This window comes from Chrysemys picta, chromosome 1 (genome assembly GCF_011386835.1).
Source record: "Chrysemys picta bellii isolate R12L10 chromosome 1, ASM1138683v2, whole genome shotgun sequence".
Taxonomy (NCBI): domain Eukaryota; kingdom Metazoa; phylum Chordata; order Testudines; family Emydidae; genus Chrysemys; species Chrysemys picta.
The window spans coordinates 273853319-274113360 of record NC_088791.1 but is presented as its reverse complement, the minus strand read 5'-3'; the positions used below and the strand labels follow the sequence as shown (position 1 = coordinate 274113360).

Here is a 260042-nt window from a genome sequence, read left to right as displayed (position 1 = left end):
TTAGATGTACAAAGAAACACTAGAACAAGCCATTTTATCCACTAGGGAGTGAGATGTGCAATGATGATGACACCATGCTAGATGTTAAGCAAAAATATCATAAGCAGCAAACAACTTTCATAAGCTAGAAGCAATTTGGAAAAGTAGCATGATTGGCACTGAAAAAATATACAAATTTTTAACAGCAGCATCATGTCTGTCTTCCTTTTTGGAGCAAAGTCAAGCAAATCTACAACAGAAATAGATAAAAAGTTCAGCTCATTCCGAAGTAAATGCCTGCGGAAGATCTTCAGAGTCCATTGGAAAGAGTTTCTTGCAGCATCAGAAATTCTAAGTAAACCAAACCAATCTAAAGCATCTCAAATATAGTAAGAAGATGATGATTGGCATATTGGGGGGCATGCTTTGAGGCTACCATCAACATGACTTTGGGTGCAAGTGATAATATGGACACCACATGGAAAGAGAAAAAGAGGGCAACCTAGAAAAACTTTACACAGAACAATAGAGAAAGAAGCCAAATAAATCAGCATGGCACTCAGAAGCCTGAACCTACCAGCACAAGACCAAAATAAATGGTAGAAGCTAATGGATGCCCCACACACTGAGGGTGCAGAAAGATAAAAAGAATGACCACTCCTCATCATCATGTTTATTCTTATATAGACACACACATCATGTATATAGCAAAAATACATTCAGTAATAGTTTACATTGAAAATGTAATTGCAGAAATACTAGCACGTCATAGACATATATATTACTTTTCATTTTAGTTAGTTAGTTAGTTAGTTAGTTAGTTAGTTAGTTAGTTAGTTGTAGAGGAGAGAGGAAAAATCCGAAACAAACATAACATTTTAACAAATAGGACTGCAGTATGTGAATAAATTAAAAGCAGTTGTTTTTCTTGATGTTAAGTCTTTAAAAAACAAAATACAGAAGATATATTAAGCATTTATACAATACTAAATGTTCAAAGTACTTAAAACATAAAACACATGATCCCTTCCTTATACCCTAATTCAAAGTCTATTGAAACTAATAGGTTTTGAAACAGGACCTTAGAGAACTTGCAGTTTACACAGAGAAGACAAAGCATGGACAACTGTTCAGATAAGACTGAAATTCCTGTGCAGAAGGCCTACAGAAAGCTGGGGAACTATTGAGGTCCTAAATTACAGCAAAGATGTAGACTGGAGTGAGATCATGTCCCCAAAATGTCTTGATTTTCATACAAGACTTCCAACTGAAGTCAATAAGACTACTCAAGTGAATAAAACCAGTAGGATTTAATCCTACATAGGGTCTGGACTAAAGATCTTGAATTTGATAAGATTAAAAACAGGAATCCAGTGAATGAATTTAGGACCCAGTACTGTTCCCATTTAAGTCAGTGGGAGTTTAAGGAGGAGGATGTTGTGGTCAAAGTGACAGGAGAGAAATATTTCGTCAGCAACAGCACCTTAGATTTTTAAATATATTTAAAATTATATACAATTGCATTTTAATATATTTAAAACATTTAAAATCACATTTTGCTTATTAAACCATTGTAAAATACAACATACAAAAGTAATCCATTTTTTGTGTATGTACTCATATATAATATACACCTCTACCCCGATATTACACGACCCGATATAACACGAATTCGGATATAAGGCGGTAAAGCAGCGCTCCGGGGGGGCGGGGCTGTGCACTCTGGCAGATCAAAGCAAGTTCGATATACCGCGGTTTCACCTATAATGCAGTAAGATTTTTTGGCTCCCGAGGACAGTGTTATATCGGGGTAGAGGTGTATCTCAGGATTTTGATGACATAACAACCTAGTCAACTTTTGCTCCTTAGGACCAGATCACACCAACTCTTATGTACATGAAAAGTGCCATTGAACACAATAGGATTAGTTACATGCATAAAATTATGCGTGTACAGTAATGTTTGCAGATTGGGACCTCATTTATTATTGGAAACCTTGTTGAAGTGAGTCTGTATACTCTTTCATCTCATTATTACATATGTTTCATTCTTTCATGTCTGGGGTGTTTTTACTTTTTAAATTGTTGAGTTATATATTTGAACAATAATGCAAAAGTTTGTCAAATAATTTATTTGCAATATCTGACAAGTGATCAGACCATCTTTATAGGTGGGGAAATTTTTGAAATGTGTTTAATATATATTTTAAATATCATGAAATTCATCGAGTACATTATTCAACACATTATTTGGTTCTATTTTTTACTTTACTGTCAAATTAGTATAGATTCTATTGTCCACTCGTAGCAAAGTGAAATGAATACCGAAACAAAGTGAAACAAGCTGCAAATGCAGGAGGCAAAGCTAAACAGGCATTTTTCATTAATATTTTTTCTTTATTGTCTTACCATGGAATACTGTTAGTTGCTGAAGAAGTTACTTTTTCTGTTGTAAAGATGATCTCATTTAAGTGCTGACATATCTGCTGTGAAAATAACCTGGTGAGGCTATTTGTTCAGTAAAAGTTTTCATGGTCATGACATTTTCTATGAGAATTATGTAAGACTAATTAATACAATTTATTTGTAAATTTTCAGTCAAGCCATGTAATGCCTGATTATATAGCAGTATTTTTGTTTGTTTATTTTTAAGTGTTTTAACATCTACTAAGCCTCTTCAAGTCTATGAGCTGTCACTCCTTCTGTCTCAGTCTCTCTTATTGCTTGGGTATTTTTTAGCTGCTGAGTTGGATAACTCTATACCCACTCCATCCTGTAAAATGTATAAGTAATTTTGGATGCACTTTAAGAACCTGATGCTATAATGAATGCCACATGAGGGAACCCATATGCCTACACAGAGCACCACTGAAAGCAGGAATCTTCCTGGCTGGGTTTGGGGCCCATTTGGTCAACTGTAAGGAATTCTGCCATAATATTACATGGCTATGATACTTTGTATGTTTGGGGTTTATTATGGTTTCTTCTGAAGCAGTAGATATTGACTACTGCCGAATGCAGAATTTCATTCTCTCTCTTTGTATAACACACCTATACCTATGATCCCCCCCCGCCAAAAAAGTTTACTAAATAATAATTTCACCTATCACATTATTTACAAAAAATATTTTTAACTCTGACCCATGGAATCTTCACGTTTTTACTGTATTATTTTTAACTTGATTTCATTAATTAAATATTATCTTAAGGCAGTGGTGGGCAACCTGCGGCCCATGGGTCGCACACGGCTCGTCAGGGTAATACGCTGGTGGGTTGTGGGACAGTTTGCTTCCCGCAGCTCCCATTGGCTGGGAATGGTGACCTTCCGCCATTGGGAGCTGCGAGTAGCCGTGCAAATGTAAACAAACTGTCTCACAGACCACCAGCGGATTACCCTGATGGGCCACGTGTGGTCCGCGGGCCACAGGTTGCTCACCACTATCTTAACGGATTCTGTTAAAAGGGAAATATCTCTTAATATATTGTTTCTCCTTCTTCCAACACCAGTATTCCATTCTTACACCATTATTGCCCCTCTGTCGAATGGTAGCAGACTTCCAGAGCTTAGCAGGCTGGCTTCCCAGTGGAGGACAAGTTAGTGATGCTGAATTTTGGTATATTCTAAGTGTAACTTGTTTTACTCACATATATACTCCAGTCCTGGAATGGAGGTGCTCATATTTGTGTGAGGAAGGCAATACAGGAACCTGAATAGAATAGACTACAAAGAAGCATGCATGAAATCCCATCTTTCAGGTATCGCAGCTTAACACCAAACACCCAGTTGCTCAGGGAGCAACTCTACCTCGAAAATCCATCTACTCAGTGACCAAGATGTGATGCTATATAGAAAGTAGGGTTACCCCCATCTGGGTTTTACCCAGAGAGTCCGGTTTTGGGCTTCTGTGTTCAGGTGCCATTTAGGGTGCCAGGTGCCCAGTTTTTGACCAGAAAGTCTGATCAGAGCAGGGGCAATGCCTTGGGGGGAATAGGCAGAGAAAGGGGTGGGGCCTCCAGGGAAGAGGTGGAGAAGGGAGCAGGGCCTTGAGGAAAGAGGTGGAGCAGAGGCGTGGCCTTGGGTGGAAGAAGCGGGGCATGGGCAGGGTCTTGGAGGAAGAGGCAGGGAAGGGGGCAGGGCCTTGGGAGTCTGGCTACCAGCAATTAGAAAGATGGCAGACCTAATAGACAGGAAGAATACTAGTTACACTAATACAACTACCACTGTTACAAAATTGCACTAAATCTGATACAAAGTATGTCATGTAAGGTATCAATGGAAAAGTTGTAATCTGATAAATATGATTATCCTGTTTATATGCTACGTATTTGTGTCTCAAACGTGTGTTGTGTCCTTGGGTGACAACCCCCAAGAGAGATTTGCATCAAGGCTAGCCAGCCTGCTTGATGGTCCATTAAGGACAATCTGCTCACCCAATGAGCCCCTCCTGGAGATGTTTCAGAGAGCTCTGAGGCAATGGCTGCCCCATGATTCAGCAAGGCATGTAAGGACATGTGACAAGGACTTGTGATCTAAGACTCCATGTTTTGCCTGTAACTTTCCATACACTTAGGTTTTGTCTACACTGGACTTTCATCAGTAAAACTTTTGTTGTTCAGGGGTCTGAAGCAAAAAACAACAACCCCTGAATGACAACAGTTTTACCGATGAAAAGCGGGGGAGACCAGTGTTTCTCAAATTGGGGTCCTGACCCAAAAGGGAGTTGCAGGGGGGTCACAAGGTTATTTTAGGGGGGTTGTAGTATTGCCATCCTTACTTCTGTGCTGCCTTCATCACTAGGTGGCCAGAGAGCGGCAGCTGCTGGCCAAGCGCCCAGCACTGAAGGCAGCACCCTGCCAGCAGCAGCACAGAATTAAGGGTGTCAATACCATACCATGCCACACTTACTTTTGTGCTGCTGGATGGCCAGAGAGTGGTGGCTGCAATGTAGAAGTAAGGGTGGCAATACCATATCATGCCATCCTTACTTCTGCGCTGCTGCAGGTGGTAGCGCTGCCTTCAGAGCTGGGCTCCCGGCCAGCAGCAGCCATTCTTCAGTTGCCCAGCTCTGAAGTCAGCAACAACGCCAGCAGCAGTACAGAAGTAAGGGTAGCAGTACTGCCCCCCTCTGCAATAATCTTGTGACAGCCCCTCCCCCAACTCGTTTTTGGGTCAGGGCCCATACAATTACAACACAGTGAAATTTCAGATTTAAATAGCTGAAATCATGAAATTTACTATTTTTAAAATCCTATTGCCATGAACTTGACCAAAATGGACTGTGAATTTGGTAGGGCCCTACTTATGTGTGATGAATCTGGTTTTCAGTAACTTCTCATCATAAAGACCAGAAGTCTGGGTGGTGATAGGGGTTGGATTGCCTAAGGAGACTATGGTTTGGCTTCTTGTTAATCAGTGTGGTGTTACAGGAGCTCACTTTTGTTACTGGTTTGGTGAACTCTAATGTTAGAATAACCACCAGTGCTGGGATGTGTCTGCTCTGGTTTTTTTCTGGTTTTGTCCTGAATTTGGCATAATCAGCTGTGACCTGCACCAGGCACAAGCAAACTTTCATAGACCTATAAGGTCAGAAGGGACTATCATAATCATCTAGGCTGACCTCCTGCACATTGCAGGCCACAGAACCTCACACATCATCTCCTGAAATAGACCCCTAATTTCTGGCTGAATTACTGAAGTTCTTAAATCATGGTTTAAAGACTTCCAAGTTATAGAGAATTCACCATTTACACTAGTTTAAACCTGCAAATGACTCATGTCCCATGCTGCAGGGTCTCTGCCAGTCTTATCCAGGGAAAATTCCTTCCTTATTCCAAATATGGTGATCAGTTAGTCCCTGAGCATGTGGATGAGACCCACCAGGCAGGTACCAGGGAAAGAATTCTCTGTAATAACTCAAAGTTGTTTCCATCTAGTGTCCCATCTCCAGCTGTTGGGGATTTTTGCTTCTGGCAATTGCTGATGGGCCACATGCCATTGTAGGCAGTCCTATCAGACCATCCCCTCCATAAACTTATCAAGCTCAGTCTTGAAGCCAGTTAGGTTTTTTGCCCCCAGAACTCCCCTTGGAAAGCTGATGGTTAAAAATTCCTCCGATTGTTAGAAACCTAGACTTTTTTACGGCCGCATCACACTGACAGCTCATAGTCATCCTGTGAGCAACCAATACACCCAGCTCTTTCTCCTCCTCTATCACTTCCAGGGCCGACTCCAGGCACCAGCAAAGGAAGCAGGTGCTTGGGGCGGCTAATGGAAAGGGGCAGCATGTCTGGGTCTTCGGCGGCAATTTGGCAGCGGGTCCCTCAGTCCCTCTTGGAGCGAAGGACCCGCCGCCGAATTGCTGCCGAAGAATGAAGCGGCGCGGTAGAGCTGCCGCTGAAGTGCTGCTGATCGTGGCTTTATCTTTTTTATATTTTTTTTCCTCCGCTTCGCTGCTTGGGGTGGCAAAAAAGCTGGAGCCGGCCCTGATCACTTCCAACTGATAAGTCCCCAGCTTATAGCAAAAATTCTTGTTGTTAGTCTCTAAGTGCATGACCTTCCACTTTACACTATTCAATTTAATTCCATTTCTATTACTCCAGTTTACAAGGTCATCCAGATCTTCTTGTATGATATTCCAGTCCTCCTCCATATTGGCTATACCTCGCAACTTTGTGTCATCTGCAAATTTTATTAGCACACTTCCACTTTTTATGCCAAGGTCAGTAACAAAAATGTTAAATAAGATTGGTCCCAAGACCAATCCCTGAGGAACTCCACTAATAGTAAACTCTCTCCAGCCTAACAGTTAACCTTTCAGTATGACCCGTTGTAGTCTCCCCTTTAACCAGTTCCTTATTCACCTTTCAATTCTCATATTAATCCCCATTTTCTCCAATTTAATTAATAATTTCCCATGTGGAACTGTATCAAGTGCCCTACTAAAATCTGGATAGATTAGATTTACTGCATTTCCTTTGTCTAAAAAAAATTAGTTATCTTCTCAAAGAATGAAATCAGGTTGGTCTGGCATGAGGTACCTTTTGAAAAAACAGTTTGTATTTTATCCTGATTACTGTTCACTTCTGTCATTAACTACTTTATCTTTCAAAATTCCAAGACCTTGCATACAATTGAGGTCAAGCTAACAGGCCTGTAGTTTCTTGGATCACTTTTTTTCCCTTCATAAAAATAGGAATTATATTAGCAATTCTCCAGTCTTAGGGAGAAGACCCCCAACTTTACAGATTAATTAAAAAATCCTTGCTATTGGGCTTGCAATTTCATGTGCCAGTCTCCTGCTGCTCAAACAGCTCCCTCTCCACAGAATCTTGCATAACCCAAACTAACAACAAAAGCATTAGAGAGACAAGGTGGATGAGGTAATATCTTTTATTGGACCAACTTCTGTTGGTGAGAGAGACAAGCTTTCAAGCTTACACAGAGCTCTTCTTCAGGGCAGGGAAATGTAGGCAGTGTCACAGCTAAATACAAGGTGGAACAGATTATTTAGAATAAGTAGTTAACACATATTATGATGTATTATTTAGCTGTGACACTCTGAGTACATTTGCCAGACCTGAAGAAGAGCTCTGTGTATTTGTCTCCCTCACCGGCAGAAGTTGGTCCACTAAAAGATATTACCTCACCCATCTTGTCTCTCTAGTATCCTGGGACCAACGTGGCTACAACAACACTGCATAAAGAGCATAGGTACATAGAGAACATGTCTTCCTAAAACTGAACATCTGCTTGCAACCCAAGAAAAAAAGTAGAAGACTACGTGTAACAGCAACACCTGGTAACGTACTATAACAATTTATTAACTGACAGAAACTGTCTTTTTAGGAAGTAATTATAATTGATGTTTGAGTATGATGTTGTAGAAAAGATGTCAATAATCAATGTGTGGTCGTTGAGTGTAAGTTGACATGCATTGGAGGCTCTTGTCATTAGCAGGTACATATCTAGTTCTGGATCATAAAAAGATTTACACCCAACTTGACTTATGTGAATGTTCCCATTAATATCAATTAGACAACTCACATGATTCAGATCATATGTGTAAGTACTGGCACAATCAGACAAAAATATTTTTCTTTTTCAAAACGGGTTTGTGTTGTTACTGTTCTGTCTCTCATCAATATTATTTAGTTGGGGTCAGACTTTGTTGCAATGAAATCTGCATTTCTTTATACTTAAGAGTAATATGTTTTTATTGTAGTGTAAGATATATTATATCCTTAACAACTCATTTCCTTTTTAGTGGGTTTTGTAAATTGTGATAGGTAGCTATATTGTTTTAATTTACAAACCTTTACATGTTTTTGAAACAAAGAGATTTTTTGGTTTTGGAATTTCCTAGGTTTAACATCTTTACAATTTTCTTTTATGTATTTAACTCCTGCCAGGTCGGTGTGGCACTGTGTCCCCCTTTAGTTGTGGCTAGGCTACTAAGAGAGTGATGCCCCTGCAACAGCCCTAGCTAAGTGAGATGTAGCTTTTAGATCAGATAGTAGAGGTTGATACTTTAACTTCAGGAAGTCCCAGGTTTGATCCCCACCGATGATGTCTGAGGTGGTCAATGTTATGTGTAGATAAAAGATAACAATTTAAAAATACTTAAATTGTATGACCAGATTCTTAATTTAAAAGACAGAACAGCACTGGCCAAGCTAATGACTTCTGTGGAGCTCTGCTTCATTCTGTGGCTGATCCAATGTCCACGGATGTCAATGAAAAGACTCCCATTGACATCAGTTGGCTTCAGATCAGACACACTGGCCCCAATCCACAGAGGTATTTAGGTACTTAAACCCCAGACTTAAGAACCTAAGTCCCAGTTTTAGGCTCCATGGGATCCACAAAACTCTTAGAACCCTGTTGGTGCCTAAATTCACTTGGCACCTAAGTTTTCAGAGTAAAAGTTTCCTTGGCGTCTAAGTCTCTGTGTCTGAGCAAATGCACACTGCTACCCAACTCTAGGCATCCAGATGCCTATATCCCACCAAAGCCCCAAAGCAATTCACAAATCAGAAGAAGATAGGCATTTAGGCACCTATCCCACTTGTGGGGCTCAGTCCAATAGTCATACTCAGAGGCCTACTGGATTGGATCCCATTCAGAATCTGGCCCAAGGAATAGGTGGTGCTACGCATATTATAACTTTTAGACTAGTGGGGTAGGAGTGCTCACCAAAGACGTGGGAGACCCAGGTTCAATTCCCTCCTCTCTACCAGAAGGGGAGAAAGTATTTTGAACAGGGGTCTTCCACCTCTCAGGAGAATACTCTAAGCTACTGGTTCAATGACTAAATATTTATCCACAGTGGAGCAGTCCCACTGGTTAGCTTAGGCAGCTCCCCACCTAGGGTGCTGGCTTTTGTGGATCGCATTCTAAGATGCCTATCTCTCCCCATTCATTGCATAGGGTGTCTAGGCATCTAACTCAGGCTTTGTGGATCAGAGTTTCTGTGATTTTCTAGACACTGCAATGCTCAGCATTGCAAACCTCAATCCATTTATGGATCTGGGCCACTATTCACACCTGACAACAGCTGCATGTTAAATACCTAACTATGTTGGCCATGTATGCATGCACACTACAGCTTAACATTACTTTGAATATTGTTTCACAAAAGTGCTAAAAATTCAGAGCAGCTTCAGACCCTGATCATGCAATGTGTTCCATCATGCAGACTGCCAATACCCATGCAGAGCTCATTGTAAAATTGGGGCTCACAGGTCAAACTCAAGCCTTCTGGTATCATACACAGTGCCTAAAGACACCAGACCACAGTGCCTCCCAGCCCAGTCCCTGAACCTCTAAGCCTTAGTTACCACATCTGGAAAACATGGCTAATGCTAATTCTTTGCTCTTGTGTAGTATATTCTTATGGGCACAGATTCAAAGCACTTTACCAAAAGCAGGAAATCGTTAGTAGCCCATTTTACAGTTAGCCAAAGTGCAAATTTTTGAAGCAATTTATATGGTAGGCCGAGGTCTAGGCAATAAAATATGGGTCTGCAACCCCACAGATCAGGGTTCTGATTCTAGCTTTGGAAAACAGACCACTGCACATTCTCCTTAGTTGAAGGGGGTAGTTTGATTAGACATGGATGACTAGTTTTACCAAATCTTTGAATTTCCTTTCACTTTTAAGATTAACCTTTCATCATCCTCACCCTCCCCAGCAGCTACACTGCAAGTAAAAATGACACAAATAGAAACTGCTATTTCTATCTTCTGCTGTTTTTTTCCACTCTCTTTCCCTGTGTGTAGTTGACTTAAGAAGGAACAGGATCAGATTTTAACAGCTCAGGAGCTACCATCTATAACTAACTAACTATTTCCCTCCCTTTCCAGTAAAGACTTACTACATGTAAAAATGATCAATATTTTTTGCTTGAAAAGATTTTAAATGAAAGTAAAATAAAGGGAAATTGAATAAAATAATCTATTAAAATGAAAGTTTCCTACTTTTACGTTTCAAATGCTTTAACTTTCTCCCTTATATATGTATTATGTCTGCGTCGTTAGAACAGCCATACTGGGTCAGACCAATTGGCCATCCAGCCCAGTATCCTGACTTCCAACAGTAGTCAATGGCCGATGCTTCAGAGGGAATGAACAGAATAGGGCAATTATCGAGTGATCCATCCCGTCATGCTGTCAGAGGCTTAAGGACACCCTAACCATCTTGGCAAATAGCCATTGATGGATCTATCCTCTATGAACTTACCTAATTCTTTTCTGAAGCCAGTTATATTTTTGGCCTTCATAACATCCCCTAGCAATAATCTCCACAGGTTGACAGTGGATTGTGTGAAAAAGTATTTCTTTATGTTTGTTTTAAACCTGCTGCCTATTAATTTCACTGCATGACCCCTGGTTTTTGTGTTATGTGAAGGGCTAAATAACACTTACCTATTCACTTTCTCCACACCATTCATGATTTTATAGACCTCTATCATATCCTCCCTTAGTCATCTCTTTGCTAAGATGAACAGATCTAGTCTTTATAATCTCTCCTCATATGGAAGCTGTTCCATACCTCTAATAATTTTTGTTGCCCTTCTCTTACTTTTTCCAATTCTAATATAACTTTCTTGAGATGGGGTGGGCAGAAATGTAGTAGTCAAGGTGTGGGTGTACCGTGGATTTACTATAGTGGCATTATTGATATTTTCTGTCTTCTTTTCTATCCTTTTCCAAATGGTTCCTAACATTCTGTTAGCTTTTTTGACTGCTGCTGCATGTTGAACCAATGTTTTCAGAAAACTATCCACAATAACTCCAAGATCTCTTTCTTTGAGTGGTAATAGATAGTTTAGACCCCATCATTTTGTATGTATAGTCAGGATTATGTTTCCCATTACTTTGCACCTATTAACAATGAATTTAATCTGCCATTTTGTTGCCCGGTCACCCAGTTTTGTGAGATTCCTTTGTAATTTTTGCAGTCTGCTTTGGACTTAACTATCTTGAATAATTTTGTATCATCTGCAAACTTTGCCACATCACTATTTACCCCTTTTTCCAGATCAGTTATGAATATGTTGAACAGCACTGTTCCCAATTCAGATCCTTGGGGGACCCCACTATTTACCTCTCTCCATTGTGAAACCAATCATTTATTCCTACCCTTCGTTTCCTATTTTTTAACCAGTTACTGATCTATGAGAGGATCTCCCCCCTTATCCCATGACTACTTACTTTGCGTTTGGTAAGAGCATTTGGTAAGGGTCTTGTCAAAGACCTTCTGAAAAGCCAAGTACACTATATCGACTTGATCACCCTTGTCCATATGTTTGTTGACACCAAAGAATTCTAATAGATTGGTGAGGCATGATTTGCCTTTACAAGAGCTGTTGGCTCTTTCCCATATAATACTCCTTTGACATAGATCTTCATTGTGGGCTATGAAGGCAGCATCATCAGTGAATAGAAATTCCCTGATAGCACCTTTTTGACTTAGGTCTTTGACTTATGTCAGGACAGGTTGAAGAGTTTTCCATCTGATCTTGTGTGGAGATACACTCCATCTTTCATGTCCTTAAATGCACAGTTTCAAGAGTACTGAGAAGAAGATTCCAAAGAGTGTAGGGGCAAGAAAATAGCCCTCATAGCCCCAATGAAGATCTACTACAAGAACTCATGGACTGTCTTTCAAGTGCCTGTCAGGCATTTGCTCTCACCATCAGCACAAGAAAACGGTTGTATTAGGACAGGGGGTTCCACAAGATCCTTCAATTACCTTAAATGCAAACCAGCTAGAAGTAGTCCAAAAGTTCATCTATTTAGGTTCTACAGTGACCACCAACTTCACACTGGATGAAGAATTAAATGTTCACATTGGAACGGCTGCCACCACCTTTAGCAGACTAACTAAAAGAGCGTGGAATAACTCAAAGCTTACCATCAAGACCAAATTGCTAATGTACCAAGCTTGTGTCCTCGGCATAGGCGCCGACGCTGTGGGCTGGAGCATCCATGGGAAAAAAATGTTGTGTGCTGAGCACCCACCGGCAGCCCCCCTACCAGAACCTCCCCCTCCCCCCAGCGCCTCCTGCCTGCTGTTGGGTCCTGTGAATCAGTGCCTCCCCCTCCCTCCCAGCACCTACCGCCTGCCACGGATCAGCTGTTTCTCAGCATCAGGAGGTGGGGGGGGAGGAGTGAAGGCACAGCATACTTGGGGGGAGGGGGAAGGGTGGGGTGGGAGTGGAGCGGGGGTGGGAAGAAGCAGGGTGGAGGTGGGGCCTTGGGGAAAGGGGTGGAGTGGGGACAGGGCCTGGGAGGAGCTGGGGTGTGCACTCCTCGGCATATTAGAAACTCGGTGCCTATGATCCTCAGCACTCTCATGTATGGGGGGAAACATGGACAACTTATACTTATCAGCAGAAAAGGTTAAACAATTTCCACCTATGTTGTTTACAGCACATACTCAACACCAAATGGCAAGATAAAGTCACCAATGCAGAGATTTTTCGAAGGGCAAATTTACCAAGTGTGATAGCCCTGCTCAAGCAAAGATGACTGCGCTGGCTGGGCCATCTGAGTAGGTTGGAAGACGGATGCATACTCAAGGACATGCTATACATGGAGCTGTCAGAGGGAACAAGAACAGGTCGTCCCAAGCTTCACTCTAAAGACAATGCAAGCGAGATATGAAGGAATTTGGAATTGATCCTGACCAATGGGAAATCTTGGCAAGTGATTGTAACAAGTGGTGCCATCATCTCCATCAGGGTATCAAAGTCAATGACAGAAGCTGGCTCCTACAGCTTGAAGAGAAAAGAGCCTGTAGAAAGCAAGCAGCTCCCAACCAAGATACATACATTTGCAATAACTGCCAAAGATCATGCAAATTTCAGATTGGATTATTCAGTCACATGAGACATTGCAAACCAACTACATCACAGGCTGCAATTTCCACCGTCTCTTGCAGACGAAAGGATGCCAACAACTCCTTTGAGGAAGGACAGTACAGTTATCCTGATTTTACAGATGGGGAAATGAGATACAGAGAGGCTAATTGATTTGCCAAAGGTCACACAGGAAGCCTATGGAAGGGCAGAGACTTGAACACAGATCTCGTGGATTATAGGCTAGTAGCTAAACCACTAAGCCTCTCTCCAGCTCACTTTCTGGTTCAGCTGTGATGATGCACCATGGTAGTCTCATGTTACACTGTGGCATCTCAGGTGAACACAGATGAATGTTGACTTGACCCAAAACAAAATGTTTCTGATTTTCCTGACAGAAAATTCCACCAAAATCTATCGGTCACAATGGAAAATTGTCATTTCAACAAAATCCTGTTTTCTGATGGTAAACTATTTTGTTCAAACTTTTCAACTATCTCTATTGGCGAAGTGCCTTATGCCGTATAAAATATTTATACTTGAGTACTACCACCTCAGAGTTGATAATAAATAATAATAATTTGTTCTATTTTAGTTCAGGGAATTTGAATATGCTACATTAGACGGCATTTTCCCATAAGTTTGGGTGAATGTTCCTTTCTTCTGCATAAGCAATTCTTAAAGGAACTTCTAGCCCATTATTTTTTATGTGCCTCTGTCATCTCTCTTCCTAATCTTCTCTTCTCTAAACAGGCCTTGTATTCTTATTTTTTTTACTCTTTTGTCATACAGAAGCCCCCCATGCGTCTTGATAGTTTATCTATATTGTATTTTTGCTTCTGAAAAAGGAGATTAAATATTTTGGGCCAAATTCTGCTCTCAGTAACGCTCGTTAAAGTCCATTGATGCCAGTGGACTTGCAGCAGTGTAAGTGAGACCAGAGCTTGGCTCTTGCTCTTTAAAGATAAATAATAAGTCCTCATTGTTGCCAGATAGCAGTTCACTAAAAAAGAGGTATAGAGAAAGGATGCTAATTTGCACTAATGACAAAAATGTCACTGCTTAAGCACTGTAATGTATTTCCTAAGGGGTAGATCCTGAGCTCTAATGCATTTATCAATATCACCATAAAATTGAAATGATTGGTATATCTAGGGACATAGGCATCTTCATGCCAAACTTTAGCTCATACTATACTCTAGTTGGTAGACTAACTTTAGACATTGTACACGGATTTTATCAGCATTTGTGCTTGAATGATGTCCTGCACACGTACATGACTACAGCCCCCACTGTGGATTTTCCAGCTCCAAAATGATTTTCCACTCATAGTAGCAATCAGGCGTTGTAAGCTTCCAGGGTGCAATCACCACTTGCTTCTCAACTGTCAGCGAAATTCTCACTCTACTGTCCCTGTGCTGGGATGAACTTGGCACACAGATCCAAGAATGTGAGCTTTGGCATCCAAAAGTTCTGCAGTTCCTGCTCATTGTCCCAAACTTACATTACAGTGTGATCCCAACAGTCAGTGCCTGTTTCTCAGGTCCAGAAACAGTACTCAGCTTTTTGCAGTTGCTCTGTGAACTCCACCACCCACCTTTCATTTGGTTTCACTGCGTTCCTTAGCAATCTTCCTCAAAGAACTCATCATGTCCCCTGATGTTGCAGTTCTTCTTGCAGTTCTGCAAATAGTGGAGGATTATGCATTCTCTGTTTGCAACATTCGTAACAATAGCGCAGAGTTGTGTGGGCACCATGCTTCTGTCACAGATGGCAGACAGCAAAAGTGCCACACAAGTTTGTGGTATTTTTAAAAAAGGTATGAAAATTATGGGGTATGGATGGCATTATGCAATGGAGAAAATTGCATGATGCTCTCAGGTACTCCTGCGCAACTAATTTCTGCCTCACCGTGCATTGCCAACATTTCCCAAAATACAGTGTACAGGATAATGATGAGTGGTAAACTGGGATACCTACTCATTGTGCATCACACTGTGTATTGACTTATGCACTTCTAGTGAGTACACGCAGTGCTGATGCATGGAACCAAGTATGCATAAGCAATCTGTGGCAGCTTTATGACGATGCAACTTGTGTCAACCAAAGTTTGTAGAGTAGACATGGACTTTGTGATAGTCCTTCACTTAGGTGGGAAACCCCTTTCCTAGGCAGGGCGGCTGTCAAGAATGCAGTACAATAGGTTGGCCTCGGGCAAGTTTAATGTCATGTTTCACACCTATTAAAGGAGTATAGGGAACAGATATACCTTGAATGATTAATAACTATTAATTTCTCCTGACCCTCAAAATATTAGAAGAACTATACACTTCCGTTTATCCCATAGTAAGAGCCACCTAAGAAAAAAAGATAATAAGCAAATGGTTCATATCACGTAAGAAACTTTGTCTAAGGATAAAAGTTGGGTATTTTATTCCCCAAGAACAGAAACTAAAATGGCTAAACAGGATTGCTAACAACCTAGGCAAGAACCTCTCATAATCTGCATATAGATAAAACCTTTTTCTCCATCCCAACAGGGCTAAAAATAATTCCAAAAAGTTACTAACCAAGGATAACACCCTGCTTTCCTATGTGAAGTGGCCCATTGCACATTGATCAAGAGATGGGTGGGGAAGCTGCAAGCTAACCAACCTAGAAATAATTGGCTGGCAATTGAAGGTCAAATAGGGCAAATACCTGTTACCTCAAGAAATCCAAACCATGTTTTCATCCCAAATTATGAACTATTCATTTGCTTGCCTTGTAAATCAAATATACGATGGATAATCTGTTTTGCCATATCAATATGTCTTTTACCCCATATTAGAAGCTGCACATTTGCTTGCTACATCTCTCTTTATGTGAATAGTGTCTATTGTTCTGCTCTAAACCCTAAGTAACATGAAATGTTTATATATAATCAAAGAATGTATTAAGCATGTACAACAAATTTGGAAGATAAAGGTATTTTGGTGGGTTTTAATTATAAATAGTTGTGGCATTCTAGAAGTAATAGGGATTGTCTGGCACAAGCAAGAAGGAATTTTGAAAGATATAAACCAGAGTATAACTTTGGATCATTAAAAGAAATTGCTTTAAAAGGATAACATTCGAATTAATAGTGTCAGCTAATACTGAAATACAGTTATTGAAATAAACCAAACATAAGAAGCCTCCGATTAGAAAATGATTGAAGAAATTTGTTATACATCATTGCTGTCTACTGGATACCAATGGAAGCAGCAGAGAAACAGACAACTGAAATCTGACTATTCAGTTGGCACATTTCAGCAGGCGGCCCCTCCAGGGAGCCCTGAAATCAGGAGATAAATATAAAACTGAGGTCACCATGTGAGACCTCAGCATTGACTGAATCCATGAAGAAGCTGCAGAATCACCGTTGTGACAAACATCCAGATCAGCCATAGCCATGTGGAAAGGGCTCTCCTAACATCCCAGGGTTAAGAGGGTAAGAAGTGGTCAGATTTCATTTAGAAGATTGTATTTCTCCTTCGATTCTTTAATATAAATAACTGAAGACTATCTTGCTAAGTTTGCTCTCTCTGGGGAGGCCTCAGGAAACAATGCTTTAGATCAGGGGTCGGCAATGTTGGCACGCAGCTCATCAGGATAAGCACCCTAGCGGGCCGGGCCAGTTTATTTACCTGCTGACGTGGCAGGTTCGGCCAATCGCGGCCCCCACTCGCCGCAGTTCACCGTCCCGGGTCAATGGGGGCGGAGGGAAGCGGCACGGGCCGAGGGATGTGCTGGCCGCGGCTTCCCGCCGCCCCCATTGGCCCGGGACGGTGAACCGCGGCGAGTGGGGACCGCGATCGGCCGAACCTGCCGCGTCAGCAGGTAAATAAACTGGCCCGGCCCGCTAGGGTGCTAACCCTGGCGAGCAATGTGCCGAATGTTGCCGACCCCTGCTTTAGATATTAACTAAGGTTATATGAATACCCTCCTTTATAAATCCAAGCAAATTGGCCTAAGGGAGATTTGAACAATAACTTTAAGCAACTGCTGTTCATAGTTTAAACTTGTCCTTTTTGGATCAAATCTGTTCCAATAGCAGGGACCATACTCTAAAGAGTGTATTAAAGACAAGCATATCCTTACTCCTTGCAGAAATACTGAAAGGGTGACAAATGTGTTAGGTACTAAAGGATTGATGATCTTAAATGCTGAGCCTTAACCCTAGTCTTTGACAATTGCTTACAAGACTGTATGGCTTGTGCAGTACATACCTAGAATGTTGGTTGTGTCTACACATGATTAGTGAACTGTTGATTGTATATTAATGTGGTTCTAGATGAATAAATAAATTGTTGATTTGGATAACCAATTTCCTGATTTGAGAAATACTGTTCAAGTTAAAAGATGACCTGAAAAGAACCCAACACTACCGTTAATTAGTAAGCTAAAGCTCCCTGGACTCAAAAATAAGGAGTTATCCCATTAGAGTCTATTCTAGTATTGGCTATAACACTCAAATTGGCAAATCTAGTTTCTTACATTTCAGGTTTTAAAACTAACTGGCACCTCAGCAAATTCATAAAATTGACCCCCTTCAGGATTACAAAATCTAGTACTAAAGATTTCATTATTTGTTACAGACATATCCCATTCTGTCACAATACCTCCTACTGATGTGCTCATAACAAACTCTGGCATATACTAGTTGTGTCTAACACAATTAGAATATACATTAATCATTTATTAATCCTTTATGAATGGAACTTTAAAATAAAATGTGACCCAAATTAGTATTTATGAAACATTTGATGACCCACTGGCTATTTGTAGGCTTTAACAAGAATACATTTAAAATAAGCAAACAAAAAGGAACTGACAGGTAAGACCCAGTTGCACCTACATACTAGCAGCAGTATTCATTTTACAGTATGTGCAAGTGAATAGTATACATTAGTACATCAATAGTTAGCTCTGATGAAGCTACAGAGTCCTGTAGGACTTCAAGCAGACCACAGGCCCTTCAGTTTCATTGCTCTTGGGCAAGTATCTGTTTTATGATTTTAGATTTGAAAATGATTAGAGATATGAATGCGTAATGAATAGTATTTGATTTATATATTTATACTGCTTTTAGCAACAAAGGTTTATAACACAGTAGAGATAAATTTAACTTTCCTATACTGGACTGAACAGCATGAAGCTTAAAAATAAAGCTTTAGTATTTTCATATCACTTCTCTCGTGTTAACTTTGTTAACACGCACAATAGCAAACAAACTGATGATCAGCCCTACACCAAATGGCACCTCAGACAAGGAACATCTTTGGCGCCCCCACTCCACGTTAAACTTTTGAATACTTTATTTTTTATTGCATTTGTAGCCCATTTCACTACTTTGATGCAAATTTGCATGCATGATTTATCCCTGTCATGTAAGACAATAAATTTGCACTCTAGGATCTGTAAATCTGTATTTATTCATGCCATATATAAGCAAATAAAACATGTGTTTCCTCTCAGCTTATAGAAAGTTTTTAATTTGAAGAATAACTGAAATGGACTAACATCAAGCAATTGAACTGCGCACCAACTGTGGGTGGATCAGTATTAAATAGTGTTACAGTAGGTGACAGTCTTAGAATGTTACCCCTAGTCCTTTAATTCAAAAGGTCCCTTTTCTTGCCTTTTCCCTTGCAAACTGAAGCACAGCATCAGAGAGATCCAAAGACTGGCCAATGGCATTTTTAGGTGATAAAATAGCAAGCGATGTCAGTCTCTTGTCAGCCTTTGTCGATCGAAGATATGTTTTAATGAGCCTAAGCTTCGAAAAGCTGCGCTCACCCCTCGCAACTGTGACTGGCAGCACAAGCAGAATCCCCAAAGCTATCCACACATTAGGAAAAGTGTCCTTCAGCTCTGCATTGTGAATAAACTGGAGAACTTGGAGTGGAGAGTGCTTCCCGTGTTGCAAAATGTGATGGATGTTGTCCAATTTGGCATAGAGGTCTTTATCGTTGACATCCAAATATTCCTCATGAGTCAGCATCCAGTGAAGGTCCGTACAATTGTTCAAGAGTATTTTCCTGTCTGCCGGCAGCTTACTAAAGTCATACAATACCCTCCTCTGAAGCCTTTTTGTGGTGCTTCATTTTCCAAACCTTTCTTCGATGGACACTCGAGCAGTGTCAACGAGCGAGCAAAAAAACCCTCCTTCTTGAATTTTTCTGCTGAGCTTCCCATCACCTCATCTCTGCCCTCATAACCAAACTGTCTCTTCTTCTGATGAATACAAGTTTTCTTGAAGACAGGCTCAACTCCTAAGTTTTCCACCATTTCTTTGGCAGCAGTGATGGCGTCTTCAAATCCATTGTCTGTGTAAGCCACAACAAAATCAAGGCAGCTTCTCATCAAAGAAATAGTAGTTGTAATTTCCATCGACTGAGTTTGTAATGTTTGCTTATAACATTTACTTGCAACAGGATATCGTGCCAAACCACAATTGAGACCAGAAATTTGAAGTCAGTGATCTGGTTTGCCAGGCTTTGCGCCTTGTGTTGCATTCTGGCCTATCAGGAAGTCATAAATGTCAGTCACATGGTACCTCCCTGTCCTTATGCTGTCAATGTGGCTCTCCCAGCAAGTGTCACTTAGTGTCTTCACAGTCAGATTTGTAACCCTGTCCATGAGGCTCTTCCACCTAATAGTTGATACTGAAATCAGAACGTATATCATTTGCAGTACTTTGAAGAGAGATATTGAATCTAAAGAAGATGACGCTGCATCTGACACAACCAGGTTGAGGGAATGGCAGCCACAAGGTACAAAGAAAGCTCTTGGATTCAGTGCAAGGATCCTTGCCTGGATTCCACTGTGTCTTCCCTTCATGATTGTGCCATTGTCGTAGCCTTGGCCGGGACTGTCCTGAAGTTTTATTTTATTCTCATTCAAAATGTTCAACAGTTCTGTTAGGTCTTTTCCGGTGGAGTCACCCACAGACTGGAAACAGATAAAGTGTTCCTTTACTTGGATATAGCGATCATCATTGTCAACAAATCTTACAGAAATGACATCTTTTCACTGTAACTAATGTCAGGAGTGCAGTTCACTATTACAGAGTAGTACTTTGCTCTGCAGAGCCACATCAATATGTTATCAAGCACCTTCCTTGTCATAAGGTCAATCAATTCTTTTTGAATTCTTTTGTCGCAGTAATGGTCCGTAGCTTCTTTACGAGCTACTCAAGTAGGTGCTCACACATGACATTGTTGTATTTCCCAAGGAGCTCTACCAAAGCCAGGAAATTATGGTTATGTACAGTGAACAACTTCTCCAACGAAACAAATTATTCTTTGCAAGGAAGAGGGTAATTGAGATCAGATGCTTGAGCACATTCCTCCAATGCTGGGTTTCTACATTAATAATGTGCTTTTTTTCTGCATATATACATTTATTCAGCTTGATCCTCGACTTGACCTCCATCCATTTGGAATAGGCCGTAAAATAGCTGGTTGACTTTTCATGTTGTTTCAGGGCATCAACAAAGTTATTGCCAGTAATTGTACCCAAAAACTGCAAGCAACAATTTGGCATTCTTGTCAAATATTTTGCAACAAAACCAGAACACTTTGTCAGTTGATTTCAAGTAAACTAGCCAATGCCAATTCAGTTTCTCACCATTCTCGAACACTCTTTTGCAATGTGACTTTGAGAAGTGTCGCTTCTGCTCATTTACTGGAAATGTTATAACCTTGATTTTGCCCAGCCCATTCAAAATTGGGGAATCAATATAGGCAGAGTTTAGTGCAGAAGAAATTGAGGAGCGAAGTGTAAATGATGGAAATCCTATTACTAAGAAATTAGCAGATTTACATGAAGATAAGGAATGGAAATGTGAGGAAAGTGATGGAGAATCTTCCAGTTTTCCTGGTGGCATAAAGGAGAGTGATGATAAAGAAGAATATGGCTCACATGAAAAGGAGAGTAATGACAAAGAAAAATCTGGTTTCCATGAAAAGGAGAGAAATGATAAAGAAGAATCAGCCTCACATGATGACAGAAACAGCAGTGAGAAAAATTGCACACCACAAATCGATACAACAGTGTTAGAGAGAGAAAAAGTCTGTTTTCCACAGTCTTAAATAGTCATAGATTCATAGATTCATAGATTATAGGACTGGAAGGGACCTCGAGAGGTCATCGAGTCCAGTCCCCTGCCCGCATGGCAGGACCAAATACTGTCTAGACCATCCCTGATAGACATTTATCTAACCTACTCTTAAATATCTCCAGAGACGGAGATTCCACAACCTCCCTAGGCAAATTGTTCCAGTGTTTAACACATCAAACCATATGTGTTATGCATGGCAAAAGAACACATCAAACCATATGTGTTAAGCATGGCAAAAGAAGTAACAGTATTTCTTTTATATTGTTGTGTAGATAGGGATTTGATAGATATCTCTGATGTCTCATTAAATATGTTCTTTATTAGTCATTACTTACAGTCTTCAAGTCTTAAAATACAAGCACACTTTCACAATTACAGAATAAAACAAGGTTCACAATATCCAGAAAGCTGTGATTAGGGATATTTTTTCCTGACCGGTGAATTACCATTGGTGATATTGAAATGCCAATAGTGAGCCTAGGGGACCCAACCTACTCCTTTTTCCCCGGCTCATGAAGCCATACACTTGTCATTGTGACAGCACCATGGAATGATTCAACTATCATCTTAGCAGGTGCAGAATGACAGCTGAATATTCTTTTGGTAGACTGAAGGGATGCTGATGGTGTGTACTCACAAGCTTGGATCTCAGTGAGAAAATAAGTGAGTGAGATCTCTATAGCTGCCTTTTGTGTCCTTCATAATATCTCTTAGGCAAAGGGGGAAAAGTTGGCACCAGGGTGGAGGTGGACCAGCTGTCTGATGACACATGGACTATTAGAAGATCTCAAGATGGAGTTATGCGGCTGAGGAGGGCCTTGAAAGAGCACTTAGTGGCTGGCCATGCTAATGTGGTATGGTGGACTGTGGTCTGGCTGGCCCTTAAGTTTTGGGGGCTTTTTGGAGTGGTGTAGTGCTTGGTGTACATTTATGACACTATCTCTTTTCCTAAATCTATGAATTATGCAGTGTGTTTATAAATTATTACACTGTTTCACTTAACATATTAGTTCTGTGGTCCTATGCAATTACAGTGGGTGCTTTGAGTAGCAGTCAACATGCTATAGCATATGCTGTAAAGTAATAAATACATTTATTTTCAAAAATAGAAATATCTTGTGTACCAAAATTGTGCAAAAAATGCAAAGGGCACTTAAGTGGCAAGCCCTTGATTGTTGGAACTGTAAATCAACAAGAGTCTGCAGCATTTGTGTTTGCTGTCTGAAAAGTCCCATTATATTCTGGTCCATCTCCCTCTCCTTTTTCTGGGCTTCTCTCCTGTCCATTCTTTCTTTCTCCATGCTATCTGCAAAATTAACCCTGTAGGCCCTCTGTTCACGGTCCGATGCAGCACTGGCTTGCAGGATCTCACTGAATATGTCCTCACTTGTCCTCTTTTCTTTATTGTCACAGTTAAGCATTCTATAGGGGTGGAGGGGGTACTCCTCAAAGCTGCAATGGCAACAGCTACAGATAGACAGATGTATCATTGAATTTACAGTCACAATGGAAAGGGAAAGATAAGTTTCTAATTTTCCTTCCTTTATTGACATACGTTTTTAAATAGATGTGCTTATTGACACTTCAGCTTTGGAGCACCTCTTCACAACACCTCTGTCCAGCAACAGCCATGTTGAATATGGCCACCAGGGGTGAGGGGAGACAGGGGGAAAGTGAGAAGGGAATTTTTCAGTCACATGAAACAGACGTTTAGACCCTATTTCCATGGGTATGAGCCTAGGGCAATGGTAGTGAGTAATGGCACCATTTCCCACAGATGGTGGTGGTTTTAGCTGATGTCTCACTCCTGAGGGTAACAAAGGCACAGTGAGCACAGCTGTTCCTGACATCCCAAAGCTGCCCAGGCCTGTATGCTACTATCCTGTTGACTGCAATGGTGCGGAAAAGTGTCCTAGCATGAAGGAAGAAATAAGGCTGCCATTCCTAGGTTCTTTTGGGAGAGGATTGCAGAGTACCTCTGTCATAAATATAAAGGGAAAGGGTAACAACCTTTATGTATGCAGTAACATTAAATCCCTCCTGGCCAGAGGTACAGAATCACTTACCTGTAATGAGTTAATCAATTCCATTAACCTAGTTGGCACCTGACCAGAAGGACCAATGGGGAAAGAACATACTTTCAAATCTCGGGGGGAGGAGGTTGTGTTTGTGCTCTTTTGTGTGTTCTCTCTTGAGACAAAGAGAGAGACCAAGCAGGTAATCCAGCTCCTACTAAAATGATACATCTAAAATTCCAGAAATTGTAAGTAATAGCAAGAAAATGCATTAGATTATCTTTTGTTTTAGCTTGTGAATTTTCCCTATGCTAAGAGGGAGGTTTATTCCTGTTTTGTAACTTTAAAGTTAAGCCTAGAGGGGAATCCTCTGTGTTTTAAGTCTTTTTATTACCCTGTAAAATTACCTTCCATCCTGATTTTACAGAGGTGCTTCTTTTACTTTTTTTTTTATAATAAAGTTCTTCTTTTAAGAACCTGATTGGCTTTTAGTGTCCTAAAAACCCAAGGGTCTGGTCTGTGCTCACCTTGTTAACCTATTTGGTTGATATATTAGTCTCAAGCCTCCCCAGGAAAGGGAGTGAAGGGGCTTGGGGGATATTTGTTCCAGAGTTAGAAAAGGAGGCACAAACTAGTTCTTCAGAGACAAAAGAAAAACTGATGGCCCAGCCAGGTGTCAGTGTAATCATATGTACTATCAGGGACTATCACCTAGCTAAGCAGCCGTTCTTTGACAGGAAGAAGGGTGTGAGAGAAAACTTTACATATCGGCAATGGAACAGCTATGGGTGTCCGTGTAAACAGTCTGGTTGTCACCTGAACCCCAGCTGAAGATAATCCTCAAAAAGGGGAGGAGGGTATAAGAATGAGAAACAGAGACCCCAAATCACTTCTCTCCCCTCATTTCCATTCACGGCAGCTACAATGTTTGAAAGACAAAGGAAGCATCATTGAACTGCCAGGGGGAAAGGGGGAGGAAAGAGGTCCTGGCTGAAGCAATTCCACCAGACTGCTGTTAGCTTATAATGAGAAAAAACATTTTGCTTTTAAATTCACTTAGCTTGTTAAGTTAGGCATCTGTTTGCATTTTATCTTTTTATTTTCCTTGTAACCTATTCTGACTTTTATGCCTCATTACTTGTCATCGCTTAAAATCTATCTTTCTGTAGTTAAGAAACGTGTATGGTTTTATCTAAATCAGTGTGTGTTTGGATTGAAGTGTTTGGGAATCTCCACTTGAGATAACAGGGTTTGTGCATATCATTTTCCATTGATGAAATGATGGACTTTCTATGAGCTTGTATAGTCCAAGAGGGTGCTAGGCAGTACAAGACATACATTTCTGGGGGACAAGGCTGAGACTGGGAATTTGCTGGTGTCACTCTGAAATATAATTCATGAGAGGCTGGCCAGGCCATTCATGTAATTCAGCTGGCTGTGATTTTGCATGCTAGAGGCTGTGTGTGAGCAGGACTAAGAGTGGTTGCTCTCACAGCAAAGCAGTGTAAAAGGCAACCCAGGCTGGAGAACTGAGGGGACCCTGGGTAATGTCACAAGTACCTCTAGTGCATGGAGGAGGCATCATTAGTTGGACAGTCGCACACAACAAGGGAGAGCTGCTAGGTGTGCTCGCCAAGGTGAGAAATTAGAAAAAGGCACTTCAAAAATATGTGGCAATTTTAAGACCAGAGTGATCACTTTTGGGCACTGTGGGACAGCTGCTGAAGGACTGTTAAGGTGGACATGAAGATAATGAAGTACTTTCCAACCTATTAATAACTAAGAAGGCTGTTAACATTTACTAAGGATAAGTGTTTTTAAATCAGGAGGCCTGGATAACTTGCACTCAAGAGTCCTAGAAGAGTTGGTTGAAGAGATCTTTTGCCCACTGGTTAATTTTTTAAAATAAATCTTGGAATACTGGGAAAGTTCCAGAAGACAGTTAGTGTGCTATGTAGTGCCAGTATTCAAAATATGCAAGCGGTATGACCTGCATAACTATAGACTAGGGGTTCTCAAACTTCATTGCATCACGACCCCCTTCTCACAACAAAAATTACTACACAATCCCAGGATGGGGGACCGAAGCCTGAGCCAGCCCGAGACCCGCTGCCCCAGCTGGAGGTCCAAAGCTGAATCCCGAGTCCTGCCACCTGGACAGGGGGCCAAAGTCGAATCCCAAGGTTGGTGGGGCTTGGGCTTTGGCTTCAGCCCGGGGCCCCAGCAAGTCTAACATCAGCCCTGGCGACCCTATTAAAACGGGGTCACAACCCACTTTGGGGTCCTGACCCACAGTTTGAGAACTGCTGCTATAGACATCACCCTTCCATCAGTCCTGAGCAAAGTAACTGAAAATCTCATACAGAATTCAACTGATAAATAAGAGGATAGGAGTACAATTAGTGTCAGTCAACATGATTTTATGAAAAACAGGTCATGTCAAACAAGTCCGATTTCATTCTTTGAAATTACAAGCTTGGTTGACAAGGGTAACTGCATAAATGTAATATGTATAGACTTTTGTAAGGAGTTCGACTTAATACCACATAACATTCTGATTTTTAAAAATTAGCACCATACAAAATCAATAATGCATATGTTAAATGGACTAAAAACTGGCTAACTGACAGATCTCAAAAAGTAGTTGTCCCTGAGGGAACAATAATCAAGTAGCGGTATTTCTAATGGGGTTCTACAGGGCTTGGTACTAGGCATGATGTTATTTGACATTTCCATCAATGATCTGGAATAAATATAAAAATCACTGCTGATAAAATTGCAGATGACACAAAGATTGGTGGAGTGGTAAATGAGGACAGGACTGTCATACAAGGTGATCTGGATCACAAGGTAAGATGGGCCCATTCTGACAAATGAGTTTTAATTCAGCCAGATACAAAGTTATACATCTAGGAATAAAGAATGCATACTATGCTGACAGAATGGGGGACTTCTGAAAAGCAGCAACCCAGAAAAGGATTTAGGGGTCATAATGGAAAAACAGCTGAATATTGTTGCCTCTTTTCGACCCAAGCAGCTAATCAAAGTTTGGGGCTCTCTGAGTGTTTCAATTGGGAGTGGAAATTAGTGATAGTCAGTTATGTCTTTGATGCAGTTTATTTATTTACAAAGAATGTATAAAGTCTCACGTGTCTGGATGCAGAGGGAATCAAATAGCAAGGAACAGCTTCTTTTGCTCACAGCAACAAAAGCAGTCTATTCAGCCTGCTCCTTGCACTAAAATAACTCTCCTTAGGTTTCTTCCAGGGTCAGCCATGTGCTTTCACCAGCTCCTTCAGATTCTCTCTTTTTCTTTCACTCGGTCTGTTTTCGGTTTCTGTGAGCCCCCCTCACCTCCCCTCCCCTCCTGGTGACAATACCCAGTTGAACCCTCTGCCCACCTTATGGTAGTTTCTGGATAGCCTCTATTAAGCTTTGTTTTAGGTGTGGCCCCTTAACTATCGCTTACAACTGACTTAAATGGGCGACTCATTCATACAGCAGTTTAAATATGTTTTAACTTGACCCATAACAAGGTTTGACACAGCTTATAACAATATGAGAGTTCATATTGTGGCAAAAAAGGACTCATGTGATCCTTGGATATATAAACAAGGGAGTAGTCATTAGGAGCTGGAAGGTGATTTTATTTTTTTCTATACATGGCATTTTTTCTGTATATGACATTGGTGAAACTGACACTGGAATATTGCATCAGTTCTAGTATTCATCCCCCATCCAAACTGGAAATTTGGAGAGGGTGAAGAAGACATCCACAAAAATGATTTGAGGGCTAGAGAAAATGCCTTACCACGAGAGATTCAAAGAGCTCAATCTGCTTGTTTTACAAAAAAAAGTTGAGAGCTGACTTGATTAGTGTATAAGTATCTTCACACGGAGAAAATAACAGGTACTAAAGGGCTCTTTAAAGGCATAATAAGAACTATCAGCAAGAAACTGATTCAAATTAGAAGTTAAGCACACATTTTTACCAGTGAGAGTTACTAACCATTGTAAAAAACTACTAAGGGAAGTGGTGGATTCTTTGTCTCTTGGAGTCTTCATATTAAGACTGGATCCAATTCTTGAAGATATGCTATAGTCAAATACAAATTAATACAATGGTAAATGGATGAAAGCCTATAGTTCAAGAAGGTCAGATTAGATGATCTAATGGCCCTTTCTGGCCTTAAAATATATGTATCTATAAAACCCTTTTTCCAGCCCTCCTGCACAACTGTGTTCTCCAAGCAGGACTGCTGCTAATTGAGTTGGCTTTCCCTAACAGGCCTAGATGTGGCAAGGTGGGGATGCTTGAGCCCATAGTAGTTCATTAAACCTTTCCTCGCCAGTGCAGACTTTACACCCATCAGACCCAAGAAAATTGGCCTCTCTGTAGCTTTTTTCCAAGTAACTTCAATGTAGCATTAACTGGTAAAGTAATGTTTCAAATATTGATTAGTTCCATAGAGGACATCAAAGTTATTTTCATAAACATTAGTTTATTAAAGCAAAGATGCTATCATTATAGGCACTGTGGAATTGGGATAACATACAATACTGGGAACCATTTTGCATGCTTCCAAAAACTTGGTCAAACTAAGTGCTGGCATTTCTATGTTGGAATTTTGCAATTAATAGGAAAGGAAGTGGAGATACTTCAGTCACAGATGTAGTGGTCTCAAAATACCTTAAAGGGAAAGTGCACAAAGCTACATTTCTTTTTACAGCAATTCCAAAGACAGTAGCTGACTCAACTAATTGTAGTATAAAGGAATAGAGTAGTATACTTTTAAGTGGTCTGTGAGTCCTCCAGTAGTGCTCCGTGTGATCTATATTATAGAAGCCATCAGAAACCAGTCAGAGCAGCAGAATGCATTAACTTAGGCTCAGTATGTTTGTGTTTGGTTAATAAACATGGTTATTTGGCCTGTGCCTGTGTAATTTCTTCATATTTCTTTTGTTGTATAAAGAGTAAAAGACGTCACTAATCATAATAAATATTCTATATTAAATACAATTATCAAAATGTGTTTGTGTTTCAAATTTGTCTAAAAACAAAATCAGGGTCCTTATAGACTTCTTTATTTCTAGCTGTCCATGTAATTTCTGTAAAAACATTACAGCTGGATTTGCAACAAGTTTGTTAGATGTTGTTTTGGGTTGATATTTACATGAATATTGTATGCTTACCAATAAAGAAGATACAAAATAGAATACAAGTAGACTATTTGGTTGAGTTTTGCTCAGAAATAAAGCCTTGGCCCCGGGAGTAGCATATACTCATCTCAGCATAAAAGTTACAGGGACTTGTGACTTGGGATGGCCCCCTGAAGCATTTTGTCACTCAATGCCAGATAAATCCAGTTCCTTACTCAAGTGTCATTTGCAAAATGGAAGTGGGAGACGTATGTAACGTGTCAGATATTGCACAGTAATAAAGCTTCAGGTCAGGGAGTGGAATATCCCAGCTACTTCAGAAGAGTCTAACGGTCACAGGAAGATGCCAGTTGGGGTGACCTGAGAAGCATTTTGTCACTCATAGTCAGTCAAAACCAGTTCCTTATTTAAATAATTAATTACTAATATACATCGTAAAACATAGTCATTTATTTTGGTGAAATTTCCAAATACTGAATTTTACACTGATTTTTTTTTAATGTTCGCCTTTGAATAAGGAGCTGGGTACCACAAATAAGGAATTGGTAATAAAGAATCCACTTCAGCCTCATACACTGAAACTGAATTATTGACTTTCTGAAGTTTTAAAATAAGAAGTAAATATTTCTCAGGACTTTCTTGGTAAGATAAATTTTTTTAGCCCTTAGCACATGTAAATTGGCCATGTGGAGTAGGCATAGGTGCTGACTTCCCCTCTACCCAGAGGGTGCTTGACCCTCCCCTCTGCCCCAGGCCCCGCCCCCACTCCAACTCTTCCCCGAAGCACCACCCTTGCCCCACTCTTCCTGCCCCCACCCTGCCTTCACTCCACCTCCTTCCCCCAAGCCCGCACCCCACCCCGCCTCTTTCTGCCCCGCCCCTGAGCGCACCCCGTCCATGCTCCTCCCCTTCACTCCTGGAGCCGACATGCATGCCGCAAAACAGCTGTTTGCGGCGGGCAGGAGGTGCTGGGAGGGAGGGGGAGGAATGATCAGCAGGGCTGCCGGCAGGGGAGAGGTGCTGGGGGATGGCAGGGAGAGGGGGGAGCTTGGCTGCCGGTGGGTGCTGAGCACTGCTAATTTTTCTCTGTGGGTGCTCCAGGAGTCAGCGCCAATAGGAGTAGGTACTCACATTTGATTAGGTCTTAAATGATTGAAAGCAGTTCATGGATGTAAGGATTGCAGAATCAAGTCCTTACTATTATTTTCTTTCAGTGACCCACAGCATCTTTGCTTCGCCGTCAGGATGTATCAATGTTTCTGCTTTTCAGCTCACTGAAAAATCTCCACACAGCCTGAAGACCACAGCCAACTTTATTTTTTTTAAACTAAACAATTTTCTTCCAATTGTTAAGCCACAATCGGAATAGGTTGGAAACTGGTTTACACTTGCTGATGTAAGCAAGGTCTGAAGGAGAGCTCTCCGCTTACAGCTAGTGATGAGGAGGGCTTCAGTACCAGACTGTATTTACATGAACACACCCACTCTGCCTAGGTATCCAGCAGACAGAGCTATTGTCAAAGTTACCAACTTTTGCTGGTGTTGGGTTACAAATCACTTACTATTGAATGCAGGGGTAATGAAATGTTATCATTTTATTGTTATCCTTATTGTATGAGTAAAGGGCAGCAGTATGGTGCTTAGCCTGTCCTGATTGAGGGGGGTCACCCTCAACTGAACTGAACTCGCTAAGTAGGGGGTTTGGATGCCAGACCCTAGTGAAAAGCAAGAGAGAGTGGGGATAGATGGTCTGCTTAAGAGTTCTAAGCATGGTCTAACTTGCCCCTCCCCACTGTTCAAAAGTAGAGCTAATTAAGCTTCCATTAGAAGTCATTTTGTTACGTGATCACTAATGCTGAAATCATCAGTTATAGGATAGCCTTCTGCCCAATCTGCTTCAGCAGTGAGGTTCCCTCACTAAGAACTGAAAAGTAATGATAGCTGGTTGGAACCTCAAGAGACTGACTTGCCAAGGTCACAGTAGAGAAGCAAGTAGCAGTAGAAGGTGGCAGCGGGTGGAGTGGAGCAGCAGGAGGGCAGTCGGTGGAGTGAAACACCAGCAGAGTGAGCAAGGTGCCTCTCTCTTCTTCCCCTGTCCCCATTAGGGTGGGAGGTGAACTCATGCAGATGCATCTCTGAACTCTGGGTCTTCACTGACCAAGGACAACACTGTGAGTGGGGTGTGGTGGAGGGAGAAGGGAGGGGCATGTTAATGGAACTTTTGGTTGTTGGACTCAAGAACCTGAGGCAAAAGACACTGCCCAATGTACTCTGGGGTGGGTGTTTGTCTCATGGCTTTATGTTTATGAAACCTGTTTGTGGCGGTTTTCCAAATTAATGCCGGGTTACTTCCCTCCTTTTATTAAAAGTTTCTTTTCTAAACTCAGACATTGTGCTTGCGAGGAGAGAACTATTGCCTCTTAGAGGCACCCAGGGGTAGTGTATAATTTCCCCAGGTTACTGAGTGGGGGTTTGAGCCGTTTCTGTATGGTATTGTTGAAAATGAACCTCTAGATATTAAACCTGGCCCTGGCTGTTGCCACCTTCACCTGGCAGAAGGGTTACATTACTATAGGGCAACTTCCCCATTCATTGTCACAAAATGTCAACATTAGCCTCCAGTTGCAGGCTCAGAAATACCACCCACTATAATTAAATGTTTGGGCCAGATTCATCAGTACATAGAACAGCTGTACATCTGGTTTAATCAGCCAGTTAAGCTGAATTTACAGTTACTTTGCTTCACCAGAATGATGCAAAGCAGCCAATGTAATGTGGCCCTGAGCTACACAGAAGTTTTTGAGGGTCCAGGACAAAATCTGAAACTAAGGCCCCCTATCATTCAAAAAAAATTACCATGCAGACAAAAGAGATTAAGAAGAATACTGTTGGACATTTTAAAATTTTTATTGGTTTATTATCACAAAAGACAAACCAAATCATGTTTATCTTTCTTGCATTTTTTTAAAGCAAATGGATTGATGATGCTATCATCATTTAGGCTCCTTACAAGATTTCACTCTTGAAGCATCAATAAGGCCAATATGCAGTCTTGACCCATGGTAGATTGAGGACAGTTTTTTACCAAGGCTAACTTTCTAAAGGCGAGTACCCCTTCAGAAACCACAATCAGAATAGAGACAAAAATCCTCAGAACAACGCAGGTCCATGGGAAAACATTTTACTGTCCTTTTTCAACTTGATTGAATTCACTGTTCCAAATAGTGTGTCTCTCTCAGCTTTCAACAAAATCCTCTTTTATCAAATCTCTTGGGTGACAAGGTGAATGAGGTAATATCTTTTATTGGACCAACTTCTGTTGGTGAGATAGACAAGCTTTTGAGCTTACACAGAGCTCTTTTTCAGGTCTGGGAAACTAACCCAAAATGTCACTGCTAAAAACAAGGTTTTTTGTACAGATTGTGTAGTATAAATAGTTAACACATATTTCAAGGGTAAAGTGGCCTGTTAACACTCCTCCAGTCATAGAGAAGGAAGGAAGGGGGAGGAAAGCAGCTGAAAGCGGAGGGGTTCTTAGTGGGTTACAGATTGTTGTAATAAGCTATTAATCAAGTGTTATCTATTCAGTCCATGATTTTTGGCCTTATTTATAGTCAGGTTCCAAATAAATGAAAACATGCTGTTGATATATTCAGCTGTTTCAGATCTTCTTGTAATTTCACACTATTCAAGGACTGTGACAATCTTGCATACAGGTTTCACAGAAAGTACTACAGAAGGCCCCCTCCCCCCCAGGTTTACATGGAGTCTATCATAGTATTATAAGCATTTTCCCCGTGTTATTGTCTTTGGAATTTGTGTATATGAAGGGGCTACAGAGTGCAATTTAAAGTGGGATGGATCCACAGTGCTGTCGTCCCTCCCACCCCCCGTCTCCTTTCTCAGGTGCCCCACCACCACCACCAGTCTACCCTGCCAGCCTATTAGCCCCTACACCAGGGATCTGCAACCTTTGGGATGCGGCCCGCTAGGGTAAGTCCCCTGGCGGGCCAGGGTGGTTTGTTTACCTGCCACGTCCGCAGGTTCAGCCGATCGCAGCTCCCACTGGCCGCGGTTCGCCGTCCCAGGCCAATGGGGGCTGCGGGGAGCGACGGCCAGCACATCCCTTGGCCTGCGCCGCTTCCCACAGCCCCCATTGGCCTGAAATGGTGAACCGCGGCCAGTGGGAGCCACGATCAGCCAAACCTGCGGATGCAGCAGGTAAACAAACCGCCCTGGCCCACCAGGGGGCTTACCCTGGCAGGCCGCATCCCAAAGGCTGCCGATCCCTGCCCTACACTCACCCCCCGCTCTCAGGAGTTTCAGCACTTGAGGGAATTCCTTTATTGTCCCTTTCCGGGAGGCCCTGCATCCCCAACCCTACACCTTACCTAATCCCTCCCTGCTGGTGACCCTAGACCTTGGGTCAAGTCCGATTTCTCAGCCAGTCTCCATGGCTGAGAGAAGCCGCCATGGTTTCAGCAGCCAGCAAGTGAGGGCCTGGCATGTGGCACACTTGCACGTAGGAGCTTGTAGTGAAGTGGAGTGGCCTCCCTCTGAGATAGAGGGGAGGGACCATGCTCTGCACCTGGGTGATGGAGCCAGGCTGGCCCAGCCCTCCCACCAGAAGTTGAGAGGCAGGTTAGGAAGTATAAGGGGGCAGGGCCTCCAGCTCAGTTGGAGGGGAGTCAGATGCCTGCCCCTAGAGGAGACTGACTCTAGAGAGAAGCTACTGTGATTGCGGGTGGCCAAATACCCTGAGGAGATGGAGGACCCCTGGATGCCAGAGCCCATCCCTGGATTGTGGTAGGAAGAAGCCCAGGGAAACCAGTCTTTAGTCTGGTTTTGCTGTCAGTGCTTGGGTTGGTGTGTTTTGGTGGGATCCCTGCTGACCCAGTGGCAGAGCCCTGGGCTGGGACCCAGTGGAGTATAGTGGGCCTGAGTATCTGTGGCTGCCTTACCATCTTAGGCCAAGAGGCTGGCATTTGTCCGCTGTCTGCCTGAGCCAGGAGACCAGGCGAAAGACTTCCTATTGCTTGGCCCTGCCCAGAGGGCCAGAGCCCCATAGACTGTAGCCTCCTGATTTGCTAATTCCCTATGCAACTGGGCTGACCCCACAGTGAGGTGGAGTGGCCTCTCTCTGAGCCAGAGGGAGAGGGATGACCGTGGAAGCACTGTAGAGCTGCTTTAGCTATAGTGGTGCTGTGACCCTCTGCACCAGGTTGCAGGCATAGTCACTCCAATTTCGTCTGGCCACCTCTGCATCATGACAGGGGCCAGCTGGGCCAAACCTAAGCAGTGCTGGAACTCCATCCAACAGGTTGCAATATCACTTGCTCAGATCTGCAGGCCAAAATGTGGTCAGGTGATGGCCCAGGTGCCCCCCCCTCCAAGCTCTGTGGCCTTTGATATCTTTATTTGGGTTGTGTAGAGTAGACATGTTTCCCATGGGTTTGGGGATGCTCTCATATGGAGGGCCTGGGGAAAACTGCTCCTTTTTCTCCCTCACCCTGGACAGCCCTGATGTGGCTTGTAACAACAGTGTTTCTCTCCAGCATGTGGAGATACAACCTCTGCAGGAAGCAACAGAGGGTCAGAGGGTCCTGTGGCACCTTTAAGACTAACAGAAGTATTGGGAGCATAAGCTTTCGTGGGTAAGAACCTCACTTCTTCAGATGCAAGTAATGGAAATCTCCAGAGGCAGGTATAAATCAGTATGAAGATAACGAGGTTAGTTCAATCAGGGAGGGTGAGGTGCTCTGCTAGCAGTTGAGGTGTGAACACCAAGGGAGGAGAAACTGCTTCTGTAGTTGGATAGCCATTCACAGTCTTTGTTTAATCCTGATCTGATGGTGTCAAATTTGCAAATGAACTGGAGCTCAGCAGTTTCTCTTTGGAGTCTGGTCCTGAAGTTTTTTTGCTGTAAGATGGCTACCTTTACATCTGCTATTGTGTGGCCAGGGAGGTTGAAGTGTTCTCCTACAGGTTTTTGTATATTGCCATTCCTGATATCTGACTTGTGTCCATTTATCCTCTTGCATAGTGACTGTCCAGTTTGGCCAATGTACATAGCAAAGGGGCATTGCTGGCATATGATGGCATATATAACATTGGTGGACGTGCAGGTGAATGAGCCGGTGATGTTGTAGCTGATCTGGTTAGGTCCTGTGATGGTGTTGCTGGTGTGGATATGTGGGCAGAGTTGGCATCGAGGTTTGTTGCATGGGTTGGTTCCTGAGTTAGAGTTGTTATGGTGCGGTGGAATTCTTCCAGGGTCTCCTTCCCATGCTCCCAATACTTCTGTTAGTCTTAAAGGTGCCACAGGACCCTCTGTTGCTTTTTACAGATTCAGACTAACACGGCTACCCCTCTGATACTTAACCTCTGCAGGACCATTTTTCTTCTGATTGGAGGTGAGCTTTGAAGAAAGCCTCCAGCCATACCCCTATGTGAGTCCTTTTGTCTTTCAGGGAACAGAGACCCAGATCCACAAAGGGGAGTTAGGTACCTAAACCCCAGTTTTAGGTGCCACTTCAATCAACAAATCCCCATTTGACTACCACCTAACCTTGTAGGCACCTAAACTCACTTGGCACCTAAATTTCCACTATAAAAGTTCTCTAGGTACCTAACTTTCTGCCTCTTGGCACGTGCACTGCTGCCTCACTCTAGGCATCCAGACACCTAAGCCCCTGGGCAATCCTCTTGGGTACCTGTCTCAGCCTTTGTGGATCCAATTGTTGTTTCAGTTGTTCCAGTGATTTTTGGATTGGTGGAGAGAACATGGTGAAATAAACCAAGTGACTGGTGGAGAGAACATGGTGAAATAAACCAAGAGACAGTTAGTTGGTCAGAAGAAGGTCTCAGAGTTTTTTGTTCCTTGAAAAGAAAAAGGAGCAGGACCCCACCTGTCAAAGATGGCTTTTGTGGACCCCATTCTTAGGTACCTGTCTCAGCCTTTGTGGATCCCATTATTGTTCCAGTTGTTCCAGTGATTTTTCTAGGTGGTTAAAGGTTATGTATTGCAATGCCTAAATCCCTTTGTCTGGGACTAGCTGATAGGTTTCTCTCTCCATTGGGTATTTATAAGATATAGCAGAAACAGAGTTGGTACAATGGTTTCTGCCCTGAAACATGTTTTGGTTGGCAAGATGCCATACTTCAAAAACAGAAAAATCTATTTTCTGAACTGTGTATGTTTGTGATGTGAGACTGATGCAAATTTTTAACAGAAGGTAACTAACCATCAAAACCATCACTAGAAATTTTAAAATCAAGATTGGATGTTTTTCTAAAAGATGCTCTGGCTCAAACAAATGAAGTCAGGGAATTAGTATGACCTTGTTATGCAGGAGGTCAGAATATATGAATACAATCATCCCTTTAGGCCTTACAATCTATTAATCTAAAGATAGGATCGAACAAAACGGCTACCAGGTCATATTTTTTTAGATTCAAAAGTAAAGGCTTCTGCAACTAGAGCTACTGTTACAATGCGAGTCTCCCTGTGGATCTGCACAAGAGTACAAATAAGAAGTATCAAGTGAACAGCCCTCTTTCCCCCTCAACACAAGGATCTGCCTTCAGCCCTTCCTCAACAGTCCAGTTCCCATTCAGTGACAGGATTTCTATACCTCTCTAAGTAGCACAATAAGGGCACAGCAGAGCACTGTACTTCCCTCCATCCCTGACTGAAGACCCGGGTAAGTGAAGCAGCTGTCCACTCTGGTTTTACATTCACTCCCCTTAGCCCTAGGGCTACTTCCTACATGACCCTGTTTACCTCTCCAGCTCCTCCACTGTCCTTCCTCAGGGAAGGCCTGCTCTGGCTAATTCCCCAGTTTCCACATCACAGGGAACCGCACCTATGTATTCTGGAGTCCTGCCAGCCAGCTACTATTCTTCCAGCTCTTCCCATTGGCTTCCTTTAGCTGGAGCCACACCCCAACTTTTTCTCATTCTACTTGCCAGAAAGTGTCTCAGCCTGTTGTTCCTCCTATCAGCTCTCCCACTCTGTCAAAGGTATTTGATAGTAGGTGCAGCTTCTGGGCTGCTGTCTTGTGACCTCATTCAGTTGCAAGTCAGAGCTGGGGCCTAAACCTTGAGGTTTGGCACTTTAACTTTATTTTACCACTTTTTTGTTTCTTTCTTTTTTTGCAAGAAGCTCTTTTACCTTGTGAATTTTCAGATTATTACTGAATTGAACTAGAGTACAGTTTGGTAACAATTTCTATCTGTATAAAGCATTGTCATGCTAAAATATGTTTTGCATATGAGCTAGTATAATTGATTGAGATCTGCACAGCTCTGATAAGTATCTGATCCTACCCTGCAAACATATCTGCTTAACTTTACTACTGTGGATAGTGCCATTGACATCAACAGTGCTATTTGCAGTAGTAAAGTTAAGCACATGCATAAACATTTGCAACATCCGGGCTTTTGTTAGTTAACTACTGCTTCAGTTGGTGCAAAAACCATTGTTTTTTCTGGGCCCCCAAAATAATGCTAATTGCTTAATCCTTTTAACATCTCACACAGGGAATAATAGATTTTAAATAATTCAAGATGTATAATTAATACTAATAATACTTGGCATTTATGTAGTCCAACTCCTGCCCTGCCTTAGGGCAGTTTTTATGCTGGCTTTAAGGCTTGTGAATTCAGCCATTTGGGGATTGACCTGTGATGGGGGAAATGGTACTATTTTACACGCACTTTGCACAGCTGTAAATTACTCCAGAGAGTGTCAGGCAGTGGAGATTCTGCCCATGAACAGGTTAGAACATTGACATGGAATTAGGAAACTTCGGATTCCTACAGATTTTTCTCTCTTCTTGCTGGAGGAGTATTGATATTATTTTGGAGGGTACTTTATGAACAAAACTTGTTTTGGGCTATAGTATTATGCTAAGACAGTATGGATCATTCAGAATACAGTATATCCTTATGGCACTTTCTATTTGTAGGTGAAACATAGGACTACATTGACTATTATGCAGGATATTAAACTCCATGTGGTACAGCTTCAAATTAGCACATGAGCTGTCTCTTTCAGTGTATCGAACTTCTACTTCCATATGAAAGTTTTCCTTTCAAATATAAAAAGATAGCACTACTTCTGTAGGTACAAGATCCAGCTCTAGGTCACAGGAGAATAAAAGGCAAATGGGTCAGCAGCAGAATTGAAAATACCTAATTCTCTACTGTAACAGACCTACTGATTTCACAAGAATTTGGTTTAGTTTCCCCTTCAGGAACCAGTAAGATTTTGTTACTAACCAAGGGAACTTCTGAAAAGTTTCCAGACAATCACCAGGACATGAGAGCTTTATTCCGCCCTATAACATGTATAGATCTGATACAGATTTTTTTTTAAATAATGAGCTGCAGTTAGGGCTCTTACCGCCTATTGTCCAATTTAACCTTGCAGGCTTTGGGGATATCATTTTGCAGACACCGTTTACAGATTCCATAAATAAATAAATAAATATGAACTTACTGATTTACAAACTACATTTATATAAGGCCCCAGTTCAGCAGAGCACTTAAGCATGTGCTTAACTGTTTTGTTGAATAAGGGCCTAAATCTATAAGGTGAAATCCTGGCCTCATTAAAGTAAATGGGAGTTTTGCCATTGACTTCAGTAGAGCGAGGATTTCACTCATAAACCTTTGACCCTGAAATTTTGAGGATTTTGAGGTGAGAATGACTTAAGACTGTTCTCTAACTCAATGGACTTTCTGCCTGCATCTGACCTCACTCCATTAAATTTCACTCCACCTAAAATGCTGGTGCTATAAAACCATCCTCCTGTTTTACCACTTAAAATTACTCTCTTCTTAAAATTCTTTCACTGGCTCCTCCTCCCCTTTAACATTAAATTTAAACTTCTCATCTTCTCTTGCAAGATCTTGCACAGCTCCCATCCTGCTTATTATCTTTGCCCTCATTTCTTCCTTCTCCTTTTGCTCCTTCCAAGTTTCCTTCCCATCTGCCCCTCTGTTCTTTTTCAGTTCTCTTCTATATGGCTTCTTCCACACAGCCTGCGTGCTCGAAACAGGCTCCCTCTTTTGTGCCAAAACACCTCTTCTCAAACTACACAGCTTCCATAAAGTTTATCAAAAATGGCATCTGTAAGATTACTTCATCTCAAACTCATAATGGCACCTGATGTGAGAGATGATTTTTTTTTGTTTCTGTACTAGCTTGTGAAAATGTTAGGGAAAGGAATGTGTTTTATTTGTGTGAATAGCACGGAGCACACTGTCAGTGCTAATACATTTTAATGTGTGAGAATGTTGCTTATATTAGAAACTTTGAAAACATGCCTTGCAAGAAAATGCATCAGAAGTTAAGTAGAAACACCCCTCCCCCCCCACACCCCTCAAAGGTAAAATGAGTTTAAGTGCAAGAGAAAAGAGACTATGGAATGGGTATGTAAAATACTAAGAAACTATGTAATAGAAGAGATCAGCAAATGTGATTTAAAATTAATAATCAGAGAACTGCTGTTGCAGACTAGATTAACTCCTATGTTTCAGTGCAAATTTAACGTAAGGCATTTTTGTAATTTAAGGGATCCTTAAATTTTACAAGACCAGTACAGACCCTAAGAGAATACAAATTAATGAACTGGATTAGTGATGAGGAAAATGGGAGATCCTCCTTTTATGCATATTGTACTTGAACTAGTGTCTCGTCTAGCTTTTTAAGTTAACTTTACAGGAAAAATATAAATTAACTATATTGTTTGCTTCCTTCAGCTCTGCTTTCTGCTATATAGAATTGAGTTTATCTGAAAATTGAAGACTGAATCTTCCATGGAATCAAACAGCACTTTGAGTTATTAAGGGTATATTTTCACTGCACAGTTAGCCTAGCTTGAGTAACTCAAGTTAACTTGAGAGGAGTGAAAGCAGCCACTCTGCAATAGAACACTTTGGCACTGCACTCACTTGTGTGTGCACTAAGGCTTTGGGGGCATAGTCCCTGGTTCTTTGCAATGCAATAAGTTGCTCTATGAATTCTTTCCTAGTGAATTGTAGTAAAACTTGTCTGTCCTTTCTGGGCACACGTGGAATTGATGGAAGGCGTGGGCAGACTAGTAGCACTTGAGTTGAGCTAGCTTGCAGTCATGTTAGCGGCTGATGAGTTGTGCTAACTCCTTTTAAGCCTATACCCCCGATGGGCCAGCCAACTTGAGTCAAAAACACCACTGCACTTGTTAAGGGATTTTGTGCATGGATGGAACTCAAATTAGGGGCGACAGTTGAGTTAAAACTTGATTTAACTTTGCAGTGAAGACAGGCTCTTAGTGATGAACCTTGCCTGGTACAGTTGGTAGAAGGTAGCAATAAGAAAATAAAAGTCAAGAAAAGGTTATAGTTATTGTATTTGACATTTTCTTAAAGAAATCTGAAAACAGGGTGTGTGGAGGGATTGCTGAGTTGGAAGACTTAATTTTATTAAACTAGAAATTTGAGGTTGTCAGTTTGAATAAGCTATTGTGGGAGAGAAAACTCTATTACCAGAATATAATGCCATGACAGCTTTATAAGGCCCTTTCCAATCAATACATAGCCTTTTGAAGTGTGCAAGTCACAAAAGATGTTTTATGGCCCTTGTATGCTCAGCTGAACAGACCTAAAGTAATTCCTGCTGTTCAACAGCCGAGAGTTGTGAAGATGCTCAGATAGTAGAGAATGCTCTGTGTTCTGCCTCCCCATCTCTAGCCAAGGCCATTCAGCTCACAGGAGCTTCTAAAAGCAGTGTAATATCCCCTTGCTAGTGCTAGCAAGAGGCAAAACTGTAGTTCAGTGACATGAGCCTTTCAATCAGCATCACTTAATGGGGAGAGTCTCCAACTCAAAACCCTCCTCCTGTGAGAGAGCTTTCCAGCTGCACATAGCTTCTTCCTTTCTCTCCCAATCGATATTTGAGTTGAGGAGGGAAATCTTCCCTTTGATTGGTCCATTTTACAAATCCAACAGATCATAATCAAATAGAGAGCTATTCTGGAGTGCATAATTACTAATTTAACTGGGCAGGGCTTCTCGCAGTCCAGTTCTAAATGAAATCCAAAGTCCCAAAGTCAAATAACTCTGAATGGTCTTCTTCCAGCCCTGATTTCTAAATAAACCTGAAAGGAAAAACCATGTGCAAACACAAATTCTTCACTTCTTCCAGAAACTCCCGAGATAACCTTTCTTCAGTCAGGGCTTTTCCCCTAGGACAAGTTATGTCATGCTGCTAGGCTCTTTAGTGCACTCTTTTCTTGTATTTCCCTTTGGAGTACATTAACTCACTTGTGTTGACCACACACGTTTCTCCCTCCTGGCTGGGCTCCCTGGCAATACCTGCACTGAAGGCAAGGAAGTAGCTGTAGTAATTTCTCTGCTCATGGAGAGAGAGTTAACCCTATTTTTGCCAACAATGGGACAGAATGATACAGCCTGTCACAGCTTTTCATTTGCTTCCTGCCTTGCTCCATAAAGCAACTATTTGTCAAAGGGATTTCGTCCTGACCTTTCTCTCTCTCTTTTTTTTTTTTTCCTGGCAGACTGACATCTGTGAGCCAGGGAAAATCTCAAACCCTGCTCATGAAAGGATATTAAGGGTGCGATGAGGTGGGGTGATAGGCAGGTGGAAGACTAAGGTTGTTTCAGCAGTAATATAACTGGTAGGGTAAGTTCTAATAAGGAATGTAAGTAGTGTAACTTGCATCAATTTATCATGCATTTGCTGTGCAAAACAATTGAAATTCACAGCAATGTGATATTCTTTTGGGATGAAATTCAGGTGTGGGATAAATGAATGAATCTCTCCCTGAAATCAATGGAAGTTGAACATGTTTATAGAAGGGATGAATTTGGCCCTGGAATATTGGGGATGGGGTAGGTGTAAGTTAATGTGTTTGTGGTGGAGTGCTGCTTTACATTACACTTGTCTTTAGTTGTTTTGCCTGCTGTAGACCCTAATTCAGCTGTTGAACTGGGGCCATTAGCCCTACCAGGCAGAAGTCCCATTTAAGTGAAAAAGGAAAATCAGGAGGAGTTTTGCATGAATAGGGAGTGCAGGATCAGACTTAGAGGTCCCCGTTCTAGCACATTAGCAGGACATTGTGGGGAAACTTAACTAACGCTATCCATGCTGTAACAGTTTTCTGAACAGAGGGTTGGAGTGTGATTTTAGTTACCTTGGTGTAAATCTGAAATAACTCTAAGACAATGAAGACGGTTGGGATTTACACCAGTGTAAATGGGATCATAATCTGTCGGCCGGTCTGTCAAACTGGCAGGGAACAGACGCAGAACTGTTAAATCACAGATTTAGATTATTTTTTTTGTAACCTTACCTCTACATAAGTAAGCTTTGTGAAGACTTACATGGGATTTTGAAAATTTGCATTACAAAAAAGATAAAGATGGAGCAGCTACTTAAACAAGCTCCTCAGAAAAGTGCACCTTTATTGAAAGGCTCTTTAACACACTACCAGCCCAGGTATAGCACACTCTTGTATCATGGCTTCTTCAGCAGATTATCCAATCAGCTTGCATTCAGTGGTGTTTAACTAAAGTAGAAGTTTATAGAACAGTTTATAAAGCTTGAGAAAGTATTTACTTTTTAGTGCAGTTTCTGGAAACAAACTATTTAACTCCTGATAGAGTGCTTTTATAACCACAGCCAAGCTGAGATCCGTCACAGCTCTAAATCAATCGAACTTTTTGTCCTATGAGTAAAATGCCTAAACAGTTGTTGGCCCCAGTCTTCATCCTGGAACTTTAGGCCGTCTTTTAAATATTTTGGGCCAAGGCTACTGAGAACCTTGAAGATAAGGACCAAAATCTTAAACTTGACTCTACCAACGAGAACTTTTTAACTAGTGTCCAGTCTATCTAATACTATTGACTCATTACAACCAACTGAATTGTAGCATGCAAATTATTGTAGGGGAAGGATGATGAGTGGTGGAGTTACCTTTGTCACAGTGGCCCCATTGAAAATATTAGGTTGCAATCGTAGATTATCCACAAAAATTCAATGAGTCTTAACTAGACAGAAAGCTGGAAACTGACAGAGTAATCTTCTTCATCTTCAGAGAATTCCATGAGGAATTGTCCTCTTTGAAAAGAGCCGTGGCTTCACTGCCACTGGGAACAATGGGAAGCAAAATTACCTTCAAGGAAGATGGCGGTTCCCTATATTCCCAGTAGGTGAAGAAGAGCACTGTAAAGACTGGCTGAAAGGAGTCAGTGGCCATCTTTTTGACAGAAAGCCTTTGATCTCAGTCCCATTCTGAACAAAGTAAGATGACAGACATTCTGGAAGAGGGCAATTCTTCATGGAATTCTCTGAAGATTATTCACCAGCCTCTGCTGAAGGAAAAACTATCAAGAATGACTGCAAAAAATGACCATTAATCAGTTTAAAAAACCCTTCAAATATAGCCTATGCACAAGATTTCAGTGAATTTTAATTATAATTCAAAAATCAGTAGGGACAAAAAAAAGGTTCTAACTCAGGGTGCGAAATTTCTTATGAAGCCCATTTAAAAATGAATTTAAACTCAAATTAATTGGCAAACTCACTGGTAAATCCTCAGAAAATTCCATCTATAGTCAGTAAGTGCTGTAATGCTAGGGAGGAGACACTATTTTTCATACATATCAAAGAAATTGAATCCTTGATTTAAGTGTAAAAACTCAACTCAATCTTTACTGAGCTATGATAGGTGCTTCCATGATCTTCCTTTAATCGAGAAAGATAAAAATATATTAGAAATTGAGATAAATAGGACTTTTGTTGTACATTTACTGAAAACCAGTGGAAAAACATTAAGCTTGGGGTAAAATGATAATCATTGCCAGAAAAGGTTTCTGAGGATAGTGGTGTATTTATTCCAAATTACTGGTTCATAAGCCAAATGTTTTTAGTAAAAAAGGGAAGCACCAGAGAAGGGGGTCGGCTTATGAACGGATATAGAGAGGGAGAGGTGGGACACAGCCCCTGCCCCCAACAGAGGGAGCAAGGGGAGGCAGCACAGCCAGAAGGGAAGAGGCGGGGCCAGAGTCTCTCCGTTTCTGGCCACGCTGCTCTCCCCCCAGCCTCTGAAGCAGCTGCAGCTCCTGTGCTGGCAGGCTGCAGCTGTGCCGCTCAGCCCTGCCCCCCAGAGCAGGCTGTTGCCACGCCACCAGAGCACACTGCGACCGTGCCACCTGGGCCCGCTGGAACATGCTGCGGCCGCGCCGCCCGGTCTGGCCCGCCGGAGCAGGCTGCAGCCGCGCTGCCCAGCCTGCCGGAGCAGCTCCAGCCAGGTCAGAGACATCATCCCCAGCCCTCCCCAGATAAGGTGGGAAGGGATGGGATAGGGAGAGTGTGGGGGTCCCGGGCTAAGGGTGGGGTCATGTGGGGGGTAGTCACAGGGATTACTCCCCTGACTCACAGATTCTCCCCCCCAAAAAATTTCCCCACCAGTTGCTGTCCCGGCCCATCAGGGTAAGCAGCTGGCGCGCCAGGACACTTTGTTTACTTAGGTTTACCTCTGTGCCTGCAGACGCTCGAGGTAAACAAACCATCTCGGCACGCCAGTGGCTTATCCTGATGGCCCAGGAGCCAAAGTTTGCTGACCCCTGAATTATAGGGTCAGCTTATGAACGGGTTATAAAAATTTTCCATTTTTACTTATCCATCTTGGGGGGGGGTCGACTTATAAACAAACCGGCTTGTGATCGAGTATATACAGTAATATGTTTACATAAGCAAAGAAAAATTCCAATGATTCTTCATACCATGTGGGGGAGATTTATTTTTACACTCACACTAGTATGAAATAAGTCTTATTCTCTCCACGCTAAACAAAAAATAGGTTTTGTATATTAAGAAAAGCAATAGAAAGATGGAGATAGTATAGTTTGTTTAGTGCACAGAGCAAAGTGCATTTTGGAAAATAATACAGTATGATTTCAAATGTTAGTGGGATAGTAGGACTACAGTTATCAAAATAACCATATATGTTGTATTTTGAAGTTCATCTTGAGGCTACCTTTCATTGATATAATGTAGGTTGCCTCCCTATATGCTGATCTAACTGTGGTTCCAGAAGTGAAAAGATTATGCTATGGAGATTTACTTGATAAGATTTACTACAGTTTTTACTTAATTTCCCTCCTACCTCACCTTGCACCAATGGACTTTCATTAATTTAATTTCTTTCTGTGTTGGGCACTTGCCATACCACTAGAGATTGATAATATTCTTCTACTGAGTTCTCTTCAATGATAGCAAACATAGGCTTAAATAATAACTATATGGTTTTTGTTTAGAATTCTAGGCTGACATTTTCAAAGCTGCCTAAGGAATTTGGATTCCTCAGCATCAAAATCCATTGGCCAATTTGGAGAATCTTAGTCATAGTGTCATATTAGAGGTTATATAGTAATGATCAAGGAGGTTTTCAGTATCCAATCAAACAGCCTCTGCAATTCTTTATAATATTTAACTCAACTGCAAATAGTGAGGAGGATTTAAAGATGGTTAACTCATATCAGACTTTCCCAACAGTATTATGCAAAGTATTGTGGTACAGTAAATTACTCCCTGGGCAACCTTTTGAAAATGGGTCTGGCTCAGGAATAAGTCAGTGCAGAATTTGCTTCTATATCTTAAGGAAAGGGATTTTTTGAAGCACTAATTTAATTGATATGAAAATCTGATTGCATAATTAGTATTATTTCTCCATAAAATGTTCATATGGAACTGGTATTACATTTTAGAAAAAAATACATACAAGCATTAACATCATAAATGACACTTAAACTGCATTGTAATATCTTAACAAATAGTCCTTAAATCTCTGTAACTGTCCCCCGACCAAAAAAAAAATGTCTCACTAAAAAGTAAACAGTCATGATCTAACACTAAAATGAGAGGATAATTTTATAAGAAAAGCTGGCTATTAATGACTAGGGCATAACCAAGAAAGATTAAAATATATTAGGAAATAGCACTTAATTTGTCTGAATTCAGTGCAAGCATACATTTACTGAAAAAAAAACCCAGTGGAGATGTATTAAGCTTGGGGTAAAATGATAATCAGCTTCTGAACAGGTTACAGTTTGGGCTGTATGTTTTTTGGAATGGCAAAGTTATCAAAGTTCGGATTACTATTCAGGCTGGCAATCTGCTAGTGAATTAACAAAAGTATATACAGAATTTTGTATTAAAATGTCCATATTTTTAATGGAATGAGTTATTTCAATATTTCATAGACTGTAATATATGAAACCCTGGAAAGTTGTTTTACATGATTCTTAAATGTTGAATGATGTAAAAGATAATGCCTGTTTGGCTGGCATGCGAAAGCAGTGGTTGAAATTCAGGATTACTCCTTATATCTTACACCCTATGATTCACAGACCCTGGCTGATTTTTCTCTTTGTGGCTGTTTGATTGTGAAGGCGTTGGCTTGTGAATTTTACATGTCCAAACTTCTATTCAATCTTTCTCCATTTGCTCTGCCTTTATTTTTTGTAGAGATCCAGAATTAAGTTAAGCATTGGGATTCAAGTTTTTTCCCATTCCAAATGTAATGTCTTCATAGCCCAGAAATTATAGATTATTTTGAGTTTAATAACTTTTTCTTACCATAGCTATCACCTCCCAAACCACAGATAGCGACGTAAGGTTGCTTTTCTTCCATTTGTGCTCCAGAAAGACTTCTCAGTGGGAAGTACATAAGGTAGAGCACCTTCTTTCTGTTTAAAATACAACTTCTTATCAAATCACACTTTTATCAGAGTTTTCTGACTGAATTTTTTTCTAGTTTCACAGATTACCTACTTAAGGCTTTTTTTTTTTGGTGGCAATACAAAGAAGAGGAAAATTGAAGCATTCCTTTCCAGGAGATGGAAGATGTCAGATATCTGTGACATAGGTTTGCAGTCTTGTGATTTCTTTTAGGTGCAGGGCTGCTCCTGGATGCTCAGGTAGCAGTTCTGGCCAAGAGCATGTTTTTCCATCTGCATCTGGTGAGGAAAGCACTACCACTTCTTTCTGATCTGGACCTTCCTACCATTATCCTGGGATTTATCAGCATGAGATTGTCTCGCTTCATGAACAGCATATTAGTTATCCAATGACACAGTTTAGAAATTGAAGCTACTGAAGAACATGTAAAAAGCAACAGAGGGTCCTGTGGCACCTTTAAGACTAACAGAAGTATTGGGAGCATAAGCTTTCGTGGGTAAGAACCTCACTTCTTCAGATGCAAGCCACGAAAGCTTATGCTCCCAATACTTCTGTTAGTTTTAAAGGTGCCACAGGACCCTCTGTTGCTTTTTACAGATTCAGACTAACACGGCTACCCCTCTGATACTTGAAGAACATGGTTGCTGAAAATTCTCAACTTTCATTGAAGCCAGCATTTTACAAGCTTGAACCTCCAAAGAAAAGTCATGGCATGATAGAGTCACAGCATGAGACAGATAGGCACACCTTGGTTCTGTCCTAGCTATCTTTGATACTATCTCTTTTTTTACTTTTGTCAAATCGCTTCATTCTTCTAGGACTGATTATGCACTGCCTTGCACCTTTTGTAAGCCATCCATACTTGTGCAAAGTGAATGTAGAATGCTACCAAATCAAAATTTTCTATTCACTTACATAGGTGATAATATTTCACTTTGCATAATGGAAAGAACTATACAAAGTTCAAAGCAATGGAGAATCATGACTTTTGTCTCTGTTGCATCACTAAAATGAGGATAAAAGTATTTAGAAATACTTTGGAGGAGTGTTGTGAGGATTAACCAAATTAGCATTTCGTGAGTCTTTAAAAATTAAAGGCAATATATAAGTACTAAATAATTAGCATCACACCAAACTCAACACACGGACTGGTTTTTCAGGTTTTGAAAGAGTCACTTGTCAGCTTTTGACTTCGGCATTCTTCTGAGAAGCATGTACAAATTCTTTCACAGAAGATAAACAGGAGCAGGGAAAGTGCAAATGTAAAGACCCTGGACAAAATTCTGTTCTCAGTTATGCCAGTATAAAGCCTGAATAACTATTGTCTTTGGTGGAGTTGCTGCGGTTTTAGTCTACTCTAAGAAAAATCAGTCTCTGGCTCAGAATGTGGGAGGTTGCTCTAAATCTGAGTGCTAAAACATTTTTTAAAAGCTAGGGCCAGATTCATAGCTGTTTAACCCTATCAAATCAAAATTCTCCATTCCAGGATTTATACCAAGGATGAATCTAAATACTAATATTTATTTCTGATTCTTTTGCGCCTATGCCTCTAAATCCATCAGTACAGATCATATCTACAAGAAGAGAGATTTATTCAATAAGTGATTGATCCTGCTTACTTTAAACTCAGTGGCAAACCTTCCATTCATTTCTATGGTGGTATTGTAGTACTGTGGTTTGCAATAGAATCTTTTCTGTAGAGCTGGGGTGGGGAGAGATGTTTTCCTGTGAACATTTTTGAGAATTAAAAAATTCTCCATTCCACTTTGGGACAAACTTGAGACCTTTTGGAGTGTGTGTGTGGTGTTTTTTTTTTTTTTTAAAGAAAAGAGAGCCTTTCCCCCGTGATCACCAATAGTCTGTTGATTAGGGCATTCGTGTGGCATGTAGGAGATACAGGTTCACTCCTCTTCTGGCTGGCTCAGACCAGAGACTTTCAGTTGGGTCTCCCACATAAGTGCCCTAACCACTGGGCTATAGAGTCAGTCTCTTTCTGGCCCAGTGAATATTTATTTATACAAAATGGAACAGCTTCAGCAGGAGACACTGACAGACTACTGTTTTAGCAATTTTTTTCTATGTGTTTCCAGATGATATGCAATGTAAAATATTAGTAACAATCTGAATTAACAAACGTGTTACACATTTAATACTTTCGTCTCCTTTTAGTATTTATGAACAACACGATACATGTATTCCCTTATATACTAGGAGATAGGCATCTACATACTTTTGTGGATCTGAGTCCCAGTTTTAAGAACCACAGTGATCCACAGACTCCCCGATCAACTGTTGTTTAAAGCTGTAGACACCTAAACTTATTTAGTGACTACACTTTTGCTGTAAAAGCCTCTGGGCATGCACACTTTAGATACATGGGATTATTGTTTAACCATGCAGTCCAGATCCTCAGCTGTTGTAAAGCAGCATAAATCCATTGACTTCACTGCAGCTACGCCAATATATACCATCTGAAGATATGGCTCATCAGGTTGTAAGATACATACCTCCTGGTAACCAGTAAATATTAATATTCCTATAAAATTTAGCACTTGTCATTTTAAAAGGGTTTGTATTTCCTCAAAAATGCCAGAGCCGGGTTCATGGACCATCCATGTGCTGAAATTTGTTTGCATGAAACAGTCCTCAAATAATTAGGAATGGTGAACAAATTAATAAAAATCAGAAACTTATTCACAAACAATTTGCAAACAGAAAACAAGGCCAAACATTGCAAATTGTTTTTTTTTAAAAAATAGTTCAACCAGTTCTACTTTGTAGGCATCTGCCCTATCTGGGCACCCTCTCTCTTTTTGCCTGATTAGTGTGGAGTTACTTAAACAGATGCTGTTTATCCAGATAGCTAATTTGACATCTGTCAGTAAGTGAGGCCCATAATGTGGGCTTTTCTCCCACATATTTCTATTTTGTTCTTCATGCCCATGATTTTTTGTTTTCACTAGGCCATAATTACTATTGGAGATCAGAGAGTTTTCTTGTTTTTCTGTAGATTCCTAAATAAATTGTGCATGGCTATTAAATCAATTACTGATCAGGTAGAATTTGAGTCTTTTTGAGGGCATGTCTAATTATCAAATACTAACTGATACTTATGAGCAGCAAGTAGTACTCTTCATTCAGAGACCCAATTACTCGAACTTTATACACATTCGCTTGATTCTCTGCTGCCTTGCATGTTATTGGTCATTTATGCTGTATGACATTTATGTCAAATGCTACTGCCATAAGGCCCTCTCTATATTAAGGAATTTCATACCAGTTTAATGACATCAGTGTAGTCACATTTGTTCAAACCCATAATGCAGGCATGCTGCACTGGCACAAAGTGGGATTTACACCAGAGCAGCTTAATCTGATAATTTACCGAAGTAGACTGGACTGATGTAAAACCCACATTGTACTGGTGCAGCACATCTATATTAGGGATATGAATTTGGGCCAACAGAGTGGAGAATTTTGATCAGCTAGAGTTTCATACCCAGTTTGGCCCAGTATAAATGACTATAGTAGACACAAGGCTGTGGAGAATCAGACCTGCAGCTCCTACCCTGAAAACAAAGATTAACAAAGATGAACAGTAAACATAGGACCAGATCCTCAGCTGGTATAAATTGGTACTGCATCATTGAAGTCAGTGTTTGGAGAATTATGTATGCAAGACTCTAGCCCTCATGATTGTGGAGAAAAGCTTGAAAATGTGAAGTGGGTGCACCCAAAGGCACAGAAACCAAAAGACAAGCTGAACCCTATTTTTTTTTATTACTTTGGGAGGCCTGACATGATTTTTGAACACCTTGGGCTGGCTATACTGGACATACTATTTGTAAACTATCTGATAGTGGTTTGCTGAAATAAATTTGGCATTCTCTAAAACCTTGCATACATCAGTCTTTAATGATATTTCTTTCTGAAGCCTGTTGAGACTTAAAACTGAATTCTCTTGCAAGCCATATATAGTATAATAATTGTAGAGTTTCTTATTAGTATCTCAGGAATGGTGCCAAAGTTTGCCCACTTTATGCAAGGAAATGCTAGATTTTGATTTAAGCCTTATGTTCCTCTTAGGTCTGGGTGCAATCCTTGGCACTGGTAATTAATAGGATAAAACTGAACCTTTCATTCTCTTGTACACAGTATAAACTATAGTAAATCTTGGAGCTTGCAGAAGCTGGCAGATCTGGCTTCTGTAACTGTCTGACCTGTTCAACCCCAAATCAACACAAATGTGACAGATATATTTGTCCCTAGGGCACCAGTGCAAGCCTCTAATAGCCAAGTGGGATGGAAATTTCATGTAAACTATGCCATCACCGTCTGTGGTCAAAGTTATTTCTAGTGATGTATAACATCTTGGTGCTTATGGCTGCCTAGTAAAACTTAGTGAGCTGGCAGATGGTGCTGTTCCTTGGCTAAAATGCATTGCTTCATTCTTTTTCAGACTGAAAATAGGCCAAGTAACTTTTATCCATGTTCAACACTGGTCCCAAGGCACTGGATCATTACTACCAGTGAGTTCTGGTTATACAGTACTTCTGTCCTACCTGGTGATAGCAATTAGCCCTCTTTTTGGTAATACACCTTAATTAGTAGTGGCCAAATTAACTGAATGGTGTCAAGCAGAACTGCCTCTTCATATTTCACTTATTCTGATTCACTTGATATTGTCTGTGCTGCAGATTTGGAAGCTAATTGCTTCGTAGTCTGTTGGACAAGAGTGTAGAGAGCACAAACTGCATCTTCATACACTAAGAGGAGGTAAACCATATGTACTGTAGAGCTAAAGGGATGGAATTGGTGTTTCAGAGATCAGTTGAACTTGCTGAAGAAAAATCCTACCAAAACAAGACACGGTTATAGAGCAGTATCAGCGGGGTAGCCGTGTTAGTCTGAATCTGTAAAAAGCAACAGAGGGTCCTGTGGCACCTTTGAGACTAACAGAAGTATTGGGAGCATAAGCTTTCGTGGGTAAGAACCTCACTTCTTCAGATGCAAGTAATGGAAATCTCCAGAGGCAGGTATAAATCAGTATGGAGATAACGAGGTTAGTTCAATCAGGGAGGGTGAGGTGTTCTGCTAGCAGTTGAGGTGTGAACACCAAGGGAGGAGAAACTGCTTCTGTAGTTGGATAGCCATTCACAGTCTTTGTTTAATCCTGATCTGATGGTGTCAAATTTGCAAATGAACTGGAGCTCAGCAGTTTCTCTTTGGAGTCTGGTCCTGAAGTTTTTTTGCTGTAAGATGGCTACCTTTACATCTGCTATTGTGTGGATCACAGATCAAGATTAAACAAAGACTGTGAATGGTCTCTGCATGTAGCGTATGTCGATCTTAAGGCTGCATTTGATTCAGCTGACTGTGTCACGCTATGGAAGGCCTTAATGGGCATAGGTGTCCCTAGCTCTCTGCTGGACTTGATTAGAGTACTGCATAATGTCCGTGTATATCTGGGGAATGGAATGGCGGCACTGTTTAATTCAGTATCTGATGTCAGGCTGGGCTGTGTCTTGGCCTCTGCACTTTTTGCCGGGCAATGGATTTCATAATGCAGCATTCTGTCAGGTCCATAGGCATTAAGATTGGTGATCTCTTGCTCTGAGACCTTGACTATGCTGATGACGTTGTTCTTCTAGTACAGAGCCCGACAGGTTTCATGAGAAACTCCACAAATGGAGGAGGAATCAGCTAAGATTGGCCTCCATGTTTTGTGGTCAAAGACAAAGCTGCAAAATCTAGGACCAGGAGGTCCACCTGCGACTCCTATCTCTTTGAATAATGAAACTGTTGAAGCAGTTTCCAGCTTTTGCTATCTGGGCTCTATACTCACCAGTTCCTCCAACTCTCACATGGAGGTTCTCCATTGGATTGGCACCGCAGCATCTGCCAAAGGTTATCTACAATCAGGGGCGGCCCTAGACTAGCTGCCATGCAATCGGCGCCCCCCACTCCCAAACCCCAAGAGCAGATCTAGGCTGAGGTTTTTGGTAAACTGGGAAACATTTTGTCCCTTTTTTCCTTTTAATATTTTTAAGCGTTGTTTTTTTTTTAAACAGAGACTTAATTATTCGGTTTGTCCATCCGTCCATCTGTCCAATCATTGTTTCTGAGATCAGATAAAATAGAGACACGAAATTTTCAGAATAGATTTGTACACGAGAACTAGATGATATTTCAATCTGATTTCAAATAAAAATGCATTAAAAATGTTAATTATAATTTTTATTATTACAAATCCAAAATCATCCATTACATCAGTGGTCCCCAACCTTTTTCGTCTGGTGGGCACCAGATGATGAGCCACGGAGGACCGTGGTGGCGGACGAGCATCCGCCGAAATGCCACCGACAAGCAGCAATGTCAATAGGCATCGCCACTGAAATGCCACTGACAAGCAGCGTCATCCAGAGGCGTCGCTGCTGAAATGCCGCCGAAATTCGGCGACATTTTGGTGGCGACGCCTCTGGATGATGCTGCTTGTCGGCGGCATTTCGGCGGATGCTCTTCCGCCAGCCAGTACGCGGGCGCACTTAGACGCCCCAGCGGGCGCCATGGCACCCACGGGCACCGCGTTGGGGACCCCTGCATTACACTATCCTGCTTTAACTGCCATTACCACCACATCCAATATAGAAAGAAATAAGAAAACTCTTCAATGAACTTTAACCTGTATTTACAAAACATTCCGAATAAAAAACATTCTGTGGTCTTAAAACATGACTTTTCTTGCTTTAAGTTTTGAAAATTCAGTCACTAGTTCTTTTAGATCCAGTTTTCCAGCTATTTCGTGCTCTATTGACATTGTGGCAAGTCCAACAAGTTTCTCTTGCACCATTGTTGAACACAGATACGTTTTTATCAATTTTAACTTTGAGAAGCTACGTTTCCCACTAGCTACGGAAACTGGCAAAGTAAAAAGAATGTGTAGAGCTCTAAAAATGTTTGGAAAACTGTCTGTGAGTTTATTTTCACAAACAAACTTCAGTACTTCTTCAGGAGTGGAATGTTTCTTAAGTTGTCTTGAAAAAGCCTGAAGCTCACTACACAAATCTGTAGCATCAATGTCTTTTGAATTTTCATGAGTCAATGCCGAATCCAGTTTTATACAAAATTCTCTTATCTGTTTTGCTGTTTTCTTTTGCAAGCTGTGGATATCATATAGAAAGCCAAATACTGACTCCAGCTGCTGCATCTGTTGAAATAGCAATATCACGGACTGCGAAGTAGAAATTGACTTTGAACCTTTGTTTTGGGTTATGAGTGAGTGTGTCTCATCCTTCGTACAAAAACTGCTGTTTCTTTTGCCAAATGCGAACTGGCTCTGGTTCAAATTCTGTTGGAAAGTCTGTTTCTTCAGCAAGCTCGAGAGAATCTACTAGTGTTCTTTCGAATCCTTCATCACTTCTGAATTCCTTCAGAATATTTTTAGTTTGCTGCAGTTTTTGAATAGCAGAATGTATGTTCAAGTTCTTTTCCTGAAGCTGCTTACTAGTGAGGTTAATCTCAAAAAGGATATTATACCACAAAATGAGTGAAGTCACAGATTTGAACTTGGAAAGGCCATTTGCAAGAGCTTCTGCATCTGAATGTGCCATATTGCCAAATGATCTAGTAAAGGTAGTATCATCAAAAATTTCAATTAGGGGATCTTAAATGTTTCCAAGTTCATAGCGAAGAGGCTTCAAAGCATTAATGCGACTCTCCCATCTTGTCTGACTAAGTGGTTTCACAGTTAGAGAATTCACATGGTGTGTTGAGCCTGAGAAAAATACATAAACACGTTGCACCAGGTCAAAGAAACTGCTTGCCTCCAAACAGCATCTAGCAGCATCATTAGCAACCAAATTCAGAGAATGCACACTGCAAGGAACGAAAAAGGCCCTAGGATAGATTTCCATCATTCTCCTTTGCACACCATTGTCTTTACCCTTCATATTACTCCCATTATCATAGCCTTGGCCACGTAAGTTTTCAACAGACATTGTTTCAAGCTCTTGTAGAATAGTTTCAGTCATAAATGCTCCAGTCGTCTCCTTCAGCGGTATGAAACACAAAAAATGTTCCTTTATGAGCACTTCAACATTATCTTCATCTGCAGACTTTTCCATATCCACAAAACCAATGATCATTGTCATTTGTTCAACATGACTCACATCTGGTGTACAGTCCAGTATTATAGAAAAGTATTTTGCAGAATGGGCAGCTTCTACAATTTTCTTTTTTAATGGCATTTGCTAGGATTTGAATCAGTTCATTCTGCGTATTTTTTCCTAAGTAATAAACTTGCGTTTCATGATCAGTTATTTTACGTAGACGTTCCTTCATGACTGGATCAAACAAAGCTAGGTATTCAACAAATTTTAAAAAGTTTCCATTACCTGGAGTGTATAATTTTTCATTTCTACTGTGGCCGCGGAATGCTAAATTTTGCCCACCGAGAACTCTCACTAAAGCAATCAGACGCTCTAATATTTGATGCCAATATTCTTCTTTTTCCTTGATCACACGTAAATTTTCTTAATCAATAGTTTTTCCTTTTTTCAATCGTAATTCAAGTTCTTTCCAATTTTGAAAAAATTCCAAATGTTCTGTACTTCTTTCCTGTGAAGAAAGAATTGAAGATATGTTTTTCCAGTCCTTCAAACCATTTTCAGTAAGTGATGTACCAATTGCTTGATTTCTAAACAACTTGCAGCAAAAGCAAAACACAGAGTCCTTCAACACTGAATATTGTAACCAGTTTTGATTAATATCTTCCCCATTAATGAGTTTCCTCTTGTAATGCTGAGCAGAGAATTTCCTTTTATTTCCATCCTTAGGGAAGGGAAATTCATTAACTTGTTTGGGTCCATGTTCCACGAGAATTTGCAGCACACTGTCATCGCATCTGGGCCATGAAGCTGGGTCCCCATACTGTAACTTGTTTGTAACATCCTCATCCTGTCTTCCTTCTACTTCATTTACTTCATTTTCTGCATGTATCTCTGAAGGTGAATAAATTTTCTCCACTTCCATATCAGTCTGATGCTGTGAGCTGCCTTCATCTAGAAGTAAGTTTCCATCAGCTTGAGTTTCCAAACTGCTTTTTTTGTGGATGTGAGCTATCCTCATCCATAGGTGCTGACTCCGTGGGTGCTCCGGGGCTGGAGCACCCATGGGGAAAAATTAGTGGGTGCTCTGCACCCACCGGCAGCCAAGCTCCCCCCACCCCACCCCATCTCCTCCTCCTCCTCCTCTCTCCCCGAGCGTGCTGCATCTCCACTCCTCTGCCTACCTCCCAGCGCTTCCTGCCGCCCTGCTGCCTAATGGCTGTTTGGCAGCACTTTGGACTTTCCGGGAGGGAGGGGGAGGAGCGGGGACATGGCGCGCTCAGGGGAGGAGGCGGAGAAGGGGCAGGGACTTGGGGGAAGGGAGTGGAATGGGGGCGGGGTGAGGGCAGTGCAGGGGCGGGAAGAGGCGGGGGAGGGGCGGGGCGGGGTCGAGCATCCACTGGGCAAAGAAGTCGGCGCCTATGCCCTCATCTTGAAGTAATATAATCTCGAAGTAATCTCTTCATCTTGATGTTCCAAACTACATCCATGCGGATGTGAGCTAACCTCCTCTCCAAGTAAAATTCCTTCATCTGGATGCTGTGAACTACTTCCATCTTTATTTGGATTAAAGACAAGATATTTCAGGAAGGATCCCTTCTGTTTTGCTTGGTCCTTTTCCTTCTCAGCCTTTCATTTACGATACTCAGCTCCTGAGGTTTTTCTTTTTCCTCTTTCTGCCATGGGGCATTTGAATATTGTTATGTACTGTGCTCCCGACAGCAAGCATTATAGCGTTAAGGATGGCTGACATACCACATGGTTGGCGATTTAAACCACATTGCAGCCATCCCAATGCGTCTTTTCACTGCTTAAAGGTTCAATGATTGGTAACATATACTCACTTACCTATTAAAACAGTTACTGCGTTTACATGGAAACAAAATGACCTTTTCCGACGTTATAACCTGTCACCCTCCAAGTGGGTAACCGTGAGGAAGAGGATTACTTTCCAAATAACCAACACTGGTTATTTGGAAAGTAATCCTCTTCCTCACGGTTACCCGCTTGGAGTGTGACGTTATCACTTTCGTAGTCTATTAAGCGTTAATGCTGTTACTTTTATGAACCTTATTTATTATGTGAACCAGTTATAACAAAGAAAAGTTCATAATTATACAGCCCGATAATAACGCTAAGGTTTAATAATGCTTAAAGATACTCACATTTTGGATTTATAATGCTGAAAGACTTTATTCTTTGGCACCAAGAAACACAATTTTCCACAGTATTCGCTCAATTCTTAACCATCTACCTGCGACGTGTTAAAGTGACTGTTTGACATGTATCAACTTGCGATATCTCCGCTCTACATGAATTTCCGGCTATGTGACCTCGATGCATATTTGAGTTAGGTGTCACTAGCATTGCAGATCTTGCTGCTAGCAGATGTGTTTCATTGTGGCTGAGTTATTGCTTATCAGAATTGCGGAGTGGGTCATCTTGACCCTATGTTGCAAATTGAAAAAAAAATACCGCTAAAATATTATTTATTTTTGCAGTAAATAAAAGATTTGAGATATTAATACATTCTCAGAAATGTAGAGAAAAGAATTATAATTCATATTCCCTCTGTACGCTCACAGGAATTGGAATAATGACATCTTCATTATTTTATTTGTATTTTTTTCATCTTTTTCATATTTTTTTCATTTTTTTTAATTTGATTTCCCCCCCTCGAATTTGGTGCCCCATTTGACTTGGCACGTTAGGCGACCGCCTAGTTCGCCTATATGGATGGGCCACCCCTGTCTACAATGAATATGGAATCAATATAATCTCAGCACAACAACCCAGTTAAGGATCTATTCGAGCTGTATCCTCACCGTACTGTTGTATGGCGGTGAAGCATGGACACTATGCCACTCAGACTGGGCAAAGCTGGAGGCTTTCCACACAATGCCAATGTTCTATACTGGGCATAAAGTGGAATGACTTCATTTGTAATGCAGATGTTTGTGGTTGCTCTGGTCTACAGACTACTGGGGCCATTGTCTGCAGATGGTGCCTTATGCTTTTCGGACACGTCACGAGAATGCCACAAGACATTCCAGCGAACGCCGTTCTCTGGGTGGCTTGTAACATCCGGGATAAAATTCCACCAACCAAGGGGTGGAGGCGGCCCAGAGGCAGACCCACTATTACATGGGTTCATCAGTCTGTTCCAATGTTGGACTCTCGGGCTGCCAAGCCCTTGTGCCCGTATAGGAACGGACTAAATGGCAAATGATTGCTACAGCCGACTGTTTGGCTAAACGTTGAAGAAGAGAATATTTTATACGGGTAACATCAGAATACTAGATAAAAACAAAACAGGTGGAATGCTGTGGTCCTCAGTCCATCAAAACTGAGTGAAGACTGAAGGATTTTGCCTCCTGCATTTAACTATATCAAATGGTTTGAAAGACCAATCAAGAAATTTCTACATGCATTGATTAAGAATAACATAATTATATATTTTGAAGTGCTAATTCAATGAGGGGAATATAGCTGATGTATACTTTTGTATCCCTTCCCTTCCTGTTCTTGGAGGCTTTATTCTTTTACTTCCTATCTGTATATTTCTTATCCTGTTTTGTGATTTGATTTTTATTTATTTTTTAGTCCCTTGGGGTACGTCTACACTACCCGCCGGATCGGCGGGTAGCGATCGAGCTATAGGGGATCGATTTATTGCGTGTAGTGTAGACGCGATAAATCGATCCCTGATCACTCTCCATCGACTGCTGAACTCCAACTTGGCGAGAGGCAGAAGCAAAGTCGACGGGAGAGCTGCGGCCGTCGATCCTGTGCCGCGAAGACATGAAGTAAGTAATTCTAAGTCGATCTAAGATATGTCAACTTCAGCTACGCTATTCTCGTAGCTGAAGTTGCGTATCTTAGATCGATTGCCCCCCCCCTCCCCCCGCACTGTAGACCAGACCTTGCTTTTGCTCTCCATCTCTGCTGCTGACCTGCCTCCCTTCCCCATTGTTCAGTCTATTTTTTGGCCTGGTGTATCTTCCCAGCACTCTGCCTCCATCCCCCAGGAACTTGGTTGGTAACTTTTAGTTTCCATTTGTATTTTTAAAATGTAATGAAAAAGCTGGTGAACCTTGTGTCTGATTAAGAGCTCAATTCTGTTCTCATTCAAATCAAACCCTTATTGATCTCAATGGAAGCAGGATCAGTCACAATTTAAAGTGCTAAACAATAGTGCAAGCAGCAAAATCAGGGCTTGGGAAAGTGCAGGGGCAAACTTCTGACTGTGAATAGCAATGAGTGAGTACAGGAGTCATAGGCAACAAAAATGAGAGAGGGGGAAGGGGAGGAAGAAGGGAGGAAGGGGAGGGAAAACTGTAAAAAGTATAAGAAAAGGGAAAGAGGTTTAAAGCAACAGGAAAAAGATGAAGGAGAAGAGGCTTATGAAATCTAGGGAACTGAAGCACCAACAATGCAGAATGAAAATGCTTATAGAGTGCCTTAAATATTTAAAGTAACTTTATTACATTTACAACTATATGAACAAAATCTGGATTGTTTAAATAACTGAATTTTTAAACATTAAGCTAATTTTGCAAATGCATTATGAAAACATACCAGCCCAGACACAGTCAACTTGCCTGCTTACGCCAATTATGATGAAGATTAACAAAATGAATATTTTACCCCTTCTGTAAAAATAAGAAAATCCCAACCAATTAGTGTATTGCCCATTTTACAAATTCTACTGTATCGAAGGAATGGATCTTATCCAGTACATCAGTTCTGCTTGGAGTGTAAGATATCTAATTATTTAGTCCATCCTGACCTTTAAATCAGTGTTAGTATTACTAACAATATTGCCTCTTTCCTCCAATCTCACTATTTTCTTAAGTTTACACACATTATAAATAAGCATTACCCGCTGCTATGCATAGAGTAAGCCATGTTGATGAACACTGATTTTATGTCTGTAACAGAACAGAGGTTCCTGTTCACTCTTAAAAAAATTGTTTACACAAGATCTAAGACATACGTGTAATGTTTTCATAAAGCCTTGAAGGTTTACGTCTTCTAACTTGCAAAAGTTCTAGATCATCCGTGCTATCAGTATTCTTTATAAAATAATATGCAGAAAGATAGCTGTGCACTGTATCATTTATGAGACTGCACACGAGAAGTTAACAAACATTATCTTATCTTAGCTTTCATTTCTTTTTAAAGTTAATCCTTTTATTTTCTCAAGTTTTGCAGAGAGTTAATATCATCGTTCTTATGTTTTCTTTTATTGGCAATTTAAGAATGAGTTTTTCATCTAGTATCTTCAAGAGATTACTGAAAAAATCTTAAACTAAATTTAATCCTGAGTAAATAGGGTGTAAGGGGAAAAATAAATTCACAATGTTCATGCTTTGGAATAGAGAGGGGTAGCTTTCCAATCTCTACATTATGGTATGTGCAATTACTAGCCCTATTCCCAGGAGAGCTGCCTATTGACCCACTGGTAGTTAACAGCACTCCTGGTCTACTTTAGTAATGCAATAGAAAAACATTTTGACTTGCACCATGCAGTTAGGTAATATTATTACATCAGATCTAAATTCTGATATTAGATTAGGGTGAGAACATTTGTCTCTGGTTTCAGAGGCTAGGGAAGGTATGTTACCTTAGCTTATTTTTTATTTCTACAGCAAAAACATGAAAGTACCAGAAAAAGCATATTTACAATTAGAACAGCATGTGGTATATAAATCTGAGGGTTTGTTAGAGAAGACACTGTCATTTCAGCATTATAGTAAGATGTGCATTTTGTAAGAGATAACTAGCAAAACGCCATTGGTGTATTTATTGTCACATTGTTTTTACAAGTATAATGGAAATATTTCCATGAAAGTTGTGTGAAATGGGAGTGACAAGGTGGGTCAGGTAGTATCTTTTATTGGACCACTTCTGTTGGTACAAGGCATGCTTTTGAGCTATACAGAGATCTTCAGGGTGACAGTCATTAGAAATCAATCATTTTTATTAGTTCTTGATTCATACAAATTAGCAATGGAAAAGACCTGTTTTAGTGAGTCATCTAGTCTATCATGCTGCCAGTGCAGGATTGTTCCCTATAGAATATTTCCTGGTATTTATATTAGCTGCGTTTTACTATATCAAGTGATGGAGCTTCTACCCACTTCCCTTCAGAGATTTTCTACAGTTTAATAGATTTCACTGGTCCAAATCCTGCTTGCCTTGTTCGTGAATGTTGTGGCATGGAAGTTATGTAGGCATCAGGAGCTTTTTCCATAATATTCAGGCTAAATCTTACTTTTTAATGTAATCAGTTTTCTTAGTCATGCCCTCTTATGGAAATATACAGCGTCTGTTCTGACTCTGAGGTCTTTTGTAAACAAACACACAAATGTAGCCATCTTTTGGATTAATACAATGGAACCTGTACCCAGGGCTATCCCTAGGGGGGTGAGGTGCCCGGGGTGGAAGTGACGAATCCGTCACTTCCGGGACCAACCTGTCACTTCTGGGACTGACTGTGCTGGACAATCATGCCGGTCTGTGGGGCCCGGCGTAGGGCCCGGAGTGGTTTCCCCGATTCGCTGTACCCTAGTGATGGCTCTGCCTGTATCAGTAACTGAAGAATTGCTCAGCTTGTGAACAATGCGTGGTAGAACAATGGCCAGTGAAATTTTTCACTGCCTCACAGAAGCACTGGAACAACGGGGTCTGTCATGGCACTTATTAGCAGGCTTAAGGACTGACGGGGCCCCAGCAATGATTGGTCAAAAAATTGATTGGTGAGCATTAGTACAAAGAAAGATGGCCGAGCACTACGCTGAGCAACCAATAGTGTTACATTGCATCATTCACCAACAAGCACTGTGTAGTAAATCTTTGAAATCTGACAATGTCATGTCAGTTGTTGTGAAATGTGTGAATTACATTTGCTCAAGGGTCTTGCAGCACCGAGAGTTTCATGCTTTCTTGGAGGGAATTGAATCTAAATATGGTGACTTGCTCTTCTTCACTGAGGTGCGCTGGCTAAGCAGGAGTTCTACTTTAAAGAGATTCTTTGAATTGAAAATAGAGGTGAAAAGATTCATGGAAGAAATTAAAATGCTTGTACCACAATTTAAAGATCACAAATGGATGATAAATTTTGCTTTCCTTGTTGACATAACATGAGCTGAATATCCTAAACCTGAAGCTGCAAAGTCCAGGCAGCTGGTGACAGCAGTGTATGATAATGTGAGCGCATTCACAACTAAACTAAAATTGTGGAAAAATCAGGTTTCTCAGGGGAATCTCACTCATTTCCCAGCATGCAAGTCACTCGTGGAAGAGCTCGGCTCTGAAATACAGTTCAGTGTTCTGAATACACTACTAAGCTTGATCTGCTTTTGCGAGAATTTGATCAGTGGTTTGCAGATTTCAGAAAGCACAAAGAAAGCTTCAATATGTTTGCTAATCCATTTTCTGTTGATGTGGAAACAGCACCATGTGATTTACAAATGGAACTCATTGATATGCAGTGCAACACATCTTTAAAGGCTAAATTCAGAGAAACTGAGATGTCACAGAGTTCTTCAGACAGCTACCACCATCTTTCCCAAATCTTTGCAAACCCTTCAGAAAAATCATGTCCTTGTTTGGCAGTACTTACATTTGTGAGAAACTTTTTTCCACAATGAATATAAACAAGTCAAAATACCAAACACAACTATCTGATGCACACCTTGCTGCAATCCTGAAGGTTTCAACTGCTCAGTCACTGAGGCCAAACATCAACAAACTGACAGAAGTGAAGCGTTGCCAGGTGTCTGGAAAACACTAAAAACTCTCTGGCAGGTGAAGAATTGTATACAGTTGTATGACAGTTTTATTATTTCTGAGAAATTCAAAATAAAAAATACAATATAAACATTTTCTTTTCTGAACACCATCTTCAGTGACATTATAGGCCTGCTGGGAAGATTTGAGGACTGGCACTGGCCCTAAGGTAAATTGAGTTTGAGACCCCTGTTTTAGAGTGTCTATCCCCCTCTTGAAAAACATTTCCAGCTGAGATTCAGGAGCCAAAGAGTTTATAGGGAAGCATGTTCCCTGCTACTTTTCCTTACCTGTTGGAGCTTCTTTTGTTTCCCTTCCATTGATGACTCTGTTTACTGCTTAAGTGCAAATTAAGCAGAATATGCATTCCTTTGTTGGAGACAGACCTGTTGCCAACTTCTGCTGTGGTTTGGAACATGTATTAATAAACAAACAGGGAAATCATATAACTTCACATACAGTGTTGCCACACATTTTATCAGGACAATAGTGACCAGCAAATTATGACCTTCCAGGTGATACCTCACAAGGCATACTTTGTACAAAAATTGCTACAACAGAGTTTAGGGTGAGGATACAGGGGTGCATTCTGTCACACATGGTAATATAGTGGTGATAAAAATATTTTGAGTACACAAGGGATTATGAAGAGAGCTGGGAAAGTATAGTAAAAGTGGACAGTGTTGAAAAGAATGTACACATCAGGAGCATGGTCTTGAACGCCTACTCCTACTGGGTTTTCAAGACACAGCCTTAACCATCATGCCACACAGACTCATTAGATCAGCTGGCAATTCACAAACTCAGGTGGGCCAACTTGACCCTGATTGGCTAGTACTGTATATACACTTCCTGCTTCCCTTCTGCCCTTGTCTGTGCAACAAGCTATTACCTGCTCATTACTATTTGGACACAACTGACCCTACCTTGTTGCCTTGCCTGATTCTGCCTTGGTGTTCTTTCCCCTTGGATTGGCTCTCTTGGTTATTGGACTCCTTGTGTGAACTCTGACCACTGATTGGGACTGCCCTTTGACCCCCGCCTCACTCCTGTGCATTACAAACATCTAAACAAATTCAGGTTTCTTGATATTTGTGAGTCCTTTTAGTCACTTTCATCAGTGTTCATATGAATGAATGTTTGCAGAAATGCTTATGGACAGATATTTAAATAAATAAAAAAATAAATTAATGGAGATATCCCATTTCCTAGAACTGAAAGGGACCTTGAAAGGTCATCACGTCCAGCCCCCTGCCTTCACTAGCAGGACCAAGTACTGATTTTGCCCCAGATCCCTAAGTGGCCCCCTCAGGGATTGAACTCACAACCCAGGGCTTAGGAGGTCAATGCTCAAACCACTGAGCTATCCCTCCCCAATGATGAAGACTCATGACATTTTATCTGTGGTTGTATTTGAATTAAAAGTGTTTTATGTGGCCAGCCTGAGAGCTCTTAGTAGATTTGAGTCATCTAAACAGGGACTTGAAACAATATTATGCAAGTTAAGTGACCAGACACACAGTGTGAATGGCAGCTACTGAACAGTGCACTTAAGGAACAGCCGCAACAAATAGTTTATTAGTAACATGGGCTGGGAAGTGTTCAAATATCACTCCAAAGACTGAATAACAATCATATAAATTGAAGTCTGTTCGTGGGTAATTCAAAAACAAAAAGGGGGGACTTCTTGAACCCTTGTCTTTCAGGGCTAGCATAGCACCCTATCCAGTACATTAGCCTATCTCTCTGCTGCATGCTGCAAAAAAAAGAGGACTCTGATAGCTGGGAGCAAACCCAAGGCAGCCAGTTCACTGAGACTCCAGTAAACAGTCCCAAAAGGTTGGGATGGATGTCATGGTTGACAACATGAAAAGCAGCACAGCGGTCAGGAAGGAAGGAGAGTGAGAATCAGACGAGAAGATATCACTTAACGCCCAAGAAGTGGCAGTTTCTGCCCCATGCTGGGTTGTAAGGCAATGGCTGCTGTGCAATTTTACATTTTAACTGAAAACTATTTTGTTTTGCCATTTTTTGTTCTGTGTTGAAGAAAGTGAAGGAATCAAAGTGTCATGTAAGTATCAAATGTCTTTATGCCTCAAATTCTTAGGGTTTCAGCTGTATCCAGGCCAATTCCAGAACAAAAAATAGAAATTGCATCCACAGTGTCCATAAAGTCAACGATTATTGTCATGATTTGTATTATTCACTGGGCACCACCTGTGTGCTCAGCACTGTTCAGAATATGCCAGAAAATGTAGTCCCTGAGCTAATGTATATAAAATATGTAGCCCTGGATAAGATGGCTCAGATATTTAAGTATGAAGTGTACAGTTATTAAGCACATGATAATATCTATGAGTGGAGATGCTGATGGCAGTAGAAGTTTTACTGGATTAAGGATTATAAAACTCTAAGAAGGGAGAGAAATTATTCGGCAAAAGGGGTTTAACCAGATGTAAGTGTATGAAATGAAGGAAATTTAAGATGACTATCAGAAGAAATTTCCTAAGATTGAAAAACTGTGGAAGAAGCTTCCAAAGGAAAGGTGGATTGTGAACCCCACACCAATATAGAAAGGATTAGGGAGCTGCTTTGAGCTGGAGAGGTCCAACCTCTCTACCCCTGCAAACCATGCCAAGGCTGGAGGAGGAGTTAAAAGGAGGGAAACTCCACTTGGAGGCAGTGGTCCAGCTCCCAGAGAGCATTCTGAAAGCCAGAAGAGCCCCTGCCTGCTCAAAAGAAGGACACAGATGGACTCTGGGTTGGACTATGATTGTTCCATGGCTCTCTGATTAAATGAGGGGCCAATATACTAACTGAATCTGCCTAAAGGTTTTTTTTCCTTTATGCTTTTACTTAACCTCATTTGCTGACAGTAGACTGTTTTGTTAGTTTCACTGGGACCCTGAGAGGGGAAGAAACACTCAGAAGCCCTTGGCTGGAGGATAGAGTGCTGGCCCCATTAGACTGATATTCCACAGCACCTGCAGGAATGGGGCCATTGGACCCATGAGCTTGTGCTCAACATAGCTCCTAATGGGGGTGCTCTGCCAAGGACATGGACCCTAGACAAAATTTTAAAAATTAGAAGGGATAAAGCACTAGGTGCTGAACTCATGCATGTATGAATCATTGATGTAGAAGTTTGCCAGATGAAACTCTCCATAGAAAGTTAAAGTTGCCTCCTGACAAAAATTGCACGCAGAGTGTCATTAAGGTGATTGTGAGGTTTAAAAAGCACTCTCCTTTATTGGGATGGGGAGTCACAACTTTTCTGAGGTTCTTTTATGTTGCAGAAGAGCTGCACAAAAGGAGAATTAATGCCCAGACTACCTTTCAAGACCATGTGATCCTAGATGGGTAGTATTGCAATAAAGGAGTTTCCTGGGTGAAAAGCCAAGACCCGGAAAAGAAAACTGAGTCTAAGAGAGACAGACACCAACAGCTGTTTCTTGATGACTGGGGAGTGGTGTCTTTGCTGGGTTTTTACAAAAGGAAGTTGCCTGTGTGCATTCAAGTCCATCTCCATTCAATTAAATGGGACTTGGACATTCTCTAAATAAATTATACTAGGAGATCCCTTGACTGTGCCACCAATGTCCGATTCAACAGGAAACTAACCTTCAGGACTCCAAACACTGCTACCAGTTGGCAAAGGGACACTGGGTCATCAGAGAGGGATCAAGTTACCAAAGAGAAATTGGGAGCAAGTATTCCTGCTGAACTGAGATGGAACAAATAGCTTGTGGAAATCAAAGCAGGCTGGGAGTGTTAAAACCAGGCTTATAGGAAGGAAAACATACACAGGTCTTTTCTCAGGTCTCAGAAAGGATTGGGAGATGAGCTGAAAGCAGAGATCAAATCCAGTCAGTTGGAAATAAACACTTTATTGAATGAGAAGCTACAAAGTGTCTGAAGAAGAGGTTTAGATTTCCCTGTCAAAATGCTTCAAGAGTTTCTGGATGAATCATCTTTAGAGATGAGAAGGTAGTTCACTTTCATGTCCACATAATCTCTGCTGAAACCGCCAACAAGAGCCATTTCTGGGGTGGACACCTGTCTATTAAGAGCTGGATGAAGGCTACCAATTTGTTACACTGGGTTGCTAAATAACGATTAGATTATCATCACTTTCAGACCAATGGAATTCCCCCAAAGACAGCAGTAAGTAGGAGGATGAGGCTGGGCATGCTTCGTTGATATATATAAAAAAGTTTGCAATCTTCATGCTGGTTCACAGTTCGTTCTTATGTACTTTTGCAATTCAGAGGTTCTGTATTGGCATGCTTTCATGCATTTTTTGCCTTGTTAATGCTGCAATTAGTATTGTTACTTTATTTCATTCCTCTTGTAGTTCTAGAGCAATACAATTCTTGTCCTAAAAGGGAAAAAAAATTATTTCATTCTTAAAGGCACAGGTATGAAGTGGAAACTTGGAGAGTATAAAATATTTAGTAGTATTATGATTAGTTATGTATACAACACTGTAAATATGCATTGCTTTCTATGTACACATTAAAAAAGATAAAGCTCTGACCTGCATAATTTAAAATAAATAAAGGAGCATAGATTATATTAACTTATTTCACTTTGATTGTACATGTCTAAACTAAGGTCTAGCTGCTTTTACAATTTTTTGCTCTTGTTAGTATTACTTTTTATGTCTGATTTTTTCCCCCTGTCTTTCTTTGGAGATATGTAGCAGAGAATAAGAAATGACTCAAATGTTCTAATTTGGACAGGAATTCAGTTTTTTTTACTACAGACTCACAAATGATAGTATTAATCTGGAAAAGTTTGTGTAAATAATACATTGTAGCTTGTTTTTTTATTAAAAAGTTGAGTCAATCCAATAATATTGAATTATGAATGAATACAACATATAAATGCGTAACTGTGCTATGAATGGCATAATGAGTTGCTCCATTGTTTCCTGAGCTAGAAGCACAAATAGACAGTTTTCAAAAGCTGGGCTCTTTCTTAGACAAAAATCCCACTGAAGAGCAATTGTGAACTCTATGGGACTTTTGCCTGAGTAAAGTCTTCAGGAGTGGGCTTAGCAGGCGTATAAAATCAGATGCCACAGACAGTGATGGGTCATTAATAGTAGAAGACAATCTGTTTATGTAAATAAAGTTAATAGTTTCTACACAGTAACTTATCAGATACACTTGTCACAACCCCAAAAGCCATTTGTTTCCAGGAATGTATGGCGAGTGCATAAAATAAGAAAACTGTCACATATGTTATAGGCCACTATGGCTAGCAGATCCTCTGACATACAGGAGAACCATTAGCATCATATTTCCTAGTAGTATTTTATTAGCCCTTTGGCAATTCACAGGCACTGCTTTGATGTTTGGAATGTAATGCATAAAAGAGAAAGTGCTCTTGCCCAGAAACTGTTTTTAATATCTCTCCTCTTGCTCTCCCAGCCACTGCAGTATGTGAAGGAGCTGAGAGTAATGTGATAACTACAGTTTCTCCCCATGGGCCAGATTCTAAATCTAACCCTAATAACTATACATATAGTGCTTTGTACAGCAATTAATCCAAAAGGACATTCAGGGCTATGTACTTTCAGTTGCATAGCACTCCCTTTACACTACACATATGGTCTATTATTCTCTGGGATCCTAGCAGAGTGTGCCAAGAGTGTATAGTTTCTTTAAGGCTTAAAGAAGGTACTCTAAGAATTATGAAATGATCTCATTGGTCCTCTGATCACCGAATCCTTGGTCTTCCTTATTACAAGTAGAATGCAATACTTTTGCTTTATTTTATTACTTATTTTACTTTGACTACAACTGACTTTTTTCAGTATAATGCAAATGTATGGAAATGTCCAAATCTCTACTCTACATAAATTCAACAAAGACAACCATGCCACCCTCACACCAAGCAGATCTTACAACAAAATCATATTTGTCTGATTTTTTTAATAACTATTGTTACCTATAGCACCTGAGATCACTTTAGCAAACTGGCATATCTCCCTCTTCACTCCCCCACCTCCTTCATTCCCTCCCTATGACTAGAGGGGTGTTAGCTGGCCACTTTACCTTGACTAGTCCCTTGAAATCTTTAATACTTTTGCTTATCAATCTGTTCCACACTGTTTTTAGTAGTGGCACTCTCAGTAAGTTTCCCACACCTAAAGAAGAGCTCTGTATAAGCTTGAAAACTTGTCTCTCTCACCAACAGAAGTTGGTCCAGTAAAAGATGTTACCTCACCCCTCCCGGTCTCTAACATCCTGAGCCCAATACGGCTACTCCAACATGAAATTTCAAGTTGACAGTGACCCTTTAACAAAACGCTAATGGTTCAAATTATCCAATTTTACATAAACTGAATGTTTAAAACCAAGTAGGGAATCTTAAACTAATGCTAGATTCCTCAGAGCTTACAAAAGGAGGCTTTTACTTTACAGAAAATGTGTACACTGCTGATGTAGCTGATGGAGGATGATTAAAACTATGTAGAAAAATCATGGATTAATTTCTGTGACATGGAATAAATGGCCTTTATCAAATCCAATATCACAAAGGCAATGTATGTGCATTATATCTGTACAGTGTAAAACAGTATATATATTTGGTAAAGATATAGCACTGGAGAATAATCTTTTATGGTCACATTGCACAAATTAAGTAGTGAATGTAGGAAATTTGTATTCCTATATTTTAGTCTGTTCACCCATTGGCCCAGAGTCATCTTAAACAAGTTACAGTGCTAGAGAATATATATGACTATGTAATGGTGAAATGCAGAACATTTTCACCTGTGTAGGTTGGAGTTACACTCTGGTTTGGGTCACTTTTAGTGAGTAGTTTTTATTAGTTCAATCTAGTTCCTGCTGCCTCTCTTTTTATTGCAGTCAAGTCTGTTCCCATCACTGAAATAAGCAGTTAAGTTATCCATATGACTACCAGGCTGTATAACAAAGCTTACAGACACATGATGGTGCTTAAGCTAATGACAATGCCTGTAAAATGGCCTATAGCCATATTTTATTATATGTGGTGTCTTTTTCCATTTACTTGAGAACTTTTGCTTTTCTTATTAATGGCAATTTCCTATAGAATTATACAACATCTGACTCAAGCAATCACGATTAATAAAGTAAAAAATGGAAGCTGTATTATTTTTCTTTAAACAAATGATTAGGTTCCTGAAGTTTTTAAAGATAAAATTAAGCATAAAATTAACTAGTGATGAATTACTCTAAGTGAAAGGCAGTGCAAAAGAAACATTCTGATCAACAAGACCAAAGTTTATTTCTGCTAGGACTCTGAATAATCTGTGTGGGGATGGTAATTTAGATGTCATTTCTGGGTAAGGATTTTGTGCCCATAACAATTTGGTCTCCACCAAGAGTACCTTTCTGCAGCTCTTGTCATATAGGAGCTGTAAAGTAGCCTCTCTAGTCTTTTATTGCCTACATCCCAAAACATACAAAGGAGAGAAAAAAGTTCATCTCCTGATTCCCTTCTGTCTGTGGTTTTCCTGGAATGGATTTATGTGCACGTGACAAATACATAGTGACCCATGGTTTCTAAAGTTCTTTAGGAAGAAAGGTGCTATGTTAGTGTCAGATTCCTATTTCATGAAGATTAAAGTATCCCATCTTAAACCATGTAGAAAATGTCTGTTTACTATAAATAAGGTTTTACAAACTCAGTTAAGCAACTCTAGTTGCATATGGAAAAGCATTGTTCTTTCTTTCAAAATTATTAGAACACATTTGATTGATCAGGATGAGACTTGATCATGTTATTCATTTTAATTAAATTATAGATGAATTGCATCCTTTTTTTCTATCCACTAATTCATGAACTGATTGTGATTTGTCATTTATAAATATTTGAAGAGTTTAGACAAACTATTTTCAGCTGACTGGTTATTCATAAACTGCTGTGTAACTGGTCACTTGAGTTAGATGGTATGATTTCTATTTCTTGATTATATGACTGAAATAGTTACAAACAGGGGAATAACTAATCACTGTGGGCAGCATACTTTTGTTTGTGCACAAATACTTTTCTTCATGCGTGATTATATGTATACATATAAAAAAAAATGCTTGAGGGAAATGCTTACAAACAGGGATCAAAAAGAGGCATGGAACTGCTTGAACCAAACAGCTGTTTCAAATTTAAATACATGTTAAACACTTTTGAGTATTCTTGCCAACTCTTATTTGGGATGGGAAATTGCTGTAAATGTATAAAATGTAAACAATGCTCCAACTCAAATTAAGAAGTTTTGAGACAAATATACTTTCCTTCTACACTACAAATAGGTTGTACGTTTTTATTTAGTACATGAATTTTTCTATTTGTTAGTTATCAGTGGGTGTTCTGATATAAAGGCCTGAGAATGACAACATGTAAGTGTGCCCATCCAGATGTTTGTGTGCCCCTATTCTCCCTACATGTTTCTGATTAGATTTGGAAAAAACAGGTACATACTAGCTGATAAATAGCCTTTACATTGTAATACTTGTCACCTTTTCTTTTAATCATTTTATTGACAGAATTCCTAATAATTTTATAGAGCTCTAACAAGAACTACGTTTTGTATTAAACGTCAGAGATTTTAAAACAATTAATTTGTGTTGATGTATTCTGCTGAAAAGGCAATAGAACAGAATTACACAATGATTGTTACCCAACATACATGGGAAAAAACATCTCCAGCACTGCTCCAGATCCCCACTGAAGTGTCAGTATTTCAATGGAATACCAACACTTTAAATATCACTTCAGAGTACTGCTACAAAGAAACTGAGATAGCAATCCATAATGAAAACATTAAATCAGTGTCATTTTTCACACAATCTCAACACTGTTGATGTGAAAATCTTCCCCGCTGCAGCTCCTAGCTATTTTAAACTTTTCCTGATTTCATTTGAAAACCTATCCTTTCTTCTTAGTTTATATTTAGGCTTGGAAGCTTGTGATACATGAAGGGGGAGAGTAGCTCTCTTTGATGGACACCCAGCCAGCCACTTAGCTGTAAAATCCCTCTTGGTCTGTTCTATGCTTGCTTTACCTGTAAAGGGTTAACAAGCCCACAGGTAAAAGAAAAGGAGTGGGCACCTGACCAAAAGAGCCAATGGGAAGGTAAAACTTTTTAAAATTGGGAAAGAAACTTTCCCTTTGTCTGTTGTTCTCCGGAGAAAGAGACACGGAGCAGCAATGCTGTGTAAGGCTTGAACCAGGTATGAAATTTCATCTTCCATACCTAGAAGAAATTATTTGGCTAGGGAATGTTTAGTTAGATACAATCAGATTTCTTTTTTTATTTTGGCTTGTGGCTCTCCTCTGTGCTAACCCCTGATGCTTTTGTTTGCTTGTAACCTTTAAGCTGAACCCCCAAGAAAGCTATTTTGGGTGCTTAATTTTTGTAATTGTTTATTTTAAGATCTAGCAAAAAGCCTAAGTTCCAGATGTATTTTCCCCTTTTTGTTTTTAATAAAATTTACCTTTTTTAAGAACAGGATTGGATTTTTGGTGTCCTCAGAGGTTTGTGCATGTTGTTTGATTAGCTGATAGCCACAGCTAATTTCCTTTGTTTTCTTTCCCAGCTCTTCCCCCAAGTGGGGGTGAAAGGGCTTGAGGATACCGCACAGGGAGGAATTCCCAAGTGCTCCTTCCTGGGTTCAAAGGGTTTTTTTTTTGTATTTGGATGGTGGTAGCGTTTACCAAGCCAAGGTCAGAGAGAAGCTGTAACCTTGGGAGTTTAATACAAGCCTGGAGTGGCAAGTATTAATTTTTAAAATCCTTGCGGGCCCCCACTTCCTTCACTCGGAGTGACAGAGTGGGAATTCAGCCTTGACAGAAGCATTAGCTTTTTAACCATAAATGTTGATTTCACTGTACATACACAAACCAACAAAAGTATGTCCATTGATGATAATCAAAATGTACAGATCAGAAAAGAAAGAAAAGTTCTAGAGGATCACTTATTGGAGTTTCCTTTAACAAATCCAGCCTGCAAAAGTTTAGGTACAGGCTTAGTTTTAAGCAATCTAGGCAGTGTGGCCTAGTGTGTAGCTTACTGGACTAGGACTCAACAGATGTGGGTTCTGTGCTTGGCTGTGTCACTGCTCTGCTGGTTGACAGTAGGCAAGTCACTTCCCCTTTGAGGACTTCAGCTTCTCCATCTGTAAAAGAGGGATACTTACATTTACTTCCTTTGTAAAACACTCTGAGATCTACTGATGAAAACCATTATAAGAACTAGGTATTATTATATTAAGTTATATGGAGACACGTGTGCTTTGACCTTTGGCTTGTGTGCAAGTCTTTGCACAACGGGGGCCTGTAATTGCACCTCTCACCTCCAGATTGCCTCCTAGTGCAGTATTGCCAAGGTTCTCTTTGTCTAGTGCCTACTTCAGTTCTGATGCCACAACAATCCATTGTTGTCAGCTCATCAGGACAAGGTCAGTCTAGCCTAGTGGTCAGAGCAGGTAGCAAGCCTAGTGGTCAGGGTCAGAGCCATAGTCAGAAGCCAAAGCCGAGGCTTTTCAAACCAGAAAGCAGAAACCACATACCAGAGCTGAGGGTCAAGCTGGAGTCCATAATTGGGGGCCAGAGCCAAGGGTCAAACCACAGATCAGGAACTGGATCAAGGAGGGGTTGTGACATTATCTGATTAAACTATGACCATTTAGATCATTGTTGCTACTACAGTTATATAATTGCAGTAAATCTTGTACAAAATGTGGCATGTAAGATGTCTATGGAAAGGTTATGATTCGCTGAATATGATTATACTATTTGTATGCACGTATCATTTTTGTAGCCAAAGTTAGGAATATGAACTATGTATCTCTATTTCTAAGGTGTTTGCTTCTGGGTAGCACCAACAAGGTGTTTAGCCAGCACATTGTAAAGGAACTATTCAAGTAGAATGGCCCATTAAAGAACACTCAACTTACAATGGAAGATGCCTATCTACTCTTAATTGACTTTCCTGCTATAACTAAGCAAAGTCATGCATGGACATGTGACTTGCCCATCTGACTCCAAACTCCATCTTTTACCTGTAATTTTCAACGGTAAGAACAATGGGATTCGCTTCCCTTGAGAGAAGCTATAAAAGGCACTGGAAATATCTCAGATTTGCCTCCTTCGTGCTCAAACCTATGGACTATGGACTTATACTAATGGGAGCATTCTAACCAAGGGACTGAGGACTTCCAATGATTTGGAAGCAACCAGAGACTTGACTTAAGCCAGCAGTTTATTCCATCACTTTGAATAACTGTATGTATTTGATTCCTTTAACCAATTTTAATTCTGAACTCTCTTTCTTTCTTTTTATAAATAAACCTTTAGATTTTAGATACTAAGGGATTGGCAACAGCGTGATTTCTGGGTAAAATCTGAGTTATATATTGATCTGGTCCTTTGGGATCAGAAGAACCTTTTATCTGATTAAATTGTTTTTTAAAGAACCACTCATCTTGAAGTCTAGTGTTTTTGGTGGTGATTCAAGGACTGGAATACATAAGGAAACTGCTTTTCTGACTTTTTGTTAGCCAGTGTGGTGAAACAGAAGTTTACTTTGGTTGCTGGTTTGTTATCTCATGGGTGAAAAACCACCAGTTTTGAGGTGTGTCTACCCTATTTTTCAGCAGTTTGTTCTGAATTTGGTATTCAGTTGTGACCCACTGAGGCACAGTTACAGGGATACAGGGCAGAGATGAGACTAGGGGTAAGACAGGCGTATGCACAACCGTAAGCATAAGAACTGAGAAGCCAGAAAACCACTGCTGCTGGCTTAAGAGCCAGCCTGCTGGACTCTGCAGCCAATCAGATTGCATGGCTAAGCAGTCAGCCTGCTGCAGGCCAGCTGTACTGATGAGATTACCTAGAGATTAGCTCTGCCGCAGGGCCTGATTCCTGGCAGGCATTGTATGTGACCTAGCCCTCCAGCCAAGTCACTGCTGCTTAGTCCATTCCCCTTCAGGGGTTATCAGAAAACCTCCAGAAAAATAGGAAATTCAAAATCTAATTGCCTTCAACCCCATCTCCGAGCCTCTGTCTGGCACTTGCCATTCTTCTTGTCTTTTATTTTTGACACCTGTGCTTTACCTCTTGGCTGGGGGAGAGGTAGGGGAACCCAGGCCTGCCATCTCCTCTGGGTCCAGCCCAGGGACCCTGTTTAGGCAACTAAGGACCATTCCTTCAGTCCCTCCTCCATTTTCCCTGGGCTGCTTCTACCTTTATCTTGGTCATTGGTCTCGTCACAAAGTCTGCTAACTCTGATACTCCCGCCTTGACTTTGTAGTTCCTCACGGCTTCTCCTGGGTCAGTTACAGCCAAATTTCCTAGAAGCCAGTCACAGCTCTTCCCTGCAGCAACTGGATTATATTGCTAGCCATTTTCTCTGCCCCTTGCCTCAGTACCACTCTCCTTTAAACAGGACTGTCTCCTCGGTTCTCTCTTTGGGACTGAGTTTATACCTCAGACAGCATTTCTGCCTTGGAATAGTCAATATTTCCCTCCTTTTAAGAGGAGTTTTCCCTCAGCCCTCTTTCTGGGACTGAGGTTGTATCTTAGACCAGTTGTCCTTGAGAAACCAGTATTTCTGTGCTGTGAACAGGTGCTACTGCCCTTGACAGCAGACTAGCCTGTCACAGGCCTAGAGTCTAGAAATATTACTATATGTTGTTTCAAAGATTTCTGATAGAATCTTATTTTAGGCCAAACCCTGCTAGCCCTACTCATGCATCTAGCCCTATTGAAGTCAATATGTAAAATAAGGTTTGGAATTAACTAAAATGAAAAATCTTGGCTGAGATAAAATCAAAACTGGAGTTTGAAGGGAATAAACTGAATACAGGTTGTTACAAAAAGATAATCACCTAATCAGAAGGAACACCCAGAGAATATAAGATTGGCCATACTGGGTCAGACCAATGGTCCATCTAGCTCAGTATCCTGTCTTTTGACATTTTTGTTGCCTTTCTCTGAACCTCTTTCAATCATAATTCATCTTTTTTGAGATGGGATGATCAGAACTGCATGCAGTATTCAAGGTATGGGTATACCATGGATTTATATAGTGCCATTATGATATTTTCTGTCTTATTATCTATCCTAATGGTTCCTATCATTCTTTTAGATTTTTTGAAAGCTGCTGCATATTGCAGGGATGGTGTGAGAGAATTATCCACAATGACTCCAAAATCTCTTTCTTCGGTGGTAACAGCTAATTTAAACCCCATCATTTTGTATGCATAGTTGCGATTATGTTTTCCAATGTGCACTAATTTGCATTTATCAACATTGAATTTCATCTGCCATTTTGTTGCCCGGTCACCCAGTTTTGTGAGATATCTTTGTAATTCTTTGCAGTCTGCTTTGGATTTTACTATCCTGAGTAACTTGTATCACCTGCAAATTTTGCCACTTCACTGTTTACCCTCTTTTCCAGATCAATTATGAATATGTTGAACAGCACTGGTCCCAGTATAGATCCCTGGAGGACACCTCTGTTTACCTCTCTTCATTCTAAAAACTGAACATTTATTCCTACCCATTGTTTCCTGTCTTTGAACCAGTTACTGATCCATGAAACGACCTTCCCTCTTATCCTATGACTGCTTACTTTGCTTAAGAAGCTTTGGTGAGAGACCTTGTCAACAGGGCCGGCTCCAGGCACCAGCTTAACAAGCAGGTGCTTGGGGTGGCCAAAGGAGAGGAGCGGCACCTGCGGCAATTTGGGGGTGGCAGGTCCCTCACTCCCTCTAGGAGCGAAGGACCTGCAGAAATGCTGGAGCCAGCCCTGCTTGTCAAAGGCTTTCTGAAAGTCCAATTACACTATATGTTCTGTGTAACCCATGTGCCTAATAGGGAGATATCTCTTTATGAGACCCATTGGGGGTGGGGGATAGGAGTGAGTTGTGTCTGGGTCATTGTTGCTAGGCAGATTTAGCACAGATGAGGCAAGCATATGGGCAAGCAGTCAGGGCAGCTGCTTTACTAAGGGCAGGGCCAGCTCCAGGCACCAGCCCAGCAAGCAGGTGCTTGGGGCGACCAAGGGGAAGGGGAGGCACGTCGGGCTGTTCGGTGGAAATTCGGCGGCGGGTCCCTCTCGGAGGGAAGCACCTGCTGCCAAATTCCTGCTGAAGAAGAAAGTGGCGCGGTGGAGCTGCCACTGGAGTGCCGCCGATCGCAATTGCAATCACGGCTTTTTTTTTTACCCCCACCACTTGGGGCGGCAAAAACCCTGGAGCTGGTCCTGACTAAGTGCCACATGTCCTGTGTGAATTGGGAGAAGCTGAGCCCAGGAGCAGGAAGCAGGCTGTTGTCCCTAACTCTGAAGCATTTTGCAGCAGGGTTTTCTTTAAATCTATATATTTTTAACTGAGTGGTTGGTTAATCAGTTAGCTGTCTGGCTTACAGTGATTTCAGCAGAGGAAAAGTCTGCATGGATTCCAACTGAAGATTCCTACAAGCTACGGATGGGAAGATGTTGTTTTAGATTCAGCAGACTGTACAGATTTGGTGATCAAAGACACTAACTGAGATTTAGGTGAACTAAACCTAAAGTTTTTGGGAACTCTGTTTCTTATCACTGTGTTTATGTGGGGACTGAACTGTTCAGATTTTAATTTTTCTTTATTTATGTTTATGTATAACTAGGGTGAACAGATGTCCAAATTTTGTAGGGACAGTCTTGATTTTTGGGTCTTTTTCTTATATAGGCTCCTATTACCCCCCCCCCCCCAGTCCTGATTTTTCACACTTGCTATCTGGTAACCCTATGCATAACTGTGACGATAATATCTGTGGATTATAAAATAGCCATGTTATGCTGTAAAAATTAGATTATTTGTTTCTTTATCATAGATTTTTATAAAGTTATTTAATTAAATTCATTTCTTTAGTTTCTTTTGGGACCTGAAGGTGGGGAGGTTGACCCTGTGCAATCCTTGCTGAAAATCCTTAGAGACTGAACTCTGGGTCTCCAGCTACTTTTCTATGGGAGTTGGGGGGAGGGAGGGTTAGGCACTGGAGAAGGGCAATGAAGTGAACTGTATTCCATCCAAAAGTTACAAATTGGTGCCCAAACAGACAGGGACTTGAGGATTGCTCAGCGCTCACCTCTGATTTTCTTTTGAGGAATATTGCAGCAGTTAGTTATAAAAGCATTTGGTGTTGTTGACTATTATTGAATTTGTACACTGTATTAATATTAAGATATTGAAACTTGTACAGAGGGGTAGATCCCTATAGGACCATTTTGGTTAGTGATGTGTCCCCTGTTGATAGTACAGCAGAAATTAAGAGGGCTATTAGAACCTTTGGTCATGTGACTAATATGAGGAGAGTGAAGGAAGAACATAAGGATCTGATTCTCTGTGAATTTGAAGACGCAGTTTCTGTGATACTAGGGTTACCATATTTCAGCAAGCAAAAAAGAGGACGGGAGGAGCCCCGCCCCTGCCCCTCCCACTTCCCGCCCCCCCAGAACCCCCAACCCTCCCCCCGTTCCTTGTCCCCTGACTGCCCCCTCCTGGGACCCCTGCCCCTAACTGCCCCCCAGGACTCCACTCCCTATCTAAGCCTCCCTGCCTCTTGTCCCCTGACTGCCCCAACCCTTATCCACACCCCCACCCCCAGACAGACCCCTGGGACTCCCACGCCCCATCCAACCACTCCCCACCCCCTGACAGCCCCCCCCAGAACTCCCAACCCATCTAAACCCCTCTGCTCCCTGTCTCCTGACTGCTCCGATCCCTCTCCGCACTCCTGCCCCCTGACAGCCCCCCCAGAACTCCCAACCCATCTAAACCCCTCTGCTCCCTGTCCCCTGACTGCTCCGATCCCTCTCCCCACTCCTGCCCCCTGACAGCTCCACCCCAGAACTCCCAGCCCCCCACCCCCCCGCTCCTTGTCCCCTGACTGCCCCCTCCTGGGACCCCTGTTCCTAACTGCCCTCCAGAACCCCACCCCCTATTTATGTACAGGCGTGACTACCTGCCCTTTCCTGGTTACTATACGCGGCCAGTCCGCATCCACATCCAGTAGTTAAAATAAATAAATAAACTAATGATTTAAATTGGAATTTCATCCATTAATAAGTATTTATTATATAGTTAAAACCATTCTATTGAAGGGCAGATATTAAATAACACTAAATATGTTAATGTTCAAAACAATATTAAAAATTTGAAAATTTAGAGCATGGAAACCAAAATAGCTAAAATTTAGTTTTGGCAAGATACACGGAATGGAAACTCCGGGATCTTTACCTGTCACTGAATATAGCCATCATACCAATAGTGGAATATAAAACAAGTCTACATATACTCTCCTTAAAATTTTTACTTCTGTCCATTCCCAATAATTGTAACAAATCATTATTACCTTCACTCCACTTGCCACGTGCCCCAAGCACAAAACCAAAGAAGTGGATATTTTTACCTCCCGTTAAGTTTTTAATTTCTTCCTCTAACTCAAGATAATAAGCCACCTTCTCACTGTGGGCTTGTTCCAAACTTCCGGCATTATCCTCCCATCGCACTGTAACATCAACCACCACTGCTGTATCTCCTTTTATAAATATAATATCCGGCTTTCTTAACTCACCCTTACTATTTCTCAAATGGGGCTCTATCATTGCCTTCCACCCTAATTTACCAACCTTATCCACAACTGCAGACACTACTCTATTATGCCTTTTTATCCTAGCATTCTTAGTCTTATAACATTGTCCTGAGATATGGGGAACAGTCTCCCGCACTTTACCGCACCATCTACAAAGAGCATTCACACCTCCTCTTCCTCTTGCTAATGTCTCCCTAGTAGGATAAATATTTGCCCTAAGCTGCAATGCTGCGATATACGCTGACGATTTAACTTTACTAGAGTTTCTAAAAATCGAATTACTAATTAAATCATTTTTAAAATATTTTATCCCTATTCCCTGACATCTCAGTTCCGACCATCTTAAAAATTCCTCTTCCCTCCATTTCTTGGGATGAGATGTTACTGCACTAAATGACAATATTTTATCCACAAGATTTTCTCCTGCATATAGATAAGATAGGTCCATCCAATCATCTCTCGAGACAATATGTCTCCTCCATTTACGAATTAACATATTTGGGATTTGCACACTAAACTTAGTGAGAGCTAAACCACCATCCCTACCTCTAGAATAAAATATCCCATCTGTGGTACACTGAGGTAAATGTAAAATCTCTTTAACTATTTTTCTAACTAACACATCAAGATCGTCTAAAAGATTAAAAGGGGGTTCTATTAAAAGAAGATTATAAAATAGCTTCGGTAAGATGTATGTCTGTAAAATTAATATTTTTTGGGCCGGTTTTAATGGGGCCTTAATTAAATTCTCACTCCAATCTTTCAATTTTTCTTTAAGTACCGGTCCCCCTACACCTATCCAGGGATCTATTCTAGCCCCTAAATATTTTTCAAAATCCCCTGGTTGAACATATTCAATCTTCTCTGACCCTATCTGCCAATTATCCTTAGGATTAACTACATAGGTTTTATGTTTAGTTAAAATATGAAAGCCTTTCGTTTTCTTCACATTAACAGAGAGATTAGTATTTTTACAAAACTCCTCTAAGATACCCAAATTTTTGATCATTCCTTTATATGAGCTACTTAAAATTGCCACATCATCGGCAAAAGCCAATGACGTGACACTATTACCCTTAACATAAAAACCACTTCCTTCTACTTCTAATCTAGTTAAAAGGGGATCCATAGCAATATTAAACAAAATTGGGGACAACGGGTCACCCTGCTTGACCCCCCTCCTAATTAAAATAGACTCAGTAGCTTCATTACCCTCCCATACCCTAGTTGTGCAATTATCATAAAGGTCCCTAATAATATCTATAAAATGTTCATCTATACCAAATCTTCTCAACCCGGCTATTATATGTCCGTGTCCCACAGAATCAAATGCTTTAGCCAAATCTACGAACACTATTGCAATTTCATTCCCATTTCGTTTAGCCCCTTTAATCAAATTATCTAATATAGCAATATTTTCCTCACACCCAGGGGCGGATATAAACCCTTTTTGTCTACTACATATCTTAACTGTTTCCACCAGTCTTTTTGCTAATATTTTGGTATAGATTCTAATCCAAACTGACCCAATTGTCAATGGTCTCCAAGATGTTAACTTCTTCATTTCCTCCTCATCTTGTGTCTTTGGTATTAAAATCGTTCTATTTTTCTTAAATTCATCTGGTACCTGTCTATTTAGAAACCATATATTAAAAATTTTTGTAAGTATTAAGGAGTCTAAATTAAAAATATCCCACAAATTGCTCACTTTTACTTTATCTGGGCCAGGAGCACTATCTTTTCTTATTTCTGTTAAAGCTATTCTAATCTCATCCACAGAGATCGGACTCATTAATATATCATTATCCGCATTCTCTGTGGATGATGGCCACCCTATCATATTACCATGTCCAATTGTTCCCAAAATATTTACATAGTATTCCTCAATTTCTTTCATAGGGATAGCACACTTAGCCTTATCTGGCTCTCCCATTATAATGCGAGTCAATCTTCTTCTATCCTTATCAAATAATTGTTGATAGAATTTATACTTAGCTTTCTTTGTAGCATATCTCCTAATTGCATTAAATTGCTTCCTTCTCCCCTCCTTTCTAATCTTCCCTTTTCCTTTATTCCTCAACTCTATTTGACTTTCATTTCTAGGGTCCTGTCCCTCTACTAATGAATAACATAATTTTTCCAACATTGCCCATCCGAGAGCTTTTGTTAAATCCTCCTTTAATAATCCTTCAATTTCCCCTAAACTATTTATTATTTCTCTTCCCTCCCTACTTTGTTTTCCCCGTTTACATATTTTCTCCACTAAATCCACTTCTGGATGTCCTTTTAGTGGGAAAATCCTCTCTCTTGGGGGCGGAATTTCTAATATATTTACTCTAATGTCCTCTACCTCAGTCACTTCCTCCCTATCTCCTGTTACCACTAACTTCTTCTTTGCTAATTCTCGTCTTTTATCTGATATTTGTTTATTCGTTTTGGTCCTCATCTCGCTCTCAATACATTTATTTATATTCCTTTTCCCAATATATTTCCTTTCCAACTGTATAAGCTGCGCAACCTCATCTTTAGTCCATATACGAGATCTAGTCGATCCCTCTTTGATCTTACTTTTAGCAGCCATATCTTCTTTTCTTTGCTCATTCCTCACAGCAGGGTGTCTATGTCTACAGTGTTGGCTCAATCCAGATCTAGTATGAAAACCAAGCCCACAGACCGAGCACGTATGGCTCTTCATTGGGGTATCCGCCTTCTTGGGTATGCACTTGGGGTAGTGGCAAGCTATATTATGATATTGAGAAGATTTTCCACATTTACTACATACAACTCGTATGGCTTTACTTTTATGAACCACATTAATGTGTTTGGCCCATTTACCAAATGTTGGTAATATCTGGGGACATATTGGACAATTAAAACTATCAACGGGATACTCTAAATAAAAAACCCCATCCTTCCACGAACTACTTTCTAATATATTTATATTACTACCAATACTGTTAAGATCCTTATTACGATCCCTATTAAAATCAGTACTTGATTCCCTAACATATGGATCATCAAATGTACTTAAATACTTAAAATCTGGATTAAAACTGTCCATAGTTAAATCATTAAAAGTGTCCCTTGTAAAAACCATCGGTAAGATAGATAAAATCTCCTCACCATGATCATCACAAACATTCTCCTCTACCTCCTCTCCATGCTCCACTGGGAGGACTTGATTCTCACTCTCATTCTCATGAGACTTCATTATAGTCCACACCATTTTATCCATTGGTCCAGCGACCCTGATCACACCCCTAATATATTTAACACTGTCAGCCGGGGCATCAAAGCCAACAGCGGGGGCGTTATTAACCCGGTCCAGCGCCAATCCGGTATAAAAATATAAATTACTTTTTTCCATAGCTAAAAGATTTACCCTTCTCAGGGGGAAACTAACCCTTTCCAGGGGGAAACTAACCCGTACCTGGGGGAAACTTACCCTTTCCAGGGGGAAACTAACCCGTGCCTGGGGGAAACTAACCCGTGCCTGGGGGAAACTAACCCTTACCAGGGGGAGTCAACCCGTACCTGGGGGAGGCTACCCTTACCAGGGGGGCATCCATGTGGCACCATATGGGGCTGCCCAACCCCATCCCACACCCCACTAAATGTGGGATGTGGGTTCGTCCTCCGCAATCCGCCTGGCTATCCAAGCCAGTTACCGACTCTCACCACGAGGAGGTAGCGGTTGGACTTGCAATCCAGAGGCTTTCCTCAAAGAGGGGTCCCAAACAGCATAATGTCGAGCTCTAACGGGCGTGTGAGAAAAGGCTCAGATCTTGGTAGGGGTTGCCCCTATTGACCGGGCTCACGCCCACCCCCACCTCACCGATAACCCATTCTCTCACTACCCTCAGGCAATGTTTCCGTCCAAGCCCGACAGCTGAGAGGGTCCAGAGACGCATGGAGAGCCATTAAGAGCCATTAAGACTCCCTGTTCCTTGTCCCCTAACTGCCCCCTCCTAAGACCCCCCCAACTGCCTCCCAGGACCCTACCCCCTACCTGTACCCTGACTGCCCAAAACTTTCTCCACTCCCCCCAAAAAGCCCCCCCCGTTTCTTGACTGCCCCCTCCAGAACCTCCCTGCCCCTTCTCCTGCCCCCTGGCCCCCTTACCCTGCTGCTCAGAACAGGGTGTTGGGCTCTGTGCCAGCTGGACACGTGGCTGCGCTCCCCAGCACAACAAAACCCGGTCCCTGGCCCTGCACAGTGCTGCCGGACCGGGCTGCAGGGGAGAGCTGCCCTTGTATCTGCACAAAGTGCTCTCGCTCCTGTTTTGCTACGCTGCATGGCAGAAACCGCTCCGAGTTGCAAAAGGGGAGGGCTGCACTTTGTGCTGATACACTTGCTCAGAATGCAGGGCGGAGCTCCTCTACAGCTGCTCCTGAGTCCAGCCCGGGACTTTCCTGCAGCCCTCCCAGCCGCTCGCTCTGCTCTGCCGGGGGAGGGGGGAAATCCCGGACATTTTGAGTGATTTACAAATTCCCCCCGGACGCTATTTTTAGCACAAAAAGGAGGACATGTCCGGGTAAATCCGGACGAATGGTAACCCTATGTGATACACAGGTAGGGCAGAAATGGGATCTGACTCCTATTCATTTTGAGGTTTTGCCATTTATATCCACTGGTTCTGTGCAGGAGCGGCGCCAGGATTTTTGGTGCCCTAGGCGGCGGTCCTTCCGCGCTCCCGGTCGTCGTCGTCAATTCTGCGGTGGGGGGGGGGGTCCTTCTGCGCTCCCAGTATTCAGGGCACTTCAGCAGCGGGTCCTGGAGCGAGTGAAGGACCCGCTGCAGAATTGCCGCCAATGACCCGGAGCACGGAAGGACCCCCTGCCGCCGAATTGCCACCAAGGGCTGCAAAATGCTGTCCCCCCCCCAAATCCTGGCACCTTAGACGACCGCCTAGGTTGCCTAAATGGAAGCGCCGGCCCTGGTTCTGTGCCCAGAGTATACCTCAGTGCAGGGATCAGGGATATTCTGTGTATTCTGACAGAGAGTTCAAGACTGGGACACGGGCTATGGTTATATCTGTGGATGATAGACAGCCTAGGTGGTTAACAGATGCTACACCAGTTATAGACCAAGGTCCAGTAGAAGCTTCATGCAACATCTTTTGTTAGAGAGGGTGCTGAAATCTGCCAGTGAAACTGTGACTGATGTGAAATTTAAACTGAAATATGTTTTGGGTAATTCACCCAGATCTAGCGAAGAAGTAGATTATCCTCTTTTGCTTGTGCTCACCAAGTAGATGATGAAAGACAGAGAGGTTTTTGACAAAGTCAAGAGAAGGAAGATTATTGAAAGTTTATTACCCCCAGCATTGAAGGTGCCCTTAGCAGCTGGTAGCAAGGCATCCACTGTAGAATACTTTGATATTTTAGAGAAGGCATATGGAAGTGTCATAAACGCATCTGAGCTTAAGGCTCAGTTTTCTGAGACTCACCAACACACTAGAGAACCACCTTCTGCGTACCTGACTAGACTACGCACATTAGCCCAAGAAATTTTGGAGGCTGGTGGGGTAAAAGATACTGAATTGGATGACTCCTTATTAAATACATTCTTAATAAATCAAATATCGGGGGTAACCGTGTTAGTCTGTATCCACAAAAACAACGAGGAGTCCGGTGGCACCTTAAAGACTTAACAGATTTATTTGGGCATAAGCTTTCGTGAGTAAAAAACCCACTTCTTCAGATGCATGGAGTGAAAATTACAGATGCTGGCATTATTACACTGACACATGAAGAGAAGGGAGTTACCAATTCAATCAGGGTGGATATGACATACAAAAGCCAGTAGGAGAACACTTCAATCTCCCTGGACATTCTATAACAGATTTAAAAGTAGCCAAACTTTGAACAAAAAAACTTCAAAAACAGACTTCAAAGATCAACTGCAGATGCCACTCGACTTTGAAGGATCCCCTCTCAGTGCTGCTGAGAGGAAAGGATTGCTGAGACAATCAGTAAGGAAGCTTATAAGGCTTTTGCTGTTCGTGATCTAGACTGGTGCGTAAGAAGACAGGAGCTCTTAGGATGGTGGTCGATTATAGAAAACTGAACAGCATTACCAGATAGGATGCCTATCCATTACCCAGGATAGAAGAAACCTTTGCCTCATTGGCAGGATCTAAATGGTTTTCTGTATTGGCTCTAAAGAGTGGATACTATCAAGTTCCAGTAGAGCCAACTGACTGACTGAAGACAGCTTTCACAACACCGATCGGTAATTGGCAATTCAAAATGATGCCTCAAGGTCTGACTAATGCTCCAGAAATCTGATGAGGTTCAACAAGGACAAGTGCAGAATCCTGCACTTAGGAGGGAAGAATCCCATGCACTGCTACACTGGGGACCGACTGGGTAAGCAGCAGTTCTGTAGAAAAGACCTAAATTAATGAAGATGGAGATATCTCCTAGAACTGGAAGGGACCTTGAAAGGTCATCGAGTCCAGCCCCCTGCCTTCACTAGCAGGACCTGGGGATTACAGTGGATGAGAAGCTAGTCAGTAGTGTGCCCTTGTTGCCAAGAAGGCTAACGGCATACTGGGCTGTATTAGTAGGAACATTGCCAGCAGATTGAGGGGAATGACTATTTCCCCCTCTATTTGGCACTGTTGAGGCCACATCTGGAGTATTGCATCCAGTTTTGGTCCCCCTACTACAGAAGGGATGTGGACAAATTGGAGAGAGTCCAGCAGAGGTCAACGAAAATGGTTGGGGGGCTGGGACACATGACTTACAAGGAGAAGCTGAGGAAACTGGGGTTATTTAGTCTGCAGAAGAGAAGAGTGAGGGGGGATTTGATAGCAGCCTTCAACTACCTGAAAGGGGTTCCAAAGACGATGGAGCTAGGTTGTACTCAGTGGTGGCAGATGACAGAACAAGAAGTAGTGGTCTCAAGTTGCAGTGGGGGAGGTCTAGGTTGGATATTAGGAAACACTATTTCACTAGGAGGGTGGTGAAGCACTGGAATGGGTTACCTAGGGAGGTGGTGGAATCTCCATCCTTAGAGGTTTTTAAGGCCTGGCTTGACAAAGCCCTGGCTGGGATGATTTAGCTGGTGTTGGTCCTGCTTTGAGCAGGTGATTGGACTAGATGACCTCCTGAGGTCTCTGTGGTTCTATGAATACCATATCTAGCTAAGAAAGGGTGTGTTGGGGTAATCACTTTGTCATGTCTCTCTTCCCCATTCCTGTAGATTTCTACATAGACTGTAAGATCCCCAGGGTAGGGGTTAGGTCTCTTTGCAGATCTGTAAAGCACCTAGAATATTATTGGAACAAATGATAACCAACTCCTGTTTATACCTGAAAACACATATTACTTTGAAGAGTAAAATATGTAATATAGTATCTCCCACAATGTATATCCTTGTGTGTGGGATATGTGTATTAACTCACAACAAGTTTTTTAAATAAGAAGTTTGGATGCCCTCTACTCCTAGGGAGTAGTCACTACAAGTAAGTTGCTCCTACTGGTTACAGACATAGTGCCAGTCAGTATGGACATGGGACCTTGGGAAGCCTGAGAATTGCTCAAATGCAGTTTAAGGTTTTAGCTGCACTTTATGTGGGGACTCTTGCCACACAGAGAAGTGCTTCCAACCTATTCAGCCTGAGGGCTGAATGTATTATTTCAAAAAGATCCAGGGGTCACAATTAAGGGTGTAGGAAAAGATACTCTGCCATGTACCACTTCTTGTGAGCTGCTCATGTGGTGCATGGGAAGTGGAAACTACTTACATGACCTCCTGGACTGGGGTAGCTCCCAATGGATGTAAGGCCAAAGTAGCCTGCTCTTACATGTCTCACGATAGGAGTGGAGTAACTGGGGCACACTGTGCAAACATGATGTAAAGGACTCTCAAATACAAAAAAGTATATGGGGGAAGGGAGGCAGGAAACATTCCATTGTGATGGCTTCCCCTTTAGATTCTATAAAATGTGATTGATCAAAATGCTATAAAGGGTTAGACAGCAACAGTGTTAAGCTTTTGGAGCATGTATTGCTTATGAGTTCAGTGGGACTATTGACATGCTTAAATTTATGTATGCAGTGGCGGACTAGCCACCGGGCTGATGGGGCCTGTGCTCAGGGCCCTGGCCAGGCCCCCACACTGCAACTCCATTCCATAGCAGAAGTCGTGGGACTGGAGAAGCCCATCCCCCCCCACCGCCCTCTCCAGCAGAAGCTGTGGGATGGGGGGAAGCCCCCCAGCAGAAGCCACAAGATGGGCGAAGTCCTACCCCCAGTGGCCCCCGACCCCATCCGCTGGACGAGCGGGGGAAGCCCCAGCACCCAGACCCCCACCATGGCCCTGGGACTGGAGGAGCTCTCACTCCCCGCTGTGGCCCTGGGGCCATGGCGTGGGGACAGAGCTTCTCTGGTCTTGGGGCCGCAGTGCAGGGGGAGGGGAGAAAGAATCAAAAGGGGCTGTGGGGCTGCAGTGGGGGGAACACGGGTGTGCCCTGGGGAAGGGGCAAAAAGGGGTGGGGCTGTGGGTGAGATCACAGGCAGAAGGGGTGGAGAGGGGGCCCCCCACTTGCTCTCACCCAGGGAACTTTAATGTGCCTCTGTATGTATGTAGTCACGGATCTGGCTGGATCAAGCCTAGGGTGCCTGAATCATGAAAGCTTACTCCCAGACCACAGATTAGAAGCTAAGAACGAGAATGTTCCACCACTGAGCTCCATATAGTAGGAGTGAAGAATTTTATAGCCTCATGAGGCTCTGCTCCCACAACTATTTCCCCTCAAAAACTAGACCTCCCTTATCTGCTTGGCAGCAGGTTAGGTCACGAAAACAAGCAAATAAACTCTCATTCCTGCAGTTCCCTCCTCCCGAAATCTGATGTGAAGTCTCCAACCTAATGTATATCCTTAATGAAAAAGAGCCACCATGGTTCTCTTTACATGCTACACTATCCATTGAGCACAGGGAAGGGAAGCAAGTTTAAATGGTAATTTAAGCTTCTCAGATTTTCTAGTAGGGTTTTTTAAAGGGAACTGTCTATGAAGTGCTGATAGAAGTGATCTTGCTTAATGGAAACCACTGCATTTGCCCCTGTGGAAGCGGGAGGGAGGGGAGAGATCATTCAAAATGACAACTGATTCTTAGAGTCTATTGTTAATGATTCCCTTGGAGATTCCTGAAAGCTTTTTTTTTTTCCATCCTCAAAGATTTTTCTCTGGGAGGGGAAGTAATCAAAGATTATTGTTACAAAATTTCAGGCCGCTGTTGCTGTGGGAAGTATAAACCTTAAAGGTCTAAAACTTTTTTTCATATTGCTTGCAAACCCTGGCAATCCTTCTCATTAGAGGATGATGAACTAAGTGCTGAAAGGTCAGAGGTGTAAGTAAGTGATGTGAATCCAGCTCCCCCATACACTGAGCTCATCTGTTGTCAGTGACTTCATTGCTAATCCATTAATTCTTAAAAGATGAATGACATGGTGTGGAAGATGCTGTATCTGCAAGTTCGTCTCTCTTGGTTTGCTCAAGCTAGAGTTTAAATGTTGAGGTGTCTTTGAAAGGGTGTTTGGCTCTCAGGATACAAAGAGTGCACTCTATCTAGGGTGACCAGACTGTCCCGATATTGAGCAGTTTGTCCCGTGTCCTGACTGAAGTACAGTCGGGACGCCATTTATCCCGATATTTTGTTTCGGGCAGTTCCCCCCCCCCCCTTGTTGCTTAGATGGCGGTGACCAGCGGGGGAGCGCCTTTTCAAATGTTACACTCACCCGGCACGTCAGGGTCTTCGGCAGCGGGTCCCTCAGTCACCGACGGTCTTCGGCGGCATTCGGCGGCGGGTACTTCCTTCTTTGGTGGCAAGATTTATTACCCGCCGCTGAAATGCCGCCGAAGACCGTCGGCGACTGAAGGATCCTCCGCTGAAGTGCCGCCGAAGACTCGGACAGGTGAGTGTAACAACTGAAAAGGCACTCCCCCTGCGGCGGTCCCGATATTTTGGAATTCTCATCTGGTCACCCTAACTCTATCTGGTACAAGAGGAAAGCCAAGGGATTTTCCCCACTCAAGGATCTTTTAGAAAATAGTACTCTTAAAATGTTCCTAAACCTCAGTTGGCTTTTGCCCTGCTGATAGACCACAACACATGTCTGTGTAAAAAGCGGAGTGAAGAGAGTAGGAGGCTTCCCTTCAATCCATCCACTCTTCAATTTTATCACTTGGAACAAAGTCAAAACATGCAGCCCCCAATTTCTAGAATTCTTCCAAAGAACAAAAGAGCCACTGATACAGCTAGGAGGAAACTTCCCTATAGGCAGGTTGTTCCATAATTGTCCATTAAAAGGCTTCTTGCACCTTCCTCTGGCACAGGCCACTGTCAGAGTCAGAATACTAGCTAAGTGGACCATTAGTCTAATGTGCTCAGCAGTCTTACGTTCCTCTGGGCATTGTGAAAGGGAGCGTCCTTATAGTTCATACATTTTGGGGGGCAATTCGTTCTGGAGGAATGGTCACAGAATTGAGATATGATTTTCTAATTTTTCAGTGGGTGGGTGGGGAGAACACCCTGACAATGACCCCTCAGTTTAAAAAAACTGAAAACTCCCCCCCCCCCACTTCTCCCCTCTTCTTTTTTTCCACTTTGTCAGTGAAAAGGGTGGTGGCGGGGAGGAGAGACACAAATACTATTCTTGGTTTTAAAACATGGAAATTTTGTGAAAAATCTGTTTTCTCAAAAAATACTCAACATTTTTTTACCAGTGCTAATTGTGTGTAGTAATCAGTAAATGACTGTAAAGTTCTTTCAACATCTAAGTACTATGTTAATTGTAAAGTATTAATATTGGGACAAGTCTAGTGGTGTGTCAGATCTGCACTTAGTTTAAATCAATCATACCTGGTAACACTGAACAGTTACATAATTTGGGCCACCATCAGAAACGTTTTCCTTAGAGACCAATGCACTTCATCCATTCTTCATGGAAAACTGCTGCAGCTCCAGATGTGCAGTAGCTCACTGTTTATAATGCACTTCAGGAAATTGTGAAATGTGAGTGTCCTTTGCTAGGTTGGCAGCCACTTGAGTTGTATATGAATTAGGAACATCTCTGTATCAAATTAAGAGTTTAATGTGACTTGGATTTCCTCAAGGCAATTATTTTACGGGCTTATCTCCTACAGTTGCTAAGGTAATAACTATGTTTTTATATTCATACGATTGTCTTGTTTTCAGTGGTGTGGTCTCCCTCTTATGTTGTCTGTCTCCTTTTGTTGTATGTTTTTCTCCTTCTTCTTCCTGTGCATTGGGAATCTGATACTTTTCTTGCCTGATGCCCCCATTGGTATATGGTGCTTTGTATGGCTGTTCTGGGACAAATGTGTGCACTTTGCTGATGTCCTTACTGCACACATCATAAATTTGTCTGTGTCTAAGTCCACAGGAATGGTGTGTGTGCAATTGATGGGATAATCTGGCTTCTGATAGATTTTCTGTTTGTAAAATTGTCTTTAATAAAGAATTGATTTCCCACACAGAGCCAGTTCAACCAAATTAATTTATAAGTAGAACAGAAAAAGCATGGACTAAATGGAGAGAAGTGAGTGGAGTGGTCTGTGATAGTCATTCTCCTATCAAATTTAAAAGTAAGATCAACAAGCTTGCACTTCTGTATGGCTCTGAATGCTGGGCACTGAGGAAGAGACAGAAGCAGATCCTGTATACAGTAGAAATGAAAATGTTAAGATGGATGCTTGGCATTACGCGGATGGATCATGCTCAGAATGAACAAGTTAGGGGAAATGTGAAGGTGGGACTAATTCTAGAAAAGCTGAGGGAATCCAGGTTTAGATGGTTTGGGCATGTGGAACAAAAACTGGAAGAATATATCAAACAGGGTGTCAAACTTAGAAGTGGAGGGTAATAGAAGGTTTGGAAGACCCAAAACTAGATGAATGGACACTGTACAAAAGGATTTGATTAGCTGCAGGGTTTTAAGGAATGGCTTCAAGACAGACTGGAATGGAGAAGGACTTGAAGTGCTGACTCCTAGATGGGATTAAGGCTAGAAGACAGTTCAATCAAATACAATTTTCTCATTCCTCTTCTTGCCTCCTCACCCCCCCCACCCCCAACAAAGCAGAGACAGAAGCAGACTGGGAGAGGGGAAGAAAAAAGAAGGGGGGCTGCAAAGGCAGAAACACTGAACCCCATTATAGTTAATAAGGATTTTTCCTGAGTGAGAATTGGAGGACTAAGTTAGACACATAAATAGATCAGACATTAAAACACGTGATTGTCCAGGTACTTTCTTTGGAGTCAGGGTTGGGTCACACAGCCTCCTCACAGAGAGGCAGTTGTGAACATGTTCCTCACCAATATCCCAGATCACATAAGCAATAAACTGTAATACGTGCTGCCCTGTGGAGACCAGAGAAACACACAGTGTCCAGATAGCCAAGACTTATTGTATCTACTTTGTGGCCTGCTTTTAAACATGCCATCTGCTTGGACTCACTAGCTGAGATACTTGGAGCCAGGTCCTCAGCTGGTTTTGAGTATTGAATGGAAAGTCAGGGTTTTTTCCCAGTTAAAACGAAAGGAGTTAATGTTTTACTTGAAAAGAGCTAATTTATTTAAAGGAAATACAGGTTTGCCTGTGCAAGGAATGAAGGATTGGTTTCTAAACTGGACAGATAACACAGCCTAATCTGTTTATCTATCTGTCACGTTTGGAACCCCATCCTTCAGTCTGCAATGAGCATAACCCTCATGAAATTTAGTGGTGGCCTTGCCTGAGCAAGGACTGCAGGATTTGGCTTTTCAATGGTAAAGTTCCTGGAGCTTGGACAAACTCAAAGTTTTGTGTAGAACTAGGAACTTTACCATCCAAATTATTTAGTATTTTTATTGCGATGGTGCCCAAAGATACAAGTCAGGAACATGATCTCACTATAAAAGGTGCTGAGCAAAGACCTAGGAAGACACTATCCCTGCCTTTAAAAATCTATAGTTTTATTTGAAACAATATATAAATAAACAACTCTCCCCAACTGCCTCTCAACCTAGACAATACTTGTTGGCTGACTTTTTGCAGGTATCGCACTCCGACTAGAGTAGATATTGAGGTGGGAATTGAAGAAGTGGTTAATAGAGCTGGTTGGAAATTTTCTGATGCAATGTTTGTCCATCAGAAGATGCCAGTTTGTTGAAAGCTACATGCTTTGTGGAAACATGTCAATTTGAATTAAATTTCATTTTGAAAGAAAAATGGGTTGTGGAGGCATTTCAATAGATATAAATGGTCCAGTTTCACCTTTTATTTTCTTCTTAAAACTCTTCTTTTCAATTTTGGAACTTTTATGTTGCACAATATATAAAAAAGCCAAAATTGGAATAAGATGTTTCACTCTTAGAGTGAAATATTTTTATTTCAAATTGCAGGAAATTCTGAATTCTTGTTTTTTGTTTTCCTTCAGAATGAAGGAAATAATCAAAATGGCAGAATTTCCCACAAAACAAAAATCAGGTTTCTGCACTGCTAGTAGCCTTTAAGAGCTCTTGGTGTGGGGAGGAGGGAAAGAGTGCTCTATCATAAGTAGCAGTGGGGAGAAATCAGTCAAATTTCTTGTGGAGAAACAGACAAATGGGCCTTTAAGACTGACTTCATTGACAGAACAGCAGAGGTGTTAAATGTGAGGTGCTGTACACAGAGAAGAGCAGATAAGCAGTGGTGTAGAGTTGTGAAGAACATTGAATAATTTCATTATTACATTGCAAAACTACAGATAACTGCTAAAATAAAAACACAGTATGGTAGTTGTACTCTTATATCTTTGTAAACCTACCCACTACTTTTGACACTATGATCTATTATAAGGTGTCTTATTGGATGCTTTTGCTATTTACTGGGGCCAGGACTGGGCCCTGAATGATTGGGAACCTATGTGAAGAAAGTCAGAAAATATACACTGGAGTTCCTCTTGTCCTAGAGTGAAGTTTACTTTAACTTTTAAAAATAACCAATAGCTGGGGTATAAAAACTGAACAAGACAGAAATTAATTCCCCACTACTCCTATGAGGAGGGTATTCTAGACCTAGACTATTCTTGTGATGGTGGGGAACCTAAGTTCCCTCTAAGCTGCGTGGCCGTCCAGGAGTCTATCAAGTGCCGTGCACTTCAGGTGCCCCTCCTCCCACTACCACGCTGCTCCTTCCCTCTGCCTTGGAGACCCTGCCAGGTGCTCCCAGGAGTCTCCTGCTGGCTGTGCAGAACGGGGGTGAGGGTGCTGATGTCACGGTCTCCCCCTCCTCCCGCCCCTGTAGCCTGTCTCCACAGATCGGGGGGGACACGACAGGGATCTGGAGTGGGATGGAGGGAGCTTGCTGGCAGCTGCTGCTGTGTCTGAACAAGCAGGCTTCAGACTGATGAGTGCTGATCTCCTTAAAAGGGCAGCGTACTTAAAGGGGCAATGCATGCACACATGCGCATGCACATGTCTCTGTCAGTCACGTTGTTGTTGTTACTTCTTGATAATTCTTTCAAAATGTGTTTTAGTTTTTTGATTGGTTTATGCATTTCATAATTTTTATTTCTTTTACGCTTAAATTTAATTCTTTGAATAGTGAGTTCTAAAATGCCTAACCTGTTCTGGCTGGAGTAATTATCCCTATGGTAACTTTTAAAAAATATATATTATATCTAGGTTTTTTGTTTCTACTGGTGGTGCACATCCGCACATTACCCTGGTATGATGCACGTAACAAAATTAATTGCACGCATGGATGGAAAAAATTAGAAGGAACATTGTTGGGGAACCCTCTAATTTCCAGCTGAAATTTATTAATGCCCAGTTTATACCCATTTGTTCATGTGCCAATACTATCTTTTTAGCTTAAATAGCTCTTTGTTCTCCTTGGTCTTATGCCCCTGCTGTATTTATAGAGAGCAGCCACAACCCCTCATAGCTTTTGTTTTGCTAGGCTAAACAAACCAAGCTATTTCAGTCCCTTATGATAAGAGAGGCTCTCTATTCCCCTGATCATCCTAATAGCCCTTCTTGGCACCTATTCGCATTTGAACTAATCTTTCTTGAAAGTGCGTGACCTGAATTGTACACAGTATTTCAAATGAGGTCTCACCAGTGCCTTGTACATTATCAATACTTTCCTATCTCTGTTAGAAATATCTCGCCTGATACATTTGTGGATTCTTTTTTACAGCCACATTACACGGGTAGCTCATAGTCATCCTGTGATCACTGAGGTCTCTTTCTGTTTCTACCTCACTGAGTTCCTAGCTCATGTCTGACATTCTTCTTTTTCCCTAATTGCATGACTTTGCATGTTATCTCATTTCTATTGCTCCAGTCCTCCATAATCCAATCCTCTTCCTGTACTGATGGTGCCTCCCAACTTTGTCATTAGCATAATTCATTAGCATATTCCAAATTTTTGTGCCAAGATCACTAATAAAAATATTAAGATCAGTCCCAATGCAGGTCCTTGAGGAGCTCCACTAGTAATCTGTCATCTACCTTACCCACTTTACAATTTTTGTACTAATCCCAATCTTTGCCACTTTAACTATTAATTTCCTATGTGGTACCACATCAAGTGTTTTACTGAAGTGCAGACAAATCTACGGCATTTCTCTTGTCTAATTAATGATTTAGCTTATCAAAGAAAAATCGGGTTAGTCTGGCATGACCTACCCTTGATAAACCCATGTTGTCTTTTATCCCATTTTCTATTTACCTCATGTCTTTAATTATTCTTTCCTTCAAAATTTGTTCTAAAGCCTTGTTTACTACTGAGGTCAGACTAATGGATCTGTTGTTGCCTGGATCACTTTTTTTCCCTTTTGTAAATATAGTTACTAGGTTTGCTATTCTCCAATCATATGATCCTGCCCCCAATTTGATATTTATTAAACTATAATTAAGTTATAAATATTTATTAATTTACACTTCAGTTATGCTGGGCGGGGGTGAGGCTCAGCTTAGAAGACTTCTGAATTACTTTCAGAAGCTTTTCCAGTACTTACAGCCACTTTGCTGTGTCTGTCCTTCTTTTTGACAAAGAGCAAAACGTTCACGGTTTGGGTCCTTAACTTAAGATACCTTGGGCCAGGTTTCCATAAGTGAGGAGCTGCAGCTCTTTTAGAAACTGAGCTGATGGGTTCCATGCAGACCTAGAATTTTATTTAGACCGGGTCTTATCTTAACATAAGATCATTTGATATTTACATCCCCCAAAACAGAGGTTCTTACACAGTGGTCTACATAGAACTTTCCCTGGATCCACAGACAGCTTGCTGGTCTTGATTTCTCTTTTCATTGATTTCAATAGGTATGGATGGGCCTGGCTTCTTCTCCAAATTTTCAGATGGCAAACTGCATTAAACAGCTAAAAAGTAAAAACATTCCTAATATTTTCTTTGTAGGCAATGCCTGCAATTGAATCAAGGATGTTATGAGATCACAAACCGGTGGACCCCCTTGCCTCCCATTTGTGAAGAATAGGGTCCACAGACTCTGTATTAAAATACAGGTCACATTATGACAAAAGTTTAGGAACCTCTGCCTTTAAAATGTAAATGATCATTTCTGAGCTGTAATTCAACAGATTACTATAGCTTCATAGGGCTTGAGGTTACAGTAAATTTAAAATATACTTTGAAGATGTTAAGAACTGAACTGACTTGGAGTTCTGATACTATGACCTGACTTATTAAAACCAAAAAGGCAAGCTTATCAAACATTTGTTTTAGACCCATGAATATATTCAGAGACCAAATTCTTGTGTATGAAGCAACAATGCCTGAAAGGAAATTGTTTGCAATCAATGAAGTTGGAGGAAAATATTGACAACATAGCATCTATATTTATAATCGGTACAAAGTAATTTAATAGGTAGCAAGCTGGCTCTAAATCTTTCCTTACATTTTAATAGCACATATCTTCCAAAACTGAATGAACCACTTGATCCTTGTTTGCTTTCTTAACAGAAAGAATTGAATCTGCAACAGTCTGAAGTATCAGTAAACATAAGAACGGCCATATTGGGTCAGACCAATAGTTCATCTGGCCCAGCATCCTGTGGCCTGTGCCAGATGCTTCAAAGGGAATGAACAGAACAGGGCAATTATTGAGTGATCCATCCCTTGTTGTCAGTTCCCAGTTTTTGGCAGTCTGAGGTTTTAGGGATACCCAGAGTACAGGGTTGCATCCCCGACCATCTTGGCTAATAGCCATTGATGGACCTATGAATTTATCTAGTTCTTTTATGAACCCTGTAATACTTTTGGCCTTCACAACATCCCCTGGCAATGAGTTCCACAAGTTGACTTTGTTTTTTAAACCTGCTGCCTATTAATTTTACTGGGTGACCCAGGGTTCTTGTGTATGTGAAGGGGTAAATAACACTTCCCTAGTCACTTTCTCCACACTTCTATCACATCCTCCTAGTTATCCCTTTTCTAAGATGAACAGTTCCAATCTTTCTAATCTCTCCTCATATGGAAGCTGTTCCATACTCCTAATCATTTTTGTTGCTCTTGTTTTACTTTTTCCAATTCTAATATCTCTATTTGAGATGAGGTGACCAGAACTGCATGCAATATTCAAGCTGTGAGTGTACCATAAATTTATATAGTGGCATTATGATAGATATTTTCTGTCTTATTATCTATCCCTTTCAGGGCGGTTCCTAAAATTCTGTTAGCTTTTTTGATTTCTGCTGCATATTGAGCAGATGTTTTTGAAAAACTATCAGTGATGACTTCTAGACCTTTCTTGAGTTGTAACAGCTAATATAGACTCCATTGTTTTATATGCATTGTTGGCATTGTTTTCTAATGTGCATTACTTTGCATTTATCAACATTGAATTTCATATGCCACTTTGTTGCCCAGCCATCCAGTTTTGTGAGCTCCCTTTGTAACGCAGTTAAATCCAAAGACAACTGCTATCATGAGTCATTTTGTATCCTCTGCCAACTTAGCCACCTCACAGTTTACCTCTTTTTCTAGATCATTGAGGAACATGTTGAACAGGACTGGTCCCAGTACAGATCCTCTCTCCATTGTGAAAACTGGCCATTTATTCCTACCCTCTATTTCCTATCTCTTACCCAGTTACTAATCTTAGAGGACCTTTCTTCTTATCCCATGATTACTCACGCTGTGTTTTTTAACGTCTTATAAAGTTTTAACTTTTTGAAATGAACATCTACTGTCCAGTGAGTGTCCTCCAACAAAATGTCTGTGGTATGACTACTGGTCTACATGTTCATGGTGAGAGAGGAAAATGCTTTTCCCACAAACCTCCCCAAGACAACAAATAACATTGCATTAAGCAGTCTGAAGTACATGAATACTATTTCTGTTTTAGAGATTTAGAAACAGACAGAGCTTAAATGATTTCCTGGGAGGCATTGTGATCTAACAGAATTTTGACAGACTGTACCCCGTATTCACCATTTTTAGAAGACTGATTTTGTATAAAGTGTGCTTTGTGAGGCATCATTTGACAACTCATAATCTACTGAACCTTATTGTCCTGGTAAAATGTATATCAACATTGTATGTAAAGTTGCAAGATTCTACTGTGGAACATATTATTGAGTTAGAAAGGTGGTCCCAAACCAGTTTTTCAGAGACAAAAGACACACTGGCACCCCAGCTAGGTAGTCCATAATAGTTCATCTGATTATGCTGATGTCACCTAAGTAAGCAGCCATCCTGTGGTAGAAAGAAGGGTGTGAGCGAGAACTTTACATATTGACAAAGGAACATGTAAACAGACTTGCTGCTGCCTGAACCCCATCTGGAGATAATCCTCAGAGGGGAGAATGGTATAAAAATGAGAAACAGTGGCCTCCAAATCACCACTCTCCCCATTTCTAGTCACAGCAGTTACAACACTTGAAGGACAAAGAAAGCATCATGGAACTGGGGGAGAGGTCATGGCTGGGAGGCTTTTCAGCCAGTGCAGACTGCTGTAAGCATATGGTGAGATAAAACCTTTGCTTTGAATCCATTTAGCTTACTAAGTTAGGTATTAGTTTTCATATTATCTTTTTTTTTCTTTGTAACCAATTCTGATTTTATGCCTCACTACTTGCAATCACTTAAAATCTATCTTTCTGAAATTAAATGTTGTTTTACCTAAACCTGTGTGTTTGGATTGAATTGCTTGGGAACCTCCACTTGAGATAACAGGGCTAATGCATATCATTTTCCATTGATGAAATGGACTTTCTATGAGTTTGTATTGTCCAGAAGGAGAAAGCTGGGGAATACAAGATGCAAATTTCTGTCATGCTTTATGGATGCAAAAATGTCTCCGCATTGAGGCAAAATTCAGGATCTATCAAAGCTGTGTACTATCTGTATTGCTATACAGGTCAGAAACCTGGACCTTTTTTTGACAGGCAGACTTGGCACAGCTAGAGGCATTGCACATGCACGGTCTGTGCTAAATCCTAAGCATAAAGTGGTTTGACTTTGCAAAGTGTCCACCTCAAAGATCTGGCCTTCCTTCAGTTGTTCATCATATATCAAACGCTCTTTGGCCATGTCACCAGGATGGACAAAAATACCATGGCACACCTGCTCTCAAACTCTCCATTGATACACAAAGGGATGCCTTCCTTGGCACTGCCCATGGGGCTGCACAGAGATTAATAGATTTGTAGGCAACTGGAGGGGGGCGGCGCGGCGCTCCAGCTCCGGCCGCCGGGGAGAGCGGAGCTGCAGTGGACTCGCCGCCCTCCCCCCGGCGCTCTGGCCACCAGGGAGAGCGGAGCCCCGGCCGGCTCGCCGCCCTCTTCCCAGCGCTCTGGCTGCCGGGGAGAGCGGAGCCCCGGCCGGGCTCTCCGCCCTCCTCCTCCTGGCGCTTTGGCTGCCGGGGAGTGCGGAGCCCCGGCCGGGCTCTCCGCCCTCCTCCTCCTGGCGCTCTGGCCGCCGGGGAGAGCGGAGCCCCGGTCGGGATCTCTGCCCTCCTCCCGGCGCTCTGGCCGCCGGGGAGAGCAGAGCCCCAGCCGGCTTGCCGCCGCGGAGAGCGGAGCCCCAACCGGGCACGCCGCCCTCCTCCCAGTGCTCTGGACGCTGGGGAGAGCGGAGCCCCGGCCGGGCTCTCTGCCCTCCTCCTCCTGGCGCTCTGGCCGCCGGGGAGAGCGGAGCCCCGGCCGGGCTCTCCGCCCTCCTCCTCCTGGCGCTCTGGCCGCCGGGGAGAGCGGAGCCCCGACTAGACTCCCGGCCCTCCCCCCGGCGCTCTGGCTGTCGGGGAGAGCGGAGCCCTGGCTGGGCACTCCGCCCTCCCCCCGGCGCTCTGGCCGCCGGGGAGAGCGGAGCCCCGGCCGGGCTCTCCGCCCTCCTCCTCCTGGCGCTCTGGCCGCCGGGGAGAGCGGAGCCCCGACTTGGCTCGCGGCCCTCCCCCCCGGCGCTCTGGCCGTCGGGGAGAGCGGAGCCCCGGCCGGGCACTCTGCCCTCCCCCCGGCACTCTGGCCGCTGGGGAGAGCGGAGCGCCGGCCGGACTCGCCGCCCTCCTCCTCCTGGCGCTGTGGCTGCCGGGGAGAGCGGAGCCCTGGCCGGGCTCTCCGCCCTCCTCCCGGCGCTCTGGCCGCCGGGGAGAGCGGAGCCCCGGCCGGCTCACCGCCGGGGAGAGCGGAGCCCCGACTGGGCTCGCCGCCCTCCTCCCGGCACTCTGGACGCCTGGGAGAGCGGAGCCCCAGCCGGGCTCGCCGCCCTCCTCCCGGCGCTCTGGACGCCTGGGAGAGTGAAGCCCCGGCTGGGCTCTCCGCCCTCCTCCCGGGGCTCCGGCCACCAGCGGAGCCACGGCGGGCTCACCACCCTCCCCCCGGCGCTCTGGCCGGTCGGGGAGAGCGGGCCCGCGGCCGGGCTCGGCGCCCTCCCCTGCCGCGCTGGGCGCGCGGGGGGGGGCGGGGGGGCGGCGGGAGGCTTTTTTGCCTGGGGCGGCAAAATAGCCATAGCCGGCCCTGATCTCCCCCATGATGTCACACAACTGTGAATTTAAACTGATAGTAGCTATTAGTTATTTTTAAGCATTTTTCTATCAAGGTCTATTTAAAAAAACAAACAAACAAAAAAACTAACTCTGCCAAGCCAAACAATAAGCAGAAACAATTCCAGCTTCCCCACCCTACCAATGTATCTCAAGCCTTTCCTGGAGGCAGGGCCAGCTCCAGGGTTTTGGCCGCCCCAAGCAGCCAAAAAAAAAAAAAAAAAAAAGTTGCGATTGCGATCTGCAGTGGCAATTCGGCAGGAGGTCCTTCACTCTGAGCGGGAGTGATAGACCATCCGCCGAATTGCCGCTGAATAGCTGGATGTGCCGCCCCTATCCGGAGCGGCCGCCCCTATCCGGAGCGGCCGCCCCAAGCACCTGCTTGCCTGGCTGGTGTCTGGAGCCGGCCCTGCCTGGAGGGACTGCCTCTAATGGGTGAGAGGAAGAAGCACGTTCTTTTTATTTTTTTATTCCGATCATAGTAATCCTGGGTTTCTCTGAAAAGTTTACTAACAAAGGATTTGGGTATGTGACTAACATATCCACCAAGAACTGAACTGAGTCAGTCATAAATTTTTCACAATGGTCATCAAAACCATCATATAGACTAAATCTACCTCTTTACCTTGGATTTCACCAGATTCGTAGATAAAATTCTTTACAAAACTATGCCAGCTGTATTTTACCTTATGGTGGTTTTTTTGTTTTTTGTTTTTAATTTTTTTTTAGAAAGTTTGTAGTTTTGATCTCTAACTTCGCCAGGATCTTGCTTACCACCAAGTCAGACTCAGTGGATTATAATTTCCACGTTCTTTACTCCCTTTTCTTTAAATTTGGTGAAGATTCCAACTTTTAGGGAGAGGGGAGGAACAGTCAACTTCTCTCTACTGCCTGAGGTAGGGCAATGCACTAATAGTTCTAAAGAACAATTGTCAGTCAATAGGGTTGCAGTGGCAAGTGAGAAAGCTGAGGTCTTAAAAGACATGGGCTGAGGTCTTGGGATATTCAGATAAGCACCTAAACATTTAGGCCCTCACCCTGAAGCCAGATCCTTGCATGTGTTGATTTCATTGACTTCTGTGGGGCCTATGCATGTAGATCCAGTTACAAGACTGGGGCCTGAGATACTTTTTGGGGTTTAGCTCTCAGTTAAGGTTAGTTATGCAAGATTTACTACTTCAAATTACCTTCATTTTTTTCACTATCTCCTGGTCCTTTCAGTGATGTGAAATTACATCTAGTTTTGCTTTATTGACCTCTGGATTATGGGCCCAGCATGCTTCCAATCCACCACTCTGAGTATTTTATGTGGTGATTCAAGCCCTGAACCCAGTGTCTTGTGGCTGAACTAGAGCATATTTAGATATTTAGTTGCAATTGAAAGACTCTAAACAATGGAGAATGTATTATATCCTCTGGTAAACTGTTCCTATAGTTAATTACCTTCCCTTAAAACTCGGATCTTTTGCCTTGTCTGAATTTTTCTAATTTCAACTTCTAACCATTGGATCTAGTTATAGCTTAGTTTAGGAGAGCGAGGCATCCACCAATATCATTTCCCCCCTTCATAATGCACCTCAGTAATTCTCAGTGACAACTACTAGAAATTAGGGCTGTCAAGTGATTAAAAAAGTAATCATGATTAATCGTGCAATTAAAATAATTAACAACAATTGGTTGCATGATTAATCGTGCAATTAAAATAATTAACAATTGATTGCATGATTAATCGCACCCTTAAACAATGATAGAATACCATTAATTTAAATATTTTTGTATGTTTTCTACATTTTCAAATATATTGATTTCAACTATAACACAGAATACAAAGTGTACAGTGCTCACTTTATATTTATTTTTTGATAAATATTTGCACTGTAAAAAACAAAAGAAATAGTATTTTTCAGTTCACCTAATACAAGTACTGTAGTACAATCTCTTTATCATGAAAGTTGAATTTACAAATGTAGACTTATGTACAAAAAATAACTGCATTCAAAAATAAAACAATGTAAACTTTAGAGCCTACAAATCCACTCAGTCCTATTTCTTGTTCAGCCAATCACTCAGACGAACAAGTTTGTTTATATTTCCAGGAGATAAAGCTTCCTGCTTCTTGTTCAATGTCACCTGAAAGTGAGAACAGGTGTTCTCATGGCACTATTGTAGCCGGTGTTGCAAGATATTTACATGCCAGATGTGCTAAAGACATGCGTCCATGCTGACAACATGTTCTGCTTGATAACAATCCAAAGCAGTGCAGACTGACACACGTTCATTTTCATTATCTGAGTCAGATGCCACCAGCAGAAGGTTGATTTTCTTTTTTGGTGGTTCAGGTTCTGTAGTTTCCGCATTGGAGTGTTGCTCTTTTAAGACTTCTGAAAGCATGCTCCACACCTCATCCCTCTCAGATTTTGGAAGGCACTTCAGATTCTTAAACCTTGGGTCGAGTGTTGTAGCTATCTTTAGAAATCTCACATTGGTACCAGAGTTCCCTCTAATTTTTCCCACCCATGTGCAGAATGAATTTTGTTACGTGCACCGATATGGAGGTGATGTGGGTGATGAGGGGTTCAGAGTGTGTGTGGGGCTCAGGACTGGGAAAGGGGGTTGGGGTGCAGGGGTGTGAGGGCTCTGGCTGGGAGTGCGGGCTCTGGGGATGAGGGGTTTGGGGTGCAGGAGAATGCTCTGGGGCTACAGTGGGGAGAGAGGATGCCCCACAGCTCACTCTCCCTGCAGCAGCACCTGGGCTGGTGGGGAGAGGTGCCTCTCCCCGCCGCAGCAGCTCTGGGGCTAGGGCTGTGGAATAGGTGCCTCTCGCACATCCGCAGCAGGTCTGGGCTGGGGCTGGTTTGGGCTGCCCCTCCCTCGGCAGGTCCGGGGCTGAGTTGGGGCCGGGGAGGGGGCCCCTCCCCTGGCCATGGCAGGTCCCAGCTGCGCAGGTTTCCTGACTGCCTATGTGGTGCTAAATAGACTGCTGCACGGCCACACAGCTTACAGGGAACTTCGATTGGTACCCTTTGCATTTTGTCAAATCTGCAGTGAAAGTGTTTTTAAAATGAACATGTGCTGAGTCATCATCCAAGATTACTATATCATGAAATATATGGCGGAATGCGGGTAAAATAGAGTCGGAGACGTACAATTCTCCCCCAAGGAGTTCAGTCACAAATCTAATTAACGCATTATTTTTTTTAACGAGAGTAATCAGCACGGAAGCATGTCCTCTGGAATGGTGGCCGAAGCATGAAGGGGCATAGGAATGTTTAGCATATCTAGCACATTAATACCTTGCAATACTGGCTACAAAAGTGACATGCGAATGCCTGTTCTCACTTTCTGGTGACACTGTAAATAAGAAGTGGGCAGCATTATCTCCCATAAATGTAAACAAACTTGTTTGTTTTAGAGATTGGCTGAACAAGAAGTAGGACTGAGTAGACTCGTAGGCTCTAAAGCAGGGGTCGGCAACCTCTGGCATGTGGCTTGCCAGGGTCAGCACCCTGGCGGGCCAGGCCAGTTTGTTTACCTGCCGCGTCTGCAGGTTGGCCGATCGCGGCTCCCACTGGCCACGGTTCACTGCTCCAGGCCAATGTGGGCTGCGGGAAGCGGTGCGGGCCAAGGGACGTGCTGGCCGCAGCTTCCCGCCACCCCATTGGGCTGGAGAGGCGAACTGCGGCCAGTGGGAGCCGCAATCGGCCGAACCCTCCAGACGCGGCAGGTAAACAAACCGGCCCGGCCCACCAGGGTGCTTACCCTGGCAAGCCGCGTGCGAGAGGTGGCCGACCCCTGCTCTAGATCCTTTTGTAGATCCAGCCTTAGGCTCCTAAGCCCGACTTTCAAAAGTGACTTTCAGTGGGTCTAAAGTATTTGCCATTTTGTAAAAGGGGCTTAGGCTAAGTCAGGTGCTTTTGAAAATTGTACTCCTTGTGTATTGAAAAGAAAACATCAAAAAGCTTTGTTTTGATTTTTGCCAGAACTGCGTGCTTTTGATTTTAGGACTAAAGCTCCAACAACCTCAGATGTTACTTTCCCAGAAAAAATCTTTTGTGGAAACGTGGAGCAAAGTCTCACTTCCTTATAATTGTAATAACTGCATTGTATTTCTTTTCAGAGTAAGAAAATAAATTAAATACTATAAAATTTACCAGTATTTTTAACATGGCTGTAATATTAGTTGATGTATAACAAAGCTAGTAAAGGTATGAAAATAATAGATGGATTGAAATAGTTCATATGGAATACCTCCATCTCTCCACAGGATTGCTTAATTGAGGATAACTGCTTCCTTTGATGTAATGGATCACTAACAAGCCAATACTCCAGGTCCTGGGCCTTATTCTTCATACACTTTTATGCTGGTGTAACTCTATTGGCTTCAGTGGATGTACTCCTGATTTACACAACACAGAAGAGGAGAATCAGGCTCCAAGTTTAAGGAGGAGGTCCTGACATCAAATCTTACCTTTGGTGTTGCAAGCCACTGTAACCAGGGAGAATGACACCTGTCCCACCCAAGCACTTGTTGGATATAGTGGGTATCTGTACTGTCTCTTGAAAAATGAAAACTCAATTTTGGTTTCTTTACTTGGGGCACTTCTTTTGTCATATTTTCTTTCCCTCTTTGTGTAACTTAAATTCTCAAAAAATTGCACCATTTTGAACTGTTTTCCTTTAAATTAAATGACATCTTGCAGTGAACTTCTATTGTGTAATGGCAGCAGAATATGGCCTATAATCTTTTGTCATTCAAAAATATGCTTTCATTATATAAGATGCATTTTTATTCATCAGGGTCTTTCTTCACAGACACAAATCACAATCATAGAGCAGATGCTATTCTGCAAAACTAGGAGCTATATAATGATTTAAGTGACAGCCACCCATTTATTGTTCCTATAATCTAATCACTATGATAGAAGATTCCAGCTGTACAGAATAGAACCAGTTTAAAAAGACCATATTTTTCACTTACTCTGTCCCTAATATATTTGTATAATTGGCAAAGCAATATATTCTCTGCTGATTAAAATAGATATTTTATTATATTCTCTACATCTTAATATTCTCGTTGCCAGTGGCAACCACAAAAGGAATAAATGCAAACAGCCAATAAAGTTCCTGTTTGTTTTCTAACTGTGAGTACAGGACAGTTGAGCTCAGCACCTGGAGAGAGGCAAAGGTGGCTTTATTGCCATTTCATCAGTGGGGCTGAGGCTTAGTTCAGCTCCTGTTTATGGCAGCCTGTAAAATGTCAGGGTACAGTATGTTCTGGCCGCATACTGGCATGACCCTATAAGGGAATGTTGGAGTGAGGCAGGTGGCATAAAACTGATTACACCAACTTTTCACCATCCCAAAGAGTCCCCTGCACCAGCTGGCCACTTAGGTTAGGTTTAAGAGTACTTTGTGCAGCCAGAGTGCTGTGAAGGACCCTCATTAGGGCCAAGAATTTGGCCTCAGATTTTCTGTAATTACAAAAATTTTAATAGATTGGCAAGGCAAGATTTCCCTTTACAGAAGTCATATTGACACTTCCCCAACATACTGTATTTATCTGTGTCTGATAATTCTGTTCTTTATTATAGTTTCAACAAATTTGCCTGGTACCAAAGTTAAGCTTACTGGCTTATAATCACCATGATCGCTACTGGAGTCTTTCTTAAAAATCGGCATTATATTAGCTACCCCCCAGTCATCAGGTACAGTGGCAATTTAAGCAATAGGTTACATACCACAGTACCCCTGGGGGAATTCTGCGCCAAAAAAAAAAATTATGCATACAGTATTTTCAAATTCTGCAAATTTTATTTGTCAAAATAACACAATATAATCACACCAGTTTCAATTATTTTTGGTCATTTATTTCAAAATACCCATCAGCAAGTATGTCTGTAACAATACAGACGACAAAAAAGATTCAGGAAATGTTTTTTGACAGATTATTTTATAGGCATATTAATACAGAACTCTGAGTAATAATTTATTTAAACTACAATACCGAACCATATTTCGCGCACCCCTCAGAAGCAGTGCAAAGGTTTGGGGGAGTCAGGGGTAATGGAGGAGCTGAGGGAGAGGAAAATAATTGCTGGGAAGGAGCCTGGGTGTGAACTTGGAGAGTTGTTGGGTATGGATGGGAAAAATATGGAATAGGTTGTTTTGGGGGGGGAGAGGGGTTGTTGGGGAGCTTCCCTCATGCAAACCCTGGCTGACCCCTAGCCTCTCCCATTCAATCAGGCCATCTGCTCCTGTCCCCACAGCCCCATGTGTCCTTGCACCCCCTATCCACATGTATTCCTCCACCCCCACTCAGCCACCCCCTGTCCCTATGTGGCCCTGTACCCCCTCCCCTGTCACCATGTGGTCCTGCACCTCCCTCCCCCCTGTGGCCCTGTGCCTCCACTCCCATTCAGCCCCTAAGCCAGTCTGTCCTCCCCCATTATCTCTTATGAGCCCCTGTCTGACCCCACAGCAGCCGCACGCTGTTTGTCTTCCCATAGCCCCTGTCTCCTGACCTGGTGCTGGGAAGAAGGCAGGCTCTTTCTCTTCCCTAGCAGGCAGGGAGCTGCTGCTCTCTTCTACTGCCACAGCACCGTCTGGTGGGCAAAAGGCAGAACTACAGCAAATTTTCCGGCAGAAGCTTTTTACTACACAAAAATTAATATGCACAGCTCATTAATTATGCACGTGCAGTGGTGCAGAATTTCCCCCAGAATTCCCCCAGTTAGTAGTTCTGCAGTTTCATATTTGAGTTCCTTGAGCTTTTGCGTGAATATCATCTGGTCCTGGTGATTTACTACTGTTTGTTCCAAAGTCTCCTCTACCGACACCTCAATTTGGGACAGTTCCTCAGATTTGTCACCTAAAAAATGGCTTGGGGGTAGGGATCTCCCCCATAGCCTCTGCAGTGAAGGCTGATACAAAGAATTCATTTAGCTTTTTCACAATGGCCTTGTCTGTCTTGAGTGTTCCTTTAGCACCTTGATTATCCAGTGATCCCTCTGACTGTTTGGCAGACTTCCTGCTTCTGATGTACTTTTAAAGAATATTTGCTGTTTTTGTCTTTAGGTAGTTGTTCTTCAAATTGTTTCCAGGCCTGCCTACTTTTACACTCATCAGAGTTTATGCTCCTTTCTATTTTCCTCAGTAGGATTTGACTTTTTGCCTCTAACAGCCTCTTTTACTCTGCTGTTTAGTCATGATGGCATTTTTTGTCCATTTTTTGGGGGGTGTACATTTAGTTTGAGCCTCTATGGTTTTAAATAATCTCCATGCAGTTTGCAGGCATTTCATTTTTGTCTGTTAAGTTTAACAAATTAAAAAGTATCTGCCTCGTTATTTGTGTAGTTCCCTCTTGTTGAAGTGTCTTTGGCATTTCCCACTTTCAAGGATGTTACATTTATTACATTATGGTCCAAGTAGTTCAGCTATATGCATTTCTGGGATCAGATCCTGTGCTCCACTTAGGACTACATCAAGAATTGCCTGTCCCTTTATGAGTTCCAGGACAAGTTGCTCCAAGAAGCAGTCATGTATGGTGTCTAATATATTGCAGTATTCCCTATCTACAATATGAGAAAATACTGCCATGTCTCATCCCACCTTTTGGGTAGGACTGGTTGGAACCTGGAATTCCCATTCTGTGAAAAATTCCAAAATTTAAAAAAGTTCATTCAACCTATCTCACCTGCATACTGGGGAATTCCCACTAACTGTAGCACATGGAGTAACAACCATCATGGGCAAAGAGATCCAGCAGATCAAAGATGGCTTTGTGGACCTTGGGAGACAACTGAAGACTAACTGGATATTAGTGTTCTTTTCTGAAGTTTTTATGGTGCCAAGCACATGCTGAGAGACTGACTGCAAAGAGGGTCTGGTTTCATGGAATGCTGGAATATTTTCAGCAATGATGTAATATTGTTTGTTTGGGTGGAATGGTCCTCACTTATGCAGAAGGGCCTCGGATAGCTTGGTTCTAACCATGTCGGGTTTGACTAGGTAGAAAGTAGTGAGTGAGTAGCTTTTGCTTAACTAAAAAAAAAAAAGATATATACTTCCATCATACAAAATAAGGCAGCAGATTCAGTTTCTAGGAAACAGAAGGCAAATAAGAAGTGGAGTATTAATGTACTATAATGTCTACACACAAAAAGCAAAGAGTATGGTGAAATAAGCAGGAGCCACAGATCTCACCCTTAAAATTGTTACTATTGCACATGAACCTTTGTGGTAACATTAAGATTTTAATAGTTATAACTCTAAAAGTGATGCTACACAATGGTCTAGTGACTCATTGGATTTTTGTAATATAAATGTCATTATAGATGGGCTCTATAGCGGAGAGACAAAAAAGGTGGCACTTTCAAAAGCATCTGCAGAGCATGGTTGTGAAATTCTCTAAAAAAGGATGAAAAGAGTGAGAAAAATGAGAGAAGTCCGAGTGGGCATTAACTATATAACACCAGGACCTAGAGAGAATGAATGACACACTTGTAGATCAGTTCTTGAGGTACTTGAAAGCCTAGAATACTGTCCTGATGAGGGAATCTAAACTGCAATGACCCCCACTGGTTAACAAATACAAGGAGTAAAATGCATCATGCACAAGCATCTTAAGTGATACAAGGCAAAAGAAAGAATCCAACCAGAGTTAGCCTGCTTATGCTTATTGCTAATGTTGAGACCGAGAAGAACAAGGAATCATGGAATCAGCAACGATGAGCTACTCGAGTTTAATACAGTATGGAAAGGGTTTCCAGATTGCACTACTGCCTGGGTCTCACATTTTAAGAAAGCATACTTTAGAGAATTAAGAAATCTGAACAATGTGCAATAGGAGGAATTATTCAACCTCATGCAGTGGAAGAAGACTGGAGGCTAGAAGAGGATGTTTCAATAAAGGAAAAAAATTCACTGAAAAAGAAAATAAGCAGTATCAAATCTGGCTAAATGAAGGACTGTTCAAAGATCTGATGATTAAAAGAACCAAACAAAATAAAAACCAACACATGAAAGTGACAATGGCAGAAGCAACTGAACAAGATTATGAAGAATCGTTTGAGGCTTAAAAGAAAAGCTAAGAGCAGAAACAAAACAAAAATGAACTACTGTTATTCTAGTCAGAGATCTTTAGAATAAGTGCTTTTAACACTCTATGAACCAGGAAACAAAATGCAAGAAAAAGTAGGCTGGATGATCAGAAATCACTGATTTTTCTAAATGGGGCTGTGGGGGTGGGGGGGGAGATTACCAATTTAAAAAGTAGTACAGTAATTCTGGGAAATACTGTTTGGAAAGTCTAATGTCTTTAAATAATGGGACAGGAATCAAGAGAGTTATTATCCATTTAGAAGATAACAGAACTATGAGTATCAAGCAGAATGGGTTCATATAGAACTAATCATGCCAGAAAACTTTCTTAGAAGAATTATGAAATCAGTGGAGGAAAAGAATTCATATGTAAGCAAGATCTGAATGAATGCTTCCCTGATGGCTATCTGGAGATGGAGAGACTTTGGGTGTGTTTATGTAAATCCAGTTTGCGCCTGCCCTACTTAGATATTCAGCAGATAGAGCGGTGTCAAAGTAATCAACTCTGGCTGGTGTTGGGTTACAAATCACCTTAGTACTGAGTGCAGGGGTAGTGAAATACAGTTACCAATGTTGTAATTATTGTAGGAATACAGGGAAGCAGGACTGTGCTTAACCTGTCCCAAATAAGGGGGTTACCCTCAGATTAACGAACCTCGTTAAGCCAGGGGCTCGAATGCCAGAGCCCTGTGAAAGTAAGAGGGGTGGGGCCAGGTGTCCTAGCCAGGAAGCTGTAAAGCCTCCCCAAAGGTCCTTCCTGTACTGTTCTTCCCCACTCTTCAAAGAAAGCACTAAATGGGCTTTATTAGGAACTTCTTTGTTATTTTAAATCCTCAGTCAGAACTGAAACCATGTTGTGGTAGGACTGTGTTTCTACCCAGCCTACAAAGAGCTGAAAATTACTAAGAGACTGATTTGCAGAGGTCACAACAGAGAGGTAGGTGGTAGCAGAAAGTGACTGACAGCTGGCTGGTAAACGAGTGGCTGGTGAGGCAGACGGCGCAGCATGCAGCCAGCAGAGTGGCTGGTGGAGAGGGTCAGAGCAGAGCCCTGCAGAGAGGGGCAGTGAGCGAGTGCTCAAGCAGCGGAGCAAGTAAAGTGCCTCTTTACCCAATCCACCTGGGATGGGAGGTGAACTCTGCAAATGCACCTCTGAACTCTGGGTCTGCACTGATCAAGGACAGCAAATGTGAGTGGGGTGCAGGGAAGGGTCGGGCCTGTGAAAGGGACTTCTGGGTTGCTGGACTTAAGAACCTCAGGGGAAAAGGTGGGTCTTTTGCTCATGGTTTATGTTTATGAACTCTGTTTGTGGTGTTTTTCCAAATTAATGCCCAGTTACTTCCCTCCTTTTATTAAAAGTTTCTTTTCTACACTCAGACTCTGTGCTTGCAAGTGGAGAAGTATTGCCTCTCAGAGGTGCCCAGGGATGGTGTGTCATTTCCCCAGGTTACTGGGTGGGGGCTCAAGCTGGTTTTGTGTTGTATCAATGGAAAGGAGCCCCTACATATTGAACGTGGCTATGGTTGCTGCTGGCTCCACCAGGCAGAAGGGTTATACAAGTAATTTTTGTGGATTATAGTGAAATTTTTGAGTAATTATCTCATGAATCCTTTAATAGTTGATTCAAATTGGCTTGGCTACAAAACTTGTCATACAGGTTGAAAAACGACTGATGAGCTAAAAAGAATGATAGACGACAATGCATTAATTGTGAGAAGTATCTAGTGGGCTTCTGCAGGGGTCAGTGTAAGGTCAGGCCTTATTTATCATTAATAAGATATGTTCATGGCTTTGTTAGATGATACTAAGTTAGAAGGTGTTGCAAATATCAATGAGCACAAAGTAGTAATACAAAAGAACAGAGTTGAGAAATCTGTGAAGAAAAGATTACGATGAGCTCAGTGAAAATACAAGCAATTCCACACTGGGAGAAAAATAATCCAACATACTTTAATTCATTGGGGTAGAGAAGCAAACACTTGGATGATAATGGGCAACAAATTAGATATGAGTTTACAGTGCAGTATGGCAGCAAAAAACTAGGCCAATGCAATTTAGGATTGAATATACAGACCTCAAGTCATGGAGCAGTGAAGTGAATATACCACTCCGTATGGGCTTTGGTTAACAAATCTGGAATGTTGCATTCAGCTCTAGGTACCTTAATATCAGAAAGCTATTGAAAAATTGAAGGGAGCTTAAAGCAATGTAACACAATTTTTAAAAGGCTTGAAGGTTTCACTTATCAGTAAAAGAGTAAATGAGCTATATAGCTTGACTATGTCAAAATATTTATCATCATCATCATGTTCCTATTACGCCTCTGGCGTTTAAGGTAATGATGAAGCTCCTCCACTCCTGTCTGTTTCTGGTAAGTCTTTCAATGGTTTCCCAGCTGTGCCCCAGGTTTTGCAGCTTGGCTTCTACAGCTCTTCGCCATGTTGTTTTTGGGCGGCCTTGTTTTTGCTTGCCTTCAGGTGTCCATCTTACTGCTACTCTGGTGATGGAATCAGTTTCCATCCGAAGCACATCACCGATCCGTCTCCAATGCCTCCTGGAAATGATGGTGCTCAGATCCTCTGGGCTGCCCTGTGCCAATAGATCTGGGTTTGAGATTGTTCTGGGCCAAAAGATACAAAGGATTTTTCTGAGACAGGTTGTATGGAATGAAGGCAGTTTGGACATGTCATACTTTCTCATTCCCCAGCATTTTTTTTATCAGAGCTGCGTACTTTCAAAATATTTATGAGGGTGTATAAATATCTACAGTGTCTGTGTACACATGTAGACACCATAGTTGAAGAGAGAGAACAGTGAGACTTAGTTGACATGACTAACTGGCACAATAAAAATAAATAGCAAGTAATAATGGGAGAAATTCTGGACTTATTGAATTCAGTGGAAATACTCCCTTTGGGTGAAATCCCAACCCCAATGAAATCAGTGGTTTAAATATAAAAGGAGAATGTAAGCTGAATAGCAGGAAAGATTTCTAACAGTGGACTAGATTGTGACTTTGCCATAAGCCCTATGAGCACTTTGCAGACTTATTAGAGGTGCAGGAATGGAACTGAAGTTCTGCCCATTCCCTGCTACTCCTCACCACCTGTGTTGAGGCAGTGGACAAGAGACAGGAGGGGAGCAAAAGTAGTGGGCCTAAGTATCATCTTACATCATCTTGGACCCGGAGTTCTTACTCACTCTTATAACCCTGCATCAGTGCACAGTTTCAAATTAGAGTACTGAGTTTGATTTATGCTGGATAGTAGCCTACCAAGGGAAGTGATAGAGCTGCATTGGTTGGGGCATTTAAAACAAAACTGGACATTACACCAGAAAATATGCTGTAGGGTCAAGTATGTGTGGCATTAAGAAATTAGGTAGGTACATTATGGAGTTCTTCTCTTTCTGTAATGTCAGGTACTGGCTACTGATGGAGAAAGGAGGTCCAATTAGACAGATCAACTATCTGTTTGGTATGGTATAGCTAACATTCCTTCATTTTGTGCTTCATTTCTTTTGTAGGGTCTTTATTTGTTTTCTCTGCAGAATTACTGTTCAGTAACAGTAGTTTCAGTGAAGTTTAAAGAAAACAGTTTGGAATGACACCATATAATGACAATGTGATATCATTCTGATAATATAAATTCTGGTAGCCTCATTAGTTCTCTTGATGAGAATTCTTATAGGCTCAATTGTGTGATGTTTAGCAACTTATTTAGGTTCACTTGTCATTTTGAGCCTTAACAATTAATTGTTCATGAATGTCAGTTAACTTGCAAGCTTGAAGCAGTTGGTTGGCCGGAGTTCACGTCTTTGAGGAAAAACGTATTACAATTAATCTTTACAAGATGAAACTTTAAGATCACTTCTTTAATTCCCAGAATTTTAGCTGAAATGTAGCTCTTTGATAAAAAGGAAATGTTTTCGAATTTCTCTCCAGTTCAGAGATGTTATGAAAAAAAAAAACAGTTGTATTTTCACAGTTAAGCATCAATAATATTTGGATATCAGCAAAATAATTCAGAGAAGGGAAAAAAATCTTAGAAATTATAGTTGAAGTTCTCTACTCACCCAGGTTAATTTAAGAAACAACTAACTAACTAGGAAGTGTGGTGGAAGTTGGGAGGGAGGGATAGCTCAGTGGTTTGAGCATTGGCCCGCTAAACCCAGGGTTGTGCATTCAATCATTAAGGGGGCCATTTAGGGATCTGGCCCAAAAATTGGGGATTGGTCCTGCTTTGAGTAGGGGGTTGGACTAGATGACCTCCTGAGGTCCCTTCCAACCCTGATATTCTATGACTTTTGAAGACATTCTCATTTCTAATTTATAAAAAAAAAATTAGTAAATTATTTTTGTTCTTTCATCCTTAGTCTACCTGACAATATCTTAAGTACTGACTGATGGAACCCTTCTGAGACTGCCTGCAGTTTAATATACAGAAAAGTGAAGAAAATACAGGTCCTTGTATTCATATCGCAACATGGGTCCAGAAGAACTGGACCCCAATTTATCTGTATGTACACATAACCATCTTAATAAAACTTATAGTTGCCCAAAATGACTGATTAACTATACCTCAATACTTGCAGCATTCAAGGTATTTCCTAGAGTAAGTACTTCAAAGGGAGATACAAGAGAATACAGATACCGTGGTAACTATACCTATTTAGTTAGAGGTAAAATTGGCTAATGTTTTAAGATTGATGTATCTCTTCATATACATACATGCATATCTGGATGTGTGACTAAAGCTTCAGCCATACCACAACTTGGGTTGTTATCTCATGAAATCATCAGCTCTCTCAAAGTAAGCAGGGTTGGGCCTGCTCAGTGCTTCAGTGGAAAACCTCCAAGTAAACACACAAAATCCACAGGAGCTGTCATTAGTAAAACAAAGGATGCTGCAACAAGTGGCACCAGTGATTCAGTATGCAGCTCTCTTCCAGCTGAGTCAGTACTAAACCAATGCCCAAGCAGTGTGGGAGGGGATATTGTGGTGCAGAAAGTGCCACCCTGCAAGTAAGATGGAACTGACAATCTGATCATCAAGCCCTGATGTCTTGGCCAAATTTCAGTTTGGATAAATACATGCTGGTTATAGAACCTGTGTTTTCCTGTGCTTCCAACTGGATACACTATTCTTGTCCCCAAGTTGTTGTGAATAGTTACTCAGCTGTTGCATTCTTAATCAAATATGCTGCATTTCAGTCATGCATGAAGAGATTCCTGTATCTTGCCACATGAAGTGTTTTATATCCCTTATCCTTCATTGAAATGCAGTCAATTTCCAGGGTAAAATCCAGGATATGATCTATTACTGTCAGCACCCCTGCAGAACAGGTTTGGACAAAAGTGAAGCATGATATCCAATTGAAACCACAGGGAAAACATAAGTAGGATGAAATCAGCATTTAATTTCACTCAACACATTTTTAAAAAATACCCAGGTCATGCCTGGTGAAGAGGCATAGACAACTTTTTTTTTAATTAGTGTTAAAAACTGTAGTAGTAGGCATCCTTCAGTCTTGAGAGACCCTGGGTATGCGCCCCTGAGAGGTAAAGAATGTACTCAGTTGTTTTTATGGTAGCTGCAGACGTGGCTGAAGAGATCCACTTGAGAGAGACCATCTCTGCCACATCTGTTACATTTAAAGGTGATGTTTCAACTCTTTGGGCTCTGCCTTCTGCAAGCTCTTTTCTCCTCTGCTAAGTTTGACTGCTTCTTCTTGTAACTCCGGAGACCTTTGTTAATCTCTTGTTTCCAAAGGCTGCGGTCTTAGGTGTGATCTTCCCATTTGTCCACATCCATTTCTCTGAGGTCTTGCTTGCGCACATCCTTGAAATGCAATTTTGGGTGTCTTTGGGGTCTTTTTCCAGATGTCAATTCGCTGTAGAGGATGTCCTTTGGTATGCACCCATCATTCATTCAGCACACATGCCCAAGCCAGTGGAGGCGCTTCTGTTTGAGGAATGTTTGCTTGCTGGGTATGCTTGAGCACCTGTGTTGGTGACTCTGTCCCTCCAGGAGTCTCTGAGCTATGTTAAAAATAACATAGCTGTGATAGTGCTTGAATGAGTAGTTTTGCACCACAGCAAAATTTGTCCATTTCTACTAACATGAGATAAATGAGCTTCTGTTCTAAACTCAGTGTTTTCTTTATTTATTATTGTAATATATTCACTCTTTGAAGGGGAAAGTGAGTCAAAGCCCTTCCAAGCCCCATTTGTCTACTCCATGGTTCACGAGGAGGGGAGCAAGTGTAAAACTAATGAATCTAAGTAAGTTTCTCTTAAAGCACTGACGTCTCTTATAGTTTGAGTAATTCCTATTAGCTTTAAATGAATTTTTGACAGGAGAAAAATCTTAGCTTTTAACATGAGATAGTTTTGTAGGGAATAACAATACTAGAAAATGTTTTAGAAACAGCAGTTTGTAAAACTTGGCAGTTTCACTACACAGGGTTTTGTGTGAACTTTTACTCCAGTTTCAGTTCTTATTGGTTCTTCCAATAAATTCAAATGATCAAAAAACCCCATCACCTGTTTTAGCCAAAAACCAAAAAAAAACCCTCATCTAGCTTCACTTTAAAACAGTGTGGGCCTTGTTTTTTTTCCCAACTGGGCTCAGTATTGTATTTTGACTAAAAAAAAAAGTCTGCAAGATTAAACTGGAAGTTTTTTATTTAGCCTAACTCTCAAACTTAACCAGCTTGCCACCTTTTCTTCCTCACCTTAGCTCCCTCTAGTGTTCACGTATATATTGCACTTACTCATTCAACTAGCTTTTGATGCCAGTTACAACACAAAGCTTTGTTCCAGAAACTGGCAAATTTTGATGAACCCGGTCCAAGTTCTGAATTTGTAGCAAAAGCCCATAACTTGACAAGTGTAATATGGCCTCTAGTTTCACTGTGAACACTTCATACAGCTGCAAAAAATAGCTGACCAATAGAAAACATAATTTCATTAATTTAACGTATCTGCTTAGCCAACATCCTGTGACAAAACCTCCTTAGAGTTTAAATGAAGTGCTGCCTGATGGAGAAGGGCTGCCAGCTCCGCTCCCTTGGGGTTGGATTGATGGGATGGCCATGCTAAACCTGAGAGGTGCAGAGCTGTGTGGTTGGAGCAAGCAGAGCTTGGTGGTCAGGATCAGGGGGAGCTGCCTTTGCCTGAGATGGAAGCACAGTTGCGGAGGGGTGTGTGTGTGTGTGTGTGTGTGTGTGTGTGTGTGTGTGTGTGTGTGTGTGGTGCTGAGTGGCCAGGAAAGTCCCAATGGCAATGGATGAGGGGCTGGGTATGAGTTGATGGCCTATAGGGTGTGGGGAGGATGTTTGGGGCAGTGGCCAGCAGGGCTGAAGTGGTTGGCTGCAGTGAGTGGGACGTATGTTAGGACTGCTGGGATGTGTGTGGGGGGCTGGTGGAGGGTTGTTGGGGGTATGTGTCATGGAGAGAGGGGCAGTTGAGGTGGGAGTGTCAGTGTGTGGGGTGGGAGTGCTTTGCTGTTTAGTTTACAGAAGTTGAGACTCCCAGTTTCTACAGTGCATGGGGCCCCATCATTCTTTAATCTGGGCCTGAACACCAGTTAATACTACCCCTCTTCTCCCACTTAAATTAACGTTGTTGTCACTTAGTGACTCAGAATATAAACTCATTCTGCCCCCTTATACACAGATTCCAGCCCTTTCCCACCTCACGAATTAATACTGACTCCACATACACCCCCAGTAAGTTAATATGGCCCCTGCTGCCTCAGCACACAAATTAATATGGCCCTATTTCCAAATACCCCTGATTCTGCTGCTTCTGGTCATGCTCTCCTCTTGAACCAGTGCCAGCAATTCTTCAGGCCTGGGAGGGAGTGAGGGCATCTCCAACAGGGGCCTCTTCATCACACCTCCCAGATCAAGTACAGGGTTAGCTCAAGTGGAGGCATGGGGTGGAGCCCCCACTAGCAGCCAGAGCTGCTGATCCTGCAGGGACTTGCTGCTCTGAGCACACAGAGTTAAAATAATATAAGAATAGTATAAGTAAACCCTTGAGTGTGCAACAGGAGGCAGCGCTTGCTGCTCTGTGCTGATGAATTAGACACATGCAGCAGCTCTGATTGGCTGCCCTTTCCAAGGAAGTGGAGGAATTGAGGAGGGGGAGGGGAAGCAACCAGTCCGGTGCGATTTGTCTGTAGACTAAGAATTTTTCCCTCTAGACACATAGAGTCTGAAGACTCCCAGTCTATAGAGAAAACGGTATTGTTTGCAGATTAAAATCAAACATTTCTTCCTTGCAAAGTGATAAAAAATGTGTACTTCAAAAGAAAAATGTTAAAAAGCCAGTCTTTCAGATCCAACTTAAAGCAGTAGCTGTCTGAGTTTAGATTGCTATTCACCTGCGTTCTACACAAATCTGATATTTCACTATCTATTTCTGTGCAATTGACAGAAGTGCGAAAATCACAAAGCTGAGGTTATAAAAAAAAACACATAAAAGGTTTAAGAAATTAACTTGCATCAGTTCAAGCTTCCAATGTTACTTTTTTATTATAAACCCTCATTTTTAGGTCTTGATGCTCAGTAAGGCTGCCAGGGTCATACACTTGAATCTTGTGATGACATATATTAATAGATTCAGTCCCAAGGGGGTGGGAGGAAGAAAGCAAAGTGTTTTTCGGCTCCCTCAGAAAGTATTTTTCTGTTCTTTTTTAAAATGAAATACATTATATACCTGTTTATAATTTGAGACTGTGGAATAAACAACTCTGGATACATAAAGACATATAGATTGTAGCATTTATGCCAAAGCCTGACACTGGAGGCAGTATGGAGCCATATTTGTTCAGGAGGAATTCCGGGGGCTACAATCTGAACTAAGCCTCTTACAGTACCTGGTGTGTGAGGAAATGCAAAAGCTACTACAACCCTTTAAGGTATGCGGCATACTCCCCCATTGAATGGCTGGCAATTCCCCTGGCCAGCAGGATATATTTGTGGAGGCCTTTCCTATCCCCTTTTGGGGTACTGTCTACCCTGAGTAGTAAGGAGGGAGCAACCCCTGTATTGACTTGAGAACAAGGATGGCAATTTTGCCTGGCCCATACATGTACAGTGCAAAGGGATGAGGAGGGGTTTCTTCCTCTCTCCCATAATGAGGACTAAGCAGCATCTAGCCACAAGTCAAGATTTCATAGGTGCTGTTCTACAAATTCATTTGGTTTTAACAGACTGTGTGAGATTCTTTACTTCTTTCCTTGAAACATTTTCCAGTTTTGTCTGCTCTCAGTTGCATTTTCTTTTAATTTTGTTGTTTGTATGCTAAACTGAGACTTGGTAATTGTTTAGTGAAACATAACATTTGACATATCAGATCATTAGGGTGCACTTTATACCTTGTGATTCAGAGACACAAAAGGAAAACGCCCATGACAGCACCTATAAGTACAGCATTGTACAACCAGATAGCAGGAAATCCTTTCAATCTAGATGATCAGTTTGTCTTGAAATGAGATAATATGATCATTCCTAGCTTGTATCAATACTCTATAAAGTCATCCATTTAAAAAAAAATTCTGTCTGCAGTATTTATAGGAAAATATGAATGAAACTTGTCATGGAATATTTCTACTGTTACTGTAACATGCACTAAGCTCAGTTTTTTAAAACTAGATTGCATTCTTCCACAGGGGAAAGGAATCTGGTCTGGTGGGTAGGGCACAGAACTGGGACTCAAAACACCTGGGTTCCATTTGCAGCACTGCCATTGAGCGGCTGTGTGACTTGGAACAAGTAACAACCTGTCTGTTGCCCTTTTCTGTAATGGGGTTAATAATTCTTACTCACCTTTATAAAGTCCTTTAAGAGCCGTAGCTGAAAAGTATTACGTATTAAGTCTGCTAGAGTTTCTGTAGGTGGAATCTAGAAGCACTTAGAGAATGACAGACTGGGATTAATTCATTCTTTGATTAATTAGAGTTCCAGCTTTCCCAATGACAAGAGTGCAATGTAATACCTATTACCTTGGTGAGTGCTAGGACACAACTTCAAATCTGTTAGTGTTAAGTAACAGTACTACTTGCACCAGCTGTAATTTAAAGGTTGCACAGTTTTGCATCATCTTTGAAATATAACACCAGAGATGCCTAGTTTTCCAGTGCAGCATTTTGCAAAGGTCAGGGTCAAATCCTGAGTTCTTTACTCATTCTCTTCAATGGGAATCTGTCTAGATGATTGGAGTGGAAACTTGAGTAAAGCCAAATAAAAAAACTAAGGATTCAATCCTATTGTTTTATGCGCTTGCAAACAGTTGCCTTCGATTACTAAAATGTCAATAGAAAATTTATACTTGGTGCAAAAATCACTCCCCATTTTATTTTTAATGTTTCAAACTTGTGTTTAAACAGACCCATAACCAGTACTGATTATATATGCTTTTTCAATAATACTGCAGCTATGTAATGCTATTTTACTGTGTGTGCATGAATCAGCTCTGTGTTTATACAAGAGATGAGATGTATCAGAACTCTGAACCCCTGTATAGTAAGATGTATTTCATTTTGGTGTTTTGATTTAAAACCATTAGAGAAATTCAGCTTCAGAGCAGGGTTCATTGGGGGGCTTGGCTTGAACTCATATATAATCTATACTACACTAAATGTCATTCTGGCTAATTTCATTTAACCACATACAGTGTAAACTGTTGTGATTTTGCATTATCTAGATCAGTGGTTCTCAAACTAGGGCTGCCGCTTGTTCAGGGAAAGCCCCTGGCGGGCCGGGCCGGTTTGTTTACCTGCTGCGTCCGCAGGTTCGGCCGATTGCGGTTCCCACTGGCAGCGGTTCGCTGCTCCAGGCCAATGGGGGCTGCAAGAAGGGTGGCCAGCACGTCCCTTGGCCCACGCTGCTTCCTGTAGCCCCCATTGTTCTGGAGCGGCGAACCGCGGCCAGTGGGAGCCGCGATCGGCCGAACCTGCGGACGCGGCAGGTAAACAAACCGGCCCGGCCCGCCAGGGGCTTTCCCTGAACAAGCGACGGCCCTAGTTTGAGAACCACTGATCTAGATACCTGCCATAGGAAACTTCATATGAAAGAAGACTTCAAAATAGAAATGCATTTTCGGCCTGATCCAGTGCCCACTGATGTCTGCAGAATGGCCGGGCTATAACAAGGAAACCAGACATGCCAAACTCACAAAAAAAAAAAAAAAAAAAAAAAAAAACCCGCGGAAATTGGGCTTGTTTTTGGCTTAATTTGCTTGTGAGTTGTTTGTTGGCTAGTTTTTAGTTTGTTGCATGTTTGGCTTGTAGCTTGTTGCTTGTTTTTTTTTGATCGGCTCCTGGCAAGCAGGGGCAAGGGGGGGAGAGAGTCAGGGGTGCACAGAGGGCCCACCACAGTCCAAGACTGCACGCCGGAGGGATCTAGTCAATAGAGCGTTGAGGTTCTTAGGGATTGGCTTGTTTTGGCCTCGTTTTGAAATGGGATTAGCTTGATTTTTGGCTTATTGTAAAATTCTGGGTGCTTATTTACCACGTGAAAGTTGGCAACTGTCAAGGGAACTTGCACCTCAGAGCATTCCCTTATTCTAACAGTGACATTGCTCTGCCTGCCCTGGGTGTGTTCCTGCTTCAGTTTCCTCTTATGGATATCTGTAAGTTCAACCAGTCTGGTATATAGTGACCTGTGCCCCTTCAGGGGTCTATTTATTTAATCAAAGGCTGAACAGATATGCAAGCATCTCTTTACCCCAGTGTCCTAATTAAGGGTGGAGGCCAGTTAGTATTAGGCTATCTTCCTCAAGTGAGACCATCCATCTCCTCCATTCAGATTCTTCGCCAGTAAGGCCTTCTCATTCCAGGACACTCTTCTGGGATCAGTCCTCCTGCCATCACCTGGGGTTCCTTCTGTGGAAAGGAGTCAGGGCCCCTGAAGAGATCAAGGCACTGCAGCTCTTCTCTGGAGCAGCATGTAATTTCCCCCAACAACCTGGACCTCTTGGTGCTGCCTGGTAAGGACCTTTTGTTGGGACCCAGCCTTCCTAGGGCTCTTCCACTCATAGCCCTTTCAGTGCCTGCTTCGTTCAGGAGCACCTTTCCTGCATCCCCCTTTTCTGGTGAGGTCTCTAACCAGCGCCACCACAAAGTCCCTTTCCTCAAGAATTTCCTCTCTGTAGTCTGGGCCTTTGCGATTGACCATCATAAGCCCTTTATTAGGTCCAGGTGTTTCTTAATTATTTAACTACCACCCAGCCAGCTAGGTGATGGACTACTCACAGGTAGATCTGGGTTAGAGCATTTTCTTAGCAGAATCTGTGACAGGGAGGCGGGTCACTGTGAGAGGCTGTCCATTTCAGTGGGTCCTGGATAAGGCCCTGTTCTCTGTTATGCTGAGAAAAGATGGCCAACATTTTCAAACTCTTATGCTTAAAGCTAGGCACCTTACTCCGTACTTGGGCACCTACCAATGTGGCCTGACTTTCACATGTGAGTGCCTGTGGTTGCCATTGACTGCCATAAAAGCTGCAACAGTTCAATGTATCTGAATATTAGGCTGCTCTGACTTGGGTGCTAGGCTTGAGGTACCCAGGCTTGAACTGTATTTTATGACCTGAATGTTTAAATAAGAGCTTACTCTCTTCCATCTCAGCATCTCTTTTCGCCTCATGCTGCAATGAAGTCATGGTTGTGTTTGCCAGTCTGTTGCCATGGATTGTAGGAGCCTAGAGAAGGACTAGCTAACATAAAAGTTTGCTTGCATCTCTAATTTCTTTGGTTCTGTGCAATGAGTCATGCCATTTCAATGACTTAAATGAAGGACCAAGAAGATGATCTGTAACTGGCTCTCCTTTTAGCATAAATATCTGAGACTGATGCTATATCTACACTAGAGACCTTACAGTGGCACAGTGGTGCCACTGCACCTGCACCACTGTATGGTCTCCCATGTAGACGCTCTATGCAAGGAAGAGCATCTCCCGCTGACATTGCACTGTCCATACCGGCACTTCTATCGATGAAACTAATGTTGGTTGGAGTGTGGGTTTTTTTTCACATCCTTGACCGACAAACGTTTTACCATCAAAAGTGCTAGTGTAGACATAGCTTTAATAAAAAGAGGCAAGAAGGCCTCATTAGAGGTGAATGGAATTAGATTTAATTTTGTTTTCTCTTCCACATTACATTCTGGGTTGCATACATGTGATGCTGGCACTCTGGATAAGGGTGAACTTCATGGTTTATGCAAAAGTAATTTACTTAGGGTATGTCTACACTACCACTTATGTCGGCAACACTTGCTTGGGGTGTGAATATTCCACACAATCGTGTAACATAAGTGCTAGTGTTCACAGCGCTATGTCGGTGGGAGAAACTCATTGGGGTGGATTAATTATGTCAGTGGGAGAGCTTTCCCCTGTCGGCATAGAGCAGCTACACTAGAGATCTTATGGCTGTGCTGCTGTAAACTCTCTAGTGTAGGTATAGCCTTAGAAAAATGTTCATACAGCAGCACATCTGTGTTTTCATTATAATGATCCATGACCTCACTTAGGCAGTCTGTCATCAGAAATCTGGGCCAAAAGAAATCTGATGAGGTTCAACAAGGACAAGTGCAGAGTCCTGTACTTAGGAAGGAAGAATCCCATCCACTGCTACAGGTTGGGGCAGGGCCGGTGCTACCATTAAGGCAAACAAGGCAGTTGCCTAGGGCGCCAAGATTTGGGGGCGCCAAAAAGCGGTGGCTTACGAGGAGAGGCTGAGGGAACTGGAGTTATTTAGTCTGCAGAAGAGAAGAGGGAGGGGGATTTGATAGCAGCCTTCAACTACCTGAAGGGGGGTTCTAAAGAGGATGGAGCTAGGCTGTTCTCAGTGCTGGCAGATGACAGAACAAGGAGCAATGGTCTCAAGTTGCAGTGGGAGAGGTTTAGGTTGGATATTAGGAAACACTGTTTCACTAGGAGGGTGGTGAGCATTGGAATGGGTTACCTACAGAGGTGGTGGAATCTCCATCCTTAGAGGTTTTTAAGGCTTGGCTTGACAAAACCCTGGCTGGGATGATTGAGTTGGTGTTGGTCCTGCTTTGAGCAGGGGATTGGACTAGATGACCTCCTGAGGTCTCTTCCAACCCTAATATTCTGTGATTCTATGATCAGTTGATACTGACCAACCTTAAAATAACTCTCATAAATATGATACCTCCAATTGAGGGCTCTTCTGGGCTGATCATGAGAAAGTGATCAGCCCTGTTTTTGGTTCAAGGAATAGATAGCTAAGGTATCTTATTAACTGAACCATCAATGCTTGTGTATGGTTTGGCAGAACAACATGGCTGACTCATGCTGAATTGTCAGTCCAGCCCTAACGGCTATGTCAAAGGCACTTGGGGGGAACAGAAGGCCTGAGGAATGAGGGAGCTCATTTCTTGTAATATGGATTTTTAACATAACTAACGTCCATCAAATACATATTCAGAAAAATGTGAATACTGCACACTGTGCATGAAGGGAGACTTTGTAGTTATTTTTGCATGTGACCATAATTCTTTTTGGACCACTGCATTTTAACTGGGCTGTTTTGCTGGACATCCCTCGATATGTTGATAGGAGCTGTTTTGCTTCACCATTGTTTTCTTGTATTGGTTTTAGCCTCCTCTGTGGAAGGGGGAAATTAATGTCATTTTAACAGAAACCTTTGCTTACCAAAAAAAAAAGTATGTTATATGCCAAACTTAGATCCTGTCATGTGGAATTGCTGGCTAGCTCTGATAAAGCCTTTTTCTTTACTCACATTGTTTCACAAGAAAGAGAAGAATTTACAAAACCTGAACCCCCACCCTTTCCCTTTCCCTTTCGCATAGAAAGGGACAAATTGAATTTAGAAATGGAACACAGTAGAATACATTCAATTGAGTTTAGTTTTTTTATTGGTACAGTAGAGCTGTGTGAACCATTTATATCAACCAATTCATTTAATTTAGCCCTGTATTTGGTTGTGAATTGTCAATGAACTGATCAGTGTTTCCACACATTTGTTTGTCAAGCTCATTTATTCACTTTTGGTTTTGGGTGAACTTATTTCACACTATGTATTTTGTATGAATTGTTTTTGGAGAGTTTCTGATATTTGCAAATCAAGATTCACGCTGAATGATTTGTCACTCTAAGTGGTGGCATCCCCACCCCAAGCAAAACTTCATAGCTTGATGACAAATGTACATATCTCTATTATTAAAGTCTAGTATTTAGCACTTACGTATCATTATAGAAGAAATTCTCACAACAACCCCCCTTCCATTCCTGGCCAATAGAAACTGCGGGAAACGGTAAGTAGGTGCAGTAGGTAAGTATCATTAATCCCATTTTACAGCTGGTAAAATAGAGAGGCAGAGATATTAAAGCAGTTGCTGAAGGCCACACAGCAAGGCAGTGGTAGAACTGGTATTAGAATCTACATGTTCTGGATTCCTACCCGCATGCCAGTTGACTAGACAAGGGAGTTTTCAGCATCTAACCTGTCCCACCGATACATACCTCTTATATGAAATTACTCCCGTCTCTTCTAATGCAATCATAAAACCTCAGCTACGCTGCAAAATTTGTCCTGTCCTAAAATGGCTTCCAGAACTGATCTTGAAGGTGATTTCAGGATATGCATTTCCCAACACAGTGCTGGCTACAATGGTCAGGAGGATGGTTTGTTAAAATCAACACTTGAGACTAGTTCATTATATGCTCTTGAGCTGGTTTCAATAACCATTCCAAAAAACAAACTGGCCAGTAGCCTGTGCTGCCAAGACTGGTTTAAGACTGGATCTTGGAAATCGTTTCAGGACAAAGGCAAATTTCACACCGTGAACAGGCCCTAAAGCAGTGGTGGACAACCTGCAGTCCGTCAGCCACACGCGACCCATCAAAGTAATCCGCTGGTGAGTTGCCAGACAGTTTGTTTACCTTTGCATGACCGCCCGCAGCTCCCAGTGGCCGCGGTTTGCCATTCCCGGCCAATGGAAACTGCGGGAAACGGCAGCCAGCATGTCCCTGTGGCCCACGTTGCTTCCCACAGCTTCCATTGACTGGGAATGACAAACTGTGGCCACTGGGAGCTGTGGGCGGCTGTGCAAATGTAAACAAACTGTCTGGCGGCCCACCAGCAGATTACTCTGATGCCACATGCGGCCCACTGGCTGCAGGTTGCCCACCACTGCCCTAAAGGAACTCCTCACTCCTAGTCCATGGGGAAGAGGCTCACCCCTCACTACCTGCATACTAGCACTACCTACCCACTGGGTAGGGGCTTAAATGTCCCTTACTGTTTCTCCTTTCCATCCGGATGGCTTTTTCCTCTGTCTTGTAGTGTAGGTTTCTGCCTGTCTGTCTTTAAGGCAAAGATACAGTAAAACATGAACATACTACATTGTACATTACAGATACAGGACCAGTTTAATATTCAAAGAACCTGGCTATCGATTTTGGCTTGCTGGCTGGGAAACCCTCCTCCTCTGAGTATGCTAAAAAGGGAGACCACATTTCTAAATACCCATCCTAAGATCCACATTTCCCTTGTGTGCATACATGATGTTAAAGCTTTTGCATTACAAGAAAAGTCCATATTATACTCTACCACAATTCTATAGGAGGAGGGGTCAATTTTTTCCTATAATGTGCTATACAAAGTTTTGTTGCTAACATAATTGTCGTTCTGTTTAAAATGTAGATATTTTAATCTAGCACTAAGAGTATATCTACACTGCAACTAAAAACCAACGGCAGGCCCATGCCAGCTGATTATGGGCTTGGGCTAAGGGACTATTTAATTGTGGTGCAGATGTCTGGGCTTGGGCTTCAGCCTGAGCTCTGAGATGCTCCCACCTTGCAGGGTCCTAGAGCCCAGCCAGCAGCCCAAGCCCAGAAGTCTACACCACAATTAAATAGCCCAAGTCGGCTGTCACAGGCCAACTCCAGGTTTTTAATTGCAGCGTAGTCATACCCTCAGTAAGCAAGCCAGAGGATCTCTAGGAAGCTGGCATTTTTTCATAAGATGAAATTCCTGGACAAAACTTGTGTAGGTTTCTTAACTATGAGCCTAAACTATTTGATGATGTCCCTTGTAAAGTATGCACATAACAAAAACACGAATAATGTGCATTTTGATAGTTCCTTCTACCATAGGACCTCTATTTATTTTACAGATGTTAAGGAATGAAGGCTTACCAGCAGCTTGATCGGGTAGGTATTATCCTTAGTTTGTATAGGGGGGACTGATGCACAGAGAGTAGGTGACTTTCCCAGACTCAAAAGTGGAAGTCCCTGGCAGCATGCAGATGAGAAATGTGTACCTTCTGCATTCCAGTTCTATACTTTAATCACAAGCCCCTCCTCTCTACCCTTATTATGGGTAAATTGCTATTCCAATTGATATCTGCATTTGATGCTGACATTTTGCCTAGAGCAGGAGAATAAATAAATAAAGAATAAATCATTTCTTTAATCGGAAGTGCAGAATCTTTTTTTTCTCCAATAACAAGAACCTTTCTTCTAGGGCTGCATGACTGCACCATTGAAGCATCCATCTCGTGACCTGGCACACATGAAAGATGATCAAAGCAACAGCTTTGGTTGGTTTAAAGCAATTTTATGGAAACTGCAAGCTAGACAAAGCAGCTGAAAAACAACAAGGATTGCAGAGGTATCGAGTATACTGGAACAAAGCAGGGCAGAATTAATAGAGCCTAAACTTTCTTAGGGGTTTTTCTGCAGTCCCTCCGTGAGCTAAATAACCTATTTAATTAGAGCTGGTGAAGTCATCACAAATAGCTTATTCCACAAATGATTTCCCTCCCTCAATTGATTATACAAATTGTATTTACATAGGCTTTTCCCAGTATCCTACCAGTTCTATAGATGGCCAGCCAACACTCATCAGATAAGTTATTTGTGACTTAAGGTTATTTTCCAACCATTGACAAATTTATTTGAAAAATTTCCCCCCTGCTATTTAACCAGCTCCAAACTCAGTATGGTTTCTCTTTTGAACACTGAACAAACCAAGAGGCTTAACAGTCACAAATGGATATATTTGTCAAAAGCCTCCAAATACTTTTGGAATAGTCGATATATAGCATATCTTTTAACATAAATAGAATAGTGAATCAGGAAATATGTACAGTACATTAGTGTTTGAATTAATTGGGTGTCATTGCATTAAAGCAATACAGAGAAGGCAAACAGTTTTAATCGAGAATAAGTAATTTTAATGAAATGTTTTCTCAGGCACCTATTTCTTTCAAAGGAATGTAAACCATTTGTCTCATTTATTAATCCTTATCGATATTTGACACATGATTTATTAATGACCTGCTAAAAAGCCTTGATGTAACTGTCCAGCTCTTCCCCGCCCTCTTATGGGGGAAGGGTAAGACAAGCACTGTCATCAGCAATTGGCTCTCATCCAATAATTCTAAATAGCACTGTGTAAAATTAATTTGAAAGGCCAAGAGCTACGCATAAACATCCCTTGTGTGGCAGGATATATGTTTTAACTGATTGGTTTTGCTTTTATTATCTAATCTGTCCTCTGCTTTGCAATACTGAGAGGGAGGAGGGAGCTCCCCAATCTTGCAAAGCCACCTGACTTCTTTGTCTGCTAGTGTGCACGTTGTCTGCTACAGAACAAACCATGAAACATGTTTTCAGTGTTAATAAACTGCTCACATGTAGTCTAGACTGCAGTACGAAATGAAGCAAGACAGTGACGTAACCCAGTTGGAAACACTTTCTGTGCTTCAGAGGCTTTTTTCCCCCTTTGCATCATGCCTTTGGAGAAAGGCAGATTAATTTAAATTTTACAATTATGATTAACAATTTGAGCCAGGCCCTTGAGAACAAGAAGTGGTCATATTATATTGCCTTCCATTGTGCATACGCTGTCCCACATCTTCCATTGTTGTTTGCAGTATTGTTGTAGTTGTGTTTGGTCCCAGGATATTAGAGAGCCAAGGGCGGGTGAGGTAATATCTTTTATTGGACCAACTTCTGTTGGTAAAGATGAGCTTTTGTGTTTACAGAGCTGCTCTTCAGGTCTGGGAATGTGTCACAGCTAACTACAAGGTGGAATAGATATTTTAGCATAAGTAGTTAACACATATTCTAAGGAATCATTCAAGATGAAATGGCCAATTAACACCCCTGCAGTCAAAAGACAAAAAAGGGGGCTAGCAGGTTCCGTATTGTTATAATAAACCATAAATTCAGTCTTTGTTAAAACCATGATTTTTAGTGTCTAGCAAAGTTATGAATTTAAGCCCCCAGGCTTGTCTTTTGAAGGTGTTGTGCAAGTTTCCTTTGAGGATAAGGACTGAGAGGTCCAGATATGGAGTGATCGTTTTGTGAAAAGTGATCATCCAGAGGTGATAGGGTGTTTTTATCTTTTATCATTTTTCTGTCTGAGTTCATTCAGGAGCATAGTGGTTGTCTGGTTTCACCCTCATAGTCAGTGGTGCAAGTAGAAATCATTTCTTGCCAGTACTGCACTCATGGGAGGGACACCGGGGGGGGGGCATGTGACCTCCCCACGTGACTCTCCATGTGACTCCTCCCCACCCAGCCTGGGGCCCCCAGGCTCTCCCCGTCCCCTCCGGCACCCCCCTTACCTGTCTAAAATTTTACCTGTAAAATGATGCTTTGGGCCCCTGGTCCCATCTGTATTTCCAGGTGTCATTGAGGATCCAGCAGCACTCCAAATTGAAAACTTCTTAAATGAAAGGATAGGAAGGACCATCACCCCATTTTCCCTTAGCACACTATCAGTGCCTCTCTTATGTCCAAACTAAGCTTCTGCCAGCTTGCCTTTATCTAAGGGTATGTCTTCACTACCAACATTAAAGTGCTGCTGCAGCAGCACTTTAACGTGGCTGTGTAATTGCGGCACCAGCACTGGGAGAGAGCTCTCCCAGCCCTGTAAAAAACCCATCTCCCAATGCCGGTGCACTGTCTACACTGCCACTTTACAGCGCTGAAACTTGCAGTGCTCAGAGGGGTGTTTTTTCACACACCTGAGCAAGAAAGTTTCAACGCTGTAAAGTGGCAGTGTAGACAAGGCCTAAGTATTGCTCTCCACCCGGCACTAGGAAAGCAAAGATGCTGCGCCATCTGGGTTTGATGGAAAAGAGGCATAGAACTGTGTGTGCCATGTGCATCTTGATAGAACTACAGCCCAAATTGTTTTATTATTTTCCTCAGCATGACATACAGGAGCCGCAATCAAAACCAGCCTGGCAGAACATGCATGAGAACTGTCTCTGATCAAGACAATTGATCAAAATCACATTCTCTGATCTCTTGGGGCCAAATCCTGTTCCCATTGAAATCAAAAGTTTTGCTATTGAGTTCAATGGGAACAGGCTTTGACATTTGGAGAGGAAAGAACAAAACCCCTCAAGTAAGGGTTGCTTATACCACAGGTATCAAAGGCTGCTGACTCTTGAGAAAGTCAGCAGACATCTGATCTTTGTCCATTGCAAGGGAGAAATCAGCAATGAATGAGGCTAGAACAGTCTTTGTACCATATACAACTCATAAGTCCATCTGCAAAGGATTAAGGAAATATGAAAGCTCCAGATTACCTTAAAGTCCTCAGTCCCTTGGTTAGAATGCTCCCATCAATATATGTTCATAGTTCTGAGGCTGGAGCAGGAATCAAAAACACTGTTTAAACACCTTCCGTCCCCCCACACTTCCCCTCTTGAGGACTCATGACCAACCTTTGTTTAAGTTTGTTAGCATATGTATTGTGCTGTTAAACCCATGTAAAGAATGAATGCCCCCCCCAGCCGTGTTCTGCTCCTTTGAGGTGCAGAGTGCAGCTCCACACCCCTTCCAGAGGTGGGGGGGTAGCCTCCCCAAGTCTTTCCGGTACCCCATTCCCGCTAAAAATCTCTTGCCGGTACTGCGTACTGGAGCATACCACCCTACTTGCACTCCTGCTCATAGTTGTTATTGGGGCATTATTGCCCAGGATAAGGTATGTGTTAATTACTTAAGCTGAACAAACCCTTCTGCCTTTATTTAGCTGTGACCCTCTGCAAACCTGTCCCAGACCTGAAGAAGAGCTCTGTGTAGCTCGAAAGCTCATCTCTCTCACCAACAGAGGTTGGTCCAATAAAAGATATTACCTCACCCATCTTGTCTTTCTCAGTCCCACATGATATTCTTATATGCAAACTAAGGAAATGTAATCTAGCTGAAGTTACTATATGGTGGGTGCAAAAGTAGTTGAAAGACTATAATCAAAGAGTAGTTATCAATGGTTCACTGTCAAACTGGGAGGGCATATCAAGTGGGGACCCACAATGGTCAGTCCTAGGTCTGGAACTATTCACTATTTTCATTAATGATTTGGATAATGGAGTGGAGAGTGTGCTTATAAAATTTGCAGATGACACCAAGCTGGGAACTGTTACAAGCACTTTGAGGGACAGGACAATTCAAAACAACGTTGACAAATTGGAGAATTGGTCTGAAATCAACAAGATGAAATGCAATAAAGACAAGTACAAAGTACATCACTTAGGAAGGACAAAATTAAATGCACAACTACCAGATGGGAATAACTGGCTAGGTGGTAGTACTGCTGAAAAGGATCTGGGGTTTATAATGGATCACAAATTGAATATGAGTCAACAATGTGATGCAGCTGTGAAAAAAAAGCTATTATAATTCTGGGGTGTATTACATATGACATTCTAGTTAAGACATGGGAGGTAATTGTCCGCTGTACTCGGGACTGGTGAGGCCTCAGCTATAGAAAAGATGTGGAGAAGTTGGAGAGAGTCCAGAGGAGAGCAACAAAAATAATAAAAGGTTTAGAAAACCTGACCTATAAGGAAAGGTTAAAAAAACAGCCACTTTAATCGTGAGAAAAGGAGACTGAGGGTGTACATGATAGCAGTCTTCAGCTATACTAAGGGCCGTTATAAAGAGGACAATGGTCAATTGTTCTCCATGTACACTGAAGGTAGCACAAGAATAATAGGCTTAATCTGCAGCAAGGGATATTTGGGTTAGCTAATAGGAAAATCTTTCTAACTATAAGGGTAGTAAAGCTCTGCAATAGGCTTCCAAGGGAGGTTGTGGGACCCCCCATCACTGGAAGTTTTTAAAAACTGGTTATACAAACACCCATCAGGGATGGTCTAGGTTTATGTGGTCCTGCCACAGTGCAGGCAGCCGGATTTGATGACTTCTTGAGGTCCGTTCCAGCCCTATATTCTTTGATTTTATGTGCTGGAGCTGGCATTGTTCACAGCAGATGGTAAGCGAATTTCACTTTGTCCTTAAGCCTGGCAGTTGCCCTCTCTAGCTGTCAACGGGTTTGGGTTTGTCATATTCATTCTAAAAAGCTGATACAGGCATTTCATGTATGCTACAAAGCTGTGGAAGCAAAGGACACCTTGTAGGGGGTGGGAGGGAGAGTACCACCTGCTGAAATTAGAAGTGCAGTTTGGTTCCTGCATTAGTGCATTAAATTACCAGGTGTCCAATTTTTGTTTTGATGGAATTCATGTGTACCCAGATTCTTTATTCATTACCAGGCAGTCCACATCATTCTACGCATAATATGATTTCCAAAAATTTTATTTTGTTTAGTCTTTTATATAAGCATAAAACATTGAATTATAAAAATTAGTTTAAATTAAAAGCTATCATAAGATGCAACTGTCCTACTTTAATTTGTTGGATAGTAGGGCAAGTTCTTATTTTTTATATAAAAAGAAAATATACACATACACAAATCAAAATCCAAGCTGGACAAAGCAAGTGTTTTTCTACAAAATGAGAAAATTCACGTGTTAATTAAGTGCTCTTGGTCAGTGTCTTCTTCAAAGTCTTCTACATCTTTATAAGGTGTCAGTCAGCATGACTTGTAAAATAGCCTTCTTCATTCCAGCTTCAAAGGGTGCGTCAATACTGCAGCAGAGTTTTTTAAAAAAAAATAACGTAGTTCTTCTGAAAGCAGATCAGAAATACTACTCTATCATTGCTTAAGGTTTTTTTTTTTAATAGCAATTATTTTGAGTGCATGATAATACTTGCCAGTGTGCTTTCAGTTTTCAGCTTCCACTCCTTGATATGTTCTTGAACTGCTGCCATTTTGCAATAGGCATTGAATCAAAGGGTTGAATTGGGGAGACTGGCATAATAAAAATAGCGTGTTCTGAATCTCTATCCAGCCCTGCTTTCTTATATGCAGGGTCACATTGTGGAGCCAGAATCTCATCAACTGACAATGGAAAAAATATCAGAGTGCTGTCTTACCAAGCAGCTGTCAAAATTCTTACGTTTTATATTGCTGTTATTAAAGGAAGACTTATTGTGCCTTAAGATGTAACCTAGCCTAAGAACTGTCCTCTATTTTAGGTCTAAAATATTCCATCAGGGGGGAAAAAAAAGCAAAGAAAATGATAAATGTAATATAGCAATGTCTACATAGGTTTTACAGTGCCCTCCACTGGTAGTTGTAGTAATTATTTGCACTGTAGCAACAATTTGCTCAATGTTTCACAATACCTAATCAATTATGACAGCACTTCTTAGTATACAGGCTGTGTGACTACTTAGAATCCTTTTACAAGAGTTAGATGTATTTACACTTAGAGAGTGAAAAAGCATAGTGAATTGTTAGTATTATCATATTTGTATAGAGCCTACACTGTGCTTCTGTAAGTACTTCACAGAGAAATATGAAGATCAGGTTTTGCCAAAAATATTTGATTGTAAGCTCTGTGGGGCATCATATAATCTGTTTGAGTAGATATATCCTGTAGGTGGCAGCTCGTGATTTTAGCAATGAACAAACTTTTCTTTGTAATGCCTTCAGCTTCTGCAAAGAAATGCACCTCAACTAACACAGCATTTCTGTAAAGATCCAAAACCCTATATCTGCAGTTATACAGAACTGTAAGATTATATGTAACAGTGTTATCTGGTAAATCCCAATAATATTACAAACCAGATGATCCATGTAATCCATGAACCAAATGAAGTCAATGAAAGTTGGTGTATTCCTTTAGCATGGAAGGGGTCTCCTTAGCTCTGCTTGAATTTTACTAGCAAACATTTCATAAACTGTTTATTTCTATATGTCCATTTTATTGCAGATAGCAGGGCTAAATATTGTATGGCAAAAGCCACAATTGTATGCATCTTTTTCAATCTGTGCTTGGCTTAATTCCATGGATATGAGTAGAGCCCTGCGCGGATACAAAATGTATATCCACGGATATAAATTGGTATCCACAGAGATGCAGGGCTCTACTGGGAACTCTGCAGCAGCGAAAGCAGCAGCCTGGTGGGTTGCTGCTTTCAGGAGCCAGTAACCTGTTCTGGCAGCACCTCCGCCATGGCTGTACCATCCCCTTCCCCAGACACTGGGGTGAGCACCAGGCTCACCGGCAGCTGTCCCTGGTTGCGCTAGTGCGGTTGGCAGGGCTGGTGGAGGTACAGCTATTCTAGAGGAGCTGCCAGTGCAGGGCGCCGGCTCCTGGGAGCAGCGGCCTGCCAGGCTGCTGCTTTCGCTGCTGTGGTTCCTGGTAGAGCCCTGCATCTCTGTGGATACTGATTTATATCCATGGATATGAATTTTGTATCTGCGCAGGGCTCTAGATATGAGAGACTTAGATACATAAAGCATTGATTCCTTTCTTACAATAGCACAGACCCAAATCCTTTATTGGATTCAACTGAAATTTTACATACACCTCTACCCCGATATAATGCGACCCGATATAACATGAATTCGGATATAACGCGGTAAAGCAGTGCTCCGGGGGGTGGGGGGAGCTGCTCACTCCGGTGGATCAAAGCAAGTTCAATATAATGCGGTTTCACCTATTACGCGGTAAGATTTTTTGGCTCCTGAGGACAGCGTTATATCGAGGTAGAGGTGTCTGTGCCTTTGCTGACAATTGGTGGTTTCATTTCTGTGAAGACAGAATCTTGCTAGGTATGTGCTTGAAATTCTGAGTCTCTCTATAGGCAATCTCTTAGTGGAAAGACTTTTGCAATGTGTGGTAAACTTGGCAAGGTAAATTGCTATATCTGTTATTGTATCTATCTTAGCATCATGCTCTGTGGAACTCATCTGGGTGATTGTTGCCAATTTGCAGTGCAACTACCTAATTATGGATATTATTACTTCCAGTTAGTAAGGGTTGCAGAACTGCAGTATTAGTAGAATTGTAGATAAAGAAAATCAAACTTGAATACTGATAGGGCCCAATTATTCCTGGACATAATAGTTGATAATTTTCTTTGTTAAATCATCACTGAACCAAAAGAGGCAATTCAATTTTAGACTTGGTTTTAGTAAGTAATGAGGTCATCATAGAAGAGCTGGTTGTAGGAAATAACTTTGGACAAGTGACCAGGAGTTGATTCCGGTCAACTTAAATGGAAGGATAATCAAAACCGGGTTGTCGGCTATGGCTTTTATTTCAGAGGAGCAGCCTTTGTGAAATTAAGGGAATTAGTTAAAGAAATCAACCGGATTTAAAAGCACAAGGACATAAATGTGGAGGAGGCATGACATTTCTTTAAATCAACTATCTGAAAAAAATCTGCAATTTGCATCCCAAGCAAGGCTCCAGACCCAGCCAGATGAATAACTACCTCAAAAAGGTTATTGGAAATGAAATGAGTGTATGGAAATAGAAATCACCAAATCTGAGGTGGAAGAAATACTCAAAGAGCTTTCTGTGCTCAAACTGGGGGGACTGGATCGTTTCCATCCCAGAATACCAAAAGAATTGGCACACAAGATTCCTAGTCCCATGGTAAGGATTTTTAATAAATCTATCTAATTTGGGATTAGAACCATATGACTGGAGAATAGCTAACATCATACCTATATTTAAGAAAGGGAGAATAAAATGATTGGGCAATTACAGACCTGTTGTTTTAACCTCAATAGTATGCAAGACTTTGGAACAAATTGTGAAGGAATGAATAATTAAATTCATGGAGATAAATGAAAAAGGGGATGTAATGCAACATGGGTTTACCAAAGATAGATCATGCCAGACTAACCTGATTTCCTTCTCTTAGAAAATAATTGATTTTTTTAGATAAGAGAAATACTAGATATAATGTACTTGGATCTTGGTAAATCATTTGACATGGTACCCCATGGAAAATTATTAGTTAAATTTGATAAGATGTGTAATAGTACATTAATTGTAAGGGCTAAAGGGTAGAAGGCAATGAGTTGTGGTGAAGGGTGAACTGTTGGACTAGAGGGAGGTTAGTAGTAGAGTTCCTCAAGGATTGTCTTGGAACAAATCTTTTATTCAATATTTTGTTAATGCTGTTGGCACAAAAAGTAGGAGCGTGTTAATGAAATTTGCTGATGATGCAAGTTGAGAGCCATCGTCATTACAGAGTAGGATCAGACTGTTATACAGAAATATCTGGATTACCTCATAGAATTGTAGGGCTGGAAGGGATTTTGAGAGTTCACCTAATCCATCTCCCTGTGCGGATGCTGGACCAAGTAAATCTAGACCATCCAGGACAGGATGTTCTTAAAACCCTCCAGTGATGGGGATTCCACAACCTTCCATGGAACCTATTCCAGATCTTAACTACTCTTATCATTAAAAAGTTTTTCCTAATAGCTAACTTAAATCACCCTAGCTGCAATTTAAGCCCATTACTTCTTGTCCTACCTTCAGCAGACATGGAGAACAATTGATCACTGTCCTCTTTATAACACATATAGCCCTTAACACATTTAAAGACTGTCCCCCTCATCTTCTCTTCTCAAGACTAAACATGCCCAGTTTTTTTAACCTTTTCTCAGATGTCAAATTTTCTAAGCCTTTTATCATTGTTATTGCTCTCCTCTGGCCTCTCTCAATTTATCCACATCTTTCCTAAAGTGTGACATCCAGAACTGTACCAAGTACTCCGTCATCACTAGTGCCAAGTAGAGCAGGACAAGCAGGGCCATCCCTAGCTATTCTGGCGCCCTAAGCAGGCCCCCCGTGGGGTGTATGCGTGGGGCCCCAGGCCTCCGTCGGGGGGGGGGGGGGCTGGCTTGGGGGACAGGGGGAACAACCCCCCCAGCACTCACCGGTGGCACGGCTGGGGCCGGGTCGCTGCACTTCCTGCCGCCGGTGAGTGCAGGCCCAGCCCTGCTTCAGTCCTCAGGGGAGTGGGGGTGGGGCTGGGGTGGAGCAGGGGCAGGAAGAGGTGAGGCTGGGGCGGAGCAAGAACGGGGACCATGGGAAGAGGCTGAGCAGGGGCTGGAGCAGCACGCAGCTGCTCAGGGCACCAGGACATTTTTGTGAATGGGTAAGGATGGCTCTGAGGACAAGTACTTCTTGTGTCTTACATACAACACACTCATATTAATGCACCCCAGAATGACATTAGCCTTTTTTGCCACTGCATCACAATTGACTCATGTTCAATTTATGACCCACTATAAGCCCCTGATACTTTTTAGCAGTTCTACCACCTAACCAGTTATTCTGCATTGTGTAATTGTGCATTTGATTTTTCCTTCCTAAGTGAAGCACTTTGGATTTTGTCTTTTATTGAATGTCATTTTATTGATTTCAGACCAATTCTCCAATTTGTCAAGGTGCTTTTGGATTCTAATCTGGTCCTCCCAAATTCTTGCAATCCCTCCCAGTTTGGTGATATCCACATATTTTATAAGCATACACTCATCTCCATTATCCCTTGGTATGCCCTCACTGCAAATGATTGGTAACTACTCTATGACTATGATCTTTCAACCAGTTGTGCACCCGCCATATAGTAATTTCATCTGGGCTACATTTCCCTAGTTTTCTTATGAGAATGTCATGTGAGACTGTGTCAACAAACATCAAGGTATGCCCCATCTACTACTTTCAGATCATCCACTAGGTTAGTAACTCTGTCAAAGAAGGAATTTAAGTTGGTTTGGCATGATTTGTTCTTGACAAATCCATGCTGGCTGTTTCTTTTAATCCTATTAATCTCTAAGTGTTTTCAAACTGATTGAAAAGATACTGGAACAAATTATTAAAGAAAGTGAGGCTGACTGGTCTATAATTTCCCGAGACCTCTTTGTTACCCCTTTTTAGTGATAAGTACTGTCTTTGCCCTTCTCCAGTCCTCTAGGACCTCACCCATCCTTTGTTAGTTCTTGAAGACAATTGCCAACGGTTCCAATATTGCTTCAACTAGTCTCTTAAGTACCGTAGGATTAATTTCCTCAGGCCCTGCCAATTTGAATCCATCTAACTTATCTTAATATTCTTTAACCTGTTCTTTTTCTATTTTTCATGGGTTGTGTTCCTTTCCTCCATGTTGTTAATATTAATTAATGTACGTATCTGGTCAACATTAACCTTTTTAGTGAAAACTGAAGCAAAATAGGCATTAAGCAACTCAGCCTTCTTGATGTTATCTGTTATTAGCTCTCCTTCCCCACTATATAAAGGACCTACATTTTCCTTCATCTTTCTCTTGCTCCTAACATATTTTAAGAACCTCTTCTTATTGTCTTCTATGTCCCTTGCTGGATGTAATGCATTTTGTGTCTTAGCCTTTCTGATTTTGTTCCTACATGCTTGTACTATTCTTTTGTACTCCTCTTTAGCAACTACTCTTCGTTCTATCGTTCATTTGTATCGTTATTATACAAATAACAATACAGCAGTTATACATTTAATATTGTCTCCTTAAGAAATTGCAAGCTCTCCTGAACTCCTTTATCTCTTAGATTTTCTTCCCATGGGATTTTATGTACCTGTTCTGAGTTTATTAAAGTCTGCTTTTTTTTTTTGACGTCCATTATCCTTATCTGCTGTTCTCTCTCCTTCCTTTCCTTAGAATCATGAAATCATCTTGATTTCAAGTGATGATTTCATGACCACTTTCACCAAAATTGGCTTCCATCTTCAGATTTGCAACCTTGAAGACTGGAGTCACAGAAATTGGATAAAATTTAATAGTCCAAAGTGTAAGGGCTTACTCTTAGCGTCTAATAATAAGAATTTCTGTTACAAACTAGGGGCTGAACAGTTAGAACTTGGGTATGCAATATAAGCAGAGGGGAGCGGGGAAGAAGCTGTGTTCTAAGGAAGCACTTAGCTCTAAAGCACAGCTCTAAAGCACACAGTAGTGCTTCTGGAGTGAAATTCTGACTGAAGTCCACTGAAGTCAGTGGGAGTTTTGCCACTGGCTTCCATGGGGCCAGAATTTCATCCTTGGTGTTTATCACCCAGTTGTGTACCTTACAGGTGAGGTGGTGACTGGGATGGGTGGGTGGGCTGGCTGGCTCAGAAAATATCTTGTCATAATGAAGCAGACAAAAATGCAGGCAGATTTCTGCATGCAATTGCTGGAATCAGTAGAAGGAAGACAGCCTCTTCTTATTCTGAGTGTCAAGAATACAGATTTTTTTTTATTGAATATAACCAACATCATAGTCTGATTTATGTATCAGCTCAGTTTGCTTTCAGAACTGGAGAGGGGCTGGGCGTGTTAGTATTTAATTCTACAAGGTGAGTCACCACTGTCATATTCATAACCAAAACCACACCTAGCAATGCTTTTTTAGTTACTGGGACTAGCCAGATAATCAAGGAGACACACCTTCCATTTTTTAATTTTAATCTGAGATTTCAATCGTTTTGGAGGTTAGATTTGAGCTAATTTAATGTAATAATTCGAGGTTGGCATATTTTAGATATTAAGGGCATTTATCTGGTAATAGTGATCATGAAGGTTCTGACATCTGGAAATCTGTCCCTAGTTGGACTCTTCTGCAGTAGAATATGGATTAATCCATGTCATGCCAATGAATTCACCTGTGGGAATTTAAAGTGTGTTTGTGTGGGGGGGGGGGGGGGGATAATCTCAAAAATGACTCAAATGACATAATGGAGTTCTGTGTTCATCTCAAGTGCCTTACTTATATGGACAAAATATTTTTTTTTAACTGCCAGATTTATAAATTCAATCTGGGCTCTGGCAGTCAGGCTTGGTTCTTTACTTGTCTCACATCAGCACTAATAATAACCAGTGAGTCTACGGGTTAAATGCCTTCAGTGAAGTTGCATGGGTGATAATGATTGGCCATGTAACTGGAATAGAGCAAAAAAAATTCTGTTGATTCACAAATCCAGCTGTCACATACTTAGCTCTGTGTAGCCAACCCACCTACCAGGGGCCAAAAGCACTATCTTTTGACTGTAGGCAAGTAGATATGATACTGAAAACACACAGGAAGTGTGGCTGTGTAATGTGACTGTGCCACATTTAACAGCTGCTGTGTTCAGGCGTTGGTTACATTTTGGTGATGGGTAAAATGGCTCCCACTGTATACAATGTTGTTAATTAGAATTAAAGGTTCATGACAATTTCTCCCTTTCCCTTGGTTGACCTTGAGGACAAGGATTGAGCTGCAGATAATTTAAGGCAATGTCTTCCAAAGTATGGGATATGCCCACTATAAGTGGGGGCAAAGAACTAGCTAGAGGGAGCCTAGAGAGACAGATTTCACAATTGTTTTCCAGAGTCTCCGGTTTTTGTTTTGTTTTTACTAAAACGTGTCTATAGGCGTTATAACGTGCTCCAAGTGTAACTGATGCAGTTATATCTGACTTGAGTTCCTCAACTCGCTGTCAAGGTGGAGGTTTCGCTTTATAAGTTGCATATTTGACTTTTAATTTGGAAAGCTGAAGCCTTCTCTAAACCACCTTGTATCAAGAACATTCTAACAATAATGTACCCAACCTGTCACATACCCTTTGGGCTTATCCGAACACTAATTCCCACACCATCTGGAAACTATAGTCAAAACTCAAGACCATGAAGTTCATCCCATTTATTTGAAAGAGCCAGTTCAGATGGTGAAATATTTAACCTGGATAGGAAACAACATGTTCTGTTGCTCACCATGCTACTAATGGTTTTATATTCAGTTGTGATTTTTATTCCCATTATATAGTTGTGATTATTTGCTCTGTTATCTGAGCCGATTTACTACTGCCCAAAGGGACTTGGGTATTGCAATGCTGAGCATTGCAACTCCTAACTTTTAGGTGCCTACAAAAATCAATGGAACAACACTGGGATCCACAAAGCCTGAGTTAGGCACCTAAGCTTCCTACATGGGGGCAGATAGGCACCCAAGGATGGGATCCACAAAAGGCAGGGAGCTTTCTAAAAACTGACCAATGGGAGATGCCAAAGAGAGGAATAAGTCCTAAGGCCCTGCCCCCAGGGAGATAGACACCTAAGCTGCATCTTGTAAGAATGAGTTAGCACCCTGTTTCACTCCACACAAAATGGCTGCAGGAGGTACTCACTTTCTAATTTTTAGCCCAGTGGTTAGAGCACTCATGTAGGATACCCCAGTTTTTCCCCCCTCTGCCTTATGGGGAGAGAAAATTTAACAGGGGTCTCCTATTTCTCAGAAGACTGCATTAACTAATGAGCTATGGGATATTCTGACAATGGTGTACCTCAGTATCTCCTATTGAAGCTGTTTCACTTTAGATAGTTATTGGAACAGGGGAACTGTACCCTGGATCTCCTACTTCCCAGGGTATAACCACCAGGGTATATTCTCTGGCAAATACTCTCTCTCTGGCCCAGTGACTATTTAAGTATTTACACAAAGTAGAACCGCTTCAATAGGAGATAGAGGAAAATCCCATTCTCCCCCTCAGAATAGCCTGTATCCCCATCAGGCAAAGAGTGGAACTGAACTGGCATCTCCCACATCCCAGGTGAGTGCACTAACCACTGGGCTAAAGGTTACAAGGTGGACATCACAACCACCTCCTACTTATTTTTTGAATGAGGCCCACTCCAGAAGGTGTGCTCAGAACGTGCCTGCTGTATCGGGCCCCATAGGCAAGATAGGCATTTGCCTACCTATATTCCCCTAGTTTGTGGACCACATTGGGACTTAGGCCTCTGGACGCCTTGAGTAAGGCAGCAGTGTTCATGCCTAGAGGAAGAAACTTAGGTGCCTAGGGAACTTTTACAGGAGACATTTAGGTGCTGAGTGAGTTTGTGCCCGCATAGTTAGGCAGCAGCCTTGTGGGGATCTTGTGGATTGCAATGGTCCCTAATTTTGGGGGTTTGGGTGCCCAAATTCCTTTGTAGATCTGGGCCTAAGTCACTTAAAGGAGCAGAAACTGGCTTCAGAGTGTGGAAACCCGTCCTGCCAAACTAATCTCTACTTTCCTGATGAGCTGCTGTGCTGAGAGACAAATGAAGAGCTACAACCCAGGGAAACACACAATAATGAGACAAAGCACCATGCTGATGATTAACAGTTTATTAATAAGAAATAAAATAAAGAGAACTGTTTGTATTTGTGGCAAAATATTGCCGTAAACCTTTTGGGTCATTATCTATTCATTTTGAGTACCTTGATGGCACCCAATCACCACTGAACCAGTGTCATGTGCTGTAATTAAGATTTGTATAGAGATGTCCCTAGCTGACTTCACGGACTTAATAATGGACCCATTGCTGGGCTCTACAAGTAATGCAGGGGAAATATTGGGCTGGTAAATTTCATTTGAGGGTCTGTAAATCCAGGTTGCATCCCTACAACAAAACAAACTTTCACTGAGATTAGACAACTGTTATAAAATGGATGTGTGTGGGAAGTGGGGAAGGCCCAGGTCTCTTCTCTGCCTGCGGTTGTGGTAGCACTGCTGTTATGTGGTCAGTTCTGCTGCCTAGCTGCCAGCACACTGTTGCACCACTTCTAGCTATTTCTATTGGTTGTTATTGCTGCTGTATTCTGCATTTTTTTTTCTGGAGCCAAATTTTCATAAGCAATAGACTATCTATCTGTCTATCAATAGACAGCTATCATCCAGAACTAAATATAATCTCATTTCCACTTTTCTAGCTAATTAAAATTAGAAATTAGGATCAGAATCAAGATGTTTCAACAATAGTTTTACCCTACAGAGTGGTATTAATGCATCCCCTTTTGGGCACTGCCTTTTTGTTATATAACCGAAATGTATTATCACAAGAATAGTTTCTTTAATTTAACAAGATCTTATAACAATTTTCATTTTAAAAAATTTGTATTTGTTCATAACCTATAATTATCAAGTGGAAAACCAAAAAGCAGTTCACTTTAACCATAGTGAAACAAAATTGCAAAATTAGTAACAATGACAGTGAATATTTCTAATACAGATCTTAGTTTCTCGTTTTAATGCTTGAACAATAATCAACTAAAGTATATAGGTAAGATGAATACTTTAGCTTGCAGAATTTATCTCAAGATTTAGAGTAAAATAGGTAAGGAAAGAAGGAAAAAAATATGATGAAAGTTTGAGAGATAGTATGGATTATGTGTAAGTGCAAGTGCGCAAGAAGAGATCTTGTAAAACAGCTATTTTATTCCATCTGGGGTCTAAGCTGCCATTTTTGGCTGCTTTTATTTCCAAAGCATATGCTGGAGCATTTTCCTGCTTCCATTTCCTATGCTGAGGGGATTATGGATTTTTCTTGTGGTGAAGGAGGATTTTTTTTAAAGCGGGGTCTTTTCATTTTTACTACTCTATTCCCACCTAGTGCTCAAACTGCAAATTACACTCTATTATGAGTACCTGTGTCTGAATATTTTGAAATTTTAAGAGACTCTGTCCTACAAATCAGGAAGTGAGAACAGTGCTATAAAATGGTTTATTCCTAAAACAGGTTGGCATGAATGCCTACACCTGAATGTCCCCAGTCTGGAGTGATGCAGAACTGGAAGGAATCAGTTTTTCAAATCTGGTCTGAATGTGACCGTAGATGTCAGGAATACCCTGCAGGTCTGATTTTTGTATGATTTCTGCCATTCACAGAAGATAAATGGATTTTCTATACTTATTCCATACTTTGCCTTTCTGCTGGCAGGGCTAGATTTCCAATTAGACACAGTAGGCACGTGCCTAGGGGTGCCAACGAATCAGCAGTCCTACATTTCGAGGGTTCTATATGTGGATACAACATTTTTATATGGAACATGTAAGTGCTAATAATTATAGTTTTAAATGACTTTGTTTTATTATTTTAGTTATAGTAATAGGTCATCACAAGGTTGCTTAGGCCTCACATTTAACTTTTTTTTTAAAGAAGGTGCTTACATTGTTTTTTGTTTTAAAAAGGTTAATAGTTGGTATTAGTGGACATGTTCCCATTAATAATTCATAAAGAATTTACCAGGTTTGGGATTTTGTTCTTAATCTGATTACAAATATGGGAACAAAGCGGACCTAGGAATTTATAGACCAGTCAGCCTAATTTTGATACGCAGAACGATTCTGGAACAAATGACTAAACAATCAGTTTCTGAGTACCTGGAGGATAATGACAAATCCACGTTGGTGATTCCTTAAGAAAAAAATCGTACCAAACCAACCTAATTTCTTTCTCTGACAGAGTTACTGGCCTAGTGGATAGACAGGAAAGCTGTAGATGTGATATCTTGATTTTAGGAAGGCTTTTGAAACAGTCTCACATGACAGTCTCATAAGCAAACTAGGGAAATGTGTTCTAGGTTAAATTAGAATACGGTGGATGCATAACTGTTTAATATTTTCATTAATGACTTGGATAATGGTGTGGAGACTATTCTTATAAGATTTGTAGATGCCACCAAGCTGGGAGGGGGTTGCAACCACTTTGGAGGGCAGGATTCGAATTTAAAAGGACCTTGACAAATTGGAGAATTGGTCTGAAATCAACAAGATGAAATTCAATAAAGACAAGTACTGTACGTAGGAAGGAAAAATCAAATGCACAAATACAAAATAGGAAATAACTGCTCAGGCAGTGGTACTGCTAAAAAGGATCTGGGAGTTATGTTCAATTTGTGATCCACTATGTCACAATATAATGTAGTTACCAAAAAAGCAAATATCATACTGGGGTATGTTAACAGGAGTGTCTTATGTAAGACACGGGAGGTAATTGTCCTGCCCTAGTTGGCATTAGTGAAGCCTCACATGGGATACTGTATGCTGTTTTAGGTGTCAATCCTTTAAGAAAGAGGTCAGCAAATTGGAGAGAGTCCAGAGGAGGGCAACAAAAATTACAGGAGGTTTAGAAAACATCACCTATGAGGAGAGGTACTTAAAACACCAAAAACTAGGCACATTTATTTTTGAGAAAAGAAGATGGCGGGTGGGGGGGCTGATAGTTTTCAAATACGTTAACCATCTTTATAAGGAGGATGGTGATCAGTTGTTTTCCATGTCCACTGATAGAAGGGCAAGAAGTAATGGGCTTAATCTGCAGCAAGAGAGATTTATATTAGATATTAGAAAGCTTTTCTTAACTATAAGCATAGTTAAGCACTGGAATAGGCTTTCAAGGAAGGTTGTGGAATCCCCATCAATGGAGGTTTTTAAGAACAGGTTGGACAAACACCTGTCAGGGATCGTCTAGGTATACTTGGCCATGTCTCAGCACAGGGAGCTGGACGGGTGACCTCTTCAGCTTCCTTCCAACCCTTCCATTTCTATTGATTTAATGGCAATATCCAGGCCAGAAAGTGCTCTGCATTTAAGCATCTCTTTAGCTGAACCCTGATCTACCAGACCCTTTTTATAGCAAGGCTGGACTGTCATATTCAGGCAGCCTGAGCAAAATATTTTTGCAACCCTCAATTCTATCACATGAAATATCCGAATAATGCACTCTACATGTGAATGTATGTGCACCCTATCTCTTTCCCCAGACCTCTGCAGAAAGCCACCCCAAACAGTAAAATACTTACTATTTTCATAGTTCAGTTAGGCTTTCCCAGGAGTGCTAGAACAATTTGTATAGTGGGGGTGCTGAGAGCCATTGAACCAAACTGTAAACCGTGTATATGATGGAAACCACTGCAATCCAGCACCCTAGTTCCAGCACCTGTGGGCTTTTCCCCTTAATACTGGGTGCAATTTAGCAGTGGTGTGTATATGCGTGTATAAGACCTGTCCATGAAAGCGGAAGTGGGAAGAGAGCCCTCTTTTGTGACTCTTATTAATCTACCCTTCATACGTCTATGTTGTTTCCAGCACTAACAACCCCAAACTTACAAAAGTCATGAGTCAAGCCCCAAAAATCATGAGACTGGCTTAAAAATCATGATTTTTTTAAAAAGGGGGTTCTTCATCATTTGCCTTCTGGTTTTTGGGTCTTTAGGGTGCACTCAGTCACATTTTCAAGCTTTCCTCCACAACTATAAGGCCTTAAAAATCTCCTTTTTAACACTTCCTTTTAATGAAAGCCCAGATTCTCACATAAACATTTGACTCCAGGGGATGGGATGTTAAGATAACCATGAAGAAGCTTGAGCATGTGTAAATATTGGGCTGTTCAGTAATGGAGTACACCAATCCCCTATGATAACAGTAGCGTGCCAGCCACTGACTCAATGACTTAGAGGCAAACAGCAGGTGCTAGCCTGGTGTGTCCCAATAATGACTCACACACATGGCTAAGTGAAAGGGTATTTTACTAGGGCTCTCAGGATAGGGAAAGGTTGAAGGTATCCTAGGTACTAAATCTTAAGCAGTACAGTTCAACATGAGTAATTGTGTCATATTGTTTAAGGCCAGAAGGGATCATCTGCACTGACCTCCTGTATATCACAGGCTACCAACACCATCCAGCCCTCATACACTAAACCCAACAATGGAAATGAGACCAAAGTAAATAAGACCCACAAGAGAGTAGACTATTATGTGCCAGAGGCAGAGAATAGGAGGGGTTGAGGTGAACCAATGCTCAAGGCCCCTGGAATGGCAGGGAAATGATTAAATGGGATATACACATTTAATCCTGGCAAGTGACCTGCACCTGCATGCTACAGTGAAAGGCAAAAAAACCCTTAAGATCACTGCCAATCTGACCTGGGGGAAAATTCCTTCCTGACACCACGTATGGTGGTTAGTTAGATGCTGAGCATATGAGCAAGAACCAGCCAGCCAAGCACCCGAGAGAGAGAATGCCCTGGCCCATCCCTCCCAGTGTCCCATTTCCAGGGACATCCCCGATGCTTCAGAGGAAGGAAATAAAAATATCCTCACAGAATACACTGTGGGAAAAGATCCCTTCCTGACTCCTGCCAGTGGCCAGCTGAAACCCTGAAACATGAGCTTTAGGAACACAAGATATAAACCAGAATTAAGCCCCAGGGCTGTTGAGCCCTGCCCCCCACCATCACAAGCAAACCCATCAGACAATTGCACTCATAAATTTGTTCAGCTCTCTCTTAAAAATTAAATGTTGTTTGCCCTCAGAACTCCTATCGGGAGCCTGTTCAGGAAACTCACTGCTCTGATGGTTAGAAACCATCTTCTAATTTCCAGCCTGAATTTGTTCATGGCCAGTTTATACCCATTTGTTCTCGTATCAGCATTGTTCTTCCACTTCTATAGCTCTTCACCCTCTCTGCTATTTAACTCCCCACCCCATGTATTTATAGAGTAATTATATCCCCTCTCCATCTTCTGTTTGCTAAACAAGCCACACTCTTCCAATCTCCTCTCATGTAATAGACCCTCTGTTCCTCTAGTCATCCTAGTAGCTCTTCTCAGTACTGGTTTCAGTTTAAATTAATCTTTCTTGAACATGGATGACCCAGAATAGTACTCAGGATTCCAAATGAGGTATTACCAATGCCTTGTACAATGTCATTAATACTTCTCTTGCTGTCCTGGAAATGTCTAACCGAATACCTCCTAGGATCCCATTGCCTTTTTCACAGCCCCATCACATTGGTGATCATAGTCATTCTGTAATTGACACTCCCCTCCCTCCCCTGCCCAGGTGCCTCTCCTCCTCTGTCACTTCCAGCTTGTAGTAGAAGTTCTTATTATTAGACCCTAACTAGGACCTTTCACTTCGTACTAATGAATTTCATCCCATTTCTTCCCTCCAGTCTTCAAGGTCACCAGATCTTCCTATACAATGTTCCAGTTCTCCTAAGTATTGACAATGCCTCCCGACTTTGTATCGTCAGCAAATTTCATTAGCACACTCCTACTTTTTGTACCAAAGTGATTCATAAAAATATTAAATAAGATTGGCTCCAAGACTGATCCTTGAGGAACTCTGCTAGGAGCCTCTCTCCAGTTTGATAATTCATCTTTCCGCACAACCCATTGCCTTCTCCCCTTCATTGGTAAATATATGGGTTCCTAGGGTAGTCCATTTGAGACACCAGTAGTGGTCTTGTTCGATCCTATCTTTAGATTCATAGTTTCTAAGATCAGAAGAGAGCATTGTGATAATCTTGTCTGACTTCCTGCACAACCCAGGACATAGGATTTTCTTGAATTAAAACATCCAAACTTCATTTAAAAATTGCCATAGTGCAGAATCCACTGCAGACCTTGGTAAGTTGTTCCAATGGTTAATTACCCTCTATTAAAATGTGCACCATATTTCTCATGTCACAAATGTACACAAAGCTTCAAAAGTAGATTTTTCTGTTTTTAAGGCACAGCGTCTTACCAACACAAATATATTTTTGTGTATAGACCATTGTACCAAACTCTGTTTCTCGGTTTTACAAATCCCCAATGGACAGTAGGCTAGTGTGTTTTATCCCTACAGGGTCTACATGCTCTAAGCTAAACACATTGGCCTCTATAGGTTCCTACAGTTGCCGTTCCAGGGCTGTTTGCTGAAATGTTACAAAATTTTGCCACTATCAGCGTTGCCATTCAATTCTAAACCAGTTTCCTGTACCACTGATACTACAGTAGTTTAACACTCAGAAGAGCTTCCCTATTGAATAGCTAAACTAAATCATATCTACATACTCAGATTCTTCTAATTGTTAAACTAGTCTTAAAGGGATGGTGGCTTCTTGAAAAAAGGGAACATCAATACTTGTTGATACTCTTTGGTGTTATTGCAGATGCTTAGCTTGAAGAAGAGCTTTCTGCCTGAAAGTACAGCTTCTCTTTATTTTGAATTCTGCAGTCAAATCACTGGGCATGACCATGTGCTCCTGTGAAAGGAATGCTGTGGAGGAATCTGAGTTATGACTTAGAGGCATCATTCTGTGAGGGATAGTAGGGAGGAGACAGTGACTGTGCTTTGCCGGGGAGTCTAATTGTGTAGGCATCCAGGATCTGAGGGGAAATCCCACTTTCTTTCGGGCATCTGAGGTGGTCCAGTCCCTCAGTTCTACATTCTGGGCCACCCCTCCCCTGTGGCAGTATGGTTCTCTGAGCGGCTATATTACCCCTCTTCTCATCTGCCCAGTGGTCTACAGGCCTGATCCAGCTTCCACTGAAGTCAGTTGGAGTCTTAACAAGAAGTTGAATGGGAGCTGAATTGGGCCATAGTTGTTCTTTCAAGGGAGTGGAAAATGGACGTTAACGTTAGTAGACTGGTATATTTTTTGCATTCTATGAAAAAACAGTGCACTCTAAATAATTTTCAATAGGATGGCTGCTATAATAGCAGGTTCAAAAATAACAAAAGTAATTAAAAATTACATATTCAACTCCAGTTCAGAATTTGTACATGGCAAGAAGCACTTGCCACATCCGCCTGTAAATAACTGAAGTGAGCAAAATAAATACAGATTTCTTTCTGCATTGTTATTATATAAATTGATCATGACTAAATGAAGTTTAGTTTCTTATATCCTCTTTAACTAGGCATGCTTAAGTTATTTTGTACTGTGATTATAGCAACCTAACTCGTATTTGGAAGCAAATAGTTATTTTTGGAGAGAAGTTGTGGAAGATGAAATTAAGCTACTAGACTTAAAAATGAGGAGGAAGCTGATCTGTGTCTGGATGGCATTTTTATGCAAATACTATATATTTTGAATTGCTGTTTGTCTAGTGGCTTAATTAAAGATGCAAATTTCTATCTATTTTATCAGCAATAGTATTTTAGTACTGTGTATTATACAGGAATTGGCAGACTGAATCAGACCTATGGCTCATCTTGTTCAGTAACCTGTCTCTGACAGAGGTCAGCACGAGATGCTTCAGAGGAAGGTGTAAGAACCTTCAGTCAATGGATATGGCAAATGGCAGTTTTGAGAAGGGCTGTGAAAGTGGATAATGGGGTATCTTTGCCAGAGTCTACAGAGAGCTTCTCTCAAGTGTGAGGGGCAGCATGGGAGTAAGCACAGAGGTGCTTGTTTGAAAGGCTTGGCATTATGGGCTGATTGAAGGTGAGCAGCAGTAGTTCAATAGTGAATGAGAGATAACAGGTAGAATAGGGTTAGTCTATGAAGGGCCTTGAAAGTGTAGACAAGTAGCGTATGTTTCATGAGATAGAGAAGGGGGAGCCAGTGGAAAGATGCAATGAGAGGGGTGATATAGTCAAAATGACAGGCTAGAAAATGCAGTGGTGTTGTAATTGTGTTGGTCTCAGGATATTAGAGAGACAAGGGTGCGTGAGGTAACATATTTTATTAGACCAACTTCCGTTGGTGAAGGAAACAAGCTTTTGAGCTACAACGAGCTCTTCTTCAGGTCTGGCAAAGGTAATAAGAGTGTCACAGCTAAGTACAAGATCGAATAGATAGAATTTATGCTAACTACTTATGCTAAGCGAAGGGACCATTCAAGGTGAGGTGGCCTGTTAACATCCTTCTAGTAATAAGACAAAAAGAGGGGTTAGTGAGTTACAGATTGTTGTAATGACCCATAAATCCAGTGTCATTATTAAGACCATGATTTTTAGTGTCTAACAAAGTTAAAGCTTTAATTCATAACTTTGCTAGACACTAAAAATCATAGACTGCTGATGGACCACTGTCCATTCCAATTATCTGATTTAAAGTTATATATTGAATGTAGATCTCTTCTATTTTTCCTTCAGTTGATCGCTGAAAAATATCTTGAATGGAGTTCTTCTGTGGTTCTCCAAATACATGTCTATGGTAGTTGATAAATCAATATTCTATACAGCAACAGAATATGAAAAATGCCTACTATATAGAACAAGATTGTCTCTGAGTACCCAACCCACAACGAGTTGTACTCAGTTACATGGTACCTGTAGCAGGCCTTGCATGCCCAACATGACAATAACAATACTGTTGAGATGACCAAAGATTTTGTCATATTCCAGACAGGGCCTCACCAGTGCCAAATAGAGGGGAAAAATCACTTCCCTCGATCTGCTGGCAATGCTCCTACTAATGCAGCCCAATATGTCGTTAGCCTTCTTGGCAACAAGGGCACACTGCTGACTCATATCCACCTTCTCATCCACTGTAATCCCCAGGTCCTTTTCTGTAGAACTGCTGCTTAGCCAGTTGGTCCCCAGCCTGTAGTAGTGCATGGGATTCTTCCTTCCTAAGTGCAGGACTCTGCACTTGTCCTTGTTGAACCTCATCAGATTTCTTTTGGATCAATCCTCCAATTTGTGGCAAGAATACTGTGGCTGACCGTATCAAAAGCTTTGTTAAAGTCAAGATATGTCGGTTCCATGGACGGCGGGTGAATCCCTGTTTTGGGAAGGCTAACCCATTGGCTCTGCCCCTTCTGCCTGAGGCCCTGCCCCCCACACGCCGGAGCCCCACACCCCCCTTAACAGGAAGATCCCTGAGGGCCCGCTTGCAACTGGAGGAGCCCCGGCCTTCCCGCCCCAGCCACACTGGGCTGAGCTGCCAGCCCAGCCCCAGTGCTGGGACGAGCCTCCCCAATCCTGAAGCCCACCCAAGCCGGGCTGCTGGTCCCCCAAGCGCCAGGCTGCTGGTCCAGACTGAGCCGAGCACAGAGCTGAGTGCCGGGCCAGGCCAAGCTGCCGGCCCCCCAGCCCCAGAAGGCCCCCCAGCCGAGCCAGAATGGCTCTAGCGCCAGGCCGAGCTGCCGGCCCCTCTTCCTGCTCAGCTGAGCTGAGCCGCCGCCCCCCCCACCTCAGCCCCCAGCACCGGGCCGGCTCCGGTGCCCAGCTGAGCCAACTCACTCCCCCACCAGATGCCCCCACCCACCTGCCGCTGGCTTGCCGCATCCCTCCTCACTCCTCCTCCAAAGAGGAGGGACATGGTGAGCAGCGGGGTCTTCCAGGGTGGGGGTAGTGGAGTGAGGACCGGCAGGCAGCAGTTGCAGGCAGTGGGGGCCTCCGGGAAGGAGCAGGTCTATTAGACCCACCGTCCATGGCTGGTTCCAAACTTCAGCAGCGGGTGGGAGATCTCCTCCTCCAGTAGCTCCTCTCCAAGTGAGCAGGAGAGGAGCTACTGGAGGAGGAGCACATCTCCCTTTAGCATTCCTCGGTGCTTCAGCTTCTCTTTGATCATCTGCTATCTGTCCCAACTTCATGCCTCCTCTTCCTGCAATGCCTTGCTTCTTCTAAATGTTCACACTCCCATGTCACAAGCCCCCTAGAGTGCTCACTTCAGGAATTAGTTTTAGTGTGATTAGCAGTGATTTTCTATGTCAATGGCACATGCTTATTACCTCTGAAGTATGTGCACTTGCTAAAATTTAAAAGAGCTACAGTCATAGAAATTATTCATTTTTGAGTAGGTATATTTTAAACCTACAAAGCTTCAGTTTGGGGCAAAAATCTGTCAGGGATTGGGCCTGCTTTAAGCAGGGGGTTGGACTAGATGACCTCCTGAGGTCCCTTCCAACCCTGATATTCTATAATTCAGTCTTTTTTTTTTTAATAGAGATATCCTATCTCCTAGAACTGGAAGGGACCCTAAAAGGTCATCAAGTCTAGCCCCCTACTTTCACTAGCAGGACCAAGTAGTGATTTTGCCCCAGATCCCTAAGTGGCCCCCTCAAGGATTGAATTCACAACCCTGGGTTTAAGAGGCTAATGCTCAAACCACTGAGCTATCATTCTAGCTTCTCTGACTTCTGAAAAATTATACTTTATTTTAAACTGCCCCTTTGAAAGTACAAAAAACTGAGCCCTTGCAAAATGGGACTGTTTCAATGTTAGCAATATAGTAGCTCCCAGTCTGGGTTACCCAACCTCAATGTGCATTTGGGTTGAGCTCATGAATATCGTAATGTAGGGCTCGAAAGAATCTTGAAAAGTCATCAAGTCCAGCCCCCAGTGCTGAGGCAAGACCAAATAATACCAGACCATCCCTGGCAGGTGTTTGTCCAACCTGTTCATAAAAATCTCCAGTGATGGGGATTCCACAATTTCCCTTGGAAACCTATTCCAGAGCTTAACTACCCTTATAGTTAGAAAGCGCTTCCTAATACGTAACCTAAATCTCCTTTGCTGCAATTTAAGCCCATTACTACTTTTTTTACCTTCAGTGGACATAGAGAACAATTGATCACAATCCTCTTTATAACGGCTCATAACATATTTGAAGACTGTTGTGAAGTCCCTGCTCAGTCTTCTTTTCTCAAGATTAAACATGCCCAGTTTTTTTAACCTTTCCTGATAGATCAGTAAAAAGAAGAACAGGAGTACTTGTGGCACCTTAGAGACTAACAAATTTAATTTGTAAAGTCTATCCATGAGGAAGTTTGTGTGGAAGGTTGGTTTCTTATGAGAGTATCCAGTTATGAGAGCTCATTCTTAATCTTTCCCTGTTTGCTGTATAGGATGCTGATCAGGTGGTTTCGCAGTTTCTTTGAGTGTGTGTGACACAGTCTCTCAGCATAGTCTGTGTGATATGTAGATTGTAATGGATTTTTTACCTTTAGTCCTTTTGGTATGATGTCCATCTGCTTGCATTTGGAAAGGAAGATGTCGTCTGTCTGTATCTGTACGAGTTTTTTCATGAGGTTGATGGATTTCCACTCCATACGGCTAAATGCAGTGCCTTGCATAATGACAGGTTACAGACTAACACGGCTGCTACTCTGAAACCTGATAGATCAGTGTAATGCTGGCAGACCTTGTGCCAGATCTTGCCAAATCTGTAGGTGCCAGCTGAGTACTGCAAATTCATGGCTGGAAACAGATCAGCTCACCTATATGTTAGTATTGTTTGAGATAGGTGTTAGACTTGTAAGGATGTGTTTAGACTCTATAAAATGCTTGTAAGTTCCTGCATGCATTAATCTTACTCATAACATCTGTATCCTATGTATAAGGTAATATGAAAGTTTTGCTTTATAATTGTAAAAATGCCTCCTCTGAACTTTTGAACTCAGACAGGAGGAGTGGTTCCCCCACCCGTCAAGAAGGACTATCAAAATTAAATGGGTCATTGTAGGACAAAAACTTTGATTTCCCCATCCACCCATGAAGAAGTTACCCGCAAGAGCTCTGGGGGAAGGTCATATAATGATGCTCACAAAAATAAATCTCTTTGCTGTTTGGACTCTCACAAGGGCTGGAACTAAGAAACAAAAGCAGAGCTCCCCAGGGTCAACCTGGGTTAGCCCTAAAAGACACTCCGAGGACAGATTACTACATCGGTCTCCTTTTGGAACCATAGGCTAACTCATTTGTGCAAATATTTGCCTGCTTTAACCTGTAAATAACTCACACTTCTTTTTCCTAGTTAATAAATACTTAGTTTATTATAGAATTTGTGTAAGATCTGAGGTACAAATTCACCTGGACAAGTGACTGACTGGTCTTTTGGGACTAGGAGCAACCTGAATATTTTGTAATCTTTGGTGTAAGTGACCATTTATCACTGTGTCCAGCTTCTCTGGGTGGCAAAAGAGACTGGAGTGCTTAAGGGGACTGTCTCTGACTCCATGGTAAGACTGTTACAGTGATCCAAGAGTTCACTTTTGTTACTGGGTTGGCGAAATCTAATTATAGAACATACCACTATTTTGGGGACTCTGCCCTGGTTTTTGTATGTAGTGTAGTTATAGCTGTGTCAGTCCCAGGATATTAGAGAGACAAGGTGGGTGAGGTAATATCTTTTACTGGACCAACTTCTGCTGGTGAGAGAGACACTTTTGAGCTACAAAGAGCTCTTCTTCAGAGACCTGAAGCTCTGTGTGGCTCAGAAGCTGTCTCTCTGATCACCAGAAGTTGGTCTAATAGAAGATATTACCTCACCGATCTTGCCCTGCTTTTTGGCTGTCTTCTTTGAGGTTGGCCCGCACAGTTGTGAGCCAGACAGCGTGACAATCAGGTTTTCAAAACCGCTTATCATTTATGTTGCTGTCTTCTGGACTCTCTCCAGTTTGTCCACATCTTTCCTAAAGTGTGGTGCCCAAGTTGGACACAGTGCTCCAGCTAAGGTACCACACTTCACAGTGTCATAGTAGTACTGTGCTGCTTCTTGTTCCATTCTTGTGAGCCTATAGGTATTTGAAATTGATATTCAAGCCACCACATGCGGAACCAGATGTGCACCCATCCTGGGTGGTGAAAGCCAGCATAGAACAACTGTGCCTGCTGCTAACGGAAATCAATATCTCCATTAGAGAAAGGAACCTGGCAGTCTTCTTGAAAAATACCAATAGATCACCCAGTTCTGAAAGCCAACACTGTACAGAAAACCTTTCTGTCGCCTTGTTTCCAATAGCTTATTCTCAGGCAAAACCACAGTGAAGCTGGACATCCCAGCTCCAAAAGCATGACATCAGCCAAGAGTCTGGATTCTTGGTTGTCAGGCTTCAGATTGGGGTACAGCCTGGAGACAGCCCTGATATCACTAAAAGACAACCTCCTTATGGCAGTGAATGGCGCAGTAGGTGTATACATGCTCTTTAGCCTCCCTGCAGCTACTGACACACATGACCACAAGGTTTTGCTGACCTAGTTGCGTGGTGTATTCTGGTCTCTGAGCACTGCAGGGAACATCAATTTTGTCAATTTCACTTACTGGCTGGTCGACAAGAAGAGCAGAGAATCAGTGTGACAAACAGATGTGAATTTGTTAATCTGAGTTTTGCTACATCACTTAACTAAGGAGCTAGCGTGCATTTCAGTTTATTTACTTTCATGGGGACAGAAAATGTTGTTTTTAACTGAAGAGGAAATTAATCAAATCTGGTGTGTTTCAAACTTGACAGCATCTCTTTAAAATGTACATGAACCTGTTTTACCCATCCCTAGTTTTCACCACTCCCTGGGAACATGCACCACTAATAGTATCTTGTAAATCAAGAAAAACCAAACTCAGCGATTTATCATCCAGCTTACTGTGGGCATTTTAATACACACCCAAGTCAATCGTGTAATTAAGGTGCAATGCTGTGTGTCAACTCAGTTTTCTTATTCAGCTTAAAATAGTAAAACTGAAAATTCAAGGGGCTCAAGCATTTCAGGCAATGCTTAATTTGTAATGAAAGAGGTGCAGGGCCTCAAGCAACATTTTTACTTTCATAACGGACATGGCAAGCCCAGAGGTTTCTCTCCAGGGTTATGAACTGCCAAGCCTAGAGGTGCCAGGCCACAGCCCTGGCAAGCCCTGGCACAAATTAAGCTCTTAGTTCAGGTCCCCATTAATTTTAAATTAGAATTAATTTAAGAATAACTTAACACATTAGGGTGTGCGCAATGTCATGGAGGTGCCGCTCACAGTTCCATGGTGGAGATAAAGTCCATTTACATTGGTTTGTCCACAGTTGATAGATCTGAACTAATTGTCTTTGTTTAACTGCAACCAAGACCTACACATTATCCAGCAATCACTGCTGGAAAACCTAAATCTTTCAGTTATATGGACAGAATTAAAATCTCTCAAGAATGACCTGATTTATAGAAGACCCTTATCCAGAGATAGAAGGACTGTATATTTCTATGCCCATGTGTGGAGGGGGAGGAATTACCCAAAAAAGTACTCCCAGGTTTGTTTATTTCCACTGTGTCATTCCCTTCTGAGCAGTGGGGGGGGGGGGTGCAATGGTGCAGACCTTCATGAGATCATGGGCTGTAGAGCACATGGAGACTATGGGAAACACAGGATTAGCAGAGGAGAATCCATTCCATATATTTTGTACACAAGGAACTTGTCTTCATGACCATTCTGTTCCCCTTTCTCAGCACTTTCAATAGAAATGTAATAAGAGTCATGCTGCCAGTGTATTTGCCCTGTTCAAGATTCTTGTGACTTCTCTGGTGAAGATTACAGTGTGAAGAGGTTTCTCAGGATACAAGATCTGCCATTTCTTGAGGGTCATATTCCTCGCAGAGTAGCTGTTTCCCAACCTCTCTCTGCTTTTTCCAGGCTGTTCTGCTTTTTCAAGTTATGGATGCCGAGTAATTTGCTCAGAAGGGCTGCTGGCAACTAATCAGGAGAGGGAGTGCTTATCATACAACCACACTTCCTCTTCATGTTTCCATGCCAGCTACCCTCCAGGACTTTCGCTTTCCTCTGAGATATGTGAGCGAAGGGTCATATTGGAAAAAGATATAAACAAACAATATAAAACCCCTAATTCTTCCCTGACCTATGCATGCTCAACTCCCACTGACTTCCTTTTGCTTGACACCTCTGAGAATTCAGACCACTTATTTAGGTGCCTAAATCTGGATTTGGATGTTTCATGTTAAGTTCACAAGTTTGAAAAGTTTAGAAGGGAAGTGAAGGCTGCTACATACATTATTTTTATAACAAATGAAACAAAGAGGAAGTTGATAGGAATGAATGTAAAACAGAAGCTAGGAAGTCTAGAAAGTTGATGAGGAAATCAAGGGAACACACACAAAAAAGTCTATGGCCAGCAGAATTAAGGACAATAATAAGGAGTCTTTTAAGTATATTAGGAACAGAAAGAATCCTGACAATAGTATTGCTCCATTACTAGAAAGAAATAGTAGAACTATAAATAATAAGGCAGACGTGTCAATAAATATTTCTGTTCTATATTTGGGAAAAACAGATAATGTAGTCTTATCCTATAATGATAACACTCTTTCCATTTCACTAGTATCTCAGGAGGATGTTTAACAGCAGCTACTAAAGATAGATATTTTAAAATCAGCAGGTCAAGATAACTTGCATCAAAGAGTTTTAAAAGAGCTGGCTGAGAAGTTCACTGGACCACTAATACTGATTTTCAATATGTCTTGGAAAACTGGGGAAGTTCCTGAAGAGTGGAAGAAAGCTAATGTTGTGCCAATATTTAAAAATGGTGACTGGGATGAACCAGGTAATTATAGGTCTGTCAGTCTTGATATCAATTCCAGGCAACAAAATGGAGCAGCTGATATGGGCCTCGATTCTTAAAGAATTAAAGCCGGGGAATATAATTAATCCTAATCAAAAGGTGTTTATGGAAAATAGATCCTATGAAACTAAGCTGATATCTTTTTTTTTTATGAGATTACAAATATGGTAGATAAAGGTAATAGTGGTGAGGTAATGTACTTAGGCTTCTGTAAGGTTTTTGACTTGGTACCCCCTTATATTTTGATTTAAAAAACTAGAATGATATAAAATTAACATGACACATATTGAATGAACTAAACGTTGGCTAACTGATTGATAGGTCTCAAAATGTAATTGTAAATGGGGAATCATCATCAAATGAATGAGTTTTTTGTCGAGTCCTGCAGGGATCTGTGCTATTTTAACAATGTGCTATTTTAACAATAAAATTGTGCTATTTTAACAATAACCTGGAAAAAAACAAAATCACTGATAAAGTTTGTAAATGATACAAAAATTAGGGGAGTGGTAAATAATGAAGACGACAAGTCAATAACACATTGTGATCTGAATCATTTGGTAAGCTGGGCTTAATCAAACAATGTGTTTTAATATGGCTCAAAGTAAATGTATGCATCTAGAAACAAAGAATGTAGGCCATATTTACAGGATGGGGTATGCTATCCTGGGAAACAGTGACTCTGAAAAAAGATTTGGGAGTCATGGTGGATAATCAGCTGAACATGAATTCCCAAGGTGACGCTGTGTCCAAAAGGGCTAACGCAGGGGAGTTTGGGGTGGAGGTTGCCAACATACGACCCCCCCCTATAATAACCTCGCGACCCCCTGAGAGGTTCTGACCCCCAGTTTGAGAACCCCTGGGCTAACGCAATCTTTGAATGCATAAACAGGAGAATCTCACGTAGGAATCGAAAGGGTATTTTACCTCTGTATTTGGCACTGGTGAGATCACTGCTGGAATACTGTGTCCAGTTCTGGTGTCCACAATTCAAGAAGGATGTTGATAAATTGGACAGGATTCAGAAAAGACCCACAAGAATCATTAAATGTTTAGAAAACCTGTCTTATAGTTTAGACCCAAGGGGCTCAATCTGTTTATCTTAACAAAGGGAAGGTTAAGGAGTGAGTTCATTACAGTCTATAAATATCTACGTAGGGAACAAATATTTAATAATGGTCTCTTCAGTCTAGCAGAGAAGAGTGGAACATAATCCATTGGGTGGAAGTTGAGCTAGACAAATTCAGACTGGATATAAGGCATACATTTATAACAGTGAGTAATTAAGCATTTACCAAATGTCATGGGAGATTCTCCATCACTGACAACTTTTAAATCAAGATTGGATGTTTTTCTAAAAGATATGCTTAGGAAAGTGTTTGGCTGGTGTTTTAAAGGAGGCCAGACAAGATGATCACAATGGTCCCTTTTGGCCTTGGAATCTCTAAAAATTTTGGCCAGTGTCCAGAAAAACTAGCAATCAAAACACCATTTATAGTTAGAACTGATATGCTCTACTGCTTGATATTTGTGCTGTACAAATATTAGCTAATTAATTGAGATTACTCATTGTCTGTAGTAATGTACTTCAATACAACTCATTATGTAGCCATATGTTTGTGAGTATATAGTAAACAATATAAATTTAACTTTAGTGCCCAGATTAATTGATATCCAAAGAGACTAGAGCTGGCTAGAAAATGGAAGAGGGGGAGTGTTCACTGCAGCAAATTTCAACTTTTTGGCAAAAAATTGAAAACCAAAAACTTTTGGCTGAAAACGGATTGTAAATGTTGCTGCCTTAGGGCAGTTGCAGTATAAATGCCTCATCTTTCCTCCATACCTATTCTCCTCTATGGGCTGGGCACCCTGGTCAGTTTACATTGATGCAGCACCGTCTTCTCTGGCTTGTGTTGCTGCAGCGCATGATTGGAGTCCCTAGCCATGATGCATTATTGCAGATATAGTAGTTGATCTATTTACAGTTGTTGGGTCTAATGTGTGGGTGCTGGGTGGCATTGGTGGCCAGCAATATACAGGAAGTCAGACTAGATGATCTGTTTCAGAGTAGCAGCTGTGTTAGTCTGTATCTGCAAAAACAGGAGTACTTGTGGCACCTTAGAGACTAACAAATTTATGTGAGCACAAGCTTTCGTGGGCTACAGCCCACTTCATCGGATGCATAGACTGGAACATAAAGCAAGAAGATATTTATACATACAGAGAACATGACAGGTTTCAGAGTAGCAGCCGTGTTAGTCTGTATCCGCAAAAAGAAGAACAGGAGTACTTGTGGCACCTTAGAGACTAAAATTTATTAGAGCATAAGCTTTCATGGACTACAGCCCACTTCTTCGGATGCATATAGAAGGTGGAAGTAGCCATACCAACTGTAAGAGGCCAATCAATTGAGATGAGCTATCATCAGCAGGAGAAAAAAAAACTTTTGAAGTGATAATCGAGATGACCCATAGAAGGTGTGAGGATACTTAACATGGGGAAATAGATTCAATTAGTGTAATGAATCATAACATTCAAAAACCAGTGGGAGAACACTTCAACCTCTCTAACCACTCAGTGACAGACTTGAAGGTGGCAATTTTGCAACAAAAAAAAATTCAAAAACAGACTCCAAAGAGAGACTGCTGAACTTGAATTAATATGCAAATTAGATACAATTAACTTAGGTTTGAACAGAGACTGAGAATGGTTGGGTCATTACACTAATTGAATCTATTTCCCCATGTTAAGTATCCTTACACCTTCTATGGGTCATCTCAATTATCACTTCAAAAGTTTTTTTTTCCTCCTGCTGATCAGGGCCGGCTCCAGGGTTTTGGCCGCCCCACGCAGCCTCCCCCCCCCCCCCCCGCCCCGCCCCCGCCCCCCGCCAAAAGCCGCGCTCACGCTTGCGATCTGCAGCGGCAATTCAGCGGAAGGTCCTTCGCGCCGAGCGGGAGTGAGGGTCCGTCTGCCGAATCGCTGCCAAATAGCTGGACGTGCCGCCCCTCTCCGAAGTGGCCGCCCCAAGCACCTGCTTGGTAAGCTGGTGCCTGGAGCCGGCCCTGCTGCTGCTGATAGCTCATCTCAATTGATTGGCCTCTTACAGTTGGTACTTCCACCTTTTCATGTTCTCTGTATAGATGATCTGGTGATCCATTGTGACCTTTAACTCCATGTCTCTGGGTATATATTTTCAAGCACAAAGATACATAAAGCAGCTTTCATGCCCCTTGTATAGTTCAGTATTTTCATAATTACTTGGAAAATGGCATAAGAGTATGCTTAAAAAATTTGCATATGATACCAAGCTGGGAGGGGTTGCAAGAGCTTTGGAGGACAGGATTAGAATTCAAAAGGACATTGACAAATTGGAGAATAGGTCTGAAATCAATAAGATTAAATTGAAGAAAAACAAAGTGGAAAGGACAACATTTAGGAAGGAAAAATCAAATGGATAAGTACAGAATGGGGAATAACTGGTGTGACAAAGTTCCTCCTCTACCTTGGTGGGTCCTGCACCTATTGGCAGATTTGCTTGCTTCACAGATTCACCTTGTGGGTCAGGAAACAGTCCAGAGATCTTTCCCTCTGGTAGAAGTTATAGTCCAGGTCAATTCCTCCTTGTTTGATCAAGAGTTGGGAGGTATAGGGGGAACCCGGGCCTGCCCTCTACTCCAGGTTCCAGCCCAGGGCCCTGTGGACTGCAGCTGTTTAGAGTGCCTCCTGGTACAGTTGCACAACACCTACAACTCCCTGGGCTACTTCCCCATGGCCTCCTGCCAACACCTTCTTTGTCCTCACCACCGGACCTTCCTCCTGATGTCTGATAATGCTTGTACTTCTCAGTCCTCCAGCAGTACACCTACTCACTCTCAGCTTCTTGCACACCTCTTGCTCCCAGTTCCTCTCACACATTTCCGCTCCTTGGCTTGACTGGAGTGAGCCCTTTTATAGCATCAAAGGGGCCTTAATTAGAGTCAGGTGCTTAACTGCCTCACCTGACTCTTAGCAGGTTAATTGGAGTCAGGTGGTCTATTAGCCTGGAGCAGCCCCTGCTCTGGTCACTCAGGGAACGGAAAACTACTTATCCAGTGGCCTGTATATCTCCCTTCTGCTACTCTGCTGTTCCCAACTAGTCTGCGTCTATCACACTGGCTAGCTGGTAGTGCTGCTGAAAAGGGTCTGGGACTTATAGTGGGTCACAAATTGAACATGAGTCAACAATGTGATGCAGTAGCGAAAAAGGCTAATATCCTTCCGTGGTGTAGTAATATGAGTGTTGTTTTATGTAAGAAACAGGAGGTAATTGTCCTGTTCTACTCGGCACTGGTGAGGCTGGAGTACTAGTTCCAGCTCTGGGCACTATACTTTAGGAAAGATGTGAACAAATTGGAAAGAGTCCAGAGTTTAACTATAAGGGTAGTGAAACTCTGGAGTAGGTTTCCAAGGGAGGTATGGAATAATATCTGTCAGGGATGGTCTAGGTTTACTTGCTCCTGCCACAGCACAAAGGGGCTGGACTTGATGACTTCTTGAGGTCCTTTTCAGGTCTACATTTCTGAGATTCTATGATTCTTTGTCTAATATTTTAAATTTGATTAATTTCACCATCTTGTTTGCTTTAGCTCTTCCCAAGGGCTACCAACAACAATTACACACAGTACCTGCAAATTCTAAGTTCTGCTTGCTCTCCATACACATACCTTATCCAGTCATAACTCTGTCACCCTCCACTATTACCTGGTTTGGAACCCAGGAAGTCATGGATCCTGAGAATTTAACCTGTCTAACCTTCCTTTCTCTAGCCACACTCTCCCTACACGCTTGATGTTCATTAAACCAGATGGCAATAAAACAAACAAATAAGCTGTTTATCAATAACATAAGATACAAATGGGCTCTACCCATTCAGCTGGTGTCTAACTGATGTCTCTTGTCTCTGCCAGTTTTCAGCACATTTTTCCTTGGACAACTATGGTTTTATCAGTAACTCTCTTTGTATTCTTTTAGCTAGAGTAGCAATGATAATGATGCTAGATGTAAACATACAAATGGAGCATAGCATGAGCTAGCTTGCCTTGATGATTAGTACCTTACTCATCTGAGCAGTTCCATTGATTCATGGAGTAAGGTAGAATCCAATGTAAGCATGGCAGAACTGGTCCTAACTTAATCCATTTGCACTGAAGGATCATCATGTACCTTCATGAAATGTGCTTCTTCTTGTCAGATGTAGCCTGTGCAACCTTACATTCAATGTAAAAAGGGAAATAAGAGCCTGTACAGCGGTTTTCTGATGAAACCTTCTGATGAAGGGGTTAAGGCATTTTTATGCATATCACTTAGAGCAGCTCCTCCTTGCTATCTCTGGTGTATGGACTTCTCCACACCTTCTCTCAGTGCCACACCTTGTAGGAGAATAATACCCTGCCCGATACTTTTTCATTGTCACTGAAGGATTGCTTGGCATCTAAAAAATGTATTTGCAAAGCTTTGACAACTCTGGCGGTGCTCTTTCTTGTGCTCAGAAAGGTGTGGCAAAGATATCATGTTGCATACCTTAAACTTCAGAACTGGAATGTCTTCCCTGAGAGAGGCTATGTACAATAACAGTGGTTACTAGGACTGATGCAACTTATGTTGCAAGAATTAATCCAGGAGGCAAGGCACTGCCACTGGTGCATTGTTCAGAGTGCATTTCTTATCAATTTTTGGCCCCCTGAAATATATTAATTTTAATAACTGCAAACATCGAAAGCAGCCTTAACTTGTTTGCCTCTGCAGAACAGCTCCTGTCACATGATATTGCTCCTCTCTCGACCCTTGTTAACACCCCAATGGACATACCACTGCAGAGGAAGACACAGAGGAGTGTGGAGTCTCTATATAGTTGGAGATTCCCTTCTTGGAAAAGGAAGGAGAAGAGAAAGGATTTTGGGGAAGAGTTAAAGAAAGGAATGCTCTCAGGACAAAACAGTTGCATAGTTGGAGGAGGCTAGCTGGAGAAAGGAAGACAACATACTTTTCATTCTACATAGACACATATACATAGTCATAACATCTGCGAAAAGACTGGCTTCCAACTGAGGCTAGTTTAGCACAGCTCCTACTGCTTTAGGCCCAAATTTTTAAAGTTATTTAGACAATGCTGCATGAAGCGATACCTAAATATCTTTAAAAATCTGGGCCGTAGTCAGAACCAAGGTCAACACTGGACAATAAAAATTTCCACACTGGATCAGACCAGTAATCCATCTAGTCCAGTGTCCTGTCACTAGCAGTGCCAGTGCCTGCTACTTCAGAGGAGAGTTTAAGAAATCCCATAGTTAGGGCCCTACCAAATTCATGGTCCATTTTGGTCAATTTCATGGTCACAGGTTTATAAAAATTGTAAATTTCATGATTTCAGCTATTTAAATCTGAAATTTCATGGTGTTGTAATTATAGGGCTCCTGACCCAAAAGGAGTCGTGTATGTGGGGGGAGGGAGGGGTGTCGCAAAGTTATTATAGGGGAGGTTTGTAGTACTACTACCCAGTGATGAGCTTCCAAAATCCTAAGAAACGGTTCGCTACCGGGTCCTCAGCGGCACTTTGGCGGCGGGGAGGGGGGGGATCTTCACTCGCTCCAGGTTTTCGGTGGCATTTCGGCGGCAGGTACTTCACCCGGAGCAAGTGAAGACCCCCCCATGCCACCAAAGTGCCACTGAAGACCCGGTAGGGAACCGCGCGGTGAGTACAAGCCCCATGTGCCTGATTCCTGCCCCCGACCCCAACCCACGTCCTGCCCCCGACTGCCCCCCTCAGAACCCACAACCCATCAACCCCCCCGCTCCTTGTCCCCTGACCACCACCCCCTAGACCCCCCCCACCCTAACTGCCCCCCAGGATCCCACCCCCTACCCAACTCACCCCGCTCCTTGTTCCCTGACTGCCTCGACCCCATCCACCACCACCCCGACAGACCCCCGGAACTCCCACGCCTACCCAACCCCCCCCCATTCCCTGTCCCCTGACTGCCCCCCCCAGAGCCTCTCCCCCCTCCAACCGCTCCATGCCCCTTATCCAACCCCTCCTCCCAGCTCCGGCCCGGCCCCCTTACCATGCTGTTGTGTAAAGATGCCGCGTGGCTGCTGGAGCTCGCAGCCCCACCCCCTTACCATGCTGCTCAAAGCGAAAGGAGCTGCAGAGCTGCCCAGAGTGCTGGCGCCGTCAGCACGGCACGCTGGGGCTCTGAGGGGGAGGGGCTGGGGGAGCCTCCCCAGCTGGGAACTCAAGCGGGCCAGGCAGGACGGTCCTGCGGGCCGGATGTGGCCCATGGACCAGAGTTTGCTCACCCGCCCGCCCCTTTAGGAACCGGTTCTACACCGGCTTCTAAATTTAACAACTGGTTCTTGTGAACCCGTGTGAACCAGCTCCAGCTCACCACTGCTGCTACCCTTACTTCTGCACGGTTGCTGATGCCGGCGCTACCTTCAGAGCTGGGCAGCTGAAAAGAGGTGGCTGCTGGCTGGGAGCCCAGCTCTGAAGGCAGAGCCGCCACCAACAGCAGCACAGAGGTAAGGATGGCATGGTATGGTATTGCCACTCTTACTTCTGCTCTGCTGCCTGCAGAGCTGGGCCCTCAGTCAGCAGCTACCATGCTCTGGCTGCCCAGCTCTGAAGACAGCAGCACAGGAGTAATGGTGGCGTGGTATGATATTGCCACCCTTAATTCTGTGCTGCTGCTGGCAAGGTGATGCCTTCAGAGCTGGGCGCTTAGCCAGCAGCTGCTGCTCTCCAGCCACCCAGCTCTGAAGGCAGCGCAGAAGTAAGGATGACCCTCCTAAAATAACCTTGTGACCCCCCCTGCAACTCCCTTTTGGGTCAGGATCCCCAATTTGAGAAACTCTGGTCTCCCCTATGAAATCTATACAATATAGCATAAAAGCACACAAAAGACTAGATTTCACAGTGGGAGACCAGATTTCACGGTTTGTCACACGTTGTTCATGGCCATGAATTTGGTAGGGCCCTACCCTTAGTGGACAATTATGGAACACCTGCCCACAGAGAAATTTCTTCCTAATCCTGTCAGTTGTCAATGCATGCCCTGAAGCATGAAGATTTATAGCCATTGTTAAGGTTAAAATTTTGGCACAGGGATTTTTAGTAAAATTCATGGGCAGAACACAGGCAATAAACCATAAATCATGGAAACTGGAGCACTGAAGCTGAACCTTTCCCGGGGTGGGCAGCTGATTGCCCAAGCCCCGCTGGCCCCTCTGGGGGTCTAAAGCGGAAGTCCCAAATGGGGGTCTATTAAAGTCAGAGAATCCTTGACCTCCATGACCAAATTGTATCCTTAACCATTGCTTATTTCCTTTCCTCTACAATGTAACTGTGGATGTTCCTATTATCCATATAAATGTCCAATCCTTTTTTGCATTATACTTAGCCCTTGGCCTCATTGATGTTTGATGGTAATGAATTGCCAAAGTTAATTAGGCATTGTGGATGAAAGTCAGCCCTGTATTGAGGGCTTAAGTGGGACTTAAATGGTGCATAGGTCTTATCCTGATCCTCTAGGAGAGATGGGTTTTTTGTAGTGGTTTGGTATTTGTTGTTTTTCAGTTTCACTGAGTGCCCCCCTTTGACTCACTTGATAAAGCTGCTGCCTACAGACCTTGTAGGTCCAAGATCAGGTCTGAATTAGAAAAATGTGCCACATGCATGAACGGAGTCCAGCCACCAGATGGGGATTGCACTAGTTAGTTAACTCTGTTCTAGTGTCTGGCCATTGGCTAGCAAACATAACAGAGATCCTATATGTATTGCTAGAGATCAGAGGTTTGCTTAGCACACTCACTTCAGCAACAGTTATGGCAGCACTTCTGAAAAATCAGGTCCACAGTGTCTTAAACTGCGGCACCACAAATTAGTGATACTTCTGAAAATTTTGGCCATAATAATTATAGGTCCTGGAGGAAATAATGTACAAATCCAGCCTGCAGGATTCTGAATAATATGGGAATCTTTCTTGGAAGACTGCAGAAAGGAAACATTACATCAGACAATTAGGTGAATGAGCTGTGGCTGCATACTCCCTATTTTGGGATTGTCACAAATTATAGTCCTCCTAATTATTCCTGGCTGCAGGATATACCTGGTGAATCAATTGTCAGCCCTCTCTCTCTCTTTCAAACATTTGTGTAACAGCTGTATCCACTAGACTACATTCTGATGTTTTCATATGGCTGTCTTGCTAAACTCTTAGCAAGAATATGGGGTGGGAACATGAATTTGTAATAGGTTTTTATATTTAAAAACACAACAGGTAAATCAAGTACAGAAAATACACCTCTACCCCGATATAACGCTGTCCTCGAGAGCCAAAAAAATCTTATCGCGTTATAGGTGAAACTGTGTTATATCAAACTTGCTTTGACCCACCGGAGTGCGCAGCCCTGCCTCCCTGGAGCGCTGCTTTATCACGTTATATCCGAATTCATGTTATATCGGGTCACGTTATATCGGGGTAGAGGTGTACATCTTGCTGAATATCAAGACACAGTGACCTCACAGCAAAGGATAGGTTAAAACTAACTAAACAACACAACACCATCTTGTTAACTCAGGATGCAATAGAAATCAGGGAGCAAAACTGCATATTAACACTGTATGGTGTGAAATCTTTTGCTACACTAATAGTACTACAGTGGGGTTCAATCTCTATGCAATCCCTAATGTTCCTGTACTCGTGTCATTAGGGGAGGTTTTGGAACAAATTTATAAATTAAACAGTAATAAGTCACCAGGACCAGATGGTATTCACCCAAGAGTTTTGAATAAACTCAAATGTGAAATTGCAGAAAATATCATATTGCCTCTATATACAGTAGAACCTCAAAGATATGAACACCAGAGTTATGGACTGACCGGTCAACCGGACACCATGTGGAACTGGAAGTAACCAATCAGGCAGCAGTGGAGACCAAAAAAAAAAGCAAATACTATACTGTGCCTGTATTGTATCTTAAAGGTAGGCACATCTGGGCTGCCTGTCCCTATACCTACCCCTATGCCCACTTTCATGTACCTAGCACCCACTTACAGCTAGGAGTTGAAGATCCTGAGATTCCCAGGCAAAGCTGCAAGGCCCCACAAGACAGCCGGAGCAGGAGCAGCATTGGGGTCTGCGCTGCTTTCCTGTAAGTTGTGGGTGCTGTTTTCACTTCCCTCCACTAGCTAGGGACCAGACAGCAAATGTGAAAAATTGGGACGAGGGTGGGGGGTAATAGGAGCCTATATAAGAAAAAGACCCCAACGTTGGGACTGTCTAGGGTTACCATATCTCATAAATAAAAAAACAGGACCCTCCACGGGCCCTGGCCCCGCCCATTTCCCCACCCCCTAGCCCCGCCCCTTCCCCACCCTAACTCCGCCCCCTCCTCCCTTCCACTCCCAGCCAGGGGGAAAGGGCTGCCCCAGTGCTACCGGCTTCAGGGTTTGCCGGGCAGCCCCCAGGCCCTGCGCCCCCAGCCAGCGCTTCCCCAGTGCAGCTGGAGCCCGGGAGGGGAAGCGCCCAGCCGGGGGCGTAGGGTCTGGAGGCTGCCCGGCAAACCCTGAAGCCGGTAGCACTGGGGCTTTGGGCAGCCCCTATGCCTCCGGACCCTGCGCCCCCAGCCGGGCACTTCCCCTCCCGGGCTCCGGCGGCGCAGGGTCCGGAGGCACGGGGGCTGCCCGAAGCCGGTAGCGCTCGGGCAGCCCGGCTCTGTGTAACTGACACAGTGTAAGTTACGCAGAGCCGCCGTGGCTGGAGGCTCTGCTCCTCTTCGGCTCTGTTTAAGAGCCGGGCTGCCTGAGCGCTACCGGCTTCGGGCAGCCCCCGTGCCTCCGGACCCTGCGCCGCCGGAGCCCGGGAGGGGAAGTGCCCGGCTGGGGGCGCAGGGTCTGGAGGCATGGGGCCTGCCCGAAGCCGGTAGCGCTCGGGCAGCCCGGCTCTTAAACAGAGCCGAAGAGTCGGGGAGGAGCAGAGCCGCCATTTTCCCGGACATGTTCGGCTTTTTGGCAATTCCCCCCGGATGGGGGTTTGACTGCCGAAAAGCCGGACATGTCCGGGAAAAAGAGGACGTATGGTAACCCTAGGACTGTCCCTATAAAATCGGAATATCTGGTCACCCTAGCTGGGAGGGGGACACGCTGCTTTCACCACCACCCTCTACCCTGAGTCGGGAGGGGGACAAGCTTGTTCAGGCTGGGAAAGAAGCTGCCTAGTTGCCTCTGGAACCTGGTCCGGAGTGTGAACTGCTGGAGCCGGAGCTGCGTTTTGTTCAGAGTTATGAACATTTCAAAGTTATGGACAACCTCCATTTCTGAGGTGTCTGTAACTCTGAGGTTCTACTGTAAATCCATGATTTGCCCACATCTTGAATACTGCATGCAGACGTGGTCACCCCATCTCAAAAAAGATATATTGGTATTGGAAAAGGTTCAGAAATGGGCAACAAAAATGATTAGGGATATGGAACGGCTGCCATATGAGGAGAGATTAATAAGATTGGAACTTTTCAGCTTGGAAAAGAGACAACTAAGGCGGGATATAATAGAGGTCTATAAAATCATAACTGGTGTGGAAAAAGTAAATAAGGAAGTGTTATTTACTCCTTCTCATAACACAAGAACTAGGGTCACCAAATGAAATTAATACGCAGCAGGTTTAAAACAAACCAAAGGAAGTATTTCTTCATGCAATGCAAAGTCAACCTGTGGAAAACTTTGCCAGAGGATATTGTGAAGGTCAAGACTATAACAGGGTTCAAAAAAGAACTAGAAAAAATCATGGAAGATAGGTCCATCAATGGCTATTAGCCAGGATGGGCAGGGATGGTGTCCCTAGCCTCTGTTTGCCAGAAGCTGGGAATGCGCGACAGGGGATGGATCACTTGATGATTACCTGTTCTGTTCATTCCCTCTAGAGCACCTGACGTTGGCCACTGTCAGAAGACAGGATACTGGGCTAGATGGACCCTTTGGTCTGACCCATGCTGGCTGTTCTTATTGTTATGAACAGTTTTATCTTAGTGCCACTCAATTTTAACAGTCAACAGGCATTAGTGGCAATTTCCCAGAAGCCATTTTAACAGATCTTTGAAGCATAAGTATCCACTGTTCAGGGCCGGCTCTAAAAATGTGCCCCGGCCGCCCTAGCTCACCTCCACTGCTGCTGCCACGGTGCACGAAACAGCTGTTTCGTGTGCCGCGGCGCCTTGGGGTCTCCCCCTCCCTCCCAGGCTCTCAAACCTGGGAGGGAGGGGGAGAAACGGCGCCTATGCCGCGGCCATTCGGCGTCTCTCCCTCCCTCTCAGGCTCTCAAACCTGGGAGGGGGGGAGACTCCGAGTGGCCGCGGCGCGGGCCCCGCTTCTCCCCCTCTCTCCCTCCCTCCCTCCTAGGCTTGAGAGCCTGGGGGGAGGAGGCAGGGCTGGGGATTTGGGGAAGGGGCGGAGTTGAGGCGGGGCCGGGGGTGGGATAATTAAAGAAGGGGGGGGACGGCCAACATTGTTTTTGCTTTGGGCGGCAAAAATCCTAGAGCCGGCCCTGCCACTGTTCACTTTTGATCAATGATATTTAAATTGAAGCTGATTTACATGGTTTGCTAACCATCTGGTCAGTTAGGGAAGCTGACCTTTGATTACTTGTTAATAAAATTCTCGATGCTGGTAATCATTAGGAAATTATGGAAAGTGTCTGCAGATAAATGGGTCGTATCAGAGACCTCTAACTCAAATCTTCTCAAGACTTTTTCTTGATTCCTCCCTAAAGCCTTATGTTTTTGGCATACCATGAATTTTTTGGGCCAGATTCTCAGCTGATGTAAATCAGCATAGTACTATTAACTTCAGTAGAGTTGCACCAGTTTACACCAGCTGAGTACGTGGCCCTTGATTTATATGCTTATTTTGGGGGCTGCTTTTCTTTTGTTTTCGAAGATTTTTGTAATGCCCTAGCAATCTAACGCTGAGTGCATGCCTTAGTATGCGCCAGCCAACGGTAAATGATTATCTCCTAAGAACAATGAACCAAGACTGCTTACATAAGGCACCACAGTAATAGATAGGGATCAAACCAGGGCTGTTTTGAACAAACCACAGGACTTTACTGCTTGAGCTAAAGGAGAATTCCTTAGCTCTGAGTTAAATAGCAGGCTCTCATAGCAAAACATGATCCCATGCCTTAACCTAGTGTATTAGGTAAGAGATGAATCAGAAATTATGTGCTTTGGGGGAAAAAGCTATTGGTGGGTCACATTTAGGTATGTGTTCCTCTGCATTTGTTCCACTGCTCTGTAAAGCTGTTCATACACCCCTGGGAAGAACATGTCTTTGTCCGCAAGGTTACCTTGCTCTGGGAGAACTGCAGCAATTTTGAATTGTTCTTGTCTTTTTTTGGTGGAGGAGATGGTGATGCTGCCTGTGCGGTGAGGATGCACTGCGATTGTTGTGTGGACGGGTTTTCTTCTCCCTTCTACAGCTACTTAGGCTGGATATGTCTACAAGGAGACCTAGTGCACTAGACTGCGACGCACTATAAGTTCTCTAGTGCGGTTCGTGTACTGGTGTTTCACATAGCAGTAGAACAAATAATATGACAATACAAATAATAAGTAAATAATTTATGAAGCACTGTATACTAGAAATAAGCAGAGTTCAGAACTCTGAGTGAACAGTCCAAAATGTCTGGGGATTTTGATTTGTGGTCTTGGTTTGACCTCTCATTTTGAGATCCAGACATAAAGTATGTGTCCTAATCTGAATTGCCTCAAAGTTCGGGAATGTTTGTTCCTGAGGGTTGGTTTCGGGCCATTTTTATTGTGTATATATTTTTAAATATTTATTTTTTGACATACTGTGTGAGTATTTCTTGTTGACCAGATAGTTAACTTGCACATGACAGCAATAGAGACTGAGGAGAATGGCTGGTAATCTGTGTGGTGGGTCGCTGTACTCTGTAGAAGTGTGTAAAAGTTTTCTCTCTTTTCCTTCTTCCAGTTTCAGCTTTGAAATATGGGTAAGCCACACAATCAACTTCTGTAACGTTCCTCTTTATCAAACAGTCTCCATTTATTGAATTTGCAGATAGCACAAGAGTAATTTGTTTTGTGATAGGTCTACTCTATACTTAAGTGAAGCCCAGTATCATTCCATATTTATCTTATATTTATTAACATTTTCATGTACAGCTTTCACTTGTTGTATCAGCACCTGTTCAGGGAAGCTCTGCTTATGGTTAATGAACAGAACCCTGCATGGATAAAAAATCTGAATCTGTACCTGATCCGCATCTGCGGTAATTAAATTGTATCCAGCCTGTGATCTGCATCCGCAGCAGCATCCTCTAGCGCAGCGGTTCTCAACTGGGTGTCTGTTGGACCCCTGGGGGACTGTTAGCTGGTTTCCGGGGGTCCGTGGTCCCATGGGGCTGAAGCTCCAAGCCCTGGTGTTCCCTCGCCCCCGCGGGGCTAAAGCCAGGAGCCCCAATGTGCCCCCCCACCACGTGGCTTGAGCCTGGAGCCCCAGCGCTACCCACCATGTGGGCCGCCAGGGCTTGAGGCTTTAGCTCCAAAGAGGACACCGGGGCTTGGTGCTCTAGGCTTCAGCCCCACGGGCAGACTCTTGAAACCGTGGTCCCCTTGAGAACTGCTGCTCTAGAGCCTGAGTCCCAGCATCCCCCCGCCTGGAACGGCTGAAGTCCTGAGCCCCAGTGTCTCCTCCTCCCCCATGGGGCTAAAGCCCAGAGCCCTGGCATCCCCTCCCCGCAGGGCTAAAGCCTGGAACTCCCAGCCTCAGCACTCCCTTCCCGCAGGGCTCCAAGCTTTAGCCCTGTTGGGGATGCTGGGTCTCGGGGCTTCAGCCTTGCGGTGGGCACCAGGGCCCACTGCTCTAGAGCCCTGCGCAGATTAAAAAAAAATTAGATCCACATCCGATCTATGATCCGCAAAGATGGGAAACAAATAACCTCATTCGCATCCGCGGATATCTGCAGAATTTGCAGGGCTCTGTTTGCAGTCTGTCTGGCTGTCTCTGGCGCATAGTTTCTTTTCTGAGTTTCAAAGCTGTGATACAGAGAGTGACCTTTTCGAAGCTGGATGTTAATTTTTCCAAAACTCTATCGGACGCTGTTAGCAGTCTTCTGAAATTTTTGGCTAAATGGGGCAGCACTGGAAGACAGTTGGAGGTTACCTCTATGTGCTTTGTGAGCAGCATTTGACTAGCAAATGTAGAGCGATGGCCAATAGATCTTACCCAGCACCTGAACTCGGAGTTAGAATCATAGCAATGAAGGACTGGAAGAGACCTTGAGAAGTGGTCAAGTCCAGCCCTCTGTGCTGTGGTAGGACCAAGTAAACCTAGACCATCCCAGTCAGGTTTTGTTCGACCTGTTTTTAAACACCTCCATTGATGGGGATTCCACAACCTCCCTATTCCAGAGCTTAACTATCCTTACAGTTAGAAAGGTTTTCCTCATATCTAACAGTTATTTAGAAGGATGGATTCACTAAACAGTTTGTTTGATCTTGAAAAGATAAACATACTGAATAGTTTCCCTGAACATGCCCTACCTCCTGTAAACATTTCACCTCTAGGAAACAGGTAATTCAGAGGTATAGAAAGGCACATTAGCTTCCATTAATTAATTCTGAAGTTTGTGGTGGTTGGCAACTTATATGCTACTTTTATTTTTCAAGAGCTGCCTCGCTGGCAGAATTATTTTAATCAACTGTGTTTTGTCAAATATACAACATGTTCAGAATATATCTTCATTCAGCAAAGTACGGAGCCTACCTTCCTGGCATGAAGTACCCTTTAACAAGAACGGAGGTTACAAAAATGTGCTCTAAAGGCACATTTGCATTGTTAATACATCTACACGCCTGATCTTGTGAGGGGCTGAGCAATGTCAACTCCCACTGAAGTCAGCTTTCAGGATCAGGTCTTACATTTGTTACTATAAAAAAGTCCCCAAATTATAGAACCAGTGTGGGCCTGTTTAATATGCACTCTTTGTAGCCTCTAGATCTTGGCCGTGGCCATTTCAGTGCTATAGAATCCTGTGTTCCTTTGTCCCTTGTTCATGGATAGACCCTCTTCTTAACATGCAGAGTAGTGAATTGCAACAGTAGGGAAAAATGGAGGCAATCTTTTGCCTTTGCCCTATTAACATTAGCAGTAATAAAATGAAACACAAATACACACTGCTGGCAGGGATTTGCAACAAGTTCTGGCATGAGATTTTTTTTCTTGGCTGATGGTTTTTCTCTGCTAACATAACAAAATGAGACAAATATTTAATGGGTGTCAGATTCCAGTGTACATTCCTCGCATAACACTTCTGGAGACCTTTCCTTTATGAAAGATGGTGCTTCCTCGCATACTTCTTGCATGTAAATATGTGTATGACAGTCATTAAAACCTCTATTTGAGAGGCAGGTCCATTGCCCAGTGAGCTTTTATTTGTGAGGAGAATCTATACTAAATCATATATAGTAGAGGTAGCAGCAGCCAGTGGGCTACTTCTGGATCCATGAAAGCTTTTTTTAATTTGTGAAACCTAGCCCTGCTTTATGTAAAGAATACAGAAAGTAGAGGAGTACAGCAATCTCACAGGTATTTTTAACTAAATTAGTATTTGTACTAGGTGACACCCTTTTCCACACCTCCCACCTCCTCCATAAATGACTCAGCCTCTGAAGGAGAAACCTCTGAGCCTTTCAGACAGTCAGATGGAGCGTGTGATACTGCTCTCTGTAAACTTTAACTACACGTCAGTTCCAGGTAGGGTGACCAGACAGCAAGTGTGAAAAATCGGGACAGGAGGTCGGGGGTAATAGGATCCTATATAAGAAAAAGACCCAAAAATCGGGACTGTAGCTATAAAATCGGGACATCTGGTCACCCTAGTTCCAGGTGCCCACCAAGACAATCACTGGAGTGGGCCAGCTACAGAGTACTTATTTATCATATAGAGGTAAGCTTTACTTTTTAAATATACCATATGTTTAAAGTGCAAGATTTTAAAAAGTGTGCAGTGATTTAAAGTGCCCAATTTGTGCCTGATTTTTCAGAAAGGGCTGAGTACACGCCCTGTGAAAGTCAAGCAACTTTATAGTGTCTCAAAGCTGGGAACCCAAATCACGGCACACTTTTAGAAATCTTGCCCACAGTGTGTGCATTACATTATACATTATAAATTTGTTATCTTGCTTGTGTGACTGATTTTATTTAATTATATTTTTTATTTCTCAATTGACAAACTGGCTGCTCGCCCAGCTTTCAATGAGAGGTGTTTTCCTGGTATTTTTCCTTTGTTTTGATGCTTCTTTATAATTTCTATGGCATTTCTTCTTCTTCTTTAAAATGAAAATATCACAGGAAATAGAGGTGATAAAATAAACAGATCTCATTTACTTGAACTTATGGTGAATGCTGAAAACCCCATCAGTAGTTAGCCTTTTAGGGGTAAATTATCAGTAAAGTATCTAGAAGATATTAACACACTTGCAAAGTGTGTATGTAAAGTAGTAAAACAACAGTTTTGATACAAGACAGTCGTTTTAGTGCACCATGAAATGAAACATATGCTCATGGGCAACAAGGCATTTAGTTTTTTCACTTAAAATATTTCAGAGGTGAAAGGAGGAGAGGTTGCAATAAAAGTTATACAATTGAAAAAACCCTACTGCACTGTGTGCAAAATAATTATTTTAAAATTCATCTTTCATATATTTCTTAGGGAAAACGAGGTGCATAAAAGTCAGTGTTCTGACCTTGTAGGGTGATTTTTATACTAGTGACAATTTCAAAGCTTAATTTCTTTCAAAACAGAATCTTCTCCACCCATGTCCTGAAAAACCAGTTTTGGTAGCTCTCTGTGCTGAGGATTGACAACTTATTTCTGTCTTACACTCATATGCTCTTTGAGTAAACTTTTTCCTTTTTAACTTGTAATTTTTCCTGTAATTCAGATATATGGGATATTAATGACCTCTCTTAAAGTTATGAACAACCCCTCAGCCCAATCTAAATGTTAAAATATCCTGTAAAGTACACTGACCTGTTTTTTTAACTGTGCTGTAACAATGTTGCTATAGCCTGAGTCTTGAGAAGAAATTTTCAACCTGGGAGTCATTTTCTATTTAAATTTGTGTAAAATGTGTATGGCTACTTGGAAGTGTGGCTCTCAACAATAAGGACACTTAAAATAGTCAGCGCTTGCTAGGTAAACTCCAACTGGGGATTAAAAAAATTGTGAGTCAATTTCTCAAGGGTGTAAATGAGAGTGGAATTTAACTGTGTGTGTTTATTTGTTAGGGACAACAATGTGCTAGGTATTGTGTTTACTTAGCAACTGAATTTCCCTACTTTTAGTCTCCTTGTCTCCATTTCAGAATTGAAGGCAGGGTGCTGCTCTGGTAATAGATTGGGGAAAATAGCATCAGATCAGCCCCCCTTCCCCTCCCCCCAATGCAGGATCCCAGCAGAAAAGCTGGAACTCTGACTCAGGCCTTGTCTACACTACCAAATTTGGTCGACAAAAGTGATGTCGACACTCAAAAATCAGCATAATAAAAATCAGAATGTCATGTTTGCACTCGCTCCCTCTGTCCGCAGAGCGTGACCACAGTTGGGGCACTATCATCAACAGTGTGAACAATGCACTGTGGGTACCTATCTCACAGTCCAGCTCAACACCTTCTGTCGCTAGGTGTTGAGGGAAGGTGGAGTGGATCGTAGTGCATCTTGGGACTGGGCTCAATGTCCCATGATGCAGTGCTTTCTGTCCTAGCAATCCATGGGCTTCTGGCTATCTTTCATGGCATTTTTCAATGGACCTTCTTTGTGCACCCGGCATCTTTGTGAGAAGAGATGTATTCCACACTGCTCTCCTATGATCTGATAACTGTCATGAAGACATCACGGATGGCAATGCAGTTAATCGCCAAGTTCCTAATTGAAGAAGACTCTCAGTTGCCTGACACGCTGCGTGATATGGATAGGAGCAACTTTAGATTGCTTTTGGCATTCACAGAACAGCTGTATAGGATAGACGTTACTTTTGGGCTCAGGAAACAAGCACTGAATGGTGGGATCATATTGTCATGCAGGTGTGGGATGACAAGCATTGGCTACAGAACTTTTGGATGTAGAAAACCATCTTCCTGGAACTGAGTGCAGAGTTTGCCCCAGCACTGCGGTGCAAGGACACCAGAATGAGAGCTGCCCTATCGGTAGAGACGCATGTGGCAAACGCTGTGTAGAAGCTGGCGACTCCAGACTGCTACTGGTTGGTCGCGAATCAATTTGGAGTGGGGAAGTTGACCGCTGGGGCTGCGTTAAAGCAAGTGTGCAGGGCAATTAATCACATCCTGCTAAGAAGGACCGTGACTCTGGGAAATGTGCGTGAAATAGTGGATGGCTTTGCAGAAATGGGTTTCCCTAACTGTGGCAGGGCGATAGATGGTACACAAATTCCAATTTTGGCACCCGACCATTTTGCGACAGAGTACATAAATAGGAAGGGGTACTTCTCCATGGTGTTGCAGGCATGTGTGGATCACCGTGGGCATTTCACTGACATCAACGTGGGGTGGTCCGGGAAGGTGCATGATGCCTGTATAGAAAGCTACAAGCAGGAACTTTCTTTGCAACCAGAAGATTACAGTGGGGGATATTGAAATGCCCATAGTGATCCTGGACAACCAAGCTTACCCCTTACAGCCGTGGCTCATGCAACCTTACATGGGACACCTGGACAGCAGTAAGAAGCAGTTCAACAACAGGCCGAGTAGGTGCTGGATGACAGTTGAATGTGCCTTGGCAGATTAAAGGCGCGCTGGCAATGCCTTTATGCCAGGTTAGACTTTAATGTGGATAATATTCCCATGGTCATAGCCGCGTGTTGTATGTTGCATAGTCTTTGTGAAGCTAAGGGTGAAAAGTTTGCTCAGGGATGGAGTGTTGAGGCAGACTGCCTGGCTGCTGATTTTGAGCAACCAGATACCAGGGCTATCAGAGGAGCCCAGAGTGGGGCAATTCGAATCATGGAGGCTTTGGAGCAACACTTTGAAAATGAGAACCAGTAATGTATATATCTGATTGGTGCTGCAATGTTACATTACATGTAGTTTTCCTAGGAAGGAATGGTAACATTTGGGGCCTTACTTCCAGCCAGCACATGAATAAACTACCTGTGCATGTATTAATAGTGTCTGCTAATCTCAATTTGTAGGAAACAAATAAAGACGAGTTACCATTCAAAAACTTTGCTTTTGTTGCACAAGAAACAACACACACAAAGATGCTTGGTGGGAAAGGAGGTACCAGGAAAGAGCATACTTTCAAAGCTGTGTGTAGGTCCAGCTATCATTGTGAAAGTTGTCTGAAGGGGTGGAGTGAAGGGGAAACCAAGAAATCCCGGAAAGTGGAAAGGACGGAGTTAGGGGTGGAGCATGGAAAAGAGTTCTGAATGTGCTGCAGGGGAGGGAGGGTACGCATCTGCTCAGTCTGCAGCATTATTAAGGACTTCAGCATCTGCATTTGCTCTTCCATTACTCTAATCATCTGCTCAGTAATGTCCTTAACAAACTCTTTTCTTTTCTGTCCTGCGTTTCAGCTTCCCAGAACACCTTTTCTCTGCATTGGAGTCAGGGCCGGCTCTAGGTTTTTTGCCGCCCCAAGCAAAATAAATTTTGGCTGCCCCCTGTCCCAGCCCTGGGCTCTCCCCCCCCGACCCGCACCCCCACTGCCGCCCCAGCCCTGGGCTCTCCCCCCACACACACACACCCTGCCGCCCCAGCTCTGGGCTCCTCCCTACTCCCCCACCATTGCCCCCCACACACACCTCCTGCCACCCCCGCCCTGGGCTCTCCCCCCCCCACCTGCACCCTCCTTCCGCCCCAGCCCTGGGTCACTGGTAACTCGCTCCCAGGGCAGGTCATTCAGCAGGAATTTTAAGTGTGCACAGAACACAGACCTGCAGTAAAGTGGAACAATTTTCAGCTTGTGTGATTAGAGGATATCTGGATGCATATTATAAGACTGTCCTACATAAATGAGGAAAAGTTGAGGTGCCTTTATTATTCTTTTGTTCCACTCTGGGGAATTTGCCAATGCAATATCACTGTCTTCCTTTTAAACAAACAAACAAACAAACAAACAAACAAACAAAAAAGGCAATGGCTGTTGAAAATAGCAATTCCAGTCCTAATAACCACTGGGAAGCATTTCTTGCTCAATTTTATCCTACTTTTTCTATAGCAAGTTACAGTGGATCAGTATATTTGATTTGGGAGAAATGAAGTAACAGCAGCCCAAACTGAGCTTGAGCACTCCTGAATTTTGAGGTGTTCAAATCTGGAAGGCAGGTGCTGGGGGGGGCCTGTGGTTCCGCAGGGGAGCATGGCAGCATGGATGCAGCAGCGTGTCTGGCGCTCTGCGAAGCCAGATGGGCTGGTCTGAGAGGCACGGTAAGGGGGCTGAGGGGTTGGAGAAGGGGTAGGGGGTTACGGGAGGGCAGTCAAGGGACAGGGAACAGGGGGGTTGGATGGGGCGGAGGTTTGGGGGGCAGTCAGGGGCAGGAGAAGGGGGGGTTAGATGGGTCAGGGGTTCGGGGGGGCAGTCATGGGACAGGCAGCAGTTGGATAGGCATGGGAGTCCCAGGGGTTTGTCAGGGGACAGGTAGGGGGTGTGGTCCTAGGGGGAAAGTTGGGGGGGTCTCAGGAGGGGGCAGTTGGGGACAAGGAGAAGGGAGGCTTAGATAGGGGATGGGGTCCTGGGGGGGCAGTTGGGGGCAGGGGTCCCGGGAGGGGGCAATCAGGGGACAAGGAGCAGCGGTGCTTAGATAGGGGGTGGGGCCCTGGGGGGTAGTTAGGGGCAGGGGTGATCAGGGGACAGGGAGCAGGAGGGGTTGGATGGGTTGGGGTTTCTGTGGGGGGCAGTCAGAGGGAGTGGATGGTGGCAGGGTGGGGCTACCCTCCCTCCCCGTGGAGTGTCCTATTTTTTGAATGTTAAAATATGGTACCCCTATCTTCACAGTGCAGCTCTCCATTCACAGCAGGCTGCAGCATGAGGTCTCAGCTTCCTCACTTCCTCCCCCTCTTTCCTGTTGGTAGTGGCCAAGGGAATGCTGGGAAATGTAGTTCTTTCCCTGCTCCAGGGCTGGCTCTATAGGCAGGGAGCTAACCAAGGAACTACAGCTCCCAGGGCCCCCTGTTGGTTCTCAGTTCCCAGGCTGGATCCCTGCCGCCCCTGCAAATGGGCTGCCCCAAGCACGTTCTTGCTTTGCTGGTGCCTAGAGCCGCCCCTGATTGGATTAGTGCAGTATCTCCTGGAACATGTCTTCGTTGCTCCATCTTGGGCACTTTCTTATCTGGCAGAGATGCTCGGCAAGTGTGTGTGGGGTGTTCCTGAAGGCCACATCTGCCAAAGCACAAGGAACAATGCACAGAGGCATGATTGTTAAATTCACGCACAGCATTGAAACAGTTCAGTAAAATACACCTTTTGCAACATAACGATCACTTTCTTATTGACCCTTGGCAAGCACACATCTCTGTGAACACTCAAAGCACAGTGAGTGTTGGCAGGGGGGAGGGGGTGCTCCACATGGAGAAAAGAGCGCTCACTCTGCAAGGGTTGTGGTGCAGCCAACTAGGGAAAAAATTCTAAATTTTTCCCACACTTCTACAGGCAGCGGTCATTCTAGCAGATATGTCACTGCTAAGGGTAAGCAGGGAAACGAGGGTACATCTACTACATGCTTGTGGCTCATGCCCTGGTCCCTATGTTACTCACCTGTGTGCTGCTTTGGTCCCTGCACAAGTGATTGCCGAATGGCATGGGAAAGTTTCCTACAATGGGGGAAGGAACAAAGCTGCTCTGCCACTGAACTTTCGGCAGAGAATTACTGAGTACCTCCAGGAAACTTTCCTGGAGATCTCTCTGGAGGATTCCCGTGAGATCTCGGCGTGCATCAACACCCAGTTCCGCTGTACTGGTTAGCTACACAGGGAAATGTCCAGCTCACAGAAACACAGCCAGCCTTCTACATTTCTGTACCCTGCATCCACCTCCACACTACAAAAACCACCGCCACTTATCAGGAGTCTGATCTCCGGGTTCTTGCTTGCTGGAGAGCAACTGCTGAGACTGGCTAGACACCTTGGGAATGGAGAACAGTTCCTGGCTGCCTGCACCACCGGGCGACCCCCTGGGAGCTGCACAGCCTCATCTAACTCCACCTCTATATCTATAACTTCTTCCTCCAAGTTAAGTCCTCTTTCTGCCGCCTCAAGGCCTGCCGAAGTATCCACGGGGCTCTTGGTGATGGAGGTGGGGTCGCCACCAAGGATAGCATCCAGCTCCTTATAGAACTGGCAGGTCTTAGGAGCAGCACCGGAACAACGGTTTGCCTCCCTCCCCTTATGGTACGCCTGCCTCAGCTCCTTTATCTTCGCTCTGCACTGCAGCGTGTCCCGATCATAACCCTTTTTGCACAAGCCTCGAGAAATGTGCCCATAGGCAGTGGTGAGCTGGAGCCGGTTCCCACCGGTTCGCAGGAACCGTTTTTTAAATTTAGAAACCCTTTTAGAACCGGTTGTTCCGGGACAACCGGTTCTAAAAGGGCTTTTAAATTTAACAAAAGCTTCAGCAGCTGTCCACCCTGCCCCCGACCCCCGTTCACTTCCCCCTCCTCCCCTGATCGCTCCGCCCCCCTTCTCCTCCCCCTCTCCTGCTTCCCGCGAATCAGATGTTCGCGGGAAGCCTGAAACAAGCAGCAGGCAGGTAAACTGGGATGGGGACGCGCGAGGAGGGCTCCAGGGAGGCGTGACGCAGCCCAGTCCGGCTCCAGCCTAGCGGCTCCCTCTGGCCTGGCGCCCCGGCCTGGCCCCACTGAGTGCCCCAGCCCGGTCCTGGCCGCGCAGCTCCAGCCCGGCCCGGCTCGGCTCAGGCCCCACGGCACCGGTCCTGGCCCTGGCCAAGCAGCTCCGGCCCGGCCCGGCTTGGCTCGAACCCTGCGGCGCCGGTCCCGGTCCCGGCCTGGTTCGGCTTGGGCCCCGCAGTGCTGGTCCCGGCCCCGGCCGATTGGTTCCGGCCCGGCCCACCTCGGCTCGGGCCCCGCGATCCCAGCCCCGGCTGAGTGGCTCCGGCCCGGCCCGGCTCAGGCCCCGTGGTCCTGGCCCCAGCCAAGTGGACCCAGACCCGGCCAAGCGGCTCTAGGCAGCGCGGTAAGGGGGCAGGGAGCAGGGAGGGGGTGTTGGAAGAGGGCAGGGGAGTTCGGGAGGTTGTGGGGGGGTAAATAGGGGTCGGGGCAGTCAGAGGGCAGGGAACAGGGGGATTGAATGGGGGCAAGGGTCCCGGGGGGGCAGTCAGGAAGGAGTTGGGGTTGGATGGGGAGGTGGGGGGCAGTCAGGGGCAGGGGTTCCGGGGGCAGTCGGGGACAGAGAGAAGGGGTGGTTGGATGGGACAGGGGTCTCAGGGGGCCATCAGGAATCAGAGGAGGGGTTGGATGGGGTGGCAGGGGGCAGTCAGGGGACAGGGAATGGGGGTGGATGGGGCAGGGGTCCCGGGGGGGGGTCACGACCCCATCATGGGGTGAGGAGGAGGGAACCTGTTGTTAATATTTTGGCAGCTCATCACTGCTCATAGGTATCCCAGTTCCTATGGCTCAAGCGCATCTGGGACTGCACAGCCTCCTCTCCTTATATATTGAGCAGATCCAGCAGATCCACAGTGGTCCAAGCGGGCGAGCATTTGCTGTGATAACCTGTCATGGTCATCTGGGAAGGTGTGATGAGACCTCTCCCTGCCGACAAACAGGAAATGGATTTCAAAAATTCCCGGAGCTTCTAAGAGGGTGGGGTGGATGGTTGTTTACCTGGCTGCAGGGCAGTGGCGTTCAAACTGCTGACCAGAGTGGTAATGGTGGGCATTGTGGGACAACTCCTGGAGGCCAATTAAAGTGATAAAATCAAGCGTGGTGTCTATACTGGCACGTTGTCGACAAAAATTTAGAGACTTATGTCTGTCATCGGGGTGGTTGTATTTTGTTGCCAAAACAGGGCATTTTTTCCACCAAGAATCACGTTGCAGTGTGTACGCATTCACTGTTTTGTCGACAAAACTTTGTAGTGTAGACAAGGCCTCAGTTAAGGAGAAATGTTTCCCCTTTTCTCACCCTACCCTTTCAAAAGAACTAGGATGAGACAGAGGTGGCACCACTGTGCTGTGGTAGATAAAGCTGGCTTTAGTGGGAGAGGAAGGAAGAGGCCCTACCTTCAATCAGGAAGGGAAAGCAAGGGCTGAAAACATAACTAAACATTTGAATTGAGGCTTCATTAGTAAGGACCAATAGCACAAGGGATGCCAGTCTTGATGGGGTATCTGGACACCACTGCACTAAAAATAATAAATAAGAATGTACTGCCGGATACAGATTCGGTGTCTAGACTAGGGGTGGAATTCTGGACTCATAGAAGTCAATAGCAAGCTATCATTGACTTCCAAAGGGTCAGGATTTCACCCCATGCACTGAAGAATTGTTATGTAATACAAGGGTGAAATTGATTCTAAAACTACCTAAATATGGATTCAAATGTTAGACTGATATTTCCAAATAATGATTAGTTGCCCATAATGTTTACTTTCTAATACCTGGAAATTTCAAACAAGAGATCTGTAATTGTTAGCATGGTGAAAAATACAGTTTCGGTTGAAATGAGCTTATAGTTGTATGGATAGTTACTATTCATTGGCATATACTCATAAGCCTTGTTATTTTTATGGGAAAGAAGGGAGAACATAAAATAGTCTGACCTGATCTGACCAACTAGGTCATCAACTGATGGCAACTTTTAAGGAAATACTGTAGTTACTTTTGAAATTGGAATTAAATATGACTAAATGTATTTTTCAGTTAAAATATCAGATACACCCTGGTCATATTTTACAAGTAAACAATAAGCCATGCAGGAGAGGATTAATAGTTGTTTCAAGAGAACAAAACAAAGTAGAGCAGAGAGATCCCTTTAATCATCTACCAGAGGAGATTCTTACTAACAAAATGTCTCTTGAACTGAAGCAAAAATCAATGCAATAAGTTAAAACAGGCAAAATGTAGAACAATAATTAGGAACATTCCTAACATGGAGATGAATTAGACTGTGGCATAGCTTATTAAGAGAAGCTGTGAAATCCCCATTGTTGGAGGCATTTAAATCTAAACTGTACAATCCATTAGAAAATGTGCAATCCATCCTTTCCTCTCCATTGCTTAGATACTGTGATGTGGTATAAGAACCTAGATAGATCCCTACTTCTAAAAGCTTTATTAAAATTCCTTTGCATGTGCAATAACAATCCATCATAACTAGGACTGGCTGGAAACTGAATCCACTTTGTGAAAAAACTTACTGGTGTCACTCTCCACCTCATAATAGCCTGGCAGCTAGGGCACTCATTTGGGATATCGGAGACCTAGATTCTGCCTGATTTGGAGCAGGGACTTAAACCTGGGTTCCCTACCTCATAGGCCAGGGCCCTAACCACCAGGCATCTGGTTATTGTGGGGTAGGATTTTCATTTGTGTTTTGACCAGAAATTCCATCCTGGATCTGAGAAAAAAATCATCAAAACCAATTGGTTTCTGCAAAATCCTTTCGCTTCAATAGACAAATTTTGTTGAAATTTTTTAGAAAAATTCTAGTCATTGCTGTCTTCCCACCTCTCGTATTGTAAGCTTCCACTCTATTCAACATGCTACAGTGAAAATAAGCTTCCTCTACAATCACTTGTCTGCTGTCTGCTTCCCCATCACAATCAACTTCCTTATCCTCCCAGGTTTTTACAAATCCGTCCCAGCCTATATCTCCTGTCTTATTTCTTCTTGCTCCCTCACATGGGTCCTACACTCTGTCCATTGCTCTCACCTTGTTGTCCGCTTTGTCTCTTTTCCATCTTGTGCTTTTTGTGATGCTTTCTACACTCAGAACAACCTCACTCCTTCTGTGTGCCCAGTGACTTTTCTTTCCTCCTTCAAGTCTCCTCTGTAAGCCTAAACATTCCAACACTAATCTCCACTTGTCATTCCCTTGCCTCGCCATTATAATGTTATAAAACGAAAACCAAAAATAAGTAAACATAGCAAAAAAATATATTAACACAAGGTGACACAAATCATTGTAACCCTACGTGCCAAAAATTATTTCTGTCCCACAGAATTTCTGATCTTACTTCAGTTTTGCTATTGTCCTTCTGGTTAATATATTTATTCTGAAATAGATTGTAAGATAGCTGGGCAGAAAACTTGTCATCCTAGATGTCCCTAAAGCACCATGGTTTACAGGCATCTACTGCTTTTTTGATTTGTTTAGTTTTGGTTGCTTATTTCTGTTCTATTCAGTAGGAAGGTGGAACAGTGTATCTCTATGAGAAACCCTGAAATGTATACTTTGTACAGTAAAAGCTTTGTTATCCGGCATGTTGGGGGAATGGGGGTGGTGCTGGTAAGTAAAATATTTTGGTTAACTAAGAGGGAGGGAATGTAGGTGCAAGACGGGACTTAGGGCAGGGGGTTGGGGCACGGGGGCGGGGGGGGGGGGGGATGCTGGATCCAGGCGGCGCTCACCTCAGGTGGCTCCCTGCAAGTGGTGACATGTCCCTCCTGCTCCTAGGCAGAGGCGCGGGCAGGTGGCTCTGCACGCTGCCTCCACCCATAGGCACCACCCCCGCAGCTCCCATTGGCTGCGGTTTCTGGCCAATGGGAGCTGCGGAGCCAGCGCTTGGGGCAGGGTCAGCGCGCAGAGCCACCTAGCCACACCTCTGCCTAGAAGCAGCATGGATGCGTTGCTGCTTGCAGGGAGCCGCCTGAGGTGAGCACCATCTGGATCCGGCACCATGTACCCCTTCCGTACTCCAACCCTCAGCCCCACACCCCCTCCGTACCCAAACTCTCTCCCAGAGCCTGTGTCCCACACCCCGTCCCGCACTCTGAACCCCTCGCGACTGTTCCTCCGCCTAGGAGCAACAGGGACATGTCACGGCTTCCAGGGAGCCATGCGGAGCCAGGTCGGGAGTCTGCTGGCCCCGTGTCAACCGGATTGTAAACCAGACTTTCAATGAAGATCAGAAATGATGGTTTATAGAGCTTTCCGGTTGGTAAACTGCTAGATAACACAGCTTTTACTGTAAATAAAAGGAGAAAAAAAGTAACATTGAAACCTAAGACCATGTTCTGAAAAGCAGTTCTTGTACAGTTTTTTTTTTTTTTTTTTGGCTGCTTGGGGCGGCCAAAACCCTGGAGCCGGCCCTGTTCGGGAAGTATAATTTTGTGGGGAAATTCCACATTTTGGACAAAGCAGGAAATAATTATGTGTCTGCTTTATTCTTTTTAACAGCAAAGTTTTAAAGCTATTGAGAAGGCTGGAATATTAGAAGTACAATAATTCCTGGGAGACAGATTGTTGGACGGAATACAGGTGATTAATAAAAGCAATTTATTACCGAATTCTGCATAGTTTTATGGTGTGTAGAAGGAGCCTCTTTTATTTCATATAGGGCACTAAAGGAGGAAATACCAAAGTTAAAGTTTACTGTACAACTTTAACTTGGCCCCCTTTAGGAAGGACTTGCCTACACAAGGAACTGTTTCTGGTGAACTATTCCCAATTTATTTTGGAATAAAGAGTGTCCATAGAGGAAGTTAATCAAGAATATTTAATCTATTTTAAATTCACTTAATCTTATTCTGAATGAACTTTCATGTGTAGACAAGCCCATAGTCACATGAGAAGAAAGATGACAGGAGAAGCCCTGAATCTTTTTTTAACAAGGCAACAGCTATCCTTTGCAAACTGGAAACTGCACCATAAACACAACTGACCTCCACTTTTTATGTGCAGAGTGTGTACCCCACATTAAGCCTTTGGTAAGAAGCCACATTTCCTCTTCCTTGCTTTGTGTATGGTGACATGCTCATTACATGGTGTATTGATGTGCAGTACCTTAAAGATGGAAACTGAAAACTTGTCCATTAAAAGCAAAAAAAAAAAAAGTATCTCTAATCAAAGTATTTATAAATAAGCACCTAATCATTGTCATATCTAGATGCTAAAGAATAAAGAAACTTTCTTGTGAGTAAGTACAATTTGACATGGAGAAATGTGAACCTGATTTAGATTACTTGTATTATGAATATTTTCAAATGAGGGATTTGGAAAAGTGTTGCATACATGTGATGTATGATTACATTTGTTTATGTGCAAGAAGACTTGACCATCCATATTCTGGGTTGGAAATTGGCTTTGTTCACACCAGCTGAAATTCAGCCTTGTGTGTAGCCGAGGCCTAGGACTCGCTTAAGCCCTATTTTGAGGAGTAAAGTGGTGCACAAACCTTCTGTTGGCTGTCTGCACTAGGGCAGATTCTACCCTCTGTGGGGAGCAGATGTGGAAGTGTCAGGGCCTCTATGCTGCTTCCACAGTGAGGAACTGAAAGCAAATCCCAACGAGATCAAGTCAGTTAGAGACATGTCAACTCCAATGGATGTGAAAGGGATACAGCACTTCATGGGAAGGATAAATTTTCTGTCCAAGTTCTGTCCACACGTGGCTGCAGTAACAGAACCCATATGTCAGCTCACAAGGCAGGATGTTGAGAGGGACTGAGTAGGTTCCCAACAGGAAACATTTGACACACTGAAACAAATGGTAATGGATGTCCCTGCCTAGAAGTACTACCAGCCGGGAGAGCCACTGATACTCCAGTGTGATTGTGACCCTAATAGCATCCCAGTGCCAGAGGGGAAGGAGCTCTCCAGAATGTAGCAGTGAGCCACAGCTGGCCAGACCAGCTCAGTGTACCCCAACTCACTGCTATCATCTGTCATGTTAAGATATAGGCAAACTGGCTGGTTATTAATATTATTGTGTGGTGTATGTATGGGTGATGTTTCCAGCACATATTTATACTTTTTCACATGTTCTTACACCTCTTAAGTCAGGGTGGTCTTAAGTTACCCATCCTAGACAAAGGAATGTGGTTCTGCCTGCTTGAATATATCTCCAATGTAAATTAAGCAGGAAGAGACAATGAAATTACATTTATATGCAAGGTAGACAAAGCCATCTGGCAAACCAGGGTGGGGGAGGGCCACTTAACACTCTCTGCAGAGGGGGGGGGCAGGGGAGGGAGATGGAAGCTGCAGCTCCAGGAAACCTTCCTGCCTCCTGAAACAAGGTCATTGAACTTTGGTAGATATAAGGAGAGAGAGAGAGAGATTTTGGCATCCTTCATGTGAGGAGACAAAGAAACCAACTGCTTTGGGTTCTGCGTGTTGGATCCTGGCTAAGGCCTGGCCAGCCATGCTGGAAGAAGGACTGTGGAGAGAAAACTACTGTAAACAAAACACTCTAGTTTGCTAAGTGAGGTTTTAGGCTTAGAAGCATATTTTTACTTTTGTTTGTAACCATTTCTATCCAAATTACTTCTACTTGGTATCACTTACATATCTGTTCTTTGTTAATAAACTTACTCCATCTCAGTAACTATCTCAGGTGTAGTGTTTCAAATGGAAAAGTGAAGTCCTCAGCCAAATTAACAGGCTGGTGTTGTGTACTGTCTCTTTAAAGGAGCAGTGAACTTGTAAGGTTTCGTTTGTTCGGTGAGAGGACTGGACACTACAGGGGAGATGGTTTGGAGGAAACTCGGGGCTGGAGGGGCTCTTAGTGTAACCCTGCAAAGGAGTAACCAGGCTGCTGGAAGCCAGGGTGAGGCTATTGTGTTGTGAGCAGGCTGCTGGTATCAGGGCTCTGAGCCACAGCGGCCCAGCACAAACAGCCAGAGCTACAGGGCAGGCAATTACTGGTCTGGTTTGAACCCCACCGCATCACAGTGGTGCATCGGAGAAAGTTTTGGGTGTAGCTCCTTTGCAGGAAAAGCCAGTCTCTCATGCCAGCAGAGCCCTGTGAGACTGAATAGGGCCATGCACAAATAGAAAAAGAGCTTCTGGCTGTGTTATTTGGTGGAGCGATTATATCAGTACTTCTGTGGTCAGCTAGTAATAGTGCAATCGAACTACAAACTCCTAGAAACAATCCTGGCAAAGCCCCTTCTCAGTGCTCCAAAGAGATTGCAATGCATGTTGATGCACCTCTTGCGCTGCCAGGTAGAGATCTGATATTGTCCAGGACAATTATTGACGTTAGCTGACACCTTGGGCAGTGCCTATATACCCAGCATGAGTAAGTTGGAGGAAAGGGATGAGGGCATTGAATCCATTAACATGCTAGCTCCCACTAACACCCAGTTTCAACAGCAAAGCTGATGGAAATCAAAGAGCCTATGGAAAAGGACATCTATGACTACAGGCAGTCAAGAAAGCAATATCATGAGGGTGGCCAGAAGACAAAAACCAAGTACTGGTAGGAGCAGAACATATTTTCAAAATAAAGATGTGCTGAGTGGATGGAATGGAATCATATTTCGAGAGCAGAGAGTTGTTTTTCTTGCCTCGTTATATAAGGGTTTCATGGAAAAAATACATACCTCACACCTGGGCATTGACAGCTGTTTTTAGTTGGGCTTGAAAGCGTGTTTACTGGCCATTAATGAATACACAACTGGACTCCTTGTTAATAGGGTATGATACCTGATAGGTGTGTGATAACCACCAGTAGAAAGAGACCATGTGAGCTGCCTGTTCGACCATAGGAAAAGGTGGGAGTGGACTTATTTACCTTCAAGGAAAACCAGTACTTGATTACAGTGGATCCTACTCAAACTGCTGGGAGGTCACTGCCCTGCCTGATAAAAGAAACAAGTCAGTGATTGGCAAACTGAAGGCCCACTTTGCAAGATCTGGCATTCTGGATACTGTAGTCATTGATAACAGACCCCAATTTGCCTTGGAAGAATTCAAGGAGTTTGTGCTCATATGGGAGTTTGACCACCACAACTCCTCCCTAGCATACCCACAGAGTAATGGTGAGATGGCCAAAAAAGTCCTGCGCAAGCACTGATGGGATGAAGGACCAAAACCCTGCTACCTATTGCAGACAGAAGGATGGAGATACCTCAGAGAGTAGTTGGTCAATAATCAAAGAAAGCAGGCAGTAGAGTATGATAGATCAGCCAAGAACCTACTGGCCCTGGAGACAGGCACTCCTGTGAAGATCTAACCATTAGAGAGATACCAGAAGGAGTGGACTAAAGAAGTTGTGAGGACTGCAGAGGCACCCAGGTCATATGAGGCAACTATGCAGGAGTGACAAGTGATCTGACGGAACAGAAGACTCTTATAAGTCAGCAGATACAACACCCAGAGAGAGCCTGCGGAGATAAAGAGATTGTCACTGAATGGAGAGCCAGAGAACCGTCCCGAAGCCAATCCCACAAGGAGGATGGAGACTCCTCAGAGAGAGAATTTGCCAGACTCGGAGACAGGTGACAAAGACAGAGATAGTTCTCTCCCAGTGTGGTTGTCTGTTGAGGAGACCAAGCTATCTCAAAGACTCTATAACCAGCTGAGTTTGTCGTAAAGGCAAGACACCAACTTAGCAATATCTCATTAAAGGGACATGGGGTGGGGCTTGGGCATCAATTATTTGTTTTTAGTGTTTATGTTAAAATGTTTGTGACAGAGGGAAGGTGTGTCAAGTAGTCAGAGGGTCAATGTTCCCTGGAGAGATGGTTATTGACAGACATGGATAGAACAGGGAACACCAGGGAGTTAGGCTGGGAGGAACTCAGCTACATGGACGCAGTAGTCCACAGGGTTTAATAAAGGTTCACTTGTTCAAATTAATTTGCATTCCTCTTCACTTGTTGGGAATGAAACAGAGTAGGTGTATGTACATTAGCTTTGATGGAGCTAGGGTGCTAAAAATAGGAGTGTAGCTGTGGCAGCATGGTCTGCGGCTTGGGCTAGCCGCCTGAGTATAATTCCGCCCGGGACCATAGGTACTTTCTTGGGCAACTAGCCCATCCCACCACCCATGCTGCTGCAACTACACTTTTGTTTTTAGTGTATTAGCTCAAACAAAGCTAGCATGGGTAATGAGCTGGAAACTACACCTACTTAAATGTAGCTGTACGCAATAACTGACTCCTGTGTTCCTGATTGACTAAGCTGGAGAGTAGAGCAGAAAAATCTTATATTGCATTTAAACCTTTAATACAGTGGTGGGCAACCTGTGGAACGCGGGCCGTATGCGGCCCATCGGGGTAATCTGATTGTGGGCTGTGAGACATTTTGCTGATGTTGACTGTCCATAGGCCTCTGCTTCCCGCAGTTCCCATTGGCCAGGAACGGTGAACCGCAGCCACTGGGAGCCTGAAACAACAGTTTCAGAGCCTGAAACAACAGTTGTGAAAGGAACTGCCCCATTTCTTCTATACACATAACAATAATGCTACCCTAACAGTTAACATTGTTAACTATTTCACTGCTTCTCAAAGCATGTAGGAAAGGAAAGGGTATCATATTATGAAGACCTACATCAGCATTACCCTGACATCATGGAAGATCTATAAAATTAAGAAGGGTATGCCTTTCCAAAATCATGTTGAGAATGTTGGGGCCATAGTTGATTTCATTTTCCTAAAGAGGTGCTCAGTTTCCAAAGGTTAACTGCCTTTGAAAAAAAAAATCAAAATCTTTATTGGAAAATAAACCCAATCCCTTTCTGTAGAAACAACTGGGCTGTCTCAGATGAAGCATTGCCAGAGTTGATTGCTTGTTAAACTTGTCAAAATGTCACACTTCCTACTATTATTCAAGTACTGGATGAAATGAAAAGCAATAGATGGTCAGCTGTTGCCATGGTGTGGGTGTGTATATGTGCGTGTGTTTTTAATCAGAGACTGTCTTGTGTTCTTGCTTTTCGTGTGATTATAGCAATTTAGGTACCCTAAATTATGCAACAAAACTCATTGCTAACTAGTGATGCCTGTATAGATAACTAACACTGAATGTCTTTGGAATAATTCAGATATCTCTGCTTAATGTGTTGGCAGAATTTTTAAAGGGTATTTTATGAGTTATTACAGAATCAGATAGGTTTACCAGAGCCTTGAACATATTTTTATTGCGTGGGAACTAAATAATGCAATCACATATTTTGTACATTACACAGTGCCAGTGTGTGCTTTGTACCAACAGACAAGTCAACAGGGAAAGGGTGTTGTTAGTGATTTAATATCAACACGTTGGAATTTAGATTCCTTATTAAATTGTGAGATATTAGGGTGTAGGAAAGTTTTAAAGATTTTCTGACTCAGACCTGATTTTTGTCTTTACAAATACCTTGTTAAATATTCCCATTTGCTTTAATCAGAGTCTTGGCTGTTTTGATTATTATTATGATGTCAGGAATCTTGAGCGTTTTCACTGAATGACTTTGCAAAGCTCAATTAAAAAAGTAAAAATGCAATTTCTTGTCAGTGCTAGTTTTCATGAATTTTAAATAATACACTGTCAGGCCTGCCCTTAGTATTTTTTTCCAAGCTTGAGGAACTTTTTGTCCCCTTGCTCTGACTCTTGCCTGTCATTCTCAAATCCCACTCTGCATTATATTGTTCAATCACATCAATCTCAAATTGCATAAATAAACAGGGTAACCATATGTCACTGTTTTCAGAGAATTTCTTTGTCATTCTTACAGATAACTGTTTTGTCCTGGTTTTTGTAAGCTCTAGCAGACTGGACACCTGAAATAACTGCAAGCCAGCTGATGAGCTCCAGAGGGTACGTCTACACAACTATTGGGAGTGAGTCTCGCTGCCTGGGTTGACAGACTCATGCTACCGTGCTGAAAATAGCAATGTGGGCATTCTGGCTTGGGCTGGAGCTAGGACTCTGAAGCCTAAGGAATGGGGTGAGCTTCAGAGCCTGAGCTCCAGCCCAAGTCCAAATGTCAAAGCAAGGTCTACACAGTTATTTTTAGTGTGCTAACCTGAGCCCCACTAGTGCAAGTCTGTCGACCTGAGCTGCGAGACACGCTCTCAACATCAGTGTATGCATACCCTTAGGGACCACCCCTAGCTCTGTCCTAATATAATGTTCATAGAATCATAGAAGATTAGGGTTGGAAGAGACCTCAGGAGGTCATCTAGGCCAACCCCCTGCTCAAAGCAGGACCAACCCCAACTAAATCATCCCAGCCAGGGCTTTGTGAAGCCAGGCCTTAAAAATCTCTGAGGATGGAGATTCCACCACCTCCAGAGGTAACCCATTCCAGGGCTTCACCACCCTCCTAGTGAAAAAGTTTTTCCTAATATCCAACCTAGACCTTCCCCACTGCAACTTGAGACCATTGCTCCTTGTTTTGTCATCACTGAGAACAGCTCCATCCTTTTTGGAACCCCCCTTCAGGTAGTTGAAGGCTGCTATCAAATTCCCCCTCACTCTTCTCTTCTGCAGACTAAATAAGCCCAGTTCCCTCAGCCTCTCCTCATAAGTCATGTGCCCCAGCCCCCTGATTATTTTCATTGCCCTCCACTGGACTCTTTCCAATTTGTCCACATCCTTTCTGTATTGGGAGTCCAAAACTGGCCGCAGTACTCCAGATGTGGCCTCACCAGTGCTGAATAATCACTTAAATTTAATAATTGGAGATATCCTATCGCCTAGAACTGGAAGGGACCTTGAAAGGTCATCAAGTCCAGCCCCCTGCCTTCACTAGCAGGACCAAGTACTGATTTTGCCTTAGATCCCTAAGTGGTCCCCTCAAGGATTGAACTCACAACCTTGGGTTTAGTAGGCCAATGCTCAAACCACTGAGCTATCTGCTGGCAACACTCCTACTAATGCAGCCCAATATGCCGTTAGCCTTCTTGGCAACAAGCGCACACTGTTGACTCATATCCAGCTTCTTGTCCACTGTAATCCCCAGGTTCTTTTCTGTAGAACTGCCGCTTAGCCAGTCAGTCCCTGGCCTGTAGCAGTGCATGGGATTCTTCCATCCTAAATGCAGGACTCTGCACCTGCACTTGTCCTTGTTGAATCTCATCAGATTTCTTTTGACCCAATCCTCCAATTTGTCTAGGTCACTCTAGACCCTATCCCTACCCTCCAGCGTATCTACCTCTCTCCCCAGCTTAGTGTAATCTACGAACTTGCTGAGGGTGCAATCCATCCCATCATCCAGATCATTAATGAATATGTTGAAGAAAAAAAATGTTGCCACCAGACCTCTAATAAAGTCCTCCAGCAAACATCCCCTCCACATATAGGCCCTGATTCACTACTTGCTTATCTCAGTGTAAAACTGGTGTAAGTGAGTGATAGCTCAGGTACACAGAACAGAAGGGATCAAGGGGAAGACAAAGGACTGAGAGAGTGAATGATTGTGATAGAGAGAATGAGGAAAGGATATAAAGGGGACAGCTGGAGAGGGAAGAGGAAAGAAAGTGAAGACTGAAGCAAGGGGAAAAAGAGAGGAGAAAGGGGAAGAAAAACAACCCAAAATCTTAAAACATAGTACATGTAACAGAAGGGAATGGCAGTTTTTCTCTCTTCTCCAGCATCCAAATCCTGCTGCACAAACTACCCTGACCCAGCCCCACTAATATACTAATAAAATACCCTGTGAATCCTAGTATCCTGTGAATCCTTCTTCTTTAGGACAAGCATCTTATTTTCCACACTTTACAGCTGGTTGATCTAGAAAACTAGCTTAGTTTTAAATAAACTATGTCTCAAATTATTGAACAATTTGAAGTATTTGCAACAGCCCAACATTTCAGATGTGATTTTTTTGTTTGTATGAATTCATGTATCAGACTGTTAGTATTAAGGTTTGAACAGTTCATATTCTACTGATATCATTGGCTATGAGAGGCTTTCATGACTCCTTGAAGACCTCAAGCATTTCTTGATCAGGTTCTGATTTGTAGTGAGTATTTACTAAGATGCATTTAAATTTTGAAATCCAGCTATTAATACTACATCCTGCTAAAACTCTTCAAGATACAGCATGTTTCACCATCCAAAACATTTCTAACTGTCTTTGTTGCTAATTCTTAATCTCACCACAGTGTTGTTCTTTAATGTTTTTTCTTTTAGATCCCAAAGGAGGATACATCCCTGAATAAAATGTCAACCTTCACCATAGGAAAATCATCCCCTAATCAAAGTGGTATGTTGATGCTGTTACTTTCAGGGTATTTAAAGCATAGGGGGAAATAACAAGCCCTTTTCATTGCATGTATACTGTATGTGAACCTAATCCAAGTGCCATTGTGCCCTCCATATTCTTGTTTCAACACGGTTTCAAATCAGACTGCATGCTGCCCACCCTAGAACAATGGCGGACTACTTATTTGATTAAGTAATGCATGTGAGGACCGGTTTGGGAGGTGGAGGCAGCAGTGCTGCTTGATCCTTATCAGCATTTTCATTCTGGTTGAAGTGCTGGGAATGCCAGCACCACACAAGGGAGGAGTGGGGGAGGGAAACAGCGGGGATAGAGCATGGCTTCTGCTCTCATTAGTGCCTGTGGTTACCCTGGAGACCAAGGAGCAGCATAGTGGGGGACATGCTCAGCGGCTGTTGAGGGAAGCAGAGAGAATAGGCAGTGTGAGCAGAGCAGGTTAAGGCGTTGCAGAGAGAGAAAGGGAGGGGCAGGCTTACTCCCTGCAACATTGTCCCTCTCCCCAATACACCCTGTAATTTCAGATTGTTGCAGAGGGAGAGACTTAGGAAAGAGGATTTGGGAAGACAGGACAGAGGGAAAGAAAATATAATTGATTGGTGGTTGTCAGGCAAGATTTTTCTTACTGTCAACCCTGTCTGTAATAATGCCTTAAAAAGGAGAAATATGGATAGTGATTAGGAAAAGACTGATGGCAAAAGGTTGGGAGTTTGGGTTCTGCTTGGATCAATGTCCAGATGCTTATTAGAAGTCTAATGACACCTATTCTTCTGCATTTGACACAATTGCGTTAAAAATCTCAAAAGATTTCAAGCACTTCAGGTTCTGGTTTTGGCTGGACACCCAGAGTCCTCCCCCTGAGCTATTAAAATTAGGACTGTCAAACGATTACAAAAATTAATTGTGATTAATCATGAGATTTTTTTAAAATCTCATGATTAATCGCAGTTTTAATCACATTGTTAAACAGTAATAGAATACCATTTATTTAAATATGTTGTATGTTTTTCTACATTTTCAAATATATTGATTTAAATTGTAACAGAATAAAAAGTGTACAGTGCTCACTTTATATTATTATTTTTATTACAAATATTTGCACTGTAAAAAAGATAAACAAAAAAAATAGTGTTTTTCACTTCACCTCTTATAAGTACTGTAGTGCAATCTTTATCGTGAAAGTGCAAATTACAAATGTAGAATTTTTTTGTTACATAACTGCACTCAAAAACAAAACACTGTACACTTCGTATTCTGTGCTGTAATTGAAATCAATATAGTTGAAAATGTAGAAAAACATCCAAAACTATTTATAATAAATTTCAATTGGCATTCTATTATTGTTTAACAGTACGATTAAAAGTGCGATTAATCGCGATTCATTTTTTTAATCAAGTTAATTTGCTTTGAGTTAATCGCTTGAGTTAACTGCGATCAATTGACAGCCCTAATTAAAATGTTTTCCTTGGTTTTAAGCAAATATTTTTATACAGCTATTTTAAATAACTGAAATATAAATCTCTGTTAGTTGCTGCATTGCCACAGAGCATCCATAGGGGATAGCAAGGAACCAGGGGCGGCTCTATGTTTTTTGCCGCCCCAAGCACGGCAGTCAGGTGGCTTTCAATGGTACGCCTGTGAGTGGTCCGCTGGTCACGGAGATTCGGCTGCATGCCTGCGGGAAGTGTCCCCGCCGCCGAAAACGCGGGACTGGCGGACCTCCCGTAGGCATGCCGCTGAAGGCTGCCTGACTGCCGCCCTCACAGCAACTGGCAGGCTGCCCCTCACAGCTTGCCGCCCCAGGCACGCGCTTGCTGCGCTGGTGCCTGGAGCCGCCCCTGCAAGGAACCTCACTACACAAAGGCGAACACCTCAAATAGGAATTCTTGTGGAGCAAAGCCACCGTTACACCCTTGAAATGGCTACAGCATGTGATCGGCGCCATGTAAAGCTTACAGCTCAGTTTTGCAGATGCATTAAAGGTTGTTCCTTGTATCCTCCCCTCCCTTTTGTACTTGCTCAAGGACTAAGGCAAGCTGCAGCAAAATATATACATTAAATCTGTATAAGCACATTAATATATGTCACCCTTGACTTGATCAGTATAGATACAATTTGATGCAGATTGGGCCACACATACAGTAGAAATGCACATTAACAGTAAACTATGTGCACTGCAGTATTATAAGCAAACATTAAATGCATATTATTTAGCTGCTGCCTCTAGATGGGGCTTCGTTTCAAGTTAATTGGATTATTTAAATTAAGAAATATGATTAAAAAATCCAAAATGGACTTTTGGAGTAATTTCACTTTCATGATATGCCACTGGGGAGAAATGAATGTTCCGCACACTAGGCTTGATGTACTCTTGGGTATATATTGATGTGCATCTTGAAAACACCACATCTATGCTTATGCTTGTGCTTATGCGTAATAGCAGATTTTTAGAGACGTGTGAGACTGTAACTGATTTTAGAGCAGAACTTTAAATGTGTTGGAAAAGGTTTGCAGGAGTCCTTTGCTAAAATTATGCTATCAGTATGAAGGGAGTGTTGGGAAGATTTCCTTACTTCCGATGGAGTTCTTCCTTTTGGATACTGCTAACCCATTCTTGCTGAAGATGGCTTTTATGCTTGGGGCTCATAACAATAATTTTGAAGAGCAAACGTTTTGCACCAGATGTAAGGTATTAAACAAAATTACTTGGAGGGAGAGAGCGTACAGTTCCCTTTACAAAGTCTTCAAACCTCCATCGTCAGTTGTCAAATGTCGGAAGTTCTATTTGTCTGCCTGCCTATTGTTGTTGTTATTCCATGTCCATCACTGTACTACTGAATACTGTGCTATATTATCAATACGCTGAGCAAAGTATACATTTTATAGCAAGTGCATTTAATATAGGTTAGTTTGCTAATTAGTGCTGCCTCCATCTTTGACTGTAGCTACGAGGAAAAAAATGTTTAAATAGAAAAAAATGAATACCTTTCCCACTCCTTCACCCCTCCATTGTGCAAGAATTAAGGTGTAGATTTTTAACAGTGAGGATAGTTAACTATTGGAACAGCGTATGTTGAAATGCACTGGACTCCCTATCACTTGAAGTTTTTAAATGAAAAATGGATATCTTACTAAAAGATATGCTATAGCTCAAACAGAAGTTATGGGCTTGCTGCAGAAATTATTGGGTGAGGTTCTTTGGCTTGTGTTAGGAGGCAGTCAGACTAAATGATTATAATGACTACTTCTGGCCTTAAAAACCTATATACCACGGCGTAAGAGAAGGAGAAATTAGGAAGACATTTGTAGAAGCTCATATTAAAATATTGGTAACATCACTGGTCCAGTGAAAAAACCTGTCCTTGATCTGCATGTGAACATCCCAATCATCCCACAGTGAACCACAGAAAATGGTAGAGGACATGTTATGGCTTGCAATCTTTTCTTGATTTTAAATGTAATACAGAATTTCATCTTTGTACTCTGACATTGTTTTTTCACTAAAGAAAATATTTCTGAAGCACGTACTCCAGGCACTCTCCCTTAAAACAAACAATCATCTCCTTTGCTGTGTTTTGCTTCTTCTATCTGGCCTATGTATTTGTGGTTCTTCATACTTGTCACTACACTTTAATTTCATGGATAAAAGGAACTTGGCTTCCTCTTTTCACAAGTCAGAGCAAAATACTGGTGCGACAAATGAACACAATACCGACTGTGTGTACTCTGTTTGTGAAGTGATATGTCTTTCCAAACACAAAGAGTATAACCGTATACTTTCAATCTGAATGACGTTTAGTTATATCTGCTCAAATCCATTTTGAGTGACGCAAGGAGTTTTGAAGGTTTTTTTGCTGTGGTGCTCAGAGGCTAGGCACATTATAGAGATAATCCAATAGGCTTCCCAAAAGAAAGGATGCAGAACCCATAGTTTCTTAGCACTCCAATTTATTGAGTAAGTGTGTGTCCTTAATGAGAGTCTCGTATGTACATGTCATATGTCTAATTTGTCACCTCCAACTGGGCTTCAAAAGGAGTTTCCATGTGTCATGACTGCAGGATTGAGGCTCCACTGCAACTGAACACACAATTAAAGGGAAGGTGCAGTAATGGTAGAAAACAAAGTGATGGTAAGGAGCTCAGAGGGGGAGAAAAGGATATAGCTGTAATAGGCTTAAGAATGAACAGGGAGGCTTTTCCCATGGGGCCAAACTACCATGAAAAGCAGAATTATTCACAGCTGTCTAATACACTGAGAATATGTTCTCATGGATCATGTGAAATAATATTCTTCAGTGTACCAGGCATTAAGACTGTTCGTTAAGGTTATTTTGCATGTTTGTAACACATTAATGGATATTTTCTAATTCACTCATTAAATCAACTCTATTTGTGTTCCGAAGTAAATCAAGCTGCTGATTTTTAAGCTGAAATTGTGAATTCAAACGGGTAAAGTGGGATTCAGGGACTTCTACACTGGTTGTAGCACAGCAGGTTATTTATTGGTAAAACATAAAACATGGAACACTTAGGAAGGTAACTTCTAATACCCAAATGACCTGCTGAATGATTGTACATGTGGCTTAACAGACTGATATTAAAGAAGCCTTGATCTTCGTGTGTAATATCTAAAGATTCAGTTTGTGCCATAAATATATATAGGTATATTGCAAACTTTCTCAGAAAAACAAGTATTTCTAATGCTATTCTAAGTTTTAGACCTTTATCACATAGTTTTTTCAATAGCTGTGCTTCTGCATTGATAGATACAAAGAGTCCCACTCTTACAGGGAAAAGCAGACAACAGGTTGTTCATGATGACAACAGCAAGCGAAGGACCCTGTTGCAGGATAGCAGCTGGATAAAGAAAAGACCTGAGGAGGAGAGGTAAGGAAAGAATTAATTTCAGTTCAGGCAGTAAAGATCATATGCAGCATATTTTCCCTGACTGCAGGTTAACATACTCTTCTGTTTATTTTTTAATTTATTCCTATTATCTAATTTTTTGCAAGAGTAATGCTTTAGCAAGTGGGTTTGCATTTATTTCACTATAAAATCTCTATTGGCCCAACCCTGAAGTGCTGCTGAAAGCCTCCTGCAAGCTGTTAACATCCTTAACTTCCACTGTTACCTCAGTGGGAGCTTGGGGTGCACAGCACCTCACTAGATGTGCTCAGCACCTCACAGGATCGGCTCAAGATGACATTCCCTTATGCTTTGATTACTGGAATACCTGATTTTCCATGTCTGGAAAATGCCAATCATTTAATGTTGACACATTCATTTAAGGAACTTAATTGCATCAGGACCAATACTTTAACCTATTGTGGTGCCCTATTATTATGATTGGTATTACAATAATGCCTAGAAGCTGCAATCAAGTTCAGGCATCCATTGTGCTAGGCACCATACAAATACATAGTAAGAGACAGTCCCATTCCAAAGAGCGTACAGACAAGAGCTGCTGTCAGTGGAGTTAAAATGGTTTAAAACTGGTGTTAGATCTGAGTCAAGACATAAATCGTTGTCAAGCAATTGATCTTTGTTTAAATAATTTGATTTTCACCAAAGATCTGACTTTTTTTTAATTGCAGTACTAATGAAAACTATGGCAGAGTTGTGCTTAACCAATACAAATCTCAAGATAGTTTACACAGGTACAGTAAGTAGTATGTCTATACATCTGTCAAATGGTATTGCCAGAGATAAAGGAAAATACACACACTAAAGTCTTGTTTATGCAAAGAACTTGTTTTGTTCAATTTGACCCTGCTCTTCCTCCCATTATCATTAATTACTTACCTCCTATCGACTTCAATGGGAACAGGATCTGGCCTTTATCTCTGAATATATTGGAGTACTGCATAATGTCTTACATCAACATTTGCATATTGTTTTCATTTTGATCAAATGAATAAAAATGTTAAAATATATTTGTATATATGCTTATTTAGAATAAAATGTCATTTTTGCAAACAAATGCAAACTTTAAAAATAGTTTTTAATTACATGTCTAACTAATTTTTCTTTATAACAGTAACTTGAATGAAAAGGAAGATCAGAAAGTTTTACTTGGCCGATACAGATCTGATACTACTTTAGACAGGTAGCATATTCTTATATACAATATTTTGTCATTGTCATGCAAGTGGTGTTTTGTATATGTTTTGTCTACAAAAGGAAAAGTATTAACAAGTAAAATGGCGTGAGTGGCACATTAACTTTTGCATTTATACCACGGTAGTCTGATTTATTTATTTTCTAAAACTACTGTACGTGTATTTTTCCCTCCAAGATCTTTTGTCTTGAGGAGGCATAGGCACTGACTTCCTCTGTTCCTGGGGGGTGCTCGACCCCGGCTCTGCCCCAGGTCCCACCCCATCCCACCCCACCCCTTCCCTCAAGCCACACTCCTACCCCACCTCTTCCCACGCCCGCTCTGCCCCAGGCCCCACCCTCGCTCTGCCCTGGGCCCTGGTCCCACTCCACCCCTCCCCCAAGCCCTCACCCCTGCCCCACCTCTTTCCACTCCCACTCCACCCCTGCCCTGCCTCTTCCCATTCCCTCCCCAACCTGTCCCGCTCCTCCTCCTCTCCCCACATGCTGCTGAACAGCTGATCTGCGACACACAGGAGGCGTGGGTGGGGGAGGGAGGCGCTGATCCACTGGACTGCTGGTGGCTGCTGAGCACCCTCTAATTTTTTTCCGTGGGTGCTCCAGCCCCAGAGCACCCACTGAATCAGCGCCTATGTGAAGAGGGATATATTGGTTGCATAGTTCTGTGTCCAGAAAGCATTCAGATAGCAGAATGGTGTACCAGTTTGCACATAAGTTTATGTTGATGCACCTTCAAAAGGGAGTTCCTATTTTTATTATTCTGTGTCTGTAGCACTGAATAGGTTCTACTATAAAAAGGGATTTCCTAGTATTGTAAATGGAATTCCTTCTGATTTACTCCCATGCAAGTGAGTGGAGAATTGAGTGCTCTGTGTGACATATAAATATATACAACTTTTCTGCCAGCAAATACAGTCTCTGTCATGTATGTGAATTAGCAACGGGCCAGCCTCAAACGTTCACATTGAGGGAGCCTCACCCAAATTTCTCATTCCTTCCGAGTCCCTACACTTCCCTCCCACAATGTATCATAAACCCCTACTTTATTTATGAGACGTGTGGGGGAAGGAGATGTCTTATTTTACCCAGATTGTTTCTCCCTTCTTATTGAGAACTAATTAGATATGTGGGGAAGAGGTGGAAGACATTCCTTAAAATCAGCTAGTCATCATGATGATCTTTATGCTTTTACTTCTTTGTACAAAATATTACTGACTCCAAAACTGATGCGATGAAGAACACTAACAATTGCCTTCTATGATATCTGAGTCTTGAAAAAGGCGACTGAAGTAAATAAAAAGAACACTCATGCCAACCTCAGGCTTCCACTCCATTGTTGCCACGAGAGGCTGAGATGTTGGGACAGTAACACTAGGGAAATTAAAGATGTAGATTTGGATTTTTCTGCAATGTCCTCAATGAAAAGCAGAATGAAGGACAAGGGTGTAAGTCTCAGTGAATAACAGCCGGTTGAGAATTACTTTAAGAAATTTTCATCCCTATGGCCCCTGTAATGTTAGCAAGCTTAGTGAGACCTCTAGTGGTCTGCTGAATAACTGCAGGCTACAGTCACAAATTGCCTGGGGCATGAGCAACTTGAACTACTTACATATCTAATTTTAAGAATTAAAAAAAAAAAAAATCTAGAAAACACATTGCACAAATTGGGCCCTGGAATGGCTATGCAAGAATTTCCATTGAAAGCAATCAGCGCCCACCTGTGTATCTGAAGGCAGAATATGTAATTCTTTGTTTCAGTCAGTGACATCTGATTAGTAGTTCTCTGACTGAACATGGCTAATTATTGTTCTGTGTCTATTGCACTGGATAGGCACTCTTTTATAAAAAAAAATAACTGGAATTATTTTCATTTTTGTATTTAAATAAATGGGTCTTGACTGACAACCATTTTTCAGCGACAAGTGAGGGAGATAATATCTTTTATTGCAGTGATTCTCACCAGGGGTCCAAGGCCCCTTGGGGGGCCACCAGCATGATTCTTGGGGGGCCACCAACCAGGGCCGGCATTAGATTTGCTGGGGCCCAGGGCAGAAAACCAAAGCCCTACTATATGGGGCTGAAGTCCAGGCCCTAAGCTCCACCACCCGAGCTTGAAGCCAAGCAATGTAGCTCTGTGGGGGCCCTTGTGACATGAGGCCCTAGGTAATTGCCCTGCTTGCTACCCCGTAATGCCAGCCCTGGCTTTTATATGCAGAAAACCCGTTATTGTGACATAGGTGGGCCGTGGCATTTTTAATAATATGTTGGGGCGGGCTTCAGGAAGAAAAAGGTTGAGAACCCTTGTTTTATTGAAAAAAGAAGAACAGGAGGACTTGTGGCACCTTAGAGACTAACAAATTTATTAGAGCATAAGCTTTCGTGGACTACAGCCCACTTCTTCGGATGCTTCTTCGGAGACTAACACGGCTGCTACTCTGAAACCTTGTTTTATTGGACCAACTTCTGTTGGTGAAAGAAGGAAGCTTTTGTGTGCCACATCGCTCTTCTTCGGGTATTTTTTTTTCTTCAGAGCTCTTCAACTGCTTTCAGTTATTTAAGCCAAACATTTAAGATAAACAACCCCAACTTAGTGTTTATAATCAACCTTAAAGTATATATTGTACACTTGATCTTTGTGCAGAACTCCTATTGATACCAAAAGGAGTTCCACACATGGAATGAGGCTAGAACTTGGTAAGTGTTATCAGTTCTGCTAGAATCTTTGTGATACTCAGACTATAGTGAAAGATAAAAATGCTATCTTATCCTAATAGTGAATTCACTAACAGTTTGGAAAAGTTTTAGGCAATGACTATAGAATCCACAAAAGTCATGAAAAGTCATGTGCTTGATCCTTAATGCAAATCTAATGGCTGAATAAAATCAATATTAAGTACAAATAATCTAATCTCTTTGGCTAATGTTACCCCTGAAGGTCACACGTCTGTTCCATCACTGATTCTGTACTAGAGTTTCTTCAAATCACATTGATCTCTAAAAGCCATCATGAAAGAACATTGTACCTCTCATGGGACAGTGGAAGAGGGATTTGATTATAAATATACGGTACTGCCTCAAACGACTTTCTAACAGTTTGATCTTAATAGTAGTCACAACCAGTTTAAAGGAAAAATTCCAATCATTTCATTTTAATGACGACTGTGGTAGTTACAGGATATTTAACCATTCAGAATTTGGACATAGTTATAATCTTTTTTTCAGTCACATGCATGCATTGAAATTATGTGTATTGGTTCAGTTACTATACTATTCTTACTCATCAACATCTGATGTACTGGCTGTCAGAAGCTATGCAGCCTCACCAGGTAGTAGTTGATGATGCCATTTTATTCTTAGTGTATTTTTAAAAACATGATTCTAATCTAAATGTTTTATGAAAATGAATTTTGTTCTGTATTTCTATACAGAATTTCAGACACAAGAGATGCTGATAAAGCAAATAATTCCCCACCCTTAGATAATAGGACAACTAACAGGTAAGAGTCTGAGACCTGCTAACTCTTAAAAAGATCCTTATACGTTCTTATTACTGTTATTGTATTAGTGATGCATATATCAAGGATGAATAGAGAACATAAACAATGCTGTGTGATGTGACAAAGATTTCAGAGCTGGTGAGAATTTTTTTTTAATTTAGGTGAAAAACGTTTTCATCAAACTTTTCAGCAGAAAACTTTGACTTTGTTGAACAAATGAAAACTGAAAAACTGAAAGAATTTTTGGCAGCTGAAAACTAAAAAAAAATGGGTTGGAGGTTTTTGGTTTTTCAAAGAAAAATATCTAAAAATTTGGAGGAAATCAGACACTTTCTGTGAAAAATTTCATTTATTCAAACCCAATTTTCCATTGGCAAAAAGTTTTGACCAGTTCTAGATTTTTTGTTGAGTCAGGGATGACCACATTAAATATATACTAGTGTTTGGTGAACAATACTGAAAACATACCTTCTAAATTACTGTTGGCACATGAGTAATTTGTCTCCATTTAAGAAGATAAAGGTCATAAAAGCTCAGCTATTATATTTATAAATGCAATTGGTCAAATTCCCCGCTGGTCCAACTTCATTCAATGTCAGTTATATCAGTGATAAATTATGTCCAATATAGTTGGTTATGATAACCAAACGCTACACGTAAGTGTAACCCTGGGAAGTGGTGAGATAACTCTAAAGTGAAACTGAGTGACTATGACACGTACAGTGCAAGTGAGACTATGCTTTCGTATTAAGCTTTCTCACAACTTTGTTGTAAATCAGTATGTTAAAGATACGTGAAATGTCATATAAACTAGGTTTTATGTTCTGGCTGGAGATAATTCTGAATATGCCTAGAGGGAAATTCAAAAGAGGACTCATGGTGGGACTTAAATGGTACATAGGCTTTGCACTGGCCCTCTACACATGTTCTACGATGAATGTTCATAACAAGAATTGTGATAGATTCCATACTATATTTATCCTCACTAGTTCAAAAGTTGAGACAATAGGACAATAACTTATGAAATGCAAACCTCTTATGAGGAAATCGCTGTAGGGTAGAATGTCAAATAGTCTTGTAGGCATGTACTTAAATGTACAGCATTTATCATCCATCATCATCATCATGGCAACTCCCAAAGGGATGTAGCCTTCTTGTAAATCATGCGCCACCTAGATGGATCTCTGGCTAGGTTCTTAAGATGGTCTGGCTGGATGTTCAGTCTATGGCCATCATTGGTGATCTTATTACAACTCCAAAGCTTTTGGTGACTACGTGATTGCTGACCCTATAGCGGCATTCCTCAATAAATGTGCTTCATACTTTGTTGAACTTCCAGCCTAATAATAAGAAAGCATCTGAAACCAAACCAGTGCTGATGGAGGTGGTTGCTAGCTTTGGTTACGGATAACCTCATTCCTGATCTATGCATACTATGGCACACCTGATGAAGATGAAGGGAATTGAGAATGTACAGCATTGCCACAATAATAGTATCTAATTAAGAAACATACAATTCAAAATGTGAAAAAAGGAGATTTTTGTAATGTTTTGGTGGCTATAAAATGTAGTGTAGTGACATGGATGGATATAATGGTCAAGATTTTTACAAGTGGCTAATGATTTTGGGTGCCCAATTTGAGACACTTTAAAGTGGTCTGATTTTTTCAGAATACCCTCTGAATATAAGGACCCTTCAACGTATCTTACATTGGGCATCCAAAACTGAGGCTCCTGAAATCACTAATCACTTTTGAAAATCTTAGCCAACATATGAAGCTATAATTGTACCAATTACTGTTTATAACTCCATCCTTTAAAGAGTGCTGTGATAGTAAAGAACCCATTCCTTAGTTTATCAATTAAAATCATAACTTCTCTGAAAAACAATGAGCAAACTAAGTCTCTTTCGTTAACAGACAGTCCTGGACTCCATCAAATACATCAACCACTACTACCACCACCACCACCACCACATCTCCTGTGAAGCACAAAAGGTATTCAATATCACCTTTGTTTTGCTCTCCGAGGATATATACAGTACTGTTGTGCATCAGTAATGTGTTAAGATATATTGGAACAATAACTTCCTCTAACAAGTTTGGAATTCTTTTAAAAAGAATTCTGCTCCTGAAAATTATCATTATCTGGCTATTCCCCACTGGACCACTGTAGGGGCAGGGACTCTCTTTTTACTGCCTATTTGGGTGGGGTCTAGCACTGATTCTTGATTAGAGACACTACACACTACTGCACTACAAATGAACAATAATAGTGCTGTCTTCTATAATGGATAAAAATTGGGGTTAAAAACTTGTTTGATTTCAATGGCATTAGCTGGGAGATGGAGAGAATTAGCTATGGAGTAGAGAACAGAGTTGCCACCTGTAAGGTTCAGAAGACCAGGACACCCAGTAGGATCCTGAGTCTAAAACTAGACAACTGGCAGTGTGTATTGAGTACCCTTACAGATTTCCCAAGACAGTTACCTCAAAAAAGGGGGATTCTGGGAAAACCTGCACAGGTGACACCCCTAGCAGAGAACTGAATTATTAACTGAAAATGGGCTGCTGGTGGATACCCATTTTCTTGTGCATTACCTTCTTGGCAGCAGCTCCCAAATTCTGTCCCTTCTGGCTTTGCTCCAATTCCATCTCCATTCCATATACTAAAATGATCAGCAATTAAATTGTTGACATTGAAATTAAAGTATTGCTGTTGTGTTAACATCCCTAATGAGATTAATGGAGGGCAGACAGTTTACTCCCCTCAGTCATTTTCCTTAGGCTGTCTGCAGACTTGGGAAGACACCACTGCATTAATTACACTCGGTCCACATTTAGAAGGTTTTTCTTTACAGCAACGATGGCTACAAACTTACTTTTGTTAAAATGAAAACTTAGATTCTGCAGAATCTGAATGTGTTATGGAGGCCACGTAAATACTTCAAGCTTTCCAGAGCTGTCAGCTGGGCTTGGGTGTTTGACCCATCTGGTTGTCCCTCGTGAGACCTGTTTTATTGGCACAAGGGGCTAAATTCTTACTTCACTTGAGCTGCAGCAAAGAAGAACTTGGACCAAAGACTGTATTTTGTACATTGGTGGCACCATTGTAATTAAAGATTTCACTTTATGTTCACTTGCATTAAATTTCCATAAAAATGTGAACAGAATGGTGTGTCAAGGAGGTAGTAGCTATGAAGGTACTGGAAAATAAGTTTAAAAGAAGAAGAAGAATTTAGGAAATGTTATAAGCATTTTCTATATCACCTCCGAGATTCTAACATTCTTCTTTCAAAATATTATATAGATAAATAGAATTAAATTGCTGTTCATTCACTAAACACTGCATGCTCATACTCTATAATTGAATTATTCATTAATACTTAACAGGCAGTCTTGGATGCCACCACCAGTCTCCGGTTATAAGAACACCACAGTTACTGTGGAAAACAAAGGGTAAGAACTAAGAATAGCATTTAGGTGTTTATTATTATTATACCTGATCCTGCAAGGTACTGAGGACCCTGAATTGCCACTGAATCAGCTCTCAGTAGCAGGTGTTTAGGAAATTCAGAAAAACTTGTGCTAAAATTAGCTGCAGTTATGTAAGAAGTGAATGTTTAGTTTTTAATGCTACTGCTGCATCTGCTTTCTGTCTGAGGAATAATGAAACTGCTCAATGTTAAATATGGATGAATTATTGAAAATGTGTATAAATACCCACACAAGATGTGGGTGTTATCTTTATTCTGGAGTATTCATACTAGTGAAAAATTGCATTGTGATCTCAGTGTTTCTAAGTGAAATTGTATTTACGGAAGTGAAATTATGTGACTTGAACTCAGTGTATAAATTTAAGCAGGTGCATACATATTTGCAGGATTGGGGCCAATGGGGGCTGAGGGAAGCGGCAGCCAGCACATCCCTCAGCCCGTGCCGCTTCCCGCAGTCCCCATTGGCCCGGGATGGCGAACCGTGGCCAGTGGGAGCCACGATTGGCTGAACCTGCAGACGCGGCAGGTAACAAACCGGCAGGGTGCTTACCTTGGCAGGCCACGTGCCAAAGGTTGCTGATCCCTGCTTTGGAGCAATGCCTTGAAATTTGGTAGGGGGTTGCCCTGTGTCAGGGATAAGTCTTTTCCTGTGAAAATCCACCCAAACTTGGCTATGTTGTATGCAAACACAAAAGCTTATATGAACACACGGGCCTGATGTTGAACTGCTTATAATTGTTTAAATATATTCTTGCATATAGATAAATAGTGCACTTTTCTCAGTTAAAAGGAAAACTTTGCACATACAAATTATGCATGAAAAGTATGTATATAAAACGTGGAGTTTTGTATGTTCATGGCTGAATAAATCTTCAAGTAGTCAAAAAATGTATACCTACATAACTTGAAATGGGATATCTGATTTACCCCAAAATTTATTAAAACAAAGAAGCAAACAAACAAACCAACCCACTGACTCTCTTATGGACAAATTTCAACTGCTTTTGTTTAGTTTTTACCAAGATGTTGGGAGTTGTGGGGGTGGAAGTCTGAAAATTGGCCTTTCATTGGAATGCTCTCTCCAATCTTACTGTGGAGGGGCTATGTATATTTCTGTAATAACAAATGAATGTATAGCTTTTTTGAAGGCACACACTAATTTCACCATTCTCAGTCTTCTATTGGACCTCTCGAACCTATTTCTAAATGGTAAATTAGAGAATGAATTTTCTTCTTAAAGAAAAATGCTCAGATACTTTTCATTTGATGTTTCAATACAGGCAGTCCAGAACCCCACCAGATACAACCACCACAACTATAGTTGATTCTAAACGGTAAGAATGAGCACAGTGTTTATATTATGATTAATTCTGAAGCATGCTGTAGACGTGTTTTTTTTTTCTCTGTTGCAGTACAGTTCCTTTCTAGCCACTTAGCTCACTACAGAATAGCAACTCTGTGATAATCCTGAGTATTCTCTGAAGGTCTTTTGCCAATGGATAAACTTCCACATGGATATGTAGATGCAATACATCTGCTTCTTTGTGCTTTTGATTTCAAAAGCAATTTGTAGTCTGGCATTTTCTGGAACGCTTGTGTTCTTTTTCTTTCCCCCCTTTGCATTTTCTTTACTATGTACGTATCCAGAGAGTTGTTGAAAGAGACAAGGAGTTCTGTGGAGCTCAAAAATTTCTTTCACCAACAGAAGTTGATTCAATAAAAGATATTACCTCAACCACTGTATTGCTGTCAGCAGTTGCAGGAAGTTAGAATTCAGCATGGATGCAATTAACGTAGCTTCAGTAACTGTCTATATCAGGGGTGAGCAAACTTTTTGGGCCGAGGGCCACATCTGGGTGGGGAAATTGTATGCAGGGCTGGGGCAGGGAGTTGGGGTGCGGGAGAGAGTGCAGGGTGTGGGAGGGGGTGCAGTGTGCAGGAAGGGGCGCAGGGCAAGGGATTGGGGCAGAGGAGGGGTGCGGGGTATATGGGGGGCTCAGGGAAGGGGGTTGGGTGTGGGAGGGCTGCGAACTGCAGGAGGGTTTTGGGGTGCAGTAGGGGTGCAAGGTGCAGCAGGGAGCTCAGGGCAGAGGGTTGGGGTGCAGGATGGGTGCGGGGTGCGGCAGGGGGCTCAGGGCAGGGGGTTGGGGTACACAGGGGTGCAGGGTGCAGCAGGGAGCTCAGGGCAGGGGATTGGGGTGCAGGAGGGGTACGAGGTGCAGGGGGCTTAGGGCAGGGAGTTGGGGGGGCGGGGTGCAGGAGGGGTTCGGGCTCCAGCCCGGTGCCGCTTACCTCAAGCAGCTCCGGGGTGGCAGCGGCGCGCACCGGGGCCAGGGCAGGCTCCCTGCATGCCTGCCCTGGCCCCGGCCTCGGCCCCGCGCCGCTCCAGGAAGCGCTGCGGCCCCTGGGAGGGAGGGGCGGAGGGCTCCGCGTGTGCTGCTCTTGCCACGCCTCCAGGTATCTCCCCCAAAGCTCCCATTGGCCACGGTTCCCCATTCCCGGCCAATGGGAGCTGCGGGGGGCGGTGCCTGCACGCAGGGGCAATGCATGGAGCCCTCTGCCCCCCTGCCTGGGGGCCGCAGGGATGTGGTGGCGGCGCCGCTGCGGGCTGGATCCAAAACCCTGAGAGGCCAGATCTGGCCCGTGGGCCATAGTTTGTCCACCCCTGGTCTATATGCACAAGGCTTTTAGGGATATTCTGGAAATTACATTACAGCCAATGTCATTCCCTTCTATACAGAACTGTTTTCTTGCTGTGATGTAGGGTATGCATTTAAGATTTATGACTAACTCATACCCTGGCTCGTGTAACTATGGTGGGGGGGAGCAGAAATGGAATCTGGGGTGTTGTCTGTTACAGTTATCCTGGCAGGGCAGGATTCCAACAGAGGGCTGCAGCTCGCTACCTCTCTGAGTGGAAGCAACCTGTGTCTGCCATCTGCCATCTAGTGCTTGCTGTTGAGAGAGGACATGCACCAGCCAATATAGGGGGAAGAGTTCTGTCCTCTATGCAGCAGATTAGGTCTTCTTGGGGATATGATGTATAGACATGAGCATTAGCTGTTTTGATCTCACAGCAGTCCACACCTGTGTGCAATGTAGTAATCATGCCCTGCTATTTGCTTTGTGGGAGGAAAGGCTCCCCACTTCCTTTTCCCTCCTTTTACAGTGGAGATGGCATGATTGTGCTCATAGAAAGTTGCAAACAAGAAATCAAAACTACAACAACAACAACAAAAAACAACCACCACCAAAAACACAAATACACACTGCATAACCCTAACACTCCCCCCACCCCCAACAAACAGCTTCTGGCATTTTATAAGGAAATTTCTATCTTTGTCTATATGGGTTTTTATGCTGCTTTAATCTTCTGCCACTGTCATTTTCATATAATCTAGCCCACTATATAATTTTAGATGACTGCAGCTATGCCTAAGGGCAAAAAGAGCAGTTGAACTATGACACTTCTTATTACTCCAACTCTTTTTTGTTTTGTTTTACCATAACATATTTTAATTTTTAAAGATGGCGAGAGATATTTCTACTGTATACACATGGCATATAATATTTATTTTATGGTTTTATCCAACCTGCTATGCAAGCACTCTTTTGAGTCAAATAAAGATGTAAGCTTTGCAATTACTTTAACCTTCTTAGTTCGCTACCGTCCATCTGTTTAACCAAGATTCAAAATCACTGCTCAATAGAAGTACGGCACTTAATGCTGAAGTTTAGTTTCTGTTACATTATTGCTTGCTGCCCTCATTCTCATCAAAATGATGGATTTATTTTACAAATGCTGATCATGATGCATTTATTTTGGATTAATTTCAATATCTCACTAGTGTCATGGCAATTGTGGAAGCATCCCAAGTAACAGAACTGCAGAATGACTGTTAATGTCTTCCCAGCAGACAACCACCAAGTATTGTGCAAGGGAGGAGTAGAGAATTTTACCTGTTTTGGACAAAATTGATACGATTCTATTCCTTGGCCTCCTCTCCTCTTCCCCCTTATGCTGGTCTTCCCACTGCTAGTATATTCCCCTGCCTTCATTACTGCTCTTTTCCCGCAATGCATACCCCGTACACACACAATTGCCCCACAAGGCAGGCATTGTCCTCATGAGACTTTCATTACACAATTCATTCATGGAGCACCTCTGATTATAGTAACCATATGTCCCGTTTTGGCCGGGACTGTCCCTTTATTAAGACCTGTCCTGGCTGTCTGAACTTTTTTGGCAAAAGTGGGCGTTTGTCCCGTTTGCTCTTGCCAATTAATGCCAAAAAAGTGGGGCACGCACCCCTAGGGGGGCGCAGAGGAACATACAGGGTGTGGGGGAGTGGTAATGCCAGCTCTTTGGGTTGGGGGCGGGGAGAAAGGGCTCCATCAATCTGTGGGGAGACAGGGTTTGGGCGAGCAGCAACACCAGCCAAGCAGGGGAGCAGGCCAGGCTCAGGCAATGCCAGCCCTGCACAGGGTGGGGGGTGGCCAGCAGTGCTCGGACGACGAGTGACACCAGCCCCACACGGGGAGCAGGCTGGGCTCGGATGAGAGCTTGCATGGGGGGTGAGGGAAGGCAGGGCTGGGGCCAGCCCCACGTGCAGCGGTGGGAGGGAAAAGGCCAGCTCCATGTGTAGCGGGGGGGGGGGGGGCGGAGGGGAGGGGAGACAGGGCTCAGATGAGTGGCTCAGGCCAGCCCCGTGCAGTGTTCTGATTTCCCTTTGTGAAATATGGTCACCTTACCTCTGATTGGTGTTGCCACCCTGCACTTGGCCATCAAAGATGGGAGTGAAGTGATTAATTATTCATATTTGTAAAGTGCTTTGAAGATGTACATGCTATTTTTCAGTGCTCAGTATTATTATAGCTAATAATAGGCACCAATCAAAGGAAAGCTTCCCACTTCGCTTGAAGCATGTTTCAGGAAGACCATGAAGTGGCGGGTTGAGCAGAGTTGCAACAAGATTAAAATCAGAAGCAAATAGAGAGATGTGGAAACTACGTAAGCAGGACTACCATTACATGGCCAAGAGTGGGGAGTCAGAGCACCACTAGCCGTGCACTGCTCAATTCTAGGAAAAAGACCCTATCTGTCTTTGCCATGCTTATAACTATGATTTCTTGGAAGGAATTCAGATAATAAGCAAGTGGTCCATTGCTGGTGGTAGCAAAGGGTAATTTGCTAGACATCAGATTTTTAAAATTATTTTTTTTATTATTGCTATTAAGAGAAAGCTAGAGTGTAGAGATGAATCGTTCCTTTGGAACTGAAAGCAGTGAGACACAAGATTGTCCTGTTATCTTCAGGAAGGGAGTAACCCAAATATGGTCTAGCTTCAAAGAGAGCTGTCACTAGTTTTCAGGTAGTCTTATGAGCCAAAGAACTGCTCTGAATTTTTCTGAACTCACTATGTCCAAGCATGACATGAATTTCTATCGTGTCCCATTTCAATTGCATGTTACTTAAGCACTAATTACAGGACACTTAAAAGGAACGTGCAATCCATGTTAAGTATCTTATCAATTCCACTATAATTGAGCTTTTGGCTGCCAATTGAATGCTGAAATCAAAGACGCATTGATCTGAGTATGTACTTTGGAGAATAGTTAATTGACGCATGATTGTCTAAAGTAAAAACAATATGTAAAAATATGATAGAAATGTCTTATTATTTTATTTTCAGTATGTTATCTATATTGATTTATGTATTATTCATATACTAAGAAAACATTGTTGTCTTATAAGGAAGGAAAAGTAAGATAGACTGTTGTTAGATTTTTAAATACTTGTGAGGTGCTCCAATACTAGTGTTTGTTACTTCACATCTGAAGTGCTTATGGTTTTCTTTCTACAGAATTGCTTCTTCAGACAATTCAGAAGGGCCAAAGATGTAAGTTTGTTTTATTTTAAATATTGCTTGTAAAGCTCTTAAGCTTGAAAATACAGCACAGTTCTGTGCATATTGTTGTGTACTTGCTTATAACAGAATTAATATATGATTTAACTGAGATTTTCCTGATCACACAGGAGCAAGCAAAGAGGACATCCCACACAGTATAAATCTCCTTATCCTTCAAATAGTTTAGAGCATTTCAATGTACATAGCTCAGCATTTAAAATACAAACAACCGCTCTCCCCCACGCCCTCCAAACTGTTCCCTGATTTTAATTCCACAGTTGTTGTTATTGCCACTACTAATGTCCCTCAATATTGAACTGGCTCTTTGGAGGCAATCAATAAATGGAAGAAGAGTAAATGAGGGAAAGAATAAAATAATGGGAGGGGAAATAGTAAATTAAAGTCTTATTTAAGGTAAAGTCTTGACTTAAGCTAAATCGATATAAGGCCCTCTTAAACCAATTTAAGAGTGCCCACACAGTGGAGTTGTGCCAGTTTAACTAAATCAGTTTCTAAACCTATTAGTTAAATAAGTAAAATATTCACACATAGAGAACGCTTAACTGACCTGGGCTTAATTTCATGGATTGGGTCTATCTACTACAGCAGTTCTCAAACTCTGTCATAGTGTAGATCCCATTTTAATAGAGATATTGTCTGTTGGACCACATACACTCCGATTCCCAATCCCATAGCCCACCTTCCCTCCCATTCATGATCTTATAACATCCCTGTAGAGACAACCCCACATATTAAGAATAATATTAATTATTTATAATAATAACTCATATTATGAACGTATTTAAGGTATTTAGCTGACTTTTAATGTGATTTAGCACCTAGATAAGGAGGGAGAACCAGGACCATATACAGCCTGCTCTCTTTGGACTAATTGCAAATGTTCCACAGAGCACTTTGAGAGTCACTGGTCTCAGAGCTTTATGACATTCATATTACAGCTATTCATTGCTGCACAATAAAATGTCTAGCTAGTTCTTGATCCTACTAACACTTTTGCACATGCTTAACTTCCACAAGTAGCCATGTTGACTCATGTGAAAATTATTCAAGTGCATAAGTGTTTGCAGTATCAAGGCCTTAGTCTGCTAAAGGTGTTGCAATTATTATTTTGGTGAGAGAGAAATACTGTATAATCTTAAAAATTAAGAAAAATTGACCAGTACTCTGCTCACATTATTCTTCATATGCAAAAGTTCATATCAGATCTGCAGGGATTTTTTTTACTACAAGCACTTTCAAACCTAAAAAAACCCCACAATTTATTACTGAATCCATAATGTTAAAACAACCAATCCAGAAACACCAGTTTTTCACAAAGCTGAATGGGTCACAGCACTGATGTGCAAAGAAGTGTTGTATTGGTGGGTATATATGTAATTTTAAAAAATCTGTGGAAAGTACTTGTCCTTTCTCAAAAAAAACCCTAACTCAGGGGTTCTCAAACTGGGGTATGGGACCCCTGAGGGGTTGTGAGGTTATTACATGGGGGTGTCGCGAGCTGTCAGCCTCCACCCCAAACCCCGCTTTGCCTCCAGCATTTATAATGGTGTTAAATATGTTAAAAAGTGTTTTTCATTTATAAGGGGGGGTCGCACTCAGAAGCTTGGTATGTGAAAGGGGACACCAGTACAAAAGTTTGAGAACCACTGCCCTAACTCATTACTGTATTATAAACCTAAGAGATACAATGATGGGTACTATTATAACTTGTGCATATGGAATGAGATTTATATAACTCAGGCATGTTACTCATGAATTAAATATATATTTAACATTGTATTGCAGGACTGTCTATTCATCAGAACAAACTACACCTGAGAGCTCAAAAACTGCTGTAGACAATAAAACCAGAACAAGGTATTACAAATAGACATAATCAGAATGATTGGTATGGAATGGGAAAGAGAAATATACTGTAATAGATTTATTAGACCTCAATATTTGATGGGTTATGTGGGTTCTGCGAATGAAGGGAAGCAGTATGGACCAAGTTTAGGACTAGAAGCCAGGAACTCCATGAATGTTAATCCTGGTTCTGTTAGTGATTTGCTGCATTATCTTGGAGAAGTCATTACACCTTTTGTGCTTCAATTTCCACAGCTATCAAATGGGAGTAGTGTGGTGGGAAGTAAAGACCTCACACAGGCAGCAGCAGACACTAAAGGGTTAATGAAGAGAGCAATCATAGAATCATAGAATATCAGGGTTGGAAGGGACCTCAGGAGGTCATCTAGTCCAACCCCCTGCTCAAAGCAGGACCAATTCCCAACTAAATCATCCCAGCCAGGGCTTTGTCATGTCTGACCTTAAAAACCTCTAAGGAAGGAGATTCCACCACCTCCCTAGGTAACCCATTCCAGTGCTTCACCACCCTCCTAGTGAAAACGTTTTTCCTAATATCCAACCTAAACCTCCCCAACTGCAACTTGAGACCATTACTCCTTGTTCTGTGATCTGGTACTACTGAGAATAGTCTAGATCCATCCTCTTTGGAACCCCCTTTCAGGTAGTTGAAAGCAGCTATCAAATCTCCCCTCATTCTTCTCTTCTGCAGACTAAACAATCCCAGTTCCCTCAGCCTCTCCTCATACGCCATGTGCTCCAGACCCCTAATCATTTTTGTTGCCCTCCACTGGACTCTTTCCAATTTTTCCACATCCTTCTTGTAGTGTGGGGCCCAAAACTGGACACAGTACTCCAGATGAGGCCTCACCAATGTCGAATAGAGGGGAATGATCACGTCCCCTGATCTGCTGGCAATGCCTCTACTTATACAGCCCCAAATGCCGTTAGCCTTCTTGGCAACAAGGGCACACTGTTGACTCATATCCAGCTTCTTGTCCACTGTAACCCCTAGGTCTGTTTCAGCAGAACTGCTTCCTAGCCATTCGGTCCCTAGTCTGTAACAGTGCATGGGATTCTTCTGCACTTGTCCTTGTTGAACCTCATCAGGTTTCTTTTGGCCCAATCCTCTTATTTGTCTAGGTCCCTCTGTATCCTCTCCCTACCCTCCAGTGTATCTACCACTCCTCCCAGTTTAGTGTCATCTGCAAACTTGCTGAGAGTGCAGTCCACGCCATCCTCCAGATCATTAATGAAGATATTGAACAAAACCGGCCCCAGGACCGACCTTTGGGGCACTCCGCTTGATACCGGCTGCCAGCTAGACATGGAGCCATTGATCACTACCCGTTGAGCCCGACGATCTAGCCAGCTTTCTATCCACCTTATAGTCCATTCATCCAGCCCATACTTCTTTAACTTGCTGGCAAGAATACTGCAGGAGACCGTATCAAATCTGATACGAACCTGTGGACGCTGCAGGTAAACAAACCGCCCTGGCCAGCCAGCGGATTTCCCTGACGAGCTGCATGTCAAAGTTTGCCGATCCCAGTTCTACAACATCAGATGGGGGAAAGCTACCTAGAGAGAGCAACTTTCAGGCAGAAGGATCCAGGAAAAGGTCCATAAGGAATATGACTGCAAAGGCTGTATGTAATAAGCAGTCCAGGGCAGCAGCAGGGGACCTAAACAAACAGTCCTTCCCTGCCTAATGCTGGGATCCAGAGGACAGGTGAGCTTGGGTCCTCCCACAGGCTCCTGGAGGGAAGGAGGAAGGGACTGCTGAAGCTCCAGATTCAGGCTGGCAGCCCTAATTTAAGACTACTGGACTTTATATTTGTTCCTGTTTTAACTTTCTTTGTTCCTCCCTGATGAAGAAGAGAAATAGGGATATTGGGTGTCAGGGCTGGTGGTTGGAGGCCCATCACAGGACCTTTAGGATCTTGAGGTGAGACCCCTTACTGCCCTCAAAGGGGAGAGACTCAAAATGACCCAGCCACAGGGTGGAGCTGTTAAAAGAGGCTGAGCACTACAGGCCACATTTTGGAGCTGATACTAAAAAGGAAACTGGGGCACGGCTGCCTTTTTTTCAAAGATTTGGCCACAAGAGGGCATATTAAAGGGCAAGAGGCTGGATGATAGTAGTTTATACCTGCTTAACACAACTCACAGACAGGGTTTAGTTAATGTCTGCACAGTGCTATGTGGGTAAAAGAGCCATATTAGTGCAGAGTATTGTTAGTGTTAGACACAAAAATGTAAACACAATTTAATGTGACAAATATTAAAATGAGTTTTAAGAGTTAGTGTATGTGGTACTGTATTTTGAAATACATATAGATAATATTAATCGACTATAAAAGTTGTCAATGAAGAATGTGAAAATGTATTATTTAAAATCCAGGCAAATTGGGAGGCTTGTCAGAATGGAAATGGTACATTTTCCAGTGTATTCAGTAATAACCATGCACAAACATTGACTCTATGCCCTTGCCTGTAATATAATGCCCTGACTATGCAATTCAGCTATATGGTTAAAATTGTGAATTCATTACAAGAAAGATACTTTTAGAGATGCACTGAGAATTATAGTAGGTCACAATTTGCAATTTTTAATTTTGAATAGGAAAGGCTACAGATTTTAAGTCAGTTTAAATTAGCTCAGTTTAATTGATTTGATTAACAAAGTATAATTTTTGGAGATCTAGAGCCATAGCATATGTTACCTTGTATTCTACAATAAATTCCACAGTATATTAAAACAGTTCAAAATCAAGGAAAACACCCTGAAGATGTCTGGCAGTGTAATTCTCTAGGAAGAAAGCAGTGCTTAAGTGAAACATTCCCATCCACAAATCTTGGAGATTTTACAGAATAAAATATACCAGTTCATTAACTAGGGATGTCACAGCCATTCCCCACTATAAAGGCTTCTTAAAGTCTTCCTTAATCCCCATTCTCATTCAGTTCATATCCATCCTCCCCTAGTGGTTCTCATTAACATATCAAGCTTTATATTCCAGTTGTTCCATTGGTGGAGAGCTGTAGGAATAGTATTTGACTGATCTACTATGTTACTATGGTAACCTTGCTCTGCAGTTATTTGTGTCACTATATAAACTATAAGTAGCCTGGAAAACAGAGGGCTAAATTTATCCCTTTATCCTTGATGTAACCAATCCTACAGTTTTATGAACCTACAAATTCTGCTAAATGTATGTATCCAATAGTGCTCAGCAGAAACACCATTTTCTGTTAAAAATGCTACATTAATGCTATAGTTTTGGCAAAGAAATATTTACTCCACACCCAGGAAAATTAACAGTAAATCTATTTTCTAGTAATGTTGAAATTCACTAAAATAAAATGAAGGTAATATTTTAGTTTAAGTGTGAAATACTTTATTGTCATGTACTTTTACTCAGAACTGTAACATTTAAATGCATTTTTAAAGATACATATTTACTTGGATTTTGTTTTTTCTCTGGAGAGATGTTAAAGTATTAATGAATTAATCCCCTTTTAAAATGACTGGAATATGATACTTAATGCATCTGCCCTGTCTTCTGTAGGGTACAAGAGTACAGCATTCTATTCATTCTTATGTGATTGGGTTAAATATGGATTCTTATAAATATTTATGAGCACACAATAGCTATCAAATCCTCTTCATTTTGAAAGGGCTGTGTTAGCTAGCAAAAACATATAACTGGAACAGACATGTATGCTATTGGATACTACAGATTATACTTTATGGTAAATCAATCCCTGATTTTCTTTGCCATCCTCATAGGATCCAAGTTGTGATAAATCACCCCTTTTGAGGAGAACTGTAACTGGCTCCCTGTGGAAGCTGTCAGTGCTAGCAGGAGTATTGTTTGGAGGGAGATTAGCTGAGATGGCTGTAAGGTGCGCTCTCTCTTTGGGGCAAACAATGTAAACTCCACAGTGCAGTTTGCCATGCAAGAGTCTTTGGAGCAGAGGGACTGGAATCTGGAGCTCCAAGGCTATAGAGTCATTCTCTCTCTCTGGTTCAGTGACTGTTTGAAGCAGTTGTTCAAAGTGAAACAGTGTCAACAGGAGAGACTGAGAGAGACACCCATCCTCCTCCTTCAGCATAGCTCAGTGGTTAGGGCACTCTAGGGTGACCAGACACAAAGTGTGAAAAATCGGGACGGGGGTGGGGGGTAATGGGAGCCTATATAAGAAAAAGACCCAAAAATCGGGACTGTCCCTATAAAATCGGGACATCTGGTCACCCTAGGGCACTCTCCTGAGAGGTGGGAGACTCCTATTCAAATAATTTCTCCCTGTCAGACAGAGAGGAGAATTGAACCTGGGTCTCCCACATCCCATATGAGTGCACTAACCACTACGCTAAAGGGTATACACTCACTTGGAGCAGGAGGACAATTTTGAATGGATCCTGATCTAGTAAGTATGCACTGAGTGGCACTCCTCCACCTATCTCCCTCCAGTTTGAGGATTGCACTGAGGCTTTGGCATCCAGATCTCTGGAGTGGGGCAGCAGTGCCCAGGCCCAGAGGCCAAAGCTTCGGAAACTTTTGCAGCAAAAATGTAGGAATCTACAGGGTTAGGCAGCAACTGAGTGGGGCTTTTGTAGATCACAGTGGTGCCTAAAACTGGGACTTAAGTCCCTTTGTGGATCTGGGCCAAAGTGCCAAACATGACTTTTTGGTATAGTTGGGAATGAGGCCCTCACTGGGCTTCTGTGTATCTTGGCCCCTCTATTTCTTGCAAAGGACACGCAGATCCCTGGGGCTGCATTAACCTCCCTGGAACTACCAGGGGGTAGAGAGTGGGAGCAAGATGGGAGGATGAAGTATTCTTTAGTGGGTGGGTGTACTTTGGGTGCTGATTGACTGGTGTGGGTGTGGGGACATCTTCTGAGAGGTGACTCATGTAAAACTTTACCCTATGCTCATTTATTCTCTATCTTAAAATATAATATATACACCTGCCCTGAGTACTACAATCCACAATTAACCTGTGTAGCTCTCTGCAACAAGACAGTTTTGAGGGCAGAAGCTTAGCAGGATTCACAAAATGATTAGATCACCATAAGATTAATGAGAACATGTTTAAAGGGATATAAGCATTTAGGCTTCAGTGTATAAGCCAACTACTAACTACCTGAAGTTATAGGGAAATTTCCTCTATAAGCAGGTCACTTCATAAATTACAGGGTCCATTCGTCTGAAGCATCTGGTACAGGCCACTGTCCGAGACAGGATAGTGGACAGGCTGGACCACTGACCAGAATGGCAATTCCTATATTCCTGTATATAGCAGCCAAGCATCCACACTCTCCTTCTTCAAGTCCCCTCCATCCCTGCTCCTCAAGAACCTTACTATTTTTCATTGCCTAGCCTTTGACTGCTAGTCATATTCTGTCTCCCCCTGCTTATATCCCTAATGGAAAACAAATCTATACTATTAACCAACTTGGATATTTTTAAGTTAGAATAGTAACTGACAGGGAATATCAATTATATAGGGCACCCTCGATACTATATAAAGTCTATATGATTGACATTCCCTGTCAGTTCTACTCTAACTTATAAACATCCAATTAGGTTAATTAACATAGGCTGTTGATAATTACAGTTGAGGATATAAGAATGTTCTGATTTGCTTTGTAAATGTCTAATCCATTCAGCTATACTTTATGGTTCTCCTACTGCAGCACTTCTACCTCAAACTATAACGTGGAAGATATATTTATTTATTAGGTTAGTAACATTTCCTTAACTCTCACATTCATTCAGCATGTGCTTAACATGACTAAAGTAAGTAATTTCAATTTAGATATATCCTTTTAAAATTATATATATTTTAACACTGAAAAAATTAAAACTGAAAACTAACCCTCCGAGTCATCTAATCTTTTATGTTGCATCTCTTCCCATGCCTTTATTTTCCCTCATTGTGTCTAAAACTTATTTATGTTTATTATGTATAATTTAGATAGTAGGCTCCTCAGGGCAGGGGCCTTACCATCTTATACCCATACGATGGTATGTAAATAATAAAGGAAATATGTATAGACATACTTTTTCCTTCAGATCTGTGTGATGGATCTTATTCATGCTGTATCAGTATCCTGTGCCTGTTGGTTGTGCGATGTTCCCCTTTCAGTGATGCGCCAAGCGGATTATTTTGCCCTTTGCCTTGAGCAATAACTTTATTACATTAGGTAATGGCAGCACCTATGACAAGTTACTCTTCTGTTAGTTGCAAATACTTCAAAACCTGCATAAAGCAGTATGTTCAACAGGCGATACAGTTTGTCTATTTAAAATCATCCTCAAGGTTCCCAGTATAATTTTATTCAACCATCTATTAATGATCTCCTTCAGTAGGCAAGCAACTTATGTGTCTTAGGTTAGGTAAAGACTATACATAAAGTCCACCCATAGTGAAACCTATCTAAAAGCATCTATCAGTATTGGATACACTGGGCCAGATACAACCCTAATGCAACTCCACTGACTTAATCTGAATTACACCAGGGACGAATTGGTGCCAGTGTGTTTAAAAATAATGAATGAAGGGATTGCCACAAAGAGTTTAAATAGAATATAATGAATCAATAACAGAATAGCTTCAATTATTAATCAGTTCTAAAATTCACAAGCTGTTTTGGAGTATTTGAGAAGGTGCTCAGACACTATGGTCATGAGGGCCTTATAAAACTTGGATAGAGATCTTACTCAGCTGCCAAATTGCCTCTAGTCATGCTGGCTGCTGCTGCCTTGAACTTTAATGACTGTCAGACTGTAGGAGTACAGTAAACACTGCAGAGGTTATTAAGCCTGTCTTTTTTGCAGGCTGTGTAGTAAACGCGGGTTGAGTAAGAAGTTTCAGTGGTGTGTATGTGGACGAAGGTGGGTACTTTGAGAGCAAGTTTTCACAGAGTAGTCTTCCTAAGTAACTTTCGTCTTGGAGGGAGATGAGGGTGGGGGACAAGACCACAAGCTCCAGCTTTCCATTGCCTATTTTATACAGGTGTTTTCATCATTTTTCATTATTCAAGCTGCCCTAACCACTGCTTTTCAAAAGGAAATGTAATGCCACGATTTCAGAAATTATGAGGTTTGATTCTAATATGAAATGTGTGATAAATGAAGGGTGGGGGGAGATAGCTCCCTTTTATGGACACCCAGCCAGCCAGTTAGCTATAAAATCCCTCTTAGTAGCTGTTCTCTCCTTGCTTTACCTGGGTTAAAAGTCTTATTACTATGCATAGGTAAAAGGAAGTGAGCGGGCACCTGACCAAAAGAGCCAATGGGAAGGCTAGAACCTTTTAAAATTGAGAAAAATCTTCCCCTTTGTCTGTCTGTGATTGTTCTCCTGGTGAGAGGGGGACAGGGCAGCAGTTATGTTGTAAAAAGTTTGAGCCAGATATGAAAAACCATCAGTATCATACCTAGAAAATACTCATTTGAAACCCCAGATATGTAAGTAGATCAGGAAATGTCTAGGAAGATGCGATTAGGTTTATCTATTTTATTTCTTTATGGCTTGTGGATTCCTCTGTGCTAACCCCAGCTGCTTTTGTTTTGCTTGTAACCTTTAATCTGGACATCAGAAAGCTATTCTTGGTGCTTAATCCTCATATTTGCTCTTTTAAAATCTAGCAATAGCCTGAGTTTTCAGATGTATTTTCTTTCTTTCTTTCTTTCTTTCTTTCTTTCTTTCTTTCTTTCTTTCTTTCTTTCTTTCTTTCTTTCTTTCTTTCTTTCTTTCTTTCTTTCTTAAGAACAGGATTGGAGTTCTGTGTCTTAAGAGACTGAGTGAGAGATTCTGAACCTCATTTCTAGTATACATGGCACCCGATAGAGTTTTAAAGTTAGCAGTGCTGGTTTACATCTCTTCTGTTCAATGATATAAATGATTTGCCATTGCAGAGCTGATGTGAAGAGATCCAAATGCATTATTTCTTGTAGCGTTTACAAGATCATACTTATCCTCAAAGCAGAACTGAATGAATTGCTGTCCTTTCTTCAGTGATCTTTCCCAGTCCACATCCCCTCAAAGCATTCTAAACAACTTTGCCTCTGCATTTAGCTCTGAAATTCTCTGTGCTATGCAGCACATTGTGTTTTGGCACTGTATAAATGGGTTTTCACAGTCGGCTGCAGACCTCTTCAATTTCGTCATCCTTGGCTTCTGTTGGCGCAAGGCTTAAATGAGGGCTCCTTTGAAAGAAACCTGGCATTGATTAGTCTGGATCGCAACAGGAACGAAAACGCACCCTAATTCAGAATAAACGCCATTCCTTTCTCGACTTACTTTTTCTTGCTCATTTACACACCACAAAGTCTGTTACACGAGTGTTGAAGGGGTCCTGGACAGTCAATCAATGCTCAGAAAGGCCTGTTATGTCAATCTTTGTACAATGCAAATCCTGAATTACTTACTATGTTTCAGGGTGCGGTTCCTTTTGATCCAGAATTTGGATGTTCCAGCTGGCAATTTGTAGTTGTTTTTGTAACCTGAAACTGCCCTTTTCAATGCTGATGTTATTAGGACAGAGATGTCTTTTGAGGCTTTAGCTCAACTTCATTATTGAAGTGTCAGTGTATTCAAGGGTTTTGTCAACCTTTTCTTGGTTGCATAGTGACTGACTTAAGACCTGAGGGGCTTATCTCTTAATGACAGCAAGTCTTCTAAAATTATTGTGGCTGTTGGCTTGCTGGACCAGAATAGTTTTCACCTTTGTATTAAAGGATGTGCTAACACAAGCAGAGCTTTACCACTGTGGAAGTGGTAAAAAAAATTTAATGTAATATTTAAAGTCGCAGCCTATTTGCAGGTGTTGTGTAAAAGGGCTGTGCAGCAATGAGAATTCAAGGTGGCATTCTGGGTAACTCAGTGAGAATTTCTTTGGGAACTATGCAGCTGCACACACGAGCTGGATGGGTTCTGCCAGACTTCTACAGGTGTTGTCTCCCATGAACTGATACAGAGGGGTTTGGGAGCTCTGGCCACAAACACTCCTGTTCTCTTTGGGAGTGTAACAGGGTAACTGACTTACTAAATGAAAGCTCTCCTGTTCCAGTCCAGGGGTGCCCTAGTATGGTGAACTGCTATTGGGAGTTATTAATGGGAGAGAGCCCAAAGGAAAGAAAGTTCAGAGTCCTGAGTGGGAATTAGAATGTCTAGAATCCTAGAGTAGAGGCAGCTCAGAAGAAGAGCTGAGCTGGCTGGGAACTTCAGGGAGGGAATGCCTCAGCACTTGCAATCATCACTCAGCAAGTTACATCTTAATTTAAGCAGTGTTTACACTGAGGTTTTTCTCAGTCTCTCACTGCTACGTGCCACGGGTGGAGCTACACTGGTGGTAGAAATGGTGAAAGCACTACAGTAAATAGCTGCCAGACTTTTTCTGAGAGAGATTAGATCAGATGGTGGCATGAACACTGGCAAATGCTTTACAGTACATTGTTGCTACCGTAGGTGTAGCTAGCTTCATCAGGCAACTGTAGGAGTTTTTAAGAAAAAGCTCATTGCAGACAGTCTGGGTCTTGCAAATGCTGATTCATCCAACTAGTTCTGCAGGTAATCCCATTGAAGTCATTATGTTATGTGTCTTTATAAATAATCATCAAATCTTAACTGTAGTTGTTCTTAACCTGAGGGGTATCTGAACCAGTGACCCAAAGGATCTATATCCTATTACTACTCCCTTCAGACAGCCAGTTGCCCTAACTGAAGGAATTTGCAAGATGCCAGTCTTGATTACTTACTTTAATCTTGCCAAACAGATGCAGCATGAAAGAGAGAGAGAGAATTAAGGAAGTGTTACCTGTGTAAATTTTAATATATTATCCAGGTTACATTTTATGGAAGAAGTCTTTGTTCCAGGAAAACCAAAAAGCATAGCCAAACAGATCAGTCACATCAGAAGTTAGATCACAACATATATAATTTATTAGGATTCTTCAACTTTGTTTTATAAATCAGAGTAATTGACAGGATAGGTACATATAGTGTAGAACTCATATTTTATTACAGGAGAAGTATCTCTTTTTTTGTTCATGTCCCTTTAGACAGGAAATGAAATTACACCCTCCTCCCCAAGCCAATCAACACTCTATTCCCCAGTGTATTGAGAATAGCTTATAAGGAAAAAATGCAGTTGGCTGAGGAGGTAGTTATTTAAAATATAAATGGCAGAGTAAATTTAAGATTAATTTAAAACATTGGAAGTTGTCTGAGAGTTGCGGTAAGTTTATTTTATTTTATTGTCATGATTTCCAGATGAAAATAATTAACTCACCCTGCCAGAGAAATGGCATTTCTGTGATCTGTTTCTTTTCTTAGCCCAGACTGCCATTCCCCCGCAATCATCCTCCTTCTCACCCTGATCTCACCTACCTTCTATGGGAGTGGTCTGCTCTGAGTGTACTAAGGTGAAGATTTCTAAGGGAGCATTGGTGAAGAATAAAGGATAAATTATCCGAAGGAATTTATCTTTAGCTGAAATTTCTGGACACTCTCTGGGAGTATAAGTTAGCTAACACAAACAATGTTTGTCTGGAAAGAATTTTAAAATGCATATTGAAATTTACCTAAACCAGGGTTGAAAATCTGAAGTGTTTTTAATGCAGTTTCTTTCTTTCCCATTAACAGAGAAATGCCAGCCACTAGGAAAAACACTCAAACATAGAAAAACTGACTTCAAGAAAAAAAGCCCTCAGTTTATACGTGGCCAGCCCTTAGAATAGCAAGAACAAAGCCCACTTTGATTTCTACTTTTGTGCTATTCTTAAAGACTGCATTATGATACCCAGACAATATAGTGTTTTGAGCTCTATAAGTACCTAGATAGAAGTTTCTTGAATATGTATTAATTTAATATTTCAATCTATTTTGTTTATATTTTTAACTTCCCTACCAATTATACAATATTTGATAGGAAAACACTGGATTATTTGTAACATTTGACTCTAATATTAACACAGGAAGAGCTGTAGTAGTTTGGGTGTTATATTGAACTTCTTTGGAGCAGCTGCTTGTATATATTTATATAAAACATATAACTATATTAATAGCATTTAATTTTTCATAGGCAGGTGTCTCCACCAAAACCTGGCATATCTGTTGCTGAAAGAAGAATTATAACAGAAAGAACTACAAGGTAGGGCCAACATACAGTTGTCTGTAAATTGTGATACAATTTTTATAAGGCAGGAGTCCCCAAAATTTTTTATATTGCAGATTTGAGTACAATTTTCAAAAACATCTAAGTGAATTAGGCTCCTAATGGGATCACATCAACGCAAACTAGGCACCTTTTTAGTTTGTGCCAGCAGGGTCTACATGGGGCAGTTAGAGTGCAACATGTTAGAGTGCTCTGCAGTTCATACCCCCTGTAGAGCACACTGCAGCACTGTGTAGACAAGCTCTAAGGCTGGGTCTTCACTACCCGCCTGAATCATTGGGTAGAAAGCGCCGTTGATGGGAAGCCGCAGAGGTCGATTTTGCCGCCGTCCTCACAGCGGGGTAAGTCGGCTGCGATACGTCAAATTCAGCTACGCTATTCACGTAGCTGAATTTGCGTATCTTAAATCGACTCCCCCCTGTAGTGTAGATGTAGCCTTAGTCTCTTTAAAAGTCAATGGGACTTAGGATCCTAAGTTACTTAGGCATTATTGAAAACTTTATCCTTCATCTTAATAGTGAAATTGTCTCTTGGAACATTCCTGATTGCTCAGACCAACTTGTCTCTTACTGATGATCAAATAACATTGGTGTGGCAACTAAAGTAATTACATGGAAAAGTAATAGTCAGAAACTATTTAATCTTGCTTTAGCTGGCTTTTTATGTTACTTAGCCTTTTGAAACAAGCAGGAGAGTTGGAATCATGTGACCAGCAAGCTCCCCCTGGAGAACAGTTTAAGAATCACTGCTATATGGAAAATAATAGTCATATATGTCCTATTCCCTCCCCCGCCCACACACACACTATATTCTTGAATACTTAAAAAAAAAAAAAAAAAACCCATCCAATTCTCTGTCTTTAGGGATTATGTCACAAAGCAATGGTGGGGATAAACTGAGTGTTTTATGTAATCTCATGACTCCAGAAGCTACACCTTTAAGAAAAACACTAAATATCAGGAGATGCAGATAGAATCATGAGTTGGCAACCTGGTGGCACTAGCACTATTAGTTGCTTTCCTCCTACAGGCCCCCGTCTGTATTCTGTCTACCCATTCTGTTCCCCCATTCGCTCTTCCTCCCTTCAGCAGCTCCTGCTCCTCCTTTACTTCCTGTCCCCCTGCAGTCTTGTCTCCCTTGTCCTCCCCAGAACCCTGTCCCCTGTCTCCCCACCCTCCCATAGGTCCTGCCTTGTTTCCCAACTGTCCCATGGTTCCTGTCACTTCATACATCCCCAGAAGCCCCTCACCTTTCCTGCCTGTGGGGCACTCATGTCATGTCACCAATGCTACCTCTTCCCCTTTCTGTTGCTCTTCATCTCTGAGAAACTGCAGGGCAATTTGAAAGCAACCAAAGGGGAAGGCAGAGAGGCCATCTGCATGCTTCATCAGGCACCACAGCAGCCCTTGTGGTGGCAGCAGTCCAAGTCCTCCTGCTTTCTAGAGCCCAGGTGAATGTGTAACATTCATTCTGGGATGCAGGAATGTGTGAATGCCTACATACATGTAGGAATGCCTACATACATTAGTGTCACATGAAATCTGTGACACTTGACATGTCTTCAATTCCAGGGTCAGGGTTTAATTAAGACAAGATGTAACAGGTGCCTGACTCCCATTGACTTCAATAGGCTTTGGATAAGACCCTAAGTGAGTTAGAAACAACGAGGGCTATGTGTACACTAGAGACTTACAGCAGCACAGCTATCAGCATAATTTAACTGTCCCAAACGAGCAGTGGTAGCTATGTGGGTGGGAGAGCATCATCATGAGATTGGCTTAAAAATAATATATTTTTTATTCTTTTAATCTGCCTTCTCTTTTTTGAGCCTTAGGGTTTATGTTTTCAAGCATTTCTCTACAACCAGGGGCTAGAAACTTACTTTTCTTTTAATGAAAGCTGAGATTCTCACATAATCCAATGAATCCAGGATCTGAAGCTTTAAGAAAACCATTAAATATCATGAGATTTGTGATCACATAGTGAGAGTTGGCAACACTGTGTTAGTTGCCATAAATATATCAGAATGACAAACATAACAAATTTAAATGTATCAGTCATTCTAGAAGAATATGTAGATTACATATTTATTAATAGCTCGTACGTAATGTTAGACCATTGATATTGAATGCCCTCTGACTCCCTCATGGTAATTTTGTTTGATCCTTAAAGAAGACAAGATCTTGGTAATTTCAAAGTGAATCCCACAGCTGACAAAAGACAAGGGGAAATCTTGCAAAGCCCTTTGTCTTTATCTTTTGCTAAATGATGTTTGAAGATAGAACTGTTTAATGTGCAGCTGTTGGAATTTCAAGTAATGAGACACATGCAATACTATGCACTAAGAGAATGAGATTGGGCTCTACAGGAAGTCAGAGTGGTACTGTAGTGGGAACAGCTTTATACTTCCAACCCATCTCTCATTTCCTTAACAAATCAATGATACAAGATATTAACCTAATTAAAGTGTCCAGGCAATGTTAGGATTGATTTTAGGTAGAGCTGGTTGAAAAAGTTTTTGACCAAAAATTTTACATTAGAAAATGCAGTTTACTTAAATGGAAACATTTTTGCAGACACATGTTGAAATAGGAAATTATTATAATATATTACATTATTTTATATTGCTTCAACATTTTTGAAATGAAGTGATTCAGTGTTACTGAAACTAAATATTTGAATAGCTCTGTAATCAGAATTGGTTTGGAATTTTCATTCTGCAAGAAACATTAAAATTTCAGCTTTTCTTTCCTATTTGGAATGAAAATACATTTTGACATGTGAGAATTTTCCATGGAACAGAAATTGTGTTTTCCAACCAGCTGTAATTTTACGGAGAGTAAATTTAAATTTTGAAATGTCAGACAATGGAAGTGTTGTCTGCCAGCTAGAGAATAGAGGGTCTAGCATGAGTGGGTTTATCCAATCAACATGTCCCCCAGGTCATAGCTGGACTTGCTGTCCCACCAACACAGTGAGAATGAAATCAGAATCCTGGTGGTCCAGAGGGGTGACTGGTCTTCAGTACAAGCCAATGCTGATTAGCTTCTTCTAGGTTATGCTATTTTTTTTTCTCAGTGGGGACTCATTCTTGCATATATCATCGTAGTATTCTGCTGATTTTATGATTCAGTAATCTCATGGTTTAAAGTTAATTGCTGGCTAAAAGGCATGCAATTTTTTAAAAGTTATTGAAGTAGGGGTGTTTTAATCATGATTATGAGTGCTAAGAAGGCATTTACCCTTTTGACTCATACGTTAGGTGTAGTTGGTTGTTTCTAAAACATAATCAGGTGTTGCTCGGGTCAAATGGAAACAGGGCCGGCTCCAGGCACCAGCTTAACAAGCAGGTGCTTGGGGTGGTCATGGGAGAGAAGTGGCACCTGCGGCAATTCGGGGGCGGCAGGTCCCTCACTCCCTCTAGGAGCGAAGGACCTGCCGCTGAACTGCCGCCGTCGATCGCGGCTCTTTTTTTTCCCAATTGCTGCCGCCGATCGCGATTTTTTTTTGCTTGGGGCGGCAGAAATGCTGGAGCCGGCCCTGAATGGAAATACCTGAAAGGGTATGTATTTACTGGTAATATATCATTGAATTAGCAATGTAGCCTTTCAACTTTGCCATCAATTGGACTCTATCTTTCTTGAAAAATTGTCAATAACCTCTTTACTTTAAGCAAGTCCTTAATTTTAGCTAATGGACAGTTGTATGTACTGACTGTGACCTGCTCTGGTTTTGTTTTATCTTTTATAGGAGCCAAGATCTTGATAATCTCAAAAAAATTCCTACAACTCACACAAATAACAAGGGGTAAGTCTTGGAAGCATCTCGGTTTCTATTTTTCTGATGCAATTGGTAGTGTATAACTATTGGAGTTTGAAAAAAGACTAATATTAAAATCCATAAAGTCCTTAAAGGACTAAAAAGTAGCACCAGCTGTTCAGAAGTACAGGATAGCATTAGAATGAAAATAATAGCAATGATGAAATAACACTTTTGTACTATTAACTAATTAGTTAACACCCAGGTGCTGGAACTAGGGGTGCTGGGGTGCTGCTGTACCCACTGGCTTGAAATGGTTTCCATTATATCCAGGGTTTACAGTTTGGTTCAATGGCTTCAGCACCCCCACTATGCAAATTGTTCCAGCACCCCATCCCAGGAGGCTTTTTTTGTGTGTCTGTGTGTATGTGAATCCTTGGCACTATCCATGCATGTTTATAGCTGCCTCAGAGTTCATCAGTGTCCAATAGAACTATAGAATTTTAGATATATATTTTGTAAGGGATTAAACAAAATTTGGAAGAACTCAGAATAGCTGTGTTTGCTAGAGACAGAGCAGAGTTAAGCAGTTAATAAATTGCCCCACATTCTAAAGGGACTTACTTGTGTGTTGGACCTCAATGTCAATAGAGTGAGATTCAGACCAAGGTCCTTGTTGTCCATAAACCGTTTTATGGAATGAGCTAACAGGAAGCTGCCACTCTACTTTGCTAGTAGGAGCTATGCACTGATCTCCACACTTAGGACCCAAATTCTGCCTACATTTACAAGGATGATGCTATGTTACAGTGATGCCCTAAGTTTATAGCTATGATGTAACCCCATTATTTTACCCCCCCCCCCCCCCAGTCTGGGCATAGTTATAACTCCCTGAGCATCAGTGCTACTATACACTGTCCAAATTTTAATTTAAAGGGAAATGTAGCTTTCACATTTGGGCCAGAGCATGAGAGACACTGAGGCCTGTATCTACAAGGGTACTTAATTGTTTAAATTCCAGTTTTAAGCTCCACTGTGATCCACTAAACTCCTTCTGAACCCTGTAGATGCCTAAACTCACTCAGTGCCTAAATTTTCAGGGTAGAAGTTTTCTGCCTCTGGGCATGCACACTGCCACTTCCCTCTAGGTACCCAGATACCATCTCCCACCTAAGCCTCAGAGCGATCCATGAACTGGGGAAAGATAAGCATCCTCTGCCTAACTTGTGTGCAGGGCCCAATCTGGTAGGTGTGCTCAGAGGCTGCCTACTGGATCAAGTCCCATTCAAAATCTAGAAGGGGATGGAGGTTATGGTGCCCACCTTATAATGCTTAGCTTAGTGTTAGAGCACTCACCTGGGATGTGGAAGGCCCCAGTTTAATTCGCCCTCCACTCCACTCCCCAGCAGAGGGAGACACAGGATTTGAATAAGGATCTCCCACCTCTCAGGAGAGTGCTCTAACCACTGAGAGGTGGGATATTCTGATGTGGGGTTACCTCAGTCTCTCCAGTTGAAGCAGTTCCTCTGTGGGTAAAAAGTCATTGGAACAGGAGTCCTAGACACTCGGTCTCCTGTCTCCCAGATGGGTGCCCTAACAACTACTGGACATTCTGTCTCTGGCCCAGTGACTCTAATTATTTGTTCACAGTGGATATCCACAGCATTACAATGCCCAAGTCCCTTTGTGGATCTGGGCCTGCATGTCACTGACAATTGGAAGTTGAGGTGCTCAGTGGCTCTTAGGAAGCATCCATCATTTTGCAGGATTAGGCTACTATGAGTAGATTCAGTTAACAATGTTCCCCTTTGCAGGCTGAACTGTCCGAGAGACCTCCACATCAAAGTGAAATCCAAACTAGCATCTTCTTGGTCCACAAAGAACAACTTTAACAAACAAGCTAAAAAAGAAGTTTGTAGTCAGAGCTAACTGGCTAGTTGGAGCGAAATTAACTTTATGGTTTTACTCCCCACCTGCAGCCAGGACCGGCTCCAGGGTTTTTGCCACCCCAAGTGGCAGAAAAAAAAAAAAAAAGCCGCGATCGCAATTGCGATCAGTGGCAGCTCCACCGCGCCGCTTTCTTCTTTGGTGGGAATTCGGCGGCAGGTGATTCCCTCCGAGAGGGACCCGCCGCCAAATTGCCGCGGAACAGCCCGATGTGCCGCCCCTTCCCTTTGGCCGCCCCAAGTACCTGCTTGCTGGGCTGGTGCCTGGAGCCGGCCCTGCCTGCAGCCCTAGAAAGGATCTATCCTTTTGTTTTACTGGTTACAGCTGGTTACATATTGTTCCATTTTTCATGTCAGTAGAGAAAGAGAAAGTTATTTAAAGTCAAAAGAAAAGTCCTATATTAAAATTCAGCTACTTGTTTAAGCTTACTTGTAAAAGAGAAAGTGTTTCTCTATATTTAAACTGTAATTGTGTTGTATTTGTAATACAGTAATATATTAGGGTTTAATTCTTCATATTAATTTAAGGAAGGTGGTATTAAAATACTTCACAACATAAGGTGAACAGCACAGCTTTAAATCTACCATAATTTATTGGTATAATAATTTAATAGTGTAAGTGGAAAGAATCAATGTTTTTAATTCATTTTTTTAGTTTTTAAATGCTTACATTTTAGTCCAAGGATGGAAATTTAAAAAAAGCCTCAGTCATCAAATATGACAGCAGATAACTTCTGTCATTCCAAAAAACACACTAACTGGACAAATGTGTATTTATTCAAAAGTTCCTTAATGGAATGCAAGCTTCTTTAGTTTTAATGTTTACAATATTTCTTATCTTTGTGAACTAATGCTAGAAACAGAAATCTATGCCCTAGAAGACTGTGAATTAGTGTCAGAATTCTTCAGAAACTTCATTTCTCCTTTCACTGGCACATATAATGTAGAGTAGGAATCTAAATCATTTGATAGTTTTCATATATTTAGGTCCACAAAAGGGAATACTTCTGTGGGAAGCATTAGAATTGTACAACTTTCCTCTTGCAAATGGAAAATTAAGCATATTTTTGTGACTATCAATAACAATTTGGCATAACTATTTGTGAACTATTAACGAACTTATTCAGTATTAATTCTTTTCCTGGGGAATGGGCACGTTTTTCTTCATTTTTTAAAAAGAAATCCTATTTATATCCAATTTTATAATCAAGCAGAATATTTTAATATCACTCTATTTTTGTTGTTTCACAGAGGGAAAGACCTTGATGATCTCACTGTTGTAAATACTGCTGCACAGAAAAATAAGAGGCAAGGCCTGTAGTGAGGTTTCTCTCATATTTTAAAAGGGTTTGTAGTTGGGTAGCTGCTTAAGTGTGAGTCTTGTTACTGAGGGTTTATTTCAGTAAATGTGGTTACAGGGGTCAAAACTAACAATTAATTGACTTAGTCTAGGTTATTAAAGTAAAACCCATGTTAATTTCTTTTTAACTTCCCAATAAATACTAGATAGTAAATGGAAATAATTCAATATAGATATTACAGAGGATTTTATTTTCTATTATTGAAACTCAAAATGCTCATCAAACATCTGCTTTAATAAATAGTAAAGATGGGGGACTATCTCCTGGAAAGTAGTGTTTGTCAGGCAACCAGGACAATGATGCAGTGTAGACAGCAATCTCTTACTTGTGGAAAAATTCTATGCTTTCTTCCTTTTTAAAATGTAAGTCCATTTCACTAGGAGGGTGGTGAAGCACTGGAATGGGTTACCTCGGTAGGTGGTGGAATCTCCTTCCTTAGAGGTTTTTAAGGTCAGGCTTGACAAAGCCCTGGCTGGGATGATTTAGTTGGGAATTGGTCCTGCTTTGAGCAGGGGGTTGGACTAGATGACCTCCTGAGGTCCCTTCCAACCCTAATATTCTATGATTCCATCCTTATGGCTAATTTATAGCTGAATTGAAAATTTTGACTAACACTGAAGTATATTTCATTTTCACAGAGGCCAAAATCTTGATGAGCTCATTGAAGCAAAGGCTCCTGTGGAGCAAAATAAAAATCGGTGAGACTTAATTCATTGCTCTGTCTTACATTCATTGAAAATTAAAATGGTTTGTAGTGATGGAGCATTTTCCTGTGCAATACTGTGCATGGGAATGTTCCTTGCCAATGTAAGCATGTAAACGTTTCAGATCTTTAGAAACACATATAAATTTATTTATAAATTTGCCTAATATAATTAATATATAGCTGTATTTATTTATTTTTTTAAAAAGTCAGAATATGTTACTCCCCTTAGTGCGTGCAAATGTCTTGGTGTCACAAAGAAGTACTTGTAGGTGTATTAAGGTGTTTGATAGTTTAAAGTATACATCAATGCGTCTAGGATTCCTGGTCACTTGAGCTGTTGAAGTTTTGATTCATTTAATGAAACTAAATTTAGCAGTCAGTCTTTCAGGGAAAACATTCATGGTATTTTGTCTTCATTTAGAGAGAATCTTTCATCAAACTTTATATCTAAATGGACCCCCCCCCACGCTAAGTATTTAAGAAGAATTAGTCATTTCAGTAAAGTAATAATTTCAATCCTTTTCTTAATATAAAGGTGTTCACATCACAAAAGTCCCCATCAAGATGCTACCCTGGCTAACAGTCTCATCAGAAAGGCAAAGACTGAAAGTATATAGAGAATGAACTTCTCTCTCCGCTCTTAAAGTAGCTCTGCCTCATCAGGGTTGAGGCACAATGGAGGGCACTGCTTCGTGTTACATGCTGTGCATGTAAAACACTGAAATGGAGGAAGATTCATTTAGTGGAGAATCCAGACCTTGGCAATCTCACTGCAACAAATCAAACAGCAGGCAAAATAACCAGTGTTCAGGCTCATGGTTATCACTTTCTCTCTGAATGTAACTTATAGCAGAGTTATAGCTTTTGACATATGGTTATAGTGGCCTTTTGTTTGAGCTTCACTGTAAAAAAAAATCATAAATATTGTTAGCATTTCCTATTTAAATCGCTTTTATTAGGTTGATGAGGTTAAGTTTTATGCTGCTGTAGAATGTCCTTACAGCCATGAAAACGCTAGGAAACTGGGATACTTATACAGGAATCCTGGTGCTGCTTGGTGTGTCTATCTAATTCTAGCTAGTCATTTCTAATCCACCCATCACCGTATTACACCGAAACATGTTCTTTAGGCTCTGTTTTCCATGTGGCTTGTTCCTGAACTGAAACAAAATTCGAGTTTAAAAAAAAAATAACCCCAATATTGATTCCTTATTTTTTGTTGTCAAAATCTGTATATCTGTTCTGTGCTGGTATTTTAAAGTCCCCATTTAAAATGTAATATGTATCCAAAAATCCATTGCCAACATTGCAGAAATATAGATAACATATAAAAACCCCACCGTCAACACAACAATTTGACAGTAGAATTGAAAACTATTAATGTGAACCTTACAGAGTTTGGCATTCAATTAGTAAGAAAAACATGTAAAAGTTTGGATGTGCATCCAAGTCTACAGAGGGCCCCAACAAGACCCACAGCATTGTATCCGCAAACAATCCCCTTGCCACAACAGGTCTTGTGATAAACTTTCCTTTCCAACATCTCCATACCAAACTAGCTGCTGTTGTCATCTTGGCATGAGGTTCTGTGGCCTTTTGGTTTCTTTAGTGGCCTCATTTTCAGATTTTGTGTATGTATTTGTGTACCCTGTCTGGTGGAAGCACAGCCTCTTTATCTCCCCACTCTCCCCAGCTCTCTCCCTCTTCCCCTGTTGCCCTCATTCACAGACCCACAAGGGATTCTTCTTGCCCCTATCCTTGCTGACTGTATACCTGCAGATGTCTTGTTTTAGTGTGGGTAATGGTCTGTATAGCTTTCACCCTCCTGATGTCTTCAGGGCAAGAGGGCTAGGTGGTAACTCCTTATTAGCTTCTTCAAGGATTAGGGAGCATTCAGTGAGCCCCCTGCAATGGCTGATAAGGACTCCCTGAAATTAAACAAGGAGGAGTAGTTGGTAAAAGCTACCAAGCCCCTTCCCCAGGTAAGTGACATCACTTAGCGTTGGACAGGTGGTGAGAGTGGATGTGCCAGGGAGTGGGCTTGGACAAAAGGATGGACGTGTGTGATGAGCAAACTAGAGCCAGGACTACTCCAGACAAAAAATAGACCCACAGTACTAAGATCCGTTTGGATCTGGGTTGTCTTCAGCTGAATAACCCTTTCCAAAGTTTAGGAGTTGGGGGGTGAATAAAATGGTTCTTGTTTTGGCCCATCCTTTATTTAGAGGTCTTAGTCCAGTTGCCAACTGATAAATGTCCACATCACAAAACCACCACCACAAAACACTAATTGGCAACCTTGTCACCACCCTCATTAGAGTTGACAGGCACTGATTGGGGATGGACACTGAACAACTGGCTCACAACCTAGAGATGGTCCCTCCAGGTCACCATAGAAGTTGTATGAGAAAACTTGCATGGTTGCTGCCACCACAGCTTGGCATGTCTGGGGGAATGCAGAACGATTTAATCTGCTGGGCTGCCAATCTGCCACATTTTATTACCGCTAAATTCACACCCTTTTTTTTAAAAAAAAAAAGGAAAGAAAAAATGTCTCTTGTTCACTTTCTGATGTTAGTAACACAGGGCCACATTGTGCCTTCAAGTGTCACTGAAAGTGGTCTGACTGTGCATGATTTAAAAATATACTTTGTGTCATAAATCTTTGTCTTGTCATTGTTTTTTTAGGACAACTGAGCAACCCTCTGATTCTGCTAGTGCTCCAAATAACCGATCTGACACAAACTACTCTTATGACAACAGAGGATCCAGGTAGTTAATGAGTTACAAAGTTTAAATAAATAATGCCTCAAGCATTTTTCCTTACACAAAATCCAGGCAAACAGGCTTTATGCGTGAAAGTTCCATGGAGACTGGAATCCTCCCACCAGCCTGTGGAGTGGCAAGGGAAACAAAGGATATATTTACTGGCTGTGCCCTTACACTCTCTGCCCCACCCAGAAACCTCCTTCCATGCTGCTATGGATAGAACCTCCAGGTCACACTGCTCCAAGGCACATGGTGGGCAGAGACACCTTGTGTCATCTCTCACTTTTCTCAGCAGAACTGTACTGAGTTTTCTGCCTTACAGGCCATGCACAGGCTGAAGCAAATAGATTTTTTTAAAAGATGCTTCTCTTTCAGTGCTGGAGTCTCTTCCTTTAGCTAGGATCTGTAACTACAGACACTTGTGTTGTAAATCTCAGTGAAAACTGACCAAATTTATGCCCTGGAAGCTTGGAGAAAGTACCAACTTGCCACTTATTGAAGGTAGCAGGAAAGCAGGTGAAAATAAGAAATAACATGTTTTTCTGCACAAAGTCATAACAGGATTATCAAATGATTAAAAATCTTTTGACAACAAATAAACAATGTATCATTCTGCCTGAATGAAAGAACACTCTGGATGAGGAAATGAAAGCCCCAGTGATGTGATATTTCTGTTTGAACATGAAAATGAGTATAGTCTCTCTTCAGGAGCAAACAGCACAACCATATTACTAACACAGGGCTAGACTGTGCCTTTAAGCACGGTCCTGTGTAAGTGGCAGTCCATAACTTCACATCCCTGGGAGGAATAAAGGGAAGGAACTGTGACTTTGAACCATAACTCATTAACTCCTCTTAGAATCATAGAATATCAGGGTTGGAAGGGACCTCAGGAGGTCATCTAGTCCAACCCCCTGCTCAAAGCAGGACCAATTCCCAACTAAATCATCCCAGCCAGGGCTTTGTCAAGCCTGACCTTAAAAACCTCTAAGGAAGGAGATTCCACCACCTCCCTAGGTAACCCATTCCAGTGCTTCACCACCCTCCTAGTGAAAAAGTTTTTTCTAATATCCAACCTAAACCTCCCCCACTGCAACTTGAGACCATTACTCCTTGTTCTGTCATCAGGTACCACTGAGAACAGTCTAGATCCATCCTCTTTGGAACCCCCTATCAGGTAGTTGAAAGCAGCTATCAAATCCCCCCTCATTCTTCTCTTCTGCAGAGTAAACAATCCCAGTTCCCTCAGCCTCTCCTCATAAGTCATGTGCTCCAGCCTCCTAATCATTTTTGTTGCCCTCCGCTGGACTCTTTCCAATTTTTCCACATCCTTCTTGTAGTGTGGGGCCCAAAACTGGACACAGTACTCCAGATGAGGCCTCACCAATGTCGAATAGAGGGGAACGATCACGTTCCTCGATCTGCTGGCAATGCCCCTACTTATACAGCCCAGAATGCCGTTAGCCTTCTTGGCAACAAGGGCACACTGTTGACTCATATCCAGCTTCTCGTCCACTGTAACCCCTAAGTCCTTTTCTGCAGAACTGCTTCCTAGCCATTCAGTCCCCAGTCTGTAGCAGTGTGTGGGATTCTTCCGTCCTAAGTGCAGGACTCTGCACTTGTCCTTGTTGAACCTCATCAGGTTTCTTTTGGCCCAATCCTCTAATTTGTTTTCACTTGCTCCTTGTCAGGGAGGAGAGTGGAAGAATTCTGCTACTGACCTTTATCCGTAGCAGTGCAAGATGCCACTCAGTAGTGAGGAATGGGAGGTGCATTGTGTCAGCTGGAGCCAATGCTCCACCCATCCCTGTCCTCTCCACCCGGAAGGAAGAACCAGGTGTACAGTCCCTGCTCTTCTTCCTACATCTGCAACTGGATGCTGAGGGTTCTTGCTTACTCTTACACTTGTGCATTGCCACATAGGCCTGGGCGACAATTTGGCCAAGAGTGAAAAGAAACATAACTTCAGGACTCAGAATAAATATTCAACACACACATTCATCAACATTTTGCAGCTGGCGTACAATTTCTCAGTTGTCATGGCTTTTGTAACATTGTGACTAGCTTTGAGTAGTGTAATGGAAATAAAACAATAATAGCAGGCAAAGAGTGAGCTACAGCATGTAGTGTTGTTCCCTTTAAACTTGATAGAATGTGTACCCTTTACTGGCACTGTGAATAGAAAGCCAGATTTAATTCATTAAAAGTATTTAAATGAAGTGAAATGTCCTCATATGTTCTATCTATTTTTACATAGTTAATTCTTCAGACGAGTACAAAGTATTTTGCTATAGGTACTGCAAGACCAGATAGCAACGTGGCAAATTAAGGAGAGAATGGCAGGATTGAAATTAAAAACAATTCTTTCGAATATGGAATTTTGAGGGGGAAGAGGGATTGGATTTCATTCCAATGTTCATTATTTTTGTGCATTTCCATTATATGTAGTGAACAGTTTCCTCCTATCATATGAAAAAACATGCACTCAGTTGCTGACTGAGGCCCCAGGCTCCCTGGAACTTTGTGAGGGCAAGATTGGAGCCTAAAATAACCAATGAAATTCAGGCTTAGGAATTATCCTTGTTATTATTTACAGTCTCTCATGATTGTTTTGTATATATATAGTTAATCTTTTTTAAAGATGTAGTTATACATGTGTTTGTGTATTTCAGCAATAGAACTTCGACCAGTTACTCAAGTCCAAAGAACAATGTTGTGTACACCAGGACATATGAGGAGAACAGGTACTGGAAAGATTTTTTCTCAATAGTTTTTATTTATGTAATAATTCTGAAAATACCAGTTTAAGCATAAACAATGTTATTTTCAGGCATAGTGCACCCAATATGAAAATTATGTTGAGTACTGGATGCTGTGATGGTCCACACCCCTAGGGTCAGGGCAGCGTGGCTGTGACGGTCCACGCCCCTAGGGTCAGGGCAGCGTGGCCTAGTGGCCAGAGTCTATAAAGCAGCCCCTACGGTCAGGGCAGCGTGGCCTAGCGGCCAGAGTCTATAAAGCTGGGGTGCCCACCAAGGGGTGTGGCGGCCCTGGTGAAGGGGCCCAGGCCCACCCAACTGCACCGGGCCCCAACCCAGGGCCCTACCAGTGGCGTAGCAACTTGCCACTGAATCAGTGCGGGGGTCCTACCGAAACACGCTGAGGTTTCCCGGGTGGGAGGTACCACTCCATCACCCTCCCTGGGTCACTTCCTACCAGAGTCTGCGTTGGGGTGTCCCATGAGATGTCGGGTTTCCTGTGGTCGGCGGGGCCAGTCGCCCCTCCAGTCGCCAGGGTGCAGGTGGGTCCAGGGAGGCTCTGATTCCCAGCGTAGTCAGGAGCTGTGGCTGGCCCTCCGCAGGAGCTTCCCAGACAGGTTCTTCCCCTGCGGCCTCCAGCCCAGAATGAGCTGGGTTTCCTCCCTTTATACTGCTAGAGCAGGGGTCGGCAACCTCTGGCACACGGCTTGCCAGGGTAAGTATCCTGGCGGGCCGGGCCAATTTGTTTACCTGCCGCGTCGGCAGGTTCGGCCGATCGCGGCTCCCACTGGCCATGGTTCGCCGTCCCAGGCCAATGGGGGCGGCGGGATGCCGCAGCTAGCACATCCCTCACCCGCACCGCTTCCCGCAGCCCCCATTGGCCTGGGACGGCGAACTGCGGCCAGTGGGAGCCGCGATCGGCCGAACCTGCAGACATGGCAGGTAAACAAATTGGCCCGGCCCACCGCCAGAGTGCTTACCTTGGTGTGTCGTGTGCCAAAGGTTGCCGATCCCTGGTGTAAAGCAAGGCACAGATTTCTCAGTAGAGGGAAGCTCACTGGAGAGAGGTTGCAATGATGTAAGGCAACCACAGTCTCTCCTCAAAAGCCAACACAACCTGAAAAGTAGGTAGCACTAGGTGAGCAAAGTGTTATGGTCAGTGCAGACTGTGGGATGCAGTTCACTGTATCCCTTTGGGGCAGCCTCTGCCACCTGGGTTCCTGTGGAGTTTTCTAGTGCAAATTAGAGATGTCTTGCCATGGTGGAACTCCCATGAGAGTCTGGAAGTCAGTGGCACAGCTAGGCATGGAACCAGGATTTCTTGAGCCCCAATCAGTGCCTTAATCACAAAACCACCCTTACACTCTCTGAAAGAAGGCATCTAATACAAGTAGTAACCACTACTGTAAAGTTATTTTTAACTGTATTAAAAAACAGTGATACAAACTGTAATTATTACCTTATGGTAGTACCAATGTAGTCCTAAGGAAATAGGGTTATTAAGTAAGTTCAGAAAAGTTCAAAACCTGTGAATTTGCTTGGCAGGCTGACTTTCTTACCTGCCTCCCAACTGATGGTTATTGCTGTGCTCAATGAAATTATTCTTGACAGTAAAGTAGCCAGAACAAGCTCTATTAAAAAAAACTGAACTTTTAGCTCCCAAAATAGTTAAATTTACTACAGTATTTCCTGTTCTCAGTATAAGGAGCTTTACAATTACTGTGGTAACTAGACATACCATTCTGTTTTTTATTACAGAATGGTATGTCTAGTTACCACAGTAATTTTAATGGTGCTCACTGTACTTCTAGGGATACATCACAATTTTAGCGAAAAGTGATTGGCTAGTACTAAAAGGGCAGCTCTTCTAGCACTGGTGGAAAAACGTGGCATTTCTCTGGCTCCTGATGCTTTTTCTAACAGATATGCTTTAGTTCAAACAGGAATTAATTCAGGGGAGTCCTTTGGCCTGGGTAATACAGGAGGTCAGACTAGATGATCATGGTGGTCTCTTCTGACCTTATAACTGATCAATCTATAACATTTAGATCACAAGCAGTCAAAATATCATATTTCAGATTTTGCTTGATGGGTTTGTGATTTCAGTTTGAAATGCTAAGGAATTATAAAACAGCACAGCATAAAACTTGGTATTTTGTTTTAATTTACATTAAACTGAGATTTATTTTCTCAATTGAGTGTTAAAAAAAGACAAAACTCATCTCTCGATTTATTTTTACCTTGTGACCACTGGTTCGGGTATGGGTTAACATTTATGAACTGCACATTTTCCTTATTGCAGTAAAGCCTTGAAAAGTCAAAAGTGTTGCTTGCTAACTATGAATCATTCACTGCATTACAGCAAATCACCCAATGATGCACATGAAGAAAATGTCACTGGAAAGTCTATCAAAACTGTTTACTCTACTTCTGATCGGTAAGTGTGCTATCAAGGAACACTGACATTTTACAATAGCACCCATATTTACAGACAAACAAGCACAGTGGAAGCCACCACTATTGTGATCAGACTGCCTACTCAGATAGGCCTGCCTTTCAATGGAACCTTGCCATTTCCATGGCCTTGCGCTCTGCATTATAAGTTACATTACATTAGGGCTTGTCTATACAAACAGTAAATTGGCGACAAACTGGGGTGCAAATCTACCTCACACTAGCCTGCTGCACACTAACTGTTTGTGTGGACTTTCCTGCCATGCACTAAACGTTCCCTAGTGCCCTTTGATCTACAGATCCACACAGACAGTTAGTGCACGGCAGACTAACGCGAGGTAGATTTATACCCCAGCCTGCCATAGGCATCCCCCTAGTCTTACCACTGCTGACATTTACAATCTTTAATAAAACAATGGCCAGTGCTTTAGGTGATAGAGTTGGCTCTGAGCTTCTGTATATATCTCCTTTTGGCAGATGTTGGTTTTGCACAATTCTCTTTGCTATAGTGGAGACAGAGTCTGTAATGAACAAATGTTCAGACCACAGAGACGGATAAATAGGCTGATGTGGGGGTGGGAGGTGGTGTGCAGTTAAGTTTTATTTTTAGCAGTAGGTAAGATATTTCCAAATACAGAGGGAATACCTGTTCAAATCAGTAATACCTCACCTATGAATAAAAAGAAGTTTTTAATTGTTCCCACTATTTTAAATTCAGATAATATTCACATTCCCATTATTTGGGAATAATCACATTCAGAAAAACTCATAATGAAAATAGGGCTAATATGTGAATTTTTAGGGGTGTAGGTATGGATAGCCTTATAGAGCCAACAGCAGCAGTAAATTGGAATGGATACAGGAGCATAACAGTGTGTGGGTGCAGGGCCGGTGCAACCACTTAGGCAAACTAGGCGGCCGCCTAGGGCGCCTAGTGGTTGAGGGCGCCTAAAAGCCCGCTCAGGCGAGGAGGTGGAGTGGAGGTGAGCTGGGGCGGGTGGGGGAGGGCGCGCTGGGAGGGCCGCCCGCAGTAACGGGGGGGGGGGGGCGCACAGGGGAACCGCTCCCCGCCCCAGATCACCTCCACTCTGCCTCCTCTGCTGAGCAAACAGCCCCCACTCTAAGTCTTCTCCAATTGGCGCTGCAAGCCTGGGAGGGGAAGAGAATTAGAGCAGTGCTGACGTGCTCAGCGAAGGAGAGCTCGGGCGGCTCCCCGGGCAGGGTTGCTGCGGGGCGGGGCTCCCCGGGTGGGGTTAGCTGCCGTGGAGAAGGACGGGATTAGCTTCCGTGGGGGGGGCTCCCCAGGCGGGGTTAGCTGCCGCAGAGGGGGACGGGGTTAGCTGCCTCAGGGAGGCTTCCCGGGCGGGGTTAGCTGCCGTGGAGAGGGACAGGGTTAGCTTCTGGGGGGGGGGGGAGGGACTCCCCGGGCGGTATTAGCTGCCGCAGAGAGGGATGGGGTTAGCTTCCATGGGGGATGGGCTCCCCAGGCCGGGTTAGCTGCCGTGGAGGGGGTAGCTGCTGTGAGGGGGGCTCCCCGGGTGGGGGGGGTGGGTTAGCTGCCGCGGCGGGTGGGGTTAGCTGCCGTGGGGGGGGCTCTTCGGGTGGGAGGGGCGGGTGGCGGTGGTTAGCTGCCACGGGGGGGGCGGTGGGCAGGTTTAGCTGCCACGGGGGCGGGGGGGAGGGGGGCGCGAAACTTCCTTGCACCGGCCCTTTGTGGGTGTGAAAATTAGTTCAATTTATGCAGCCAGCACAGCAGCAGCAGCAGCAGCAGCAGATGAGGATGTCTAGAGAAAATCTTGGGAGCAATATGACAAGAAAAGGTAGAGAGAACTGAGATGATCCAAACAGTACACATGTTAATTTCACAGCAGTGAGAGCAGGAAACTGCTTCCAGCTGCTTCTGCACCAAAACTCAGTGCAAGATTGGGCACTTGAATGAGAGCCTAAATCCAACTATCAAATTGCTGGGATTGCTTCTCTGAGACATTAAAATCACCTAATTCCATCCCTGCTCCCTCCACTTAAGGTATGCCTGTACAGCAACTTCTTGAGCCAGTGTGCTAAAAATAGCAGTGTGGGCATAGTGGCATGGATGGTGGCTCAGGCCAGCTGCCCGAGTACAATCTCATCTAGCCTGACCCACCACCCATGCTGTTGCAGCCACACTGCTATTTTAGTGTGCTAGTTGGAGCAGAGATACTGTCTACCTGTGCTGAGCAACACCCTCCCAGTTGCTGGGTACACTAGCATACTTTAGTGTGCACACTCCCAGGGAGCCAGCAACAGAATATGTTTTGACTGCTATTTAGAATCATTCGGCTCACCAAATATTATTATTACCAGTATTCTTGCTACCTGGTAAATGTATTAATCAGGTTGCCCATCCCTGCAGTGCATACATCACTACCCTTAATTAGAACACAGAATATCGATGCATCGTTATTACATTCCTGACTGATGTGCTGTATACTAATGGCCTTCCATAGTAATATACTAAATTAATCAGTTCTCCTGCTTGATTTCAATGGTAGCTGCTTTTCTGACAGCTGATGTTATATTATGTACCCTCAGGACTATAATTGGAAAAGATATGTGTACATACTGCCGGAAGCCACTGGGCATAGATTCCAAAATGATCTTAGATGCCTTACAGATTTGCTGTCACTCAACTTGCTTCAAGGTAAGAAGGGGTTTCACTTCCTGCCATGAAATATAAATAAAAATATATCCTGAACAACATGAATTATATTACATATGTCATAAAACAATTTGTAGGCCTTAGCATCTCTGCCTCCAGGAGCAGAACAGAGCCTGCATTGGGAGAGGGAAGTTTTTGCCTACGTACCATACACCTCTTTTCCCCCCTTCTGGTCCCATGGGTGGTGAGGGAACCAGCAGGATTGCTTCAGATTCTCCTACCCACTAATCCTGCAAGGAAGCCTTCAGTTGTATTAATGTGCAGTCTTATCCCTTACATATCACAGAACTTTACCTATGCTCTGGAAATCTTATGAAGGAGCTGTATTTTCCAGGGACTAGTAGGAGTTAGTGAGGCTGGGCAGCACAGCATAGGTAAAGTTACCCCTTTTGATGTGAACAGTTAGCCAAAATGTGGAATCTTGTGGGTTGTCTCTATTAGGAGAGAAATTGATGATGGAGTCAGGTATTTCTTTCACGCAATCATGTTTATTTACAAATGTATGTAAAGTCCCATTTCCCTGAACACAGTAAGAATCAAGCAGGGGATAATTTAATTGATCACAGTTCCAAACTCTTTTCTAGTCAACGCTTTTAGTTTTTTCTCAGTGGCAAACTATCAGTGCTTCTGTGTCTGGTGCTTGCTTGCTGCCTTTTTTGTCTCCTTTTGTGCTGTTTCTGCGTGCACCTTCATTCTCACTCTCGCACTCGGAGCTCAGTTTCTGAACCAGTCTTGCATGGCCTGTGTTTTGGGAAGTGGCTCCTATGTTTCAGCTATCTATTTCATAAAGATCAAGATTGTTAAACAGCACACTTATGTGAACCACACTAGTGGAAAAGGGAATTAAGAATATTGGGGAGGAAAATCTACAGTTTGCAAAGCAGAAAGTACTGAACCTTGGGCACTACATGAAAATAATAATTAGACTGTGCTGACTAGGATTGCTATTCCTTGGAGAGATTGTGTTCAGTGACACTAAAATACTACTGGCCACAACTCTGTCCTTGGATGCTTACGTGATGGAGCTTAAATAAATATTAGACAGTTTTTTGGATTTGTTTTTTACATAAGACTGTGCATATAATTATGTGTTAAAGTGTGAAGTGTGCAAAAGACCTCTGGAAGATCTGAAAGCAGGAGACAGCATTTGGATTTACAGAAATACTGTGCATTGTGAACCCTGCTATTTCAAAATGAAAGGTAAGTTGCAGGAAGATTACACCGTAGCAGATTGGATTAAATGCTCTGTTTTCTCTCTCAAATTTCCAAAGTATCTTCCAAAAAATGCAATACAATTTTTGTTTCAGTGACCGTTTCTGGTGACATCTGTCACACTGTCTAGAGTGGCTCACAGCCGTGAGTGCCAACCTCAGGGCAGACTGTCAAGAAGCATGGCAGAGACCCCAAACTAGTTGTATGTTCTATCCCAGTAACAAGTGTGAATTCCTAACACATTATAACAATCTTACCATGGAGTCACAGACAGTCCTGTTGGGCATTCCAGTCTATCTTGGCACCCAGGCAAGCTGGACTTAGTGATAGTTAATTGCTGTACACAAAAGATCACAAAATATTCAGGTCGCTCTCAGTCCCAAGAGACCAGTCACTTACCCCTGGTCATTTTGTACCTTAGATCTCACACCAAAGGCAATGCTTTTAGCCAGTGGAATAGTAAACTATCTAAGGATTTATTAATTATTAAATGAAATGAGAGGTTTTTTACAAGGCTAAAGCAGGCAACCATATACACACAAATGAATTACAGACTAGGGCAAAGGTTCTCAAACTTCACGGCACCGCAACCCCCTTCTGACAACAAAAGTTACTACATGACCCCAAGAAGGGGGACCGAAGCCTGAGGCCGATGAAGTCCTGCCGCTCCAGGCAGTGGGGAAAAAGTGAAAGCCTGAGGCCCACCACCCTTAGTAAGGGGTCAAAGCTGAAGCCCAAAGCCTTCATCGCTGGGCGGGAGGCCTGCAAACTGAGCCCCGCTGCCCAGGGCTGAAGCCAAAGCCTAAGCCCCGGGTGGTGGGGCTTGGGTTTGGGCCCAGGGCCTCAGCCAGTCTAACACAAGCCCTGGTGACCCCACTAAAAAAGGGTTGCAACCCACTTTGGGGTCCTGACACAATGTTTGAGAACCGCTGCCCTAGCCCCAAGTCATCTACCCATAGAAACCCTAACACTATGGCGGGGATGCATACCCATAGGAACCCTATCCCAGCCCCAAATCCCCTACCAATAGGAACCCTAACCCTAGCACGGGGATGCCTACCTGAAGGAACCCTAACCCTAGCCCCAACTCCCCTACCCATAGGAACCCCAACCCTAACGAGGGGATGCCTACCCATAGGAGCCCTAGCTCTACCCCCAAGTCCTCTACCTATAGGAACCCTAACCCTAGCACAGGGATGCCTTCCCATAGGAACCCTAACCCTAGGGCGGGGATGTCTACAAATAGGAACCCTAACCCTAGTGTAGGGATGCCTACCCATAGGAAACCTAAATCTTGGGCTGGGATGGCTACCCATGGGAATAGTAAGCCTAGCCCCAAATCCCCTACCCATATGAACCCTAATGCTAGGGTGTGGATGCCTACCCATAGGAAGCCCAACCCTAGCACGGGGATGCTTACCCATAGTATCTGACCACTAAGTATCTGGCCCCCAATATCTCTTTACAACAATTCAATTGCCTTCATTTTTGTGTATTTAGAAAGCGTTGATTGTATATTTGCTCTGATGCTTCTTATCAGTCTTTTCTTTGTCTTGCAGAAAAATGGATCTACTAGTTTGGGCTTCCAGAAACTAGGATAAAGATACACTAGTATTTAGTTAAATACATTTTCCTAATACTTAAACAACCTATGTAAAATATTTAATTTTTTTGTTAGGACTGACATGTTCTAAATATAATATTACTAAATAGTCACTATAGGAACATAGTCTATGAAACTTAAAATGACTTTATAAATACTTCCAGAAAGCAACAAAATGTATGGCTCAGTATGTCCATCAGATGTGTGAAAGTTATTTCTACATGTGATTTGGCAAAAGTAGAGCAACCTTGAAATGTATCATATGGAAGGACATATCTCTGCCTGTGAGTTTTGAAGGACCTGTTTTCTGTTTGTCCAAAATATGCCTGAAAATAAATAAAGAATTGTTATCTTTATATGCTATGTTTTTAACACTGATACATTTGTAATGAAGGTGTTTTTGAAAACCAGTAGTCTTATGGTTATCCAGTACAGTTATAAAATGTATACTCTACATGACATTACTTTCTTATATACAGTATACACTTTTGCAGGGTGGTTATCCAAACACCTTGTGACTGCTAATTATAAAGAACATAAAAAGCACTTTTTTGGCATAGAAAATATATTAAAGAAATGAAAAGAACTGTTCATTATTTGTTACAATACATCTGTTCACAAAGAGTCAGCAATATTCTGCATTATTCGCTGAGAGTCATAAAGTAGTTCAGTGATTTATTGAGCTACTGTGATAGGTTTTGGCTCTTGCATTCTGTTTTGGGATCCTTGCTTGATCTTTTACATCAGTAATATTATTTGACATAATTAACATTAATTTTTTCTCCTTTGTATCTCAGCAAAAAATCATTGATGAAGGGTGACTATGAAAGAAACCTTCTTTTTTTTTTCCAAAGGGGTGAAAAAAATAAAAATACATATGGAAATCAACTGATTCCCAGGCAAAAACCTACTGGTGAAAAGAGTATTTAGTTGAAAGAGCTACCTGGGTATTTCTTAGTCCTTCTCTGCTGTTACTTAGAAGACAACTGGGTAACACAGATCAAAACAATTTATATGAAGAAATGTTAAACTTAATGGGCTAGATCTTGCAATGTGGTCAAGCAGCATGGAGTGCAAGTCATGTATAATGTGTGCAGGGGTGTGGCTTAAAGTTCACCTTTGCAATCCTATGATCTTGCTACTATTCTGTGCAGTTCAGTCCCCCTGCAGTGTGAGGGCTGCTGCAATTTAAGCAGAGTTTCAATGATCACAAGGGGCTAAAAACAGATGAAGATTAGCATAGTGCAGGGTATCCTATCCATACTTCTTCCCTCTTTCCTGTCAAATCTGTAGCAGTGGGGTAATAGGCATGAAAGTCCCTCAGCTCTACCCTCTTCCAGGGCCTAGTTAAGATGGCTTCACAGCCAGATTGTGTGGGGCAAGGCAGCCCTTACATAAAAGATGTCTTGGCTTAATGGTTTTTATGAAACCTTGTGAATTAATGAAAGCAACTTTAATAAACATGTTATTGTAAATATGATTCCTGGTTTGAGCCAACTGCTGATGAATACTTTCCAGTTAAAGAGTGCTGGGACTTCTCTGCTTCATAAGGGAACAATGTCCACAATGACGTGGAGAGAGTTGGTCCAAAATATTTAACACTAGAGGATACATATTGAGTCCTGGTGGAAGCCTTCACCCGGACCAACTGAAATTGGCTGTGTGTGGTTACAGAAGAAGCTATGAATTAGAGACACAGCACTGGGATTTAGAGTCCAGGGTTGTCCACATCTGATGTTTTGTTTCAGTCCATTGCAAAGGTTAGTGGCCGGCAGTAAATCTAAACAAATGTGGGGTATTTAGATCTGGGGATTTGATTCAGGCCCCTCCATAATAAAAATGTTCAGTGGCAGGGAAGCAGCAATATAAAAATAATAATAAATAATTCTGTGCTCATTAATTCATACTTGATAAGCAGCCATGGTAATTGTGCCATATGTTTTATTGTTGGTTTTATTGTTGTTTTTATTATATGTTATATATGTGCTGAAAAGTAATAACAGTTTTTTTGGCGCTTGAAATTTAGCACATAAAAGGACTGGACAGCAGTATCTATTTAAAAATATCATATTAACATCTCAATGCTTATGGAGCAAAACTAAATCTCTTTTGCATCCTTTTTGCATATCATTAGTGTATAATGTTTAATTTTTCTTTGACTAGTGCTTCATGGAAACATCCAAAGGAACAGTTTTGCAGGCAGCTGTTTTAATGAATCTTTTATCTTCAATAATGCCTTAAATTAGACTGAAAAGCTGCATTGAGGGATGCTATAGTAAATTATATGGGGTTTTGTGGTTCATCAAGCCCATTTTCTCGACATGTAATGGATATTTCTTTATTTTACAAAGCAGTGGCACAGCTCCAAAGGAGGGGAGGAATCAAGCAATAAGAAAAAATGACACAAGCATGGAGAGAGAAATAATGTAAATAGAATGGGAAAATAGATAGTCATATGTTTCGAAGATGTAGTTTACTTGACGATTACTCACTTATTCAGTAACACAGGTGTGACAATCAGGGTCCAGACACTCCAAATGGAGAAAAGGGGGTCTGAAACCCCAAAGAACAAGCAACTGAATCAACAGCTTGCATATAATGTTATTGTGTATAAATATGTCTAGTAAAGTCTCTGATGAAAGCTTGTAATGTTCTGAACTTGCGAGTCATGAAGAGATACGTATGCAGGTTATGGTTATGAATGTATGCATGTATATGTGTGTAGAAAATGGTAATTGTAATTGCGGGACCTTCCAGGCTAGTTGTTTACACAAAATTAACTCCCAGCACCTAGCACAGGGGTGGCCAACCTGAGCCTGAGAAGGAGCAGGAATTTACCAATGTACATTGCCAAAGAGCCACAGTAATATGTCAGCAGCCTCCCCGCATTAGCTCCCCCCCTCTCCCCGTGCCTCCTACATACCTGCAGCCCCACCGATCAGCGCCTCCCCCTCCCTCCCCACACCTCCCGGGATCAGCTGTTTCGTGGTGTTCAGGAGGCTCGGGGGGGCAAGGGGGGAAGAGAAGCGAGGGCATGGCAGGCTCAGGGGAGGAGGCAGGAAGGGGTAGAGTGGGGGCAGGGCCTGTGGCAGAGCCGGGGGTTGAGCAGTGAGCACCCCCCGGCACATTGGAAAGTTGGCGCCTGTAGCTCCAGCCCCGGAGTCAGTGCCTATACAGGGAGCCGCATATTAACTTCTGAAGAGCCACATGTGGCTCCGGAGCCACAGGTTGGCCACCCCTGACCTAGCATTTTACAACCCAGGGAAAAACAATGATGGACCATTAAAGTTAGTGGAAAGACATTGACACTGAAAAGGAAACACCAGTCTTAGGCCTTGTTTACACTACACAATTAAGTCGACCTCTGTTAGGTCGACGTACAGCCACCACACTAATTACTTTGGTTTTTCATGTCCACACTACAGTCCCCCTGCCAGTGATATGCGTCCTCACCATGAGCGCTTGCACCGACTTAAGGGGGGCAGTGGGGGGCTGACAGGCCAGGCTGTGGACTCTGTGCAGAGCCCCACTGCCTGACGCTGACAGCTTGGGCTGTTGGCTCTGCGCAGAGCCATGCTGCCCAGTTCTGACAGCCCGCATGGAACTGACAGGTGATGTAAATAACGCAGTGTCTACACATACACTGCATTGCCCTAACTACATTGACCTAAGCACTACTCTCGTGGTGGTAGGGTTATTAGGTCAGTGTAGTGGGGGACTTACACTGGCGGCGTTGTGCTGTAGTGTAGACACTTACAGGGTTAGGTCGACATAAGGCTGAATTTGTCGTATAGATCTAGCCTTAGAAAACTAAGGAGGAGGTTTCCCTTGCTCTGCATTACTATAGTCTGAAAGAAAGAGGAAAAAAACCTGCAAACCCTGTTACAAAGGAAGGGAGGATTTTGAAGTGAAGTCTATCCAAGAACTGAGGGGCAACATCTAAGTGGGGTGCTGTCTGTGAAACACTGGATCCCCTGTCAGACAGAGGGCATGCTGGGAAACTGTTCAGAGGCAATGGGTAATTTCTATTAGAAAAGGGAATTTAGCTAATATAGAAGTACAATGCCTGATGTTGCGTCTTTATGTTTATTTTCTGAGTAACTTGTATGTTTTTGCTTTTCCTTACTATTTCCATCTTTGATTCTATGATTTTTCTATTAAATAAACTTTTTGTTCATTTTTACCCCAAGCAGGTCTCTGGTGTGTAGACTGTGTGTGCGCCAAAGTGAACTGATATTGGGAGCAGGTTTCATGCTATTGGGGGTGATGAACCAGATGGGAAAAGCCCAAGTGTCTGGTAGTTAAGAACTCTGGGAGACAGATTTGGGGAGACCTGGGACCAGAAGGTGTTGTTGAGTAACTTGGCTGAAGGAAGCCAGGGTGAAACCTTATGCTTGTAGGCTAGCTACAGGTGTCAGACCTCTGAGCCATAACAAGATATCATGGCCACTTTACTACACCTAAATAGTGGATTCTACTCTGTGTAGTTCCCCTGTGCACAGCCCATTTACTTGGACTGTATACAGATGTCTGGAGCTGGTTCTGTGATAAATAAAGTGGGGGGATAGCTCCATTTGATGGACACCTAGCCAGCCAGTTAGCTGTAAAATCCCTCTTGGTAGCTGTTCTTTACTTGCTTTACCTGTAAAGGGTTTAAAAAGTCCCCCAAGTAAAGAAAAAAAAAGTGGGCACCTGACCGAAAGAGCCAATGGGAAAGCTAGAACTTTTTAAAATGGGGAAAGAAACTTTCCCTTTGTCTGTTCTTTGGGCTGCAGGGACACGGAACAGCAATGCTATAAGCAGGAATGCTGTGTAAGGTTTGAACCAGGTATGAAAAAGTATCTTCCATACCTAGAAGAAATAATTTGGATAGGGAATGTTTAGTTAGATGCGATCAGGTTTATTTCTTATTTTGGCTTGTGGATCTCCTCTTTGCTAACCCTGATGCTTTTGTTTGCTTGTAACCTTTAAGCTGAACCCCCAAGAAAGCTGTTTTGGGTGCTTAATTTTTGTAATTGTTTCTTTTAAGATCTAGCAAAAAGCTTAAGTTCCAGATGTATTTTTTTCCTTTTTGTTTTTAATAAAATTTACCTTTTTTAAGAACAGGATTGGATTTTTGTGTCCAAAGAGGCTTGTGCATGTTGTTTGATTAGCTGGTAGCCACAGCTAATTTCTTTTGTTTTCTTTCTCGGGTCTTCGCCAGAGGGGGGTGAAAGGGCTTGAGGGTACCCCACAGGGAGGAATTCCCAAGTGCTCCTTCCTGGGTTCCAAGGGGTTTTTTTGCATTTGGGTGGTGGCAACGTTTACCAAGCCAAGATCAGAGAAAAGCTGTAACCTTGGGAGTGTAATACAAGCCTGGAGTGGCAAGTATTATTTTTTAGAATCCTTGCGGGCCCCCACCTTCTGCACTCGGAGTGACAGAATGGGGATTCAGCCTTGACAGGTTCTTTAGTCTCTGCTCCCTTATCCTTGCTCTCCTGAAACTTCTAACATAATCTGGTCACTTACCTGCTTCTTGGGCCTCTTCCCTCCCCAATGATTTGTTCTTGGCTCTCTATGTTATGTGCATGGGCGGTAGGTATCATAAGGGTAGGCTGTATCTTCCCAAACAGCCTAGCATGGCCCCCCCCCACGCTCCGCCCCAGGCCAGGCCCCCTCCTGCAGTTCCCAAAGCACACTGCCTGGCTGGTCCAGGCTTCCTGGGCTGGCTGGCCTGCCTCCTGCAGAAAATCAGGGCGGCTGGTGCTGGGGCTGCGCCGCCCGGAGCATGGGGGCTGGCCATGCCACCCAGCTGAGGCCAGGGGCCACTGTGGGGGTGATCTGGGTTCCTGCAGGTGTGGGGGAGGCAGATGGGAAGGGGTGGGCCTTGGGTACAAGGGGAGGGGCCAGAGGCTAGCCACCCCAACAGCCAGGTCACCGGGTGCCCATTGTCAATCTTTTGCCTTTGGTAACTTCTCTAACTCTCTAAAATATACAATTTTTCTACTCCTGTATTAAATCTCTATATACCCCCCACCATGGGTCTGATTTTGCTCTTACTTACCGTGATGTAAAATCAGTGTAAATCTATTGACATCAGTGGAGTGACTCCTGATTTATACAGGTGTGAGAGAGTGGAGAAGAAAGCGGAGTCCCCATTTCCCTGCACTTTGTGAAATCATTTACAGTGATTCAAAGCTGAATGCAAAGTGGGTATGAAACATACCAAATTGGAATGGTAGCATTTTACCGCTATTTTGCATTGATGTCAATGACTACACAAGGTGCAGAGTCACGAATAATCATTCCTATATCAATATTTGCAAAGCCTCCTATGTTACCTGTCTCACTACTCATCCCTAGCACGTGCTTTATGGTATGTGCCAGAGGCAGAGGGGGTTGTGATAGAGTGATACTCTGATACTGCTGCCTCAGCCACCGTCTGCAGGCAGCATAATTTAGAGAAATCTTAAAGCTGCTCTAAGTTACATCAGGGGTTGTTTTGGCACAAGGTCAAGAGACTGGAAAGGTAGCACAACGGGATCGTCTTGCCCACGCTTCATCTGCACCAAGCACAGGCTCCTCCCTCCTCATTCTCCTGGACATCAATGTGGTAACTGAGCCCTCTCTTCTGTGGGCCTCCCCCACGGTCAGTTCTTGGCCTTGTGGTTCTTTTCTGTGTAAATTCCCCCTCTCTCATTTTATCTTTACTGCTAAAAGGACAGTGACAAGTGGCTCGGGGCTAAAGAGAAGGTTTTTTGTTAACTTTTCTGTAACAAAACCAAAGATTAATGTCAATGGCTGCATTAACTTTTGTTGCCCTCCTCCTTTTTTTATTATTTTAATATATTGTAATAAGAACATAAAAATGGCCATACTGGGTCAGACCAAAGGTCCATCAAGCTCAGTATCCTGTCCTCTGACAGTGGCCAATGCCAGGTGCCCCAAAGGGAATGAACAGACAGGTTATCATCAAGTGATCCATGCCCTGTCACCCACTCCCAGCTTCTGGCAAACAGAGGCTATGGATACCATTCCTGCCCATCCTGAGTAATAGCCATTGATGGACCTATCTTCCATGAATCTATTAGCTCCCTTTTGAACCCTGTTATTGGCCTTCACAACACCCTCTGGTAAGGAGTTCCAGAGGCTGACAGTGCATTGCATGAAAAAGTACTTTCTTGTGTTTGTTTTAAACCTGCTACCTATTAATTTCATTTGGTGGCCCCTTGTTCTTGTATTATGAGAAGGAGCAAATAACACTTCCTTATTTACTTTCTCTATACCACTCATGATTTTATAGACCTCTATCATATTCCCCCTTAGTCACCTCTTTTCCAAGCTGAAAAGTCCCGGTCTTATTAATCTCTCCTCATACGGAAGCCATTCTATACCCCTAATCATTTTTGTGGCCCTTTTCTGAACCTTTTCCAATTAAAATATATATGTTTTTTGAGATGGGGCGACCACATCTGCACGCAGTATTCAAAGCGTGGGCATACCATGGATTTATATAGAGGCAATATGATATTTTCTGTCTTATTATCTATCCCTTTCTTGATGATTTCCAACATTCTGTTCGCTTTTTTGACTGCCGCTGCACATTGAGTGGATGATTTCAGAGAACTATCCACAATGACTTCAAGATCTCTTTCTTGAGTGGTAACAGCTAATTTAGATCCCATCATTGTATATGTATAGTTAGGATTATGTTTTCCAATGTGCATTATTTTGCATTTATCAACATTAAATGTCATCTGCCATTTTGTTGCCCAGTCACCCAGTTTTGAGAGAGATCCTTGTGTAGCTCTTTGCAGTCTGCCTGGGACTTAACTATCTTGAGTAATTTCATATCATGTGCAAATTTTGCCACCTCATTACTTACCCCTTTTTCCAGATCATATATGAATATGTTAAATAGGACTGGGCCCAGTACAGATCCTAATGAGAACAGGTCCCATCCAACCCTAATATTCTATGATTCTAGCTCCTAATGTGGAACAAGATGCTGATCTGACACTGATGTTCATGAGAGTCCTTTTATACCAAAGTATTCAAAAGAAGCAGAAAAGAGAAAGTAGGAGGAGAGAGATTAGAGGCAGAACTTTAAAGAAAAATGTTAAGGACAAGTAGAAGCAAAGCTTTTAAAAGTGGAGGATGAGAATTTGGAAAACATTAATAAGCACACAATCTCAGGAGATATCCATTCGTGGAGTGTTGGCACATATTCTGTTGCCACTGAAGTTAATGGTAAAACTTTCACTGATTTCAACAGAAGCAGGCTCCAACCCTTTGTGTGTAAAACTGGGCTCCTTATAAACATTTGTTTTATCCTTCTATACCATTGTCTCTGTAGGGAGCTGGCATCTATTGAATGTCAATGTATTCCCTTTGTGTACATGGCCCAAGTTTTGGAATCAAGAACTGAGGACAGGAAACAACCAGCTGTACTGAAGTTCTAGTATTATGATGCAAAACCACCAAATATTTTGAGTTATAAAGTGTTTTGAAGGTGTACAAAGTAGTGTAATTGGTGCTTGCATTTTACTCTACTGCAGGGAGTTTGGAGATAAAGCTATTTACATGTGAAGGTCGTGTGTATTGCATATTCCTATGTTAGCAATGTGTATATTCCCATATTACATGGTACTTACTGGTTCAAGCCCTATTCTGCATTGGCACAGTGTGTCTAGATTAGGGTTTTGTGTCAATGTGATTATATTGGTGTAGTTATAGCGGTTTACACTAGGGCTGTCGATTTAATTGCAGTTAACTCACACAATTAACTCAAAAAATGTTATCACGATTAAAAAAATTAATCAAAGTTAGTTGCAGTTTTAATCGCACTGTTAAACAATAGAATACCAATTGAAATTTATTAAATATTATGGAGGTTTTTCTACATTTTAAAATATATTGATTTCAATTACAACACAGTATACAAAGTTGACAGTGCTCACTTTATATTATTATTTTTGATTACAAATATTTGCACTGTAAAAATGGCACACAAAAATAGTATTTGGTCAGTTCACCTCATACAAGTACTGTAGTATAATACTCTTTATCGTGTAAGTGCAACTTACAAATGTAGATTTTTTTTGTTACATAACTGCACTCAAAAACAAAACAATGTAAAACTTTAGCACCTACAAGTCCACTCAGTCCTACTTCTTGTTCAGCCAATCACTAAGACAAACAAGTTTGTTTACATTTATGGAGATAATGCTGCTAGCTTATTTACAATGTCACCTGAAAGTGAGAACAGGCATTTACATGGCACTTTTGTAGCCAACATTGCAAGGTATTTACGTGCCAGATATGCTAAACATTTGTATGCTCTTTCATGCTTTGGCTACGATTCCAGAGGATATGCTTCCATGCTGATGATGCCTGTTAAAAAAATTAAGCATTCATAAAATTTGTGACTGAACTCCTTGGGGGAGATTGTATGTCTCCTACTCTGTTTTACTCGCATTCTGCCATATATTTCATGTTATAGCAGTCTCAGATGATGACCCAGCACATGTTATTAGTTTTAAGAACACTTTGACAGCAGATTTCACAAAACACAAAGAAGGTACCAGTGTGAGCTTTCTAAAGATAGCTACATCACTCGACCCAATGTTTAAGAAGCTGAAGTGCATTTCAAATTCTGAGAGGGACTAGATATAGAGCATGTTTTCAGAAGTCTTAAAAGAGCAACAATCCAATGCGGAAACTACAGAACCCGAACCACCAAAAAAGAAAATCAACCTTCTGCTGGTGGCATCTGACTCAGATGATGAAAATGAACTTGCTTTGGTCTGCACTGCTTCAGATGGTTATCAAGCAGAACCCGTTATCAGCATGGATGCATGTCCCCTAGAATGGAGGTCATGGAGGTTGAAGTATGAAGGGACATATGAATCTTTAGTGCATCTGGCACATAAATATCTTGCAACTCTGGCTACAACCGTGCCATGCGAACGCCTGATCTCACTTTCAGGTGACATTGTTAACAAGAAGTGGACAGCATTATCTCCTGCAAATGTAAACAAACTTGTTTGTCTGAGCGATTGGACGAGCAAGAAGTAGGACTGAGTGGACTTGTAGGCTCCAAAGCAGGGATCGGCAACCTTTGGCATGCAGCCCGTCTGGGAAATCTGCTGGAGGGCCGGGATGGTTTGCTTACCTGCAGCGTCTGCAGGTTCAGCCAATCGCAGCTCCTACTGGCTGCGGTTCGCCGTTCCAGGCCAATGGGGGGTGTGGGAAGTGGCGGACAGCACATCCCTCGGACCATGCTGCTTCCCGGAGCCCCCATTGGCCTGGAACGGCCAGTGGGAGCTGCGATCGGCCGAACCTGTGGATGCTGCAGGTAAACAAACTGTCCCAGCCCGCCAGGAGATTTCCCTGACAGGCCGCGTGCCAAAGGTTGCCGATCCCTGCTCTAAAGTTTTACATTGTTTTATTTTTGAATGCAGTTATTTTTTGTACATAATTCTACATTTGTAAATTCAACTTTCATGAGAAAGAGGTTACACTACAGTACTTTGTATTGGGTGAATTGAAAAATACTATTTTGTTTCTTTTTTACAGTGCAAATACTTGGAATCAAAAATAATAATATAAAGTGAGCACTGTACACTTTGTATCCTGTGATGCAACTGAAATCAATACATTTGAAAATGTAGAAAACACAAAAATATTTAAATAAATGGTATTCTATTATTGTTTTAACAGTACAATTAATCGTGATTAACTTTTTTAATCGCTTGACAGCCCTAGTTCACACTTCTCATTTAGTCAAGCCTCTTACCCCCAGTGGGATAGTTTGGGGAATATGTCTGTGTCCAGTTAAGGATTTCATTTGGTTTTATTAATATTATTTGTAATTGCAACCATCATTATGGATTACATCATCCATTTTGTAACAGTGATTTAATATGGAGTGGGGAGACAATATCTGGAAAGCTGTTATAGAGCAATCACAGGTGATAACATTGAACCACTCTCCTTTGCTTGAACCATGGAGTGTCTGTTGGCAGAGCCTTGTCAATGAACTCTTCACTGTAGCCTGTTAGGGTAGAAGGGGGTTGGAGACAGCTGCATTTGCCCCTGCTTCTTCCCAAGTTTAAATACATGGCTGGGACACTCACAGTTTCTCTGCTTAACCACCTATCCAAAGGTGGCAAGGGACTGTTAGCTGCTTTCTAAGCCAGGGAATCCCTTTCATAGCCAAGAACAGCCAACACAACCAGAGAGAGTGGAAGCAGGAGAGACTTTACCTCCTCTAAAGGACTTGGATCAAACCTAGGACTCACAAAAGGGTGTGAGGTCAGACTAAAGGGGTTACGTTCAGGAATTTGTTGTTTTCCATAGATCTGTAACAATCCTGTGCTTTTTAGGAGCAAAGTGTGTGTGTTTAAGAAGTTCCTTTGATAAGACTGTGTTCCTTGCTTTACTGTTATGTTGTGCCTGAAGGGGTTAACTAGAAACCAGCACTCCCATAGCCAGGTGATCTCCGGGAGGAAGGTGTCTGAACAACTCAGGGGCTTGGGTGGGATGAGGCACTGGTTCTGGGGTCTAGGTGGCCAGACTGTCTGATCCTACTGCTTAAGAGGAGTGTCAGACAGAGGGTCTGCACCCGAGTTGTGCACCTGAGAGACCCTGCGTGAGGCTAAGTGATCAGTCACAATCCAGACCTAGGGGGCTTAGCAGAATGTGGAATTCAGAAGTTGGAGCCCATCACAACAGACTGGTGTCCATTGAGAGAGCAGCACTGGAACTATGGTTGTGACACCCTATCTTTTTGAGTTTCCATAGACTGACAGTCACTTTTTTGGGGGGGGGGGGGAATTCAGTCATTGATTATAATACATCTAGTGATGAGCAAAAAACGTTAAAGGTTAGATGCTTGGTTTACATAAGAATTCAAATGGTTGGATCCTTATTTAAATCTCTGTTGAGAAAGGGGATGGGAATTCTCATAAAGATGGTTTGGAAATGGTGCAGGAAGAGTTATTTGTATGGTAGTTCCTGTTATAATCCCATCTAGATTCAGGAAGTGTAGTGCTTCATAAAAATACATTACACAAACATTTCTGGAAATTCAGAAAAGTTTTGTGCCTGGTCCAATTTGAATTTTGAAAGAAAGTTCAGGTGGTTTCTTTTTTAACCATCGGTCCCTTAGTATCGATTCACAGATTCGAAGGCCAGAAGAGACCATTGTGATCATCTAGTTTGACCTCCTGTATAACACAGGCCATAGGACTTTCCCAAAATAATTCCTTTTAGAAAAACATACAATTTTGATTTAAAAATTGCCAGTGATGGAGAAACCACCACAACCCTTGGTCAATTGTTCCAATGGTTAATTACCCTCACTGTTAAAAATGTATATCTTATGTCCAGTCTGAATTTATATATTGGTTTATGTTTATTCCCATTTATTCCACCCATTGGGTTATGTTATAAC

The 260042-nt window shown here is 42.3% G+C and overlaps 1 protein-coding gene across 26 annotated transcripts; it reads left to right on the top strand.

Moving 5' to 3' along the window:
* The first annotated feature begins 71444 nt into the window (after positions 1-71444).
* Positions 71445-248197, top strand: SCEL (sciellin). 26 transcript variants are annotated; one of them, XM_065593145.1, is made up of 24 exons: positions 120960-121040; positions 126218-126254; positions 126568-126714; positions 185513-185593; positions 194179-194251; positions 199033-199153; positions 199861-199923; positions 200304-200372; positions 203812-203880; positions 205800-205877; positions 207273-207338; positions 208657-208710; positions 213241-213276; positions 215092-215163; positions 226247-226315; positions 230090-230146; positions 233296-233352; positions 234044-234103; positions 236800-236883; positions 239553-239624; positions 242002-242076; positions 244665-244773; positions 245889-245991; positions 247563-248197. In XM_065593145.1, exons 5-24 carry the CDS (start codon positions 194209-194211, stop codon positions 247577-247579), a joined length of 1374 nt encoding a protein of 457 aa, XP_065449217.1. In that variant the 5' UTR covers positions 120960-121040; positions 126218-126254; positions 126568-126714; positions 185513-185593; positions 194179-194208; the 3' UTR covers positions 247580-248197. The 26 variants fall into 26 exon arrangements, with proteins under 26 accessions (XP_065449258.1, XP_065449233.1, XP_065449218.1 ...); XM_065593182.1 differs by lacking the exons at positions 120960-121040; positions 126218-126254; positions 126568-126714 and adding exons at positions 173949-174087; positions 191777-191859 and having other exon boundaries at positions 199057-199153; XM_065593153.1 differs by lacking the exons at positions 120960-121040; positions 126218-126254; positions 126568-126714 and adding exons at positions 173949-174087; positions 191777-191859.
* Positions 248198-260042: the final 11845 nt, after the last annotated feature.

Bases quoted from the DNA above. Each gene is read 5' to 3' on its own strand.
- SCEL (XM_065593120.1), top strand. From the start codon at position 104,445: ATGACACCTGTCCCACCCAAGCACTTGTTGGATATA. The intron at 200,373-203,811 runs GTAGCATATTCT...ATTTCTATACAG, and splicing joins TCTGATACTACTTTAGACAG to AATTTCAGACACAAGAGATG. The intron at 234,104-236,799 runs GTGAGACTTAAT...TTGTTTTTTTAG, and splicing joins GTGGAGCAAAATAAAAATCG to GACAACTGAGCAACCCTCTG.